The sequence below is a fragment of the Narcine bancroftii genome, chromosome 2, assembly GCF_036971445.1.
Source record: "Narcine bancroftii isolate sNarBan1 chromosome 2, sNarBan1.hap1, whole genome shotgun sequence".
Taxonomy (NCBI): Eukaryota; Metazoa; Chordata; class Chondrichthyes; order Torpediniformes; family Narcinidae; genus Narcine; species Narcine bancroftii.
This window is the reverse complement of record NC_091470.1, coordinates 171507863-171796220: the sequence shown is the minus strand read 5'-3', so window position 1 is coordinate 171796220 and position 288358 is coordinate 171507863. Positions and strand designations below refer to the sequence as shown.

The following is a 288358-nucleotide window of genomic DNA, read 5'->3' as shown; positions in this document are numbered from 1 at the left end:
ACTTCCTCACCTGGATCCACCTATTGCCTGTGTGATGCACAAAAGTCTGCAGATGCTACGATTGTACAAAAACACACAGAAATGCTACAATTTCGTTTCTCACTGAAATCGATCAGACCAAGTGGGCCTAGATTGTGTAGGGCTTTAAAATGTTTGGCTTGATTTGAGCATGAAATCTCTACTCTTGGTTTTACAAAGTAGAACAGCCCAGAACCTCAGTATTGGCCAGGATCTGCAGAATATGCTGCATGTGTGAGAAATAATCACCATCTGTTCCTTCAAAAACACCTAGTGTCCTTGGAATCACATCCAGCGTTCCCGCAGCCTCGGTGGCCATACAGACTCCAGTTCAAACCACTGGCAATTTGAGCTCCAGATCTAAACATACTGAAGGCCTCAAAGCTCTTTGTTTCTTTCTCAACACCGGACCTCACAAGTCCCCCTCCACCACCTCCCTCTCCGGTTAGCAGAATTTCCTCAATAATTTCTTCCTTGACCCATCCCATTTTCTCCAAATGGGGTCTCATTTTGCCTTGGGAATATGGTAGAACCAGCAAAGAACGCTGAAAGGATGTGCTTGTGTATATTTCTAAGAGTTTTTCCAGGTGAAGCAACACATCACGTAAATCTGCAGGGGTCACCTACTGCACCTGGTGCTGCCATTGTGGTCTCCTCTACAACGGAGAGACTGGACACAGACTGGGAGTTCGTTTTGTTGAGCACCTCAGCTCTGTCCACCACAATACCATGAATCACCAATTTCAATTCTCCATCCCATTCCCTTGCTGACATGTCTATCCAGGCACTGCCAGACTGAGACCATACAGCCTTTTAATACAGACGTCTTTCTTTTTTTAACGATTACCTTGAAGAAGGGCTTAGCCTGAAACATCAGTAATACAGTAAATCATTACCTCCTGTGGATGCTGTGAGACCAGCTGAGTTCCTCCAGCATTTCTGCATGCTTTTAGCATAATTACAGCGTCTGCAGGCTTTGGCGTTTCACTCCAGATCCAAGCGGACGATGCGATCAGGAAGCTTTCAGCGTCCGAGGCACTTCAAGAGCCTTTCTTGCCCTCAGCACCTTCGCGAATCCCAGTTCCGATACCTGGTTGCCATGTGCCAGTCCCCAGCAGCCTGCAGCCTCTGTGGGTGCTTTGATCACAAGTCGCCAGTAGTCTGCAGCCTGTGTAGGTCCTTCAGCTGCGGTCACTGGTCCTCTGCCATGGTCACCGTCCTATGGGATCATTTCCTTTGTTTCTCCTTCTCAACAGGATGGGGGGAGTGTTCTCTCCATTTCTGGTGCCCTGTGCCCTGCGCCAGTGCATTGATCCCCCGCCCTCCCCCCCCCCCTCTGTTCTGCAACCCCTTGCCATATGCTGCCCAGCACAGGCCCCACCTTCTCGGACATGGGCCTCTGAGATTGCAGGATTTTTTTAAAAACTTTGGATCATTTAAAGCCTGCACACAGCTGTTATCAACAAGGACCTGGCAGAGCAATACTGTGCCTCCACTCCCCACTCTCCTGGAATCCACAACAACAGCAGCAGTTCTGGCAGGACCGCCACTTTTTCAGGCATCGCATAGAACTACCGTACACGCCAGTGTAAAAGACAGTCTTTGGGCGTTAAAAATGTTCCCCCAAACCAGGGGTCGTCTTAAATGCCAAGTACAAGATCCGAACCTTAACAGCGAAGTCTCAGCACTCCCCCACGGGATCCATCCACCCAGTCCATCGGCTCTACACAGGCATTAAATGGCCCGTTAAAGGATGGTTGTTTATTTCAAAATATGCTGATAAAAGCTGATTTTTTAAAAATATTGTGAATTTGTATATTAAATGTGCCGAACAGCCTCACTCGACTGGTCAGTGGTAAGTGCCAGACTAGGGGTCATCTTATACAGCAAGTATAGCTCAAAACCAACATTCAGGGGTTCATATGATACAGAGTCGTCTTATACACGGACATATGTGGTATGTTTTCCATATATGGGCTGATGGGTTTCAGGTCCTCCTCTCTCCTTGCCACACTTCCATTCTCTCCTCCCCGTGCTCGTGGGATAAAAATCACCAGGAGGCCGTGTCTGTGACCCTGCCCACAATCCAAGGGTAGAAAACGCAGGTCATCAGCAATTCGACGGACCAGGGGAGTGACTGCCCTCAGAACTGATTTTACTTGTCATTCTATGAAAAGTTACGGATTGCAAAAAAACCAAACGTGGTAGTCTGTAACTAAGATTTTTAATAGAATTGGTCATCATTTTTCATCCTAAATATTTTAAACAATTGTATTCTGCAACGTGAATGCTCCCAAATAAAACTGAATATTCGGATAATTCAATCTTTTTTTGCTTAAATAAAGTGGATTACAGTATTTATGGTGCACTCCAGGGGATACAGGAATTAGTGCCGTGTGAAATTACTCACTTTGCCATTTCTTTCAAAGTGGATTCACATCAGGAATGTAACAGCAGAAAGAGGAATCTCCAGCCAGTCCATTATATGAGTGGCATTAAGTTCAAATGTACTGCACGAGAATCACAGAGGAAACTGCCAGCATTTACGTTTTACCTTGAACCAACTTCACTGACATCAGTGAAGATCAGACCTTGATCACTGGAGAACTTTGCCAAAGGATGGCAGCATTTTGGTCACGTTGGAAGGGCTCTACTGTGGCCTTGTTCAGATGGCATTCATATGCCGATGGCGTGGTGTGCGTTTGTGTGGACTGGAAATGGAGAGGAGGGTGGAGCATGTGGGAGGGAGGGGCGGGTTGCTGAGACAAAGTGAAGAATTTCAATTGATTAATGACCCCACTGATCTGATTTGTTTAATTTGCAACATTTTCTGGATGTGTTTATGTACCATGTTTCAAATTAAGATTAGCTACAGAGCCAGGCCCTTTGGCCCATCATGTCTCTTCCAGCCTTCAATTACCCAGCTGGCATTTAGTCCTTAAGAATTCAAGTGCTCGTGAGAGTGCCTTTCTCCACCATCTTCCTAGGCAGTGCATTCCAAATTGCAACACTCTCTGGGTGGAAAAAGTGCCCCCTCAGATCCCCTCTAAACCTCCTCCATTTATTGAATTTATTCAAGGGTGGGCGGTAGCAGGCCCGTCCAAATACCCCGTATGTTTTGAAGGGTGGGAGGAAACCCATGCAGACATGGGGAGAACGTGCAGTACAAACTCCCTACAGACAGATTCAAACACGGTTCGCTGGTGCTGCAATAGCATGACGTTAACCTCTTCGCTAACCGCACCCCTCTAGATTTATGGATATGAAGGACAGAGGGTTATGGGCTAAATCCGAGCAAATGGGATTACAATGTTATTATTTATTATCTATCCCATAAGATAGATGATAAATACTCACAGTAATTCTCATGCAAAAAGGTGACTTGCAGTAGTCCAGATATCCCATGATTTGTTACCAAGGGAAGGCTCAAGCTGTTAAAGGGAAACTGTTTTTGAACCAAGAGGGAGTGAAACAAAAAAGTCAACAGATGCTGTTCTTCTTTCCTTTCTTTGGCTTGGCTTCGCGGACGAAGATTTATGGAGGGGTATGTCCACGTCTGCTGCAGGCTCGTTGGTGACTGACAAGTCCGATGCGGGACAGGCAGGCACGTTTGCAGCGGTTGCAAGGGAAAATTGGTTGGTTGGGGTTGGGTGTTGGGTTTTTCTTCCTTTGTCTTTTGTCAGTGAGGTGGGCTCTGTGGTCTTCTTCAAAGGAGGTTGCTGCCTGCCAAACTGTGAGGCGCCAAGATGCACAGTTGGGTGTTGGGTTTTTCCTCCTTTGACTTTTGTCAGAGAGGTGGGCTCTGTGGTCTTCTTCAAAGGATGTTGCTGCCTGCCAAACTGTGAGGCGCCAAGATGCACGGTTGGAGGTGATATCAGCCCACTGGCGGTGGTCAATGTGGTGGTCAGGCACCAAGAGATTTCTTTAAGCAGTCCTTGTACCTCTTCTTTGGGGCACCTCTGTCTCGGTGGCCAGTGGAGAGCTCGCCATATAACACGATCTTGGGAAGGCGATGGTCCTCCATTCTGGAGACGTGACCCACCCAGCGCAGTTGGGTCTTCAGCAGCGTGGATTCGATGCTGTGATTGTAGTTAAAACACATCAAAATGCTGGATGGATTCAGCCGAACTTTTCAAGATCCAAAGGAGGGAGAAATACATTAGCGACGTTTCGGGCCTGAGCCCCTTCTCCAAGGAATAAACAGAATGAGCCAGAAGCAGGAAATCTCAGAACATCTCAGAATTCAGACAGTGCCGGCTGCAGGAATAATCTACATCTCTGTCGCTAAAATAATGGGGATCCCCCCCAATGCACCCCCCCCCTATTTTCAAATCCCCATCTCATTCTCTTGTTGACCTGTCTGTCTATGGCCTTAGGCGCTGCCAGATTGAGACCACCCGCAAATTGGAGGGAAAACACCTCATCTTCCGGACTGGGTCCCCTCCAACTGGAGGCAGCGCCCCACAATTGATGGGAGGTCCGAGCCTGCGATTGAAATAGAAACACAAGGCTGGAGAAACTCAGCAGGTCAAACTTTTTACAGTAAAGATAAAGATACATACCAATGGTTCAGACTTGAACCCTTCATTAAGGTATGGGTATGATGTAGGCAGGCAGCCGAACAAAATGGTAGGAAGGGGTGGGCCAGGGGGAGGAGCACAGTCCCACAGGAAGGAAGTAATAGGTGGATAAGGGAGTGAGGGCACACCAGCAAACAAGGGAAGGAGGGCTGGCTCTATGAATGGAGAGGGAAGGGATGGAGAGCTGGAGAAAGAAGACAGAGGGTTGGGGAAGAGAGGGAGAACGTGGAGTGCCCTAGCAGGAACTGAGGAAGTCGATGTTAATGCCATCTGCATAGCTGGATGGATTGGTGAAGATGGGAACACAATTACAGAATGTTGCTAAAGTATCCACTGAAAAGAGTTAAGTACACAAGAATCCAGGAGAAAGTCAGCAAGTCTCACCATGTCCAGACGAGGTAAAGATATATATAAGCAACATTTCGGGCCTCAGCCCTTCAATGTATGAACAAAAATCAGGCGGGCACCTAGAGGCTGGGGAGGAGGGAAGAAAGGGCAGGGGGAAGGAGCCCAGGGCAACAGGAAAAAGGTGATTATTGGACCCAGATATGAGGACGGGAGAGGAAAGGTGGGGATTGATTGGGGGAGGGGGTGGTTTTGTGATTGCAAAGCTGGAGGAAGGGAAGGATCAGGGAAGGGGGTGAGGTGGGGGTGGGGGGGAGAAGGTCTAACAGAAACTAGAGAAGAAGATATTAATGCTGCAGTGAACTGGAATTCACTGACTGTGTTGTTCAGATGACTATAAACCCTGGTTTTCCCGCCTTACCTCAGATTCATCCGAGGGCTATTGTGCCTACCGACCGCTGATTCTAAGCTGTTAAAGGCGTGTTTGTACTTCTCACTTGTCTCTGAGTGCAATCAGTCACGTTACAAATGCCATCTGGTTGGAGTGTGCCCAGATGGAAATTGAGATGTTATTCCTCTGGTTTGTGAGTGGACCCAGTCTGGAAGCACATGACACCATGAACAGACACATCCACATGGGGACGGTGCCAGGAATTGCCTTAAAGAAGAGCTCAGGCCCAAAACATTGGTGGTTTTTTTTTACCCCGTGAACGCTGCAAGACCTCCAGCGTTTTTGCATTTTAACTACCATCGCAGCGTCTGCAGACTTTTCTGTTTCAACAAAAGTAGAAGAAAAGAGAGAATTAAGTTATTTTTACTATGTCTTTAATTTTTCGTTTTACTAAACCATTAATCTTGTGCATTTACATAGCATCTCTTTAGAACATGGAATAGTTCAGATGCTGTGCCAATCTATATAAACCTATTCCATCATCCATCTACTCTTCCCCAATTTGAATGTCCCTATCAACACCCCCGGCAACACATTTTAGGCACCCACCCCCTCTATGTTTAATAAAAACAACTTTCCCCTTGCCCCAAAACAAATGCCCTCTGGCATTAACCAATGTCACGCTGGGGGAAAGGTGCTAGCTGCCCACTCTATTTACGCCTCTGTTGCATTCTCCTTCGTCCTCCATCACCCTAATGTCCAATCTCAGTCAACCTTTTGTTCTCTAATCTAGCCACATCCTGGTGAATCTCCTCTGCCACCTCTCTGAAGTGTTGCCATCCTTTCTATAACAAGCCTTTATATTGTGCCTTCTGCATTTATACTGCAGCTTTATCTGCTGTTTTTGTATAATGACCAACTGGCACATTTATCAAGTGTATTTATGTGGCATGTTTAACTACCACAATCATATGATGCCTTCTGTACTATATTTATGCAGAGGGTCTGCCAATAGCAGGTCACGAAAATTTCTGTGTCAGCAAAGCGAAGGAGCAGGTCATTGATTTGAGGACACCAAAAGGAGACATGACACAGTATAAATATCAATAGTGTTGAGGTGGAGATAATGGCCCATTCCCAGTGCCTGCACCCAAGGCATTGTGTGTACCCCTTGTCCAAAGAATCAGGAAGTCAGTGGTGGTATTTTCTCCACCGACACTCGGTTTAATCCTTGCCTGTCCGAATTTTCCCTGTAGTTAAAATGTCCAGTTCCTGGAAATATCTTCACAAGGGTGGCACAGTTAGCGGAGCAGAGAGCGCAACACTGCTACAGCACCAGCAACCCATATAGAATGTGTACGTTCTCCCTGGGTCTGCCTGGGTTTCCTCCGGATGCTCCAGTTTCCTCCCACCATTCAAAAATGTATGGGGGCGGGGGGGTTATAGGTCAATTGGGTGTAATTTGTCGGCATGGGCTCGTGAGCCAGGAGGACCTGTTACCGAGCTGAATTACTAAATTTAAAGTTAAGTCTCCTCACATACATCACAACCTGTTGTGTAAAGTGAACAGAATTTCATTCAGCGCTTGAAGGCAAGCCAGGTTGGGTGAGGTGCTTTCTCACCTATCCTGTCCTTCCCAGTGTTGAGGTTTTAAGTTTGAGAAGTGTGATAGTACGGATCTATCACCAATGTATATAGTGTATATAGTTACAGTATCTAGACTGTGCTTACAGCGATTGGCTGAGAGCTAAGCCACGCCTACTGTCTGGGCCTTAAAGGGTTGTGTCCCTAGCCAGGTCGGATCATTCCGGACTGGTCGGCCACCTGTGAAGAGCTCCTGTCTTTTGCTAATAAAAGCCTTGGTTTGGATCAACAAGTCTTTGGTTCTTTCGACGAGCTCTACAAGAAGGTGATGTCAAAGTAGTGAGTAATCTCCATTCATCTGGTATCACCAACGATGGAGGCACTAAATGATTGGAGGACTGGCTGGGGTGCAAATTAAGTGGGTAGCTTTCCCTTTGAAAGTATGAACTGTTGTTGGTGTCACTGGACCTGCAGCATGTGAAGTCATGTCCTGACTTGTGCCTTGTAGATGGTGGATAGGCTTTGGAGAGTCATCAGATGGGTCAAAGAGCACAATATACTCAGTGCCTGACTTACTCCTGTAGTGTTTGTGTGACTGGCTCAGGCAAGGTTTTGGTCAGATTCAGATTTTCAGATTTCAGATTTATTGTCAGAGTATATACATATCACCTACAACCCTGAGATTCTTTTACCCACCAGTGAGGCAGAACTACTAATTATTGGAAGTGCTTAAAAAAAAACTATTCGATGTACACTGTAAACAAATAAAGAAATGTGAACAAACTGCAATGCAGAGAGAAAAGTCAACAAAGTGCACAAGTAAGAGTCTTTAAATGAGCCCCTGGTAGAGTTTGTCGTTGAGGAGTCTGATGGTGGAGGGGAAGCAGCTGTTCCTGAACCTGGTGGGGCGAGTCTTGTGGCACTGATACCTCTGTCCTGATGGCAGCAGCGAGAACAGAGCGTGCGCTGGGTAGTGTGGATCCTTGACGATCGCTGCTGCTCTCTGACGGCAGCGTTCCCTGTAGATCTTCTCGATGGTGGGGAGGGTTTTGCCTGTGACGTCCTGTGCTCCGTCCACTACCATTTGTAGAGCTTTACATTCAGGGATATTGGTGTCCCCATACCAGACCATGATGCTACCGGTCAGAACACTTTCCACCACACATCTGTAGAAATTAGCCAGCATTTCCAATCATTCTAGGATTTTTTTAGGAGTGTGAATGTCTGCCTTGGTAATGCCTTGGAAAGTCCAAGGAGGTCTCTCTTGTTGGTACTTTGACAATGATTATTGACTGTAATTATTGTGCCACTTATCCATCCCATGTACAGTTGTGAATGGAAGTCAGCGCTGCGCTCCCATCGGCTGACATCACTCCTTCTGAACTTGTAATGGAAGTAAAGTCATTGATGAAGCAGCCGAAGATGGTTGGCTTTGACGAACTCCTGCAGAGGTCCTGGTGCTGGGATGATTGATCTCCAACAACCGTAATCTTTGAGGGGGTTATGTTCCAGCTATTGGAGTGTTTCACCACTGATGCCTATTGGCTGCAGTTTTACTGGGGCACATGGATGCCACACTCAACCATGTGCAGCTGATGTGCTTAGAGTAGATGTCCTCATCTTGCCTCTGGACCAAGGTCTAGAAGCCAAGTGGTTTTAATGAAACACAAACTGGCCGGTGATGAGGAAGATCATTTGTGAATAATTACCACACAATAATGTTGCCAGCGAAACCTTCCAACGCCTTGCTGGTGATCAAGGGGCAGGCTGGTTGGGGAGGGTAATTAGCAACATTTCCATTCCCCTGTCTAATGTTGCCTGAGCTTTGCAGCACCAAGTCGTCTGTGTTGTTGTCTCCATTAAGCTGTTCTCCATCAAACTCACTGCAAATATTCATGACCCTTTTAAACTCCAATCTGATTTCCTGTGCCTAGGCCTACCCATAATCATATAATTGAGTTTGCTTCACAGTTAGCATAGGCTGGCACTGTTAGTGCAGTGCTGTTACAGTGCCAGCGACCAGAGATCACATCCAGCACCGTCTGTAAGGAATTTGTGTCTGCGGGGCTTTACTCCGAGTACTCTGGCTTCCTCCCACCCTTCAAAAACATACCGGGATTGTAGGTCAATTGGGTGTCACGGACTCGAGGGCTAGAAGGGCCTGTAACCGTGCTGTATGACTAAATTAAAATTTTTCAACCTCAAAGTTTTTTTCTTTTTTTTAATTTTTTTATTTTTCACACTATAAACCATATTGATCAAGATACATACATTTTCCTTCTTAAATATATACAGTGTCGTTTTCTCCCCCCCTTCCCTCCTCCCCTCCCTCCCTCCCTACCTCCCCTCCCATTTATTTAAAGTTCAGAATATAAGATACATTAAACCCGTCAAACAATGTTGTCACTCAATAAAAATAAACAAGAAATTCCACTGAGTCAGTTCTTTTCATTCTCTTCTCCTTCTGTCATTTTAGGTGATGGAAGTCCACGGTAGGTTTTCTCTATTATGTTTCATGTATGGCTCCCATATTTGTTCAAATATTGTAATGTTATTTCTTAAATTATATGTTATTTTTTCTAATGGAATACATTTATTCATTTCTATATACCATTGTTGTATTCTCAAGTTATCTTCTACTTTCCAGGCTAACATAATACATTTTTTTGCTACAGCTAGGGCTATCATAACAAATCTTTTTTGTGCACCATCCAAATCGAGTCCAAATTCTTTGTTTTTTATGTTACTTAGGAGGAAGATCTCTGGGTTTTTTGGTATATTGCTTTTTGTGATTTTATTTAATATCTGGTTTAGATCTTCCCAAAATTTTTTCACTTTCTCACATGTCCAAATTGCATGAATTGTTGTTCCCATTTCCTTTTTACAGTGAAAACATCTGTCAGATACTGTTGGGTCCCATTTATTTAAATTTTGAGGTGTAATGTATAGCCTGTGTATCCAGTTATATTGTATCATACGTAACCTAGTGTTTATTGTATTTCTCATAGTTCCTGAGCATAACTTCTCCCATGTTTCATTCTTTATCTTTATGTTTAGATCTTGTTCCCATTTTTGTTTAGTTTTACCATTTATTTCCTCATTCTCCTTTTCTTGTAGTTTAATATACATGTTTGTTACAAATTTTTTGATTATCATTGTGTCTGTAATCACATATTCAAAATTACTTCCCTCTGGTAACCTCAGACTGCTTCCCAATTTGTCCTTCAAGTAGGATTTCAGTTGGTAGTATGCCAATACTGTATCCTGAGTTATATTATATTTATCCTTCATTTGTTCAAAGGATAATAATTTATTTCCCGAAAAACAATTTTCTATTCTTTTGATCCCTTTTTTCTCCCATTCTCTAAAGGAAAGGTTATCTATTGTAAAAGGGATTAGCTGATTTTGCGTCAGTATTAGTTTTGGTCGTTGGTAATTTGTTTTATTCCTTTCTACATGAATCTTCTTCCAAATGTTGAGCAGATGATGCAATACTGGAGAATTCCTACGTTGTACCAATTTTTCATCCCATTTATATAATATATGTTCAGGTATCTTCTCCCCTATTTTATCTAGTTCTAATCTAGTCCAATCTGGCTTTTCCCTTGTTTGATAAAAATCTGATAGGTATCTTAATTGTGTGGCTCTATAATAATTTTTAAAGTTTGGTAGTTGTAAGCCTCCTTGTTTATACCATTCTGTTAATTTATCTAGTGCTATCCTCGGTTTCCCCCCTTTCCATAAAAATGTCCTTATTATTTTCTTTAACTCCTTGAAGAATTTCACTGCTAAGCGTATTGGTAATGCCTGAAATAGGTATTGTATCCTTGGGAAAATGTTCATTTTAATACAGTTTATCCTTCCTATCAGTGTTAGTGTTAAGTCTTTCCAATGCTCTAAGTCGTCCTGTAATTTTTTCATTAGTGGATAATAATTGAGTTTATATAGATGGCCGAGGTTTTTATTTATTTGTATACCTAGGTATCGCATTGCTTGCGTTTGCCATCTGAATGGTGATTCTATCTTAAATTTTGAGAAATCTGCATTATTCATTGGCATTGCTTCACTTTTATTTGCGTTAATCTTGTACCCCGACACTTCTCCATATTCCTTCAATTTCCTATGTAATTCCTTTATTGATATTTCTGGTTCTGCTAAGTATACTATAACGTCATCTGCAAATAAACTGATTTTATATTCCTTGTCTTTTATTTTTATCCCTTTTATTTTATTTTCTGTTCTTATCAGTTCTGCTAGTGGTTCTATGGCTAATGCAAACAATAAGGCATCCCTGCCTTGTTGATCAGCTTAAGTTAAATTGTTTTGATATATATCCATTTACTGTCACTTTCGCCAATGGCCCCTTACATAATGCTTTAATCCAATTAATATATTTCTCTGGTAAGCTGAATTTTTGTAGTACTTTGAATAAATAATTCCATTCTACTCTGTCAAAGGCCTTCTCTGCGTCTAAAGCAACCGCTACTGTTGGAGCTTTATTTCCTTCTACTGTATGAATTAAGTTAATAAATTTACAGATATTGTCTATTGTTCGTCTTTTTTAAATAAATCCAGTTTGGTCTAGATTTACTATTTTTGGTACATAGTCGGCTAATCTGTTTGCTAATAGTTTAGCTATTATCTTATAATCTGTGTTAAGTAAAGATATTGGTCTATCTGACGCTGGTGCGAGTGGATCTTTCCCTGTCTTTGGTATTACTGTAATTATTGCTGTTTTGCATGAATCTGGTAAGCTTTGTGTTTTATCAATCTGGTTGATTACTTCCAGAAGGGGAGGAATTTATAAATCTTTAAACGTTTTATAGAATTCTATTGGGAATCCATCCTCTCCTGCTGTTTTATTATTCGGTAGTTTTTTTTATTATCTCTTGTATTTCTTCTATTTCAAATGGTTCTGTTAATTTATTTTGTTCCTCTGTTTGTAATTTCGGTAGTTCAATTTTAGTTAAAAATTCATCTATTTTGTCTTCTTTCCCTTCGTTTTCAGTTTGATATAATTGTTCGTAGAATTCTCTGAAGTTTTCATTAATCTCCATTGGATTATATGTGATTTGTTTGTCTTTTTTCCTTAATGCCAATACCATTCTCTTAGTTTGTTCTGTCTTAAGCTGCCACGCTAGAATTTTTGCGTTTTTTCTCCTAGTTGATAATATTTCTGTTTTGTCTTCATTATGTTCTTCTCCACCTTATATGTTTATAGTGTTTCATATTTTATTTTTTTATCTGCCAATTCTCTTCTTTTAGTTGTGTCTTCCTTCATTGCTAATTCTTTCTCTATATTTGCTATTTCCCTTTCCAACTGCTCTATTTCCTGATTGTAGTCCTTCTTCATCTTAGTTACATAACTTATTATTTACCCTCTGATGAACGCTTTCATTGCGTCCCATAGTATAAAGTTATCTTTCACTGATTCCGTATTTATTTCAAAGTACATTTTAATTTGTCGTTCAATGAATTCTCTAAAATCCTGCCTTTTGAGTAACATGGAGTTTAATCTCCATCTATACATTCTTGGTGGGATGTCCTCTAACTCTATTGTCAATAACAGGGGTGAGTGGTCCGATAATAGTCTAGCTTTATATTCTGTTTTCCTAATTCTTTCTTGCATGCGAGCTGATAACAGGAATAGGTCTATTCTTGAGTATGTTTTATGTCTACCCGAATAATATGAATATTCCTTTTCCTTTGGGTGTTGTTTCCTCCATATATCCAAAAGTTGCATTTCTTGCATCGATTTAATTATAAATTTGGTTACTTTGTTCTTTCTGTTAATTTTTTTCCCATTTTTTCCATATTTGAATCCAAATTAAGGTTGAAATCCCCTCCTATTAGACACTTGCGTGTCTGCCATCTTCAAAAAAAATATCTTGCATAAATTTTTAATCTTCTTCGTTAGGTGAATATACATTTAGTAAATTCCAAAACTCCGAATATATCTGACATTTTATCATTACATATCTCCCTGCTGGATCTATTATTTCCTCTTCTATTTTGATTGGTACATTTTTATTGATTAATATAGCTACTCCTCTAGCTTTTGAATTATATGATGCTGCTGTTACATGTCCTATCCAATCTCTCTTTAATTTCTTGTGTTCCACTTCAGTTAGATGTGTTTCTTGCATGAATGCTATATCAATTTTTTCTTTTTTTCAGTAAATTTAGCAGTTTCTTCCTTTTGATTTGGTTATGTATTCCATTAATATTTAAAGTCATATAGTTCAACATAGCCATTTCATACTTTGTTTATCTTTCCTTTCTGTTTCCTCAACATCACGTTTCCTTCTTATCCATTTCTGCTTTCTTTTTTTGAACACTTTATAAGACAACATTTCTAAAACATAAAACATTTCCCTTATTCTCCTATCTAAAATTCCTTTAACCCCACTATCCCCTCCCCTTCCTGAGTTGCCCTTTGTCCCTTGTCGGGCAACCACATCTCCCCTCTCCATTTGGATTTGCGAATTCACTCGCAAGCGTCAACTGATTTTGCAGTGACCGTAACTCTTCCCCACCGAGCCCCCCCCAGAAAAGATTTTAATCTTCATATATAACAAAGGTCACTCTCTTAATTTCCCCCATACTTCCTTTCTTCCCTTTCTTTCCCTTCTTAGTTCTTACCTATATTATATTTTTTTTATATATATATACATACACACATACACACACACATATATTATATATACCTACATACACACATACATATAGTTTGTGGTCATTTTTGTTCTCGTTACATATCTTCCTCTCTCTCTCTGTTTTGTAGTTGTTCTGCAAATTTTCTTGCTTCCTCCAGATCCAAGAATAGTCTGTTTTGCTGCCCTGGAATAACTATTTTAAGTACCGCTGGATACTTTAGCATAAATTTATATCCTTTTTTCCATAGGATTGTTTTTGCTGTATTAAACTCCTTCCTCTTCTTCAGGAGTTCAAAACTTATATCTCGATAGAAAAAAATTTTTTGACCTTTGTATTCCAGTGTTTTTTTGTCTTCTCTTATTTTCCTCATTGCTTTCTCCAACATATTTTCTCTTGTTATATATCTTAAGTTTTTCTAGAATGGATCTTGGTTTTTGTTGTGGTTGTGGTTTAGGGGCTAATGTTCTGTGGGCCCTTTCTATTTCCATTTCTTCCTGTAATTCTGGTCTTCCTAGGATCCTGGGGATCCATTCTTTTATAAATTCACTCATATTCTTGCCTTCTTCATCTTTCTTAAGGCCCACTATCTTTATATTGTTTCTTCTATTATAATTTTCCATTATATCTATCTTCTGAGCTAACAGCTCCTGTGTCTCTTTAACTTTTTTATCAGATTCTTCTAATTTCTTTTTTAAGTCATCTACTTCCATTTCTATGGCTGTTTCTCGTTCTTCCACCTTGTCGACTCTTTTTCCTATATCTGACATGATCATCTCTAATCTATTCATTTTTTCTTCTGTACTTTTTACTCTTCTTTTTATTTCACTGAATTCTTGTGACTGCCATTCTTTTACTGATTCCATATATTCTTTAAAAAAATATATATCCATGTACTTGCCCTTCCCTTCATCTTCCATTTCTCTGTGTTCTTCCTCCTCTTCTTCTGAGTCCACTCCAGGATCTGTGTCCTTTACCTCTGTCTCTTCTGGTTTTCTTGTTGGGTTGTTTGTTTTATTTTGTTGGGTATTTTTGGTCTTCTTATTTTTATTAGAAGTGTCTTGCTGCTGGTCTTCTTCCTCTGGGTTGGTCATCTGTTGTTTCTTTGATTTCTTTTTACTCTCTTCTTTCTTGCTCTCATTATTTTCTGTGTTTTCCTCTTGCTGCTTTGTTGTGGTTGTCAATTTCAGCTGTGGAGATCGACTCCTCAGCTGGTCCCCCCTCCCGTCAGTGTTATTTTTGTCTTGCGCATCGCGCATGCGCGACTCCTCGTGCATGCGCGGTTGCGCACTTTTGTTTGGCTCCGTGAGCCATTTTTGTAGTCCCGAGTTCGGGACTTCAACTGACCTTAGGGAGCGGGCTTCTCTCTCCGCGGCGGGCCACCTCGGACAGGTAAGGCCTTCACCTTCTTCTTCCGACGTCCTTTCTTCTTCTCTTCCCGTTGCTTTTGGCTTTTCTTTTTTCGCTGCCATTTTATCCACACCTTTACTTTCACTTTATTTTGGTTTTTGTGTTTGTGCCTTTGTTTTTTCACTGTCTTTTTTTTACTTTTCTGGAGAGGGCTGGAGTTCCCCGATCGGCCACTACTCCATCACGTGACTCCCTTTCTACAACCTCAAAGTTGATGTGATTACTTTCCCTTCTACAAGCCCCAGATAAGTGGACATGGAGCAGATGTTAAAATGAGAGTGAATACCCTGTGTTCATTATACACCCTGAATACAATCTATTGTGACTGTCAGTCCCAACTAATTTACCAGTTTGGTTCTGTCCCACAGCATTTAAAGACAAATCTGACTGAATTTCAAGGCCCATGACCCCCCAGCCAGGGGAAACAGTATTGCTGCAGCCACTTACGGACATAATAAATAGGGGCAGGAGTTGGTCATTTGGCCCGTCGAGCCTGCTCCGCCATTCAACAAGATCATGGCTGATCTGATGATAGGCTCATCTCCACCGACCTGCCTTTCCCCCATATCCCTTAAATCCCCTACTTTTGTAAAAATATATCCAACCTAGTCTTAAATATATTCACTGAATTAGCCTCAATAGGCAGTGAATTCCATAGATTCACCACCCTCTGGGGAAAGCAGTTCCTCCTCATCTCCGTCCTAAATCGTCTACCCTGAATCTTGATGCTATGTCCCCTAGTTCTAGTCTCTCCCACCAATGAAAACAACATCTGTCTTATCTATGCCATCCAAATCATTAATATAAATGGCAAAACATCATGTAAATTTTTTTTTAATGTTACAAAAATCGATACCGATCCACTGAGCTTGGGATCAACTGTTTTCTACAATCGGCAGTGTACTGTGTCAATTCTAATGCCTTATAGATGGCTTCATTAAAATGATATAGTTGGGGAAATATTCAAAGAGCTTGCTTCTGTGCTCTTGACTCAACAAACATATTTCCTGTTAACTACTTCTAACAAGCAATTAGCAACAAAAATAGCAGTGAACCTGAGACTGCACTGAAATATCAAAAAGAAAAATATTCAGAGGAGAGAAAACATGAGGCTGTGTTAAATTGAAGCCTGTTAGCTATCCATGTTTTGCTTGCAGATCAAAGTGATTTTATCCAGAGTGGATCATAATTGCTGTCATTTCTGGATGTAATTGTGAAACCTGCCCAAGCAGATGTGTGAGCAATTTATCTCAGCACGTCAAGCAACGAGGAGTACGTTGTGATGAGATTTGCTGAGAACAGCCTTCATCCAAGGAAGGACCAAAGATCTGGATTGTAGCGGTGAGGTGACAGAGTGGAGGGATATGGAGCATAAGCAGGCAGATGAGATTTAGTGTGATTTAGCAATGTGTTCGGCACAGACATCTTGGGCCAGAGGGCCTGCCTGTGCTGCTTTGTTCCATGCCCACTGACTGCGCTTGACGTCAGGGCAATGTTTGGTTCAGAGTGTGACACAGCATCTACCAATGTTGCATTTCATGGAGTCACCGAGCCTTGCAGCACGGAAATGGGCCAGAAGCCCATCAAGCCTGCATCACCATCAACACTACAGGACAGAAACAGACACCCTTCGGCCCTTCTAGTTTGTGCTGAACCACATTGACCCAATTTTACTCCCCCCAGTTCCCATCAATCCTCCCTATATTCCACCATTTACCAACACCCTGGGGGCCGATTAACCTAAAAACACACACATCTTTCGGATGTGCGAGGAACTGACGCACACACATCTAACCAAGGGAGTCCTAACAGGCCCTCTGCCCAACTAGTCCATGCCAACCAAGGCAGCATTGCCCACAATTAGTCCCACTCCCTCTCAGTCCCACCCATCCACAATTCTGTCCAAATGTTATTGTGCCACTTTCACAGTTTCCCACGGGCAACTCATTCAAAATATGGCCCACAGTCTGAGTGACTAACTTGACTCTCAGGCCCCACCCACCTTTCCCTTCTCACCTTAAACCTCTGCCCTCTAGAATCATCCACTCTGGGAAGAGAAGAAAACGGCGAGCATCCACTTTTATCCATGCCCCTCGTGATTTTCTAAACCTCTCTAAGGTTATCCAACCTCAACCCCTCCAATCCTGGCAGCATCCCAGTGAATTCCCTTCCGATTTATTAATGCTGCTCCCATGACTGGATGACCAGAATTGCACACAGTACATTAAATGTGGTCTCATCAATGCCTTGTAGAACTGAATCATGATGTCCAACTCTGTGGTAAACCACTGCCATGCTATTATTGGCTGCTGCCAGCTGGACCTGCCTCCTGAGACCGATCCCACCCATAGCCCTTTGCATGCTCCCCATTCCACTCTGCCTCGATCAGTCAATGGGGTTGACAGCTGTTCCAGTCTGTAGATAAAAAAATCCTATCAGTTTCACAACTTCAGTCTTTTGCGACTATTGGCAGTGCAATAGACCTAACCCAATGAAGGCCAGCGTGTTAAATGGTGTCTTCACTGCCCTATACAGTACACCTGAGTTGAAGCTTTCAAGGAACTATGTACTTGTACCCATAGATCTCTCTGTTCCGCAACACTCTACAGAGCCTTACTGTTCACCATTTAAATCCTGCCCTGGCCCTACACTTGTCATTGTTAACTTCCATTTGCCACTCATGGCCCCACCTACTCAATTGATCGAGATCCTGTGGTGAACTTAGTTATCCTCCATTACACCACCACTCTTGGTGTCATCAATAAATTTACTGATCCAGTTAACTACATTGCCATCCAAATCATTAATATACAGTAAAACCCCTGTTATCCAGAATTATAACAATGGGCAGCCTCAAACAACTGGAAATATAGTGGAAAATATATAGGTTAAAAAATACAGGTTTGAAATAGGCAGTCCTCGCTGTTAGTTCGCTAATCACGCAACACGCAGTGTCAAACAACCAGAAAATTCACATCCGGCATCTACCAAGCATCTATCCGGCACTGGACCCAGGACTGACCCCTGCAGCTCACATCGCTGGACACAGGTCTCCATTTGGAAAAACATCCCTCCACGACTACCTTCCTCCACTAAACTAGTTTTGAATCCTTTCGACCAATCACCTTGGATCCCATGTGATCTGACCTTCTAGATAAACTGGCCAAAAGCCTTAGTAAAGTCCGTATCTGCAACATCCATTGCCCTGCCCTCATCAATTCTCCTTGTCACCTCTTCAAAACATTTGGAGGCACGATCTGCCGCATAAAATCCATGCTGACTAACTGTAACCAGTCTCTGTCTATCCAAATGCTGTTAGATCCTGTCTCTCAGAACCTCATCCAGCCTCTGATGTCAAGCACATCATCCTGTAGTTGCCCTTTTTAAATAATGGCACAACATTAGCCACCCTCCAGTTGTCCAAGGCTTCACTCAAGGGCAAAGTTGAGGTAATCATTCAGCAAGAGTCTCCACCATTTCCTCCCGAGCTTCCCACAGGATGCACTTAATCAGGCCTTGGGGATTTGTCCACTTTAATACTCTCCAAGGTTGCCAGGACCTCCTACCTGGTTGCTCTGATATGGTTCAACATTTAGTGGTTAGTACAGCACCAACAATCGTGGTACAAATCCCGCGCTGTCTGTAAGAAGTTTGTCCGTTCTCCCCGTATCTGCGTGGGTTTTCTCTGGGGGCTCAGGTTTCCTCCCACCGTTCAAAATGTACCAGGGGTTCAACGGGGTGTAAATTGGGCAGTGTTGAATCATGGACCAAAGTGGCTTTAACTGTGCTATATGTCTAAATTTAAATTATTTTTTAAATTTGTAAAAAATTCCCCTCTTGTTTCCTTCCTTAGCTTCCATGATCTCCTCGGCAGCCAAGTGATGAAGGCTTATTGACCAGTACCCTCCCTTGCCACCCTTTGGCATTTAAAACCTCTTGGGATTTTCCTTTATCCTGCTTGCCAGCTCCATCTCATGTCCTCTTTTTGCCATCTTGATTTTCCCCTTAAAGAGTTCTTCCTGTGTCCATCAATGGATTTGTTTGATCTGACTTCATAAATCTTACATATGCCTTGTACTTTAGCCTCAATATCCCTCATTACTCACAGTTCAGCCTTGCCCTTCGCTCTAACAGGAAACCGTCATGCCTGAACTCTCACGGTCCCACTTTCCCGCTGTCCCCCTTCTCCCATTCAGCATCTGCAAGTTCCTGCCTCACTGCCCCAAAATCAACATTACCCCAATTTCAGACCATTTCCATCTTTCCTGCAAGCATTTTAAGACTCCAAATCAGAAATGAATGCCACGAACATGTCACAAATTTTGATGCATTGTGGCAGCATCACAGCACAAACATTTACATAAACCACCTTACAAAATAAATAAAAGTGTAAGAAAAAGAAAAAGTCAAGGTGAGGCCGTGTCTGTGGTTTATTGTTCATTCAGGAATCTGATGGTGGAGGGGAAGGAGCTGCCCTTGTGCCGCCGAGTGCTCATATTCAGGCTCCTGTACCTTTACCCCGATGGTGGCAGAGTGAGGAGGGCGTGGATGCTTTGAGAAAGAGTTATGGTCGCTGGACCCAAAGTTCTCCTCCACTCTCACCTCAGCCACTGAGGAGACAGCAAGAAAGGGGAAATCTCCAGATGGATCAGCACCAACCAAGTCCGGAAGCAGGGTTTTGACCCTCCATGGATGCTGCTTGACCTGCTGAGTTACTCCAACAGCTTGTTTTTTTTTTGGTTTGGAGATCAGGATTTAAGAACATAAGACCAGAAGAAACAGGAGCAGGGGACAGCCATCCGCCCCATCGAGCCTGTTCCGCCATTCAATGAGATCATGGCTGATCTGATGATGGGCTCATCTCCACCGACCTGCCTTTTCCCCATATCCCTTAATTGATGTAAAAATCTATCCAACCTTGTCTTAAATATATTTACTAAGGTCACCGCCACTGCTTCAATGGATTAACCACCCTCTAGGAAAGCAGTTCCTCCTCATCTCCATCCTAAATCTATGTCCCCCTAGTTTTCTCCCACCAATGGAAGCAACATACTGTGATATATACAGATATATACATATAGAGTATATATGTATGTTTTGGGGAGATAAATTGGGAAAGGCTTGTTAGAGTAGGTCAAATGCAAACACTTTAAAACAGATTTTATTTGAAATACTGGTGCTAAGCTATAGTGGCTTATCACATCTTTTTGCAAGAACTTTGAAGAGTGCTCAAGAGACGTCACTAATGGATTCTTGTTTACCCAAAAGCAACAGATGGAAGAGAATACTGGCACCGCTATTGTCTGCAGGGGAGTTTTACTATTGTAAGAGGGTCATGTGGTTTTGCAAGTAGAGAGAGTCAAAGGTTTTCTCTGTGTGTGTGCGTGTGTGTGTGTGTGTGTGTGTGTGTGTGTGTGTGTGTGTGTGTGTGTGTGTGAGAGAGAGAGAGAGAGAGAGACAGGGAGAAAAGCAAAAACTGAAACAGGAAAAGCTGGCAAGAAGCCCCAGCGTGGAAGATGGTTCATGCAAGAGGAGAGGACTGTCTGTCCAATGTTTCACTTGGAATAAGTGAAACAAAAAGGGACTCTGTGGTGACCTGAAAGAAAGAGGTTATCATCTGGAAAACCCTGAAGGGGCAAGTTTTGTCAGCAAGACACTGAGGTGACTGATGGAAATACGACAATTGTTGATGTCCTGGAACAACAAATCTCTCTCTGAAAATCAACAAGAACCTTCCTAAACAGTATCCATTTACCTTTCGAGCACCAAAGCCTGGTGAACATTATAAATGTTAAATTCTGTGTACTGTATAAGAATTGCCTGCAGTCAGTGAACTTGGAGGAATGAGAAGTCAGAACTTTTCTGAACTTGCACACACATTACACACAAGAGCGTTTAGAATTAGAAGGCGGGGGGGTTAAGTTAAGTTAATAATAGATAAGTTAAAGTGTGATTCTGTTTTCATGTTTAAAGATAATTAAAAGCAACTTTTGTTTAAGTAACCATTTTTCTTGGTGAATATCTATTGCTGCTGGGTTTATGGGTCTTCTGGGCTCGCAACATTCTGTGTGGGTTTCCTCCAGGTGACCTGGTTTCCTCGCAATTGTGAGTAATTGGACAGCACGGGCTCATGAGCCAGAAGGGCCTGTTACTGTGCTGTATGTCTAAATTTTTTTAAATGTAAGCTTAAGAGCTGCAGAACTAATGTACATACATGGAATAAATTAACCCACACTGTGACTGCCAATCCTTGAAGTGTTTTCCTGTGCATTCCCCATGGGGCCACCACACCTCTTTTTACGGAGTGCGTAGTACTGTGCTGGGCAGGATAACGAGTCACCAGAAACTCCTTTATTTTTCTTCGATAAATCAGAAGAGAACTTCCTGTTTTCAGTGGGGCGGGTCTTATCTGAAATTACAGCAAGGATAAAGTAAAAGATGGTCATTGAATTAAGACTTGGTGGAAATGTTCTGTGTGAAAAAGAATTTAAGAAGGTCAGGATCTGAGCTGTCTGTTAAATGACTCCTGCTGCAAGTGACATTCTTGTTATAGTTCGGAGAGTGAAACTTAAATTATTGATAGGTACTATGGATTTCAATGTTTTATTTTACTTCCCACTTGAGGGCAGACATTGTCCTCTTCAAAAAGATACCATGCTATTTAAAACTGAAGTCTACATTTCACAGGAAAAGAAAGATTAATGATTTACCACACCACCCTTCACATCATCAAGATTCTCTACAATGCTTTATAGGTAACGAAGTATTTTTGCAATGTGGTTACCATTGTAATGTAGGAAAGGAATTATTACCATGCAGTGAACTGGTAAATTTAAGTCATAACAAGTTAAACCACGCAACCCAAATTATCACGAAACCTAGCGGCTTTGTTAAGGAGATGCACCAAAATGCTGGAGGAACTCACCCAGACTCACAGCATCCTTAGGAGGTAAAAATATGGAACCGATGTTTTAGGCCTGAGCCCCTCTTTAAGGTATAATCAAAAGGCATGCAGGTATCTTAATTAAAGCCTGGAGATTAGGGGTTTAATTTCTCGTCCCATTCCCTTGCTGACATGTCTGTCCTGCACTGCTAGACTGAGACCATCAGGAAATTGGAGGAACAACACCCCATCTTCCATCTGGGTGCCCTCCAACCAGATGGCATTAACGTTGAGTTTTTCCAGCTTTTGTTTAAATCCTCCCACACTCTTTCCTATCTTCTTCCCTGAATCTCTTTCTTTCTCTCTCTCTTTTCCCATTTATCTCTATCTCCTTTCACAGAGCCAAAATTATGTCTCACCTCTTCTCATCCAATTAACACCTTTTGGACTGGACTCCTCCCCCTCCCCCCCCCCCCCCCCCCCATTCTAACCCCTTAATCTCTTGCCTTTAATTAAGATGCCTGCCTGCACTTTGAAGAAGGCCTCAGGCCCGAAACATTGGTAATATATTGTTATTAGATTTGTGTGACTGGAGTTTGCCCAAGCCACAAAGCAGATTTACCTCTGAGCTCAGATATGTTGTGGTCATATTAATTTACTCAGCACTGACACAGTTGCAAGTTCATCACCTGGAAAGAAATTAATATTGTTCATGTGGTGTCTCTCACTACATAAAGGGAGGGGTGCAACCTTAGGTGAGAGAGAGTTTAGTTGCCACAAGTGCAGTGAAATGCTGAAAAATCTTCGTTCTGTGTATCACAAAAAATTCCACATTGCTTTTAGGTTTAAACATTCTCAGAAAACTTGGTAAAACCACAGCAACAAGAATAATCATGACCGAAATGTCTATCATATCATTCTCAGGAGCTGTCAGTCACCAGCAGATGGAGGGGATCTGGTACAGTCAGTCAATGTTAGTCATAGTCCCCAGTATAACCACTTCCTCCATTAAAATGACCAAAATATAAGTGGAAAATTCACATATCTCCACCTGCTTCCAACCTTGCCTTTATATTCTCTTCCACAAGCCAGAATTAATTATGGTGTTTCAAGCCTACAGCAGTGTCAGGAAGGTCAGCCCAGTGGTTGTTGTAAGGTGAGCTCATGAAGTTGTAGGTTGGTGCCAGTGTGGCCTGTACGTGATATTAAGGAATCAAAGCGAATGTTTAAAACCATGAATGGTTTTCCTGGTATTAAACCGCACATGAATGGTTATATTGAATACAGGAGACATGGTGGGATTCCTTTACTCAGTGCTCAACGTATGAATGTTGGTTACAAGACCAGTGCTTATTGTGCATCTCAAGAACGTGGTGACATGAGCCTCTCCATGAGCCTTTGGAGCTGTATGCTGAAAGTACTCCAATGGCATGTTCACCTGTGAGGTCATGGTTTTGATAGAAAAACAGAAAATGCTGGAAACACAGCAAATGGTTTTGGTTATGAAGCATGAAAAGTCTGCAGACACTACGATTTTAGCGAGACAACTGAAAAGCTGGAGGAGCTCAACAGGTCTCACACCATCCATCGGAGGTAAAGATGTATTAGTGGTGTTTCGGGCCTGAGCCCTTTTTCAAGGGATGAGTAAAAAGCAGACAGGTGTCTAAATTAAAAGGCTGGAGAGAAGGAAATGAAGGGCAGGGGAGGAGCACATACCAACAGACAAAAGGTGATAATTGGACATGGATAGGACAGGAGATGAAAGGTGAGGATAGATGGGGGTGGGGCGGGTGGCTCTGTGAAGGCAGAGATCAAGGAAAGGAAAGACAGAGAGGCCACAATGGGAGCACCGGATGGAATAGATGACCCCTTCAGATTCGTGTGAGGTGTAGCTTCATTTAGAAAGATTTTGGAGCCCTGAATGGTGGTTAAAGTGTGGGCGCAAGTGGAGCATCTCCTGTGATCACAGGGGTAGGTGCCAAGGGGGAAATTGGTGGGAAGGGAGGAACAGGCGATGCAGTCATGGAGGGAGGGATCCCAGTGGAAGGTGGAGAGGAGATCATGAAGTAGGTGGCAACAGAGGTGGAGTATGATTTGTTGGATGCAGAGACCAGTGGGGTTTCCGGTAAGGACAAGGGAAACCTGCCCTCTTGCAAGTGGGGGAAAGAGGGGGCAAGGGCAGATGTGCAGGTGATGGAGGATATACGGGTGAGCGCAGGTCCAGAGGAGGCAGAAGGGCTGCACGAGGTGTCATGGAGGAGGAACAGGGTTTAAAGCAGGAGAAGGGATCTGTAGTGCGGGATGGAAAATCCCCATTATAGAAGTGGGTACGGAGACAGAAACGTTGGAAGAAGAGTTCATCATCATGCCATGTGCAGAACTCATTGAGGTGTGGGAGAAGGGAAAGGAAGGTGAGGCCTCTACTGAGGATAGGGGGTTCTGTCTCCAAGAGGGGAAGGTCAGGGAGGATGCTGAAGACCAGGTGGGGGTTGGGGGAGGTTCAATGGGTGGAGGGTATTGGGAGGGGAGGAGGATGCAGTGGAGGTCAGGAAGGAAAGTTTATTTGTTTCCTACTGCTTTCAACCACATGGAACCCCATTTAAAATTGAATAATACCATAAACAAAAATAAGATTGAGAAACTAGAGTGTTCTTTTATTAACTACATTTTGCTAATTTTCTTTGTCTGCCCTTCAGGTCAACTGGGAGCTGTAGAATAGAAATCAGGAAATTATTATATTGTTGCTCCCTAATGCCTCCCCACAGCACCCTGTGAGCAGATTCACTCTCACTCAATTCCTGCACTGAAAGCTCCCCACGGATTCATTACCTGGACTTCAGGGGCGGCATGGTTGGCCTAATGGCTAACGCAGCGCCTTTACAGCGCCAGTGATCGGAAGCAGGGTTTGAATCCCGCGCTGTCTTGTACAAGTCTGCATGGGGTTTCCCCGGTGGCTTCCACTGTTCAAAAATGTACCGGGGGTGTAGGTCAATGGGGTGTATTTGGGCAGCACGGACTGAGCTGAAATGGCCTGTTACCGTGCTGCATATCTAAAATTTTTTAAAATTAATCTTCTCACCTGTCAGAGGGAAAACCCTTGAGAATATTCAGAAAGTCGAGGCATTTAACAGGAGTGCAGGAACAGGCTCCCAGTGAGTAGGAAATGGAAGGCAGCAGAGCCCATTGGGGTTTCCATCATGTGATGGATTATTCAAGTATTTCTGCATCTTTTGATATGGTGAACTGATCAGTATAAAATATTCCTGGGCCCTACTTAGCTCATTTCTCTGAGACAGCCCATTGAGAGATCCCTTAAAGAGCACTGAAATTTTTCGGATGCATAACAGGTAAAGGGTAATGTTCGCATACCTGACGAAGAGCCCAGGCCAGAAACATTGGTTACTCTTTCCTTCCTCTGCACACTGCATGGCCTGCTGTGTTTTTCCAGCACATTTGTCGAACTGAAGAATAACGTTTCTGCCTCATAACACAGTGGACGGAAGAGGCTGTGAAACAGAAGTTGTTGAAGGGAGCGATCGCCATAAGGATTTCTCAAATGAAATATTTCCCAATGGTATTTTCTTGTGCTTTCCGATGACACCCATTTAGCTCAACAATTACAACAACTGTTTAATTTGTAGGCAGGAGAGTGCAATGATAATAATAGATTAAGGATCCAAGATTAAAGGTCAAAATTAATGGCATTTCATCTCAATGTAAGAAGCATTTACAAGAAGCCAGACAAATTAGATATGTGTGTTTGCATTAATAGCTATTAAAAAATGGTGGTTGCCTGGGAACCAAGGTTGAGAAATGACATTTATATAGTATGATATATTTCAGGAATAGAGGAAGATTGGGCAAATTAGTGGATCTGATAATAAAGTGTCATGCAGTCAGTGATCAGAAATGAACCATGCTTTAGTCAGTAGGAATAAGCAAAAGAAGTAACTGGAGGCAACTCACAACTGTTAGGATGGAATTTAGAAAGTACAGTTGCAATAAAATCAAAGCGCTGACCAAGGTAATGTAATAATTTTAAAGAACCCTTATTCCCATGGAGAGAAGTTGGTTGTGAGGGTCTTAGAATACATGGGTCAGCACAGCATTGTGGGCAGATGGGCCACTGTTCTGTGTTCAACATTCCAGGAGGCGCTAGCTAGCTAGTGTAGCGGTTAGCGCCACTCTGTTATGGTGTCAGCGACCCGGGATCTAATCCCTCCCCGTGTCGGCGTGGGTTTCCTCTGGGTGCTCCGGCTTCCTCCCACTGTTCAAAACGCACTGGGGGTTGTAGGTTAAATGGGGTGCAATTGGGTGACCATTGGACTGAAAGGGCCTGTGACTGGGCTGCATGTCTGGCGCCAGGTTGAAATCAGTGGATTTCAAAATAGCCATTTTGTTTGGGCGCCTACTCATTCTTGCTCATTCCTTGGTGAAGGGCTCAAGCCCAAAATGTGCAACTTTGTCTTTGCAACATAAAGGACACTATTTGACCTGCTGAGTTTCTCCAGCGTTGCGTTTTTACTGCAATCCGTGGATATTGGAATCCGCATGTGTGGCAATTCTGAGGGGAAAATGCTCCCATTTCTTATTCGATTATCAAAACATATAAAATGGCCAGAGTTGGACAGCTTGACATTGTGAGAAGGCTCATTTTAACTGCTGTGCAGGAACAAAGGGTAGCAGCAATTCTGCCAAACTTGTATTTATTTGTGTAAAAGGACCCACCAGCTCCCAGCTATTGAGATCCTTCCCTGGTTTTAGACTTCACTTGGGGTACTGACCTGCTTCTTACATTAAGTAAAAGCTATGGTTTCAATGAAGATGTACTCAACACCTTGCATGACATTTATTTCAAAAATCAATTCTTCCAGATAATAATTGTGAAAAGCTATTTTTTTCTTCTTTTTTCTTCTTTGGCTTGGCTTCGCGGACGAAGATTTATGGAGGGGGTAAAAAGTCCACGTCAGCTGCAGGCTCGTTTGTGGTTGACAAGTCCGATGCGGGACAGGCAGACACGGTTGCAGCGGTTGCAGGGGAAAATTGGTTGGTTGGGGTTGGGTGTTCCTCCTTTGCCTTTTGTCAGTGAGGTGGGCTCTGCGGTCTTCTTCAAAGGAGGCTGCTGCCCGCCAAACTGTGAGGCGCCAAGATGCACGGTTTGAGGCGTTATCAGCCCACTGGCGGTGGTCAATGTGGCAGGCACCAAGAGATTTCTTTAGGCAGTCCTTGTACCTTTTCTTTGGTGCACCTCTGTCACGGTGGCCAGTGGAGAGCTCGCCATATAACACGATCTTGGGAAGGCGATGGTCCTCCATTCTGGAGATGTGACCCATCCAGTGCAGCTGGATCTTCGGCAGCGTGGACTCGATGCTGTCGACCTCTGCCATCTCGAGTACTTCGACGTTAGGGATGAAAGCGCTCCAATGGATGTTGAGGATGGAGCGGAGACAACGCTGGTGGAAGCGTTCTAGGACTAATTAGTCCATGTTTAAATTTGGAATAATTATAATTTTTTTAAATGTCATTTTCCCAAATGAAAGCAACAGGTGTACATGGAAGGAGATAGTCAGTGCCATTTCATGCCGAATTCTATAAAATAACAGCCTAAAACATCACACCCTTTCTGCCTCTTCACAGAATGAGTATTTATTGTCATAAACAAATCATAATATTTGGTGTGTTGCAGCAGCTCCTCAGGGCAAGCATTCATATTATAACCATCTTAGCCCTCGTCTTTAGGCTCCTGTACCTTTTCCCTGACAGTAGCAGAGTTAAAGGGGACATGGCCTGGGTGGTGGGGGTGTTTGGGGATAGAGGCTGCGTTTTTTAAGACACCTCCTCATGTCAATGTCCTCGATGGAGTGAAGTCTGGTGCCTGTGATGTCACAGGCCGAGTTATTCTCAGGAGTTTATTCTTGTCCTGAGAGTTGGTGCCTCCATACCAGGCAGTGATGCCACCAGCTGGAATGCTCTCCACAGTCTACCTGTGGAAGTTTTCGAGAGTCTTCGGTGACGTACCAAATCTCAAAGTATAGCCACTGGCGAGCATGTGCACAACACGTATACTTCCATTTCTAAGCTGTTTTTACTTTTCAAATCCCATTCTGGGAGTGTAGGATGCTGCAAAGTGTATTATCTCATTTTATTTCTTTCTGGTAAATCCCCTGAGTGATTTTGTTTTGTTCTTTGAATCCTTACCTCTAGCAACACATGCCACACAGCTAATAGAACCTAATAAAAGAAGAGTTTGATTTTTTTAATGTCCTTTCATTGAAACCTAAGCATCCCTCAGCCAGTGAGGTCTTCCTTTTTGGTGCGTTTGCCGCTGTAAAGATGGAAGATGCTTCAGCTAAATTGCAAACGGCAGACTCCCATCCAGCCTTCAGATGATGCACTTTAGCTGACGGTGTCCGGGTCGCTGGGAGAATGGCTCTGCTCTTTGAAGAGCATCTTTGGTTAAAACATGAAATGCTGCAAATTACCAGCAGGCCAGCAGTCTCGTGAGGAGAGACAAATTTCATGTCAATGGCCTTTCCAATGACAGGTCAATTCTGACTCGCTCTCCACTGATGCGGCATGGCATACGGGGTATTTCCAGCATTCCAAGTTTTTTTTTACTTCGGATTCTCAGCATCTCCAGTTAGTTTTTTCTCAAAGCGGCACGTTTAGCCAAAAACTGTTACAGTGCCAGCTATCGGGACCGGGATCGGGTGACTCTGAAATTCTTGACCCCTGAAGGATGCAGAGGCAGAACCATTGAATTGTTCAGGGCAGACGCTGACAGATAATTTAAACTACAAGGGTCGTCAATGGTGTAATGGAGGATTAAAACCATGTACCCAGATGCTTTTTGCTTATGTGGAACTGACGACACTGGGTCCACACGCAGGTCACCTTACTTTCAGAACTAGCAGATGTGACTTATCTGAAGATACACTTTGAAATGGAATTCCACTGTGAGGCCCAGGGAAAGCAGTTGTCAAATGCAACACTCTGAAATTGACGAATTGGTCACAACCTGTCTTGCTCGAGAAGTTTTAATAAGTCTTTGTATCTACGAGATAAACCAGGAAATTATAACATCCTGGTTCCATAATAATTAATCTTCTAAATTGTAGAATGTAATGTTCAGTTTTGATTTTGACTGACAAATATTAGAAGGAGTAGGTGCATGATTAATTGTTTTTGGGGTATATAAGCCTGTGGTCCTGCTGCTGAAGTTTAGATTCTCCGAGGGGTGGGAACACCCCTTGTCAAGAAGGAAGAACAGCCAGAGTCCGAGCAACGTCCCGGTCGGGGGAGGTGGAGAGGCTGCTACCGGCGCCCTGACAACCTACTACAAGTGTGCAGTCGTTGCCTCGCTTCGGCAGTTGGGACCAGTCCAAGCGTTGATAAGTATAGTTGGGAAGGGCTTGCATATTGTAGTGTGAAATCAGCTTTTGAATTAGTAATAAACATTTGTATAAACTGAACTGCTCTCGGTGTGTGTGTCTATTTTCTTTCGGTAGCTCAAACACTGTGACCAATCTAAAATGAACAAAATGAGAGGTATAAGTTTACCCAAGACAATTGGCGCTGCGAGCAGGGTTGGTCTCAAGATGTTTCGCCGAAAGAAAGAGGTGAGCCCTGAGCAGTTCTTGATTCCTGGATGGACTTCCAAAGACGATGGGTTTGGCATGTTGGCCAATACCCTGTCTTTGTTGGGACCACCCATTAGTTGGGATGAGAAGTTAGACTCATCAAGTGCACCTCTGGGAGAGCGGGTTGCCACTCTCCTTCGAGAAAGTAAATTTCCTGATAAAAAGGGAACGCTGACGAATGGTTTTTGGTTGCTGGCCACAGCATTACGCCACTCCGTTCAGCGTGAAGCAGAATTAATTCAAAGAGAAGTAGAATCTCAGTACAAAAGAAAGCAATTAGAGGAGGAGCTAGAAGTCCTGCGACAATGCTGTTCCATGATGAGCGAGATTGTTCGCACCAGTCAGGACAGAGCCAAAGAATGGGAAGATAAGCATGTCCAAATGATTTGCCGTAATATTAAACTCCGGCAGCAGCTCTGTGAAGATAAGGAAAGGCATGGAGTAGAACCTGATCCATATCATATTCATGCCATGATAAGGAATGGTGACGATCCTGATGTAATTGAGGATTGGGATGGGAATATCTGGAATGACAATGGTAATAATGCAGATACTCCTCAGCATGTGTCTAACATACTACCCTCTCCATCTGCTGTTCATGCCCGCCCTATAAGGCAGCAGATTTCCCAAACAGACAGAAGGGGGGATGATGTAAGGGTAGAGATGGAAGGGATAGATATCCCGGTTTCCCATGTGGACCCAGGGGAAAATACCCAAACCCCTGCTTATGCTCTATGGCCTACTCCCTCTGTTGGATGGCCTCCACCTCCTCCCCTAGACTGGGTGGAGGACCCTGTGAGCCAAAGTGGGAACAGGGGTCGGAAGGAGTCAATGATCCGTGATTTCTCTGTAAAAGAGCTGGCTGCCATTGGAGATCGATTTAGGCAAAAAGCAGGGGAACATCATCCCCAGCTGCTGAGTCCTCCTGGCCCAGCTGTGCTTTCTGCTCCCACTGCTGCTTCTATCGAGCTGGCTTCTCCTGCTCCAGTTACTCATGATGAGGTAAAACAATGGGTTAAACAGGCTCTTAAAGATAACAATAGCATGTGGTCCTGGAAGCCCCCGAACCCTTCTGAAGCCTGAAGGTGTGGGCAGGATTCCCGTGTCTACTCCATCGAGACACGGCGCACACACGGGGATCCGCGGCCCTACATACCGTTAACAATCCACTGGGGTGGGGGTAATGATCGCCAATACTTGGCTTTGGTCGACACCGGTGCAGAGCACTCGGTGATTCCTGGTAATCCCGACCTCTGGACTGGACCGGCCTTTCGAATAGAGGGGTTGGGAGGAGCGGTCACCCTGGCAAAGGAAATAAAAGTCTGTGCCATGGTGGGTGATGGCCCTTCCCCTGTCTGGTTACATGCCCTGGTGGCTGCTACTGACGAGTGTATCCTGGGTATTAATATGTTGGCCGGTACGGCCCTTAATACTAGCCAAGGGGGATTTGCATTTGGAATTCGGACTATTACAAAAAAACTAGTAGTGGGTCAGGCTAAGTGGGATCCTGTGATGGTGCCAGCCCCCATGAAACCAGTGTGCATTCCACAATATCGTCTCCCTGGGGGGCAGGAAGAGATTACTGCCACCATCGATGCTCTGCAAGAAGAAGGGGTAGTGAGGCCCGCAATGTCGCCCTTTAATAGCCCTGTTTGGCCGGTCCAGAAGCCGGACGGCTCCTGGAGAATGACAGTTGATTATCGATTTTTGAACAAACATGCCCCACCACTTGCCTCAGCAGTTCCGGACATCGTCGCCCTTATTGAAAACATTGCTAATGGGAACTCAGGAACATGGTATGCTGTCATTGATCTCGCTAACGCCTTCTTCAGTATTCTTATAGCTGAGGTCTCACAGGATCAGTTCGCCTTTACCTGGAAGGGGCGCCAGTATACCTTCACCCACCTTCCAGTATCGCCTTCCCTCTCAATTCACCATTATATTGATGATGTGGCCTCCTGGAGCCTCTGGCAGAAACAAGAGGGTCGCCGAGTCCCACTGGGATTCTGGTCACGTACCATGCCCGAGGCTGCCGCTCGTTATTCTGTTTTTGAACAACAGTTACGAGCCTGCTGGGCCCTGCTAGAGACTGAAAGAATGACAGGTGATGCAGATGTTCAATTGCGACCTGCACTAACTATAATGAATTGGGTCCTGGCTAATGATGCTAATCTAAAGATCGGGCGGGCTCAGCAGTCTTCTATTGTTAAATGGAAGTGGTATATTCAGAGTCGTGCGACCAGAGGGCCTGAAGGGGTGGGCCGCGTACACGAACAGGTGGCTTACCATCCCAGGTCAGAAACTCACTTATCGGAGGAGGGGGATGGTGGCTCCAGTCAGTATGCTGAGTTGAAGGCAGTCACTTTACCACTAGATCCCCATGATCACCCTCTTCGCCTGTTTACTGATTCCTGGGCTTTGGCTAATGGACTTGTGGTATGGATGCCTGATTTGCAAAAGAACAACTGGATGATACATGACCGCCCAGTATGGGGCAAAGAGTTGTGGCAGCTGTTGTGGGATGCTTCCCACCATCGTGAGATAACCGTTTATCACGTTGATGCCCATACCAATATGGCGACTAACATGGCTCAACATAATGCAGTAGCAGATCAGCTTGCCACTATCAGCTGTGCTGATACCGTCCCCCTGGCTCGATGGGCACATGAACAGAGTGGTCATTTGGGGGAGAAGGGATCAGCTATGTGGTCCCGTACACATGCTTTATCCATCCATAAGGATGATGTCCGCATGGTCGTATGTACATGCCCAGAATGTCAGCTTGTGAAGTTCCATACCGTTCCACCTGGTCCGCATTGCCGAATAAAACGGGGTGCTCACTCAGCTGCAGTCTGGCAAATTGATTACATAGGCCCCATGCTAGACTGTATGGGTAAATATTACATCCTAGTAATGGTTGACACCTTTTCGGGCCTGGTTTTTACTTTTCCCACCAAGACGGCTGACCAATCTAGCACTATCCAAGGACTAAACCATTTGATTTATCGTTATGATGTTCCAGAGGAGATTCACTCTGATAATGGCTCGCACTTCTCCGGGAAAGCAATCTGTGATTGGGCAAATGACAACGGTATTTTATGGGTCCACCATATTCCTTATTACCCGCAGGCTGCCGGGTTAGTTGAACAAATGAACGGCTTACTGAAGGAACAAATTCGTTTGGAAACATCACTGGGGACCCAGAAGGGATGGTGCCATGTGCTGCAGCAGGCAGTCGACAATTTGAATCATCGCCCTTTAAAAGGAGGTACACCTTTCCACCGACTTCTTCACGCTCCTGAATTACAGCCTATTCCAGAGGAAAAACAGTCATTGCCCCCCATCCCCGAACTAGAGAATGTTGGACAAAAGGTATGGGTGGCACCACCAGGTAGTGGCCCTCCTGTAAAAGGGGAAATAGTGACACCTGCCCAGGGTAACACTCAGTGGGTAGCTATTGAGGGACAGGATGATTTAGTCTGTTTAAACACTGAACGCTTATGGTATCGTGAGTGACATGTGTCAGGCTTCTTTGTTCCAGGTTCTCCATTTTACACTCCTGGTGATCTGGCTTAACAGCTGCTTTGATGCCAGCAATTGGATTTGTAATGTCGAGGACGTTCCAAGGGAGTTCCCCGTGGGAAACACGGTCCGATGCATTACACCAAGGAAGTCCTCGGTCACCAGCCTCAAGTGCAGCTTATATAAATGTTATTGTTCAGCATGTTTCAAAATCTGTTCGTGAGCTCCAGTACCTGGGTATTGTGGCCAACAAGGATAATTTGAGCCTTGGTTGGAATCCTTTCTCATGGCTAACTGCTACATTTGGGGGAGTGGGCCACACTATCCTCCGTTGGTTGCTCGCGTCATTGCTTATCTTTGTAATTGTTGTTTTGATTTCTCTTTTTTCGCTCCCTCTGTACTCAAATACTGGTTAGGCCTCGCAAATGACAGATTGTGACCAAGGGGTGGAATGTAATGGAGGATTAAAACCATGTACCCAGATGCTTTTTGCTTATGTGGAACTGACGACACTGGGTCCACACGCAGGTCACCTTACTTTCAGAACTAGCAGATGTGACTTATCTGAAGATACACTTTGAAATGGAATTCCACTGTGAGGCCCAGGGAAAGCAGTTGTCAAATGCAACACTCTGAAATTGACGAATTGGTCACAACCTGTCTTGCTCGAGAAGTTTTAATAAGTCTTTGTATCTACGAGATAAACCAGGAAATTATAACATCCTGGTTCCATAATAATTAATCTTCTAAATTGTAGAATGTAATGTTCAGTTTTGATTTTGACTGACAAATATTAGAAGGAGTAGGTGCATGATTAATTGTTTTTGGGGTATATAAGCCTGTGGTCCTGCTGCTGAAGTTTAGATTCTCCGAGGGGTGGGAACACCCCTTGTCAAGAAGGAAGAACAGCCAGAGTCCGAGCAACGTCCCGGTCGGGGGAGGTGGAGAGGCTGCTACCGGCGCCCTGACAACCTACTACAAGTGTGCAGTCGTTGCCTCGCTTCGGCAGTTGGGACCAGTCCAAGCGTTGATAAGTATAGTTGGGAAGGGCTTGCATATTGTAGTGTGAAATCAGCTTTTGAATTAGTAATAAACATTTGTATAAACTGAACTGCTCTCGGTGTGTGTGTCTATTTTCTTTCGGTAGCTCAAACACTGTGACCAATCTAAAATGAACAAAATGAGAGGTATAAGTTTACCCAAGACAAATGGGTATGGAGAAAGAGCAGGAAAATGTTGTTGAAGCCAAGATTAAATCGGCCATGATCTTGATGAAAGATCAGTCTCCAGGGATTTTGTGGCCTCTGCCCTTATTTTCTCAATAAGATACTGAAATATCCATCTGGATTTTGCACTCAATACTCTAGATGCAGAATCCTGGCCAACCTCTAATTGAGTTCTTGGCCATGTTAAAAATGGATTTTGGAGTCACTGAGAATCCTTAACTTAAACTCAATTGTTGTTCAGGAGTCCTGTCCTTCTGCTGAAGAATGATCGACATTGAGTTAAATTAGTTCATCAACATTCTTTAAAATTACTTCCCTTTTTAACTATTTCGCCAAAAACTATTCACTCAGAATCGCAGAACTCTCAAACTTTATGAGAAAGAAATGGTCCATTCTGCCCACTCAGAAATTAGTCATTATAAATACAGTAAAACCCCTAGTATCTGCCACCTACGGGGATTGGTAGATGCCAGATGTGACTTTTCCGGTTGCTTGAGATTGTGGGGACAGGCAAACTAACCTCGAAGGGGTTGCCAGTTTCAAACTTTCGTACCTTCTACCCATTTATTTTCAAAGATTTTTTTTTTTTGCTGGTTACTTGAGGCTGCCAGTTACCTGAACTCTGGATGACGGGGATTTTACAGTACCCAGTTCTTCCTCCCTTTGTCCTCTATCTAATGATCTTGTGACAGACGGAAAGTCATTGGTGAAATGTGAAAAGATGGTATCTAGTATGTTTTTTTGGATGTGAAGTATATGATGAAAATGATATTGTTTACATGTTAAAGAGCAAAGAAGACATTGAGATAAAGACTGAGAAAGCAGGACCTTCTCAAAGAGTTTGCATTTTATTGATTGCAAAATAGTTTAATGTCACTGGTTGTGACGTTCATTGCTTGCATATTCTTTCTTCAGGCACACAGCGTAGTAACAGGCCCAAATCCACCCAACTAACCTACAACCCTAGTATTTTTTTTTAAACCAGAGCACCCAGAGGAAATCCACACAGACGCAGGGAGAACATACAAACAAACTACTTACAGACAGCCAGGGATTCGAACCTGGGTCATTGATGCTGTGTAATAACTTTGCACCCCAATTTTTGTTCATTGCTTTCAAACACAGTTCGCATACCAGTTAGGCGACACCTTTACAGTGCCAGCTGTCGGTACCGGGTTTCAAGTTTGTATGCTCTCCCCGTGTCTGCATGAGTTTTCCCCAGGGGCCCCGGTTTCCTCCCACCGTTCAAAATGTACTGGGGTTGCAGGTTAAATGGGTGCAAATTGGCCAGAATCTTGGGCTGAAATGGTCAGTTATCATGCTGTATGTCTAAATTTAAATTTAACTGTTTGTATAATAATTAATATGAACTACATCACTGGTTATTAAACACATTGCTCACAGCTTTATCAGTAACTTTGAAGATTATAGCTTCAGTGAAGCAATTCAGAGGAGCCAATAGAATACCATTTGAGAATTGGTTGTGAAGTCCATAGATCCTGAAAGTGCCAGGGTGCTAAAGAAGGTGTAGGGCATGCTTATCTTCATTGGGCGGTTGACCATAGGAGTAAGGAAATTGTGTTGTAGCCTCTTTGGTTCACCTGCACTCCATGTGTTGTAATTCTGGCTGTCCATTACGGGAGGCTGTGGAGCACCTGGATGTAGCCAAGGATGTAGCCTGGATTAGAGGGTATGATCTTTGGTGAGAGGTTGGACAGACTTGGGTCATTTACCCTTGTGCATTGAAGGAGAGATGTGGTGGAGTTACGAGAGGCATAGATGGGGTGGGACCGTTGCAGGGTCACAGTGTCGAAGACTGGAAGGCAAGCGCTTGAGTTGAGAGGGGAGTGTTCAAAGGAAATGTGCGGGACGGATTTTGACTCAGGAGATGCTTGGTGTGCGCTGCCAGGAGTAGTGGTGGAAGCAAACATGATAGTAGCATTAACGAGGCTGATGGACACATGAATGTGCAGGCAGTGGAGCAGTATGGATAACAGAGGTAACTTGGTTTAATTTGGCACAAGGCCAAAGTACAAATGTCGTGGGTTGTAGGGTCCGTCTCTGTGTTGTACCCTTCTATGTTCTCGCGCCAGTGGTCTCAACCCTTTTCATCCAAGGCCCACCTGGCTTCCGGCCTCACGTACCGTTGCCCACTAGTGGCAATGACCGAGCAATATTTTCAAGTCAAAGGCAGCCCTGTAAGAAACACATCTTTATCTAATTTAAAGTATTTTATTTAACATTTTTAAAGATCCACGAGGAAGCACACCATGGCCCATTGGTTGGGTACCATGGTGTCCAGCCCCTTTTACATAAAAAAAGCTCAGGGCATCATGGTTCGTGTAATGGTTAGCGTAACATTTTTACCACCCCAGCGATTGGGACCTGGGTTTGAATCCTGCGCTGTCTGTAAGGGGTTGGTACATTCTCCCTGTGTCTGCGTGGGTTCTCCCCGGGGGACTCCGGTTTCATCTCACTGTCTAAAACGTACCAGAGATGTAGGTTAATTGGGTGTAAATTGGGCAGCTTGGGCCGAAATGGCATGTTACTGTGCTAAATCTTTCTTAAGATTTAAATAATTTGAATACAAAGATGGAACATTGTAGGTGGTGGAATATGCAGGGTGTAAGTTCTCAAACATCCAGTGGGGGGTGGGGAGAAGACACAGAGGCACAGCTGTTAGCTCAGCCCCCGATAACACAGGTTTGATCCCCTGACCTCTATGTCTGTGCGGAGTTTTCACGATCTCACTGTGACTGTGCAGATTTCCCCCTCGGGTCCTCATGCTTCCTTCCACATCCCAGCAAAAAAAGAGTAGGTTGGAAGGTTAGTTGGCCCCTGTGAACTGCCCCTTGTATGGGTGGGTGACAGGACATTCAGAATGGACTTGATGGGCACGTGAGAGAGAGCAAGGACACTGGATGCGATGTGGGGGAGTGGAATTGATGGCTGAATTCTAGGCATAAAAAAGGAATGAAAAAAAATTGTAAGTCGCTCGAGAATGCTGTGAAGCTGCGTGTGGTTTCAACATCTGGACTTAATTCAATGAGTGCTGTTGGGAATTTCCTGGAATTAACTGTGAATGACCCCCTTGTGGTATTCGCCGTGGACGGGCTGTCTGTGTGCATCCGAATGGAATGGATCCTTGGGTGAACGCCAGAAAGTAGGTATTGCATCTAGGGCCAAAGGGACAAGAAATTATGATTAAATTGAATACAGAACACTACTGAAATCTCTTCCTTGGGATGAGGTGCTCATGACGTGTGGTGATTGCCAGAATCAGAATTTAATGTCATGAGCTCGGCACAAAATTTGTTATTTTGTGGCAGCATCACAGGGGAAAATATTGATATAAATTGCATTTTTAAAAATAAATAAAATTAGTGTTGTGGCAGAGTATATAGATATGTTTTTGGGAGATAAATTGGCAAAGGTTTGTTAGAGAAGGTCACATACAAACACTTTAAAACAGATCTTATTTAAAATACTGGAGCTCCACTAATGCTAGACATATCGGCCCCACAGCCTTTGCAAGAGCTTTGGAGAGTTCCCAAGAGACTTCACTAATGGATTGTTGTTTACAAAAAGGCAACAGATGTAAGAGCTTGTTGGAGCCGCAGATTGTCTGGAGCTGTTCTAAGAGGGTCATGTGGTTTTGCAAGCAGAAAGAGTCGATCAGGCTTTCTCTGAGAGAGAGAGAGAGAGAGAGAGAGAGAGAGAGAGAGAGAGAGAGAGAGACCACAGGGATCACTTCTACAGTGTTACAGCCAGCAACAGCTGGACTGGAAAAGGACAAGCTGGCAAGCTTGTGGAAAGCCCCATTTGGAAGATGGGTTGTGAGTTCTTGGTTCAGCCTGGTCAAAGACCTTGTGGTTCATGCAAGAGGAGAGGACTGTCTGTCCAATGTTTCACTTAGAATAAGGGAAACAGAAAGGAACTCTGTGGTAACCTGAAAGAAAGAGGTTATCATCTGGAGAACCCTGAAGGGGAAAGTTTCATCAGCAAGACCCTGGATTGGCTGATGGAAGAACATCAGTTGTGGATGTCCTGGAACAACAAATCTCTCTCTGAAAACTGACAAGAACCTTCCTGAGCGGTAACCATTTACCTTTCAAGCACCAATGCCTAGTGAACTTTATAAATGTTAAATTCTGTGCACGGTATAAGAATTGCCTGCAACAAGTGAACTTCAAGGAATGAGGAGTGAGATTGGACTGTGAACCAAAGCACTTTTCTGAATTTACACACACATTACACACACGGCACTTAGAATTAGAAGGGGGTTAAGTTTAGTTAGTTAAGTCAATCGCGATAAGTTAAAGTGTGATTCTGTTTTTATGTTTAAAGATAATTAAAAGCAACTTTTATTTAAGTAACCATTTGTCTTAGTGAATATCTATTGCTGCTGAGTTTTGGGGTCCTCTGGGCTTGTAACAGCAAAAAGAAGAGAAAGTGAGGTTCATTGATCATTCAGGAATCTGATGGCAGAGGGGAGAACCATTTATTGTACCACTGGGTGCTCATCTTCAGGCTCCTGCACCTCCTTCCTGATGGTTGCAGTGTGCAGAGGGCATGGCCTGGGTCCTTGAGGATCATGGCTCTCCCTTGTAGATGTCCTTGATGGAGTGAAGATTGGTGCCCATGAGGGCGCTGGCTGAGTTCACAATCCTCTGTAGCCTTTTCCTGTCCTGTGCGTTGGCACCTCCACATCAGACAGAATGGAGGTGTCTGTGCAACCAGTCAGAATGCTCTCCACAGTTCACATGTAGAAATTTGCAAGAGCCTTTGCAAATTGCTGAGTGGAAGATAAAGTTACTCCACGCAAGTCACTTGTAACAGCATATCAGGGCATCTCAATGAATATTCAAGGCCAGAGGGAGGTGGCAGCATTGAGGGCAAGAGAAAGCAGTTGCTGGATAAGCTCACAGCTCTGTGGTGGGCAGACAACTTGTCAGTACAGAGTGAGCCATCATCTTTAGCCGTAAGGGTTGGTGGGTGAGGGGGAGGGGGGTTGGTGGGTGGGAAGATGAAGTGATTAGACATATCTTTAAATAGATGAGAGATTTAGAGCAATAAACAATGGAGAACTCCCAAACTTCTTAACATTAGAAATTTCTGAAAGAAATATAAAGAAACTACCATATATTTTGGCGTATAAGTCGAGTTTTGTAACCCTAAAAAATTTCTCAAAAGGGGGACAGGGTCGACTTATACACCAGATATATTTTGAGACCTTAAATTCATTGAAAAAAACAGATTGATGTCAATTCTCCTGGAAGCACCTCCCCACCGTTGGCACTGCTGCACCCTGACACCTCCCCACTACCAGCACCGCCATAACCGCTTCTGGGAGCCTGGCTGTTGCTCCTGTCTGGTAGGCTGAGATTTTTTTTTAACGTACTTAATTTACAGCATTGTCACTTGCATTTGGGATGTTTTAAAAAAGATTTGTGTTGTTCCTGGGAGGCCCACAAAATGGGATCGACTTATATGCCAGATATACCATTAAAATTAAGCTAAAAAAAATGGGGGTCGACTTATTTGTCGGTTGGCTCTGAAATATACGGTAACCACCATGACTTAGTTGTCACGGGTACTTTGCTTAGTTAAGCAACTGTTACTTCATTAAACTGTGTCAGCACTTAGATGTTATTTACCTGTTTTTCAAAAATACTACCATTCCTGAACAATGGAAGTACCACATTCTGTTGAACTTGTCTTCTCCTGATCTCCTTTCATAATACAATGTTGTTTAATCATCTAAGCAAATTTCCATCTATTAATAGAGCAGAAGCAGAACTTGCATTTAGATACCAGCATCACGGAGCTCACGATGTCTCAGAGCTCCTCGCAGCCAATGAAGCTCAATTGAAGTGCAGTCCCAAAGAGGCAGCCAATTTACTACTTCAACAAGCTGCAATATAATAATGATCAAACCCTCTGTTTTAATTCCATGGATTAATATTGGCCAAGACACAGGTAAGGATGTCCCCTGTAGTGAAGATTGGTGTGATCCAAAATTCCAAAGACTGCAAATTTTGGAATTTTTAAGATACAAAATCCTGACAGCATTTGTGGCTATTTCTTTTAATACTGTACACTAAAACCTCTGCAATCCGGAATTCAAGCATCCTTCAAAAAAATATCACAGGCAGTAAATAGGTTAAAAAAAACATGGAAGTTTAAAATTGGCATGTCTTGCCATTAGTTCACCAACCACGCCACACACAATCTCAAGCAACCGGAAAATTCACTCAGCCGGCATCTGGCAGATCCCAGGAGTTTTACTGCGGAAAAAAATTTAGCACTATGCGCCAAATTAGCAGCTTTCAAACTTTCTGGTTTTTCTTTGACCTTGCCTAAAACGGCAGCTATCATCAACACAGATTTTTTAAAATATTAAGGTAATATTTCCAAAGTTTATTCAGACAATTAGAGTGTCATTAAATGAAGTTACAATTGATGAATTTGAACATGTTAATGGCCTTGGAAAGGAACCTTATGCACTTTATCAAAATATTAAGCTGATCTATATCCAGTTATTTATCCGATGAGCAAATATTTCTCATTTATCAGCGGTCCACTTTCCTTCAGATCCTCCAGATTTCTTTGATTAATGGTGAGTTAATTTATTTTAATTTACAACATGGTAGAAGCTGATTCTGCCCATTGAAACCCTTGCCCCCCAACAAGCACCCAATATCTTTCTAAGCCCATATGTTTCTGGGGGGGGGAACCTCTGCACCCAGGGAGGATCCACATAGGTCATGGGGAGAACGGGAAAACATCTTACAGAGAGTGCCAGGTTCAAACCTGGACCGCTGGAGCTGACTGCTATGCTAACCATGTCAAGTTCTGCCATCCTAAGTGTGCATTCCACCTCCAGGCAATCGCCAGTGGAATTGCCAGTCAGGCATCCGAATAAGAGAACTCTGCCACACACGTCCTGGAGCAAAACATATTGGGACAATAAAACATTTCTTTCTAAGTTATTTGAATACTTCCATTTGTTAGTAAAAGAAATCAATGCAGTACTCTTAGGCTGATGGATTGTAATCATCCAGTTGGTTAATGAAGGGTGGGGTGGTGTTGAACTAGGAAACTAGTGGTTGCAGATGCAGTTTTGATCCAAAGGCGCGAGTTTAAATCTTCCTATGGCTTCTCTTTCTTTTCAACTTTCCCTGGTTCATTTGCAATGATTTCCTTTTGTGGTTTTTTCAGTGTGTGCTCCTTCTGACAAAACTGAGTGGACTTTGAGTGGCTTTCATCGAAGCCAACTGCTTTCAAGATTTGCCATCCTGAGTGGCAATGTTGGCAAATGCTCCCCTGCTCAGCCTTTCGACAGTGCATTTGAGGAGGGAATGGCACTTGCTGAGCTGAAGGGAGAGGAGGACAGAACTCCTCGGATCAATGTGAGGCAGAGGCTCTGGCTGATAAAGGTGTGTGTGTGTGGTGTGGGTATGTGTGCGTTTGTGTGTGTATGTGTGAGTGTGTGATGTGTGTGGTGTGCATGTGAGTGTGTGTGTGTGTGTGTGTGTAGTGTGTGTGTGTGTGTGTGTGTGGTGAGTATGTGTGCATTTGTGTGTGGGATATGTGGTGTGGGTGTGTGTGCACTTGTGTGTGTGTGTGTGTCTGTGTCTGTGTGTGTGTGTGTGGTGTGTGTGGTGTGCATGTGAGTGTGTAGTGTGTGTGGTGGGCATGTGCGTGTGTGTGTGTGTAGTGTGTGTGCGTGGGTGTGTGTGGTGTGGGTGGTGTGTGTGTGTGTAGAGTGTGTATGTGTGTGTGGTGAGTATGTGTGCATTTGTGTGTGGGATATGTGGTGTGGGTATGTGTGCACTTGTGTGTGTGTGTGTGTCTGTGTCTGTGTGTGTGTGTGTGTGGTGTGTGTGGTGTGCATGTGAGTGTGTAGTGTGTGGTGTGCATGTGCGTGTGTGTGTGTGTGTAGTGTGTGTGTGTGGGTGTGTGTGGTGTGGGTGGTGTGTGTGTGTGTAGAGTGTGTATGTGTGTGTGGTGAGTATGTGTGCATTTGTGTGTGGGATATGTGGTGTGGATATGTGTGCACTTGTGTGTGTGTGTGTGTGGGGGGGGATGTGTGGTGTGTGTGTGTAGTGTGCATGTGTGTATGAATGTAGTGTGGTGGTTTGTGTGTGTGTAGTGTGTGGGTGTGGGTGGTGTGTGAGTGGTGTGTGCGCACGCACATGCACATGTGTACTCAGGTGTTTCTGCTTGTGCACATCTGGGTTTGTGTCTGTCTATTGCATATGTTCATGTATGTGAAAGTTTTATTTTTGTGTATGTTTACATATATTATGAGTGAGGCACAACATCATGGGACAAAGGACCTGAACTGCGCTGCCTTGTTCTGTTTTCCATATGTATTTGTATGCATGTGTCAGTGGGTGTGTGCTTGTATCGGTAAATGTGCTTATGCATGTAAATTATTTGTGTGAATTTATATGAGCTTTGTTTGTGTATCTATATCTTTAGATGATTGTGCTTTATTTAGCAGATGACTTTTCAGTGAGGATATTTTGGATGTGTCAAGTGTGTATGTGTGTGAGTGTGCATGTTTGCGTGTGAGGGTGTTTGTGGGTCCGACACTTTCATCTGTCAATATGTCAAGCTGGTGTTCAACTGCTGCACACTACCCAGGCATCACCCACCCTCACAACTCCACCAAGTCAGCACTGGCCGCAGGAATGTCTGAATAGAAGAGAATGTTGTTATTATCAGGAACAAATATGCTTCAGAGAGTTTTCCAGCAACATATTGCAAAGATTTTAAAAAAGCCTGTGTAATTGGATAAGTAGCTAATTACAAGTTATTCAAATTCAAAATGGTCTATTGACATTTTTGATGATATTCAAGCAGGTTGAATTGTTTTAGTTCAGGATCTTCAGTGAGAGATGGAGCCAGGAAATAACTTCCCCCCCCCCTCCCCCCCACCGCCCAGTGACAGTGCAGAGAGAGGCTCTACAAATGGCACCACAGGAGTTAGCCCTGCCGGACTCTCACCCAGTCCGGTGTTCTCCGCCATCAAACAAGACAGGTGCTGACCAATGTTAGGGTGATGATTACTGCTCTTAGATGTTGGAAACATCAAGCTTAGTCACATTAGAGAATGTTTTAGCAGCGAATGGGTGAATGCAGAGATGTGGTGATACACCACTAGCCGACTGAAGGGGGTGACCTGTGTACCTGCAGGAAGAGCACTGGGGGACAAGGCAACACCTGGCTGGCTGTCAATCGGCCGATCTGAATGGACCAAGCCCCACCCGGTCGGCTGCCAATCACCCTCCAGGATATAAGCTACACACAGCCCCTCAAGGTCAGTCTCAGAGCCAGCACAGCTACTCTCACAGCCAGCTCTGTGGAAGTTTGTGTGGAATAAAGCCTGTTGAACAGTCTTTATGTTTTGTGTCTGCTCTTCTGCTCGATAGCACATCACGAATCATTGTTAGGTCCAATAAGAATAGATATAAAATCAGCTACTCAGGAGAGAGACGAACTCATTGTATCACATAGGAATTCTATAAGAGCAAACCCCCTGTTAACACAAAAGCAAAAGGACAGGAGTAAAACACACAAGTCTGCAGACACCGTGAATGAAGTAAAAACTCAGCGGGTCAAACAGCGCACTGAATATAGTAATGATAAAATTTCATAACCAGCATTTTGGGCTTTAGCCCTTCATCAAGGTATCAGCACAATGTAGACAGTCGCCCAAACAAAATGGTGGTGGGAGGTCTGGGGGAGGAGCACTGTCCCACAGGCAGGAGGTAATAGGGAGGGAAGGCACACCAGCAAACGGGAGAGGAAGGCTGGCTCTGAGAATAGAGGGGGAAGGGGGTGGAGGGCTGGAGGAAAGAAGACGGAGGGATGGGGAAGAGAGGGGAGTAGGGACTAGGCAGGCAGAAACCCAGGAAGTTGATGTTGATGCCAACTGGTTGGAGAATGCCCAGATGGAAAATTAAGTGTTTTATGGGTGGTCTTGGTTTGACCATACACGAGGGTATGGGCAGACATGTTGACACAGGAGTGCAGCACAGAATTGAAACGGAATTAAAATTCAGAATTGAAAGCCAGGAGCACAGCACTATACCAAACAAGGATTACACCATTTTGCTTGTTTTATCGTGGAGTCTGATCTGCCTGATGTTTATTCCCAGTGGGGAAGCAGCTAAAGTTCTTAAGGATTATGGTTGTGAACTGAGGTCTTGAACCAATATGGTTCATCCATGATGCTGTTAGTTTACAATTTTATAGCTCTTGGAGATTGCTTTATCAGAATGATTTGTAAATGTCAGAAGAAATATGAGGATGCTTCCATTGGCTAACTGCCCGTGGCTTACACAGGTTTGTTATTGCAGCCAGTCCATGAGGCGGGAGATGGCGGTGGAATGTAGCGTTCCACTGTGAATGGATCTCAGCTTTGTGCAAATGTGCAGAAGTGGTATGTGTTCTGACAATAACCACACCAGCAGTGTGAGTATAAGACAGCTTTAATAAACTAATATGTACACTAAGAGGTCTTGTCTCTCTGCAAGACAAACCTAGAAGGCTAGACTGTAGCTCTGGACTGCTTTATGTACAAGGTCACTGGGATGACCCCTGGTGAATTAGATATCACCACATTCAACCCCCCCCCTTAAAAAAATTGTTATCTCCCCCCACCCCCCCCCCCCCCGGTCCTTCCCTTGTTTGTAAATTCATGTCCAAAATTTTTCGTGGCTTCCGTTGCCTTCTGGACCTCCTCAGTAGTGGTATAGGGGTGGGGTGTGATCTGCCTTTCGGCCTTTCTTGGTGAAGGTATGGGAGTGGGAAGTACTGGTTGGTCATGTGGCTGTGTGGGCTGGGGATCCTCTTGTATGGGATTAGGTCCTGCCATCAAGTCTAGGATGGTGATATTTTGTGGGGCGGGCGTACCCAGGGTCCTGATTTCCGGGGTGGGTGGTAGAGTCCTCGGGGGTGACTCGATGGACGACTGTTCTAGTGACTGTTGCTATGCTCCTTGTTGATCCGTAGACATCTGTGTTTCCTCCACGTTGTTCACACATCCGGCCACCCTCGGTCTGTACCTCCTGCTCTTTGTGGCTATTGGTGTGCATTCTGGGGTCAGGTGTGTGAACAGCGGAAGGGGTTCTATGTTCAGGACAGACAGGTTGTAGTGTTGTTTCATCGTAAGGCGTAGTGGGGGGTGAGGCCCATTGTGCTTTCTAACTGGCACTGAAAATCTAACCCCAATAGTACCGGTGCACAGAGATGAGGGAGTACTAGTAATTTGAACCCTTTGTATTTTGTGCCCTGGATTTCTAGAGTAACCCTGCAAAACTGTTTTACCTCAGTCGCAAGGCTGCTGGCTGCTAACAGGATCCGGTGCTCACTCGGGCATGTGGGGAGGGCAAGGCAGTTGACCAACTCCTGGTCAATAAAACTTTCAGTGCTTCCACTATTTATTAAGCAATTTACCCTCACATCATTAATTTTGATGCATACAGTGGTGTCAGATAAATTGTGTGGACTCGCCTAATTCATGCGTAGGGAAGCAAGTCTGGCGTGTCCTTCGTGTCCTTCCATCCAATAGTACTCGCGTCATATTCATCTCCTGAAGACTGTAGCATTTGTCCAAGATGGCCGGCTGCACATGGCATTTTTCTTCTTCTGTTTGTGGAGAAAGAAGAGCTTTCCCGCCTTTCATTAGCATGAGAATGGGCCTTGGCTGTGGCCTTGGGGCTTCTGCAGACTTTTGCATTATGCCCACGTTTTCCACAGTTGGAACAGGCATTTTCTCTGGCAAGTCAGAGGGCTCTGGGGTGCTTTCTTTGACCACAGAAAAAGCACTTGGGACCCTCAAGATGTGCTGCTGCTGTGAATTCCTGTGAGGCAGCAAACTTCTCTTTACGTGGGGCTAGAGAGACATTTGTCTCTAGTGTGACATTTGTCCAAGCCCGAGGGTCCTGTGAGTACTCCTCCAATTCTTTCCTGGTGCTTTCTAAAGCTTCTGCAATTGAGCTCACCTTGAACGATCAGTAATGTGTTCCGTGGCAAAAAGGATCTTCCAAAATGTAGCTAATTAATTAAATTTTTTTTCCTTTCAGAGAGGATTTGTCAGTGGTGTCAGAAGTCAATCCTTTGAGTGAAATCCCATTTGGTATCTGAAGCAGAATCATAATTCTCGAAATTCATTGTTTTGCGGCAGCTTCACAGTGCAAGGAATTATATAAACCACCTTAGAAAATAGTGCAAGAAAAAGAAAATGTCAAAGCCAGGCCATGTCTGTGATTCATTCAGGAATCTGATAGCAGCAGGGAAAAAGCTGGCCTGTGGAATACAGAGCTATGCTACGATTTTATGGGTGAAATGTTCATTCTGGTCCCATATGACCTCTCATTTGTGTATTAAAGATTCAGTGGCAACATGTAAAGAAGTTGTCCACCTGTGATGAACACCTATACACTCATTAACCTGGCGCCACCCCATTCTGTGGCTTCTCCCTCTTGACCCTGTATAAAGGCTCCAACATCATAACCCCTCCCTAGAGAGCCTGGGTCACAGCACAGGATGACCTTCAAGTTCATTATAAATAAGAGCTGATAGTTTCGTAACTCCAGTGTTTCGGATTATTGATAGCGCATCAATTTTACAATTTTTTTTTCCTCAATGATGGAACAACTCTTGAAGCTTGATAATCTGGAGATCAAGCCTCCGACTGCTTTGAACTCTGGCTATGTTGCTTTGAGGTCTTTCTGCAGAATTCCTCTGGAATCGTGGCCACGGAGGCAAACAAGCTGCACCTACATTTCTCCTGGTTTTCCCAAAGATCAGGGATGCCTCAATGTACAGGGACATGCTCAAGGACCAGTACAGAGAGAAAGTTAATGAAGTATACGCCAGGCACATGCGAGCGACAAGTTCCGGGCCCAGTGGGGATTTGCACAAATGTTTAACTCCATTCGGTGTCAGCTGCCCAAAACACAGGATTTGATCCAGGACGCCTATGTAGCAGGCATCAGATTGGACTATGTGTGCCAGAGGCTACTCGACCAGAATAAGTTGGACTTAAAAGGGGCGATTGACCTTGTGAAGTTGCTGGAAATCACCTTTCATAACATGAAGGTTTACTCAGCGAACAGTGCGGGGTCCACACAGGGACGCAGATTTACAGGCCAGCAGTCTGCTTCCATGTCTAGCAAGTGAGCCCAACACAGCCGCGGTCTCCCAGGAGCACCTGAAGTGCCACTTTTGTGGCCAACCAAAGCACCTCCGAAAACGTTGCCTGGCAAAAGATGCAACATGTGCTTGGCGTGCAAAGGTGTGTCAATCACAGTTGTCTTCCAGTTCCAGCGCTGCCATGTGCACAGCATGGTGGGGGGGGGGGGGGGGGGGGGGTGGGCTGCCATCATCTCCTGAAGACAACCACGCTGCTACACGGGGGCCGCCATCTTGGGTGCCGTCAACCTCCGACGATAACCAGACCACCTTGATACGGTCCCCACCTGCCCCAGTCACTCCGGTCGAGTTGCCCTACCCTCAGCAGGTCGACAGAGCGCTGGAGGTCCAGGATTCAACAATGGCCCCAGCTATGGCACAGCGACTGGCTCTCCACCGGTCACAATAGAAGACCAGGCCACCGGACAGGCATAACTTTGTGCCCCATGTCACCCCGCTGGGCAAAATTAAAAGAAAACAAAGAGTGAAAGTGGTGAACTGCTGTACATTAATTTATCTTGCTCCATCCCATCCTATGACTGGACCCGTGATTCTTCCTTCTTCACCTAGTATAAAGGGTCAAACACCATAACCCCTCCCCAGAAAGCCTGGGTCACACAGGACAGGATGACCTTCAAGTTTATTGTATTAAAAGTCTGTTATTCTTTAACTCCAGCCATTTGTGTTATTGACAGTGCATCACCACTGCAGTTGGATATATCCTTTAACGACAGATCATTATATCATATAATAATTCATGAAGGTTGAAGTAAAAAGCTAGAAAAACTCAGCTGTCCTTTATGTAGCAAAGATGAAATTATATAAAAATACATAACGTAACTACATGTACATACATTATTATGATACTGTTCGTGGGATTTTACTGTGTAGCAGCTGATTGGATTACTTCCCAAATTAAATCAATAACTGTACTTAAGAAATTCTCCATTGACCTGGAATTTTTTGGTTTCTTTGATAGGAAATGTCAGTTTCGACGGTAACAGGCCCTTTCCAACCCACAAGCCCATGCTGCCCAATTGACCTACAGTCTCCATGTGTTTTGGCGGGTGGGTGGAAACAGGAGCTTGTGGAGGAAGCACGCGCAGACAGGGGGAGAACGTCGAAACTCCTGACAGAGAGAGCTGGATTTGATCCCGAGTCGCCAAAATGCTAACCGCATCGCCCAAAACAAAATGGTGGTCAGAGTCCACGTTCCCTCTGCGCTGTGTGTGCGCACAAATGCCCGGTGTGCACGCATGCACACACGCAGCTTAGAAGGACCGCTGGTCAGAGTACAGTGTGTTTCTTCGCAGTAACTCAGAGTAATTGTAGTCACTGAATACATTATCCATGGAGATCGTTTTCATTTTACTTTAAAATTAAATAGCTTCCTCCCATCGGGAGAAGGCAAAGGTACAAAAGCATGAACTGGCAGGCTTAAAGACAGTTTCTTCCCTGCAGCCATCAGGCTCCTGAATGAGCCCCATATCAGTGCTAGGAGGCTGCCCTTGCTAGATGCAAAGTGATCTTCCTTTACGCTGTAACCCTACATCTGTGTCTGTGCTCTTCATACAGCTAATATGAAGTGTTGGAGACGTTCTGTGGGTCTGTTAACAGAACCCATCTCATTCCACTGGAAATTTTGTGACAAGTTAACTTCAACTTTAAATGTAATTTGTTTAATATAATTTCATGGCCAAAGGTGCTTAACAGTTGAGATTTAAAATGTAATGATGTGAAAAGATAAACATGCAAACATTGATCTTCCAAGTGATTGGATAGCTGGCTGGAACCAGTTAATTGAATCAGGTTACCTGGGAAACTGAATGTGTGCTTCCATCCGAAAGGCCGTAATGAGTCTACCTCAGATCCTGAGAGCACAGTGTCCACAGACTGTGGAGTCGGGTGAGCAAGGGACTTCAGTAGGAAGGGCGCATGTGACAGAATTAAATAAACTGATTACATGAAATAAATGTTTTGAGATAGACATGGCAGGGCAGTTATTTAGTAGCAAAACATGAATGTCTGCAGACCCTGTGATTGAAGTGAAAACACAACGCTGGAGAAACTCAGCAGGTCGAACTGTGTACTTTGCAGAGCAAAGATAAAGATACATAACCAACGTTTCGGGTTTGAGGACTTCATCCAGGTGTGAGCAAAATGTAGGCAGGCGCCCGAACAAAATGATGGGGAGGGGGGAGGAGCACAGTCCCACAGGCAGGAGGCAATAGGTGGATAAGGGAGAGAAGGCATCGCGGCAAACAAGGGGAGGGAGAAGGCTCTATGGCAAATATTCAGTTGGATGCATACGGTAGTTAGGAAAAGTCAGATGGATCTGGGTGAATGAGGGCATATGGGACCAGCTTGAGCAGACAAGTGGACAAGTTGAGCTGAAGGGCCTGTTGCCGTCCTGTAAAATGCCGTGATTCTATGACGTATGCATTTACAAAAGGCGAATCCTGCTTGGCATATAGTTCGCTTTTTTTAAGATTAGTTGGTGGAATAAATGAGGGTGAACGAGGAAGAGGTGATGTATTTGGAATTTTAGGAGCCCTTTGAAAAGGTGATATGAGGGATAATTAAACCCAATCAGTGCTTGGCTTATTAGGGATAATATGCATGGTGGAGAAGGATTGGATGGACAGACAACAGTAATTTCAGGGGCTCTGTCTTGTGGGGTGACACTGGGGTCAATTGTTCTCAACTTGGTTCAGGCATCCCAGTTAATTGGTCGTGCAGTTTCTCGGTGAAATAACCCATTTTTGCTGTTTCCACTGGGCCACTTTTAACCTGCTTTCCCATTGATCACAAGTCATCCCTGCGGACAGGGACAGTCCTGGGATGCAACTTGTCCTTCTTCCACTGGTTTAATCGGCATGCCGGCATCAGCTGATGCTGGGGATGTGAGTAGGGGTCGAGGCCGTCAATTCTCAACATGATTTTACGTCATTTGACGCCAGCGAGCTGACTGTGGCCTGTCATCAAGAAGCCAAGTAATATCCCGAATGAGCATTTTAATTTGCAAGCAGCTGATTGTTTCTCTTTTCCACTGGGCCTTTAACTAGTCAATTGGCCGTCAATTCCTAGGACAAGGTTCCAGTAGAAAAAGGGCTTTAGATAAGGTCTCAAAACACAGTGCTGGAGAAACTCAGCAGGTCAAACAGTGTTCTTTATACAGCAAAGTTAAAGATACATCACCAACGATTGGGCTTGAGCCCTTCGTCAAGTTTCTCCAGCATTTTGTTTTTACTTCAACCACAGTGTCTGCCGTCTTTTGGTTTTACTCAGATCAAACTTTATATAGCAAAGATAAAGATAAATAACAAAGTTTCAGGCTTGAGCCCTTCATCAAGGCAAAATGTAGGCAGTCACCCAAACAAAATGGTGGGGGGGGGAGGGGCGGAACACAGTCCCACAGGCAGGAGGTAATAGGTGGATTCGTGAGGATTCTTTTTGTGTTGAAAAGTGACCCGTTTCACCAGCGATCGAGGCTGAGCACCGTTATAAGATGCAATTAGTTGAAGTGTCTGTCATCAAGAAGCCAAGTAATATCCCGAATGAGCATTTTAATTTGCAAGCATCTGGCCTTACATAGCTAAGCATTGGCTTCCTTTCTTGACTTGAGATGGCATCTTGTGCTCATACCCTGAGGCTCAAACCTAAAACATTGGTTATGCATCTTCTATTTGCTAAATAAAGTACCCTGACCTGGTGAGTTTCTGCAGTGTTGTGTTTTTACCGCTACAAGCCCGATGGACTCTAAATCCAGCAGCAATAGGAATTCACCAAGACAATGGCTACTTAAACAAAATTGTTTTTATTTTCTTAATACAGAATAATAAAATCAATATTTAACTTATCACGATTAAGTTACTTAACTTAATCCCCTCCTAATTCTAAGTGTGCGTCAAGATGGTTCTTTTTCACCGTCCAGTTCACTTCTCCAAGTTCACTGGTATCAGGCAGTTTTCAGTGTACTGTGCACAGAATTAAACAGTCATTACATGAAATAGGCTCTGGTGTTGTTACCAGACAGGAAGGCTTTGGTGGGTGCAGAGAGAACGTTGGACACACAAACTGATTTCTTTCAAGTGCCTTTCCAAAGAAACATGCCTTCTATCAGGTTACTGCAAAGAATTCTTCTTTTCCCCTAACTAGCCAGTAGAGAGATTTCGAATAGGCTGAACTCAGAACTCAAAACACTTCTTGAAATGGGGCCTTCACCAGGCTTTTCACTCTTGCCGGCGACTGCTGGAGCTTTCATCTTCCCCTCTCTCTCTTTCAGTTTTTGTTTTTGTAATGTGGTTTGCTTGTGCAAAGTGAACGGAGCGCCCTCATTTGATACCCCCTTTTCAACATCTATTTCATTAACTTAATCCATTCCATGACTCGTGTTTTACTCTTTGAGATAAGGGGAGCAAGTTTGCTGCTGTCACAGAACCAGGATGGGTTGTGAAGAGGAGGTCGAGAGGCTTCAGATGGGCAAGGTGGACGGGAGACAGCAAGGCAGACCAAATGTAGCGTGGGAACATGTGGGACTTAGAATGTCGGGTGAGCGCTGCTGCGCGAATGATTCTGACCCAAAGGCCACAGGCTTTAATTAGCTTAAACTTGTACCCCGGGTCTTGGCGCACTGCTGCCCCCTTGAAGGGGTCCACCTTTATAGGGGCTGGTGATTGACAGCGAGCAGGTGGGGCCAGCCGGGCACCTGCAGGTACAGTGGTTGCCCCCTACAATAGGCCAGTAGGAGTGCGGCCAGTATCACTGCACTTCGGTAGAGACATTTAAAGAGGAATGGACGGAGAAGTCTTTTAAGTGGTGAGAGTTGACCTGGCCAATCCATCCTTGTGGACCTGATCCCTGAAGTTGCCCAGAAAAGTTATCATTAGTGAACTGAAAGTTTAAAACAAAGTGCATTCAGAACACCCTGGCGCTGCAAACTTTATTCCTAATCGTGGTGCATATTTTAACCACTGATCTAATGGGGGGACGGGGAGGGGGGGCGACTCCCCATTTGGTTCAGTGCAGAGTTTTGGAACTCGCTCGTCCCAGGATCCCGGGGGAGGGGAGGGGGAGGGGAGGGGGAGGGTGCCTGCTAATTGGTGCGCGATGCGCCGCCGGTCCCACCCCCGTGGCTTGATTCGCCGGCTCCTTTCGTTGCCTGCGCCCGTCCATCAAGGAGGGGCGGCCGCTGCTGCTGCCCGGTGCCTGTGCTCCAGTGCGCGGCCAAGGCAGGGTCGGCGCTCCGGAGGGCGAGAGCGGCGGAAGAAAGGGAGGCGAAGCGGAGCAGCAACAATGGTAGGAGGAGGGGTTTTGCTGCTTGGCAGCGGGAACGGTGCTGAGAGCCTCGGGGGGGTGGAGGGGGGGGGGGTCCTGCAGGGGCTTCTCCGCGGGGTTGAGTGGACCTGTGTCCTGCGGGTTCCACTCGATGTTCATTACCAGTGCGGCCAGACCCAGCTTGGAAACTCTGGCAAAGCCAAGCCCACCGCGCTTGTTATGTCACCCCCCCCCCTCCCTCCCCAGACCCATTTGTTGCCACTTTACGGGGCACAAAGTGCGTTGCCTCCCAGGTGGGCACAAGGCGGGGCGCGGGTGGGCACAAGGCGGGGCGCGGGTGGGCACAAGGCGGGGCGCGGGTGGGCACAAGGCGGGGCGCGGGTGGGCACAAGGCGGGGCGCGGGTGGGCACAAGGCGGGGCGCGGGTGGGCACAAGGCGGGGCGCGGGTGGGCACAAGGCGGGGCGCGGGTGGGCACAAGGCGGGGCGCGGGTGGGCACAAGGCGGGGCGCGGGTGGGCACAAGGCGGGGCGCGGGTGGGCACAAGGCGGGGCGCGGGTGGGCACAAGGCGGGGCGCGGGTGGGCACAAGGCGGGGCGCGGGTGGGCACAAGGCGGGGCGCGGGTGGGCACAAGGCGGGGCGCGGGTGGGCACAAGGCGGGGCGCGGGTGGGCACAAGGCGGGGCGCGGGTGGGCACAAGGCGGGGCGCGGGTGGGCACAAGGCGGGGCGCGGGTGGGCACAAGGCGGGGCGCGGGTGGGCACAAGGCGGGGCGCGGGTGGGCACAAGGCGGGGCGCGGGTGGGCACAAGGCGGGGCGCGGGTGGGCACAAGGCGGGGCGCGGGTGGGCACAAGGCGGGGCGCGGGTGGGCACAAGGCGGGGCGCGGGTGGGCACAAGGCGGGGCGCGGGTGGGCACAAGGCGGGGCGCGGGTGGGCACAAGGCGGGGCGCGGGTGGGCACAAGGCGGGGCGCGGGTGGGCACAAGGCGGGGCGCGGGTGGGCACAAGGCGGGGCGCGGGTGGGCACAAGGCGGGGCGCGGGTGGGCACAAGGCGGGGCGCGGGTGGGCACAAGGCGGGGCGCGGGTGGGCACAAGGCGGGGCGCGGGTGGGCACAAGGCGGGGCGCGGGTGGGCACAAGGCGGGGCGCGGGTGGGCACAAGGCGGGGCGCGGTAGACCAGTCAACAAGTGGTCGCTCACTTCAATGAGCGGCACTGGCCGGGAGAGATGAAGTTTGACAGTAGTTCTATTACTGGGAGCGGCGAGGTCCTGGGGTTGGAAGAGTTTGCGGATAAACCATTGCCAGAGAAGAACCCCCCGTGTCAAGGTGATGGACATCTCTCAGGAGCTGGCAAGAGGGTGGGAGAGAGACTCCCCTGCCGGGTGGAAAGGGTCCGACCGAAGGAACATCAGCGACGCTGAAAAGCAGGTCCCTGCCAGAGAAGAGGAAGCCTTCAACAGATCAGACGACCCCTCCCTCCCCCAACCTACCCCCCCCGCCCAGGGAAGGGGGTGCATTCCGTTCGGTGGGAGTGGGCAGCGCTCACTGAATAAACCCTCCATTGCACCGTTTGCAAACTGTTCCCTCCAGTCTGTTCCTTGTCAGATGTGGGTTTCACTCTGCTGAATCTCGGCCACTTTTTCATATCAGCGGGTGGGATTTAAAAAGCCGGGGTGGGGGTGTGGGGGGGAGGGTGTGGAGAGTTTTTATTGGAAACTCTTTGATTGGGATTGAAGTTACATGATGTTCTTTTTATCGCTTTAAATGGGGTTACTGTTTTGGGGATTGTTTCAAAGCAAATTTCAAAACCTGCCTGGATATACAACTCTCTCCCTCTCTCCCTCTCTCTCTCTCTCTCTCTCTCTCTTTCTCTCTTTCTTCCCTCCCCGCCCTGCCTCCTTCCCCGTGTCACTTTTCATCTTTTCGTCAGCTCCCGCTCCCTCTCTCCTTCCCCCTGTCACTTTTCATCCAGCTCCCACTCCCTCTCCCTCCCTCCTTCCCCCTATCACTTTTTCCCCAGCTCACTCCCGCTCCCTCTCCCTCCCTCCTTTCCCTATCACTTTTTCCCAACTCACTCCCGCTTCCTTCTTCCCCGTCATCTTTTCCCCAGCTCCCTCCCTCCTTCCCCTGTCACTTTTTCCCCAGCTCCTGCTCCCTCTCCCTCCCCCTGTGACTTTTCCCCAGCTCCCTCTCCCTCCCTCCTTCCCCTGTCACCTTTTCCCCAGCTCTTGCTCCCACTCCCTCTCCCTCCCTCCTTCCCCGTCACTTTTCCCCCAGCTCACTCCCCCTCCCTCCTTCCCCCTGTCATCTTTTCCCCAGCTTCCGCTCCCCCATCTGTTTCCTTTCACAAAGCCAAAATCAATTCTCACCTCTCCTCATGTCAGGTAACTCCTTTTAACTGTTAGTCTGGACTCCTCTCCCTTCCTCTCTCCAGCCTTTATTCAGTTGCCCTTCTCTTTGTTTTACCTTGAGGAAGAGCTCAGGCCTGAACATCGGTTACAATGTATATATACTTTTGCCTTCAATCGACACTGTGGACTGGCCGAGTTCCTCCAGCATTTTTTTAAATACAACACGAGTGGCTTAGTCCCTTTATTAAACTGAGATATCATTGGAATTCGGGACTCCCAACTCCATGGCAACCCTCTTGTTTTAAAAAGATGCTCATAAATATTCCAGCTTTGTATTTGCTGTGCTGCAGGTTTGATTAATTGGGCGAATTAGTTGATCCCTGGTGGAAAGCTCACTGCTAGAGACAGTGACAAGTGATGCTCCTGTTGGGCCGAGCAACGCTGCTCTCCAAGAACACTGCAAGCATAAATTGAGTTCAGTGTTCCCTTCGGGGAAATAAATGATTATGAGCGTTTTGTTCCTGTGAGATTTGAAGCTGTTGTGGTCTGGATTCATGAACTCAATTGCTGAGGTGAGCGAATGTGGCGAGGGGAGCGATTGGTGGGTCAGTCCATACCCACCAGAGTTTCAAATAACAAGGTTCGGAAAGGCATTGTACAGTGTAGATGCTGTGACACGACTTTCCGCAGCTGGAAAGTTGAACCTGGGTGTGTGTTCTCTGACGACAATGATGAGGGGAACATTCATTTTGGGAAGGACTGTAAACCTTGGAATTGAACAGTCAAAAGGACGGTCATTGCATATTTTCAAACCAATTGATATTTGCCAAAGCAGGCAATGAAAGAATATGTCGAGCGTTGAGGGGAAGAGCAAGTGTGTGGTGCTAAGTGGCTTCTTCCTACCCTCTTTTTTAAAAAAAAACATATTTTAGTGTTGAGATTCTGGTACTGTGCCTGAATCTGAGTGCAATACTTTTGAAAATTGCCTGATTAAAGAGCACTTCACAATGTTCCGAGGTTGTAAAAGATGCGATTCAAACAAAAGCCATTCTTTTGATTTTAGTTCTCATGGAAACAACTGTATCTGTAACTTGGAACAGCTGGTATCAAATTGAGCATAGAATTTGGGCATGTTTTAGTAAATGGCACAAGGTACAGGGTATAGAGCTGTGAATGCACAATGCAGGTTCAGTGTTACCAGACCCCCCACGTAATTATAGTAAGACCTCTATGGTCTCACTATTTCAAACCTTGTACAATTGTTGAATTTTGTTTAATTTTAAATTTAAACGTAGACGCAAGCCCTTTCAGCCCACGAGCCCGTACTGCCCAATTACGCACAATTAACCTACATCCCCGGTTCATTTTGAACGGCGGGAGGAAACCAGAGCACTTGGAGGAAACCCACGCAGGCACAGGGAGAGCATGCAAACTCCTTGCAGACAGCACGGGATTTGAACCCCAGTCACCACTACTGCAACAGCGTAGTGCTAAATGTACCGTGTTGTACCTTCATGTTTGCTTTCATTCTAGTGTGCTGAACACTCGTCCTTTGTACATTCATTCTCTCTATTTGCCACCATTTTAAATAATGCTGTTTTTGCATTTGTCCTGTTCAAGTAGATAGCTTATCCATTTTCTGCTGATTAAGCCATATACTTGCCCATTCACTTTCTTCAACTTAATCACTTGAATCCCATTTGCATCCTTTGCTATGCCCTCCAGTTTTGTGTAATAAACAAATTTTGAAATATCTCACTCAGTTCCCTCCCCTAAATCCTTGATAATGCATTGGATGCAATTGGAGCCCCAACAGAGGTTGCCTTCCTGGGGGGAAAAAAAATAGCCAATTGTTGCTTCCTGTCTGCTTAACTAGTTTTCAGTCAATCAACCTGATCCCCTGTGCTTGGATTTTTGCAGATTAACCTTTGCTGTGGAACTTTATCAAAGGCCTTCTGGGCATCGGATGCATCCCCTGATGCTTCCCTTATCTGTCCGGATACATTGTCAAAACATTCCGGTAGATTTGGCAGCCACACACCCTTTGCCTTTCACGAACCTGTGTTGATTTTTTGCTACTTTTTTTAAGGCAGTGTCAATAAAAAATTCCAGCTTAATCCCCACATCTGATGTTGGACTACTGATCTGCACTCTTCCTCCATTTTAAATGGTGGGTTACATTTACCTCTCTCCTGTCTGCAGAATTCTTTCATAATTGACGGAATTTGGAAGATGATGACCAGTGCAGACAGTATTTAAGTATGTGGGGAATGCACTTAGGGCAGCAGGCAAGTGGAACACCTCCACTTGCAGATTCCCCTATGAGTGATTCACTCTTATCATTCAGGCCCATTAATTTCCCCCACCGCAACATTTTCACCACCTCAAATTTCCCTCTGACTCTAATAAACCCCCAGTGGTTTGAGAAATTATTTGTATTTCCTTCTGTGATGACAGAATTAAAGTGGTTGTTTCACTGTTTTATCATTTCAGTGTTTCCCATTAGAAATTCTCTTGTTTCTGACCGCATCTTTTTACATTTGTGGAAGCTTCTATGATCCACTTTTATGTTCCTTGAAAGCTTATTTTTTTTGGCTCTGGATCTTTTTCAAATGATTTTAACCTGTTCCCATCCACAGGCTTGAATTTCTTTTGTGTGTGGCAACGCTAGACAGTTATTTTTTTGGATTGAGTGTGATCCATTGGCTATGATTGAGTAGCTTTTCCTTTTGTGTTCTTTGCATTTCTTTCTGAAATTTTAGCCATTGTCAGTACCCAATACTACCTTTCACTGAAATTGATTGACGTGTTTTCTTCACAATACAATTAGTCAGCGCCTCTGCTTCCTCAGGAGTTTGCGGAGGGTTTGATATGACACCAGGGACCCTGGCAAATTTCTACAGGTGTGTGGTGAAAAGTGTGCTGGCCGGCTGCATCATGGTCTGGTCTGGGGACCCCAATACCCCTGAGCGTAAAGCACTGCAAAAGGTAGTGGGCACGGCCACTGTCAAGAACATCTACAGGGAACGCTGCCGTCAGAGAGCAGCAGTGATCGTCAAGGATCCACACCACCCAGCACATGCTCTGTTCTCGCTGCTGCCATCAGGAAAGAGGTACCGGTGCCACAAGACTCACTCCACCAGGTTCAGGAACAGCTGCTCCCCCTCCACCATTAGACTCCTCAACACAAACTCAATCAGGGGCTCACTAAGGACTCTCACTTGTGCACTTTATTGATTTTTTTTTTCTTTCTTTGTTTACATGTGTACGTTGAGTACAGTTTCTTTGCACTATCAATAAGTAGCAATTCTGCCTCATCCACAGGATGAAGAATCTCAGGGCTGTATGTGATGTCATGTATGTACTCTGACAATAAATCTGATCTGAAGTTTCCCATAACTCACTCCATAAAGCTTTGGAGTTTAGATTTGGATTAGTGATTCTAGTTTGATTGGAAATTATACTTCACTTTCCATTGTGATGAAGAATCATACTAGGGCTACTCTCTCATGAAGGACTTGACATTACTATCCTCTTGGCTTTGCAACTCCTTTTATCTCAGTCACATGGGCCATCTCTCTCAGTTCTGTGTCTCATTTCACTGCAAAATCTCTTCGAGGGATGGCTTACCCTGAAGATGTTCCCTTCCTCTCTTTGTGAGAGTGTCTCTTACTGCCCCCCATCTGCACACTCCAGCTTCTCTCGACCTCTACGACCATGTTCTCACCCAGACGCATCCACAGCCATGTGTCCTTCCTGGCTACTTGCCTCCGCCACCATCTCGTGCCACGTGGATTCCATCTTTAGTTTGGCCTCCACCAGGATCTCTGGTACCTTTGCTGCACTGCCTCCTGCTCTCTTCACTTCTCCTGCTTGATCCTACAGACTACCCTCAGCTCGAGGTGCAGGTACAAGCAGACCCTCGCTCTCTTGCTACCACAGCTCCACACCTAACTCGCCACGATCTGCCACGTACCTCTCCTACACATGTTCAGCCACCATTTCTGATCCAAGGATCAGAAGCTCACCTCCCTGAAGACTACTTCCTCTGTAACTGAGCTCCTGATGTGGATCTCCACCATTGCCCTGGTGACCCACGGGAAGGAGCCTCAGCCTTGAGCTCCCACACTGGCCGTGGTGGCCTACAGGACCAAACCTCAAATGCAGGCCGTCACCTTGGTCGTGGCAATCCACAGGACCAAGCTGCCATCGTGCAATCCCACCCTGGCCCTGATGGCTCGCAGGAAGAAGTCTCCAACATGAACTCTCACCTGACCCCAGTGGCCTACAGGTCCAAGCCTCTGATGTGAACTTTCATCCTGGCCCCTGGTGGCCCCAAATAACCAAGATTCCATGGCATACTCTCTCTCTGGCCCCTCTCACTCTCCCACTCCAGCCTTTGACTTCCCCAACTCTCCCCTCGCTCTCTTGGATCTTTCCTACCCTCCACCTTCTGATCCACCCCATCCTCCTCCCCACTTGAAACCCTCCACCCCATTCATCCTCTTCCTCCACCAAACCCTCCTGGTCTTCCCCTCTCTGAGACAGAATGCCCTGTCCTCAGTAGAGTCCTCACCATGGTCACCCTTTGCCCACACCTCAATGAGATCCACACACACCATGGTGCTAAACTCTTCTGTTGACTTCATCTCTGTGCCAACTTCTACAGCCAGGATTCTCCATCCCAACCCCCCCCCCCCCACTGCAAGAACAGACCCCTTCTCCCACTTTAAACCTTTTTTCTCCTCCTGGACACATTGTTCTGGTCACCTTTTACCTTCCCCTCCAACAGGGCCCCACCAAAACTTATCAAGCCAATATATTGTGCACTATCTCTGAATTCATCATTTCCAGTCATTTCCCTGCCCAGCCTGCAACCTCATTGTTTCCCAACTCCGCACTGACTGTTTCTACCTTCTACCTAAGGTCCACAAACCCAATTTTCCTGGCAGGCCCATCGTGCACTGTCAGACTAAGACAACCCATAAATTGAACGAACTACACATCCTCTTCCGACTGGGCACCCTCCAACCAGATGGCATTACTATTGACTTTCATTAACACCCCCCCCCCACCATCTCCTTTCCCTATATCTGTCTCTATCTCTCCATTCCATCTCCTTTCACACAAACATGATACATTCTTACCTAGTCCCTTAACCTATCCAATTAACACTTTTCGTTGGTCTAGATTGCTCCCCCATTTATGACTTTCACATAGCCGCTGAGAAGCTGAAAGTTTGCATAAATTTTCCGCTCAGCTGGCAGCGTAAAAATGTCAAGACGGAATTTACTTGCTAAATTCCATCCGTCATTTTTCCTCCAGGACCTCTAGATATTTCTTATGGGCCACCTGCAGTATAAATTGACCACAGGCACTAATGAATGCGGCATTCTCCCACGTTTCCCCTCCGACAATCTCCACGGCAGAGAAAGTCGGTGTAAACACGCCTCCCATGTAAATGACCACTCTGGATTTTGCTGTTATCTGTGTGTAAAAATCATAATTGAATTCTGAGACTTTCTGATATATCCTGCATCTGGCTTATTGCCTTTGGCTCAGGCCCGAAATGTCGGCAATATATCTTTGTCTCCTGTAGGATGCTTAAAAGATCGGCTGAGTTCCTCTAGCATTTTCACTACAATCACAGACTTTTGTGTCTCACTGCCCCCTTTCTCTCCCAGTCTTTATTCAGACGCCTGCCGTTTTGCTTTTCCTTGAAGGGCTCAGGCCTGAAACGTCGGTAAAGTATCTTTAGTTCCCATGGACGCTGCGCGACCGGCTGAGTTCCTGCAGCATTTCTGTGTTTACTCATTCCCCATCCACATTGCCATCTCCCTTTCCCAACAGTGCTTCCTCTGTGGGGAATTTTTAAACCTCTGTATTTGTTTTGGGAAAGCATTGAGTTATATATTTATGATGTTTTTACAGCTACTGATAACATTTTTGATGTCTTTGCTCTGTTAAAAGTACTATTTTCAAACCGCCTCCATGCTTGATTTGGGGTGGCATGGTGAGTGGAACACAATTATAGGGCTCTAATCGGCCGCCGTTTGTAAGGAATTAGTATGTTTTCCCTGTGCCCTTGGTGGCTTCCTCCAGGTGTTTCTGTTTCCTACTGCATTCCAAAGGCATACCAGGTTAAAAGGTTAATTGGTCACGTGGGTGTATTTGGACAGCATGAGCTCGTGGACCAGAATGGTCTGTTACTGTGCAGTTCCTTGAAATTACTCCCTCAAGGGCTGCAAGTGAAAGGCGTCCAACAAGAAATTCTTCAACCACATTCAGACAGATTGCCCTTACTGATGGAGGGGGTAGCTGCCTGACTTCTGGGTTCAGGAGCAGGTGAATGGACAATGGAAGCCGGCTTCTTCGCCCACCAGACCGCAAGTATAGCGCCTTCGACCGTGAGTTACTGGGCATGTATCTGGTGGTACGGCATTTCCGCTATTTCTTGGAGGGGAGGACTTTTACCATCTTCACTGACCATAAACCCCTCACTCAGGCACTCGCGATGGCAAAGGTTCCCTGGTCGGCCCACCAGCAGCGTCGCCTCTCTTTCGTGTCGGAGCTTACCACCGACATTCGGCACAAGGCGGGGAAGGACAACGTGGTCGCTGATGCACTCTCGCGTCCGGCCATCTGCACACTGACACCCGGCCTCAACTTTGACCAGGTTGCCTGGGACCAGAAGTCAGACAAGGAGATGCGAGCCTTCACGACTGCCATCACGGGCCTGCGGTTCTGAGACCTCCCGACTCCTGGCTGCAAAGGCACCGTCCTGTGTGATGTCTCCATGGGCACCCTGCGACCAGTGGTTCCCCAGCAGTGGCGTAGGCAAGTCTTCCATCACATCCACGACCTTTCGCACCCGTCCATCAGGTCCACGGTCCGTATGGTGGCAGAGCAGTTCGTCTGGCGTGGGCTGCGGTAGCAGATCGCGGGCTGGGCCAGAACATGCACCCATTTCCAGATGTCCAAGGTGCACAGGCACACAGGGAACCCATGCAAGAGTTCGAGCACATCCTGGAACGGTTCAGCCACATTCACGTGTACATAGTCGGGCCCTTACCAGTTTCCCGGAGCAACAGTTACCTGTTAACGGTGGTAGACCGAACCACTCGTTGGCCTGAGGCGATCCCGATGCCGGACGCCTCCACGGACTCCTGCTCCTGAGCACTGTTGCACGGTTGGGTTGCCTGGTTCAGCGTTCTGAATCACCTCACCAGCGATTGGGGCACCCAGTTCACCTCTGGGCACAGGTCACCAACAGGTTGGGGATTGAGCTACACCGCACCATGGCCTATCACCCGCAGGCCAATGGGCTGATAGAGCATCTGCACTGCTACCTTAAGTCGACACTTATGGCCTGACTCACCAGTCCCGACTGGGTGGATGAACTGTCTTGGGTGCTCCTGGGCATCTGCTCCATGCCCAAGGAGGATCTGCAGGCGTCATCAGCTGAGCTGGTCTACAGCGCACCACTGGCACTGCCTGGTGAATTCATCAACGCGCCTCACAACCCCAAGTGGTCCCCACACGAGCTACTTCCCCACCTCTGGGCCTACTTCGCACCCCCACTGCCACCCAGGCACGGCACATGGCCAACCTACGTCCCCAGCGAGCTGCACTCCGCAGAGTACGTTTTTATTCGATGGGCCCCGCCTGCGGAACCTCTGCAGAGACCTTATGAGGGTCCGTACAGGGTTGTCCAGCGTTCAAGGTCTACATTCACGCTGGACATCGGCGGCGGGCGGGAGCTGCTTACTGTGGGCAGGCTGAAGCCAGCTCACCTCGACCCCACCGAACCAGTGATTGTGGCCCAGCCCAAGAAGCGAGGCCGCCCAGCTTAAAAAAGGACACTGGCGCCAGTTCTGGGGGGGGGGGGGGTGGGGGGGCTGTGTGGCGGCATGCCACTATACAGGTGAACCAACCCCGCTTGTAATCCACGTGGCAGGGCAGCTGGCCAAAATGGTACTGTCGGGGGTTTCGTCCTTCTTAGCACCGGGCTCAGAAGCCCGTGCTGGGGGAACCACGCGATGCTCGAGTGACGTTGGCGTCCCCCAGCGCGGTTCTCAGCTAGGTTTGGGCTGGGAGTATAAGTCCAGCCCGACAGCCAGCAATAAACCAGTTTTTCTGCTCACTGACTGGTTGTGTGTTCTTTCAGTAGCAGTGTAGCTGCTGTTACAGTCTGTTATATACAAAATAGTAAACCATTAAATTATTCATTAAACATTAAAATATTCCATAAAAGTGTGCCACATTTTATCAAACCAGTTTTCAAAATATTGCATCTAATCTTCTTGAGGTTCAAACATGTTAAGATTTGGGTCGTCCATTGAGCATAACTGGATAAAATCCTTCCATCTTAGCAAAATACATCTTCCAGCCATGCAAATGGCAAAAACTATCTCAAGGCAATCCGAGACTGATCATCGACTGAAAGGTCAATAGTTAAATGAACTCCAAGGAACTTGGTGGTCTTCGCTCTCTCTACGACATTTATTGATGTTTAGTGGCGGGTGGTCATTCCTGGTTGTCCTGAAGCCACATTGAGACCCAGGTTGTTACTCCCGCACCCCATCACGAGATTTTCCACCTCTTCCCTGAAGTGAGACTTGTTGTTGCTAATCATCTAATTTCAAACAACATTAAGCAAATTAAAAATTGGTGACTTCTGAAACCTGGATGCAATAAACAACACAAATATCCGGACTGGTAGATGGAGCCAAAATAATCTTGACCTGCTGATAGACTCATTCACTGAATCATGGTCTTTTTAAAATCATAATCTTGACCTGCCAGTGGAAATCTGCCTGTGGTCATCAACTCGCTAAAATTGTCAAAGTTACCAGCTTGGTCGCTTTGCAGTCTGGAAGCAGTTGTGGGCAACTTTGAAGCGCTGCAGGCAAACTATAGGAAAGAGATACAGGAGTTGACAAACAACTTCTTCCTTCAGGCAGTGGGAAAGCTGAACTGTTCACCCTAACCATCCGAGGCTCTCCTATTCACAAAGCAATATTTATTTATTTATTTGTACAGATGAATACTTGTCCTGTATGTATTGTTTGTCAGTTATGTCTGGTTGTGTCTGTGTGTTTTGCACAGAGGACTGGAGAACACTGTTTCACCGGGTTGTGTCCAGTGCAATCAGTTGACGATAAACTTTACTGTAGCAGGATCTTTCTTAATCAAGTTGCGTGGGTTGATTGAATTCATGGTAAAATTCAACATGTGCTGGAAGTTCGGAAGGCACCAGTGGTTGCTGGAACCTGGACACCCCACAAATAAAACCTTAGTCTGCTGAAGAAATTCAGCAGGTCGAGCAGAATCCACGGGGGTGAAAAGAATGGTTGATGCTTTGGGTCAGAACCTGACATCAATTCAACCGGTTCCTCCAATGGATTGTTTTATTTGGCCATATGTTTGGAGTCCGTTAAGGGGCGTTAACAGCAGTTGAAAGAAAGCTTTAATATTTTTACAAGCCTGTTGAGGGTTAGTGTTGTGTACAGAGGAGCCCTTTTACATTGGAAATGGCAGCATGGTGGGACTAGCATTGAACAGGTCGGTACAATAATGAAGTACAAAGAAACTTCAAAACTAATATTAGTTGTGGGCCCTTTGTGCTGCTCCACCATTCAACATGACAGTGGCCACTCACGCACTTCAGTTCCCTGTTCACACTTCACACGATTTCTTTAGCATCAAAGAATCTATCTCCTCCTTGAATAGATAGAATGACTTGGCCTGTGTGGTGGAGAATTCCACAGGATTGCCACTTTCTGGGCCAAGGCACTTCACCTGATCTTGATTCTAATTGGTGTATGGTGTGTGCTGGGGCGGTTACCTGAGATTCTCCAACCATCTGCCTGGCTCTGTGAGAATTTTATGAGCTTTTATTTCCCCCTCATGTGGAAAACTGACAATAGTGGCTGAATTGACATTCAGTCTTTCATTGACAATGAAGCTTGCACACCCAGAAATTAGTCGTGAAAACTTTTGTTTCACTCCCTCCGTGCAAGAACATCCTTCCCCATGTAAGAAAAGCACAAGTGCATGTACAGTTCCTTATGTGGCCTCGTGAATGTCCTGTACTGCTCCTGGAACCCAAATCTTTGTCCAATGGAGGCTACCCTATTAGCTTATCTGATTGCTTTCGTGGCTGATGTTTAAGGACACCCAGGTCTTGTTGCATGATCCCTTTTCCCAATCTCTCATCATTCATATAGTAGATGTGTTACGGAGTCCAGAGGACCCCAAAACCTAGCAGCAATAGATATGCACCACGACAAAGGGTTACGTAAACAAAAGTTGCTTTTAATATTTTTTGCACATGAAAACAGAATCAAACTTTAACATTACTATCAACTTAGTTAACCTACTTAACCCCCCCCCCCCCCACTCTAAGCACATGTGTGTGTAATGTATATATAAGTGTTGAAAAGTTCTTTGGTTCACTGGTTGCAGGCAATTCTTGGACTGTGCACAGAAGTTAGCATTAATAAAGTTCACCAGGCTTTGGTGCTTAACAAGCAAATGGTTACCACTCAGGAAGGTTCTTGTTGGTCTTCAGAGAGAGATTCCTTTTGTTCCAGGATATCCGCACTCAATTCCTTTTTAATCAATCTTGCTGACGAAACGTTCCCCCTTCAGGGTTCTCCAGATGATCCTCTTTCTTTCAGGTCACCACAGAGTTCCTTTCAGACAGCCGGTCTTCTCCTTTGACCAGGCAGTCTTCCAAGGTTTGCCTGCTTGTCCCTCTGGAACTGAAGTTTCTGTCGCTCCTCTCTCTCTCACTCCCCCCCCCCCCCCCTCATCTCTGAGAGCAAAGCTGTTCTCCTTCTGCCTGCAAAGATCACATGCTCTTCCAGGCAAGTTGCTGCTGTATGTTGCTACTTTGCTGCCTTTTGCAAAATAGCACTCTGCCAAAATTCTGTTGGTTTGTGTGCAACCTGCTCTACAATCATCCCAAACCACCTCAAAACACTCTGTCACAGATGCTAAAAACAAAGGCAGACTAATGATAATGAGTTTATTGCCATGCATATGGACAGTCCACATAGGCACCAAAATTCTTCATGATCCAGCAAAGTGGGTACTTTATAAAAAAACAATCAATGACTATTGTATATATTAAATTACCCCAATATGGAAAGGGGTAATAAATATAAAATATAATCAATATTCACAGATTGTGTAGAAATTAAAGTAGTGTTTCCATAGTGCAGACGGGTCTTTTGTGGTGCCAGAGTAATTTGTGGTTGAGGTAGGAGGAGAGAGCCAAGAACCAAGTCAAAGTTGATCAAATCATATTTATTTACATAAAACTGCATTTGTCACGAGTTCCCCAACTTGTTTGGGATTCAGGCATTCCCTGAGTTAAATATGTTCGATTACCTAGGTCTGTCTTTAATCTAATTTGTATTTAGTTGGAAACTGTACATACAGTTAGTTAGTGAAATTATTATCTTGGTATATGTTATATATAAATATAAATATATATATATATAATATATACAGCACACGCAGGCGCGCGCACACACACACACACACACACACACACACACACACACACACACACACACACACACACACACACACACACACACACACACTTGTAAAGGTTTATATATCTTTATATGCTTAGAAAACACTTCCCAATATACTTAAACATAATAATAATGCAGGTAATAAAACTTTTAATCGGACTTTAAGGCCGAGAGGCAGCCATTTTGTGGGGTGTCGTGGTGATGCATGCTGTTTCTTCCTTCCCCCTGCTCCGCCAGGCTACTTGACCCTTCGCTCACCCGTAGCTTTGCCCAGGCCACGTGCGGCATAAACTGATAGCGGCATTGCTACTTCTTCTTTTCCCACCCCTTCCCTCCCTGAGATCAGTGTGAGGGCTGGTGGCGGGCCGTTGGGGGAGTGCAGGTGCGGGGACTGTTGGTGACGCAGTAATAATGAAATTCCACATTTTCGGTCATTAATTTTAGAATTACAACAACCTTGCTCAAACCGGAATTTGATGCCATTCTACTTTCGTTCAGTTTGTCAGCTGTTCGTAAATCAGACGTTTTTAACCCGGGGACTGTCTGTAAATGGAAGGGCAGTGCGGAGAGTCATAGAACAGAGGGTTCTGGGAAAACAAATACATAATTCCTTGAATGTAGCCTCTTATGTAATTGGGTTGTAAAAAGACCTTCGGCATTGACCTTCAAAAATCAAAGTATTGAGTATTAAGAGTCAGAATTGTAATGTATAAGACAATGGTGAGACCAAATTTATTGTGTGTAGTGTCACCTAACTGTCAATAAGACAGAAAATGTGCGGAGAAAATTTACAAGGACGTTGCCAAGACTTGAGGAACCGAGTCAATGGGAACACTTGAGTGAATCACGAAAGTCTGCAGACACTTGGATTGTAGTCAAAACACAAAGATGAGGGAGGAACTCAGCCGGTCTTCCAGTGTCCACAGGAGGTAAAGCTACATCATCGATGTCTTGGGCCTGAGCCCTTCCTTAAGGTGATAGACAAGGGTCTGAATTAAAGGCCAGGGAGGAATTTTATGGTGGGGGGGTGGTGGTGGAAGTCCAGACTAACAGACAAAAGATGTGAATTGGATATAAGAGGAAAGGTGAGAATTGCTTTTGGCTCTGTGCAAGGAGACAGGGAAAAGGGAAGAGAGAGAGAGCGAGAGCACTGAAGGAAAAAGATGGGGTGGAGGGGTGGTTTTAACGGCAACATGAGAAGTCGATGTTAATCCCATCCATTTGGAGGGTAACCAGAAGGAAGATTATTCAGATTTCAGTTTTACTGTCAGAGAACATACATGACATCACATACAACCCTTCTGGAGGTGAGCCAGAATTGCCACTTTAGGTAGTTAAAAAAAAACTGTACACCGCGTACGCATGCAAGCAAATCAGGAACTGTAAGCAGATAATGAATGTAAACAAATTGTGCAATACAGAGAGAACAAAAAAAAATCAATAAAGTGCACAAGTAAGAGTCCTTCAACAAGTCCCCGATTGAGTTTGTCATTGGGGAGTCTGATGGTGGAGGGGTAGCAGCTGTTCCTGAACCTGGTGGTGCGAGTCTTGTTCACCTACGCCTCTTTCCTGATGGAGGCAGTGAGAACAGAGCGTATGCTGGATGGTGTGGGTCCTTGATGATCACTGCTCCTCTGGAATGGCAGCGTTCCCTGTAGATGTTCTCGATGGTGGAGAAGGATTTTGCATGTGATGTCCTGGGCTGTGTCCACTACTTTTTGCAGGGCTTTATACTCCAGACTATTAGTGATGCAGCCGGTAAGCATACTCTGTAGAAATTTGCCAGGATTTCTGGTGTCATATCAAACCTCTGCAAACTCCTCAGGAACTAGAGGCGCTGACGTGCTATCTTCACGATGCCTTTAGTGTGTTGGGTCTAGGAAAGATCCTCCGAGATGGTGACTCCCAAGAATTTGTGTAGCCATGGGGAAAGATGTGAATTGAAACAAGGTCTCATTTACTGTGGGGCAATAGTAGCACCTGATCCTTTCATTAGGGGATCAATGAACACTAGATTGTAAACCTCTGGCTTTCCTTTCCTGAAGTCAACAATCTGCTCCTTAGTTTGGGTGACATTGAATGCAAGGTTGTTGGGTGCACCATTCGACTAAGTTTTCAATCTTCCTCCAGTATCATTTTCCCTTACACAACCCACTACCGTGGTATCGTCGGCAAATTTGTAGATGGTGTTATTGTCATTGGTGTGAAGTGAGTAGAGCAGGGAGCTAAGAACGCAGCCCCGTGGTGCTCCGGTACTGGATGGAGAATGTGGAGAAGTTCTTGCCAATCCTCACTGATTGTGGTCTGGAGATGAGGAAATCCATGATCCAATTACACAGTGGGGTGTTGAGTCCTGGGAATTGGAGTTTGCTGATCAATTTTGAGGTGTGCTTCATCTAATTTGCAGGTGGTCTCATTTCTGGCAGTGTTTGAGACCACGGACAAAAACACGTCAACAAGGGAATGGGGCGGGGAATTGAAATGGGTGCTTACTGGGAGAGCCAAGCTATTGGGGGAGTTAGGACTTTATTCCAGGAGTATCGGAGAACGAGGGAGATTTGATATACAAAATTATGAGGTGAATGTAAACAGATGTATTCCACTGAGATTGTTTGAGTCGGAGGATATGGGTTGAGGGTGAAGTGTTTAAAGGGGACATGCAGGGGGAGCTTCTTTACTGAAGGTGGTGAGAGTTTGGAACGAGCTGCCAGCAGAAGTGGTGGATGTGGGTTTGATATCAATGAGAGTGATGTGGGCAGGTATAGACACTGGATGAGAGAGGCATCAAGGATTCTGGTCTGGGAGGAAGTCATTGGGATTAAGCAGAAAATACTAAAATAAGACCAGACGCACACATCTCCTTAAAATTTATCCCCCCCCCCCCACACACCTTGAGCACGTCCTCTAGAATTACTTCAAGTGCAACAAAACCAATGTTCTGTCTTGCTGCACAATGTCCATGTTCTCTCGTATCTAGTTATATCCTCAGAAATCTACAATTGCATTTTTAAGCATGGACTCCCTTTATAAGCCCATGCTAACTTTGTCCAGTCCTGTTAATGCTCTCCAAGTGTATCTTATACGTTCTCCACTCGTGGCACAAGACTGATTAATCTCTACTTCCCTGTTTTCCTCGCATCTTGGCACACAGGAGGGTTGCTTTTCATATCCTCCAATCTGCTTCACTGTCTGAAAGAGGAGCGAGAGTGTGTCCCCTCCGAGTCACCTAGCGTCTTCCAGCACTGCCGCATCCCCCACAACCACAGAGACTCCAGTTCAAGCCATCAGCAGCCCAAGCTCTGAACTTCTGACAATCGGCACCCTCTCGCATCCCACTTCTGATACCCGTTATCCTTTCAGCCGGTCTCTCGTCCAGTGGTTCTCAATCTTTCCACTTGCGTCCCATTTTAGGTGATCCCGATGCCATCGGTGCTCTGTGATTAGTAAGAGATTGCTTAAAGTGGCATGTGGGTGGAAAGATAAAGGTTGAGAACCACTGCTCTAGCTGATGTCCAGCAGCCCCGCTGCCTGGTGTGACTCCCTCGACTGCAGTTGTCAGCAGCCCACACCCTGTGTGGGTACCTCGCCTCACATCACCAAAGCCCACCACCAGTGTGTTCCTTAGCCGTAGAGCCCCTTACCGATCCGCTGCTGTGGTCACCGTCCCGTGGGTTATCTCTTCTGCTTCTCCTTCTCAAACGAGTGGTGGTCTTTTTTTTTTCTGGTGTCCTTCGCTTCCCCCGGAGTCAACAACTCCACCCCCCCCCCCCCCCCACCTTTGCCGGCCGTAAGCGTCGCCATCTTGTGTGCAAAAGTTTTAAATACAACCGCCATCACCTCCATTAACAGCCCGTTTAAAGCCTGCACAGAGCTGACGACAGCCAGGCGGCGCGGTGGACCCCGCGGGAGCGCTGTGTCTCCGCTCCCTACACTCTGCGGGCCCGCATCGGTGGGAGCACTGCCATTAGGGCAGCTCCAGAAGTGCCACCATATTTTAAAATTCAAAATTTCCAGAGCAAAGGGGGAAATTATCTTTCACTCTTCTTAGAGATCTGAATTTTCACTTCTTGGGCATCAAGCTCATTGTGTCCTTCCTTTGAGAAAAGAGTTCCTCGTTTTATCGATCCTCTTTCAGCGAGCACAGTTACAGTTGGTGTTGCAGTAGAAAGTCAGGGCTCTGCGATGGGTGAGAAGAGCCGCTCTGTGCATGCAAATTAGTTGCCAGTGTGACAGAGTATTTAGAGGTGGTTAGCAATGATTGTTAGAGCAGGTTGCACACAAACCAACAGAATTTTTGCAGAGTGCTATTTTGCAAAAGGCAGCAAAGTAGCAACATACAGCAGCAACTTGCCTGGAAGAGCATGTGATCTTAGCAGGCAGAAGGAGAACAGCTTTGCTCTCAGAGATGAGGGGGGGGGGGGGAATGAGAGAGAGAGGAGCGACAGAAACTTCAGTTCTATGGGGACAAGCAGGCAAACTTTGGAAGATTGCCTGGTCAAAGGAGAAGACCGGCTGTCTGAAAGGAACTCTGTGGTGACCTGAAAGAAAGAGGATCATCTGGAGAACCCTGAAGGGGGAACGTTTCGTCAGCAAGACTGATTAAAAAGGAATTGAGTGCGGATGTCCTGGAACAAAAGGAATCTCTCTCTGAAGACCAACAAGGACCCACCTGAGTGGTAACCATTTGCTTGTTAAGCGCCAAAGCCTGGTGAACTTTATTAATGCTAACTTCTGTGCACAGTACAAGAATTGCCTGCAACCAGTGAACCAAAGAACTTTTCTACACTTATATATACATTACACACATGTGTGCTTAGAATTAGAGGGGGGTGGTGTTAAGTAAAGTTGATAGTGTAATAAGTTAAAGTTTGATTCTGTTTTCATATGCAAAGATAATTAAAAGCACCGTTTGTTTAAGTAGCCTTTTGTCGTGGTGCATATCTATTGCTGCTGGGTTTTGGGGTCCTCTGGACTCCGTAACACCAGGCTCCCGAAATCAAATCAGTGACTGTACCTTCTGAAAGACATTATTAAAAAAAAATCCTTTGGGTCAATGTGGAGTAAAATAAAACTGTGGAAGATGCCTTCAGTATTAAGTTTCCCCTTTGCTGAACCCTTTTGCAGCTTCCCCTCAAAGCTGCCTCTAAATGTTTAATGTATCTTATAGATTGAACTTTGAATAAATGGGAAGGGGGGGTGAGGGAGGGAGGGAGGGAAGGGAGGGGGGAAAAGGGGAGAAAATGACACTGTATATATTCAAGAGAAAAATGTCTATGTATTTTGGTCAGTATGGTTTATAGTGTGAAAAATAAAAATTAAAATTTTTTTAAAAGCTGCCTCTAAATTAACTTTATTCAGCCAACTGGCATAAAAAGAAGCAAAGTAAATGTCCAGGTCTGGTTTTAATCAGTCCTTAACGTGATTAAAATCCATTACTAACCTTTCCTCCTGTGCGAAGCAGGACTTTGGCCTCCGTGATGAAAGTCTACTGCTGTTTCCCTTAAGATAAACCACCACCCAAATGTACACTTAGTCGGGAACAAGTATGTGTGTTTCCATTCGGAAATTACTGCCCTCAGAGGGTTGGCGATGCTGCTCCTATTACTTAGTTTGTCTGCAGTAAACACTATTTAAATTTGTGGCAGCCCCACTGTTTTAACTGTCTGAATTCACCACAGTGACTTGGATCTAAAATGGCAGGGGAATTGGATGGCTGCGCTGTGTGAACACAACCATCAGTGGAAAGTGCAAACCCTGTAGGTTCTAACTCCTAAAGACACAAGCATAGGAACATCATGTTTGCATGATGGGAAAAATGGGTTCAGCCCATTGATCCAGTCCTAAATAGAGCAATCGTACCAGTTATCTTTCCATCTTAGACCAGTGGTCTCTAAGGTATTTTCCTTTCGTGTTGGGTTCCTCTTGCAACTGGAATATAGTGTAATCTGACTTGGATCTGCAGTATTAGTTTTCTGGACCGAGCTGATATCTGGGCTCACCTTTGTTGTTAACCACATGACTTGGCTCCTGAGGGTCATAGCCACACACCCCCCCCCCCCCCAAAAAAATAATCACTGCACTTTCTAGGGTAGGGGTGGCCAAACTGCAGCTCGTGAGCCACGTGCGGTTCTTTGGCATACAAGGTGGAGGTCGTGGAAATGTGTTGGCTGAGACAGGAATCGTATGAGCCGGTGCTCACTGCGGTAATGATAGTGGGCAAGGCTTGCGATAGCGCAATTGTTGTGGCCCTCAAACGTCTCACCCCTGGTCTAGGGCCTGTTCTGGTTCCTTCACATCACTTTTGTAGGCAGTGAGGTCCCGAGCACTATCATTAATTCTTTCTTTGCCCTTACAGCCTTTGCATCTTTTGCCTTCAACATTACATGGGGGCCCTCTGATTGTTGAACCACCTGCTCAGGTGGACAGTCTCCTGTGACTTATGTAAATTAAATAAATGATGATGAATATGAGAGAGAATCACCACACGTCCACCCCAAAGACCTGGACCCTACTTGCACAGTTTGGCTGGCAGCTCGTTTCCACAATCTTCCCTTGGAAGACGTGGCCTACCATGACTTGTGTAGCCACGAGGAAAGATGCTAATCGAAATGAGGTCTCGTCTTCTGTGGGGCAAGGCTGAGACCTTCACTAATCGTAGGGAGGTAGCGCCAGATGTCATGTGACAACCTTTGCGAATGCCCACCCTTGACAAACGTTAAATAAGACTGAAAATAGGAGATCAGATTTGTTGGTGTGCGGTGGTGGCGCATGTATGAACAAATGTGTGCCCTCATCCAGACAGATCCTGCATCCGCCCCCCCCTTCTCCTCATCTCCAACCGATTGGAGTGAGAGGTGATTACTGAGGAGGGATAGGTCGGAGATTCAAAGGGTGCAGATATTTTCAAGGATGTGGCCATGACACGATGAACTGAGTTAGAGAGAACGGTTAAACGGGTTAGGGCTTTATTCTCTTGAGTGTCGGAGAATGAAGGGAGATTTGATAGAGGTGTACAAAATCGTGAGGAGTATAGATTAAATGCAAGTAGGCTTTTTCCACTTAGGTTGGGTGAGGGGGAGAAAAAAAAAACAGGACACGGGTTAAGAGTGAAAGGTAAAATGAGTAACGGGAACATTAGGGGGGAACTTCACGCAGAGAGTGGTGGACCAAGCTGCCAGCGGAAGTGGTAAGTGCGGACTCAATTTTGACATTTAAAGAACATTTACGGGAACGTGGGTGGGGTATGGAGGGATATGGTCTGAGTGCAGGTCAGTGGGACTAGGCAGAATAATAATGTGGCACAGACTAGAAGGGCCAAAGGGCCTGTTTCTGTTCTGAGTTTGGATTGAAGAGGTTCCCATGTCGGGTTGGCCTGGGAAGGTGAGAATGTGGCTTAAGGTTGACCAGTACAAGGACTTTCCAACCTGCAATACATTCCATAAAATCATATTAATTACAGTGCTGTTTGGCCCAGGTTCAAATATGGTGCTATCTGTAAGGAGTTTGTATGCTCTCCCCATGTCTGTGTGGTTTTTCTCTGGAGGCTCTGGTTTCCTCCCACCGTTTGAAACATACCGGGGATGTAGGTTAATTGGGAAATGGCCCATTACTGTGCTGTAGGTCTAGATTTAAATTTTAGGACAATGGACAGATAATAAATATTCAGTTGTCCTGGTCCAAAAAGAAGTGGCTTTCCATGAGCCTGCTCAGGGCACCACTAGCTAGGGTTGCCGGATCCAGGAACTCTCTGCGTTCTTGCCAGCCAAACCACACAAGTAGAAAACAGCGGGAAGCAGCGATGGGTGCCCTGCAATGATCTTTCACCATGTTTGCCACCGACTGCATGCACTAAGATCGGCAGGGAAGGAATCCAAGTGCGAATGCAGAAAATGAATTTTCAATGACGTGTGGAACTTCATGGTTTTGTCTGTTTGAAGTAGACCTAAAAACGACAGGAAATCACAAAAATGGGTTATGTCTAATGAACGGTATGCGATGGGAAACCTTTTAGGTGATTTTCGTGATTATCAACCCAAAATCCATAAAATACACCCAGGCAGCATGGTGGGCGTAGCGATTAGCACAACGCCTTTACAGGGCCAGCATTCAGGACCAGACTCAGGTTCAAATCCCACGCTGTGTGTAAGGAGTTTGTACGTTCTCCCTGTGGCCGCGTGGATTTTCCCCCAGGGGCTGCAGTTTCCTCCCAACGATCAAAAATGTACCGGGGGTGTAGGTTAATGGGGTGTAAATTGGGCGGCACGGACTTGGGACCAAAGTGGCCTGTAACCGTGCTGTATGTCTAAACTTAAATTTAAAATTTAAAAAAAAGTAATATCTTTGTGGTCTGGTGTTTCAACAGGCATGTAAAATGTATGCAAATTAATTCTTCATCCAAGCTCCTCCTTCCTGAACTTTGATCTTGTGCTGGGCTAGGTTGGAAAAATGATTTTAAAAATTGAGAAATCTGGAAATGTTCAACAGGTCAGGCAGCATCTATGGATTGAGAAACAGTCAATGTTTTGGGTCAGCAGCTCGAAAAGTTAAGTTTCTCTTCACAAATCTGACCTGACCTGAGTAGCTCGTTTCATTGTACAAATGTAACGTTATTTCACTGCGGTAAGAAAACTCTGAAATATTCCTTTCAGCATGAGATCCTTCCACAAGAACTGGGAAGGGGTCCCAGCCATCTACATGCCCCCAATGTAGCTCGGGTTTGATTATTAAAGGTCTAACAGTGAGAAGAGTTGCAGTGTGTTCCTGCATTGTGAGTGGGTCTCGTGGCTGACCCTTGAATGAGATGTGAAATCGTGTCTCTGAGCATGCACTGTGTTTATAAAACCATATAACTCTACAGCACAGAAACGGGTGTTACCAGCCCAGAGGACCCCAAAACCCAGTAGCAATAGACATTCATCAAGACAAATGGCTACATAAATATCTTTAAATATGAAAACAGAATCACACTTTAACTTATCACTAAGTCCATGTGTGTGTAAGTTCAGAAAAGTTCTTTGATTCACAGTCCAATCTCGCCTCTCATTCCTCCAAGTTCAGTGGCTGCAGGCAATTCTTATACTGTGCACAGAATTTAACATATATAAAGTTCAACAGGCTTTGGTGCTTGAAAGGTAAATGGTTACCACTCAGGAAGATTCTTGTCGGTTTTCAGAGAGAGATTTGTTGTACGCTGGACTCCCAGCCACTTCAGTGTCTTGCCGAAGAAACTTGCCCCCCTTAGGGTTCTCCAGATGATAACCTCTTTCTTTCAGGTTCCTTCTTGTTTCTCTTATTTCAAGTGAAACATTAGGCAGCCAGTCTTCTCCTCTTGCATGAACCACAAGGGCTTTGACCAGGCTGAACTAAGCACTTGCAACCCGTCTTCCAAATGAGGTTCTCCACAAGCTTCCATGGTAATGGAATCATAAAACAATTCAACACACTTGAATGTGCTTCTTCAGTAAAATCATTTACCAGCACTACATCCATGGCATTCTATAAATTGGTGATTCAAATGCTTCTCCACATGTCAATATTGTGAGAGGGCATGCTCCAGATTTCAGTCACCGTCTTGGTGGGCAAAATTCTTCCTTGGATCTTTAGAAGCTACTGACCCGAACCCTATCCCCAATAGAATATACATACCTTGGAAGCTTCAATTCTCCCAGCATCTGACTCTTTGAAGGAATGTTTGACTGCAAATTCTGACTCTTTTTACCTGCTTAATTTGTTATTAATTGTACATATTGGCTACTGAGTAACATGTAAGCAGTGGGTGTTTACTTTATTGGGCGTTTACTTTATTGGGCATGCTCAGAACTATGGGAAAGGGCATTCTAAGAAGACAAGACACAGAAGCAGAAATAGACCATTCAGCTCATCAAGACTGCCCCACCATTCACGCATGAGCTGATCCATTTTCCACAGTCCCACTGCCCGTCCTTCTCACCATAGCCTTTTGATGGCCTGTCTAATCAAGAATCTCTGTCTTAAATACACCCAATTACCTGACCTCCACAACTTCCTGTGCTGACAAATTCCATTGATTTACCACCCTCTGGCTGAAGAAATTCCTCCTCATCTCTGTTGTAAGTGGATCTCTTTCATTCCTGAAGTTGTGCCCTCTTGCCCTAGACTCTCCCACTGTGGGAAACAAACGTTCTAAATCTACTCTGTCCACGTCTTTCAAATTTTGAAATGTTTCAATGAGACCTCCCCCTCATTCTCCTAAATTCCAATGATTGCAGGTCAAGAGCCAACAAAAGCTCTTCATAGGATAAGTCTTTCATTCCCAGACTCATCCTAGTGAACCTCCTTTGAACCCTCTCCAACGACAGCACATCCTTTCTTCAACGAGGAGCCCCTAAACTGCACACAATCCTCCAAGTGAGGCCTCGCCAGTGGCTTATAAAGCTTCAACATCACATCCCTGCTCTTGTATTCTATTCCTCTTGAAATGAACACCAACTTCACCACTGAACTGCAACATTACACCACGACATGGCAGCATCGGTAGTTGGGCTGTTTTGACTCCAGTTGATTCTGAAGGAGATCCAATAAGGGAAGTACTGAGAGGGAAACAAAGTCCATGGAAAAACGATCCAGGGTTAGCGTGGCATTAAGCACAACACTGTTACAGCGCCAGCAATCGGTACCAGGGTGCGAATCCCATGCTGTCTGTAAGGAGTTTGCATGTTCTCCTCGTGTCTGTGTGAGCTCCAGATTCTTCCCGGCGGTTGCAGGGTGTAATTGGATGGCACAGGCTTGTGGGTCGAAATGGCCTGTTACTGTGCTGTATGTTTACATTTAAAATTTATGCTCGTCCTCCGACAGAGATATAAGTTGTGAGATGGAGGAGGCTTATTCAGTACAAAGAGCTTAAATCATTGCTGCAGGTTACAATTGTCTTGCTTTTCTTGGCAATTTGAGGAATTGTACGAGGCAGGAAAGTTGATGAACGTTTCTTTGTAATCGGGTAAGGTAGTCAGTTTCATGACTGAGGATGCCCATTTGTAACTGCTTCCGCAGGGCCAACTCCTTGTTTTTGTACTTTCCCTTCAAAGAGCACTGTCCCTGAAAAATGATCTCGCACTACATGCAGTCATTTTAAACTCTTTGGTGCACTGTTTAAACAGAAGCAGTAATTATTTAAATCGGCAAACATTGGAGATCGGTTCTCTTTCATGCCTGTGCTCTTTTATTCTCGGCAAACGCATCACTGCACGTGCACCTGGTGCTCTCGGCAGCCTCAGTTGTTGAGGGTTCATCTCCCTGAAACTTGCTGGCAACATGAAATTGGGGTAGATCCCCCCCCCTCGAGAATTTCTCCTTAGTGCATGGTGGCGGAAACAGCCAATGTCATCTCTGCTTGCAAGGCCCATCTCCAGCCAGAATCTCCAGTGGTTCAGAACTTTTCCTCCCCCCCCAAGTTGGACCATCTCATTTCCAGCTTTATGGTACCCATCATTTTCACTTTCCAGCTCTCACCTCTCCCACTTTTATACAAGGCCATTGGCCTATCTCTGGACAACTTGATGAGGCCAGTTTATCCTCAGCAGATGTGACACAACATCCTGCTACCCTAAGACCCAGAGGTCTTTGTGATTCTGTCACCCACATTTCTAGATTTCCTTCTGACTAGAAGCCCATTCAGCCTAGCAGATTAACTTCAGCTCCCTGGACAATCCCATTCCATTCTAATTTGTTCTTCCCGCGTTCCCATCAACTTCCTCTCGATTATGCAACTTGCAATCGTTAATTAAACTACCAAATCCTTCAATTCTTATTGTTGGGTGATTTCTGTCATATCAGCCCATGCATTTCCAGGATCATCATCTGGCGATTCATTCCGTGGGATGATGATGGTTCCTTTCAGTCAGTTTTTGGGGTTTGATGGGTGCGTCCTGGAGTACAGGCCAATCTTTGATGTGCACTGTTTGCCACACACTTGGCAGGTGAGACCTGGAGGGGCGCTTCCCGTGCCTTTCCTCTGTTGCCTCTTTGAGCTTGATCTCAGCAGCGACCGCACCTTTTCTGACGGCGTCCCTCCACTGCACGCGATCTTGATTCCAGGATTCAACAGTTTAAAGTGCAGATGTTTCCTTTTGTTCTTCAATTCATAATTGCTCTGCATACATTTACCGGGACTGACTCATTCCTGTGCCCAATGCACGTGAGGGTTGGAGGTCTGGTTGGATTTCTTGCTGTTTATCTTTTAATTAACAACTTGGGATGTTCTTGTACTCAATGTTTTAATATTGAAGATTTTAATTTAAGATTGATGTTCTGGACTTAGCAAAGAACAAGTCCCCCACCCCCCTCCACCCGCCTCCAATATGAGGTATAATTAGTAAAGAATAAAAGAGGCTCAAAAGTTCACTGAGTTGTTAAGATGATTGTCAGATATTAAGTGAAATTCCAAACACAGAATGGCAAGGTTGAGGAGAGCACAACTGCTCAAGATTTCACCTTGGTTTCTACAAGAGGTTGGACGTAGAAATGGAAGTGGGAGGTGCGAAACAAAGAGGTGAGGATTGCGTTTACGTAGCAATCTGCCTTTGGATCTGCCATCACAGTGAGAGGGAGGCAGTCAGAGCCATATCTTTTGTTCTGCTCAGGTTTAGGGCATGCACCATTCATGACCTTGCTAAGAGATCCTACTCGCAACCTGTGGCATTTGCACTCTTATTTCACAATGAATAATATGTAAATGCAGTGGCAATGTAAACAAGGAGAGCACTTGGCAAAATCCTGCAAACAAAAATGGGAAACGTGTGTTCCTAAAACATCCAATCACATTTCTCAGTACCTGTTGTTTGCACCTATTTGCAGTTTATTAACATTCTTATCATACCACCTTGGATTTTCTGTTTAGAATGGAAACTGTCCATTAACCCGATCATGTTGTAATTAAACTCATTATAACAGTGGAGATTCTACACCGTCAGCCAGAGAGTGTAATTAAAATGACAAGTTTACAACAGCAGGAAACGTGTCCAGAATTAAATTCTGCTTCAATTTAAACTTCACATTGGATATGATGCAAGATCTCCCATTTCTCGATCTTGGGCACTCTTTGGATTATCATCCAGTCCAAATCTGGGCGCTATATTTTGTTGTTTTATGTTTACTTGATGTCGTTTTCATGTTGTTTGTGTGTTACATTATTCTCCATGTATAATGAAGTGTCAGAACGATGGTGACCTGTAAAACACTTTATCTGTTGAATGTATCTGTGGGATCCACTTAAAAATTATATGTTTCTTAAAAGTCACTGTAAATGTGTGGAAAAGAAAAAGTGTATATCATGGCTATTGTGATTTATGGTGTGAAAAATAAAAAATTAAAAAAAAAAAAAAAAAAAAATTATATGTTTCTTGAAGAGTCACTCGCTGCGTTGTTGGTTTCTCCTTGATCAGTTTCCCTTGGATATAACAGCTCAAACTCATGGTAGGTAATGGAACTCTCCTGCCCCAAGAACCTTGTGTCCACGTTCTCCTCCCCCCCGCCACCCCCCCCCCCCATCAAACCCCCGGTGATACTTCACTGCTGTCATGAACAATGACAGTCGGGTTCCTAACAATCTCCTCATCTCTCATAAGTTCAGGATGATTCCATGATGCCATAGGATGATCGCCTGAAAGCTGCAGATACAGAAACTCTGAAATAAACCAGAGCTTGCTGGGCCGCTCCCAGCAAGTCGTGTAGATTCTGTGGACACAGAAATAGCTGTGCTTTGGGTCATATATCCCGGTTTAAGGTGCTGCTCTTTAAAAGAATCAATTAGTTTTAAAGGAGGCATCCGACTGTCGGAAACACATCAGCCAATTGACAGGGGGGCAATTCTGATGAGAATGATCAACTAGTACTCGGAGGGGAGATCGCCGAGGGAACACCCGGTGCTGTAGGTTTCTGTGAGGGGCACTGGACAACGTGGTGACTCTCTGCCTTCCGGTGGACAAAAGTTGAAGACTTTCATGTATGTTGCATTCTAAATGTAGTATTATGTGACCTTTATAATGGAACCTTTACCTTTATAACCCTTACTTTACTCTTGTGATATTGATGGATAAACTTTGGGCAAGTTTTAAAATGGTGTTGTGATATCTTCTGCATAATGGGTTCATTTTAACACCATGAGGCCTATCAGAGTGCATCAGACATTCAACATGTTTAGGTTTAGATTTTTTTATGTATATTATATAATTAAGTAAACCCACCCCACCCCCCAACCCCCAAAACCTCCCACATCCACCACACTAACACCCTCCCTTCTCCGCTTCCTCCTACAAAGAAAGAAGAAAGGAGATCAGCACTTGAAGACCACAATAATCAACTTTTTAGCTGCGGAGCGCAAGACACTCACCGGAGCAACCAAGAGATTAAATCATCTTACCAAGAGTTTTTAAATATGGGCTCCATACTTTTACAAAAAAATGATATTTATCCCTCAAATTATACATAATCTTTTCTAAAGAAATACAGGATTTATTCCAATATGCCAGTAAAACAAAACCAGATTTCCAAGTAATAGCCAAACATTTTTTAGAAACGGCCAAAGCTAAACATAAAAATTCAATTTGATACATAGTCCATCTTAGTCCTAAAGCAAATATACAATTTGATACATAGTCATTCTTAGTCCTAATAAAAATATAATTGGATCAAACAGTAAAGTCACTTTTAATACTTGCTCCAAAAACAATTTAACTTGTATCCAAAAATTCTTAACTTTAGAACAAGCCCATGTCGTAGGTTTAGATTTTTGGTCCATTGTCTGAATCGAAGCTCGAACCAACAAGCTTCCAACTTCCCGCCACTGACAGAGCCTTGGATGGTAACTCGATTTATGTACGGAAGAGTAACTAGTAAAATTAATGACTTGGATTTATGTTGGTCCACGAACTATTCCACCCAAGACCACAGGAAATTACAGAGAGTTGTAAATGCAGTTCGGGCCATCAAGTTAACCAATCTTGCCTCCTCGATTCGGTCTACACTGGCCGCCGACTCGGTCTACACCATCCGCTGACTCAAGGAAACTGCTAGCATTAAAGGGCCCATCCCATCCTGCTCACTTCATTCCCTTTCCTGAATTGAAAGTTGTGGGGATCACTCAACCAACTCAGAATTTATTGTCAAGAAAATGTCATGTAATTCGTTGTATGGTGGGAACATCACAGGTGGAAATATTGCTATAAATTATATTTCTTTAAAAATATAATTAATACGAAAAGAAGAGAGAGGCAGTGTCTATGGTTCAGAAATCTGATGGCAGAGGGGAAGAAGCCGTTTTTGGATTTTTTTTTGCCGCTATGTGTTCGTCTTCAGGCTCCTGTACCACCTCGCTGATGGTAGCAGTGTGAAGAGGGCATGGCCTGGGTGGTGAGGGTCTTTGAGGATAGGGGCTGCTTTCTTGAGATGCCACCTCTTGTAGATGTCCTCGATGGAGTGAAGACTGATGCCCATGAGTTCTGTCCTGTGCATCGGCCCCTCCACACCAGACAGTGATGCCACCAACCAGTGATGCCACCAGCCAGAATGCTCTCAACAGTACACCTGTAGAAATTTGCAAGCATCTTTGGTGACACTCTGAATCTCCTCAAACTCCTCACGAAGTATAGCTACTGATGAGCTTTCTTCGTGATTGCATCAACGTGAAGGCCCCAGGATAGATCTTCAGAGATGTTGATACACAGGAATGTGAAGTTCTCCACCATTTCCAATGCTAATCCCTCGAAGAGGTCTGCTTCATGTTATCCTGATTTACCCCTCTCCCTGAAGTCGCCAGTCTGCTCCTCAGTTTTGCTACCATTGTTGGTGACACCACTCAATCAGATGATCTATCTCCCTCCTGAATGTTTCCTCAATGGTGTCTGTGATTTCGCCAACGACTGTGGTGTCATCGGCAAATTTGTCAATGGGATTTGCCGCACAGTTTAGGGTGTATAACAAGTAGAACAGAGGGCTGAGCATGGATCCTTGGGGTGTGCCTGTGTTGATAATCAGTGAGGAGAAGACGTTGTTTCCATTTCCTATTCACTGTGGTCTTCCGACAAGGAAGTCAAGAATCCAGTTGCAGAGGGGGTTGGAGAATGCCCAGAGTTTGGAGCTTGTTGACCATTATTGAGGATATGATGGTGTTGAAACCTGAGCTGAGGTCAATGAAGAGTAGCCTGATGTACGTGTTGCTATCATCTCAGATATCCAGAGTGGAGAGCCAGTGAAATTGCATCTGCTGTGGAACGATTGTGATGGTAGGCAAATTGCACCGGGTCCAGATCTTTATTTAGGTGCGAGTTAATTCTGGCCGTGACCAGCCTCTCAAAGCATTTCATTGCAGTAGATCTGAGCGCCACTGGGTGATAGTCAATGAGGCAGCTCACCCTGCTCTTCTCGGGTATCTTTCTGAATCAGGTGGGAGCCTCTGTCTGCAGCAATGACAGATTTGAAAATGTCCGATAACGCTCCGGCTAGTTGGCTGGCATGGATTTTTAGTCCCCTGCCAGGTACGTCGTCGCACGAGGGTTCACTCCCTTGCCTCAGAGACAGATATCACAGGGTAGCCAGCTTCTGCAGGGGTTTTCATTGGTATTGTTGAGCTTTCCTTTCCAAAGCTAGCATTAAAGGTTCTCAGCTCATAGGGCAATGCAGCATCGCAGCCATTTACGGGGAGGAAGCCGGGGAGTGAGGCTGAGTGGGCCAGGCTCGATGGGCTAATGGGCCGATTTCTCTGCTCCTATATCTTGTGATTTATGATGTTCGGTCTCACCTTGGGGGATGTAATGGCCTGCAATCCTTGCCGTAGCTGGCGAGGATCGGACTAGCTATGGCTAGAGAGTTTCTTTGCTGCTGCGAACCAGAGCTCTGACCACAACTCAGATATGTCCTAACGTGGACCTTTGCAGACCAAGCAGGGAAATGACGTCACTCAGGGGTTGACAAGAACATCCAAGAGGTTTCCATAATCAGTTAAAGCAGGAAATAGCTTTGGTTTCCCGTAAATTGTGAAGAAGTGGGGTAGCTGTGAACTTGAAGTAAGACCACGCACTTCCTGCCTTCTATCCTTCGAGGAATGTGGCAGAAAAACTCCGGCATCTGCCTGAAGACCTGAATTCTCCGTCGTGCGAGGTGTATAATGAGTTAACTTGCTCTAATTTAACCATTGGGCTGGCATCTGGATGGAAGGGTACAAAGTGCAGGCTGTTAGCTATGGTGTGAGCACTTTGCTCATTGCCAGGCAATATTTGTTTACTTTTCAACACCAGTTTTATTTTATGAGCCTGGCCAAGGCAGTGTTGATGAAAAGTGAAACTATAGCAAGGAATTTGGAGGATTTTGTGTAAAGCATCCAGACAAATCAGAATTTATTGTAATGAACGTGTCACAAAATTCATTGCTTTGCGGTAGCATCACAGGGCAAACATTGAAATAAACCACCTTTCAAAATACATATAAATAGTGCACGAAAATGTCAAAGTCAGACAGTGTCTGTGGTTCATTGACAATAGCAGGGAAGAAGCTGTCCTTGTGACATTAAGAGCTCGCCTTCAGATTTCAGAATTATTGTCAGCGTAGGTACATGACATCACAGACAACCCTGAATTCTTATTTTCCTGTGGGCGCGGCAGAATCTCCACTAATTAGTAGTGCAAAAAAATAAACTACACAATGTAAAAACATGTAAACAAATAAAGAACTGTAAACAGATAACGAATGTAACCAAACTGCAATCAATAAAGTGCACAAGAGTCTTTAAATGAGCCCCTGACTGAGTTTGTCTTTGAGGAGTCTGATGGTGGAGGGGGAGCAGCTGTTCCTGAACCTGGTGGTGCCAGTCTTGTTGCACCCTTTAAGCTCCTGTACCTTTTCCCCGATGGTAGCACAGCCTGGCTGGTGATCGTCCTTGAGGGTAGCGTCTGCCTTTTTAAGACACTGGCTCTTGTAGATGCCCTCGACGGAGTGAAGACCAGTGCCCGTGATGTTAACAACCCTCTGGGGTTTATTCTTGTCCTGAGCATTGGCACCACTGTAGCAGACAGTGACGGAACCAGTAGATTCAATCTACTCCAAAACCATTTGGTTTCTTATTGGTGGCCATGTTCCTAAGGCATGATCTATAAGGCAAGTAAACAAGATGCCTCCAGCCTTGCAGTCTTTATTGATGGCAAACCACATTCATTTGATGGTGGTGGTTGATGCAACCAACAATCTATCAAAAAATCAATGCTCCGTAAAGGTGTACATGCATTAACATACTGCATGTCAATAGACGATAGGTGCTGGAGCAGGCCATTCGGCCCATCAGGCCAGCACCGCCATTCATTTAGATCATGGCTGATCTTCCATTACCAGTCCCCTGTCCCTGCCTTTTCCCCATAACCCTCGATTTTCCCCCCCATCCACAAGAAACTTATCGAACTCCCTCTTGAACTCATCCAGAGAACCCGCCTTCTCCCACAATAAATTCCCAAGAGATTGACTTGGTCGCAAAGTTCTTCAAACTCTTTAATCCACGAGTTGATTTTTTTTTTGATCTCTGTCCACCTTCTCATAAAAGAGCATCATAGTGAAATATTAATCCTTTTTCAACAAAGGCTGCTTGGGCTGCGGGCTAGTCCCACCACTTAGTTTCACCCCCCACCCCACCTCTTCCTGAGTTTTCACAACTACCTTTAATGCACTGTTTAATGTTTAGCTACCGTTCTGCGACTGGAAGGAGTTGCTTCCTCTGACCTTCCTGTGTTGTCTCTCCCGGGTGAATACTAACCTCACCTAATCTGATAATTAATTGCTCCACTTCTAATGGCTGGATCTGCTTTGTTGGCATCATGGTCATTAAGTCAGGAACTGTACATTTGCCTTCTTTCTTCCCCTTGTACAACTGTTCCCCTTGTCTTGGATCAGATTTCCTTTGACGATGCGGGCAATTTGAGTGCTTTTGAGAAAATGATCTTAACTAAAGTCCATTGTTTCAAGTTCAAGATGCACACCGACACTTTTTAGTTCTCAGAACAATAATTTTTGTCAACCAACAATTTCTACTGATGCATCACTGGAAGTACCCTGACAGGACGCATCACCGCACGATACAGACATTGCTCTACACAGGACTGCAAGGCGCAGCAGAGAATTCAATTCAGACCATCACATGACCCCCACCCTCCCCTCCATTGGCTCCGTCTGCTCTTCCCGCTGCCTTGGTAAAGCAACCAACGTTTTTAAAAACCTCGTCTCACTCCAGCCACACGCTCATCGCCCTTCTACCAAACGAGCCTCACACTTGTAAAATAGTGACCCCACTGCTCTGCACCAACTAATCTCTTTCTGGCACTCTGCACTACTTCCTTCTTTAACTGCCGTGCTATGTTTGGATTGACTCATTAAAATGCTCACAAAACCCAATCTTCTCCCGACAGTAAAACCCCCGATATCCAGCACCCACAGGGATTGAAGCTCGAGACGACATGTTGCGTGAATGGAGAACAAATGGCAAGGTGTGCCAATTTTAACTGCGATTGCTTTTGCCGGTTGCGGAAATTCTAGAAAACAGGGATTTTACTATATTCCACAGGACATGTGACAATGAACTCGAATTTCAGATGCTGCTCTGAGGCCTTTCAGCAATGAAAGGATGCAGATACTACTTTGGCCGCTTTCTCTTGGATCAGAAGCCCCACTGTTCTGTTCTGGGCTGATATCCAAATTATTTCTTTACGTTGTGTTCCAAGTGTCAAGCATCTTTCTCTTCATAAAACCTGACACTTGACCTCTCCCAGTTGACAGTTAAGTAGTGTGCATTTCTGCTCATCAATGAGCTGATCTGTGTGCTGCATTCCTTGCCAACTTGATTGAATGATCTGTCCTCTGGTGTATCGCCAGTCGCGTGCGGTAAGGTTACTCTGGCTGTAGAAGGTGCTATGGGCCAATGGCCAAGGTTTATTAACTGTAATCTGCAGGAATGAGCTGATCATTCCACAATCCTGATGCAGGGTTTCGGCCTGCCGGCCTCTTGAGTTCGTCCAGCAGTTTCTGGTCACTCTTCAGTAGTAACGTACAATTTCTGCACACACCAGAAAACAAAGCTGCTCCTTTGGTTCACGTAACTCCAATCTCAAAGTTAGCAAGAGTACAGCAATTCAAACCTATTTAAAGACTGACTTAAAAATTAAAAAACTGGAGTTGAGTGAATGTTCAAGAAACGAGTCTCCTCATTTTCCAGCAGGTTTATACTTCAGTTATCACACTGCAATGGAAGAGTATGTCCCTTCAGAAATGACAACAGAGATTGCATTTGCTGGGCCGCAGCAGCCTGAGGGCTGCGAGAACATTGATAAGTGTAATCAAATACTCTCCATTTAGGAAGAGAAAATGGAAGATCAGATTATTATTTAAATGGCAAGCGACTGCATCGGTGTGGCTGCCGCACCCTTCAACCTGGCCCACCGTGACCGGGAGATTGAGAAGGATGAGGGAGCAGAGCGGCAAGTCTGGGGCAAGCATGAAGCAATTTCCTGGCCTTTTCAGTTGCGTTTACCTTGCCTTGATTCAACAAGCAAGTCTAACGTGCATCTGTATATTGCACTCTGTGTATGATAATAAACTCATTCCCCTCTCATCTTGTGATTGGAGGAGAATTGAAGACAGTTTTTGCCTCTCCTCTTCAACTCCGTAAACAGGTGGGCATCTGGAATTCACTGAAAGTATTGCTGCGGCAAGATTAGAGAGCATTTTAGAGTTATTAAAATGTTGCCTGGATTGCAGTATCTAGAATATGGAGAAAGATTGAGTAGACTGAGTCTTTATTCGTTGGAGCGTAGAAGGTTGAGGGGGAATTTGATAGAGGTATATAAAATTGAGGGGAATAGAGAGAGTAGATGTGAATGGGCTCTTCCCCTTGAGGGTAGGGGAGATTGGAACGAGGGAACATGTTAAGGGTTAGGGGGGAAAACTTTAGAAGTAACATAAGAGGAAGCTTCTTCACTTAGAGAGTGGTGGCTGAGTGGAATGGCCTTCCAGAAAAGGTAGTTGCGGCAGGGTTAATTTTGTCATTTAAGAGGAGGTTGGATGAGTTCATGGATGTGAGGGGATTGAAGGATTACGGCAGGAAGCAGGTAGATGGAACAAGTGGAGTTAATTTAAATTGGTGCGGACTAGAAGAGCCAATTGTGGCCTGTTTCCTTACTGTAATTGTTATATGGTTATGGGAATATTAATGTTTTATACGGAATGGCTGCCTGTGAAGAGTTATTCGCTTTTAGCCTGTTTAAGTAACAATATCACCTTGAATTTCCTCAGTTATGGGATGATCTGTAGGTCAACTGGATCCGAAGTAGACTTGGTGAGGGGAACAACTCATGGTGATGTCAGTGTACTGGATTACAAGTCTGGGCAACCTTGAACGTGGATGACTGCATGGGAAGCAGTTGTCAGGGTGTATCAAACGATGCAGTGAAGGTAAAGGGAAAGTGTGTTTTAAAGGTAAATTAATGGGATGGGGAGAGCCTGAATTCAAATTCATGAGAAGCAAGATCAGGACTGGTGTCCGAGAGAATCTCTTCACACTCAATTCAAACTATTCTTGGAGACGCAAACCTTCAACAGTGGGTGGTGATTAGAGGAACAAATATTAGCTTCCTCTGTGTGAGAGGATGAAACCATTTTGCACTTGAAGCTCGCTGACCGACCTTGGGCTGCACCTTGAGCCACATCTATTAATTCCTTCTGATAATGCCCCACACAGCCCAGTGCACATTGGTACGGAGAGCATTGAGGTGAAAGAGTCATGTGGGAAAAGGAGGAGTCCATTGTTACTGAAGCTTGTTCGTCGGACACCACATTGCAGCATGTTGGCGGGACAGCTTGGGGGGGTGGGGGGAATCAATGTGCCAACTCTATCGTTGGCTATCAGCCATCGACCCACACTGGAAGTGTCTTTAGATAACACTCGGCAACTGGAAGTGGTTTTCACTAAACCCTTGCTGTTTACACAAGTGTTTATGACAGGAAGGAAAGAGTGGTTTCATTTTTATGCTTGTCACAGATCTCTTGACAATCCAAAGGGCTTTACAGCGAACACTTTGGATATATTTCTTTAGATATTTTAATGCAACTGTTAACAAGTCTGAATAAAGGCATTCAGGTAAAAGGTCAACAACACAAATTCTCTCTCCAGAGATACTAATTGACCTGCTCAGTATTTGCAGTGTGAGCAGTTCCTTGGGTCATTCAGCATTTTCATTACCTGTGTGCTCCTCCGCCTGGTGGTGCTGGGTCTGGTACTCCTGTATCTCCTGGGAAACTGTTGCAAACACCAGGTCGGGCCTGTTCCATCAGGGAGAGAGATGTGGGCTTCTTCTCTCTACCACAAATGGTGACGACAAGTGGAGAGGGAAAACCGGGCTGGGGGAAGGCTAAGTCAATCCTCCCTCGGCATTTTCTTGCAGCAGAAATGTATTAATACCATAAGAAAGTGTGAATTTTTAGAACATGGCTTCATATTGCAATCCTGTTTCGTTTGGAAATGAAGATGTTATTGCTGTCATGCACGCCATGATCAATAAGCCTGGACCCTGTACTTTGCAACACAACCCACCCCATCTCCAACTGCTGGTGTAGTGACCATGCCTGCAAAGTAGCAACTGTGGCAGGCTGGATGCAGCAGGTAGTGCAGCTCCCTCGCTTGTCCAGGGGCGCAGGTTTGATATCCCGACATCTCCCCGCCATCACTCTGAATGCTCCAATTTCTGCCAATGTCTCAAAGATGTCACTGGTCATTAATTACCCCCAGTATAGGTTAAGGGCAAAAGGAAGTTGATGGGCGTGCGTGAGAGAATAAGTTGAAGGAGTAAGGAGAGGAAGAATGGGGCTGATGGGAACTGTCTGTCGGTGCAGGATGTAAACGAGTTGGTAGAATGGGCAGATTCAGAGTTCCCGGTGAAGAATTCGGGGATGTGAAGAGATAATAAAGGACATTGTTCAAAAAGTGATGTGGGAACAGAGGGTCCTCCTTGGAATATTTGCACATCAGTCAATGGCGGAGCAGGCTGGGAAAGCGGGTGATAAGGTGTACGCAATTGATGAAGGCACAACGTACAAGAACAGAAAGGCCGTGCTGAAGTTCGATAGAACACTGACCCAACTGAAGCATTCTGGTCCCCTCTTTCCAGAGTGGGTACAAAGTCACTGGAGAGAGTCCAGAAAAGATTTGTGAGAATGGTTCCTGCAATGAAGGTCAGGAGAAGCTGGACCTTTTTCTTTCAAGAAGAACATGCAGAGGAGAGATCTAATTAAAAATGTGTAAAATGATAAACCTGGATAGAGGGGATGGTGGGAGGGTCATTGGCAAAAGGTGGCTGGGTCCAGACTAAACGGAATGAGGACTGATAGCAGTGGGTGGAAAACCACTGTTTTGCAATGTGTGACTGGAAGCTGGCAGTGAAAACGTGAACTTCATATGCAAGGGGCCAAGAGTTGGACAAGCAAGACCCGCTGGGTGAGAGGAAGCATGAACACACTGGGTGCAATGTCCGGCTCCTCACCTCTCACCATTCGGCATCATTATTAGTGTAAGATAAGAATTTTAGCACCATGCTGATAAAACGATCAGGCAGGGGTTTGAATCCCGTTCTGTCTGTAAGGAGTTGGTATGTTCTCTCCATGTTTGCATGGGGTTTCCCCCAGGAGGGGCTCCGGTTTCCTCCTACCATTGAAAAAGTACCGGGTGTTGTTGGCCAATTTGGCGGCATGGACTCGTGGGCTGAAATAGCCTGTTACTGTGTTTTATGAATAACTTTTTACATTTTAAATTTAATTTAATACTTTTTTTAAGTTTTAGGAGAATGCTGACTGGATTAGAGAGAATGAGCTATGAGAGTTTGGTCAAACCAATAATTTTATCTGGAGTTTAAGAGGCTGAGGGGGAAACCTGATAGAAATTTAAGAGAGGCATAGACAGAGTAGACAGGAAGAATCTTTGTCCGCAGGATAGAAATGTCAAGGGCTAGAGGTGCGTATTTAATGTGAGCTGGCACATTTTATCTTCCACACAGAGTGGTAGGTGCCTGGAATGGGATGTCGGGGGTAGTGGTGAGAGCAGTTACGATAGCAGTGTTAAGAGGATTTTATATCAACTCCTGAATATGCAGGACATGAAGGGATGTGGATCATGTCCAGATAGAAGAGACTTGGTTAAATCTCGGATGTTTATTGCAGGCATCGTGGGCCAAAGGGCCTGTCCAGGTGCTGCTTGGTTCCAATTGCAAATTCAAAACCTATCAGACTGCGTTATGCCGCTCCCTGTAACAGCAGCGTCTTGGAGAAGAGAGTATAAACGACACTTTCCTTATTCTAATATATCTAAATTTCAAAATATCGTCTTCCAAAGCATGAGCTGAGATATTCCGAATTTAGATCTCTTTAATCCAATAAATCCACTCTGTGGCTGTTGTTTTATGTAGTTTTAATTCATTGATAAAACGGGTAAACATTTTGCTATTTTATGTAGCTTCGCATTAAGATTCATAATGATTAATAACAAAATATTTACTGTATAAAGATACAAAAGATATGTAGAGATTTAAATCTTGCATAAAGATGTAAAAACAGAGAAACAAAACTTTAAAGAGATACACAAGTCAAAGAAAAATTTCTCGTGCTCACACTTCCATATCTGGTCGAATAAGCAAGTGGTTAGTCTAGACTGATATAACATCATAGTCACTATGGTAACACTACAAACAATAGTTCTCTTAAAGAGACAGGCACAAAATTAACTAAGAACCAAAGCACAAGGTTTTGACCTTGACAGAGAGCTTCTGGGTGCTAGCTGATATTAACCCTCCAGGTGAGGCCCTGAGTAGTGCCATTGAGGGTGGGCAGGGAGCTTGTGGAACCTGGGGAGGCAGTACAAATGTAACATGCCAGAATAAAAACCATCCACCCAGTCATGGTGCAAACTGAAAGAGTCAGGAGCCAGCCTTTAAACGTTTGAATTTTAATTTATTTACAACACTGTCGAGGGCGATTCCAGCCATTGAACCCCATCCTGCTCAATTAACCCACCAACCCTGTTTGGTTTTGGAGGGTAGGAAGAAATTTGACCACCTGGAGAAAATCCATGAAGGTCTTGGGGAGGGGCACGATTAGCGCAACACTGTTACAGTGCCATCAACCCGGGTTCGAATCCGGCACTGTCTGTAAGGAGTTTGTACATTCTCCCTGTCTCTCCCCATTTCCCCGGAGACTCCAGTTTCCTCTCACCATTCATCGAGTTTTTTTTTCTTGTGACCTTGCACTTATGTTTAATTCACTGCCACTTCGCCCAGGAATCCCAACCTTGAGCAATTTCTCTTCTGCTCTCCAGTGGGACTTTTTGACTTTTGCCTTGTTCACCGTTAAATATTTTACTTCAATTCGTGTCTTCAACCTCTCTGTTCTGACAAAGGTCCTTGACCTGAAACATTAATTCTATTTCTCTTTCCACAGATGTTGCCATGTGAAAATGGACCTGAGCTTACTAATGCCAATATGGTTACAAATTTCCCTGTACTTTATTGTTACTTTGTAAAGCACAAGAATTCTTTACAGCAAGAGGCACTGCCGCAAGCAGCTGGTCTCCTCGCAATTAAGTCTGCTGTGTGGCTCACAATGAGCTTCCAGTTTTCCAGAACATTCAAACAGGCTTTTCCACATGTACATGTTTCTTAGGATTTGTTACACCAGGTCATGTCCCTTACCCACTGGTTAATAGTCTTTTACTCTCTTTGCCAAATATGGAATTGTTGGGTTTAGCCTTGCTGAATCATCAACCTAGAGATTGGAATGTTTCTATTTTGTCACTACTTTAAGACTTTGGTTCTTGGCCTGAATCGCTGTGATAGAACTTTCTCTTTTTATCTGCTCCTTATTTTGCAGAGTTTGTTTTACCTCGTCCCATTCTTCTTATTTTTATTTTATTTCTCTTCCACATTTATTTCTTTCCATGGAGCAGTGAGCATCTCAAATATTGTTCTCCTGTCTTATGACGTGGCTTAATCTTTCCTTTTGGAGATGTTCTTGTAGGTTCTGTAGCTGGGACCACCAGGCTTTCTTTCCCTTTAAGGATTGTAACCAAGGGGTCACCATGGAGAAAGGGGGCAGGCGAATTGAGGTGCCAAGACTGTCAGTTTAAGAAACCTCCCTCGAAGCACCTCCATCTGTTGTTTCCAGCGGCTGGGGTTAATTGGTAACCTCAGTCGGTTGGAAAGATTCTGACTGATAGTCCAAGACCTGTCATGGAAAATGATGCGCTGTGCAGAGTTGCCTGATTAAATTCTGGCCGGAATGCATTGTCATGCTGCTGACCTCCTCTCCAGGGAAGAAGAGTGGCCACAATCACTGGAACATGGGGACACGGTTGGCGCCATGTTGTTAAAGTGCCAGTGACTGGGGTTCAAATCTGGTGCTGTCTGTAAGGAGTTTGTACGTTCTCCCCGTGTCTACATGGGTTTCCTCCAAGTGCTGCGGATTCCTCCCACTTGTACGTCAATTGGGTGGTACAGGCTCGTGGGCCAAAATGGTCTGTCACCGTGCTGCATTGTCTAATTTTTTAATGAGCAAGTTATGCGCCGTTTCGTGATCTCAGATGGTGCTGAATTACATTCAGGAGTTCTGAATGTTCGCCAGCCCAAGTTAACAGTCTTCCTCTCCCATCCTCACACTTGTCTGGTCCTGGGTCTATCCATCTCCAGGTTATTAAAATAGGTGAAACTCCAACTCATCATGAGCGAGTGGTTGACGACGATCGTCGCTTTTCCTTTTTAAGAAGAATCTGGACTGCAATATCAAAGGCCTCTATTTGTCCATTGGGCAACAGCTGACTAATTCAGATGTGCACAACAGCTCGTTAGATCTCAACCCTCCTCACTGCATGGCCACTGCTTTGGTGACATCTTCCATTGATTTAACTTTAATTCCGAGTGACTGACTTCTCAGCTGAGCCGCAGCAAATCCCTAAACACCCGCGGATGGGGCCACCACCTCTGTGAAGCCTGCAGGCACTCTGTCAGGACAGCTGAATAGTCCCCAGGCAGGGGGTGAGTTGGACCTTTGCAGATAGCGCTCTTGCTAAGTTGCTTCCAACAGGCCATCTGTTCACCTCTCCCTGATCCACTTTGATCGCCCTTTTATTGTCAGTTTTGAATGAATTGAAGGCATCTTGTTATCAAAATATTAGAAACCATAGAAAACAACAGCATGGAAAACAGGCCAATTGGCCCTTCTGTTATGTGCTGAAACATCGCTTCTCTGGTCCCACTGACCTGCACCAATTCCATAACCCTACAGGCCACTCCCATCCACAGGCGTAGAAACTCACCAGACAAAAAATATCCAAGAGCTTTTAAAGGTCCCAATAGATTGGACCCTCAAAGCTAAATTTTAGTTTAATAAGCCATGGGAATAGGCAATAACATCCCTGTGGGGAAAAAACCCTGTTTATATTTGAATAAAACAGACATGCTGTTGATGCATTTATCTTGGTAAAGTCTTGCTTCTCGGTCTGAAGATCTCTGCACATGGTGTGATCTTTAAAATGACTATTCCTTGCTGAGAGTACTTTGCACATTCGATATCCTTTAAAGCTGATAAAATGGTTACAAGCTGTAGTGAGCACAGTACCCATTTTTTTACAAAGCAAGATTCAGCAAGCAGCTGAGTGAAAAGCAGGTATTTTGAGATAAAAGATTTTAGTTAGCGGCTTACCCACCTCAGTCATCTGTTGGTAGTCGCTGTGGTGGCAAATGCTAATTTTTTTAAATCATTATCAAAGGCTTCTTGCTTCCCCCCCCCCGCCCCCCACCTCACTTCTTCAGGTGGCAGCTTGGACCATTCACCTGAAAAAAAGAGAAGAAATTTTCTTGCAGATTTAGAACAAAAGAAAATCTGTTGACTACTGCTCGGAATGAACAGTCGTGTCCGGTGTGCATGTGATTCGATTTTAATTTAATTTTGGATTCAGTCAATCTGTTGTCAGCTGACACCTTTTATATTGTAGCTAAACATCTCTTGGCAACAAGTGACATCTTCAGGATGGGCAACCATGATGCTGTTTTACTTCAGAATGCAAGTCTTTGGGGAGGAGGGAGGTCAAGGATTGTGATTCTGTCGTCCGGTACGTTGAAAATAATCATCAGACCTGGAGCCAAATGTTTAGGTGACTCTTGGTGCCTTCAGTGTAATTCTGAGACCTCTTGACTCAAACAGCACAGTGAGGATAGACCGATTACCCAACCCTCTGTGGGGTCCTGTCAGATCTACCTGGGCACTTTACAAATAACTGCACTATTTGCAACCATTTTATTTTGGCTGCCGTATGTTGATCCCCAGAAACTCTGAAAGGAGGATCCTGGGCAACCAAACCTTGCGTTTTCACAAGACCCCTCCCTCGGTGGCTACCTGCAGCTTATTGATCCATGGCTAAAGAGATGAGTGAAAACACGAGGAACAAAAGCAGGAGGAGGCCATTTGGCTTCGCATCCTTGCACGATAAATCCTTCCTGATCTTTCTGCTGCACCAGTTTATTAACCACGTGTCCCTTGCATTAATATCCAAAATCCCTGCCTCGTCTAGTCCACAACTGAGGTTCCACAGGACTCTTGGGCAGAGAATTGTACAGATTCAACAACTCTGGTGGGGGGGGGGGGGGGGCGGGTGGGGGGGGGGGGGGGGCTGTATTTTGAGCTTCTAGCCTTTGACCTGATGGCAAGATGGGGGCATCCTGAATCAACCCTGTGGTTCCTTAACAATTTTGTATTTTTTCATTTAAAATTAACTGTCATCCTTCTATTGTTGAGGGAGATTAGGCTTAATTTACGTCATTGCTCTCAGTGGGAAACCTGGCATTCCAGAAATCAACCGGCCAAGCCTTTGAAATCTATCTACTGATGGTATATCCTTCTTTGGGTTAAAGACCAGACGATAACCCAAGTAGGGTTTCACCAGAGTGAAGTGAGACATCTTCATTCTCTTACCTGTGACCGGGAACCCAGTGATGAGCCAGGTTTTGAACAACACATGAGCATGTTGCAGTGACCAGAGTCCTCGAACTGCATCCGAGTCCTCGAACTGCATCCGAGTCCTCGAACTGCATCCGAGTCCTCGAACTGCATCCGAGTCCTCGAACTGCATCCGAGTCCTCGAACTGCATCCGAGTCCTCGAACTGCATCCGAGTCCTCGAACTGCATCCGAGTCCTCGAACTGCATCCGAGTCCTCGAACTGCATCCGAGTCCTCGAACTGCATCCGAGTCCTCGAACTGCATCCGAGTCCTCGAACTGCATCCGAGTCCTCGAACTGCATCCGAGTCCTCGAACTGCATCCGAGTCAGGCAGACGGACACTTTGTGTGGGTTTGCCTGTGGAGACATAAAATTCATGATGGTCAAGTGAAGTTAGGCTGCACAAATTTCAGGCTTGGGCTTCTAAACCTTATCAATGTTAATATTTCAAAATATCGGAAGGCAGTGAAATTGGGAGTAAAAATTGAACTGCTGACATTTTATGGGAATGATTCAAATCTGTACATCCTTTTGAATTCTGATTGGACATCTGCTTGACTCCAAATTCCAAAACTCAGTTGGGTGAAATGGAGAAAAACGAGTTTAAATATAAATTCAATATATGAAGCTTTTTATTAAATTGGAGTGTACAGAACCCCAACAATCCCCCTCTTCAATCCCACCCCCTATAATTGAACGTACTTGGGAGTCTAAAGCTGATGATTGGTGGGAAGGTTGACATTTGGACCTTCACCTTTGACCTGAAATTCACCACATAAAAACTGCTTACTAAGTGGTTTTGGTCTCTACATCAGAGAGACTGAGCGCAGACTGGGAGATTGCTTTGTTGAGTCCCTCAGCTCTGTCCGCCGCAATAACGTGGGTCTCCCAGTGGCCACCCATTTCAATTCCCCATTCCATTGCTGACATGTCTGTCCATGGCCTTGTGAGAAGTGCCTTCGCGTTCACAAAATATGCTCGAGGCAAAAGTTGAGAACAAAGAATATTTATTTATATTGACAACAATGCAAGGTTGGGTACTCTCCCCTTACCTCGGGAAAGTACCCCGAGGGCGGGAAGCTTCTTTGTTTTTATACAATTTTCACTTCACCTCCCCTTACATTTGTCTTACATTTGTCCTTCTTGGATTGGTTTGGCACTTTTCCCTATTCGTCTGACTCTTGACTGACTCCAACTTTCTCTTATCCCATGCTCACACCTCCTTTCCCCACCCCCTATTAAACAAGCTCTTTGTGTGTACATGCATATTTCTACGTCTGCTTGAATTCCTCTGTTATCTTGTTTACTTTGTTCTGCTGTTTTTCATGCGCCATTTTACACAAAGAACATTTTAGCTTTTTTCTTGCTTTTTCTTTCTACCTTCTATAACTGTTTCTAAACTCCTACAGCCTGATGCACTGCCAGACTGAGACCACCTGCAAACTGTTGGAACAACACCTTGTCTTCCGATTTCAGATTTACATGACACCACATACAACCCTGAGGTTCGTTTTCCTGCAGGTGAGGCAGAATTTCCACTTAATGGTAGTGAATAAAAACTACTCAACATGCACATGTAAACAAAGAAAGAAACATCTAGAAACTGTGCAATGCAGAGAGAAAAAAATCAATAAAGTATAAAAGTTAGAGTTTGTCAGTGTTCAACAGTATTGAACACCTAGTTGAGCGATTAAGATTGGGGGGAGTAGGGCATCCATCTTCTATTTTGAGCCAAACCTTAGGATGGATGAGTGTCCGTGGAGATGTTACCTTTGTCGATTAGTGTAGGGTGATGGAATTGCCGATTCAAGATTCAATTGATTGTCTTATAATAAAAGCACTGCAACATTACACGAAATGTGTTTTCGTCTGCCGCTCAGCTCCCGCAGCCACACAGAGCCCAGCATCAACTACCCGAGCTCCTGATCCAACACGATTGGGACCCTTCAGCACCCTTGGAATCCTCTCGCATCCCTGTCTTGATATTTGGTGCCCCTTTAGGCAGTCTTGAATCAGTTTCCAGCTGTCTGCCTCCTGATGTGAATACCTTTGCTGCAATCGCCAGTGGCCCGTGGCCTGTGTGGGTTCCTCATCTTGAGTCTCCAACAGCCCACCCCACCTGTGTGTCTCTTCAGTAGCTGGTCCGCCGCCACAGCCACCGTCCTGTGGGTCGTCTCCTCTGCTTCTCCTTCTCAAATGGGAGGGGGGGGGGGAAATGGTCTCACCATTTCCTGATGCTGTGTGCCAGTCTACGCTTTCCTTGAGCCTGCAACCTCTCGTGGCTGCGACAGGTCATGGGCGCCATCATCTTGAATGCAAACCCCGCGGTCGCAGTATTTTTAAATAAAACATGACCCATGTTCAGCCTTGACCTCCAGTGCTAATGTTGTGAGGTTTATAACATGAGGGTTACCTCCTACCTCCCAAAGATGTAATTTGGATTGAGTCTCATATCTACTATTTCTGTGAATTGGGAGCGATATTTGCCCCAGTGTGGAGACACGTAGCCAATTCCCCCGGCTCCGTTTCCATTCAGAGTTCCCGCCATATCCTTGCCAATATCCCAGGTTATATCTATAATCCTTCTAATCTTTGACCAACATATCTTCTGCATGGAACATTTTCAAATAGCCTCCAGGTTTGGATAAATCCCAGAGGTTCGGTACAATATTGGAAACTCTGGCAAATTTCTACAGACGAGTGGTGGAAAGTATGCTGACAGGCTGCATCACAGTCTGGTATGGGGACACCAACACTGCAAAAGGTAGTGGATGCAGCCCAGGATATCACAGGCCAAACCCTCCCCACCATTGAGAACATCTACGGGGAACACTGCTGTCAGAGAGCAGCGGCAATCATCAAGGATCCACATCACCCAGCACACACTCTGTTCTCGCTGCTGCCATCAGGAAAAAGGTATCGGTGCCACAAGACTCACACCACTAAGTTCAGGAACATCTGCTCCCCCTCCACCATCAGATTCCCCAATGACAAACTCAATCAGGGACTCAGTTAACTTTTGCATTTTTATTGTGCAATACAGTGAGAAAAAAATCAGTTTGTTTACATTGCTTTATTTGTTTACATGTGTACGTTGAGAACTTTTTTTTGCACTACCAGTAATTCAGCCTCTCCCGAAGGAAAAGAATCTCAGGGTTATATGTGATATCATGTAAGTACTCTGACAATAAATCTGAAATTCACGGTGTCCAAGAATTTGTCACATCTTTTCCACAGATTGGAAAAGTTGGCCTACATTGTTTAGAGCAGCATGGACTGCTGTCTGCTTGACAACAATTAATCTTTTCAAACATCTGGAATTGAAGAGAAACTGACCTTGGGGTCCCTGTGTAAGAGTATGGCCTTCCTTGGGTTAAGTGCTTGTTGGCAATGCCTTTATTTCTTGTTTTATCCAGCTCTATCTTTTCCATTTGCATTCAGCCGGTTATTTATTTACTTTCTTTGAACTTTCACCTATCAGCGAAAGCTCTTAATCCACTCCACCATCTGCTGGGGAGGCACAAAACACAAAATTGAGACCTGGGAAGAAGCAGACAGCTGTAGTAATTGGAAGTAAAACACAAAAGTCTGCGGGCACCGTGGTTGCAGTAAAAACACCACGGTGGAGAAACTCACCAGGTCAAACGGTGACCATTATGTTGCAAAGGACTGACGTTTTAGGCGAGGTCTTCATCAAGGTATGGGAAAAATGATGGGGGGGTCTGTAAGAGGCAGGGGGAGGAGGAGCACAGGCCCACAGGCAGGAGGTAATAGCTTAAATTATTGATGGCCTCCGAGTGCTTCAAAAGCTTGGCCACTTTCCGAAGTCATCATCAGAGTGGAAACTCCATTTCTCAGTTCACATCTGAATGTGAGTCGTGTAGACAGTGGTGAAGTTCCAAAGACGTGCAGGGTTAGTAGGGTAACTGGTCCCCCGTGTATCCAGGCAACTTGGGCTGGAAGGGCCTGTTACTGTGCTGCAACTCTCAATCTCAAAGGAAAAGTGTCACGCGGAAGATGATAATACTGAGGGGCGGCGTAGTGTTACCGTAAGTATACCTGGTTCAGTCCCGACCTCTGGTGCTGTCTGCAAGGAACATAGAGCTTTACAGCACAGGGCAGGCCCTTCAGCCCTTGATGCTGTACCAACCTTTATATTCCCACCAGAAAAATTCTGCGCCTTTCCTACCTTGTAACCCTCTACATTTATTTCATCCATGTGCCCAAAAGGTCTCTTAAAAACCACCAACACCACCCCCAGAAAGGCATTCCAGGCACCCAAAACTCTTTTTTAAAAAAAAAGTTTTAAAAAAACTTCTCTGTGACTCTAAGTTTCCACCAGGTGCTCTGGTTCCTTTCCCCATCCCAAAGTCGCGAGGGTAGGTTGATCCCTGCGAAGACGGCTCGCAGAAGAATGGTTTGGGGGGGGGGTAAGAGGGGGAGGGGGAGAGTTGACGGGTGTGTGAGGGAGATTGAGTTGCGAGGAAGTGAGTGGGAGAATCGTATCGACGAGAGTGCTCTGAGTGGCGTCGACTTGGGCTGAATGAATACTTTCTTGGTCATTAAGACACATGAGAAATAAGAGAATACAGTAGAATCCCTGGTGTCTGGCTGCTATGGGGATTGGTAGATGCGGTTAAGTGTATTTTGCAGTTTCTTGAGATTGCGTGTTGCACAATTGGTGATCTAACTGCTAGGAGCACCAATTTTAAACATTAGTTTTTTCTACCCATTTTTTACTGGTTGTTTGAATTCGGGATAATGGGGATTTCACTGTATAAATAAAGTCTGACCCAGACACCAGCCCAGAATGCCATAATCTGCTATAGCAACAAGGAGAATCATTACTATTGCCCTGAATCTTCTTGCTTGGCGCAGGCAATTAAGAAGCCCAAGGCTGCTGGGCCTTCGTGGAATAAACCTCTGACCTTTGACCAATTGCCATCAAGCTAAAAGACTCTCACAAAAGGTTGCTTCTCCTCCTTCTATCTTCCTTTCTACAAGGAATCCATCCATTCCCACAGATTTTCCATATCTCGGAATGCTGACAATTGCCAGTCAGAGCGTATAATTGTTGTCCGTCTCAGCTGTGGGTAGCAGTGCCAGTGTCCTTTCCTCATTCAGCATTTCTTCTCTGGTTCTCTGGGCCGCACCCAAATAACCCCTCAGCAGTGTCCTCTGTCATTATTCAAAAGTGCCTTGCAGCACTTCCCCTTTTAGTTCTTCTGTTCCCTTTGTGGTTGCCTCAATGTCAAAGAGACTGGGTGCAAATAAATAAAGTTTAAAAAAAAAAGAGACTGGGTGCAGAACAGAGGATTGCTTTGTTGAGCACCTTGGCACTATCCGCTGCAATAGCGGAGATCTCTGAATGGCCACTCTCTCAATTCTCCATCCTATTCCCTTGCTGACGTGTTTGTCCATGGTCTCGTGCACGGCCAAACTGAGACCACCTGAAAATTGGACGAACAGCACCTCATCTTCCGTCTGGGCACCCTCCAACTGGATGGCATTAATGTCTACTTCTCCAGTTTCCATTCAAGCCGCTCCTACCCACCTTCCCCGTCACCTTTCCCCCTGCTCACTCACGCACTCTTTTTCTCTCTCTCTCTCTCTCTCCCTCTGTTCCCTTTCACAGAGCCAAAATCAATTCTCACCTTATCATTATCCAATTAACACCTTTTGCCGGTCTGGACTCCTCCCCCTAGTCAATCTTCAGTCTTTTTTTTATAATTTTTTATTTTTCACACGGTGAATCATAACTAAAATATGTACAAACATATCTCATTAAATTTACACAGTGGTTTTTTTCTCCCCCCCCACCTTTTCCTCCCTCCCCTCTACCCACTCCCTTCCAAAACCCATAAATATTCAACATATGCAATACAATAAAACTATAAAACAATATTTTCACACAAAGGAAAATAAACAAGAAAAATGCCTCATCTATTTATTACACGCTGAATGTAGTCGTTTTGTCTTCTTATCATTTTCATTCTCATTTTAGGGGATGGAGGTCATAGGCAAGCTCTCTCTGATATGTTCCATGTATGGTTCCCAAATTTGTTCAAACATTGTGACTTTATTTTTTAAATTATATGTTATTTTTTTCCAATGGAATACATTTATTCATTTCCATGTACCATTGCTGTATTCTCATGCTCTCTTCCATTTTCCAAGTTGGCATTATACATTTTTTTTGCTGTCGCTAAGGCTATCATAATGAATTTTATTTGCACTTTATCCAATTTGAGGCCTAATTCTCTACTTCTTATGTTACTTGAAAGAAATATCTCTTTTTTCTGTACGTTATTTTTTGAAATTTTATTTAGTATCTGTTTTAATTCTTCCCAAAACGTATTCACTTTCGTACATGCCCAAGTTGCATGTAATGTTGTTCCCATTTCCTTCTTACAGCGAAAACATCTATCCGATAATGTTGAATCCCATCTTTTTAATTTTTGAGGAGTAACAGGTCATGCGTAACTGTGTGTTTATTGTATTCTTCATAGTTCCAGACATAACTTTTCCAATACTTCATTTTTTATCTTTATGTTTAGATCCTTTGCCCACTTCTGCTTAGGTTTATAGTTTATTTCATTTTCCTTATCTTGCAGCTTAGTGTACATGTTGGTTATAAATCTTTTGATTATCATTGTGTCTGTAATCATGTATTCAAAGCTGCTTCCTTCAGGTAATCTCAAGCTGTTCCCCAATTTGTCCTTAGTTGATGATATGCAAACATTGTATCATGAGTTATTCCATATTTGTACTTCAACTGTTCAAATGTTAATAAATTATTTCCCAAAAAACAGTTTTCTATTCTTTTGATTCCTTTTCTCTCCCATTCTCTACAGGAAAGGTTGTCTGTTGTAAAAGGGATTAGTTGATTTTGCGTCAATAACAATTTTGGTATTTGATAATTCATTTTTTTCCTTTCTAAGCAGATCTTCTTCCATGTATTAAGTAAATGATGCAGGACTGGTGAGTTTTTATATTACTAGCTTTTCATCCCATTTATAAAGTATATGTTCCGGTTCCTTCTCCCCTATTTTATCTAGTTCTATCTTAGTCCAGTCTGGTTTTTCCCTTGTTTGATAAAAATCTGATAAATACCTCAATTGTGCAGCTCTATAATAATTTCTAAGATTTGGTAACTGTAAACCAGATTGATTATACTTCTCTGTTAATTTATGTAATGCTACCCTTGGATTCCTCCCTATCCACAAGAATTTCCCTATTATTCTCTTTAGTTCCTTAAATAATTTTTCTGTTAAGGGAATTGGTAATGTTTGAAATAAGTATTGTATCCTTGGGAACACATTCATTTTAATGCAGTTTACCCTCCCTATCAACGTTAGAGGTAATTCCTTCCATTGTTCAGTCTTCCTGCAATTTCTTTATTAGTGGCTGATTATTTAGTTTGTACAAGTGGCTTAAGTTATTATCTAACCTGGTCCCTAGGTATCAGAGTGCTTGTGCTTGCCATTTAAATGGTGATTCTTTTTTAAATTCTGTATAGTCTGCGTTACTCATTGGCATCACTTCACTTTTATTTGCATTGATCTCGTACCCCAATATTTCTCCATATTCCTTCAATTTCTTATGTAATTCTTTTACTGATGCCTCTGGTTCTGTTAGGTATGCTATGATGTCATCTGCAAATAAGCTGATTTTATACTCCTTCTCCTTTATTTTTATTCCTTTTATTTTATTTTCTATTCTTATCAGTTCTGCCAAAGGTACTATTGCTAAGGTGAACAATGAGGGGGATAATGGACATCCCTGTCTAGTTGACCTACTTAATTTAAAGTGGCTTGATACATAGCCATTTACTATTATCTTTGCCAATGGTCCATTATACAATGCTTTAATCCAATTTATATATTTTTCTGGTAGATTGAACTTCTGTAATACTTTAAATAAGTAATTCCACTCTGTCAAAGGCTTTTTCTGCATCTAGAGCAACAGCCACTGTTGGTTTCTTAATTCCTTGAACTGTGTGGATTAGATTAATAAGTTTGCAGACATTGTCCACTGTTCGTCTTTTCTTAATAAATCCAGTTTGATCTTGTTTTATTATTTTAGGTACACAATCGGCCAATCTGTTTGCTAATAATTTTGCTATTATCTTATAGTCTGAGTTAAGTAGAGATATTGGTCTATATGATGCTGGTGTTAATGGATCCTTCCCCGTCTTTGGTATTACTGTAATTATTGCTGTGTTACATGAATCTGGCAAGTTTTGTGTTTCTTCTATCTGGTTCATTACTTCCAGGGGAGGAAGAATTAATAACTCTTTAAATGTTTATAAAATTCTATTGGAAATCCATCCTCTCCTGGTGTTTTATTGTTCGGCAGCTTTTTTAATATATCCTGTACTTCCTCTATTTCAAATGGTTTTATTAATTTGTTTTGTTCCTCCTTGCAATTTTGGAAGTTCAATTTTAGCTAAAAATTTCCTCTATTTTATCATCTTTCCCCTCGTTCTCAGTTTGATACAATTGTTCATAAAATTCCTTTAAATTTTCATTAATCTCTGTTGGGTTATATGTAATTTGTTTGTCCTTTTTCCTTGATGCCAGTATCATTCTTTTAGCTTGTTCTGTTTTAAGTTGCCAGGCTAATATTTTATGTGTTTTCTTTCCTCCCAGTTCACAATACTTTTGCTTAGTTTTCATTATGTTCTTCTCTACCTTGTACGTTTGTAATGTTTCGTATTTAATTTTTTTGTCTGCCAATTCTCTCCTTTCGTTATATCATCCCTTTTTACTAATTCCTTTTCTGTGCTTACCATCTCCCTTTCCAACTGCTCTATTTCGCTAGGATTCTACTAAATAGAATAATACCTAGTGTCGCTGAGAATATTCTCCCAGAATCACAATGCGGCTTTCGCGCAAACAGAGGAACCACTGACATGGTCTTTGCCTTCAGACAGCTCCAAGAAAAGTGCAGAGAACAAAACAAAGGACTCTACATCACCTTTGTTGACCTCACCAAAGCCTTCGACACCGTGAGCAGGAAAGGGCTTTGGCAAATACTAGAGCGCATCGGATGTCCCCCAAAGTTCCTCAACATGATTATCCAACTGCACGAAAACCAACAAGGTCGGGTCAGATACAGCAATGAGCTCTCTGAACCCTTCTCCATTAACAATGGCGTGAAGCAAGGCTGTGTTCTCGCACCAACCCTCTTTTCAATCTTCTTCAGCATGATGCTGAACCAAGCCATGAAAGACCCCAACAATGAAGACGCTGTTTACATCCGGTACCGCACGGATGGCAGTCTCTTCAATCTGAGGCGCCTGCAAGCTCACACCAAGACACAAGAGAAACTTGTCCGTGAACTACTCTTTGCAGATGATGCCGCTTTAGTTGCCCATTCAGAGCCAGCTCTTCAGCGCTTGACGTCCTGCTTTGCGGAAACTGCCAAAATGTTTGGCCTGGAAGTCAGCCTGAAGAAAACTGAGGTCCTCCATCAGCCAGCTCCCTACCATGACTACCAGCCCCCCCACATCTCCATCGGGCACATAAAACTCAAAACGGTCAACCAGTTTACCTATCTCGGCTGCACCATTTCATCAGATGCAAGGATCGACAATGAGATAGACAACAGACTCGCCAAGGCAAATAGCGCCTTTGGAAGACTACACAAAAGAGTCTGGAAAAACAACCAACTGAAAAACCTCACAAAGATAAGCGTATACAGAGCCGTTGTCATACCCACACTCCTGTTCGGCTCCGAATCATGGGTCCTCTACCGGCACCACCTACGGCTCCTAGAACGCTTCCACCAGCGTTGTCTCCGCTCCATCCTCAACATCCATTGGAGCGCTCACACCCCTAACGTCGAGGTACTCGAGATGGCAGAGGTCGACAGCATCGAGTCCACGCTGCTGAAGATCCAGCTGCGCTGGATGGGTCACGTCTCCAGAATGGAGGACCATCGCCTTCCCAAGATCGTATTATATGGCAAGCTCTCCACTGGCCACCGTGACAGAGGTGCACCAAAGAAAAGGTACAAGGACTGCCTAAAGAAATCTCTTGGTGCCTGCCACATTGACCACCGCCAGTGGGCTGATAACGCCTCAAACCGTGCATCTTGGCGCCTCACAGTTTGGCGGGCAGCAGCCTCCTTTGAAGAAGACCGCAGAGCCCACCTCACTGACAAAAGGCAAAGGAGGAAAAACCCAACACCCAACCCCAACCAACCAATTTTCCCTTGCAACCGCTGCAATCGTGTCTGCCTGTCCCGCATCGGACTGGTCAGCCACAAACGAGCCTGCAGCTGACGTGGACTTTTTACCCCCTCCATAAATCTTCGTCCGCGAAGCCAAGCCAAAGAAAGAAAGAAGATTTCCCGATTGTAGTCCTTTTTCATCTTAGTCACATAACTTATTATCTGCCCTCTAATGAAGGCTTTCATTACGTCCCATAATATAAATTTGTCTTTCACTGATCCTATGTTTATTTCAAAATATGTTTTAATTTGGCGTTCAATAAACTCCCGAAATTCCTGTCTTTTAAGTAGCATGGAGTTTAACCTCCATCTATATGTTCTTGGTGAGGTGTCCTCCAGTTCTATTGCTAATAACAGGGATGAATAATCTGATAGAAGTCTAACTTTATACTCAGTTTTTCTAGCTCTCCCTTGAGTATGGGCTAACAACAAAAACATATCAATCCTTGAGTAAGTTTTGTGCCAACTTGAATAATATGAAAATTCCTTCTCTCTTGGGTGTTGCCTCCTCCATATATCCATAAATTTCATTTCCTGCATTGATTTAACCATAAATTTGGCCACTTTACTCTTTTTACTTGTCTTTTGTCCAGTTTTATCTAACATTGGGTCCAAATTAAGGTTAAAATCCCCTCCTATCAATATATTTCCTTGTGTGTCTGCAATCTTCAAAATAAATCCTGCATAAACTTTTAATCCTCTTCATTAGGTGTATATATATTGAACAAATTCCAAAATTCTGAGTATATCTGACACTTTATCATTACATACCTCCCTGCTGGATCTATTATTTCCTCTTGAATTATAGGATGCTGCCGATACTTTAGTTTGTTATGTTCTGCTTCAGTTAGATGCATTTCCTGTACCAATGCTATATCATTTTTCCTTCTTCAATAAATTTAGTAGCCTCTTCCTTTTAATTTGGTTATGTATTCCATTAATGTTTATAGTCATATAGTTCAACATGGCCATCTTATATCTTGCATACGTCTCTTTTCCACCTCTTTGCCACCTCCATCCCCATTTTCCCCATTTTCATCTTTTAGTTTTCTCTTATTAAACTTAATATACAACACATTTAAGACATAAAGTACCCCCGCAGTTCCCACATCCTTAACCCCAAAAGTTCTCCCCCTCTCTTAGTTGCCCTATATCCCTTCCCGGGCAACCACAACTCCCCTTTTCATTTGGATTGCAATCTTGTTTGCAGCGTCAACTAATTTTGCAGTGACGAGCCCTGCCCTCTCCAGAAAACGCTTTTTTTTCCCCACATATAACAAAGCTCTCTTTTTTTTCCCCTTTACTCCCTTCCTTCCCTTCTCTTTTCCCTCTTTAGATCTTCTCTAATTTTATTCCTTGCCTGTTCCAATATATTTTCTCTTGTCGTTTATCTCTAAAGTTTTACTAAGATGGATCTTGGTTTTTGATGTGCCTGTGGTTTCGGAGCTAATGCTCTGTGTGCCCTTTCTATTTCCATTCCTTCCTGCATTTCTGTCATTCCCAGGACCTTCGGGATCCATCCTTTTATAAATTCCTTCATGTCTGTGCCTTCTTCACCCTCCTTCAGGCCCACTATTTTTATGTTGTTTCGCCAACTATAATTGTCCAACATATCAATTTTCTGAGATAACAACTCTTGTGTCTCTTTAATTTTTTTATCACTTTCTTCCAATTTTCCTCTTAAGTCATTTGCTTCCATTTCTACAGCCGTTTCCCGCTCTTCCACACTCTCTACTCTTTTCCCTATTTCTGTCATTACCAGTTCTAACCTTTGCATTTTATCTTCTGTTCTTTTCATTTTCCTTTTAATTGCATTAAATTCTAATGATAACTGTTCTTTTAGTAATGTAATTTGTTCCTCAAAAAAGACTTTATCTATATTCTGTTCATCAGTTTTACCTTTTATTTCTCTGTGAAGATCTTGGTCTTCTTCCTCTTCTTCTGTGACTGTATCTGTGTTTGTGTCTTCTTCTCTTCTTTACGTCAGTGTCTCTTCTGTTTTTCCTGATGAGCTTCTTGTATCCCTTTGTCGGGCCTCTTCTTGCTGGGCCTCTTCTTGCTGGTCCTCCCCTCCTGGGCTGCTTCCTGATGTCTATCTTCCACGTCTGTTTCGTCGCACCCTCTTCTGCTGTCTTCCTTATCCTCCAGCTCAGAGCCTTGGTGTCGGGCGTCTCTCAGCTGCTCAGTCTGTGACAGCCCGCTCCTCTGCTGAGCCCCCCCCCCACCCCCGCCGGTGTCCTCTTTCTCCACTGATTACGCACTTTTGTTTGGCTCTGAGAGACATTTTTGTAGTCCACCGGCTGGTGGGTCGCGACTCTGTAAGGCAGGTACTGACCTCGAGGGTCGGGCGCTCCTCATCACTACAGCGTCCTGTTCCTTCCTGCAGGTAAGGCCTTCTTCTTCTCCGGCGACTTTTTTTCTAGCTGCCCTTACTTACTCCTTCTTGGAAGCCATCTTCTTTCACTTCTCTGTATCTTTATCTTCTATTTCTTTATCTCTACTTTTGTTATGCTCTGCATTTTCCTAACTTTTTTTCCTATTTTCCTGGAGAGAGCTGGTTTTCCCGATTGGCCATCACGTGACTCCTCTGCCGATCTTCAATCTTTCTCCTGATGCCTTCACGCTTTTATCCTGATACCTTGAAAGCCCGAAACATCGGCAATATATCTTTACCTCCTACGGTTGCTGCGATATTGGCTGTTCCTCCAACATTTCTGTGCGGTTTTTAAGCACAGAATCGTCTGAATAACCTCGAGTGTGACCTGCTGCATTCACTTCTCAAGATGTGGGCTAATCAACTCAAATGTTTTATGTGGACGAGGTTCAAAGTTCCTTTTATTGTCACCTAATAATATGTTAAAAATGTTACATACCTGTCGTAAGGCAGATAGAGTCGCTATTAGTGTTGCCCGCCGTCCCCTACAGTACGACAGAAAGAGAAACAAAAGAGTCCCTTCAGATTCATTCGATGTCCATGGATTTTTCTCCAGTGTTTCGGCAGCTGCGGTTCAATCCAGATCCAAATCTCCCTTCAGCAGCCCTTCTTGCTCTCGGCACCTTCGAATCCTGGCTCTGATTCCTGGTTTTTATGAGCCAGTGCCCCACAGCCAGTCCAAGTCCCCCGGCGGCAGCATGTTTTGGGCCCTCATCCACCAAGCCCCTCGCTCGTCTGCTATCGTGGCTGTCCTCCTGTAGGTTCGTCTCCTCCTTCTCAAGGGGGAGCTGTTCTCCTCGTTTCTAGTGCCCCGCTGATCCCTCAGAGGCTGCAACCCCTTGTGGCCATTGCCGAGCACAGGCGTCGCCATCTTGGGCACAGACCTTGCGGTTGCAGGATTTTACTTACAATCACTGTCAGCTCATTTAACAGCCCGTTTCAAGCCCGCTGGCGTTAGGACAGGGTGGTTGGAGCCTTCAGTGCATCGACAATCTCCCTGCTCTCCTAGTCCGCATCAGCAGCAGCATTTCAGGAGGTACCCCATCTCGCAGTTCCGTCCGCTGCACCACTGTCCTTGACCGCCTGTCATTTCTGCACAGTTTTTCGGAAGCTCGAGGTCACTGGAGCAGCTCTAGCTGAACGTTGAGTCAGAAACACGACAACCTCCAAAGCCTAAGAGTGTGGAAATCTGAAATAAAAACAGAAAATGCAGGAAACACATAACAGATCAGGCAGCATCTGTGGGGAGAGATGCAGAGCTGAAGGATTCCAGACCTGAAATGAAGGTTCTTTACTCTGGAGAGTTTTTTTTTAGCCCTTTCTGGATTTATTGCAAACACTAGTGCTTTGCTTCGCACGGAAACTGTTGGTAATCATCCGTTACCTTCCATCAGATTCTAGATTTATTGGCCAAGTACATACAGGACATCACGTACAGCCCTGAGATTCTATTTTCCCCACGAGTGAGGCAAAATGACCACTTATTGGCAGTGCAAAGAAAAATCTGTACTCAAACATGTAAACAAATAAAGAAATGTGAGCAAACACAGAGAGAGAAAAGAATCAATAAAGTGCACAAGGAAGAATCCTTAAATGAGTCCCTGATTGAGTTTGTTGTTGAGGAATCTGATGGTGGAAGGGGAGCAGCTGTTCTTGAACCTGGTGGTGTGAGTCTTGAGGCATTTACGCCTCTTTCCTGATGGCAGCAACAAGAACAGAGCATGTGATGATGATTGCCGCTGCTCTCCAACGGCAGCGTTCCCAGTAAATGTTCTTTATGGTGGGGAGAGTTTTGCCTGTGAAGTCCTGGGCTGCCTCCATTGCCTTTTGGAGGGCTTTATGCTCAGGGGTATTGATGTCCCCATGCCAAACCATGATGCAGCCGGTCAGCACACTTTCCACCACACCTCTAGAAATTTGCCAGAGTTTTTGGTGTCATACCAAACCTCCACAAACTCCTGAGGAAGTAGAGGTGCTGATGCACTTGCTTCACGATGCCATTAGGGTGTTGGGCCCAGAAAAGATCCGCAGAGATAGTGACTCCCAAGAACTTAAAATTGGTCACCCTCTCCATCTTTGGTTCCCAAATAATCACTGGATTGTAAACCTCTGGCTTTCGCTTCCTGAAGTCAACAATCAGCTCCCTGGTTTTGGTGACATTGAGTGCGAGGTTATTGATGGTGCATCATTCAACTAAGTTTTCAATCTCCATCCTGTACGCTGACTTATCCCCTTCCTTTATACAACCCATTACATGGTATGGTCGGCAAATTTGTGGATGTTGTTATTGTCGTACCGAGCCACACAGTCGTTGGTGTAAAGTGAGTAGAGCAGGGGGCTAAGAACGCAGCCCTTTGGTGCTCTGGTACTGGTGGAAATTGTGGAGATGTTCTTACCAATTCTCACTGATTATGGTCTGGAGGTGAGGAAATCCAGGATCCAATAACACAGTGGGGGGTTGAGTCCCAGGTCTGAGAGTTCACTGATCAGTTTTGAGGGGAAGATGGAGTTCCATCCTACCCTTATCTCACTTGATCTCTGCTGCTTTCCATCCTGGCCACAAGCCTTCCTGTTTCTAAATGTTACACTTTGCAATCCCCTCTGTGTAACCTTTTACCCTTGAACTATATTGATTATGTTTCTGGTGAAAGTTCATTGGCTGAAATGTCAACCCTGCTTCTCTCTCCACAGATCCTTCCCATTTTCTGTTTTAAATTTACAACATGTTTATTTTCCTTGTTTTTTTTCCTCTTGTTTTTAACCACATTTTTTTTTCTATTTTATTTTTCCATTCTAGTTTTTCTCTAATATATATAATTCACCCACACACTGAATTTCTATATATGCCGATTCAGTCGTGATAAACCCCTGGATCTGGCTGTCTTTGTCTATGGTTTTGAAGAGTATAGCGAGATTGTTGTTTCCCATGGGCTGAGATCTTTGGAAAACTATGTACTGTCATAAATCATAATATGAACACAGGTCTCAAGGAAATCGTGAACCACTGATATTAAAATTAAAGTTGACAATGAGAAGTAGTTGACAGAGCACAAATACCAATGAACCCCGTGTTAAAATATAACAGGGGTGGCCAAACCACGGCTCGCGCGCGACAGGCGGCTCTTTGATGTGAATGTGTGTCTTGCAGAACAAAACTTGTGTGTGTTTTCCCTTCGAATTAGAATCTTCACGTCACTACACATGAGTAGGGCTAATGATGGTCCCAAATGATCTCTTAAGAAAGATCTTAACTGAAGAAATCAGAAGGTGGTTTCATTTGACAAATCATACTTGTTCCTCATCTGTTCAAATGACATGAGTTGCCCTCCTTCATAACAGACCCCCTTTCTGGCACCAGGTGTCCAGAATCTTATTATCCAGAGTCATACGTATTAATCTGTTCTGGGACAAGGGCGTTTTAGGAGACATCCCACCTTTTGCCCAATACATTGATTTATTTTGTTCCACATCTGAATTGCATGTTTTAATATGGTGTTATCTGTTTCCCTTGATATCAATTTAGTGTCCCATTTATATATTAACTCTCCCGTGTGTCGAGGAGGAGGTACCACCTCCCTCGTTGACTGAGCCGGCCAATTGAATTTTTTGAAGTCTTGTCATTTTAGACTTCCCAGTTGGTAACCCGAAATTAATTTTTCCACGGAGACCCTCGTCACCTTACCATTCCACAAGAATTTCCTAACAAATCTATTGAGCCCCGTAAAGGACTGGAATAGATATTGCATCACCCGCATTTTAACAGTTAACCCTCTCCACCAGAGTTGTGGGCAGGGTTTTTCACCTATCCAAATCCTCAATTTTCCAGAGCAAAGGGAGATAATTATATAAATTACTCAAAGCCTTATCTACATTTATCCCCAAATATTTAATGCCCTCTTATGGCCATTTAAATGGGCTCCCTTGATGGTACTGTCTGTAATCCCGCTTTGTCAAGAGCATCATTTCATCTTTATCCAAATTTATCTTGTACCCAGAGATCTGGCCAACAATTCCGCTGGGTCAGTCAAATATACTAGCACATCATCCTCAAATAAATTGGCTGTGCTCCTCCTGGCCTACCTTGAGCCCTCTTATTTCTGGATCCCATCGGATAGCTTCTGCCAGCAGTTCAACAACTAATGTGAGCAACGCTGGGGACAGTGGGCAAACTTGCCTACTGGATCTACCCAGCAGGAACACTGGAGATATCTGCCCGTTTGTTATAATTTTAGCTTGGGGTTTCTGGTAGAGTGTTTTCACCCAATTAATGAATGATTGTCCCAGAGCAAATTTCTCCAGTACTTTGAGCAGAAAGTCCCATTCCAGTCTGTCAAAGGTCTTCTCTGTATCCAAAACCTGGGTCCACCCCTAACTGTGCCAGATGCACTATATTAAATAATTTACTTATGCTTTCTGCTAATTGCCTCTTTTGTTTAAATCCAACTTGATCTGGATTTATCAACTTCGGCAAATATTGCACTAATCTGATGGACAATGTTTTTTCTATAATTTTATAATCCGCATTCAATAATTAAGTAGGCCTATAGGAGGAGGGATTCAGTGGATCCCCATCCTTTCTCAGGATCACCGTAATAATAGCTGTTGAAAAAGGCTCCAGGAGGGTATGTGTCTCCACCGCCTGATCCACCACCCTCATAAGAAGGGGCATTAAGAGATCCTTGAACTCTTTGTAAAATTCGATGGAACCCATCCTCTCCCGGTGATTTGTTGGTCTATAATGAGCCCAATGCTTTCTCAATCTCTTCTTTCAAGAAAGGAGCACTCAGCCCCTCTCATTCATCCTGAGCCAAATTTGGTAATTCCAATATAAGCAAGAAATCATCTATTTTAACAGAATCTTCCCCAATGATTTTGATTTATACAATTCTTTATAAAACTTTCTAAATGTTTTATTTCCTTTGGTTTATGTGAGATCTTGCCTTCCCCTGTTTGGATCGCATTGATTATTCTTGAGACCTCTTCCATCTTCACCTGCCAGGCCCTCTCCCCCAGCTCATAATACTATTATCTAGATCTTAAGATCAACCTTTCTGTCTTATGTGTTTGCATTGTATTATATTTGAGCTTTTTATTCATTAAATTCCTATATTTTTCTTCCAACCTCAATCTTTGATAATCTTTTTCCAATTGGGTTATTTTCTGCTCCAAATTGTTCACCTCTTTCATATGGTCATTTTTAATATCTTTAGTATATCCAATTATCTGGCCCCTTAAATAAGCCTTTAATGTGTCCCATAATAGGAAACTTGGTCATGGAGGGACAGTTCATCTCACAGAATAAATCCATCTGTGCTCTCATGAAGTTACAAAATTCTGGTTTCCCCAACAGCGATGGGTTAAAGTGCCATCTATACACCATGGCCTGCTTATCTGGCATTATAATTGACAGAGTCAAGGGTGAGTGGTCAGACTGTCTCCATTATCCTACCCTCCAATTAGGCTGATGCCAAAAGTAAATCAATTCTGATGTAGAAATTGTGTTGTTGCAAGTAAAAGGAGTAATCCCTCTCTCTTGGATTCTGCCATCTCCAGACATCTCTTAAGTTTATCTCTTTCATAAAGGCCAGGGTAGATTGAGCTGCCTTGGCCCTTGTTACTTTCCTTGCTGACTTATCCACGACTGGATCCAGACAAAAGTTGAAATTCCTTCCAATCAAAACCTTTTCAACACCCCTCTGTTACATTTATAAATATATCTTGTATAAATTGTTCATCATTGAAATTTGGGGAATGTATATTCTTAAGTGCCCATGGTTCAAAGTATATTTGACAGTGGATCATCACATATCTCCCAGCCGGGTCAGCAACCACACCACAGACCACCACTGGAACATTTTTCCCTCTGAGGATAGCCACTCCCATGGCTCTGGAATTGAAGGAGAACATCACCACCTGGCCCAACCAATCCCCTTTTAACTTTCCATGTTATTGATTTGTGAGGTGGGTCTCCTGTAGAAAAGCTATATCTACCTGTTGTTTTTTTTTAGGTGTTCCAAGACCCTTTTTTCTCTTTATCGTTCCATTTATCCCATTTACGTTAAAATTTATGAGTTTAATTGTCTTATCCATTACCCAGAATCTCTCCATTAATTTCCTTCCCTTCCTTCTTTTCCCCTGATACTTATCTTTTGTCCATCTTATCATCCATGGGCCTCTGACGCAGATGACCGCGCTCCAAATAAAACCTAAACCAACTAGGAAAACTAAAACCAACAAATCAGACCAAAAAAAAAAGCAGAAACACCCCCCCGGGTACCCCTCCCCCCCTTCTCCTCGCCCTCCCTTTACCTTCCCGGTACCCAATCCCACACAATCGGTGCCAATTCCCCCATTAATATGGAGTTTGCATACTGCACCCATCTACCTCTTACTGTTTCTCCTCCCCCCCTTCTCAGAGCTCCCCAGATTCTTTCTTTATTTAACTTTAACATTTATGCTACTGACAATAAAACATTCTACATTCCCCTCTATGTCTGTATGCCTATGACCCATCATCTCCTTAATTTCTTCCTCATTTATATTTATATTTAATCCTGAGAGGGCAACAAGTTTTTAACATTCATTGCCTCTCTAGCATCCACGAAGAATTTCCTCTCCACTCCTGGCCTTTGCAGGGTGAAGGAGGGTGAACTCAATCCCCTTTTGCTTTTAGATTTTTTTAACTGGATCAAATTCCTCCCTGCACCTTAATAGTGCCGCCCTAATATTCGGGGGAAAAAGAGGATCTTTTTTCCCTTCATGTTCAGTTTCTCCCACCCACCCCACTTTGTTCCCTGCCCTGGAACTTGACCAGGATGGAGCGAGATCTAGGTTCGGGTGGAGTGGGGGGAGGTGGGTGACAGGAGACCGGTGTGCTTCTTCTACTTCCAAATTATCTCCAAGTTGGTCCCTCCCCAATATTTCTGAGATCCTTTTTTTTAAAAAAAATCCCACCAGGTCCCTTCCCCCCCCCACCCCTCCCCGCACTCTCTTTCACCCCTCATATCTTAATTTTATTTCTCCTATTATAATTTTCTAAAAATCAATTTTTCCCATTTTTTTCCCATTCTTTTATCCACACATCCATCCCACTGTCCCTCCTTTCCAAACTCTCTTCCAGCCTATCTCGTCTCTCTTCTGTCACCATTAGCCTTTCAGTTACATTATCTAACCTTTCTTTAATTTCATTCTGGCCCACCACCAGTGTTTTTAATGTTTTTTTGCATTTTTAGAATAGCTTCCATAATGTCCCTGATGGTGGGTCCCACCCACCACCTTCCTGGTCTCTCAGTCTTTTTCTGCTTCTCCCTTCCTCTTTCTCATCACTGTCCGAATTGCCGGGCTGGTGCTGCCCACTCCTCCTGACCTCTCCTCTCCATCGGATCACCACGCCTCCCTGGTCACATTGTTCCCGTCGCCTCTTCCCTCCAACGCCATCTCAACTGTGGAATCCTCCTTGCCCTCGCTCAGATCTTTTTCCTGTGAGTACTTCTCTTTTAGTTGACTATTTCCCCTTCGCTGCCGCCGCTACCTCTATCGTTGCTGCTTCCACGGGCCCTGGTCACTCCCGCCGTCCGTGGGCCTCCACCACTTCTACTCTCACGCAACATTTGAGAAAGTTTGCTCATTTCTAACTTTTCCACATTCTGTTGACCTGAAAAATTTACTCTGTTTCTCTCTTCACAAATGCTATCTGAGCTTCTGAACGTTACCCAGTGTTCTTGGCTTTCATTCCCAGTAAACACATTGTTATTGCAACTATCCACTGAAAAGAAAGGGCTTAGCTTTGTTCTAACATCTGGCAAGACAGAGCAAGTGGCATTTTCCAAATGAAAAGTTTGTTGTTAGACATAACTGGAGGCTTTGTGTATGATCAAAGATTCAGTCAAATTTTGAAATGCATTAATGTTCTTCCTAATGGCTAGGATACTTAAATTATGAATTTTTTTTCAGATCATTATGTTTGTGGAACCTTGACATGTATAAATTTACTGCCGCATTCATTCATTGCAACAGTCACTGAACTTCAAAGGCATTTTATTGGCTGCGAGGAACAAGACACATTAGAAACAAAATTTTCATTTCCTTGAGAATATTGAGATCATTTTTCTCTGGCCTCAGGTCAGGGTGGAGGAACAAAAATCAGACTTTAGTTCCTGCTCTGAACACTGGGAAGTTGTGGGCATGTGCACACATACGAAGGTGAACTGGATAGAGGCACCGAAATTCTGGTGCGTGTGGAGGGGAGCTTGAGAAAGGAAGGGATCGGGAAGGTGAGCGACACGAGTAGTGCCGCTGCCTGACTGCTCCCATGAGTCGGGTTGAATCCTGGCCAGTGACCCTGCTGGTTTCCTCCCACATCCCAAAGGTTGATTGGCCACTATATGAATTCTCTGCGGAGTCGATAGGTATATTCGTGATAGAGAGCGATGCATTTTTGGATGTTAAGGGAATTGAGGGGCATGGGATTAGTGCAGATTAGAGGCTTGTGGAAAACAATCAGCTATGGTCACAGTGAATTTCGGAGCAGGCACAGATTCTGAGTGCCCTACACTTTGATTGCTCCCGTTGTGGTCTGCTCTACATCGGAGCGACTGGGAGATCACTTCATTGAGCACCTTTGCTCCGTCCGCCGCAATAGTGTGGATCTCCCAGAGGCCACCCATTTCATTTCCCCATCCCATTCCCTTGCTAGCAGATCTGCCCATGGTCTCGTGCACTGCCCCACTGAGACCACCTACAAATTGGAGACACAGCACCTCATCATCCGTCTGGGCACCCTCCAACTAGATGGCATTAACATCAATTCTCTGGTTTCCATTGAACCCTCACCCCCTCCACCAAATCTTGTTCCCCCTCTCTCTTCCCTTTGTCTCCTTTCACAGAGCCAAAATCAATTCTCACTTTTCCTCACTATGTATCCAATTAACACCTTTTTTCTGTTGGTCTGGACTCCTCCTCTCCTGGCATTCTTCTCCCTTTCTCTCACCAGTTTTTATTCCGACACCGTTGCTTTTTGCTGACATACCCTGAACAAGGGCTCAGGCCTAAAGCATTGCTCATGTATTTATTACCTCCTATGGACGCTGTGAAACCGGCTGAGTTCCTCCAGCATTTGCAGTATGTTTTTTTAAAACACTTCTCTTCCTCTGTACATAAAGTATATTATTCTAGAGAACACTGGACTATAGTCAGGAAGTAAAAGCTACCTGATCTTTTTGGTAATCTCACCTGTTCCTGGTTAATATTGTTAATGAACAACTTTGAAAACAAGTTCTTGCTAGTATGTCTTTCAACAGGAATTTGTTACACTAACTGTTCGTGAAGTGATTTAATGTGCAGTGTTTAGTGTGAATGGGGCAGAGCCTACAAAATAGATGGAACCAGTGGTCACCCTGTTTGCAACCTGCAATTAATGAGAATAATTAGTAATGCCAAGATCTCAACGTGAAAATTTCGACTTGAGTGGATCACACGCCCAATAAGGGAGTCGACACTTTCCACAGCAGCAGAATTTTTTGTAAATACTTTGTATACTGGTGATAAATAGTTGGCAATTTAGGTAATCAAAGTGAATGAAATGTGAACTATGCGTTGGGACTCTTGGTGCCTGAGCTGTTGTTTCTTGCATTGTAGCATTTCCAAATCAATAGTTATTGATTCCCATTATTGTTACTTGCAAAGTACAAAATCACCTTGCCTTGATCTTCGAAAAAGACTTCTCAATACAAAGATTACGAGGTACCAGAAAATGTGAATTTAAGCAGAAATAAAGGAGCATATGGTAGAGGTTATGAAGTTTAGCAAGCCTGAGTGTGGGGAACTAGCTTGAGGTGAGTGCATTTAAAAAGGAAGTGGAGCAGAGACTCTGGTCATAGTCATCTTGGGAGCATGGCTGGAAGAGGGGGAGTGAGGGAAGAGCTTCGATGGTCGGGAACCAGCTTGAGGTGAGTGCATTTAAAAAGGGAGCAAGTTGAATGGTGAATGGTAGCAAAGATGAGGGGCCAATGACAAATAAAAAGAGGGGTAGTTCAGAGAGGAGCGGCCAGTGAGTGAGTGGCTCATGTCGGAGTGGGACTTTGAGCCTTTGGTTCATGAGGCTTTAGCGAGCAGAGGTTGAGGACGAGCTTGTTTCCAGCAAGGTGAGGCCGGGTAAGATCTTTGTATTTAAACTAGGAATAGATCATGGAGTCAGCAGCTAGGGCTCCGAGTGCAGGATGTGGGAAATGCAGGGTGGTAGTTATGGGTGATTCCAACTTCCCTACTAATGATGGGGAGTTCCTGATTGCAAGAGGGATTGATGGGACTGAATTTGTCAGGGCTGTTCAAGAAGGATTCTGGACACAGTATGTGGACAAGCCAATGAGAGAAAAAGGCCACACTAAATCTGTTTCTGGGGAATGAGCCTGGTCTGGTGAGAGTCACCACAACTTCCATGGCTATGGATAAGCATAAAAGCAGACAAAATGGGAAAATGTTTAATTGGGGAAGGGCTAATTATGATGGGATAAGGCAGGAACTAGCAAGAGTAAATTGGAAACATGTTCAAGGGTGAAAGCACAGAACTAATGTGGAGGAAGTTTAGGGTCCACTTGTGTTGGGCTCAGAATAGGTTTGTCCCATTGGGACAGGGAAAAGATGGTAGGAAAAGGGAGAAGTATACGGTAGCCAGGAAGTCTTAGGAGAGCTTGAAGGAGGGTATGAGAAGGCCTTGGCACGTAGGATTATGCTTATGTGAAGAACAGAAGGATGATGAGAATGATGGTGGGGCCACTAAAGGAGGAGAAGGTTGGGGAGGTTCTAAATTAAAACTTTGTTTCAGTATTCACAAGAGAAAAGGAGCTTGATCAGGTGAGGTTGGAGTAGAACAGGCTTGTGTGCTGGACGATGTGGAGATTAAGGATCTTCTTAAAAACATCAAGATTGCTAAATCCCTGACGCTGGATGCGATATACCCCAGGTTGTTGTGGGATTGAGGGAAGAGGCAGCTAGGGAAGTAGCAATGATCTTTGATCCTCTGGCCATATTTGGTGGGGTGGGGGGTGCAGGAGGATTGAAAAATGGCAAATGTGGATCCCTTGTTTAAAAAAGTTAATAAGGAGAATCCTGGGAATTATAGACCTGTGAGTCTTCTGTCAGTGGTATGCAAACTACTGGAGAGGATTTTTTTTTTTTTTTTTTTTTTAATTTTTTATTTTTCACACCATAAATCACAATAGCCATGATATACACTTTTTCTTTTCCACACATTTACAGAGGATAGGATCTATGAGCATTTGGAGAAGTCCAGTCTACTCAAGGATAGTCAGCACAGCTTTATGAAAGGAAGGTCATACTTCACGAGCCTAATCGAGTTTTTTGAGGAACTAACAAAAGTCATTGATGAGGGGAGGGCAGAAGATGTGGTTATATGGATTTTAGCAAGGGATTTGACAAAGTCCCCATGAGAGACATTCGGAAAGTCATGAGGCATGGGATCTATGGAACTTTAGCTATGTGGATTTTAAAAATATTGGCTTACATGTAGAAAGCAGAGAGTAGTAGTGGAAGGAAAGTATTCTCCCTGGAAGTCAGTGACTAGTGGAGTTCTGCAAGGATCTGTTCTGGGACCCCAGCTCTTTGTAATTTTTATAAATGACCTGGATGAAGAGGCAGAAGGATGGGTCAATAAGTTTGCAGATGATATGAAGGTTGGAGATGTCATGGATGGAACTGAAGTTTGTGGAAGGAAACAAGAGGATATAGACAAGATGCAGAGTTGGGCAGAGAAGTGCCAGGTGGATTTTAATCCAGATAAGTATGAGGTGATGCATTTTGGAAGAACCAACCAGAAGGCTCAGAACAGGATTAATGGTCAGTTACTTAAGAGTGTGGATGAACAGAGGGACCTTGGGGTGCAAAACCATATATCCCTCAAGGTAACTGAACAGGTTGATGAGATAGTTAAGAAGGACTATGGGATGCTGGGCTTCATTAATTGGGGGATTCAGTTCAAGGGAAGGGAGGTCATGTTACAACTCAATGAATCTCTGGTGAGACCACACTTCGAATATTGTGTTCATTTCTGGTCACCTCATTATAGGAAGGATGTGGAAATTATGAAGAGGATATAGAGGAGATTTACCAGGATGTTGCCTGGATTGGAAAATAAGTCTTATGAGGCAAGGTTAGCAGAGCTGGGACCTTTTAGGAGTGTAGAAGATTGAGAGGAGACTTGATAGAGGTCAACAAGATTATGAGAGGCATAGATAGGGTGAATGGCCGGTGCCTGTTTCCCAGGGCAGAATTAGCAAACACCAGAGGTCATGTGTATAAAGTGAAGGGCGAGAAGTTTAGGGGAGACATCAGGGGTAAGTATTTTTTGCACAGAGAGTTGTGGGTGACTGGAATGCCTTGCCAGGAATGGTGGTGCAGACTGAAACATTAGGGGCATTTAAGAAACTCTCAGACAGGCACCTGGATGAAGGAAAATAGAAAGTTACAGAGTGGGGGTGGGTTTAGTAGTTTAAAGGAATATACGGGTTGGCACAATATCAAGGGACAAAGGGTTTGTTCTATGTTCTCTGTTCTATATTGTCTGAATAATGGTGGGGATGTAAAGCGGTCGTGGGGGGGGTGTTTGCACGAGCTAAACAGTGCATGATCAGGCTGACCCCTTGGTACTTAACGTGCAGCTCGATGATGTATTGACAAGCCTGACTTGTACCTTGTCCACCCAGCTTCCAGTTATCATCAGTTCACATCCTTGATGCCAGTTGATTCACCGGGTTAATGTTCTGCCTGCAGTCATTTATTTTATTTAGACATACACCATTTTGGCCCTCGGGTCCGTGCCGCTTGATTATACCCCCAATTAACCCGCACCTCAGGTATGTTTCTGAACAGTGGGAGGAAACCAGAGCCCCTGGAGAAAACTCATGCAAACGGGGGGAGAATATGCAAACTCCTTACAGACAGTGCAGGATTCGAACCCCGGTCCGGTCCCGATTGCTAGCGCTGTAAAGGCTACCTGCGATGCTGCCCTTTTGCTGAGATTTGCGTTGTTCCCTTGTGACTTCTGTTTGAGGCATACGTGACATAACTTGTAAATTTGCACAGTTCTGGGGGCCTGTGTTTGATCCCAACCCGTGGAGCTTCTACGCTCTCTCTGGGCTTCTCAACATTCTGTTCCTTCCAATACCTCAAGGTCAAACCAGTTTATGAATTTCCCATTATAAATGATCTTAAGTGTAAGCAAATGACAAAAGAGGGCATGTATGAGGGGGAGGGAAGTTATCGGGAATCTGGGCAATAAGAAGAACTCATGGGAGCTGCTTGCTCCTGGCAGACAAAATGACCTCCTGCGCTGAGGGTCAGATCTAGCACACGTCTATGAACCCTACTGACCAAAATACATACAAACATTTCCCTCTTGAATATACACAATGCCATTTTATCCCCTTCCCCCCCTCCCTTCCCTCCCTCCTTCACCCCCCCCCCACCCACTCAATGTTCAACACATATGATACATTAAGCCCATTAAACAATGTCATCACACAATGAAAATAAACAAGAAATTTGTGTCTTCTACTTTTACACACTGGGTCAGTTCATTTCGTCTTCTTCTCCTCATTCTGTCATTTTAGGTGGTGGAGGTCTGTGATAGGACTTCTCTGTTGTGTTCCTTGTATGGTTCCCAAATTTGTTCGAATGCTGTATTCTCAGGCTCTCTTCTGATTTCCAGGTTGACATTATACATTTTTTTGCTACAGCTAAGGCTATCATAATAAATCTTTTTTGTGCTCCATTCAAGTCGAGTCCAAGTTCTTGACTTCTTATATTACTTAGAAGAAAGATCTCTGGATTTTTTGGTATGTTGCTTTCTGTGATTTTATTTAATACCTGATTTAGATCTTCCCAAAACTTTTCCACTTTCTCACATGCCCAAATTGCATGTACTGTTGTTCCCGTTTCCTTCTAACAGTGAAAACATCTGTCTGATACTGCTGGGTCAGATTTATTTAACTTTTGGGGTGTGGTGTATAGCCTGTGTAACCAATTATATTGTATCATGCGTAACCTCGTGTTTATTGTATTTCTCATAGTTCCGGAGCATAGCTTTTCCCATGTTTCATTCTTTATCTTTATATTTAGATCTTGTTCCCATTTTTGTTTGGGTTTACAGCTTATTTCCTCATTCTCTTTCTCTTGCAGTTTGATGTACATGTTTGTTATAAATCTTTTAATTATCATTGTGTCTGTAATCACATATTCAAAATTGCTTCCTTCTGGTAACCTCAGCCTACTTCCCAATTTGTCCTTCAAGTAGGTTTTCAGTTGGTGGTATGCAAACATTGTACTGTGAGTTATACCATATTTGTCCTTCATTTGTTCAAAAGATAATAATTTATTTCCCGAAAAACAATTTTCTATTCTTTTGATCCCTTTTCTCTAACATTCTCTGAAGGAAAGGTTATCTATTGTGAAAGGGATTAGTTGATTTTGTGTCAATATTAATTTTGGTAGTTGATAATTTGTTTTATTCCTTTCTACGTGAATCTTCTTCGAAATGTTGAGCAGATGGTGCAGTACTGGTGAATTCCCATGTTGCACCAGCTTTTCATCCCACTTTTATAGTATATGTTCAGGTACCTTCTCCCCTATTTTATCTAGCTCTAATCTGCTCCAATCTGGTTTTTCCCTTGTTTGATGAAAATCTGATAGGTATCTTAATTGTGTTGCTCCATAATAATTCTTAAAGTTTGGTAGCTGTAAGCCCCCTTGTTTGTACCATTCTGTTAATTTATCTACCGTTATCCTCGGTTTCCCCCTTTCCATAAGAATTTCCTTATTATTTTCTTTAGCTCCTTGAAGAATTTCTCTGTTAGGTGAATTGGTAACAATTGGAATAGGTATTGTATTCTTGGAAAGATTTTCATTTTAATGCAATTTACCCTTCCTATCAGTGTTAGTGGTAAATCTTTCCAATGTTCTAAGTTGTCTTGTAATTTCTTCATTAATGGCTGATAATTTAGTTTGTATAGATGGCCTAGATTTTCATCTAGTTGAATACATAGGAATCGGATTGCTTGTGTTTGCCATCTAAATGGTGATTCTTTCTTAAACTTTGTGAAATCCGCATTATTCATTGGCATTGCTTCACTTTTATTTGCGTTGATCTTGTACCCCGATAATTCTCCATATTCCTTCAATTTCTTATGTAATTCTTTTTTTGATATTTCTGGTTCTGTTTAGTATATTATAACATCATCTGTAAATAGACTGATTTTATATTCCTTCTCTTTTATTTTTATCCCTCTTATTTTATTTTCTGTTCTTATCAATTCTGCCAGTGGTTCTATAGCTAACGCGAACAGTGAAGGAGATAGTGGACATCCCTGCCCAGTTGACATGCTTAATTTAAATTGGTTTGGTTTATATCCATTTACTGTCACCTTTGCCAATGGTCCCTTATATAATGCTTTGATCCAATTAATATATTTCTCTGGTAGGTAGAACCTCTGCAGTACTTTGAATAAATAATTCCATTCTACTCTATCAAAGGCTTTCTCTGCGTCTAAGGCAACCGCCACTGTTGGCGTCTTGTTTCCTTGTACTGCATAGATTAAGTTAATGAACTTACAGATATTGTCCGTTGTTCGTCTTTTCTTAATAAATCCAGTTTGATCTAGTTTTACTATTTTTGGTACACAGTCGGCCAATCTGTTTGCTAATAGTTTAGCTATTATATTATAATCTGTGTAAAGTAGAGATATTGGTCTATATGATGCTGGTATTAGTGGATCTTTCCCCATCTTTGGTATTACTGTAATTATTGTTTTTTTACATGAATCTGGCATGGTTTGTGTTTCTTCAATCTGGTTCATTACTTCCAGGAGAGGAGGAATTAATGTCTTTAAATGTTTTATAGAATTCTATTGGGAGTCCATTCTCTCCCAGCATTTTATTGTTCAGTAGTTTTTTTAATATATCCTGTATTTCCTCTATTTCAAATGATTTTATTAATTTATTTTGCTCCTCTTCGTACAATTTCGGTAGTACAATTTTAGCTAGAAACTCATCTATTTTGTCTTCTTTCCCTTCGTTCTCAGTTGCTCGTAGAATTCCTTGAAGTTTTCATTGATCTCCGTTGGATTATATGTAATTTGTTTGTCGTTTTCCCTTGATGCCAATACTGTTCTTTTAGTTTGTTCTGTCTTAAGCTCCCACGCTAGTATTTTGTGCGTTTTTTCTCCTAGCTCATAATACTATGTTCTTCTCCACCTTGTATGTTTGTAGTGTTTCATATTTTATTTTTTGTCTGCCAATTCTCTTTGTTGTATCTTCCCTTGTTGCTAATTCTTTTTCTGTATTTGCTATTTCCCTTTCCACCTGTTCTATTTCCGGATTGTAGTCCTTCTTCATCTCAGTTACATAACTTATTATCTGCCCTCTGATGAATGCTTTCATTATATCCCATAGTTTAAATTTATTTCAAAGTACATTTTAATTTGTCGCTCAATGAATTCTCTAAAATCCTGTCTTTTAAGTAGCATGGAGTTTAATCTCCATCTCTCCGTTCTTGGTGGAATGTCCTCCAGTTCTATTGCTAATAACAGGAGTGAGTGATCCAATAACAATCTAGCTTTATATTCCGTTTTTCTAACTCTCCCTTGGATGTGGGCTGACAACAGGAACAGGTCTATTCTTGAGTATGTTTTATGTCTACCCAAATAATATGAGTATTGCTTCTCCTTTTGGGTGTTGTCTCCTCCATATATCTAAAAGTTGCATTTCCTGCATCGATTTAACCATAAATTTGGTTACTTTGTTCTTTCTGCTAGTCTTTTTTCCAGTTTTATCCATCTTTGAGTCCAAATTATGGTTCAAGTCCCCTCCTATCAATATATACCCCTGTGTATCTGCAATCTTCAAAAAGATATCTTGCATAAACTTTTGATCTTCTTCATTAGGTGCATATACATTGAGCAAATTCCAAAATTCTGAATATATCTGACACTTTATCATTACATACCTCCCTGCTGGATCTATTATTTCCTCCTCTATTTTGATTGGTACATTTTTAGTGATTAATATAGCTACTCCTCTGGCTTTTGAATTGTATGATGTTGCCGTTACGTGCCCTACCCAGTCTCTCTTTAATTTCTTGTGTTCCACTTCAGATAGATGTGTTTCCTGCACAAATGCTATATTAATTTTTACTTTTTTCAGGAAATTTAATAGCCTTTTTCATTTTGATTTGGTTATGTATTCCGTTAATATTTAAAGTCATATTAAAGCATTTCATACTTTGTTTATCTTTCCTTTCCGTTTCCTCTTCACCACCTTCCCTTCTTATCCACTTCTGCTTTCTTTTTTTGAACACATTGTAAGACAATATTTCTAAAACATAAATATTTCCACTATTCCCACATCTAAAATTCTCTTAACCCCAACTCTCTGAGTTGCCCTTTGTCCCTTGTCGGGCAGTCACATCTCCCCTCTCCATTTGGATTTGCGAACCCACTCGCAAGTGTCAACTGATTTCGCAGTGACTGTTTATTCTCTCCCACCCAGCCCCCTCCAGAAAAGACTTTTATCTTCATATATAACAAAGCTCACCCTCTTAATTCCCCCCTTACTTCCTTTCTTCCCCTTCTTAGTTCTTACTTATACATTATTTTTCTTCTTTATATGTAGTTTGTCGTCATTCTTGTTCTTGTTACATCTCCATCTCTCTGTCTGTTTTGCAGGCGTTCTGCAAATTCTTGAGTTTTCTCCGGATCCGAGAACAGTCTGCTTTGCTGCCCCGGGATAACTATTTTAAGCACCGCTGGATATCTTAACATAAATTTATAGCCTTTCTTCCATAGGATCGATTTTGCTGTGTTAAACTCCTTCCTCTTCTTCAGGAGCTCAAAACTTGTGTCTAGGTAGAAAAAAAGTTTTTAACCTTTGTATTCCAGTGGCTTTTTGTCTTCTTTCATTTTTTTCATTGCCTTCTCCAATATATTTTCTCTTGTTGTATATCTCAGGAATTTTACTAGAATGGATCTTGGTTTTTGTTGTGGTTGTGGTTTAGGGGCTAATGTTCTGTGTGCCCTTTCTATTTCCATTCCTTCCTGTAATTCTGGCATTCCTCGGACCTTGGGGATCCATTCTTTTATAAATTCTTTCATATCTTTGCCTTCTTCATCTTCCTTAAGGCCCACTATCTTTATATTGTTTCTCCTATTATAGTTTTCCATTATATCTATCTTCTGAGCTAACAGCTCCTGTGTTTCTTTAACTTTTTTTATCAGATTCTTCTAATTTCTTTTTTAAGTCGTCCACTTCCATTTCTACGGCTGTTTCTCATTGTTCCACCTTGTCTACTCTTTTCCCTATTTCTGTCATGACCAGCTCTAATCTACTCACTTTTTCTTCTGTACCTTTTATTCTTCGTTTTATTTCATTAAATTCTCATGTCTGCCATTCTTTTACTGCTTCCATATATTCTTGAAATTTTTTAAAATCTATGTACAGTCCATTCCCTTTATCTTCTATTTCTCTGTGCAGAGCTTGATGTTCTCCCTCCTCTTCCCCTGTGTCCACTCCAGGACCTGTGTCCTCTACCTCTCTTCCTTGTATCTGTGTCTCTTCTGACTTTCTTGTTGAGCTTTTTGTCTCAGTTTGTTGGGCATTTTTTTTTATGGTGTCTTGATGTTGGTCCTCTTCTTCTGGGCTGGTCATCTGGTGTGTCTCTGATTTCCTTTTTTCATTCTCCTCCCTCCCGTTCCCGTTATTTTCTATATCTTCCCGCTGGGAGCCCAGCTGTCGGTTCTTTCTCAGCTGTTCAAGCTGTGGAGTGGAACTCCACAGCTAGTCCCCCCTCCCGTCGGTGTTGTCTTTGTCGTGCACATCTGTTTGGCTCCGTGAGCCATCTTTGTAGTTCTGTGTTCAGTGGGTCGCGACCCTGCGGGGTTTCCACTGACCTCAGGGAGTGGGCTCCTCTTTCCATGGTGGGTCCCTGCTTCTTCGTACAGGTAAGGCCTTCACCTTTCTCTTCCAGCGTCTTTCCTTCTTCTTTTCTTCCCGTTGTTTTTGGCTTTTCTTTCTTTGGTGCCATTTCCTCCACATCTTTATTTTTTATTTGTTGTGGTTTGTGTGTCTGGCGCTTTACTTTTTCTTTACTTTTTTCCTTCTTTTCTGGAGAGGGCTGATATTCTCCTACCAGCCACTACTCCATCACGTGACTCCTCCCAGTGGTTCTGGTTAAGAACAAACTCAAATTCATGAAGGAGAGGAATGAGAAGGGATGTAATGTTGAGACTCTATAAAGCACTGATGAAAGTTCACTTAGTGAACCGTGCACAGTTTTGGGCCCCTTATTTGAGAATAAAATGTGCTGGCGTTGGAGAGGCTCCAGAGAAGAATGAAAAGTTAAGCTTATGAGGAATGTATGTCAGCTATTGGGCTGTACTCGTTGGAGTGCAGGATGAGGGGAACCTCATAGAGGCATTTCGAATGCTGAAAGGCCTGGACAGAATAAATATGCCAAGGATATTTCCCATGGTAGGGGGGGGTCGAGGACAAGAGGATAAAAAGGCATTAATTTAAAACAAAGATGCAGAATTTTTTTAGTCAGAGGGATGTGAGTCTGTGGAACTTATTGCCATGGGAGGCTGTGGAAATGAGGTCATTGGGTGTATTTAAGGCAGAGATTGACAGGTATTTGATTAGTCAGGGCATCAAGGGTTATGGGGAGAAGGCCAGGGAGTGGGGGTGAGTGGAAGGATGGATCAGCTCATGATTAGAATGGCGGGACAGACTCAATGGTCCAACTTTTGCTCCAATATCTCGTGATCTTGTGAAAATGCTCCCGCAGTGTCAACAGCATCCTCTACCACTGCTTTGTGGATTCATTGGTAGTTTAATGGGCAGTCTGTCCTCGTGCAGTTGTCTGCACATTGACTAGATGTGGTGGGATGGCTGAACAGAGGCTCAAATGCTGGAGGACAAACCTTCAGTGCGTCTGTAAGTGCAACACCCACGGTTCAGTGGTTTTACAGTCAACAGTTCGCTCCATGGTTCCTTGGTACCTGTTACTATGTGGACTACACAAAGTCGCCACAAAATTGGCCCCTCTCATTGCACAGCATGAGGCTGAAGTGGTTTGTTTTCTAATGTCACAAACAGGAACAAAATTGGTCACGGCCACTGTGAACTGTGCTCTGATCATTAATAATGAACCTGAGGGAGAGCTGGAATTCTTTGCTGATTCAATGAGCAAACTGGAGCATTAATCAACAGTTCCGAGGAGGTGTCGAGAAACAGAATGCTCAAAGCACTGAAGCAGCATCTGTGGGGAGGGAAACAGTGAACGTCTCAGGTCAGTTACTTCCCACAGCCAGGGTGACCATTCATGCTGCAGAGTCTGGCTAACGCTCATCCTAAAGAGGGAAAAGGAAACTAAGCCTGTAATTACATTGCTGTCACACAAGTCCCAGTGAGATGTGGTGTCTCTGCAAAACCCTTGCATGTTTTTGCTTCCTGCCTCAAGTCCCCGACTCTGCATCGCCAGACCTCCAGTTAATGGAGGAGCATCAGTGCTGTCACACTGAGAGACATCTTATGTCAGTAGCTGTAGCTAAATCCTGTTGCAAAAGGCACTCCTCATTAGTCGTGCCTTCAATTTCCTGGGTGTCAACTTCTCCGAGGATCTGTCCATGTTGATGCAAGCACAAGGAAGCCTCGCCAGCAGCTATACTTTGTGAGCTATTTGAGGAGACTCGGTATGTCACCAAAACTCTCAAAAACTTCTCCAGGTGTGCCGTGGAGAGCATTCTGGCTGGTTGCATCACTGTCTGGTACGGAGGTGCCAATGCTCAGGACAAGAATGAACTCGGGCTATGACATCAAGGGCACCAGACTTCACTCCACCAAGGGCATCTACAAGAGGCGGTGTCTTAAGAAAACCACCTCTATCTTCAAGGATCCCCATCACCCAGGCCATGCCCTCTTCACTCTGCTCCCATCAGGGAAAATGTGCAGGAGCCTGAAGATGAGCACTCAGAGGCACAAGGACAGCTTCTTCCCCGCTGCCTTCAGAGTCAATGAATCACAGACACTGATCTTTTCCTTTTCTTACACTCTCTTTATTTTGGAAAGTTGTTTATATAAAAGTTTGCAATGTGACGATGGCTACTGCAAAATAATGAATTTCGCAGCTTGTTCAATAAATTCCAATTCTGATTCCCTGTGGACTAAAGAAGGTATCTGAAAAGCATGTTGTCAGTTTTGACTTGGCCCGACCAGTTCTCCCTCTGTCAGGTGAATAGGAAGAGTTTCCCCAAGCTGAACTTTCATATCAGTGATTGATGTGTGATATAATTACGACTTGATTCTTGGGGCAGGAAAAAGGTTGAATACACGAAGATGATTAGTGACAGAAATCCCAGGTCCAGAACAAAATCCCAGCATATGAGTTCTGCTGTGAAGGTGGATAATGAAGTGACTTTCAACATAAGGCTCTGTGATTCGTTTTCTTAGTTGACCTGCCGTTGTCAACGAGGACTGGAAGCCATCAAATCTTAAGGGAAAGTTTAGACAAGAGCCTTCAGGATAGTGCCTTCATGCTAAAGGTCTCTTCAACTGTGGTCCTGACTTGGAAATGTTTTTATTATGCACCAGATCAGAAACGGGTTTATTTTCAGGGAGTTAGAACCCACGTCCTGCCCTGCATCAGAATGGTCCAGTTAGATGGGGGAGCTGGATGGCAAATAAAGGGATAAGGTTTGTGACAAATGACTTGAAGCATCAAATTAGCATAGAACAATGCAGCACAGTACAGGCCCTTCAGCCCTCACTTTTGTGCTGTCCCATATATTCCTTCCAAACAAAAAGTACAAAATCCTCTCTACCCCATAACCGTCTTTCATCCATGTGTCTGACGAAGTATCTCTTGAATGCCCCTAATGTTTCAGCGTCCACCACCTCCCCTGGCAAGACATTCCAGACCCCCACAACCCTCTGTAAAAAAAAACTTAACCCGATCTTTCCCCTAAACTTCCCTCCCTTAACTTTGTACAGATATCCTCTGGCTTTTGCTATTCCTCCCCTGGGAAACAGGTGCTGGCTGCCCACCCTATCTATGCCTCTCATAACCTTGTAGACCTCTATTAAGTCTCCTCTCATCCTTCTATGCTCCAAAGCAAAAAGGGATAGACAGAGTGGATGTGGATAGACTATTTCTGTTAAGAGGAGGAAAGATTAAAACAAGAGGACATGAGTTAAGAATTAAGGGGCAGAGGTTTAGAGGTAACATGAGGGGGAACTTCTTTACTCAGAGAGTGGTAGACGTGTGGAATGAGCTTCCGGGAGAAATAGTGGCGGCGGAGTCAATTGTATTATTTAAGAAAAGGTTGGACAGGTATATGGATGAGATGAAGATGGAGGGTTATGGGCATTGTGCAGGGAGGTGGGACTAGAGAGGGGTGTTTGGTTCGGTACGGACTAGAAGGGCCTAATGGCCTGTTTCCGTGCTGTAAATTGTTATGTTATGTTACTAACCTTGCCTTTATAAGACATTTCCCAATCCAGGCAACATCCTGGAAAATCTCTTCTTCCCTCCCGTCCATAGCTTAACTTAACTAAATTCACTAAACAAGGACCTGTTATCCCAAGCATCTTCAAATCAGAAGGTTGACAAACTAAAAGCAGATTCATTGCACTGACAGATCACTAGCAGAGCAGTAACATTTTCAAATTGAAGTTTATTATCATCCTATTGAACAAGTAAACCTGACGAAACAGCATTCTCTGATCCTCGGTGCAAAAACACGTAGACACACAACTGGACATAACACATGTACAGACAAGTGATACATATGCAGAACATGCATAATCTATGTACATAAATAAATAAATATTGTTCAATAAATAGTAGACTACTCTTTACTAGGATTTCATTCACCTAAGTGCACTCAATTTTCTCCATGCACCAATGCGTGAGTCTAATAACATCACCCATCATATGCTGCAGGCACTGACATGAATTGTAGTGTCTGTTCAAAGCTCCTGAGAGCGCATCACGGACGCCAGGCAACTATGGCAGAACATCATGTTGTCACGAACTAAAAGACAATGCCATAGCACAGCGCTCCCTGACGATTTTGATGTGTTACACACTCACTTCAAACAAGGAGCCAGTGGGGCAGCGACTCCTTTATGCGCTCCCGTCTCTGCTGCTGACGTCAGATTGACCTTTGAGGGAGTGAACCCATGGGAAGTGACTGGACTAGATGGAGTCTAGATCCTTGGCTTCTAGATACATTCACAGGTGGATCCATTAGCAACCTGAGTCTCAATGTGGACGAGACGAAGGAGATGATTGTGTACTTCAGGAGGACCAGGACTGACCACCCTCTATAGCGGAGAGAGTGGAAAGCCCCAAGTTCCTTAGAGTTCTCTTAACTAGTGACCTTTCGCGGACACACAACATCTCCTCACTTGTCAGGAAGACGCAACAGCGACTGCACTTCCTGAGAAGACTGAAGCGGGCAAGGCTACCGGCCACCATTGTGTCAGTCATCTGAGGGAGCTCTATTGAGAGCGTCCTGGCTGGCTGCGTCACAGTATGGTATGGTTCCTGCAGAGAAATGGATCAGATGTCAATCCACAGGACCATGAGAGTGGCAGAGAGATCACTGGAGACTCCCATTATCCCCAACCCTCCCCCCCCCCCCCACCATTGATGTTATCTACCAGGATCGTTGTCTGAAGAGGGTGTGTAAAATCATTGAGGACCCCTTCCACCCTGCACTCCGCATCCTTCAGTTGCTTCAATCGGGGAAGAGATACAGGAGGATCAGAGCCAGCACCACTAGGCTGAGGAACAGCTTCTTCCCACGGGCAGTGAGAACGCTGAACAACTAAAGGGACTGCTCACAGTAACCACCCGAGACTCTCGTATTTACTAAACAATATGTATTTATTTGTATAGATGAATACTTGTCCTCCAACATTTGCACCGAGGACCGGAGAACACCCTTTCGTCAGGCTGAACTTGTGTAATCAGATGACAATAAACTTGATCTGAGATATAATTAGTCTCTCTCTGAAGTCCACTGGCTTCAAGAAGGCCACCATTGTTGAATAAAAACACAATAACAGTCTAAATGAGTGAACTGGTTGTTCTGTCATCCACCATTGTGAAGGGCATTGAGAGGCTGGTCATGGCGCTCATCAACTGAAGTCTTAGCCCAATTCTATTTCCCCATTGTCCAAATAGATCCATGGTCGACGCCGATCATTTGTGTCCTGACGTGACCAACTCTCTCCACGGATGCTGCCTGACCTCAAAATCAGAATTTATTGTCATGAACAAGTCACGAAATTTTGATGGTTTGCGGCAATGTCATGGTGCGAACATTCATATAAACCACTTTCACAACAATAAAATTTAGCAAAACATAATAGTGCATGAAAAGTGTCTGTGTTCATTGATCATTCAGGGATCTGAGGGCAGTGGGGAAGAAGCTGTCCTTGTGCTGCTGAGGGCTCGTCTTTAGGTTCCTGTACCTTTTCCCCAATGGTAGCAGAGTGAAGAGGGCGTGGCCTGGGTGATGGGTTGGGGGTGGGGGGGTCCTTGATAGAGGCTGCTTTTTTAAGACCCCGCCTGATGTACTCGATGGAGTGAAGGCTGGTGCCTGTGATGTTGCAGGCCGAGTTAACAACCCTCTGGAGTTTTTTATTGACCTGAGAGTTGGCGTCTCCATATCAGCCAGAATGTTTTCCAGGGTACACCCGTAGAAGTTTTTGGTGTCACACCGAATCTCTTCAGACACCCCACGAAGAGCGGCCGCTGACGAGCCTGCTTCGTGATCCCCTTTGTTCCTTCTGAATTTCCAATGTCTGGGTTAAGTAATTAAAAATGCACAGTTGCATTATTTCTTCCTCAAAAGCACTTTGACAAGCTTAACATTTATCAACATTGTCTTGGATTTTTATTTCCTGGAAGATCCTCTGGATCAGTATAATCCAGAACAGCAGTCATTAACCATGTGTGGCTATTTATGAATCCAGATGTAACAAATTGCCTTCCAGTTCAGTAAAATACGAGTGACAGGCTCTCAGCCAGTTTGTCAATTACACATCATGCGCACATGAACCTTAACCTTTACATAATCATTGGCGAGGTGAAAAAAATGGATTCTGTCAGTGTCCTTTGGCTTATGGTAACTACATTTCACTTTGGTCATTGGAGAGGGCTGTGTATTAAGTAAATGTTGGAGTGAAATGACTTTATCGGTAATTAGTCCATTAATGCTGTTTACTTAACATAACATAATAACATAACAATTTACAGCACGGAAACAGGTAGGCCCATCTAGTCTGCACCGAACCAAACACCCCTCTCTAGTCCCACCTCCCTGCACAATGCCCATAACCCTCCATCTTCTTCTCATCCATATATCTTGCTGTCAAGATTTAGACCAGGCCAGAAGAAAGTTTGGCATGGGTCTGTGGAAGGGTAGAAGCAATAGCATGTAACTTTAAGATCACTTTCATTTGGAACTTTTTCCAGGCGTAACAGTAATCTTCCGCTTGCTGCAGACGTCCTTGTGAATTCCTTTTGAGGCTTGGTTTAGTTGGACAAATTCTACAATGACCAGATCGCACTGAAATCAGATCATACTATTTATTCCCTGGAGCGCAGAAGAATGGGGGTTGGGGGGGTGGGTGGTGGAATTTGATAGAGGTTTACAAAATTACGAGTGGAATAGACAAAGTAAATAAAACTAGGCTTTTTCCACTGAGGGTAGGTGTGATACCAACCAGAGGACGTGGGATAAGGGTGATGGGGGAAGGTTTAGAGGGAACGTCGTCACACAGAGAGTGGCAGGAGTGTGGAATGAGCTGTCAGCTGAGTGGTGAACGTGGGCTCAAAAGGAAAATTTGGACAGGGTGGGAGAGGTATGGAGGGCGATGGACTGGTGCATGTTGATGGGAACTAGATATAAAAAGAGGTCAGCACAGACTAGAAGGGCCAGAGGACCTGTTTTCCGTGCTGTAAAGTTCTATGGTTCTATTTGGCCAACTAAACAACCTATTCCCTCACAGCCATGGAATTTCTATCAGCCAATTCAGAAGGAGCGTGGGACTTGTGCTTGTGTGCACACGGTGAACCACTGGAGTCTTATCTTAGGTTTGGAGCTCATTCCTTGGAATTCACCTTGATCCAGAAGCAATAATGGTCTGGAGTTGACATTGGTGATATTACCGAACAGAGCCAGGGATTAGGACTCACTTTTTATTAGGTGATTAGCAGGAGCTGTTGGATGCTATCACCGTATACCTCAGAAGCTGCCCCTTGGCTTCAATATCAAACACTTATAAATAGGACCAAAAAGCCATAGAAACAGAAAAAGGCTATTCAGCCCATCGAGTCTGCCTCACCATTTAATCATGAGCTGATCCATTTTCCCCACTCGCTCCCACTACCCAGCCTTCTCCCCATAACCTTTGATGGCCTGGCTAATCAAAATCCAATCCATCTCTGCCTTAAGTACACCCTGTGTAACCAAAGCATCTACATTAGACAGATGAAGGAAGTTTTCAATGCAGTAAGCCATTTGGCTTTAATGCCAACCTGTATGTGTTTAATGTGGGGATGAAGGATCCTTGGATAGTCCCAACCCTTGCTTGGGCACAAATGCCAATTTTAGTAGATGGACAAGACTACAATCTTCATTTGCCTTGGATAGAAGGGAAGGTTATTGGTAACTTACAGCTCGGGGCCTTCTGGTCATTGGAATGGCTGGTGACATTTGGTCCAATCAACACAGTGCTGGGTTAGCAGGATGGGGCAGAGCCTTGAAGTGTGATCAGCCAAGGTTTTCATTGGCCATGGAGTCAGTGCACGCTCTGAGACACTGGTGGGGACCATGAAATGTGGTCAGGTAAGACAGGGAAAAGATTGGAGCATAGGGCTTGTTTGGGAGGGCGGGGATGGAGGTGACTGGAAGAGAATTGGGCACAAGGGATGGGGGGGGTGTGATCTCAGTGTTGAAAGGGGATTGGTGGGAGCTGGTTATTTGAGTGAGAAGAGGCTTGGGCTAGGGGAGTTGGGAGACTGCCAGGGCTGTTCTTTCATACAGATCAATATAAACCCAGTCAGGTATCGTGTGGTTTGTCCCTGGCTATCTAAGAAATGAACAATCTAAAAATAGATTGCAGATGCTAGATATGTGAAAGTAATTACTAGAAAAGCTCAGCGGGTAGCCCCTGTGAAGAGAGAAAGAGTCAACATTACCTGGGGCGGGTTCGTGGTAAAGTGATGCAAACCCTCTTGAGGTACTCCAGGGCAGCAGATTGGGGTAGCATCCTCGTGCCTGCCTGTTACAAAAACCTCATCTGTGAATTCCTAGTCATGTTTCTAGACTGTGGTAGAATGGCCTGAAGATTGTGTTTCACTCCAGAATACAATTCAACTGGAAAAAAGGCAGCAAAATTGGGTCCAGAGTATGGTGGTGAGTGGGTGGCAGAGTGTTCTTCCAATGAGGAGCATTATTTAATGATGTGCTTTTGGCAATAAAACATTTGGTACTTTGACACAAAAAAAAGAATATTCTCAACAACATCTGGACTAATTGCAGCTGTATGCAGAGAACACAAAATCTAGGAACCGAGTGCCCCAAACACCAGGTTTTTGTTGTATCTGTTCAGAGAATCACCGTCAGTGAATGGACTTATTGAAGAGACAGATGAGTGTTAAACCACGTTGATGGCACTTGCGTCAATAGCAGATTTCCTTCCCTGAAGAACTTCAATGAACCAGATGGAGTTCTTATGGCCGTCTGGTAGTTTTTAATCTCTTCAGCTGAGACTTTTTAATGCCAGGTTTTCGGTTTGAGTTTACATTCTGCAGATGTCATAGGACATGATTTGAACTTGTATCACTGGGTCATAGTCCAGAAGTCCGACTGTACATTCATCAACTTAGCGACTACACCATTGTATTGGCATGAGTGGAGGATATGGCTGGCAAGGCCAGCATCCATTGCCCCTGAGATCGCAGCGTTAAAGATGCTGTCACATTCGGAGTTCCAGGATCAGGCTGACATAATTGTAAATTTCAAATTGGTCAGTGTACATACATGACATCAGATCCAACCCTGAGATTCTTTTTCCTGTGAGCGAGGCAGAATTACCACTTATTGGTAGTGCAGAAAAATACTGTACTCAACGCACACATGGAAACAAATAGAGAAAGGTAAATTAACTGTTCAATACAGAGAGGAAAATCAATAAAGCCCAAAAGTAAAAGTCCGTAATTGGGTCCCTGATAGTTGAGGAGTCTGATGGTGGAGGGGTAGCAGCTGTTCCTGAACCTGGTGGTTTGAGTCTTGGGCCTCTTTCCTGATGGCAGCAGTGAGAATAGAGTGGCGTGGATCCTTGATGATCGCTGCTGCTCTCCGACGGCAGCATTCCCTGTATAGATGTTCTTGATAGTGGGGAAGGTTTTGCTGTGATGTCCTAGGCTGCATCCACTACCTTTTGCAGGGCTTTGCACTCAAGGGTATTGATGTCTCCATACCAGACCAGGATACAGCGGGCCAGCACACATTTGTAGAAATTTTCCAGGTTTTCCAACATCATACCAAACTCCTGGGGGAGTAGAGGCACTGACGTACTTTCTTCACAATGCCATTAGTGTGTTGGATCCAGGAAAGATCCTCAAAGAACTAAGGAGAGGTAAAACTTTGAAACGGATCCTTTGGTCTGACAGGTATGTGCTTACTACCAGGCACCCATTTTTGCACACATGGGGTCCCATCAGCCACTCCTCCCTCCATTCCCATTCCCCACTGATTCAACCATTGATCAACACACCAGGGGAAATTTACAGCAGGCACTTAACACACAAACCGGCAACATGGGGGCAGTCGAACTCCATCTCCACACAGGCGCAGTCCGCCTCCACACCGACAGTATCAGAATTCATTGCCGTGAACCAAGTCACAAAATTTGTTGTTTTACGACAGCATCACACAGTGCAAACATTAATTTAAAACAAATTAGAAAAAAATAAATAAAGGTAGTGCCCAAAAAGTCAAAGTAAGGTAGTATCTGTGGTTTATTGATCATTCAGGAATCTAATGGCAGTGGGGAAGAAGCTGTCCTTGTGCCGCTGAGTGCTCGTCTTTAGGCTCCTCTACCTTTTCCCCGATGGTAGTAGAGTGAAGAGGCCATGGCCTGGGTGGGGAGTGGGGGTGTCTTCGAGGATAGAGGCTGCTTTCTTAAGCCACCACCTCTTGTTGATGTCCTTGATGAAGTGAAATCTGGCGCCCATGATGTCGCAGACCGAGTTAACAACCCTCTGGCGTTTTTCTTGTCCTGAGCATTGGCACCTCTGTACCTGACAGTGATGCATCCAGTCAGAATGCTCCCCATGGTACACCTTTAATGGTTTTTGAGAGTCTTCAGTGACATACCGAATCTCTTCAAGCATATCACACGATGTAGTCGCTGGCAAGCCTTCTTTGTAATTGCATCAATGTGAAGGTTCGGATGACATGGAGGTAAGGATTGGGCCAGCTGTGCCAACTTGAAGTTGATGTATTTCCCTGTTAGCACAGTACGTGATTCGAGTCTGCACTTGCTCTACGTGGTGGTTATTGTAGGTTTGTGAGATGTCATTGAAGAAATCGTCACACGTTGCCACAATGCATTTTTTCCTTCAAAAATAGACTTTATAATTTGATTACTTAGGCAGGGAGCTTTCTATCCGATGACTGAGAACCAATACTCAATGCTTTAAAAAAATGTTTGATGGTGACTGTGGGAGAGGTTAGATTAGTCTGGGGACTTTTTTCTTTTTTTCTTATTTTTGTGTTTTTATATAACTAAATATAAAAGGAAAAGAATAAAAAATAGACATTATATATATATTCTTTCTTCTTTTCTTTGGCTTGGCTTCGCGGACGAAGATTTATGGAGGGGGTAAAAAGTCCACGTCAGCTGCAGGCTCGTTTGTGGCTGACCAGTCCGATGCGGGACAGGCAGACACGATTGCAGCGGTTGCAAGGGAAAATTGGTTGGTTGGGGTTGGGTGTTGGGTTTTTCCTCCTTTGCCTTTTGTCAGTGAGGTGGGCTCTGCGGTCTTCTTCAAAGGAGGCTGCTGCCCGCCAAACTGTGAGGCGCCAAGATGCACGGTTTGAGGCGTTATCAGCCCACTGGCGGTGGTCAATGTGGCAGGCACCAAGAGATTTCTTTAGGCAGTCCTTGTACCTTTTCTTTGGTGCACCTCTGTCACGGTGGCCAGTGGAGAGCTCGCCATATAACACGATCTTGGGAAGGCGATGGTCCTCCATTCTGGAGACGTGACCCATCCAGCGCAGCTGGATCTTCAGCAGCGTGGACTCGATGCTGTCGACCTCTGCCATCTCGAGTACCTCGACGTTAGGGGTGTGAGCGCTCCATTGGATGTTGAGGATGGAGCGGAGACAACGCTGGTGGAAGCGTTCTAGGAGCCGTAGGTGGTGCCGGTAGAGGACCCATGATTCGGAGCCGAACAGGAGTGTGGGTATGACAACGGCTCTGTATACGCTTATCTTTGTGAGGTTTTTCAGTTGGTTGTTTTTCCAGACTCTTTTGTGTAGTCTTCCAAAGGCGCTATTTGCCTTGGCGAGTCTGTTGTCTATCTCATTGTCGATCCTTGCATCTGATGAAATGGTGCAGCCGAGATAGGTAAACTGGTTGACCGTTTTGAGTTTTGTGTGCCCCTAAGGCTAGAGCTGGATGAGGTTCCCACCCTGGATGAGACATATAAGGCAATCGAACAACTGAAAAGTGGCAAAGCAGCAGGTATGGATGGAATCCCCCCAGAAGTCTGGAAGGCTGGCGGCAAAACTCTGCATGCCAAACTGCATGAGTTTTTCAAGCTTTGTTGGGACCAAGGTAAACTGCCTCAGGATCTTCGTGATGCCACCATCATCACCCTGTACAAAAACAAAGGCGAGAAATCAGACTGCTCAAACTACAGGGGAATCACGTTGCTCTCCATTGCAGGCAAAATCTTCGCTAGGATTCTACTAAATAGAATAATACCTAGTGTCGCTGAGAATATTCTCCCAGAATCACAGTGCGGCTTTCGCGCTAACAGAGGAACCACTGACATGGTCTTTGCCCTCAGACAGCTCCAAGAAAAGTGTAGAGAACAAAACAAAGGACTCTACATCACCTTTGTTGACCTCACCAAAGCCTTCGACACCGTGAGCAGGAAAGGGCTTTGGCAAATACTAGAGCGCATCGGATGTCCCCCAAAGTTCCTCAACATGATTATCCAACTGCACGAAAACCAACAAGGTCGGGTCAGATACAGCAATGAGCTCTCTGAACCCTTCTCCATTAACAATGGCGTGAAGCAAGGCTGTGTTCTCGCACCAACCCTCTTTTCAATCTTCTTCAGCATGATGCTGAACCAAGCCATGAAAGACCCCAACAATGAAGACGCTGTTTACATCCGGCAGTCTCTTCAATCTGAGGCGCCTGCAAGCTCACACCAAGACACAAGAGAAACTTGTCCGTGAACTACTCTTTGCAGATGATGCCGCTTTAGTTGCCCATTCAGAGCCAGCTCTTCAGCGCTTGACGTCCTGCTTTGCGGAAACTGCCAAAATGTTTGGCCTGGAAGTCAGCCTGAAGAAAACTGAGGTCCTCCATCAGCCAGCTCCCCACCATGACTACCAGCCCCCCCACATCTATATATATATATATATATATATATATATATTATATATATATATGAGAATTATATACAAATGAGAAAACCATTGAACGGCTTCACTCCCATATCTATACTTTCCCATCCTTGGACATCATTACATTTATATTATGGGCCCTTGTCACTTCTCCCCCTCTATTGAGTGAGGGACTTATCCTCTGTCTCAGCCCTCAGTGCCCAGTAATGGGACTATGCTCCTTCTCCTCTGCACCAAGCCTCCGCGCATCCCTGAGCACCTGCTCCTGCAGCCTGGAATGCAGCAGTCAGAAGCGTTCCCTCACCGACTTCTCCGCGTGCTGAAAGACCAAACTGCGCCTTTCACCGAGTTGTCAGTCTTCCAGCAGTTCCGGATGCCTGAATCTGCATGGGTCCCCAGGGTCAGCCCGTCGATCAGAGAGGGCTCTGATGGGCTGTTGCTGGGACCACCATGCATTCTGTAGTTGGCTCACACTCCAGTTACTGTTGCCACTGGACATGGGAGGAAGGGATTGTGGGGCAGGACCAGGGCACCAATCACTTTGTTTGTGGCTTGGCTACATTAAAAGTGTGGGGGTGAGGGGGAGGAGGGGGAAATGGTGGATTTTTTTTTACAAGTGAGCTGCAATGTCCAGGAAGAAAGGAGAAAGCAGATTCAGCGGAATTTTCAGAAAGAGCCGGACGTGTCCAGATAGGATCTTGCAGATCTAAGGGAAACATCAGAAGAGAACTGACTGGAAAGTTCCAATGAACACAGCAAATGGTGGGAATAAGGAGCAGGGCAGGCAGGCTCGACAGTGATCTTTTTGGTTGAAGGGCCCCTATCAGCTGGAAAAGTTGGCTCCTTTTCACTTCTCATGGAGCAATCTGATCAAATTCAAAATAAAAAACAAAATGCTGGAGAAACTCAACAGATTGAACAGCTTATTTTATGTCGCAAAGATAAAGACACAGAACCAAAGTTTCGGGCTTGAGCCCTTCATCAAGATATGAGCAAAATGCAGGCAGGCGTCCAATCTGATTACATGGTTGTTTCCAGTATTTTCTGTTCTGCAGTGACTGCAATGTTTTGATATTTCATTTTAACTGGGAGATGGGCTGATAGGTTGTACCACTTGAGTACTTTAATCACTAAGCATTCCTTCAGTTTGCTGTCTCCCCATTTCACCTCCGGCCTTTATTACGGGACAGAGAGCTGGATCATTCAGAGACTGGCAAATCCTTGCTTCGCACACTCCCTGTCATGTTATCAAGCTTTCCCTCTCTTCCTTTCTCCGTTGTTTGTGTGTTTTCCTTCAGTCGTGACAGGGAGTGTTCAAACTCACTCTTGAGTTCTCAAGACTTGCTGTTCTTATCCCTCTCCGGTAACTCAGTGGAAGGCGATTCTGGCCATTGAAACCCATGCCACCCAATTTCACCTAATCAACCTATAATCCTGTACGGTTTGGAGGATGGGAGAAAATGGGAGCAGCCGGAGGAAACCCACACGCACACAGGGAGAAAGTACAAACTCGTCACGGTCATGCGGCATGACCGACGCAGCGATTAGCGCAGTGCCGTTACAGCACCTGTGATCGGGACCAGGGGTCAAATGTTCTCCCCATGTCTGTGTGGGATTTCCATGGGGACTGCGGTTTCCTCCTACCGTTCAACCCGGGGTGTGGGGTGTAGGTTAATTGGGTGTAAATTGGGCCGAAATGGCCTGTTACTGTGCTGTATGTCTAAAAAAAACATTCAATCTCATCCTTAATCATAATCTTAAAATACCATTTTGAGTGATCTTTCGGTGAAAAAGGGATCTGCTCTGAGATGTGTAAACTCTTGTAATTGACTTTACAACTTCTCCAATCCCAGAGCCCTGTTTCAAGGAGGTGGACTTTGTCCCATGCACACCACCCCAGGCTAATCGCACTAAGCTGCATTTCAAGACACCTCCCTGTTATTTCATTCTTTACCCCCCCCCTTTGGAAATGAACACCCGTGCTTTGTTTGTGCGTTGGTGAGCTCCTGAGAGTGCCTGCTATTTGTAGATAATTGGCTTTCCTTCATGACAATAGCCAAGCCTTTGAAAGCTCTGACTCTCTTTTCTCCCACTCTCCCTGTTCCCATAAGAGTTGAAAATGCCTCTGAGATGCTTTTTTTAATTTATTTTTTTAAATGTAGACATGCAGCACGACAACAGGCCCTTCCAGCCCCCAAGGCCGTGCGCCCAATTAGACCCAATTGACCTACAACCCCATACATTTGGAAGGGTGGGAGGAAATTGGAGCACCCGGAGGGAACTCAGGCAGACACGGGGTGGGGTGGGGGGGAGAATATACAAACTCCTTATAGACAGCACTGGATTCGAAACCCTGTCACTGTAACAGTGTTGCGCTAATTACTAATTGTGCCACCCTTGAAAAGGGTAGAATTGGCACAAAGTAACTGTATTTTTAAAAATGAATTTTCTTCTTCCTGCTGCCCATCCCCCAACCACCCCCCCACCCCCCTTCTTATGGAAGTTCAGCTGTAAGCTTGTGTTGATGACGGGGGCTGTGAGCAGGTTCCAAAGGGTGTCTGGTCCTCCATGGAGAAGGCCTACAGGAAACGTCCTCTAGGCCTGGTGGTGTCACCTGCCCTGTCATCAATGGGGGTTGTGTTCCATTCCACTTTTGACTAAAAAGCTTATTTACAGGAGTTTGCGGAGGAGCTAGTAAGAGTTGTTCAAGTGAACCGGTACGGACTTGAAGGGCCGACATGGCCTGTTTCCGTGCTGTAAACGTTTATATGGTTATATGTCAGAGCAAAGTTGGCTCCTCCCTCACCTCCATCCAGGGACATTCTTCAGTACAGCAGAGATGTTCTTGCAGCCTGATCTGCCTCTCTTGGTGCTGACAATGTCATCTCTTTTACGTTCATAAAACTGAGTGTAGACCAGGCACCATTTTGCAGAGTGCCCATCCTCCCCTGACTGTCCACTCCTTCTCCACAAAGAGCACACACAAATTGGAAGAAGAGAATCTCGTATTCTGTTGGATTAATAAAGAGTCACGGTTCCATTTATTGTCACTCTCCGCCTTCATGCAGGTTGAATTTGCCAATTTTGGGTTACCCACATCCTCCCTGTTCTTCTCACACTCACGTGTTCACCCAATTTTCTTTTCTCTTTGATTACTTCTCCCATCCTTCCATCTGGTTCCACCTATCACCCTCCAACCTCTATTTCCACCTACTACTTGATTCCAGGCCCGAAACGTTGGCAATATATCTCTGTCTCTTATGAAAAGACCAGCTGAGTTTCTCCAGCATTTCGCTGTGTTTTCTTGATTCCATTTGCCCATCTCATCCCTTCCTCATCTCGTTCCATTACTACATCCTGTAAAGGCCCAACACAGTCACTCTCCTTGACTCCAGCTAAAAGGGGAATCTCCACTTGAACTGGTGTCCATTTAGGACACAGAAGGTAAATGACTAATTTTCTCGGATTCTCTCTCACACACGTTTTCTCTCTCTCTCTCTCACACACACACACACACACACACACACACACACACACACACACACACACACACACACACACACACACACACACACACACACACTTCAGGCACCCATGTTTTTTATTTTGAATTTGATCACACACACACAGTCTCTCTCTCACACACACTCGGTCTTGGGGTCTCTCTCACACACACGATCTCTCTCTCACACACACACTCACTCACTCTCTCTCTCCCACATACACTCACACTCTCACACTGACTCACACACTCAGTCTCTGTTTCTCTCACACATTTGCTCTCTCTCTCTCTCTCTCTCTCTCTCTCTCTCTCTTATTGCTAAGACCATGTTTCGGACAGAACTTCCAAAATGATGAGTGGAAGACAGAAAATCCGGACTGCTCTGGGATTGGGTCAGTTTAGATATTCTGGATTCTTGGGCAATACTTTTCAAATTCAAATCTAAGTTGGAATAAAGAAGAGATGAACTGGTAAATTGTGATTGTATATTCATTAGCCAATACAGCGCGCTTCATTTATCAAAACGAGTAGTTTTAAAAAGGACAACGCTTGTTGATGCTGTGCATCTGTGGCACTTACACATACGTGTGCGCGCACACAAAGGACCACCACATTTTAAAAGGTGGAGAGTTTTCAACTCGGGTGGTCCAGATTTCTGACATCCGGATTTTTGGACTTCCAGTGTATAATTTAAATTTTAGACGTACCGCACGGTAACAGGCCCTTCCAGTCCATGACCCCGTGCTGCCCAATGATCCTACGGCCCGGTACGTTTTGAATGGTGGGAGGAAACCGGAGCATCTGGAGGAAACCTGCACAAACACAGGGAGGATGTACAGACTCCTTACCGATGATTCGGGCCTGGGTTGCTGGCGCTGTAACGGGGTGGCACTGACCAAGCCCCTCAAAGTTGTTCTTCTTCCCTTCTAAGTCCAGTTGCAGGTATATAAACAGGTGTATCACTTCCCCACCGTTGCCCCTAAAGATGCTGCCGAGTTCTTCCCACTTCCCATTTATTCTGGCTTTTGCCGTCAAATTAGTTTTTTTTTAAAAACTATGTATAATCAATCCAAAAAGCGGCTCCAAATCCATTGAATTAAAAATCCAGAGGTAGATTTCCAACCAGAGATTCTAGCAAGATGCAACTGAGGAGCTGGAGTGAGAAAGGGTTAAACTTGTGTTTTCATGTCACCTGGGAAGTTTATTGGTGAAAGTCAGATCTGACAGCCAAACTGCTGTGACGGCAGGAGGGGGAATATGGAGCTCCACTGGAATGTCTTCACAAAGCTCCTCCCCTCTGAAATGCAACAAAAATCAACAACAAATTTCAGAAGTAACAAAAGACTTCTGACCAACAATGAGTTTACATCTGCTCAGAATATTTACTTAGACCTCCTTAACTGCCCATGTGAGAATGCAAAAAACACAAAGAAACTCTCCTATTGTGTTTGACAAAGTGCTTTGCGGGTTCAAACCTTCTCACACACAAACAAAAAACCCACCACGAAAGGAATTTAAATTCCTCCAGCTTCCAGCTCGCCGAGGTGTTTCAGTCGAACTTGTTGCCACGGGGAAAAACGTGTTCACCAGTGAAAGGAAGCAAGTCTGGCAGCGTGAGTGCTGGGAGCCAGTCTGCGGCAGCTCGGTGCTGTTTACGTTTCTGAGGGCTGGGTTTCCTCAGGTGTGGTTGGCCACGCCAGTTTCTGCAGCGGGAACCGGTTTGCTTCAGCTTATTGAGGTTTGCGCAATTTCACCTAGACCTGACACGATGTCATATGGAGGGTCTTTGGAGTCAAACTGAGAAAGATGGAAATGCTCAGAGAGTCTGTTCTCCATTTGGCCTTTCAGATGACGACTTACAAGCGGGCCACGTTTGACGAGGATGACCTGATCGACTCCAGTGTTGATGAAGTGTATCCAGAGTGTGTGCAGGTAGGAAGTACAATCAGCTTTTGTGACATGGAACTTTATATTTTACTTTTATAACTGCGTTTATCTCAAAAATTGCCCAGCACTTTGCTGCTTCTATTCACTGTTAATTTTAGAAAATTTTAATTCACTCTAAGCCATGATCTCCGTTGTCCTAACTTGACAGAGCATATTTTCCTTCAGTGATCTCGAAATATTTTCAGTTCTTTAGCATTTATTTTTGTTGGAATGTTTAATGGGGTGATGGTGGGGGGATAGTAATTTGTATTTATCACTCAGTTCTCTTCATCTACTTGTCCTTGCCTCCAAATGCCTGCCCTTCTCCTGCCCCCTCCCCTGCCCAATGGGGAGTCTCTACACACATGGAACCTGTCAGTAGCACAATGACAGTAACCTGTCAGGGGAAACGATGAGCAACCACAGCGACTCCATCCGTTGCAATAGCCCCAACGTAGTTGGTTTCCTGTTGAAATGGCTTCCATTCAGGGAATAACCAAACCTCTGGCCTGTCTGTCTCTTTCTGATCCTCTCCCTCACACCCCCTCCCCCCCCAACTCTCTCCTAAGTGCTGAGTAGGGAAAGGACTTCCAGAATGACTTCAGATCTACTTACCTCCAGGCAGAGCCAGATTAAGGTAGTGTGGAGCCTATAGCATTTATTTTAAAGGGGCCCTAAATTGTCCCGGCTGACGTCTGCGTGGTGAAGGGGAGTGTGTCTGGGCTCTCCCCCCCACTGCGAGAGAGTTTCTGACACTGACCCTTCATGTCCATTTTGGTAAGTTTGAAATAGTCTTAATTATTCTTAACAATGATGCTAATTTTCTCAGATCACAATGTATTCAGCGATTACCAGTGTCGTGTCTAGGGAACATAGTATCTATGGATATCACTGAGTGTACCCCCTCCCTTCTGTTACTTACACATTTTGCACTTACACTGACGTTGTGCCCCTCCCCTTCTCTCCCCTCCCTCCCCTTCCCCCTCCCTCCCCCTTCCTCCCCTCTCTCTCTCCCACCCTTCACTTCCCCCTCCTCCTCTCCCCTTCACTCCCTTCCCCTCCCCTCCTTTCCCCTCCCCTCCACTCCCTTCCCGTCCCCTCCCCTCTCTTCCCCTCCTTCCTCTCCTCTCCCCTCCCCTCCCTCCCTTCCTCTCCCCGTTAAAACTTGCACATTTTTTAAAAACAAAACTTACTTATGGCTGTGGCTCAATGCGGGATCAGTGACGGACTTTGCTACCCATAACCCCCACGCATCTGGAACCGCTCTGAGTTTTCCCTGGTGCTGGCAGAGCGGTTCCATTTGCGTGGGGGATTATGGGTAATGATGATGCGATTGCTCCTGCAATGGGCCGTCGCCGCGCGTTGCCAGAGCAGCCCCAAAGCAGCCTGATCAGATTCCGGAGCAGCTCTCCGGTAAACTCTGGCAGCGCCGCACCCCTGCTGCCGCGTCAGGAATTAGATGGGCAGGGGTGGGGCTGGAGACGGATGGCCTGGGCTAGGAGTGAGGTGGTCAGGTGAGGTGAGGATAGTGCCCCCCTCCCCCCATTAAGGTTAGTGATTTTAGCCAATCATCACCTTTAATTGGGGTTATCAACACGGACTATCAATGCGGTATCTCATAGCTGGTGCACAAAGATGAAAACAAAAATGTTTCCGAAAATTCATAGTACATAAATGTGGAGACCTTGAAAGTCGGGGGCTATTCACATTACTACGTTAATCCAGCTCTGGCTCCTGTGCCTGAGGGCCTGTCTCCACATCCCAACTCTCCATCCACTTGCCAAGGGAAGTAATGCCCCAGCAGGTGTTAGTGCTGGGATTGCATTGTTACAGTTTCAGTCTGTGATACACGACCCTCGTCCATCATGTGATAGTAAATGCTGGCTTTGGCAGGACATGCATCCACAGAAGACATTATGTCCATGCCAGACTGAGACCACCTGCAAATAAGAGAAGCGGGAGTCGACCATCCAGCCTAGTCTGCTAATCAGTGGGATCATGGCTGATCTGATGATAGGCTACCTGCCTTTTTCCAATATTCCCTTAATTCCCCCACTATGTAAACATCTATCCAACCTTGTCTTGAATATATTTACTGAGATCGCCTCCACTGCTTCAATGGACAGTGAATTCCACAGATTCACCACCCTCTGGGAAAAAGCAGTTCCTCCTCATCATCCTAAATTTTCTAGACTGAATCTTGAGGATACATTGAGGCATCTTCCATCCAGATGGGTTTGACACTAATTTCACTGGTTTCTGTTAAAGCAAGGCGCCCCCCCCCCCCCACCATCTTCTTCCCACAACACCTTTCTTCTAGCTCTCTCTCTCTCTTTCTCTCTCTCTCTCTCTTCCTTCCCCCTCCCCCCCCTCCCCACCCGTCTCCATTTACAGATCCAAAATCAATTCTCACCTTTCCGCTTATCATATCCAGACCTTCTGTTTGTTAGTCTGGACTCCTCCCCCTCCCTCCTCTCTCTTTGTCGGAAGCCTGCCTGCTCTTTTGCTTCTACCTTGAAGAAGGCCTAAGGCCCAAAACGTCAGGAATATATCTATGGACACCGCAACACCAGCCGAGTTCCTCCAGCATTTTACTGCAGTTAGAGTGTCTGCACACCTTTGGGTTTCACCTCATTTCGTCCATACTAATTGTTATCACCTTGGCCATCTTAACAATGACTTTGAATACCATTTAGGAATGGGATTGCTGCCAATCCTCTCTTTATTGCCCCAGTGGTCTCAGCAGGTCAGCAGTGATCTTCCAACAGGGGCCAAACCTGAAACTTGCTGCTCTTTGAAAGCAGAGGCCAATGGGTGTTTTTGCTTTAATCGGAGAACGTGAAGATTTAATTGGGGACAGTGGATGTTCATGAATGTTTACTTCAACTTCTCCCCAACTCTGCTCGCATTACAACACCCTAGAAGTGAAACTAGGGAGGTGCATTTCACTGAACCAAGCAAATGTATAAAGCTTCCAATCACTTATCACCAACACGAGGAGGAAAAAAGGATCAGCTTTTGTTCATTAATAATTAAATAACAAAGAGTCAAACAACTGGCCAATGGGATGAAATGATTTCATACAGGTACAAGAATTTATCAGAATGTTGATGCACCATCAATAATCGCAAAAGACTGAAAGCTTTTATGAACTATAGACTGGAACAGCCTTCAACCCCGTTGAGTGATTGAGGCAGAGTGGAATGGGGAACATGCAAAGGGCTATGGGTAGGATTGGTCTCGGGAGGCCAGTCCAGCCGATTATAGCTTAACAGTGATTTTCCACCAAAGCGCTGGAAGAATTCAGCACATAAAACGTCAGCTGTGGAACTCGTACTGTTGCCCACGTTATATTAAACTGCATTGGAATGCTGCTGAGGATGGAATGCGAAGGAGATGGGCCGAAAGCAGCAGGCAGAGCTCATCTGGTAAGATGAAGAGGACGCAAAGGATGTCCGCGCTCATCTCTTCAGTATGGAGGGAATGCTGTAAAACACCTCCAATAGCTCTTCTATCTGGTTGGAGTATCTGTGACCCTGGACAGAGGCGAAGAAGTGATGTGTTGCGTTTCCTGAAACTGCTGGTGTTCAGAACGGATGAGCTAATGCAGGCAATTGAATTGCGGCCCAGGGTGCATGGATTTCGGACTGGGATTATTGAAGAGGGGACTGAGATCTGAAGTCATTCAAGTGCACATTAGAAGGACAAGAGTCTTGGGTTTCTGCAAAGTTTGCAATTGGCAATATGGTTTATGTGCCTGTGGTGATCTTTATTTTCTTAAACTTCAGCTCATGCTTAGTTATACGTTGCCAAATGCAAACTGTACAATCACACACTTTAAAATTATTAAAAATCCTGAAATTTTAACATAGTCCATCAGTGTTTAAATTATTGAAAAGTAACTTAACCAGATGCTTATTTTGAGATTCAATAGTAAATTTTGCAGCAGGCTTTTAAAAGATTTTGAATAAATGTTTATGAGAATCTTCCTATTGGTGACTCTACCTCAAAAGATCAAACAACCTTTATGTCACCTTGATGGCTCAAAATTAGTGTAAATGAAAGCTTGCAGTGGTGATTGTTGCAAGCTTGTGGTCTCCACAGGTTGTGAAAAGCTGTGACCAGCCTCAGACCCTCTAAAACCATTGAACTTGAAGTTGTTGGCACCAGTCAAATGCAGAATGCAATCGTGGGTTCAGAACACAGTTTGGCCCTTCCTAATTAACATGAAGAGAGAAATGATGAACTGCTGCACACAAGCCTGTCCCCCCCCCCCCCCCCACCTTCTTCTCTCTTCCATCAGGCAGAAGATGAATAAGCTAGAAGCCGCCATGTTCAAGGACAGTTTCTCTTCTGTTGATGTCTCATTGGTCAAACAAGATGCCTCTTCACTGTTTAACTGCAGTTCTCTCAGTACCCTGCTGCTTGTCATGGGGTTTTATGATTGCACAACCAGCTGGACTTGTGCATGGGTTGACTTGCCTGGATATGGCACACAACAGAGATGGTCACTGTGTCTTGTTACATGTGACATAAAACAATTCAACTTGATTCAGTGGAAGAATTTTGTTCATTTCAGTGGAACTCTCAGAAAGCCCATATGGGTGAATTGTAGACATACAGCGCAGTAAACAGCCCCGGGCCAGTGCTATCCATCTGACCTACAACCCCCAGTATGTTTTGAAGGGTTGACGGAAACCGGAGTGCCCAGAGGAAACCCACGCAGACACGGGGAGAACGTACAAACTCCTTGCAGACAGCGCCGGATCTGAAGCCTGCCTGCTGGCACGGAAATTGCATTGCGCTACTGCTTGTGGCGGGGGGGGGGGGGAGAAATCCATCCCAAGATGCTATTTGAAGGGAAGTAGAGACTTGCCTTGTCCGAGGCTCGTCTCTCTCCCAGTCCCCATGTGGTCTGGAAATTCACTGTGCCTTTAGTCACAGACGGACAGTTTCATGGAGCAACGGGGGCTGTTTCATGTTCAGCAGAGGTCCGAACAAAGTCATCGAGTGCTACTGTTTGCCCTTTCTGTTGTCGGTCATGGCTCTCCCTTGTGGTCAAGGATGATGCCCTTCGTTCCACAGAATGAAGATGCCTGTGCGTGTATTTGTTTAACATGTACTTGATGTTTCACAAATCAACCAACTAGTTCCTGGAAACCACGATGATTGGATCTGATGGATTTGTTGCAACCTTCGTCTGCCTTCACAGCCATTGAGTTCAGAGTAACTTCATCCACCTGTTCCACCATTGAGGTCTTGGTTGGATTGTTCTTCGTCAGGGACCTCACCCTCGACTTTCCCGCCCAGGAGTATCGCTCCAGACAGCATCACTCTCAGGATCTCAGGACCACAGAAGCTTCTCCACTGTGACACCGTGACAATCCACTGAGAAGGCCCTTTGGGTATATGTGAGTGAAAGCAAGTCCTGGCATGTGGGATCATCAGAGGGAGAATGGATAAAAGGACTATGGAGTGAACACCCCTGGAAGTTGTTCCCATTGAAATGGACTGAATACAAATTCAGCACCAACCAGGTCAGGTGTGGAGTGAAGGATTGGACCATTGGACAGTGGGAATCCCAATAAAACTGTGTCAAGAAAAAGCCAATTTTTGGCTCCACCTGGGCCAGGTTACCGGCCGGCATCAGGCTGTGATTACCTTGGGTATCCTTGACAATGATGCCACAGTAGCTCCGGGAACAGCCAAACAGTGGCAATGCACATAGGCCTCGTGGCCAACTGGAGGTGTCTCGTAGGATTTCCAGTGTGGATTGGTTTGACCAGGAAATGAGCAAAATTATATTTCATCCCAAGTATAAGAATTTTCAGGTGAGTTAAATACAGAAACAAAATCACCTTAATTTCCTTTCCACGAATTTGCCATTCATCAGATTGCTTTTCGTATCTCTTTGGACAATTTTACAGCTCATAAATACCTCTGGTGATGTTGTCATGCATTAGAATGCATTCTGGGATATCTTGACAATTTAACAGGTATTGAGTAATTTTCCCAGGGAATCGTAGATTATCCTCTCAAGGCCACAGGGCTCCTTTGGTGTGGAAGGTAACAGATTGGTGGACATGTGGTTCAGTAAATTGAATATATAACACAAGGCCTCTTTGAGCAATGTTTATGCTGCTTGTTACTTTGGTTATGGTTCATGCCGGATGGGATTGTTACTCAGAACCCTTGGTTTAAATTGTCAGCCTTCAGCTGGGAAGTTAATGGAATCTTGACACCAATTCATCCCGGTGGGCCTATATACCCTTGTCCCAAATGGAAATTGAGTGTGGAGTCCTTCGTTTTCTACATGAAGGGGTCCTCGCAGAAAACAATGGACAGTTGTGAAGTTTGGGCACTGATACTTCCTATTGTTCTTGCATTGGCTCCAGACACCGTCCCGCTGCTGAGAGACCAGGACATCAACATTCAGTCAGAGAGAGTAGGAGAAGAGGCCAAGCTGAGATCATTCAAACTGAAGTTTGGCCTCTTGCTGGTTTGTCTGTCTCTCAATAAACGTCAAGCCAAGATTTAACTCTAATATTTTGTGTAAATGTGAGGCTTTGAGTGAAGGATTTATCTTTTGACCTCTGAATTTCCAGTCATGTTCTTGAAGTAATTTCTCCCTGAATCTCTTCCTCAGCAGAGCAGCTCCGTAATCTGCTTATGCTTTCATGTCAGATTTTTTTATTTGTAGAAAAGCAGCTATGTCTCTTGACTTGTTCATTGTTCATCAGTCAAGGTGAGAAATTATTGTTCAAAGTGTTTTTGCACGTTTGTGTTTGTTGGCTGACAGAGGAAGAAACATGGATCCGAGGATAAGCTTCTTCTGGTGCCTTGCAGTCTGATGGCTGTCATGATATGTTTTTAAAATTGGCAAGAAATTGTGGGCTTAAAATTGAATATACTTCTGGCAGGAGTGCTTGTTAAAACCTTAGTATCCTACACCTTGGAGAGAGGCCATTTCATCCATCTTTGAAAACTGTCCACTTATTCCCACTCCTGCTCTTTCCACAGCAGCCTGTAAATGTTTCCTTTTAAAGTATTAACCAGTTCTCCAGTGGAAATTATTGCCGGCTTGGTTTCCAACTCCTTTTCAGGCCGTGAATTCCAGATCAAACCACGTGCTGAGTTCGAAAAGGCCCATGTGGCTCTTTGGCCAGCTCCCTTTCTCAATTAACTCCTCATTTGGAAATTGATCTTTGCTTAATGTGACCGCTGCAAGGGGGTGGGTGGGGTGACTCCCTGCAACTTCTCCTGTTCCTCCGAGTACTGCCAGTCCCTCCTCTTCCCATTCGAGTAGAGTCCCACAAACCCAGTCTGAGCCTGTGACCTCCTTCCAAATGTGATGCACTGAATTACAACCCGCTCTCCCGCCACCCCCTTTCAAAATGTGTGTTGGGGACAGCTGAGATGTTAAGTGCAAGGTTGGCAGAGCTGGGATTTTTCTCTTTGGAGTGTAGATGAATGAGAGGAGACTTGATAGAGGACTACAAGATTATGAGAGGCATAGATAGGGTGGACAGCCAGCACCTGTTTCCCAGGGCAGGATCAGCAAACGCCAGAGGACATGTGCACAAGGTGAAGGGAGGGAAGTTTAGGGAAGACATCAGGGGTAAGTTTTTTTTTTACATGGAGAGTTGTGAGTACCTGGAATGCCTTGCTAGGGATGGTTGTGGAGGCTAAAACATTAAGGGCATTTCAGAGACCCTTAGACTGGTACATGGATGAAGGAAAAATAGAGGGTTATGGGATAGGGAGGGTTTAGAACTTTTTTAAAAGGAGTATATGGGACATCAAAGGCAAAAGGGCCTGTACTGAGCTGTAGTGTTCTATTGTTTTCAACCTAGCTCACAGCTCACTCACTTTGGGGCCCAATGCAATATGGGACTGGGACTGTACTCGGAATTTAGAAGAATGAGAGGGGATCTTATAGAAACATATAAAATTGTGAAAGGTATGGGTAAGATTGAGGTAGTAGGTAGTTTCCGTTGGTGGGGGAAGAACAGATTCAGGGTAGTAGATTTAGGACGGAGATGAGGAGCAACTGCTTTTCACAGAGGGAGGTGGAATTCACTGCCCATTGAAGCAGTGGAAGCAACCTCATTAAATTTATTTAAGACAAAGTTAAAAAGATTTCTACATAGGAAGGGATATGAGGGAAGGGCAGGTAGGTGGAGGGGATTGAAACACAAAAGTCTGCAGACTTTTTGCAGTCTGCAGATTGTAGTAATAAAAAATCACAAAATGCTAGAGAGGGAAGTGAGCCTAACTCAGATCAGTCATGGTCTCATTGAATGGCGGAGCAGGCTCAATGGGCCGGATGGCCGACTCCTGCCCCTATTTCTTATGTTCAAAGTGAAATAAATGTTAACCCTGAGGTTGAAGGCGGTGTAAATGTTTTAATGAAGCTGGGGAGCCTTTGTTTTAGGGAGACACGAAGGGGACTGCATGTGGTGGAATCTGGAACAACAAATATTCTGGTAAGGAACTTGGAAGGTTAGACATCATCAATGGTAGAAATAGAATGGTGAGCGTTCCTGGTCTGAACCCTTCATCAAGACATGATGTAGAGTTCCCACCTGAAACATCAAACATCCCTTTTCTTTTTAAAATATTTTTATTGAATTTAACAAAATTCCTTTACCCAAGATAAACTAATCATAATGTAAATCAAATCATATCATAAACGCATCACATTTCAATTATAAATTAAAAGCATAACCATAATTATTCACTCATGACATCAAATTCTATAATTATAATAATTAAATCATAATTCGTACTATCTCCAAATTATCGAATACAAAAATTATACGAAATACTCGTAAAATTCCTTTACATATTTTATCCTTCTCTGATGCAATCATGTTCTGTGACATGATACGTGATCTGTAGGTAAACCCCTTTTACTTATTTGTCTTAATAATTTTTTTAAAATTTCTCCTACTAATCTCCCCCCTCCCTCTGAACAAGGTCATCTGTATATATTGTAAATATGAATCAAATAATGGTCCCCCAGACACCAGGCAGGGAATCCCCGGAGCGTCCACACCACTTCGGTCCTCAGATTATGAAAATAATCCATGAAGCTGCCCCACGTTTTACCAAATTCAGACTTTGCATCTTTCAATTAAATTTGTTCCAAACTTAAATAAGGTGTGATATCATGTAACCATTGTATGTGAGGTGGTGAAACATTATCTTTCCACCATCATAATTGCTCATCTGGCTATCAGCAAAGCAAACGGCTCGGTTGAGGACAGAGAAAAAACAGATAAAGCCAACAAAGGGCAATGTTTTAATTTAGTCTTAAGAATCGCTGAGAAAGTTTGGAAAAATCTCTTTCTAAAAATTATTCCAAGTTCGGACACTCCCAAAACATATGAATCAATGAAGCTTCAAAAATATTACACTTATCGCATAGAGGATCCATATCAGGATAAAAGCGTGATCATTTAACTTCAGACATATGTATTCTGTGCACCACCTTAAATTGCAACAAACAATCTGATGCACAAAATGAAGAGAGTGATCAAATTGAGAGTGGTGGAACATCCTTTTTCGACCACTTGTGTTGCTCCTTGAGCTGGTGAGTTCCTCCAGAAGATTGTTTGTTGAGCCTATAGTTTACTCCTGCCTTTCCTCCAATGTCTAGACACCCAGAATTCAGAAGCTCCAGGGGTAGAGGGGTGGGATAATTTTGGGGGAAAGATTAATGGCTTTCTTGCCTCACTGCAATTCATAGGGAAGAATATTCTCCATATCATCAGTTCACCCACCCCACTGACACCCTCACTTCCAGCTTCCGTCATTATCCAGCAGCAACCAGAATCCTAGTCACCTGAGTGCGGCCTGGCTCTCTGACCCTACCTGGTCAGAACCCAATTGTGGGTCAGTTTGCAAGCGGGCATCAAAACTACTCACCATTGGGTTTGCTGTGGATTGACCAGGTCTGGATTTGGCCACCCTTTCAATCCCATGTAGATCCCCACCTGTCAGTCAGGCTTGGTTTTTTTTTGGGGGGGGGCTGTGGTGATTGGTGGAGAGGGACGATCCTGTTGCCGAGAAAGATTTTGTGCCCTGTGGAGATGAAATTCAACAGCACCTCTTGCAAACATAAACTCCATCTAATCTGTATGTGGTGCCTGCCCTGTGAAATCAGAATTAATGCTCCAGTTTAAATCTCAGCAATGATTTGTTGAGGTCGGGCATACATGGGATACTTTCACACAACCTGCCGTTGTTTATAAAATTGTCAGTCTTATTTGATTTAACAGCTCTAATCGCATCTTTGAATATTTTACATTTGGTATGAATTGCAATGGGAATTTTATATATCTAGAAATCACTAAATTCAGGAGGCAAAATTACATAACTAAAATCTCCAGGAGCTGGAAATCTGAAATTAAAAAAACAAAATACTGGGCGACATGACCTGTTTCCGTGCTGTAAACGGTTATATGGTTATGGTTATATGGTTATATTTAAAGCACAGCAACAGACCCTTATGGCCCACGAGTCTATTCTGCCCAATTACACCCCATTGACTACACCCCCAGTACATTTTGAGCGGTGAAAGGAAATTGAAGCCCCTAGGAAAAACCCATGCAGACACGTGGAGAAACTCCTTACAGATCGCGTCAGATTCAACCCCGAATCACTGGTGCTGTAACAGTGTTGCGCTAACCGCTATGCTGTCTGTGATACTCAGCGGGTTAAACAGCGTCTTTGGGGGGGGGGGGGGGGAGGGGGGGTGGATGAAAAAGCAGAATTAACATTTGAAGCTCTCCACCCTCCCTGAAAGCAGATTCACTGAGCTCTACTGGTTCTGTTCAAGTCAAATCTTAGTGAAGGTTTCTGTGTCCACCTTTGCGATAAGGAACAGCCACTTGCCTTTAGCAGTGCTGGTCTTTTCCAGGCAATTTGAAAATCGAGGAGTGGAATGTTTCTAGGATATCTTGTCTCAGTAACTTCCCCTTTGTGTGTTTGGATCCATGTTTACGTCATCTCACTCCTGCAGGTAAATGCCGCAGGAACATTTGTCCAAATTGTCCAGTGAGCAACCAATGTTTGGTAATCTTGAGGGAAACCAGTTTTAACTTTAACAACCTGCATTTAGTTTGGGAAAATGTTAAGCCATTTTGAATACATTATTTTAATTTTTTCAAAGACTCGTAGAACATTATTACATACATATAGATAGAATTTTTAAATGATAGAGTCTCATATGATTGCCCAAATCTCACCCCCTCCCCAACTGCTAACATTAAATAGAAGAGGTGTTTGAGGAGCCTTCATTAATTCACCCATACCTTGATCTTCAGAATGCAATTAACATAACGAATATTTAACCCTTTTTGGGGAAGTTAATTATATCCTTAAGCCAGTATGATTCAAATAAGGCTGCCATGGTTTAATAAGCACGTCATATTTCTTTCTAAGATTATAAGTGATCTTTTCCAGGGGGCACAAGGTTGCATTTCCATATTCCAGCGAGTAATGAGTTGGGGGAGTCGGATGTCATGTGACCAGCAGATACACTTTCCTGGCCTGCTGCTGGATTTGATATTTTGATAGTTTTGTGCAATAAGATTGCTCAATAAATACAGTTCTGGTTCCAATGGAAAATCCACTTCAATAATTTTTGTTGTTCCAAAAGGATCTCACTGTCACGCATAGCCAGGATGAATGTATAAATGTTCCAACCTCTACATGAAACCTAAACCACGAATGCAATATTTCAGATTTTAAACCATGTAATTTTTGCGATGTAAGTTATAATTGGTGCATAAAATTGTATTGATCTCACTGTCACGCATAGCCAGGATGAATGTATAAATGTTCCAACCTCTACACGAAACCTAAAACACGAATGCAATATTTCAGATTTTAAACCATGTAATTTTTGCGATGTAAGCTATAATTGGTGCATAAAATTGTATTGTACCAATCTGTATCTGACATTAATAAATGATGTCATATTATCAGACCACAGTTTTGACCAATATTGTTCTTGACTCTTTTTTCCCATGTCCATCTCCCACATTTCCCTCGTTTTGAGCCCTATCCTTCCTTATTTACAAGAGTAAGGTGATCTCATGAGATGCACAATTTATTTTTTTTTAAATTGCGAATATCGATCCTTTCCCTGGCTGGGGTGTACAGAACCAGAGGTCGCAGTCTCAATGAGTGCAGTGTCTGCAGACACTGTGATTGAAGTGAAAGCACCAAGCCAGAGAGACTCAGCAGGTCAAACAGTGAACTTCATATAGCAAAGATTAAGATACATCACCGACGTTTCGGACTTGAGCCCTTCAGCAAGGTATGAACAAAATGTAGGTGCCCAAACAAAATGGTTGAGAGATGGAGCACAGGGAGGAGGTAATAGGTGGGTAAGGGGAGGGAGGGCACACCAACAAACAGGGGGAGGGGGAATGGCTCTGTGAATGGAGAGGGAAGGGGTGGAGGGCTGGAGGAAAGAAGACAGAGGGATGGGGTAGAGAGGGAGAACGGGGAGTGGGCTCGCAGAAAATGGAGGTCAATATTAATGCCATCCAGTTGGAGAGTGCCCAGGTGGAAAATTAGGTGGTGTCCCTTTAACTTACCGAGGGTCTGGGTTTGAATGTGTTGTTCCTTCCAGTTTGTAACTGGTCTCAGTCTGGAAATGCGTGGCTGGGAGATCACTTCGTTGAGCATCGCCTCAATTGCGCGGATCTCCGAGCGGCCGTCTATTTCAGTTCCCTGTCCCATTCCCTTGCTAATGTGTTTTTCCATGGTCTGAGGCACTGAGCCAAAAACAATCCCCCCCCCCTCCAACCCATGAATTCCTCTCCTCCCACTCCCATTCTTTTCATTTCCCCAACCTTTCAACACAGACACCTGCCTTTTTTTTTTAACTCCAGTCATGAGAAATGGCTCAGGCCCAAAATGTCAGTAACATATCTTTACCTTCTATGGACGCTGTAAGACCGGCTGAGCTCGTCCAGCATCTCTGTGTTTTTACCAGATCCTTCAGGCCCAGCTACATCTCTTTATCTGTGTCTCTCTCTTTCCTGAAACTAACATCACTCCATTAAACCATTGTTCCTTGTCACCCTCAGTATAATACTTGAAATGTTTTTATGTTTTCAAAGACTCCAAATGTTTTACGGTGCAATTACGGCTGATGAAGCTTTTCCCCCCCTCCTCCTTCATTGGTGTTTATTAATGTTGGTTCGTTAACGCTCAGGGCTGGGTTCCCGATCTCTCCACAATGCGCAGCACTGACAAGAGCAGGAAAAGTTTTGCGTTCAGAGCCCCATCAGTTGTCAGCAAATTCATGGCCTCCATCCCAGTTCATTGAGCCACAGTTATCCATGAATTCAGGGTGTCAGAGGAGCATGGCAAGGAGTTCTCTTGTTCCATGGGAACCTGGCCCTTGTACTAAAGCAGTTGGAGTAAAAGACAGAAGTCTGCAGACTCCGTGATTGAAGTAAAAACACCACGCTGGGGAAATTCACGGTGCTGGGGAAACTGAGCAGGTCAGAGTACATTAGGTAGCAGGGATAAAGATACATCACCACCATTTCAGGCTTGAGTCCTTCATCAAGGTGTGAGCAAAATGTATGCAGACGCCCAATCAAAGTGTTCATATCTTAATGAATAGCCAAACTCAAAACTGGTTGTGTACCTTTATCTTTGCTACATAAAGGACACTGCTTGACCTGCTGAGTTTCTCCAGTGTTGTGCTTTTACTAAAGCCACTGGGATGTCTCCATTAGAGCTGGACTGAGCAGCACAGTTGATGTACCAGTTAGCGTAACGCCTTTACAGCGCCGGCCATCAGGGCCGAACTGGGGTTTGAATCCTGTGCTGTCTGTAAGGAGTTTGCACGTTCTCCCTGCTTCTGCGTGGGTTTCTCCCCCCCCCCCCGGGGAGCTCCGGCGTCATCACACCCTTCAAAAATATACCAGGGGTGTAGGTTAATTAGGGGTAAATTGGGCGGCACATGCTTGTGGGCAAAAATGGCCTGTTACCATGCTGTATGTAAATAAAACCTTGTCCTTACAGAAAGAATGTATCGTACAATAACATCATGAAATTAGAGAGTAGTGGAGTAGGGGTGGAATTGGGCAATATTAGCAGTTCCCAAACAAAAAGGAAACAAGGAGAGATCATTCTTTAGGGCATCCTGCAGAGAGAGAAAAAAATTAATATACTTTAAATCTTAGAAAGCAAATATGTGAGTGCATATGAGATCGGAAGGATTGAGAATGTTGGCTAAATAGACACCCATTGGACAAAATACTGGAATACAAGGAGCAATTGAATTGGGAAGAGATGAGGTGGCGAGGCATGGTCACTGGATACGAGCTTGAGTATTGAATGCCCTTTGTGATGTACTATTGAATTATAGCTGATTACCTTCAGCACCACTTTCCAGCACTCATCCTATATCCCTTGATTCTCTAAACAACCCCCCCACCCCAAAATATATCACACTTTGTCTTCAGTATATTCCCCACAGTTGCCTTATGTAGAGAATTCCAAAGATTTACTGTCCTGGGTGGCGGGGTGGGGGGGGGGGGGGGGCGAGAAAATCCTTTCATCTCATTTCTGAATGGCTGAACCTGAGTTGAAGCCGTGACTCTGTAGCGGTACGTTTGGAGTGAGTGGGCAGAACCAGCGCTGACGGTTCCCGTCCTGTGACTGCTGGACATAACAGCCTCCTATCTACTGGCAACTAGCCACTACAGCCACGAGGCAGAACCTGCACGTCCACTGAGAAGCCCTGGCCCACTCGACGTAGCTACGCCATGAGGTTGTTCACACTTCAGCTTCAGATGTCATGACATTGTGTGTCTATATTCTTCGGGTCTGGTCTCGTTATTCCTAGCACTTCAACATGGTGGAGTATGAGCACAAACTTCATCCGCCACAACTCCTGATTTAGATGCCTCTTTCAGGGGCTGCATCACCCTGGCAACCATCCCGTCGAGCCCTGTTAGAATTTTTTCACTGAGTTTGCCTCTCGTTTTCCTAAATTACAGAGATGCTCAATCTCTTGTTACTCTCAAGTCTCAAACTGGTGAGTGCGCCTTGCATTCTCTCTATCACAAGGATTACAAGATTCTGCCAATTATTTATTTGCTCAGTTAATAGCTATTGTTCTGAATAGGTTTGTTTGCAGCTACTTCAAACAACTCTGGGTACAGTTACCTTGACTGCAAGCACAACGCTTCCCTTATGGCAACTGCATCCAGTATTAAAACCAATGCTTCATCAGGTTGGAAGTCACAGTCTGTTCTTGGAAACCATGAGCCTTTTCCACAGAGTAACTATTGCACCTCCAGATTCTGCATCTTGGACGGCCCATTCACACCTTTAATCTTGCATGTACTCTCACAATCTCATGAGCTACTGTTTGTTTTAATTCTTTATTCCTTCTCAACTTTGACACCCGGCCTATTAGATGACCAAGCCTTGAATTTGCTTCAAACGTCCCGGCTCCGACAGAAAGGCATTCAATTCCTTGTTTTCTTAGCTCTTTATTTGAACATTCCTTGCAGACGTAATTAATATCCTGGAGTCAGCACATTCTCTGGCCCTCCCAGCTGACAAGTTGAAGGCCCGGTCCTGGTTCACTTTCGCTGTCGTTAATACCTTTCATTTAATTAACCATCATGCTCTCTCTTGATTTAATTCTGTTAATACTGAATTACAATATATTTAAAAATACAACTGAGCAAGAAGGTACTCTCAGCAACTTAGCATCGCGATGAATGACCTGGCTGCCTCTCACATTTTCTGATTTTATCTCTGGTTTTTATCATCAGCAGCTTTTTAATTATTCCAGTTGAACAGGAGGGCAGTGATAATCATTCATCCAATGGTCACATCCTATCATGTTCCTGCAGGCTCTCTAACAATAACCGCATGAAGTCAGCACAACGCTGTTGCAGCGCCAGTGACCAGGGTTCAAATCCGACGCTGTCTGTACATTCTCCCTGTGTCCGCGAGGGATTTCTCCAGGTGCTCCAGTTTCCTCCCACCCTTACGAGGAGTAAAAGATGGATTTGGGCAACACAGGCTCAGACAGGCCTATTTGTCCCCATAAAAGAGCTAACTCTCTATGCCTTTTCACATTGTAGTACAAAATGAAGATTCTCGGGAAATTTTCCCGGGAACCCTCCCGTGGTGTGAAAAGGTCGGCCTGGGAATTTTAAACACGTCCATGGCCCTACCTACAAGGTAGGGCCGCGGCTCCAAGAAATGTACCCAGACCACCCTCTCCTTGCTGTGTGAAAAGGCAAGTGGCCGAGCAGGGGAAGCCTTGTGACGTAGGCGATTACAATTAAAAGGTTCCTACCTCCTGACAACAGCAGGCTGCTTCGGCCCGTCGCGACAGTGGCACAAGGCAGGACGAATGGCCGTCCCAGAGCAGTTCCAGCTGTGTGAGAGATTATGGGAAATGAAGTTGGCCATTTGTCCTGCTTTGTGCCACCGTCGCGACATGCCGAAGTGCAGGGGGTGGGTGCGGGCCGGTGGAGTGGGGGAACAGAGGGAGGTAGCGAGCGGGCAGCTGGGCAGGACGGACAGGGAAGGGTGGTGAACTTATTCTTACTCCTCTAAGTGAGTAACATGTCATCAGTTGGGGGCGGGACCCCCTCCCTAAATTATAAAGGAAGGTAAATTCCCAGGAATTTGGACTGCGGTGAGAAAGGCCCGGGGAGGTTCTGAATCTCCTGAAATTTTGCCAGGACAAAGTAGGGTCACCGCTTGCCTGTGGTGTGAAAACGGGTAATGACTGGCCTTCTCCGAAACCAAGCAAATGTTTTCATCACCGTGCATTTATCTAATTACCTCTTCAAGGCCACAATGGAACCTGCACATCCGCAGGCAAGACATTCCAAATTCCAACCTCACGCTGCACAAAAATTGTGTTTCCTCTTGTTCCTCTTCCCCTTTATTTCATACCTGTGACCTTTTTTCCTCAAACTCTCCACCAAGCAGCCTCCCAGGATCCTTCCAGATGTACCAGGGCCCATTGGGTGTAATAGGGCAGCATGGGCTCTTGGGCCGAAAGAATCTGTTACCGTGGTGTACGTCTAAATTTAAATCCTGTCCATACCCTTCATCAATCTATGAACTTCCATCAAATATCCACCTGCGGATACAGTCCCAGCTCCTAACCTGTCCTTGGAACTGGTCTCTCGCCCCACAAAGTAAAATTCCTCTGGGCCCTCTCCATTGCCTTCAAGTCCTTCCTAACCTTAAGGCAACCAGAATTGAAAATGATTCCCTGCTCTTGCAAGGAAGGGCTGACTAATGTACGGTAAAAGTCCAACATAACTTCCCTAAATGCTTTTTGCAGGCTTCACCTTTATTGATAAATCTCGGGATAGATCTAAACTGCCTTCTCTGCTGGCTTTCCAATCACATTTCTCCACAGTAAACTTCATCTGCCTGGTCTATTTATTATATAGTTCTAATAAAAACTGCATATAGTCACTGCAGAATGCTTTTTCTTTTGATATTAAAATACTCTTGGCAACAATATCTCCCCAGCTGCTTGCTGTACCAGAAGGTGAACTGTCGGTGATTCGTGTACAAAGACACTCACCTCCTTTTGAACATCGAGTTCAAATCCCACACTGTCTGTAAAGAGTTTGTACATTCTCCCCTTATCTGCGAGGGTTTTCCCCGGGACTCCAGTTTCCTCCCACCGTTCAAAATGTACCAGGGATGTAGGTCAATTGGGTGTACATTTTTTAAAAAGTGTTTTAACATGAACGTCTGCAGACATCGTGATTAAAGTAAAGGTGCATTATGGTGAAACTCAGCAAGGCACAGAATGTACTTTATATTTGCAAAGATAAAAATAAATAACCAATGTTTTTGGATTTGAGCCCTTCATCAAGGTATGTTGACAGGCGTCCGAACAAAATGGTGGAGGAGAGGGGCAGGAGGAGCACAGGCCCACGGGCAGGAGGTAACAGGCGAATAAGGGAGAGAGGGCACAGCAGCAAACGGGGGGAGGGGGGTGGCTCTGTGAATGGAGAGGGAAAGGGGTGGAGAACTTGAGGAAAGAAGATGGAGGGATGGAGGAAAAGAGGGGGACACAAAGTGATGTTCCCTTTGAACATCAGCAATTCAATTTTAAAAACATTCTGCCAGACTGGACGAATTTAATTCGACTTCCTATTGTCGTCTCCCACTCATTGACCATGTCTCTATGAGCCTTTCCACCTCAATTTTCATGTCACTCTTTCATGTCGCCAGAACAACTCGTGGGCTCCTTTTGGTTTCCTCATGCAAGTTGTTGTTATTCACTGGGAACTGCTTCAATCCCAGAGTTAATTAATGAGGCATCCAAGACTTACCTGTTTATCCTCCATCGCTATTTTCGCTTTAAACAATCTTCATTCAACAGCAAGGTTTAACACCCACTGTTACAGCGCCAGTGGCTGTGGTTCAAATCTCACGCTGTCTCTAAGCAGTTTGTACCTTCTCCCCCCTATCTGCGTAGGTTTCATCCAGGTCCAGTTTCCATTCAAAACGTCCTGTGGTTTTTGGTTAATTGGGTGGCATGGACTCATGGGCCGTAAGAGCCTGTTACCGCACTGCATGTCTACATTTAATTTTTTTATAAATTTAAAAACATTGCGACATAACTGCATATTTCATTCAATAGTCTCGTGTGCCACTTCATCGGGGAGCTTATGAAACTCCAAATACAGGCAGTCCCCAAGTTTAAAGCGAGTTCCGTTACCTGGGTCTGTCCATAGCTGAATTCGCACGTAAGGCAGAACAGGTACTTGCAGTTCTTATTTAGCATTCATGAGGTAAGATTGCGCTTATTATACGCACGCACATTGGGGAACAGCCCGTTCATAAGTAAGAGTTCTCCGTAACCTGGACGTTCGTAACCCGGAGTTCGCCTGTATGCTGTATCTACCTATTCCCTTTGTATCAAAAATATAAAATGCTGGAGGAGTTCAGTGGGCCAAGCAGCACCTGTGGAAGCAAAGGGCTATGACCTCAAAAGCTGAATGCATTTGAAAAAGGTGGGCCCCCTTTGGTAAATCCGTGTGGACTGCTCAATCCAGTTGTCCCTTTGGAAGTGGAGACACAAGAAACTGCAGAGTCTGGGATGTGGAGCAAAAATAAACCGGAGGAACTCAGCATCTGTGGAGGTGAAGGGATGGTCAATGTTTTGGGCCGAAACCCTGCATCAAGACCCCAGCTATGGAAAAGATGTAAAACGAATGTCTGCAGACGTCGCAATTGAAGTAAAAGCACAACACTGGAGAAACTCAGCAGGTCAAACAGTGTAGTGTATACAGCAAAGATAAAGATACAGAAACAACGTTTCGGGCTTGAGCCCTTCATCGAGTACAATGGGACCAAAACAAATGCCTATATTTTCATCGTACCACATTTTCGGTTTTGAACTTTTCTTATTACTCTATAAAGTATGCAGTTTGACCTGTTGAGTTTCTCCAACATTGTGTTTTGGCCTCAGCTGTGGAAAGGTCAGGGGGCTAGATCCCAGGGCTGTTGGAATATCTTTGTGTTTGCAAGCAGAGCAAAGCCTGAGGATTTTGTCAATGAATAATGTAATAAGATTGTAGTTAAATGACTTGATTTGCAGCTGGTTATGAATTCCCACCCACATTTATTCAGGAATTCAAATTATGCTTTCTGTGTTGACAAAAGCTTTTCATATAGAAACTCTGCTGGTACTATTTAATAAGCTTCTCCTGATGCCTTGGGCAATCTCGCTCTCTTTCTCTTTTATTATATTTTATTTATTTTTAAGAAAATTATATATATATAAAAAAAGAAGGGCTCAATGAATGTATATACAAAAAAAATTATATCCTTAAGATGCACATTAACCCTAGAAATAACCCCTCCGTACCTTAGAGAAAGGAAAAGGAACAGTGGATATTCAATGATCAATATGGAAGAGGGACCATAAAATAAATAAATATGTCCATTTATTTTTTTTTTAATTTGTAGGGTGGGTAACGTTTGAGAAAGATATTGAAGTCTCGGCATTATTTTCATTTTAATACAATTGACTCTGCCCAACAATGAGACAGCTTTGTCCATTTATGCAAGTCCTCCTCAAATTTTCCACAGTCGGGGGAGATAATTATACACATCCTTTAAATTACTATTAACTCTGATCCCCAAATATATCATTTCTGTTTTAACTCCATTAAAGTGACTGAGACGTTGATATTGAGTATAGTCTGCATTAGCTAAAGGGTAAAATTTCACTTTTGTCCCAATTTATTTTATAACCAGACACTATACTATAAATATCTAATACAGACTTGAGCCTAACTAAGGAACTGGCCGAGTCAGCCAAATATATTAGAATATCATCCACAAATAAATTAAATTTATATTCTTCTTGGTCCACTTTAAACCCCTTTATGGCTGGATCCAATTTGATAAGCTTAGCTAATAGCTCTATTGCCAAAACAAATAGAGCCAAAACCAAGAGACAGATTTCATCAACTTTCTTATTACATATAAGCACTAGATAAGGTTGCCCACTGGCAATATCTTTCTCTTAACCAATGCTAGAAGCAATCATTCATCAGAATCTGGATTTGTGGTCATAAACATGTCACGAAATTCACTGTTTTGTGGAAGCAATACATGTACAATTCTAGATTTGCTCACTTCCAGACCACAATCGGTGAGGATTTGTAAGAACATCTCCTCCACAATCACCATCCGTACAGGAGCACCACAGGGCTGCGTTCTTAACCCCTTCTCTATTCACTATATACCTATGACTGTATGGCTCGGAATGACCACAACACCATCTACAAATTCGCTGATGATGCCACGGTAGTGGGATGTATAAAAAGGGACAATGGGTCAGAATACAGGTGGGAGATTGAAAACTTGGCTGAATGGTGCACCGACAACAACCGCACACTCAATGTCACCATATCCAAGGAGCTGATTTCTGGTTTTCCTTTCCTTCAGTCATTGGGAGATCAGAGATGGAGAGGATGAGCAAATTTAAGTTCTTGGGTGTCACTATCTGAGAGGATGTTTCCAGGGCCCAACACACTAATGGCATCATGAAAAAAACACATCAGCACCTCTACTTCCTCAGGAGTTTGCGGAGGTTTGCTACGACATCAGAAACACTGGCAAATTTCTACAGAGGTGTGATGGAAAGTGTACTGACTGGCTGCATCATGGACTAGTATCGGGATATCTATACCCCTAAGGGTAAAGCCCTCAAAAAGGTAGTGGACACAGTCCAGGACATCACAGGCAAAACACTCCCCACCATCGAGAATATCTACAAGGAACGCTGCCGTTGGAAAGGAGCAGCAATCTACAAGGATCCACACCACCCAGCACACGCTCTGTTCTCGCTGCTGCCATCAGGAAAGAGGTTCGGTGCCACAAGATTCGCACCACTAGGTTCAGGAACAGCTGCTACCCCTCCACCATCAGACTCTTCAATGACAAACTCAATCAGGGACTCATTTAAGGGTTCTTACTTGTGCATTTCATTGATTTTTTTTCTCTCTCTCTGTATTGCACAGTCAGTTTGTTTACATTTACATGTCTATGTTGAGTAGAGTTTTTTTTCCACCATCAATAAGTGTTAATTCTGCCACGCCTGCAGGAAAATGAATCTCAGGGTTGTATGTTCTCTGGCATTAAACCTGAAACTGTTGTAAATTATATATTTTAAAAAAGACACTGCTAAAGAATAAAAAAAGCGAGGGAGTGTCTGTACTTCATTGTCCATCCACAAATATGATGACAGAGGGGAAGTAGTTGTTTTTGTACCATTGGCTGTTCGTCTTCAGGCTCTTGTCCCTCCTTCCCGATGAGTCATCTCCCTGCTGTATGTTTGATATTGTTTGTTGTGTATTTTTATCTAACGTAGGATGGCATGGTTAACGCCACGCAGCGCCAGTGATTCAGTGAGGAGTTTATATGTTTCCCCCATGTCTGCATGGGTTTCCTCCAACCCTTCAAAATGTACTGGAGTTGTAGGTTAACTGGGTATTTGGGCGACATGACCTTATGGTCTGGAAGACCCTGTTACCCTGTTGTAGGAATAAAATAATTGAATGTCTAAATTTTTTTAAATATAAATCTGACCATTTTGAATAAAGTTTCTTCTGGCAGCTCATTCTACTGAGTGAAAAGGGTGTCTCTCAGCTCCCTGTTAAATCTTTCCCCTCTCATTTGAAACCTCTGGCCCATAGTTCTAGAAAAATCTACCCTGGGAAAAAGACGGAGTGTTCACTTTATCCGTACCCCTCACAATCTTGTAAAGCTCCCCCTGAGCCCCTGAGCCTCCTTCGCTCTTGGGAAAAGATCTAGCCGATTCAGCCTCTTCCTGGAACTCAATCCCTCCAGTGCCTGGGAAACCTCCCCTGCACCCTGTCCAGTTTATTGATAGCTGGGTGGCTAAATAATCACACAGAACTCGAAGGTTCCGCTGACAGCTAAGATGCTGTACCTCCTGGATTTCCCGATTCTCCGAATGTACTGTCGATCCTTCTGGTCCCTCCACCCAGCCAGCACTGCTGATGCTTTTTCACAAGATCAAGGAACAGAAGTAGGCCATTTGGCCCATTAAATATGCTCAGCAAATCCACCCTGAGGTAAACTGTTCCAGGTTCCAGGTTACGGCCTTTTCCCCATATCCCTTGATACCCTGACTACTTAGATACCTATCAATCTCCCCCAGTGATCGGGCCTCCACAGCTGTATGTGGCAATGAATTCCACAAATTCACAACCCTCTGGCTAAATAAATTTCTCCTCATCTGTTTTAAATGGGGACCTTCTAAGTCTGTGCTCTCTTGTCCTGGATTCACCCACCAAGGGAAACATCTTATTCATATCTACTCTGTCCAATTCTTTCAGCATTTGAAATGTTTCTATGAGATCCCCTCTCATTCTTCTATACTCCAATGAATAGAGTCCAAGAGCCACTTAGCATGTTAGCCCTTGTATTCCAGGAATCATCCTGGTAAATGTTCTCTGAACTCTCATCAAAATCATTACATCCTTTCTAAGGGGCCCAAAACTGCACCTAGTTCTCCAAATGAGGTCTCACCAGTGCCCCATGGAGCCTCATCAACACCTCGTTACTCTTATACATGATTCCTCTTGAAACGAAGGCCAACATAGCATTCACTTTCTTTACTGCTGATCCAACTGGTGGTTAACTTTTAGGGTATCCTGCACGAGGACCCCCAAGTCCCTTTGCATTTCCGAATTTTGAATTTTCTCGTCTGTTTATTTTCTCTTCCAAAATGTACAACCGTACGTTTCTCAACATAGTATCTCGACTGCCATTTCTTCTCTCTGCAACCTTTCAGTTTCTTCAGCACTTCCTACTCCACCACCTATCTTGGTTTCATCTGCAAACTTGGCCACAAAACAATTCACTCCATATTCTAAATCATCAATGTACATTGTAAAAAGAAGCGGCCCTCACACCGACCCCTGTGGACACCACTAGTAACCAGCAACCAACCAGGATCCCTTTATTCTCGGCCTTTGCTTCCTGCCTATCAGCCAATGCTCCACCCATCTTTCCTGTAATTCCATGGGCTCTCATCTTATTAAAGCAGCCTCTTACATGGCAACTTATCGAAGACCTTTTGAAATCCAAATACACAACATCCATAGCCTCTCCCTTGTCCTTGAGATTTTCTCAAAAAATTCCATTAGGTTGGCCAGGCAGGATCCTCCCTTCATGAACCAATGCTGGTTTGGACCTATCGTGTCATGCACCTTGAGGTATTTCATAACCTCTCTTTAATTTTTTATTACATTTTGACACACAGCACGGTAACAGGCCCTTTCGGTCCATGAGCACGTGCCACCCAGATACACCCAGTTGACCTACGATCCCCAGTACATTTTAAAGGGAGGGAGGAAATCAGAGCCCCCAGAGGAAACCGATGCAGACACGAGGAGAACGTGCAAACTCCTTACAGACAGAGGTGGGATTCGAACCCCCTGTCACTGGCGCCTTAACAGCATTGAACTAACTGCTACTGTAACAGTGCTGCCCTTTGTGTGAAGACGCTGCCCCTCGGGTCCTTACATAGAACAGCCCTCAATGCTGTTTTAACCTATATATTCCAACCAAAAAAATATTAAACCCTTATGGCCCCATAATTCTGTTTCTCTTTCTTCCATCCATGCGCCTGTCAAGGAGTCTCTTAAACACACCCAATGTTTCAGCCTCCAACACTACCCCTGGCAAGGCATTTCAGGCCCCCACCACTCTCTGTGTTAAAAAAAAAACTTACCCTTGATGTTTCCCCGCAACCTTCCTCCCTTCAGTTTGTACAGATGTACTCTAGTGTTTACAACTCCCACCCTGGGAAAAAGGCGCTGGCTGTCAACATTAACTTTTAGATTCCCCTTCCCTGGGAATAAAAAGCTGTGACTATTTGCCTTAACTATGCTGTTCATGATTTCATAAACTTCTATAAAGTTGGCCCCCTCTGCCTCCGATGCACCAGGTAGAAAAGCCCTCGACGACTCTCCTTCTGACTAGTGATAGTGGGCACAGCCCAGGACATCACAGGTAAAAACCTCCCTACATCTCTAGGGAATGGTGCCATCGGATCCGCACCACCCTGCACTTGGCCTGTTCTTGCTGCTGCTGCTATAAGAGTCGCCCCACCAGGTTCAGGAACAGCTGCTCCCCCTCCACCATCAGACTCCTCAACCAGGGACTCGTTCAAGGACTCTTACTTGTGCACTTTTTCTCTCTCTGTATTGCACAGTCAGTTTGTTTATATGTTTTACACTGTGTAGTTTATTTTTTGCACTACCAATTAGTGGTAATTCTGCTACGCCCACAGGAAAAGAATCTCAGGGTTGTATATGATGTCGTTTATGCATTCTGACAATAAATCTGAATCTGAAATCTAACTCCAGTCCATCAGTTACAGTACTTGTAGTACAGTGGTTCTCAACCTTTTTCTTTCCACTCACAGACCATTTTAAGCGATCCCTATGCCATCGGTGCTCTGTGATTAGTAAGGGATTGCTTAAGGTGGTCTGTGAGTGGGAAGGGAAGGTTGAGAATCACTGCTCTAGATCCAATTGTTACTGAAATGTTTTGCATGAGAAAAATTGTCATTGGCCCATTTCCTTTGGAATTTTGAAACCGTCCACATAACTAGTCAATGAGGTACGATTAAAAGAGTGGTTGTCAAACTTTTTCTTTTCATCCACAATTCCATTGAGATGTCACAAAAAGTCCAACCACAGCCACCTTCAGGCTGGTTTACCGGCATCGGCAGGACCATCCGTCAGCTTCAAAAGGGAAACTACCACTCGAATCACAGTTTCTCGAGGCTTGTGAATCTTTCCAGCCATGTCTGGCATTGATACCTGCCCATCATAGGCCAATCCTTTCAGTTGCCCTTACGTCATCTTTAAAAATGTGAAGGTTGCAAAGAGGTTTAATTAATACTGCGCCTTTTGTCCTTTTCTCAGATGGACACTTCAAGACCCAAGGGTCTAAGGGGCTGTTGGATGAACAGGACTCACTTGGAGAAACGTCTGCTGGTTCTCACCATCCTCCTTCTGCTGGCACTACTCTGCAGCGTCGTCGCCCTGCTTTTTAAATACCGAAGTAAGAACTTCAGGGGGAATCATGTCATTGAAATAAAAGCAGATTCTTGCAACAGAATCAAAGCAAACAGCCATTCAGACACAAGAGTCTGCAGACACCGTGCTTGAAGTAAAAACACGACGCTGGAGAAACTCAGCAGATCAGTGTGCTTTATAGAGCAAAGCTAAAGATACATAAACCAATGTTTCGGGCTTGAGCCCTTCATCGAGGTGAGCCAGGGGTCGCAAGTTCATTCTTTGCTGGGGCCTCATTTCTGTGAGGGGTGCTGCTGAGTTTCTCCATTTGTGTTTGTACTTGAGGCTTACAAACACATCCTGCCACTGAATTGGACCTTGACTCCATCACCAACTTTAATCCCCGGCTCAGCGAGTCAGGAAGCCACTGTGGAAAATGGAGTTACTAGGCCCTTTCAAACTGCCATGTAAAATGGGCTTAACTTGCCCAGTTTGCGCCTCAGTTACACGGCAGTTAAAAAAGGTCTGACCCGGTCGACCCCGTCGGAACCCAACCAGGTCCCTGAGGTCATCAGGGAACCCAGTTAAACTTACCTAGTCCGCGTCCACAAGCGATTTGAAAATGAAAATGGGCGACCCGCTTATTCCAGTGACGTCAGCACTTGTGTGCATGCTTCACCGGGGAGTCAGCCCCTGAATATCCGGCAGTGAGTGCGTGTCATGTCATCGCGGGTGCGGGATCCCCCTTAAATCGCCAGGTTGCCGATTCAATGGGTCACTCCCCCTGCAATTTAAAAGGTGCTCCAGCACCTTTGCTTGCCCCATTAATCGCACCCGGGTTCCAGGTGCTGCAGTTTAAAAGAGGCGACTGGTTCGGGTCTGGGAGCCATCATGAGAACTGGGAATGAGGGAAGATAAAGGAGTGGGTGGTGGGAGGGATAGGCTAGAACAAACGGAATATCTCTGACAAGGTGGGTCCAAAAAACACGGTGGGAGTCAAGTAGCAGATGATTTTGATTCTTAGTTAGTTTGTGCCTATACCTTTACGAAAAATATTGTTTGCAGAGTTACCATAGTGACTATGACATCATATGTCGTAATATCTCAGCGGACCAAGAGCTTGCAGCTTGTTCTCTGACGAACCATGAAGGAGACATGAGCTTGAGAAACTTTTTGAATTTGTCTTATTCATCTTTGCCTTATTTCTTCTGAATATCTCTTTAAAGTTGATTATCATTGTATCTTTAAATTCAGTATATGTTTTGTTTGTTCATCGTTATGAAAATCTTGTTGCGAAGTTACGAATTAAGGCTACTTAAAGCAGCATCTACAAAGTTTGGTTTATTGGATTAACAAAGTAATTCGGAATATCATCCCCACTTTTCCTTGAAGATGACACATTTTGAAATTGGGAAATACGAGAATGTGGAAAGTGTCATCTATATTTTGATTCAAAGAAAAGTTATAATTGTAAACTTTGGAAGAAAGGCTCATCTGAAATAACTCAATTTGATTTAAAATCAAGAAGCATTTAAACTTTAACGAGAAGTCCAGATTTCTGTGAGAGTATTCCAGAGGCCTCTATGAGAACATCTGTTTGTGCAGTTTTAAATTGAGCTGAAGTTCCTTGAAAGATAAGATAGAGCTCTGATTTACAGAATCTGGCAGGAAGCTCAGAAATGTTATGGTAAACATTTATTATAAATGCCTGATAAGAAAGTTTGTGTGGAGAACACAGAGACAATTCAGCCAGAGAAATCCTCTTGAAGGGACCACGTAAGGTACAATTTAGTTTACAGTTCCCAGGAACCAGGAGAAGACAGGCTGCAGTGTGAAGAATCCAAGATGGAGAAAAAGAAGTCTCGTCGGGCTAAAAACCTTGAGCAAACAGCTCCTCTCAAAGAACTTTGTGAGTTAAGCCAGCAAGGCGAACCGACAACATTCGGCAGGAGATTGGAGCAAGCCACCATTGAAGATGCAGCTTCAGCTACCAAGCAAGAAGAGGAAACAATTAAGGTGCTGCAAGCCTCATTCGGTAACTTAAAGGTTAGTGGAACTGAAACAGATGAATAAACATTGCAAAGCCCCACTGGTGGCTGTACCAAGCAAAATGCTGAAGACAAAGACTCAATCAGCAGTCTCTGAAAGTTCAGATGTGAAGCCTGATGATAGTATTTCCAAGGTTATGAGCATTCAAAGGCATCTAGAGCAAGTGCCGCTTCGCATGCTTCAAGCATATCAGCTATGCATGCTAAGGCGCTTGCAGACTTGGTTACTACCTATACACAACATGAGTGTTGGAGAAAAGACATGCTTTAGAAGATATGGAAGCTGAAATGAAGAATCATCAACTGAAGTTGCAAATGACTAGTGAAGAAATAAAGGATTATTGAAGAGAGAAAAGAAAAGACTGGAGCTTGAGTAACAACATGCTATGAATATGGCCAAAGTGAAAACATTAGCTCAGGCTTCTGCAAGGTCTATCACTCAAAGTGATATACCCAAAGGGCTCGCACCCAAGATTCCAGCAGATCAATGGGTACTGCAGCCATAAATCGAGTATACTCGATCAAGGAGCCACGGGGGGCGCTGCTAGTACTCGGATGACAATGACCAACCCTGTGGAAAGGGCTGGCAACATTCAATCTCTTCCGAGCGCACAATATATGAATCTTCCCGAAAGGAGAGTATTTCAAAAAAGTTCATCCATGTGAGTTGATCATATTCAAACATTGATAACTCTCCGTGTTGCTGAAGAACCAGCGACAAGTAAGTATCTCCACCACTTTCAACTCAAGATCCTACACCGATGGCACCAGTTCAAGTTCCGTACGCTCCATTCACCTTCAGACAACCAGTCGTGAGCCACGGTGGACAAGACAATATATTATCACTTATAGCCAAACAAAATGAAATTTCTGCTACGTTAACGCAGCAACAAGGTTAATATGGTTTAGCTAAGAAGGATATTCCAGTTTTTAATGGAGATCCATTACAATATCTGACGTTCATGAAATCTTTTGAACATCACATTGAAAGTAATACAAAAAATGCTAAAGATGGTCTGTATAACCTGGAACAGTATGCTGGAGGACAGGTGAAGGAGTTAGTCAAAAGTTGCCAATATATGGATCCAGAACAAGGTTTTAAAATGGCAAAGGATGAACATAAAATTGCAAGGGCCCACATGGACAAGATTCTTTCTTGGCCAAAAATAAAATTATATGCACTCTTTCTGAAAGGATGTTGTAGCACAATGGGAAGTAGTGTATACTTGCAAGAGCTGAATTTGCTTGCAGATTTGTTGATTATTGTCGATAAATTACCTTATAAGCTGAAGGATCAAAGTTGCAGAGCTTAAGATGCTTCCTGGAAGGGATGCCACTTTTGAGGATGTGGTAAATTTTTGGAATGACATGTACATGTTAACCCTGTACCAGTATTTGGAAATATTAAGAGTATTTCAATAGTTCCTAAAGATGTAAAGAAGTCTAAATCATCGTCTCAACAGAAACCAAAGGGAAGTACCTTTGTTACTGCTGTGTCAGATACAAGCACAAGAAAGAACAAGGAAACAAAGGAGAAGGAAGATCAAGGAGAAGGAAGAAAGCTGTTTGCATTATGAAGATAAACACGCTTTAGAAAAAAAAGTTGTATGACGAGAAATTAACCTTTTTAAAGAAGAATGGAATATGTTTCAGCTGCTTGTGTAAAGGACACATCAGCAAAACTTTTAACAAGCAACTCTGTTGTGATATATGTAGTTTAAAGCATCCCAGGTTACTGCATATTCAATAAAGTTGAGAAGGATGTCAAACAATTTGAATCCAAGACTAAAGACACAATCAAAGAGAATACCTCAGCTTCGGTTCAGACTAACAGTCTTACTGGGGCCCATGACAAAGCTCTCTCACTAGTTCCTGTACAGGTTAAAGCTAAAAAAAGGAAGCTTCATGCTGAAGGCCTACACATTTCTTGATCCAGGAAGTACCGCAACATTTTGTAATGTTGAATGAAAGAATATATTTAATCTTCATGGTAAAAGATCACAGATTCATGAATGATAAAAAGAACATTGAAACTAATATAGTTTCAGGTTTACAGATTGCTGGATTGGATAGCAATGAATTTTGCGATCTTCCAAGTGCATGTACTGAAAAGATTATGCCTGTGATTAGGGAGAATATTCCATCTCAGGATGGTATCAAACAGTGGGTTCATCTAAAAGATGTTTGCTTACCCAAGATTGATGCTAAAATCTAGATGTTAATTGGATTAGATGTACCAGAGGCTCTTGAACCTCTAGAAGTAATAAGGAGTCAAAATGACAGACCTTATGCTATGAGAAAATTGCTCGGATAGACTATTAATGGACCATTAGAAGGAAAAATGAATAATGATCAGGAGTTGTCGAATGTTAACGTCAACAGAATTTTATTTGTCAAACTTAATGATCTATGGGAACAACAGTTTAAAATTGATTTCCATGAATGTCTCACAGATATTCAAGAATTGTCAAAGGCGGACAAGCGGTTTCAGGATTTAGTTTCAAATTCTGTGAAACATGTTGATGGTCGTTACTGTATAGCATTACCTCTGAAGAAAAGAGAAATTTGTATGCCAGATAATAAAATAATTGCAGAACCGTGTATGCTGAATTTTAAGAGAAAATTCAAGAGAAATCCTTCCTTTCCTTTGGAATATACCAATGTCATGTTGGATATGATAACCAAGGGTTATGTAGAGAAGGTATCAGAAGTTAGCTTGGAACGTAAAGATGGTAGAAAATGATATTTACCTCATCATGGAGTTATACATCCACTAAAGGAGAAACTATGTGTAATATTTGATTTCACGGAGTTTCATTGAATTCTCAACTTCTACAAGGTCCAGACTGAACCAGCATCTTAATAGATGTTCTGATAAGATTTTGTAAAAGCCTATTGTGATTGTAGCAGATATTGAAGTGATGTTTCATCAAATGAAAGTACAATCAGAAGATCGTGATTTTCTATGATTATTATGGTGGCCTAATGGCAATTTCGGTAAAGATGTGATTGAATACAGAATGACAGTTCATTTATTTGGAACAACTTTGTCACCAAGTTGTGAAAACTTTGCTCTCAGGAAATGTCTTGAAGATGATGAAGAGAAATTTTGTTCTCAAGCTACAACCATCATCAGAAATAATTCGTATGTTGATGATTGTCTCACTTCAGTGGCTTCAGAAAAAGAAGCAATAGATCTTTATCAGAGTTAAAAGAGATCTGTAATAAAGTAGGTTTCTTCTTTACAAAATGGATTAGCAACAGTCGAGCTGTGCTGGCTGTAATTCCTGAGGCAGAAAGAGCAAAGGAGATAAAACATCTGGACTTGGATTGTGACATTCTACCTGTCGAAAGAATTCTAGGGATGCAATGGTGGGTTCAGTCTGATGGTTTCAAATTCAAAATTGTTTTGAAAGAACGGCTTTTAACAAGAAGAGATGTTCTTTCAATCGTAAGCTCAATATACGATCCTTTGGGGATATTGGCACCAGTAGTATTAATAGCCTTTCGGCAGGTGCAGATTAAAACCAAGACTGGTTACTTAAATTGACCTATTATTAAAATCTGTCTTTTATAAGAAGCAAAAAGTTTTGATCTTTTATTTGATACTTACCATATTTACTTTTGCATCTGTAATAGTAATTATTATGTATTAGTCATTAATGTCCATTATAATAATTGGGGGCCAGAATGTAAAGGTTAAAACCTTGTGATTTTGATTCTTAGTTATTTTGTGCCTATCCCTCAAGAAAAAGTATTGTTTGTAGTGTTGCCATAGTGACTGATGTTATATGTTGTAACATCCAAGTGGAGCAAGAGCTTGCAGGTCATTCTTCGACGAACAATGAGCTCAAGAAACTTTCTGAATTTGACTTATTTCTTTTGTATATCTCTTTAAAGTTAATTATCGTTACATATTTGTAGAGTAAATGCTTTGTTTATCATTGTGTAAATCTTAATGGGAAGTTATTCAGAATGTTTATCTGTTTTATTAACAAATTAAAGCTACTTAAAGCTGCATCTACAAAGTTTGGTTTGTTGGATGAATAAGGTAATAATTTGGAATATCGTCCCCACTTTTTCTTGAAGATGACACACTTTGAAATTGGAAACTGCTGGAACCTGGAAAGTGTCGACTACAGTAGATTACACATTTTGTTTCTGCGTGGTTTGTTGCTAATAATAAATCTGTTGAACTTGCACGGCAAGTCAAGATTAAAAAATAGAAATGAGGAAAGCGGAGCTAAAATGATGACAGACAGAAATAGCCAGTTCTGAAACAGACAAAGTCAGATCAAGTAATGTAAAGTTGGAGATTTTGATGTCGAGTCCAAACCTTTCTCCTCTCAAACCCATCAAATCTCTCCAGTTACGGTGCTTTAACAGTTCTCCCTCAGGAAATCCATTTTGCCCAAACCTGGTCTCCTGATTCAGAAGTTATTCATTGGTGAATCTGTCCTAGACCCCTTTTAAGGGCAAAACATTCTTCGTGAGGACAGTGTTCAGCAATGAATGTAATAATCTTTATGTGGACTGACCAGAACCATATATCATTTTTATAACTTTTTTATCTCTTGATTGGTTGGTTCCATTATTGTCATGTAATACTACATGAAATTCTTTAACTTTTGTCTACCGTAAGGAAGTCAGAGTCCCTACCTTGGCCAGCGCCAGTCTCAGAGGAATGAAGCCCCAGCGAGGTTCAAACTTACAACCCCTGAGTTACAAAACCAGTGCTCTGACCGCTGAGCTATCGGAGCCTCTTTGCACTCAAAAACCCTTGAGATGACAATTAATGTTCCAGCAGCCTCTGTAAGCAGATTTTTAAAAAAGGTTATTCAAAAGCTCAAATTCACTCAATGCACAAACTCAGCAGGTCACGCAGCGTCCACAGGAAGGAAACAGTAAGAGCCCATCCCCTTTGCTTCCTATTAATGCCGCGTAACCTGAGTTTCTCCAGCACATTTGTGTAATTGCACTTCATTTTCAGCATCTGAAGATTTTCTTGTTTTGTACAAATTCACTCAGCAGCCTAACTGTACTTCAGATCAAGACTAACACCTCCAGTAAATCTGAATCTGGCAATTAGCTTGTCTTGATTCTCTGAGAGTCATTAGGGCTGTTCCCAGAGATTCGGTCATGTAGGCTGTTCCCAGAATCCAAAAACTGGCCAAAGGAGAAGAGATTCATGTAAACAAGAGTTGTGGATTTGCACTAGGAGCTGCCTCAGGGATTTTTCCAATCAGCCGCTGTGGCTCTGGAGAAACTTTGGAAGAAAGTCTGCTTGCTGCGTGTCTGTGATTTGCCAGTGCTACATGATCTCCTCATTACGTGGTTTGGTCAATAACTTATTCATGATTGGGTCTTGAACTGGTCATATCAATGTTTCATTGTGTGTATTAACTAATGAGTATGTAAGGCATCTTACCAGCAAAACCTCCCTGAGCAGTGAAACAGTGTGCATTGATTAAAGCTGCATCCTTCAAAAACATCCGTTTGAATGTTCCTTTAGCCTCGAGGGTAGGGAGGATTGGGTTCAATGTTCAATTGTACAGTAAAACCCCCATTATCCAGAATTGAGCCTCAAGCAACCGACAAAAAAAATTGCAGAAAATAAATAGGGAAAAATGTGGAAGTTTAAAATTGGTGTGCCTCTCCGTTAGTTCACCAATCACACAACATGCAATCTCAAGCAACCGGAAAATTCACTTATCTGGCAACCACCAATTCCCATGAGTGCTGGATACCAGGGATTTTACTGTAATGGAATAAAGCGAGGAACTTAATTTATCACCCTGTGGCCCATAATGTGTGCTAAGCATTTGTTTCCCCATTTGAAGAACAGACCCAAGGGAGAAGGGAAGTTGTCAATTTCTTGCAAGCTACCAGTGCAGTAAAGGCAAATGCTACCAGTACCAGCTACCAGTAAAGCCAAATGCTACCAGTATCAGCTACCAGTAAAGGCAAATGCTACCAGTACCAGCTACCAGTAAAGGCAAAACAAACTGTTTTTGTTTCCTGTTCAAGGGAACCAATGGGAAAAGATTATGCAAGGCAGAAATCATAATCACTTTTAAGACAGGAAAGCACTGTCTGTTCCTTCAGTGTATTTGGCATCGACCCTCCAGATAAGTAAATAATTTTGATTGTGTTTATTCTCCAGTTGCTTCCTTCGTGCATCTGTCCAAACCAACCCTTGCTGCTGACATGGTTTCTGCCTTCAACATTAACCCTGAAAATGGAACAAAAACAAACAAGCTGTAAACTGAGCAGGAAAGCAAATGGGAGTTATCATTTCAGCTCGACAATCGTATCTCAGGACTGGGAAAGAGAGAGATTCAACACCGGAACGAAACTTGAACCCTTTCAAATGTGCCTTATGATTCAGAACTGGTTCCTTGTTGAGCTTTCGGCTGTTTCGTTCGAGGAAGTACTTTGCAAATATTTTTGGGTCTCGAGGATGAGCAATCTCCTCGTGAATAAACCATTTAAATTACTTTTCAATTCACAGAGCAAAGTGCACGGTACAAAATCATGTGCGGAGGAGCTGACTCAATGGCAGGAAGAAGGTTACGCTCTGTCGGAAAGATAAACAGTGGAGTAGTCGTGACCGAAGGTGTATGGAATTCAAAGTATGTGGAGAGGGAGCACAGTTGCTCAACTGGTAGAGTCACATCCTCACAGCATGGAGACCTGGGTTCAATCCTGACCCCGGGTCCTGTCTGTATGGAGTTTGCGTGTTCTCCCTGCGACGGTGTGGGTTTGTTCTGGTTTCCTCTCACATCCAAATTATGTGCAGGTCGGCACTGCAAATTACTTCTCGTGAGTGGGAAAATCTGGGGCCAGTTAATGAGAATGTGGAGAGAATAAAAATAATGGGATCCTTGCCAGATTAGGGCGGCACCATTAGTGTAGTGGATAGTGCCAGCGACCAAGACCGGGGTTTGAATTCCGCACTGTCTGTAAGGAGTTTGTATGTTCTTCCTGTGTCTGTGTGAGTTTTCCCCGGGGGTGTGCTCTGGATTCCTTCCAGCATTTAAAACATAGCGGGGGTTGTAAGTTAATTGGGCATAATTGGGTGGCATGGGCTCATGGGTCGAAAGGGCCTTTTACCGTGCTTTATGTCTATATTTTAAAATCCGTGTTAATAGATGGTCAGTGGTCAGCACAGCATTAATGGACCAAAGGGCCTTTTTCCACACTGTCTCTCTTATGAGATACCAGGGTTGTCCTGCCAAGAGCATTGAAACTTGAAGGAGTTTTCAAAATCACAGTTGAGCTGGGGTACAGAATCAGGTTGTTTTTACTGCTGAACAAAAAAGCCCTAAAAAAAAGAAAAAAATTAAGGTAATTGGCAAAAGAATCAAAGGGGATTTTTTTTTCCCTAAAGATGTCACATGTACATTGAATTCCCTCCTGCATTGGCAGTGGATTCAGTGGTAATCTTTGGAAGGAAACTGGACATATCACGGAACAGGTGCAGCAGGAGAGCTAGTTGGTCCATCTCTGTTATTGAAGAGGGAATACTTCTGGTTGAAGAGAAAGAGGAAATGAATGGAAAAGGAGGGCACGATTGGCATAGCGGTTAGCGCAACGCCTTTACAGCGCCAGCGTTTGGGACCAGGGTTTGAATCCCACGCTGTCTGTTATGAGTTTGTACGTTCTCCCCGTGTCTGCTTGAGTTTTCCCCAGGGACTCTGGTTTTCTCCCACCTTTCAAAACGTACCGGGGGATGTAGGTTCATTGGGTGTAAATTGGGCGGCACGTGGGCCAAAATGGCTTGTTACTGTGTCGAAATTTTAAAATTACAGCTATTTCACTGAGGTGGGACAGGGGAGGTGAAATGATTGACATCTCTGGGTAGGAGTCTGTTTTTTTTTTGTTTACACCTTGTGGAAGGGCTCAGGGCCCAAAACTTCGGTCATAATAAATCTTTACCTCCTGTGGACACTGCGAGACTGGCTGAGTTCCTCCAGCATTTCTTACTACAATCACAGCATTTGCAGACGTTTGTATTTCACCCAGAATCTACCTGTCCACGGCACAGTTGGGGCAATTCACAGTGGCCCTTAATATGCCAATTTGCACATCTGTGTAAACCAGAGCCCCTGAGGAGAACAGAGGCAGTTACAAACTCCACCCGAAGAGCACCTGAGGTCAGGATTGAACAAGGGAGAGTTTATGAAACAAGGGAACGGGTTTAATGAGGGAGCTGTGTATTGGAGTGCGAAGGTGGAAGCTGGAAGCACAGATGAGCTGGAATTGCTCAGCAGTTTTATCTGAATTGTTGCTTGGATTGACCTTTTCTACAGGAAACAGAGGACAGTTTTTCCTTGGGTGAATTCCAGATTCACTGGTGTCTGAGAAAAGCAGACTCTGCCTTCAACCCATTCCCCATTCACCTTGAGATTGTATCTCCTAGTTTTGTGGAAAGTATCTTGCGTGAAGTTTAATATGTTGGCTCCTTTTCTATGATAGACTGAGTCATGTTCACAATACTCAGACGTTCCTTGTGTTCTTGAATGAAGCAATTCCTGAGCCGTGCAGGGTGCATTCAGTGGCACGCCCATAGAAGTTGCTTGAGGATGTGGGTGACGCTAAATGTCCTTTGGCTTCAGAGGAGGTAGAGGGACTGGTGTACCTTCGTAACTATTGCAAGCTGAAGCTACTGCTTTCAAAATTTTTGTACAAAATTTTATTTTTGAAAATCGTTTCAAATATGATAATGAAATGTAAAGAAACACAATGCTGGAAAAACTTTGTACAGCAAAGATACATAAGTGGATGGGAGTAGCCTAGACCACTCCCCATCCCTCTGTCTTTTCTCCAGCTCCCCACCACTTTCACAGAGCCATTCCCCCTCCCCTTGTCTTCTGGTGTGCCTTCCCTCCCTTATCCACCTATTACCTCCTGCCTGTGAAACTGTGCTCCTCCCCTGCCCCTCCCCCCTCCATTTTGTTCAGGTGTCTGCCAACATTCTGCTGACACCTTGATGAGGGGCTCAAGCCCGAAACATCCTTATCATTGCTATATAATGTAGAATCAGAATTTATTGTCACGAGATTTGCCATTTTGTGGCAGCATCACAGCGCAAACATTTATCTAAATCAACTTACAAGATGAATAAAAATAGTGCAAGAAAAAGTGAGGCAGTGTCTGGTTCATTGATCATTCAGGAATCTGATGCCAGCGGGGAAGAAGCTGTCCTTGTGCCACTGAGGGCTCATCTTCAGGCTCCTGTACCTTTTCCTCGATGGGAGCAGAGTGAAGAGGGCATGGCCTGGGTGGTGGGGACCCTTAAGGATAGAGGCTGCTCTCTTGTAGATATCCTCGATGGAGTGAAGTCTGGTGCCTGTGATGTCACAGGCCAAGTTAACAACCCTCTGGAGTCTTCTCTTGCCCTGAGCATTGGCACCTCTGTACCAATGCACTGTCCTGCTGTGTTTCTCCAGCATTGTGTTTTTACTTCAATCACAGTGTTTCTCAGTGTTTTAATCAGGATAATGAAACTTGTCAAACTTAGTGGAAAGGTCCACCAGGATGTTCCAGGATAAGCCAACACCTTACCATCATAGTGGTACAGGGTTATTTACTGGAGTGGAAAGCGTTGACATTAAATTGGGTTCTGGCAAGATTTTCAAAGTACCTCAGGGATTTATTTTCATTTGCAAGGTTATGTACATTCACTGGCATTGGGTGACACGGATTTAGTTAAGCATGTTTGGCTCTCAATGTGCTTTCTGCTGCAGATACCCCAAAGGTTTGCCTCACCGAGTCCTGCATCAATATCGCCAGCACCGTCCTCCAATCCTTGGACCGTTCTGTTGACCCCTGCCAAAATTTCTACAACTATGCCTGTGGCGGCTGGATTAAGTCAAACTCATTGCCAGATGGAAAGTCCAGGTGGGGAACCTTCAACAAACTCTGGGACCATAACCAGGCCATCATGAAGCACCTCTTGGGTAAGTGCGTGCTCAAGGTACTTTCTTTTCAGCTGCGTCTGACCCGGGTGGGAGGTGGCGGTGGCATTGGGGTGGTTGTGGGGGGGGGCACAATAACTCATGGTGGGGGGGGCACAAATTCACCCCCCATTACGCCGACCCTGTGTTGAGACCATTGTGATTTGCATGGACAGCTCATCAGGATGTCAGATTCTCCTCGCGTACTTGACAAACCAGATTCACTGAATAATTTTTTTTAAACTACAAGCGTCTATGGTTCATGGCAAATGTACTTAAATTTGAAAAGGAAACTAAACTTTTTCACTGACAAAGCCGTCGTTTGATTGAAATTTTCAACCAACGTCCTTCAGCTTATTTTAGTGGCCCTAAAAGATTCAGAGCCAATGTTTGAAGTGGCACAGGAGGGCTTTCCCAGTACCCCGATCAGCTCTGTCTTACAATCAGCATCTCTTATCTCTTTGGACGAACGTGGTGCATAAATATTTTCTTAATTTCATTTGGCTGAAGATATTTCTGCTGGAGGGTGAAACCACAGCATGGGATTGAATCTAAATATTACATTTCAACAAAATTCTTGTCCGCTACTTCCTATGGTACTAGCCATCCCACTGGAATCTTACGCAAGCAGCACCATGGAGAAACAACAGAATTCTTTCACCACATTCAGGCTTGTGACATTTAGTGAAGTTGTGATCGTCTCTGGTTGCAGTGCGTCCCTGGTTCAGGAGGGCTGAGGATGGCACGGGTTAGCATGTGGTTACTGCCATGCTGTTACACCACCTGGGTAAAAATCCCGCACTGTTTGTTAAGGAGCTTGTAACCCTCTCCCCTTGTCTGCATGGGTTTCCTCCGGTTTCCTCCTATCCACTAAAACAGACAGGGTGGGGAGGTTAAACTGGGTGCAGTTCCATGGTCTGTGTCATTCTTTTTAATCATGGAATAATTAAAGTGATTTCCAGTTTCTGAATATCGTGGGTATTTTGGCTACTATTGACGGCCAGTTGGCTTGAGTGATCGATAGCTAAGAGGGGGCAGAGATGGTCTAAGTGAGTTTCATTCTTAAATTGATTTAATTTTAGTCAAACTGTAACAGTGGAGGAGTAAATCCAATGTGAGTTGTCTGTTTGTATTGTCTGAAATAACATCGCACGAGACATATTTCCTTTTGCAGTGCCCGCAACCTGGGTTCGAATCCGCTGCGGTCACGTACTTACCTGTGTCGGGCTCAGTGCCGGTCGATGTAAGAGAAGTGACGCGCGGGGGTAATAGCATGCATGCATGATGTGTGTTGAGCATCAGTACAGAGGTGATGGATCTTGGATGTAGAGTGAGCCAGTGAGAAGGTCAGAGGGGTTTGGCTGGGTGGTGTAGGGGGAGTTGAGGAATGCAATGTTGCGTCTGCAGTGAGGAAAACAAGTCAACTACATTGGGTGCTGGGGAAACGCGAGTGAGTGTATTCTTTATTTGTTTGTAAATGGAGTTGCGCATTCTCCCCGTGACCACATGGAAATCTTCCAGGTGCTCCTCGTTCCAAAGATGTGTGGGCTGACAGGTCACATGGGTATAATTAGGTGGTGAAAGCCGGAAGGGCCTGTTTTCTGTGATTTAATTTCAACATTAAAAGAGTGTTGAAAAATGTGAAACCAGGCTGGGGTAGAACCTGTCTTCATCTCATGCTGTCAGCTCAGTGTCACCTAATCTTTATGATATCTGGTGGGTTCCGGTGAGATCCTGTCATTGTGACAGATCCCATTAATTTGCAGTGCTGGTGAGTCAGACCCTTAGTGCGCACAACCTGCTGCATCTCCAGGTAGCGAGGAGGATTTTGCAAAATCCCCTTCATGTTCTGAACCCAGAGAGCAAAATTTTTCTTTTTTTATCAGTTTGATTTGCAACTGTTGGAGGTTTGGATTCATTGAGACTCTGCTTTCGTTTGAAAAGAAAAGATTTCATGCATATTCAGCCAGTGAAGGATCTTCAAGGTTCTATGTGATGTCACGTGTCTGATGATAAATCTTTGAACTTTTTTGAACTTTGGGGGACATCCCGAAAGTTGCCACCCTGATTTGTGCAGTAGCAGTTGGATATCAATGAATGGATTCTGCATTGGCGAAGGACCAAAGTCATGGATAGACCTCACAAAGGACACCACAAACCCATTAGGTTCTGGTGATTTTTACCTAGGCTTCACTTTTATGGAGTGAAACACGAGTCATTGTTGTAAAAACACAGGAATGCTGGAGAAACTTAGAGATAGAGATGTATAACCAATGTTTCAGGCCTGAGTCCTTCTTCAAGGCAAATCTTGCTACAGAATTTCTGATTTTTCACTCTTATAAGTGTGGTCTTTTTTCTTTTGATCTTCAAGGTGTGCAGAATGCCAGATTACCATGATAAAATGTGCTTTCTTATCATGACATAGAAGGAGGTCTCTGGCCCATCAGGTCCGTGCCAGCTCCAGGCAGACTAATCCCATCAATCTCATTTCCTCTCCTTTCCTCTCCTGTGACCCTGCCCCTTATCCTGTCTCACATTCACATCGACTTTGCTCTGATTCATTTGCCACTGATCTACACAAGGGATAGCTGACAACAGCCCGTTACCTACCAGCTCGTCGTTGGGATGTGAGAGGCAATTGGACCACCCAGGGGGAAAGTGCAAACTCCACACCAGACAGCATCCAGAGTCTGGCTTGAACTGGGTGGTTTGTGGAGCAGTAATTCAACAGCACCATCTGCTGCGTCAGTGTGAGTCGACATTTTCTGCGTTGTTCTTCTTGGTCTTAGGGTTATTCATCCAACAAGGTGCAGTTCGAGAAACAGATGAGCATCATCTGAAGTGCAGAGATGATTGCAACAACTGGGACCGCTGGAAACACTCAGCAGGTCAGGCAGCATCTGTGGGAAGAGAATCAATGCAGCACAAAAACAGACCCATCAACCCATCGAGTCTGAACTGAACTACTAGAACATAGAACATTACAGCACGGTACAGGCCCTTTGGCCTTTGATGTGGTTCCGACCTTCCAAAAAAATTACTAAACTCTCCTTAGCCTATAACCCTCTATTTTTCTTCCATCCATGTGCCTGTCTAAGAGTCTCTTAAATTCCCTTCATGTTTCAACCTCCACCGTTAACCCTGTCAAGGCATTCCAGACACCCATAACTGACTGTAGGGGTAAAAAACATACCCCTGATGTCTCCCCTAAACTTTCCTGCCTTCACTTTGTACAAATGTCCCCTAGTGTTTGCTATTCTTGTCCTGGGGAAAGGGCAGGAGTAACAAAGTAGATCTTTCTGTCTAGTCCCACTGACCTGCACATGGACCATATTTCTCCACCACCCCCACTCCATACCCCTCCAATCCACGTACTAACCACATTTTTCTTAAATGGCAAAATGGAGCCTGCATTCACCATTTCAGCTGGCAGCTCATTCCACACTCACCACGACTTAACATTCCAGGTTAAAGGTCCTTTGTCAGTTGCTCTCTGACCTGATGAACGTTTCCAGAATTTTCTGCAGCATTGCTGAATTTTCTGATGTACTCAGTGATGACTGCGGAGAGTCGTGCATGCTGGCAGAATGCAGCTTTGCACGATGGGCCTGATGGTAAGATGGTGAACTGTCTGGTAACACACCCAATGCAGAACTTGGCTCCATCCACTCAACTGCACCAACTCCCAGCGATGGAACACCCTTCCACACACCAGCAACACTTGTGTCTGTCTCACTGCGAGAGTGACAAAGCTGGTCAAACGTTGGTTGCCATTTTCCACAGAGGAGTGAAATCCCATTAACTTGAAGGGCATTTGGACCTGAAGGCCAGGTATTGAACGTAGAAGGTGCAAACTAGAAGGTGCATTCTGAGGAGATCACCTAGCTCCAGGAATACACAAGCCTCCTTGGGTAATGTGTAGGGTAATATTCTGTGGCTTCATAAGTCAAATCTCATATCATAATTAATAACAGGTGGGCCTATGATTGGATTTAAACAGAAAAGTCTATAGCCATTGTGATTGTAGAGCAATGCACAAAGTGCTGGTGAAACTCAGCAGGTCACATAGTGTCTGTTACCCCTTTCACACAGCGCTTGAGTGCTGTGTAAAAGGCAGATTGGGGGGGGGTCTAAACTTACCCGGCTTCGATCCGCCAAAGTAGGTAGAATCAGAGGTATTTAAGGGCATGTAAAAGGGTGAGCTGTGTTGCCATGGTGCTGTGCTACACCGTGCCGCCTCTTTTGCTTCAGGAAGCCGGCTTGCTGTGTAAAAGGACTCACAGACTTGGCTTTTCTTCTGTTCTGTGTGAACAAGCTGGCTTCCAGAGGCGGGGGTCGTGTAATCAGCAATAATGTGGCTTTTCAGTGTAAAAAATATTGTCTAGGAAGTAAAGGGATGTTGTAGCTAGCTGCTACAAGCTATGGCTCTGTGGAGTCTACAGCACAGGAGAGGTTATAGCTGTATGAAGGTTAGCTCAGAAGAACTGTTCCCAGAAAGAACAACACGAACCACGAGCTTTATTGGGCTCACAGTCCAGCTTTTATTCTTAAGTTGAAGGGTGTGGTCAAAGCCCCCTCAGCACTGATTGGTGTGTTTGTGATCCGTTTTCCCTGATAGGCCAGTTAAGCTTTTTTGGTTGTGGCCAATTGGAGGGCAGCGCTGCGGGCCTCGTGCAGCCTGCTGATTCGACGCGTTCGTCCTTCATTTTGTGAGGCCCCGTGGGGGAGCTGGGAAGGGCCACTACAATGTAACCAATTTTTTGGGCCTGAGTCCTTCAAGGTCTTGGCAAAACGCAGGCAGGCGCCTGAATAAACAAGTGGGTGGGGGGGGAGGAGGGAAGAAGGGGCCAAGGGAAGGATCACAAGCCAACGGGCAAGAGGTCAAAGGAGGATAGGGGGTGGGAGGGCAGAAGAGAAAAACTGAGAAATTATAAAGGGGATAGCTCTCTGAATGGAGAAATACAAGGATAAGGAGAGGGGAGAGAGAGAGAGAGAGAGAGAGAGAGAGAGAGAGAGAGAGAGAGAGAGACAGGGAGGGGCCTAATGGAATCAATGTTAAATCCATCTGGTTGGAGACTGCCCAGCGGAATATTAGGTGGAGTAAAACATGTTTTACGGAGTCCAGAGGACCCCAAAACCCAGCAATAGATATGCACCACGACAAAGGGTTACTTAAACAAAAATTGCTTTTAATTATTTTTGCACATGAAAACAGAATCAAACTTTAACTTATCTCTATCAACTCACTTTAACCTACTTAATTCCCCTCTAATTCTAAGCGCACGTGTGTGTAATGTGTATATAAGTGTAGAAAAGTTCTTTGGTTCACAGTCCAATCTCACTGGTTGCAGGCAATTCCTGTGCTGTGCATTAATAAAGTTCACCAGGCTTTGGTGCTTCATGGGCAAATGGTTACCACTCAGGAAGGTTCTTGTTGGTCTTCAGCGAGAGATTCTTTTTGTTCCAGGACATCCGCACCTGATTCCTTTCCAATCGGTCTTGCTGACGAAACTTGCCCCCTTCAGGGTTCTCCAAATGATCCTCTTTCTTTCAGGTCACCACAAAGTTCCTTTCAGATAGCCAGTCTTCTCCTTTGACCAGGCCGTCTTCCAAAGTTTGCCAGCTTGTCCCTCTGGAACCCAAGCCTCTGTAGGCCTTTCAGGTGGCCAAAATAACCCCACGTAAAGCCGCATATTAAACTCCTATGCAGCTGTCGGGAGGCTACCTGAAAGTGCAGGAGGTGCCTGCGAGGTGCATTTTGTGACCCTCCTCCAGGAGGGATAATCGCCGGAGCACTCAGATCCCCCCCATGCACATGAATGCAGCCGCCTGAAAGCAGCTGCTAAGGGGATGACAATCAGCTGGTGAGCGTCTGTCAGCCCCCCTCCCTGCTGCCTCTGCCCCCCAGCACGGCCCAGCACCGGCCACCCCAGAACTGATGTCCCGAAGGAACAGGAGCCGGAGTGTACTCCAAGACATCCCCCGCGCTGCGCTTTTAGCGCTGCCACCTGAATGACCATTCCACAGGTCCGATTCCACTTCTGCAGGCGCATTCTTGGCGGAGAATGCACCTGGAAGTGCCTTGTCTCTCCTCTCTTGCTCCCTCCCTCTGTAAAGATCACAAGCTCTATCAGACAAGTTGCTGCTGTATGTTGCTACTTTGTTGCCTTTTGCAAAATAGCACTCTGCAAAAGTCCTGCAATAATTCTGTTTTAAACTGTTTGTGTGCATCCTGCTTTAACAAACTTCCCAAACCCCCTCTAAATACTCTGTCACACATGAAAGTCTGCAGGTGCCGTGATTGAAATAAAATCACATTGCTGGACAAACTCTGCAGACCACCAGGAACCTCTAGACCACCAGGAATATTAGGCAGTGCTCGCCCGCTTTGCAGGTGGCTGCGGTTTGACCTGCTGTTTGCTCACACCTTGAACAAGGGCTCAGGCCTGAGATGAGCTTTAAATCCATTTGCTTCCTGCGTGACCTGCTGAGATTCTCCGGCCCAGTGTCTGAAATGCTATTATGCAAAAATGCACCTTGGCAGAAAGATGTTGATGAAAGATACAAGACTCAAGGTCTGATCATTTGTGAAAAGAACTTTAAGTGGAAAACTCGAGACTTGAAGCAATCAGTTCGCTTATCCTGAGTTTTGATTGTTTCTTTGTACCACCGAGAGAGTTGTGAAAATTGTGAACAATATAACAGGCGAGAATTGGATGAGAAGGAACAGTTCAACATCAGTGCATTGATTTAAATGAAAGGAAGCATTTTAGTTTGTGATAGGAAGGAGAAATTATTGGACAGCTCGATAAAAGCTGCAGTTGCTTGACAATGTTTCCATCATGTGATAAATGAGAATTCATGTACAAAGTGAAGTATTTCTGCTCTTTTTAAATTTAGAGATGCAGCTCGGGCCCACGAGCCCTTCCCACCCAATTACACCCCTGGTACATTTCCTCCCATGTATTGTCCATGTACCCCTTGGAATCAGAGTTGGACACCTCAGGGGCAGACCCGACTGGCCCACGCGAACCACTCTGATCCCATTTGACTGTGCTTGGCCCATTTTCCTCAAAAGCTTTCCTATCCGTGTACCTGTCTCTGCCACTTTCTCTGGCAGCTCATTCATTTGTTCCACCATCAGCTACCTATTTATATCCCAATCATTTCCCTCCTGTTACATGGACGTCAGGTGCTTTGGAACTAAGGACAGTGAACCGTCAGCTGGCAATCGGATCAAATAAGGAGGGCATTATTTGGACAACCTACAGGATGGCCATGTTTGGGAGAATGCCATTTTGTCAGTCCTACGTAGCCTTGCTCCCCTCACCATAGTGGAACGTGGAATCAGAAGAAGAGTGAAACCATTCTGGCACCAACTCCCCTGTTTCCTGACTGGTGGGCTGGGTTAAAATTGGCCTCCATCAGCAGATGCTTCAAGTGTGGAAGGAATCCCAGTAACACCAGCTCCTGCTATCACCAGGCACATGCTTAACCACCATTAAGAGCCCCCTGCTGGAGGATCTCAGTGCACCATTTAATGCAGGGGCGGCCAAACTATGGTCCACAGGCCAACTGTGGCCCACTGCCCATTAGAAAAAAAAATGGCAGCATTGCCAGATCTTCTGTAACGGCAGAGCTGGTGCATACCCGCAGAAAGCAGGGAGCAAAGTCTCAGCGCCCCCCCCCACCGCGGGGTCCATCCGCCCCGTCCGACTGCCGTCAGCTCTGCACAGGCTTTAAGCAGCCTGTTAAAGGAACCGATGGTGGTTTAAAATAGCCGGGCTTATTATTTGGCCTGTGACTCCTGTATGTGGCCCACAACCAAAAAGGTTTGGCCTCCCCTGATCTACAGGGGAAAGGACAGATGCGGGGTCCCTGCCCGAAACATCAATCCCTTTGCCTCCACAGTTGCTGCCTGACCCACTGAGTTCCTCCAGCCATTTGCTTTTTGCAGCATTTTGCACCTCCTCCTCCATCTGCTGCTCCCCCTCACTTGCCCTTCTTTTTGCAGTTCCATTCATCACCTGCACTCACACCTTCACGGTTTCTAGCCGGTTTGACCGTACATCCGTCAGGAGCGACAAGCTGAGCTGCTGAGATAACCTAACCCCACCAACACCAGAAGTTCATTCACTGCCACCCAAGAGGTGAACTGTAAGGGCCATTCAACTTGGAGCCACAGGAATGTCGGTAGGAGCCATAAAAGAAATGAACTCAATACCTCTCTCTCTGATGTATGCAGAAGATGTCACATAGGGAACTGTACCAGACGGGAGACGACACTTACCAATTCAGTTTCATATATAACCATATAACCATTTACGGAGCAGAAACAGGCCATGTTGGCCTTTCGAGTCCGCACCCATCTTTCGGATTTCTTGTCAGAGTACATACCTAACATGGCATAAAACCCTGAGATTCTTTTTCTTGCAGGCGAAGTTGAATTACCACTTATTGGTAATGCAGAAAAAAACTGTACTCAACGTACACGTAAACAAATCAAAAAATGTAAACAAACTGACTGCGATGCAAAGAGAAAAAAAATTAACTTTCTTTTCATTGGCTCTGTGGCACAATGGAGAGCTCATTGGACCTCTGGAGGGTGAAGTGACTCATGGGTTCAAGTCCTGGCAAAGTTAGGGTTCCTTTGGGCAGCACGGTTGGCGTAGCGGTTAGCGAAACGCTGTTACAATGCCAGCCATCAGGACTGGGGTTCGAACCCTGCGCTGTCTATAAGGGGTTTGTACATTCTCCCCTATTCTGCGTGGGATTTCCCTGGGGCCTCCGATTTCCTCGCACCATTCGAGATGTGCCGGGGGTTGGAGCTCAATTGGGTGTAATTAGGTGGCACGGACCCATGGGCCGAAGTGGCATGTTAAAGTGCTGTAAGTCCTTTAAAAAAAAAGTGAGAGTCCTTAAATGAGTCCCTGACTAAGTTTGCCGTTGAGGAGTCTGATGGTGGAGGGGGAGCAGGTGTTCCTGAACCTGGTGGTGCGAGTCTTGTGGTGCCGATACCTCTTTCCTGGTGGCAGCAGCGAGAACAGAGCATGTGCTGGGTGGTGCGGATCCTTGATGATCGCTACTGCTGTCCGCCATCAGCAGTCCCTATAGATTTTCAATGATGGGAAGGGTTTTGCCTGTGATGTCCTGGGCTGTGTCCACTACCTTTTGCAGGGCTTTATGCTCAGGGATATTAGTCAGACTGGAAAAGTTCTGGTTTCTGTAATATCCATATCCCCAACCTCTTTGTAACCACAAACAACCTATCTTGCAGGGATCTGAAAGACATGGCTCAAAGATTTATTCCTTTCTGTTTGTTCTTTTTCATCTTGAACTCTGCTTTTTCAATATTTGCCTCTTGCTCAATTCTACTTCCATTTCAAAAATTTTAAAAGAAATTTGAGATGCGATTGCCATTTTTTCCCCGCTTGCTACACTAACCATTCATTGGGTTGATTAATTCCAAGCTCCAAGCACCATGGGTGTATGTGTCAATTGGCCCGTCCATCACTTAATGATGGTGGACCCAATGTTTTTTTTTTATACTTTATTAAAAATAAAAGCATATTACAATATTTTAAACTTAATTCAAATACGTGTAGTATTTTATAAAAAAGGAAGTAAAGAAATTAAAAAAGAAGAAAACCCTCCTATTCATCCCCCCCACCCCCTACAAACTGAAGAAAAGGAAAAGGGACTAGAAAACCACTTTACTCTCCGATACTCTTAAATGTATAAATATACATAGAAGGGAAAGGGAATGCTCAAGAATCATTTAAATTGTAATGCTAACAGTTTGTAAATATGGGCTCCATATTTCACAAAATGTATGATATTTATCACTTAAATTGTAAGTAGTTTTCTCAAGTGGAATACAACTCTGCACTTCTGCCTTCTGTCCATTCCCAAATCAGTATACGACTTCCAAGTTATAGCAATATATGTTCTAGCTATTGCCAAAGCAATTTGAGCAAATTTTACTTGGTACATATTCAGTTTTAATTTATGTTTAATTCTTCTAATATCTCCTCGTAAAAATAACATTGGATCCTGTGGGAATTTCACTCCAGCTACTCGTTCTAATAAATTATTGCAAACCTAAAATGTTTAATTGTAGAAAGTGGCCAAGTTCAATGCAAAAAAAGTACCAACTTCTTGTCCACATCTAAAACATAAATCTGAATAAATATATGTAACTTTTGTGGTGGTAAATATAACTGATAAATAAAATTATATTGAACTAACCGATAGCTCACATTTATTGTACTTTTCACACTCTTTCTATATCCAAATCCATCTATGTTCATCTATTTGCTTATTTAAAATCTACCTCCCATTTACGTCTTGATCCTTGGTGGTGATCCAATGTTGACTGGGACGGCACCTCCTTCACCTAGCCCTGTGGCCACACCTTGTGTCAGCCCTCCCACTGCATAGTGCTCTTGAATTTGGTATCGTCTACGTTCTAAATGAATGCAGGTCGCTAAGAACAGAGCCAGACAGAGCTGATCTTGCAATACCTTGGCCTGGATTTACGGAGCAAAACTTATCGAAAATTAAACTTGACTCACATAATCTTGACCTTCAAACCTGCATTAGAGGCATTGCACCTTTGATTTTGAAAAGCATCGTTGCAGTTCTGTATTCGATTACATTAATAGTTAAAAGTTCAATCAAAGAAGTGGAATTTAAGAAAGATTTAAAAGGAGGAGAGAACTTGGGTGGAGTGTGAATTGGTAAAGAGCATGGTGTGTAGAAGAATGAAGGGGCATTTTAGTTTATGTGCAGCCTTTTCATGTTACCTTCTCACTGGCAGTGGATGGCACACACATCAATTTTGCGGCCAGAACCAAGTAGATGGATGAGCTCTGAGAGATGCAGGTGGAGCAATGCATCATGGTTAGCAGAGTGGTTGGCGGTGTTACAGCGCCAGCGATCCGGGATCTAATCCAGCGCTGTCTTTAAGGAGTTTGTCCGTTCTCCCCGAATCTTCCTGGATTTCCTCCAAGTTCTCCGGTTTCCTAAAATTACCAGGGGTTGACGGTCAATTGTGTGTCACTTGCACATGGGCCAAAAGGGCCTGTTAATGTGATATAAGCCTAAATTTACTTTTAAGTTTACAAGATAGGAGCAGAGGTGATTGAGCCCTAATCTGGTCAGTGGACAGTGATGACAAGTGGAACTACAGATTAACAAGTACATCACATTATGTGCACTTCCCCACTCCATTTCCCAATCCCAGTAGCAGTACTGTGGCCACATCTTTTACATAAAGAATGTAAGAAATAGCGACAGGGGTAGGCCATTTGATGCTTTAAACCTGCTGTCCCATTCACCAAGATCATGGCAGATCTTTTATCACCGTGCTATTTTTGTACATTAATTCCCTTAATATCCAGACCTATCACTCTCTGTTTGTGACAGAGTATATAGACTTGTTTTTGGGAGATAAATTGAGAAAGGTTTGTTAGAGTAAGTCACATGCAAACACTTTAAAACAAATCTTTTTTGAAATACTGGAGTTATGCTAGACATAGTGGCTTCTCAGACCTTTTTGAAAGAGCTTTGAAGAGTGCTCAAGAGGCTTCACTAATAGATTGTTGTTTATCAAAGCAACAGATGGAAGAGAATGCTAGCTCCGCTATTATCTGCAGGAGAGTTTTGCTGTTTTAAGAGGGTCATGTGGTTTTGCAAGTAGAGAGAGTCAAACAGGCTTTCTCTCAGTTACGGAGTGTATGAGAGAGAGAGAGAGGGAGAAAAGCAGAGATCACTCTGACTGTGTTTCAGCCAGCAAGAGCACCTGGAACTGAAACAGGAAAAGCTGGCAAGAAGCCCCAGTGTGGAAGATGGCCTAGTCACAGCCTTTGTGGCTCATGCAAGAGGAGAGGACTGGCTGTCTAATGTTTCACCTGGAATAAGGGAAACAGAAAGGAACTCTGTGGTGACCTGAAAGAAAGAGGTTATCATCTGGAGAACCCTGAGGGGGCAAGTTTCATCAGCAAGACACTGAGGTGATTGATGAAAGTACCTCAGTTGTGGATGTCCAGAAACAACATATCTCTCTTTGAAAACCAACATGAACTTTCCTGGTGACCTTTATAAATGTTAAATTCTGTGCACAGTGTAGGAATTGCCTGCAACCAGAGAACTTGGAGGAATGAGAAGTGAGATTGGACTGTGAACCAAAGAACATTTCTGAACTTACACACACATTACACACACATGCTCTTAGAATTAGAAGGGGGTTAAGTTAGGTTAAGTTAATAGATAAGTTAAAGTTTGATTCTGCTTTCATGTTTAAAGATAACCATTTGTCTTGGTGAATATCTACTGCTGCTGGTTTTATGGGTCCTCTGGACTTGTAAAAGTTTTGACTGAGCTCTGAACCTCCCCAGCATGGAGAATCCTAAAGACGGAAACCCTGATCTATTTAACCTTTCCCCATGTGGCTCGCCTGGAAGGTTCAATGAATCTTCACTGAAACACTCTTAGTCTCACACCCTGCCCATGATTTCTTTCTAACACCTTTGATAAGAAGGTCAAAGAAGAAGGTTTGTACCCGATTGAGTCATGAAGGTCGGAGAAGGTGGATTTTGAGGCTATAAAGAGCATATTTTAATTTGAACAGTGAGGAAGGATGATCAAATTACGATGATAAAAATTATATGTAAGAGAACATATATCAGAAAATAAAATTAAGCAGCACAGCTACTGAGATCTTTAAAGCAGTGTTCAGAGTGTACAGGAGTACTAAAAACGAAAGTCTAACAAGTCACTATATAGCGGGAATACACAGACGAGATACGTGGGACGCAGAGTTAGCAAGAAAGTAGGAAATAAGTAAATTATCAAGAAATGCATCTGTGTATTTTTAAAAGTATTAAAACTAGAGAGAAGAGAGGCAGTGCTGAACGAATTCAGTGATTTCTGCAGAAGTTTCAGGACTCTTCGGAAGGGCGATGAGAAGTGTCCAAGGGGCAATAGACCAGCCACCTTAAAAGCAGTGCTGCAGGATAACCTCTGGGGGAGAATAATACACAAATTATGATGGGACTGATTCAAAGGGAAATTCATCCTTGATAAACTTCCATGGCGTGTTTGAAGATGGCTTGGATATCATTGATGTAGATACTGGAGTCCCTGATTGAGTTTGTCGTTGAGGAGTCTGATGGTGGAGGGGGAGCAGCTGTTCCTGAACCCTGGTGGGTGCGAGTCTTGTGGCACCGATACCTCTTTCCTGATGGCAGCAGCGAGAACAGAGCGTGCGCTGGGTGGTGTGGATCCTTGTTGATCACTGCTGCTCTCCAACGGCAGCGTTTCCAGCAGATGTAAGGTGTGTGGGTGGTCACTATCTCGGAGGACCCAACACACTAATGGCATCGTGGTCAACCCCTCTACTCCCTCAGGAGTTTGCGGAGGTTTGGTACGACACCAGAAACCCTGGCAAAATTTCTACAGAGGTGTGGTGGAAAGTGTGCTGACCAGCTGCATCACGGTCTGGTATGGAGACACCAACACCCCTCAGCGTAAATTCCTCCGAAAGGTAGCGGACACAGCCCAGGACCCCACAGGCAAAATGCTCTCCACTATTGAGTTCATCTATTCTGCAGGGAACATTGCCATCGGTGAGCTGGGAAATAATTCCTCAGATTCTTTTTTAAATGATCAGCACAGTGGCAGTCCAAAAGAAGAGATTGGATTTGCCATGAAAGCTGTACTGCTTACACAAGAGCTGACTCACATCAGACATGCAAGTCAAATTTATTCACAGGAATGTGTCTGAGTCTTTGAAAGGTGATGAATGTTTTATTTGGCCTTGCTCTTTCTTCATTGTACCTCTGATTCAGTTGTCAGAAACAAACGATATTGGCAAACAGCCTGGAGAGTATTGTTCACATCTCTATCCACTTGATTAGGTTAAGTGATGAAGATTTTCCTCTATTGAAACTGGGCCCTTTAATCCTCAGGGACAATGTAAAAGTCCACAAAAAGATTTGAGAAATTTTCCAGCAAACTCCAGCTCATTACTTTAATCTGCCTGCTTCCTCCAGTGATAATTAGAGCCTTGGCAGCTTGCAGTTTATCTTGACGACGTAGAACTGTGTAAAAATTACCACAGCCCCTCAGTTATACCCGAAAGCAGCCTTGTGTTGTCTGGCCCCTCCACCCAAAGTCATTCCAAAAATGTGAAGTCCGAAACTCCAGATCCAACTCCAAACGGTTAGCCCAATGCAATTTCAGTGCAGGCGACCAGGGTTCGAGTCTGTAAAGAGTTTGTGCGTTCTCCCCGTGGCTTTCTCTGGGTGTTCTGGTTTTCTCCCACCTTTCAAAACATGCAGGGGTCGGTTGGTTAATTGGGTGTAATTGAGCGGCGCGGGTTTCATGGGGCGGGAGGGCCATCTACCACGCTGTCTCTTTTTCTTTGGCTTGGCATCGCGGACGAAGATTTATGGAGGGGGTAAAAAGTCCACGTCAGCTGCAGGCTCGTTTGTGGCTGACAAGTCCGATGCGGGACAGGCAGACACGATTGCAGCGGTTGCAGGGGAAAATTGGTTGGTTGGGGTTGGATGTTGGGATTTTCCTCCTTTGCCTTTTGTCAGTGAGGTGGGCTCTGCGGTCTTCTTCAAAGGAGGTTGCTGCCCGCCAAACTGTGAGGCGCCAAGATGCACGGTTTGAGGCGTTATCAGCCCACTGGCGGTGGTCAATGTGGCAGGCACCAAGAGATTTCTTTAGGCAGTCCTCGTACCTTTTCTTTGGTACACCTCTGTCACGGTGGCCAGTGGAGAGCTCGCCATATAACACGATCTTGGGAAGGCGATGGTCCTCCATTCTGGAGACGTGACCCATCCAGCGCAGCTGGATCTTCAGCAGCGTGGACTCGATGCTGTCGACCTCTGCCATCTCGAGTACTTCGACGTTAGGGATGTAAGCGCTCCAATGGATGTTGAGGATGGAGCGGAGACAACGCTGGTGGAAGCGTTCTAGGAGCCGTAGGTGGTGCCGGTAGAGGACCCATGATTCGGAGCCGGACAGGAGTGTGGGTATGACAACGGCTCTGTATACGCTTATCTTTGTGAGGTTTTTCAGTTGGTTGTTTTTCCAGACTCTTTTGTGTAGTCTTCCAAAGGCGCTATTTGCCTTGGCGAGTCTGTTGTCTATCTCATTGTCGATCCTTGCATCTGATGAAATGGTGCAGCCGAGATAGGTAAACTGGTTGACCGTTTTGAGTTTTGTGTGCCCGATGGAGATGTGGGGGGGCTGGTAGTCATGGTGGGGAGCTGGCTGATGGAGGACCTCAGTTTTCTTCAGGCTGACAAAGCAGGACGTCAAGCGCTGAAGAGCTACCATGCTGTACTGTTTAAAAAAAACACCTGGAACTCAAAGGTGTAACAATTACATCGTAACTTTTAATTGTAGTATTTGACTGTATGCCGAAGCTCGTTAGAAAGTAGGGACTTTGGCCAGTCTTCTTCAATGTGCTGCCTCCAGGAGAGCTCATCTGATATATAAACTCCCAGTAACTTGATTCTGTCAATAGAAATATTTTATGGACCTGTGCAGCCTCCAAAAGTAAGAATTTCAGTGCCTATGTGTCGGGCAAGAAATGCTCACATTCGATTCCAGCTTGGTATCACTGCCACAAGTTGAGCCTTTGCGTGCTATGAACTCCCCATCTCCCTGGAGTGAAAGCATTATATAAATATATTTTACATTGAGAATTTTTTTCTTTCATGCAGTATCTTTTCCATCAGGATCATCACTTTGCTGCTTTCTCAAATTTAAGGGCTAACAGGTTAATAATAGCAGTGCCGGGAGGTGGTGTTATCGCAACCGTCAGGCCAGTGGCTGAGACCACTGTTGAATTCAGTGAGTAATGGGCACCTTTTCTCTTCCTGATGCTATTAAACCATGCTTTCAACCTTCCACTCAAAAATGGCAACTAATGGAAATGATTCACTGAAAAGAGTGGGGGGGGTGCCGGGAGGGGGCGTCATTCGCTGTATCTTGTGTCTACCATTCCTTGTGTCAGGCAGATTTCAGATCAGGTGCTTGACACTTCAGAAATCAGGCCAAAATCATTGTCTGAATTGTGTGGACATGCACCAACATGAGTTATCGCTCAATGATGGGACCTATCAGCTCCGATCTTAGCATCTGTGCATGGCTCAGGTTCACCTGTGTCAGAAAAAAGAGGGCCAGAGTGGTCTTGATAAATTCAAGTTCACGGCCCGATTTTGCAAGTGTAACCCAATGAAACACCACTCTCTGGTCCAGTGCAGGCCCCACTATGAGCTGAGAGGACCAAGACCTCCCACTCATTGAAGACACATCAGGGAGGCACTGCCTCGAATGGCAGCCCTGGTCATGCTCTCAAAAAGGGAGCCTATCTCCCCAAAGGCAGCCGAGAGCAGAGTTCCAATGGATTCACGCTTTATTCCCAAATTTCACTGGGTTATTCTTGGCAATCCCTGTGCAGCACCTGCTTTTTACTAAATATTGAGAACCAATAAATTTCAAAAATCCATAAACACAGAAAGGGTGAATGTTTTTCAGATGTTTAAATGCGTGTTTGTAACAGTTCAGCAGAAGTGTAAATACCGTTTGGTTTTTGACAATTCTCTGTTTAAGGAAATTGGTCAAAGGAAGCAACACAAACACAAGCAAAAATAACAGGAGGGCCTTGGAAATGTGAACTAACTTCACCGAGCCCAGGGCCAAGTCCTTTGCTCCAGGTCAGTGCTGCAAATAGAATATTTTGCACCATCAGCCCGTCTCTCTATCATGATCTGTAAGCAAGGCCAGCCCTGAAAGAATCTGGCTTCAGCTGTAGCCCAGTGGCTGAAGGAGATTTATTTCAGTTTCCTGAAGTTGCTTTTGAGTTGCAACAGGGAAACATTCCGGGTATGAAGGAGATTTAGTCAATTATTTGAATTTAATTAGTAGAAATAAGAAATCAGGAGCAGGAATTGGAATATTGCTCTGTGCCAGGTCAAAGCCCGGATCCTACAAAAAATATATGTACCTCCACAAGTCTGCGGCCGGAAAAAAAATCCTGCTATTCACTACCCTCTGCGAAACGAGACTGATTTTAAATGATTGGCCCCCTTGTCTTGAAGCTTCACGCCTTCGTTCAATGTTCTCCCACCAGTGAAAATGTTTCAGTCTACCCCGTTAGAGGCTGATATCTTCCCTGAAGATCTCCATTGAACTTCAAAGGCAGGGAATGTTTCAGACTCCCATTGGTGGTTGAGCGGCTTTGATTATGTGGCAAGACTGGGATAGCTTTCATTGAAGAAGGTGGAATTTAATCAACAGGGAATAAAGGGCTTAGCAACTATTTCCACTGCATTGATAATCAAGAAATGCTTTCATTTAATTGGCAAACAGGAAATTAGAAGTTTTTTTTGTTGTTAAACAAGAAAGTCTGCAGACGCTCTGATTGTAGTTGATTACACAAAAATGCTGCGTTTCTCCCAGCAACTAAAGTTTTTTTTCATTGGGAGGTGATCTGGAATGCCTGGCCCGAAAGTCGGAAGAAAGAAGATTCTTCAGAACTTTTGAAATTCTTGTAAAGATTAAGTTTGTCAGGCTGTGGATAGTGAGCCAGTCGTAGCTCGTGTGATCTCCAGTAGCTCTTTGACAACAAATCAGGTAGAGCTTTGTTCGACAGGGAGTCCCTGCACCCCTCTCCTGGTGAATGGGTAGCAGAATGGTTCAAACCTGTGCTTTTGCTGTCAGAGCTGTTGTCGGGATTTCCCCCGGAACCTGTCCCACTCTAATCGATGCAGCTTTCATTTTAGTAGAATTTTGTTCCAATTTGCAACATTAGCTGAGCAGAAACTGCCCCAAAGAAATTCCCTGTCATTTTGCTCAGTAATAGAGATCTGTAAACTGCCAGTGTGATTCAGTTTCTCTTCGATGTCCTCGACACTGTGTGGAGCTGAGTTGGCAAGCACAGAGCTGGGCCCTTTTGCCCATCATGTTCATGTCATCCTTGAGCAACCCTCTACCATGAACTTACAATCATCCCATTTTATTTTTCCCACATTCCCATCAAGTTCCAGGGAGCCTCTGCCCCTCATCTGCACCGGGGGTGGGGGGGTAATTAATTACGGCTAATTAAGCTACGATTTGGGTCGGTAGCAGGAGCATTCAGGGGAAACGCACGCAGTCACAGGGAGAACATCCAAACTCCACCCAGGCAGTGCCAGAAGTCAGGATCGAACCTGGGTCACTGGAGCTGTGAGGCCCCTGCTTTAGCAGTTGTTCCAGTGTCCAACCCAAATACAGTAAAAATGCCCATCATCTGGAATTCAGGCAACCAGTGAAAAAAAATTGCGCAAAATAAATAGATGAGCTCGCCAATCACACAACATGCAATCTCAAACAACTGGCAAACACACTTATCCCCATCCACCAATTCCCATAGGTACTGGACACCAGGGGTTTTACTGTACATTAGCAACATATATAGTGAGACCATCCATTATTGTTAATATTTCTTGCACTAAATAAGTCAAAATGACACTTAAGCAGGTAGGCATCACCATTCTGGAATATATTTTCAGTTTTTGAACAAACTGAAGTTTATGTTGCATCATGAGTTATTGATCCAAGGTGTAGTCTTTGCCCTTGGGAGCAGATTGGGGGAATGGAGTTGCATTTAAGGTGAGGTGGGATCTGGACTGGACAATCTGTAACCAGTGTATGGTGCTTTTGCTCTTCCATGCTTTCTCCACATTTTGGGCAATATGAACAGGATAAGCGAGCCATTAGAACTAGGTGATATCGCCCAAGAAAAAGTGCCTGGAGAGAAATTTCTTTCCAAGATTTCGTGTGACCTTTTTTGAATGGCACTTGAGAAGGTTGGGCTCACCTTGCCTTCCCCTTTCCTCCCCGTTACCTTGCCCGCAGGTGGTCATTTCAAACAGGGGAGCCCTGCCGAGTGACCACTGGCGAGTCATTTTGCCGGCTTCGTCACCCATGACTCACCGTCACCTTGCCTTAAGATAGGCATCACGAAACAAAGGATGAAAGAGTGTGCAGTGCAGGAAAGTCTGAGGCAGCGACGCATCTGGCCGTGACCTGACCAAGGTGAGACAGTGGTGTGCTGCTCTATTTTAGACGAAAGCAGATAGAAAGGATCATTGAGTGTGGTCAGGTTGGCCAAAGATCACACTTGCTGATTGACCTTTTCCTTTCAACTTATTTTAACCAGTTTTGCATTAAATTGGCTTCATTTAAGTTGTAAAGACAAGCAATCTCTTCTCAGCTTGTTTCCCTCCAGACCCTTTCAGCCAATAAATGCAGACGCCGACCTTTTCTGGCCTCACTTCCCCCCCCCCCACCCCACCCCGAAGCTGGGATCTATCATTAAAGATGATTTTCTTTTCTGTTTGTTGTTCATCACCCGCAGGCAGTTCGTTCCCTCCTGGAGATAATTGTTTCCTCCTGGTACCCATTGTACACTGGGTGTGACAGAGTAACATTTGCATTTCAATGGGGGATGGTCATCAAAGTGGCAATCACTGAGATAGAAGGACATCTCAGTGGGGAAGGATTGTTACTGTGCTGGCTATGATGAGAAGAAGACGTCGCATTTACTGCAGGGGGGGGAGATGAGATGTGGGCCACGTGGGTCTGTGAGGAAGAGAACTGTGTCGAGCACTGTTGAGGAGTGTGGGGCTGTTGGTCTATGCTGGTCTTATTCCTTCTTTGGTGCCAGCATTAACCTCAAGTGGGACTGGAGTGAAATAAGGGCGGGGGGCTGAATTGAATTTTTTTTTGTCTGCTATCCAGACAAGTCAACCTCTACATTGTACAATTAGAGGGTGGCACGGTTAGCGATGCGGTCAGCACGATGCTGTTACAGCACTAGCAACTGGGACCGAGGTCTGAATCCCATGCTGTCCGTCAGGTGTTTATGCATTCTCTCCGAGTCTGTGTGTGCTTTGCCCGGGGGATCCAGTTTCTTCCACCGTTCAAAACAAACCGGGGGGAGGTGGGGGGTTGTCAGTCATTTGAGTGTAATTCAGCGGCACAGGCTCGTGTGCCAAAAGGGCCTGTTCCCGTGCTATATGTCTATATTTAAAATTTAGATTGAAAGAGTCCAGAGAAGAGAGTATGCAGGGATGTTGCCAGGACTAGAGGAATTGATTTACAGAGAAAGGTTAAACCTTATTCCCTAGAGTGTCAGACAATGAAGGGAGATTTGATAGAGGTATACAAAATTATAAGGGGTAATAACAATGGCAAGCCACCTTTATCCACCGAGGTTATGTGAAACAAAATCTAGAGGATGGATTAATGATGAAAGGTTCATTAGGGGAAGCTTCTTCACGCAGAGATTGGTGAAGGCATGGATGAACTGCCAGCTGAAGTAGTGTATACAGGCTCGATTTCAACATTTAAGAAAAAGATTTTGAATATGCATATGGATTCGAGGGATATGGTCTTGGTGCAAGGTCAGTGGGATGAAGCAATGATAGTTTGGCACAGACTAGATGAGCCAAATGGTCTGTTTCAGTCCTGTCGTGTTCTATGAAATAAAAAGTGCAGAGAGTGTTAAAGACAAAAGTTCAGTTAAGCATTATCTCTGACGATTAAGAGGTCAGCGGGAAAGTAACTGTCCGTAAATCTGGAAGTGTGGACTTTGGGACGGGGGGAGCAGACAGTGTGACGGAGTTGGGATGAGTCCTTTAACCTGCTGCTGTCTGGCCACTCTAAGAGTGAGCTTGTGTGGAGGGGGAGGGGAACGAACCGAGGATACGCGAGAACAGTGGGAAACCTGCATGAAGGGAAAAGGATTAAATGATGTACTTCCAGATCTTATCATTCTAGGCACACAAGCCTTGGGCCCCGACAAACTCTTTTTGATAGGGAAGGGAGCAGGCGCCCTCGGAAAATGTTTTGTCCTCCGTTGTGTTTGTTGATTTTCTTTCTGAACTACCCTTTCCCTTTTGTGAGCTTTTCTTTCCCATTTGAAAAGCATGGCCTCTTGTCACCATGGAGACCTATCAGTGGCTGGCACTATGCACTTCTGAGAGAGCTCCCTTTTACTTGCTCCGTTTCCCAGTGTAATTGAGCGGAGAAAGGATGGGCCCAGGTTGTCAGTCTGCGTCTCCCTTATCTGCCCCGAATTTTGTTTCATCCAAGGTTTGTACGTAGGCCTGGCAGAATGAGCCAGCATTTAATCGCCCATTCCCTAATCATCTTTGAGATGGCGATGGTGAGCTGTCTGGAACTAGGGGACAATAGCCGCAAAATTCGGGGGAGTGAAAACTGAAATGAGGAGAAGCCGTTTCTCCCAGAGAGGAATGAATCTGTGGAACTCTTTGCCTCACAGAGTTATAGGGGGGAAAATCGGGGTGGTTGGGAGTTGAATTCATGGGCAAATCTGCCATGATCTCAATGAATAGCAGAGCAGACCTGAAAGAGCACACAAAAGCGCTTGAGAAACTCAACAGGATCCATAGGAAAGCACAAGGCTGTCAATGTTTTGGGCCTTAGCCTTCCTTCAGGAGACAGGAAGGCAATACATAGCCAACATTTCAGGTCAAAGCCCTTCAACAGGAATCAGTCCTTGTGCACTTTGACCCCTTCCCCCCACCCAGCCACAAGACTCTTCACTTCTTCCTGGATAATGGACACAACTAGCTTCCCACCATCACCACCACCCAGCTATACCTGCCTTTTTTGTTGGCTTAGTGGCGCAGTCCAGGCCCCAAGCAGGGTTCCTCCACCGCACTGATGATTTCATTGGTGGTCCTTCATGCACCTGCAATGAGCTTGTCAACTTTGCCCTCTCTGCTGCTAACTTTCAGCCCAACCTCAAATTCACTAAGACCATAGAGCAGAAATAGGCTATTCAGCCCATCAAGTCTGTTCTGACATTTAATCATGGGCTGATTCGTTTCCCCACTCCGCCCCATTGCCCGGCCTTCTCCCCATAACCTTTGATGTCCCCAGCTACCGTTCTTTGCCTTAAATAGACCCAAATGATCTGGCCTCCACAACTGCCCCGTGGCACCAAATTCCACAGATTTACCGCCCTCTCGCTACAGAAATTTCTCTGCTTCCGTTCTAAACAGACACTCTTCAATCCTGTTGAGGCCTCTTCTACATCAGAGAGACTGGATGCAAAATGGGAGATTGCTTCATTGAGCACTTCTCTCTATCCACTGGAATAACAGGAATCTCCCAGAGGCTACCCATTTAATTCCCTCAGCCCATCGCATGCAGATGGCATTAACGTCGACTTCTTCAGTTTCCGTTAGACATCTCTTCTGTCTCTCTCTCTCTTTCTCTCTCTCTCTCTTCCTCATCCAGCTGAATCCTTTCCACCATCTTCCATCTGGGCACCTCCCAATCAGATGGCATTAACATCGACCTCTCTGGTTTCTGTTGGGTCCTGCTCTCCAATCTCTCTCTTTCCCCATCCCTTTGTCTCCACTCCTCCAGCTTCCTGGCCCTTCTCTCTCTCTCTCTCTCTCTCTCTCTCTCTCTCTCTCTCTCTCTCTCTTTCCAGACCTCAGCTCTTCTCTCCTGCCTTCCTATCCATGCTCTTGGTCTTTGGCCTGTGTTCCACCCCCTGTCATTTCTTCCCTCCTCCTGCAAACGTGGCTAAGCAACGGCAGCTTTTTTCACCCCATCCAAAAATTAATCACAAACTAAATCAATATACTGAAGCTCCGTTTTTAAGACCTTCCGCTCACCCCATTCTCACCTCTTACATTGTTCACAACTTTCACAGCTTTCTTGGTGTCTGAAAAAAAAACCCATCAAAACTCATGACCTGAGTGTTCCACTTCTCAGGATCTTTCCACGAAGTATCAGGCCTTTTGTATCTTCCACCAGCATCCATCTGCCGAGGTACATTTTTGCATAATGGCATCCAGCCGCAGGCTGTGCAATACACAAGAGGTGTTTGAGAAATTCAGCAGATCACACACAGTGTCTAAAGGAAGCAAAGGGATCTATTCAACATTTCGGGCCTGAGCTCTTTGTCAGGGTATGAGCTGAAAGCAGGCCAATCCGAGGAAGACTGGAAGAACACCACCTGATATTCCACCTGGGCAGCCCCCAAGCAGATGGCATTAATGTGGACCTTCAGTTTCCATTAGTCCCCTCTCCTGTCTCTCTCTCTCTTCCTCTTTATCCCTTCTGTCTCCTTTCCTCCAGCTCCCCCCCCCCATCATTTCTCAGCTTTTCTGCCCTCCCACCTATGACTTCTTGCCTGTTGTCCTGCGTTCCTCGCCTGGCCCCTTCTCCTCCTCACCCCCAACATTTTTATTCGGGTGCTTGTCGTGTTACCTTGATGAGAGGCGTAGGCCTGAACCGTTCGATATATATCTTTGTGTCTTATGGACGCTGTTGGGCCTACAATCACAGTGTCTACAGGCTTTCTTATTTCACTCCATCACGTGCCATGATCCCTCAACTTGATGAGAACTGCCATGGATTTACATGGTAGCTTATGTTCTCCAAGGCAAAATGGGAAGGCAATGAATGATGGCCCATTAAATTTAGACATACAGTACGGTAACAGGCCATTTTGGCCCACGAGCCCGTGCACCCAATTGACCCTCAACCCCCTTGTACATTTTAAAGGGTGGGAGGAAACCAGAACCCCCGGGGAAAACCCACACAGACATGTGGAGAACGTACAAACTCCTTACAGACAGGGTGGGATTCGAACCCCGGTTCCGATTGCTGGCGCTGTAAAGGCATTGCGCTAAATGCTACACTAACCGTGCCACCCTCATGCAATTTGTGAATTAAAAAAAAGATGTGTTATTTCCCCAGTATTTGTATTTTCCGACTCTTCCTGTTTGAACTGTGTACTGTTTATTCAAAACAGTGTTTTAGGAAATTCCTTGATGCAATTTTTCTCAGCCATTGTTAAACTGTGTTGGGTAGGAGCTAGAAACACATCAGAGTGATATTTTGTGTTTGTTCGGAAGCCAGTGTATAGGAAATCTTTTCCGGTGGCCGACTCAAGTCATGATTATTACTGTTTGGCACTGGAAGCAATGTTCAACAATGTAACGTTCAGATAGAACCAGCAGAGAACTGAAACCGAAATGTGTGATGTCTGAAAAAAATCTGTAGTCTTGGGGAAGTAAAAATAAAACAAAAAAATGTGGGAAACTCTCTGCAAGTGCATCAGCATCTTCTTTCGAAAGGACCAACGTTAACTTTTTATCAGAAGAAGGCTGAGTATTTCCTTTCTGATTCCAGGATTTTGCTTCTGCCCACGTCAGTGGTTCCTCTTTTCTGTAGTGCGACTGTTGTGTAATCTGCAAACTCAATGACACTGTTGGATCTGGGCCTGGCGATGCAGTGGCGTGAACAGGAGCGGGCTGAGCTCACCGCCCTGGGGTCCCATGTGCTCAGCATGGCAGTGCTCGATATTATGCTACAAAGCTGGACAGACTACGGCCATTCCGTTAGGAAGTATAGAATCCAGTTACAGAGAAGGGTGTTGACTCCCAGTGAGGTCAATTTCTCCACCAGTCTCTGGGGAACGATCGCATTAAATGTCGAGTTGCAGTCGATGAACAGCAGCTTGCCATGGGAGGTGTCATACTCTGGGGGGGGTCAGGACGGAGTGGAGGGTCAAGGCTGTAGCATCATCAGCGGAACCGTTTCATCTGCAGGTGAATAGAAATGGGTCTAGCGTCAGCGATGCTGATGTGTTCGATCACCAGACACGCTAAGCATTTCATAATGGTGGAGGTCAGTATCACAGGGCGGTATTGTCACCTTCTTGGGTAATGGTGGCTGTCTTGAAACCTGGCCTGCTGCAGTGACATGTTGGAGATGTCTGTGACAACCTCTGTCAATTGCGCAGTCCTGCAATGCCCATCCAGGTACATTGTCTGGTCCTGCCACCTTGTGTGGGTTCACCTTGGATGGCTTCTCCTCGCCTCGGCCGCAGCTCCGCAGGAGGCCCATTTATCAGGGGGACACAGAGCTTTCTGTTCTTCTTATCGAACCATGCATAGAACATATTCAGTCTGTCCAGAAGAGAGACGTCGTTGTCTTTAATTCCCTAGATTGACTGATGATCAGTTCTGGTCATGATCCCCATGCCACGTGCATGCCGTGTTGCCGATAACACAGCTGTCTGTGGATCGGCTGTGCGTACCCCCACTTTGCCTTCCAGATTGCATGGGGAGAGTTCAGCCCTGAATCTGAGTGGGCTGCGTTTTGTTATGGAAGTTCTTCAGACAACATGGGCAGCCAGAGGAGCTAGTTGAGGCATGTGCTATTGCAATGTTTAAGGGGAAAAAACTGGATGGATCCGTGGATGGAATGGGTTTTGAGTGCTGTAGGCAAGTCTGACGAGTGTTGGTGGGACATCTTGGTTGGTGTGGGCAAGTTCGGCTGCAGGGCACTGTAGGCCTCCAATCTCAGGGAGGATGTCACGGTGGGGCATGAGCGTAACCAATGGCTTTCAAGGCCGTGGGCGAAAAGAGGATGAAAGAGAGGGAAAATTAGACGAAATTACACAAAGAGGGGAAAGGGAGAAAGGTCAGTGTCTGCAGGAAGTCAAGGGAGGAGGCGGGAAAGCATGAGGAAGTAAACCAAGTCGAAGTTGTTTCAATGATGTTAATTATTCTCAGTTTATCAATAGTGGTAAACAGGTGTCAGCTGGTATGGTTTTATATGTTTATTGTCGCAGTGAAGCACTTTGTTTTGTGTGCTATCCAGGCAAGTCAACCTCTACTCAGTTCAGGAGGCAGTGCAAGAATCAAAACATGGTGTTCCATGTGTGGAGTACAGTGTCGCATTAACCATGAGGCCGGGGTATAGTTATAGAGAGAAAGGCACAGTGCAAGGCATCATCTTAGACAAATGGGAGATCCATTAAAGAGGGATAGCAGCAGGAAGGGAACTCCTTGAATCGGGACGTGTGCTGTCAAGCACATTTATCATCCCCACCCCCCAGAGGCATTATTGTAGCCTGGAAGGGGAAAGTTTGGACGAGGAACAATGGTTGAAGTGTTTATAAATGGATATAAATGATGGTAGTTATTTTGGATGGGGAAACAGTGACAGTATAAATCTCTTGCTCCTCCCACGAGCAAAATATGAATCCTGTTGCAGAAGAATGAGGAGTATCTGCCCTCCGAGAAGCAAAGGGAAAAGCAAATGAATGGGGGAGGGGGTGTGGGTGAAGAGCATACATATGTCAGTTCTACTGCAATGTTCTACTTTGATGGACTGTGAATGATGGAATTGTACACTACAATGAAGTCATTTAGCTCATTGAATCCCTTCACCCTTACTTTTGTACAAGTAACCTTTGAAAACCTTTCATTCCGAGTACTTAACCAATTCCATTTAGTTGCTATTGAATTTGTTTCCACTTTTTTCAGGCCGTGGACCAAGATCACAGCCCTTTTAAGAATTATCTTTGGAAGGAAGTCACTGAGAACCCTCACTGTAACCTCCTCAGTTCTCTTCATTATGGAGCCTTGACTGGAAAATTTGGGGCAGCTCGGTAGGCGCCACGCTGTTACAGCGCCAGCATCCAGGATTCAAATCCGCCGCTGTCCGCAAGGAGCTTGTGCGCTCTCCACATGTCCGCGTGGGTTTCCTCTGGGTGCTCCAGATTCCTCCCCGCACGGGGGCTGTTCGCCAATTGAGCGGAACAGGCCCGTGGGCCGAAAGGACTCGTGATCATGCTACATGTCTAAATTTTATTTTTAATTGCACCTGACATCATAAGAAAGATGAGAATGGGGAAGCCAACATCCGAGCGGGTATTACCAGAGTCTATAATTCAAGATAAAACGATTGAACACCCTAATTTTGTTCCCCAGGTCATCGACAGTATATTTGTAAGGGATAGAGTATACTTCATAAAACTGACTGAAATTTTTGAAGGTAAAGTGGTGATCATCACCGGTTGCCTCACCATCTGGTACGAACATGGGACAAGGAATAGACTACAGAGGGTTGTGAACTCGGCCATCGCCTTCATAGGCATCAGTCTTCCCTCCATTAAGGACATCTGCAAGAGTTGGGGCCTCAAGAAACCAGCCTCTACCATCAAGGACCCTCACCACCCAGGTCATGCACTTTTCTCATTGCCTCCATCAGGAAGGAGGTACAGGAGCCTGAAGACGTTACAAAATCAGATTTCTGAACAGATGATGAACCTGTGGACATAACCTCATGTTTTTTTCTTTTTAAAAAAAAAAATCTTATGTAACTGTAATTTTACAATCATTTTTGACCTTGTTCTGCATCATTCTGTGGCCACAATAGAACAAATTTCATGAACATGGTCATGACTGCAAACCTCATTCTTCTTGATGACGTTCCAGAGGGCATTTGATGAACCTCCTGACAAGAAAATGTGAGCTAAACTTGTGAGTTCATGGTGCAGAAGAGAAATCATCGGTGTGTCCAGGGGACGAGCAGGCCTTCAGATTGGCAAGATGAGTGCTATTGTGCAAGGGTCTTTGTTGGTTTCTTCATGGCCAAGATAACATGATTGGAAACTAATGACTTCCCAGTGAACGAGGTGTGGGCAGTGTTGTAAATACTGAAAATGGGAGTCTGAACGAACAATGAAGCAAAAGGCCAAGACTGCTGGGCTCCTAAAGTGTCGAAGACGAAGTTTGGGTGATCTTGAAGGAATGTGGAAGAAAGATGCAGTGGCTTTACTAAAGCAGAATAGGCTTGAGATACCAAATGGCCATCTCCTTTTATACTTCACAAGCTATGGATCGCAAGATACAGAAGCAGAAGATGGCTCTTTCGCCCATCGAGTCTGATACTAGGAGAAGGATATTCAGCCCATTTCCTTCTTATTCCCCTGTGGCCTTGCAGCTTATTCCCTCTCACATGCCCATCAAACCCCCCCCCCCCCCCCATCCCCCATGGATTCTTTTGCCACTTGCTGATTCTAAAGAGCTATTTACAGTGCCCATTTCACCTCACAAGGCCACAGAAGAACCCCATACAATTATGGGAAAGACGAACAAACTTCACACGGACAGCGCCAGAGGTCAGGATCGAACCCAGAACCCAGAGCTTTGAAACGGCAGCAGTACCCAGGCCACCGGGTTGACCAGGATTCCATCTTAAAGGACAGAAAAAGGCTGGTGGCTTATAAAATGCACACAATTAAATCTGAATGAAAGCAGTTAACGTAGCCATTGGTGCAATGCTGTTACAGCGCCAGCAATCAAATACCATGCCATCTGTAAGGAGTTTGTACGTTCTCCCGTATGGGCTTTCCCCGGGGGCTACGTACCCTCCAAAATATTCCAGGGTGTAGGTCAATTGGGTGTAATTGAGTGGCATGGGCTTGTGGGCCAAAAGGGCCTGTTACCGTGCTGTATGTCTAAATTTTAAAAATAGTTGAAACGAATGGTAATGAATTGGGTCCGTTTATGAAGAATGACTTTTGCATTGAATTTGCTCAGTTCCTTTGCACCAGTTCTTTAAACTTGGGCTTTCACTCTAGAAAACACCACGTTGAACACCACAAGTGAGGCTGAACACAAAGCTCAAATTTACTACCAGTCCTGCATGAACGAGGAGAAGATTGAGGAGCTGCAGGGACAACCACTTCTCGACATCATAAACAAAGTGAGTACCCAGATGTCTGTCACTGCGCCAGGCTCCCCACACTTGCGTTCCCCTCCACTGCTTGTCAGTAGCAGGGTGTTGGATTCTTGTGTGCATCCAGAATGTTATTGTTTTACTGATCTTGGTATGATCCCAGTGTAACTAACTTTGTCCACGGTTCCTCGATCTTTCAAGGGTTAACTGAATGCTGCAGAAACTCAACATTGCAAAGGATAAAGATTCATCACCAGCGCTTCGGCCTTGAGCCCTTCAGCAAGGACAAAATTGTGGTGGGGGGGAGGGAGGGGAGAGGCACAGTCCCACAGGCAGGAGGATAAGGGAGATAGGGCACACAAAACCCCACTTGTCCTGGGATTGGCAACAATGGCTTTGAACTCCAGTCTCCTCAACTTCTTCAATGCTGTCTTAATCAGAATTTCAGGTGAAGGGGAGGAGGGGAGTGGTGGTGTTCATCAGCTGACCTGATCGAGGGCAGTGTGGGGGAGCCCTGTGGGAAAGGGCTGATGCTGTGAAGGGTGCATTTACACTGAGACCTCACTGATCATCTTGGTTTGCACAGAGGATGTTTCTGTCAATGCTATTCATGTGCAGCACAACCCTTGAATGATTTGCTTTCTTGTGTCAGATCCCTCTGGGAACTCTGCCAATGCACAGCACTGCTATTTAGTGTACAAGGAGAAGTTGATAAACTGTGAATTCCAACAACAGTTTGCATTTAGATCAAATCTCTGCTCATCCTTCAAGCGACTTGCTGCTTGAATCTGTCACTTCTGTTTCTAAATGATCACAGCACTGAACCATCACTTCCTATCGGCTCAGCCGACTCCCAAGGGCCTACGTCAACTCTCACTCATCACTCCCTCGAGTGATAAAACCACTCAGAACCTTTCCATGCTGGCTCGGCCTCATTCCGCGGGGTATTTGCCAGCAACAATCTCTTTCTGTGCTCCGACGATAATGGCACTGATCATCGAGGGTCTACGTTTGTCCCCTCCCCGCCTCTTCTTTCCCTTTGAATCCCGTCCTCTGTTACGACATCCACGTGAGGCAGGACCTAGGGGTGACCCACTCTTGCCCCTCTTTTTTATCGTGTTCTTTTATTCTCAGTACACACTGTCATGAAGGAGGATTCGAAGGATTCACCACTGAGTAGAATTTTTTCCTGATCTCTGGCGTAAACTTGTTCTCAGAATGTGATCCGTAGTTCCAGACACCCCAGCCAGGGGAAACATTATCCCAACATCTCCCCTGCTAAGTTCTGTCTGGTTTCTGTATGATCCAATGGGACAGATTGACAGAATGCTGTGGTAATGATGTTTAACTTCTAAATTGATTGTACACAGGAGGGTCAAGGAATTCTCGAGGTTGGAGCATCGATCGCTGATGCCAGAGCTCAGAGTTGTGGGGGCAGGAGGATACTGCAGAGAGGCAGGGTTTTAGTCCAAGACTGAGAATTTTTCGGACTGAAATGTTGAAGTTAATCCACTGCTAGGGATCTATTTTAGATTGTAAGAGCTTCCCAATTACATTGATTTCCAAGCAGCAACTCACAGTTAGATGCCTCCCTTAAAACATTGATAGGAAAATGGGAAAAAAAAATCAAAATCTTATATTTAGAGGTGACAGGCAGAGTTTCGTTCCCGTGCTGAAGAATCAAATTATGTACCTCAGTGCAAGAACATTGGGGATCCTGTTCCTGATGGACCTTGTCAGGAAATTCTAATGTGTAGGCAACTGACGATAACAATTTTTTTAAAAAGGTTTTGTTTATGATAGACAACTTCAAGCCGAACGCGAAGATCATTTCCACTTTGCTGCATCATGCAGGAAGTGGGAGAAACGTTAAATTATTTTTTTATTGGATTTTGCTGGGAGTGCCTCTCAGGTTGGCTGCACATGTTGCCCAACAAATGTGAGGAGCCCCAGGGTCTGCCTTCAGGCCACCAATTTTACAACCAAGGTAGAGCTCATAGGCTTTTTTTAGTAAGTGCAGTCATGCTGCGTCTTTCAGCCTCAAACGTCTGCTCGCCACAAATGTAACAGAACATATCACAGCTGTGGTGACATTAATGAGACATTTCTGCTGTGTTGAATATTACTGAAGATAATACATGCTATTGTTATGCTATTGCCTGAAGAACATGAACATCAACACGTGTTCAATCTATAATCAATGTATTGCACAGCATCTGTACACGTGAGCTGCTTTTATAACCTGTCTTCATCGATCCTAAGCATGACCAATTATAAGACAACATTTGCATATCACCTGTACTGAGTGGTACCCAGCTATGTTTGGACTGATCAAAAATAGCTTATTACGTGGGCAATATACTAGAAGACAAAATATGACAGGAAATCACAAAAATAGGTTCTATCATTATGATCCGGGAAGATGAAAGCAGAAAACAAAGATCTAAACGCAGAGCAGCAGGACTAACCCGAAAACTCTTCCAATGTGTTGACACAGGAAAGATGAGCCAAACATCCGCCCTCAGTACTTCATAGGTTTTCTCGTTATAATGAAGTGAAACTGTGACTTTGTCATTACGATGCTTATGTTTCCTTCCCCAGTTGGGAGGCTGGAACATCACCAAAGCCTGGGATAAGGACAACTTTCAAGAAGTGCTCCAGTCTGTTATATCCCACTACCAATCCAGTCCATTCTTCACCATCTACATCAGCACAGATTCTAAAAACTCCAGTAGTAACATCATTCAGGTAAGAACCGGATGGGTTGGCATGGCGGTTAGTGCCTTTACTGCGCCAGAGATTTGAGTTCGAATCCTGCACTGTCTATAAGGAGTTTGTACATTCTTCCCACGTCTGTGTGGGGTTTGCTCCAAGGACTCTGGTTTCCGCCCACCGTTCCAAATGTCCTGGGGATGTAGGTTAATTCAATGTAAATTGGGCAGCATGGACTCATGGGCTGAAATGGCCTATTACCGTGCTGTATGTTACCAGGCCCAATCAAAGTGTGACTGAAGAAAAATGAAACCCTGAGAGTGATTATGACAAACAACCAAGGTGACAAATGGGTTGGGGCGAAGCCTGCTTATTTTTTTTTTTTTTTTATTTTTTTTTTTTTTTCACACCATAAATCACATTAGCCATGATATACACTTTTTCTTTTTCACACATATACAGTGACTTTTTCTCCCCCCCCCCCCCCTCCTCCCAAGCCACCCCCCCACCCCCCCTCTCATCCATTTTAGGTATACAATCTAGGTTGCATTAAACCAGTCAGACAATGTTGTCATTCAACAAAAATACACCAGAAATTCTACTGAGTCCATTCTTTTCTTTCCTTCTCCTTCCATCAACTTAGGTAATGTTTGTTCCCGGTAGGTTTTCGCTATTATATGTAATGTAAGGCTCCCATACTTGTTCGAATATTTCAATATTATTTCTTAAACTATATGTTATTTTTTCTAATGGAATACATTTATTCATTTCTATATACCATTGTTGTATTTTCAAATTATCTTCCAATTTCCAGGTTGACATAATACATTTTTTTGCTACGGCTAGGGCTATCTTAACAAATCTTTTTTTGTGCATCCTCCAAATCAATTCCAAATTCTTTGTTTTTTATGTTACTTAGGAGAAAGATCTCTGGATTCTTTGGTATATTGTTTTCTGTTATTTTATTTAATATCTGATTGAGATCATCCCAAAATTTTTCTACTCTCTCACATGTCCAGATTGCATGAATTGTTGTTCCCATTTCTTTTTTACATCGAAAACATCTATCAGATACTGTTGGGTCCCATTTATTTAACTTTTGCGGTGTAATGTATAGTCTGTGTAACCAATTATATTGTATCATACGTAGCCTCGTATTTATTGTATTTCTCATCGTTCCAGAACATAATTTCTCCCATGTTTCCTTTTTTATCTTTATATTTAAATCTTGTTCCCATTTTTGTTTAGTTTTACCATTTGTTTCCTCATTCTCCTTTTCTTGCAGTTTAATATACATATTTGTTATAAATCTTTTGTTTAACATTGTATCTGTAATCACATATTCAAGGTTACTTCCCTCTGGTAAACTCAAATTGCTTCCTAATTTATCTTTCAAGTAGGATCTCAGTTGGTAATATGCCAGCGCTGTATCTCCAGTTATATTGTACTTATCTCTCATTTGTTCAAAGGATAAGAATCTACTTCCTGAAAAACAATTTTCTATTCTTTTAATCCCTTTTTTTTCCCATTCTCTAAAGGAAAGGTTATCTATTGTAAAAGGGAGTAGCTTATTTTGCGTCAATATTAGTTTTGGTAATTGATAATTTGTTTTATTTCTTTCTACATGAATCTTCTTCCAAATATTGAGGAGATGATGTAATACTGGAGAAGTTCTATGTTGTACCAATTTTTCGTCCCATTTATATAATATGTGTTCAGGTATCTTTTCCCCTATTTTATCTAATTCTAATCTCGTCCAGTCTGGTTTTTCCCTTGTTTGATAAAAATCTGATAGGTATCTTAATTGTGCGGCTCTATAATAATTTTTGAAGTTTGGCAATTGTAAGCCTCCTTGTTTATACCATTCTGTTAATTTATCTAGTGCTATCCTCGGTTTCCCCCCTCTCCATAAAAATTTCCTTATTATTTTCTTTAACTCTTTGAAGAATTTTTCTGTCAGTTGTATTGGCAATGCCTGAAATAAGTATAATATCCTTGGAAAAATGTTCATTTTAATACAGTTTATCCTTCCTATCAGTGTTAGTGGTAGATCTTTCCAATGCTCTAAATCATCCTGTAATTTTTTCATTAGTGGATTGTAATTGAGTTTATATAATTGGCCTAGATTTTTGTTTATTTGTACACCTAGGTATCTTATTGCCTGCATTTGCCATCTGAATGGAGATTCCTTCTTAAATTTTGAGAAATCTGCATTATTCATAGGCATTGCTTCACTTTTATTTATGTTTATCTTGTAACCCGACACTTCTCCATATTCCTTCAATTTCTTATATAATTCTTTTATTGATAGTTCTGGTTCTGTTAAGTACACTATAACATCATCCGCAAATAGACTGATTTTATATTCCCTGTCTATTATTTTTATTCCTTTTATATTATTATCTATTCTTATCAATTCTGCTAGTGGTTCTATAGCTAGCGCAAACAATAAAGGTGATAGTGGACATCCCTGCCGCGTTGGCGAAGCCTGCTTATTAACGGGTGTGAGGCAGCGAAGGAAAAGCTGCCCAAATCATGCCTCCACCGTCTTGAGGCTTGGCTGTGTTTCGCTATGTTGAAGCCCAACAACTGTCTGATTTGGATTTTGTGTGCTATGGAAACCTGTCTCTGTCCACTTCCATTTCCTTCTGCTTCATAAAAATTAGCCAGTGATTTAAAATGGGGGGCTGACTGTCTCCCGCATATTTCACCCTGCAACATGAAGGTCAAATCTGCCACAGTGGGTGCAAAGAAAGTGAAATTTCTTTGTGATCACTGGGGGATTGGAGGTGGAGAGGGTGACCAAATTTAAGTTCTTGGGCGTCACTATCTCGGAGGATCTTTCCTGGACCCAACACACTAATGGCATCATGAAGAAAGCACATCAGCTCCTCTACTTCTTCCAAACTTTGCAGAGGTTTATTATGTCATTGGAAACCCTGGCAAATTTCTACAGATGTGTGTAGAAAGTGTGCTGACTGGCTGCATCATGGTCTGGGATGGGGACACCAATACCCCTGAGTGTAAAGCCCTGCAAAAGGTAGTGGACACAGCCCAGGACATCACAGACAAAACCCTTCCCACCATTGAGAACATCAACAAAGAACGCTGCCATCAGAGAGCAGCAGCAAACATCAAGGATTCACACCACCCAGCACCTTTCTGTTCTTGCTGCTGTCATCAGGAAAGGGATATCGGTGCCACAAGGCTCACACCACCAGGTTCAGGAACAGCTGCTCCCCCTCCACCATCAGACTCCTCAATGACAAACTCAATCAGCGACTCAATTAAGGACTCTAACTTTTTGCACTTTATTGAAGTCTTTTTTCTCTCTCTGTACTGCACAGTCAGTTTGTTTATATTTATTTATTTGCTTACATGTGTACATTGAATCTGGTTATTTTTGCACGAAAACCAACAAGGTCGTGTCAGATACAGCAATGAGCTCTCCGAACCCTTCTCCATTGACAACGGCGTGAAGCAAGGCTGCGTCCTCGCACCAACCCTCTTTACTATCTTCTTCAGCATGATGCTGAAACAAGCCATGAAAGACCTCAACAATGAAGACACTGTTTATATCCGGTACCGCACGGATGGCAGTCTCTTCAATCTGAGGTGCCTGCAAGCTCACACCAAGACACAAGAGCAACTTGTCCATGAACTACTCTTTGCAGATGATGCCACTTTAGTTGCCCATTCAGAGCCAGCTCTCCAGCGCATGACGTCCTGTTTTGCGGAAACTGCCAAAATGTTTGGCCTGGAAGTCAGCCTGAAGAAAACTGAGGTCCTCCATCAGCCAGCTCCCCACCACGAGTACCATCCCCCCCACATCTCCATCGGGCACACAGAACTCAAAACGGTCAACCAGTTTACCTACCTCGGCTGCACCATTTCATCAGATGCAAGGATCGACAACGAGATAGTCAACAGACTCGCCAAGGCAAATAGCGCCTTTGGAAGACTACACAAAAGAGTCTGGAAAAACAACCACCTGAAGAAACACACAAAGATCAGCATGTACAGAGCCGTTGTCATACCCACGCTCCTGTTCGGTTCCGAATCATGGGTCCTCTACCGGAATCACCTACAGCTTCTAGAACGCTTCCATCAGCGCTGTCTCCGCTCCATCCTCAACATTCATTGGTTTGACTTCATCACCAACATCAAAGTACTCGATCTGGCAGAGTCCGCAAGCATCGAATCCACGCTGCTTCAAGGACTGTTTAAAGAAATCTCTTGGTGTCTACCACATTGACCACCGCCAGTGGGCTGATATCACCTCCAACCGTGCATCTTGGCGCCTCACAGTTCGGCGGGCAGCAACCTCCTTTGAAGAAGACTGCAGAGCCCACCTCACTGACAAAAGACAAAGGAGGAAAAACCCAACACCCAATCCCAACCAACCAATTTTCTCTTGCAACCGTGCCTGCCTGTCCCACATCGGACTTGTCAATCACCAACGAGCCTGCAGCAGACGTGGACGTACCCCTCCATAAATCTTTGTCTGTGAAGCCAAGCCAAAGAAAAGAAAAGACTGCAGAGTCAGTTTGTTTATATTTATTTATTTGCTTACATGTGTACATTGAATCTGGTTATTTTTGCATTGCCAATAAGGGTAATTCTGCCTCACCCGCAGGAAAAAGAATCTCAGGATTGTATGTGATGTCATATCTGAAATCTATCCTTAATCCATTATAAATCTATCATTAAGAGCTACTTCTGGTTCCAACAGTCAATCCCAGTGGATGTTCTTATTCTGTCCTCACACTGGTCAAAGGAAGATGGAGGAAGCTAATATGCAAATGTATTTATAAGTGTGGGGCTCCTGTCTTTAATTATCTCCCACAGTTCCCACTCTCAGTAATCAGGTCCAGTGGCCTGGATGCAAGCAGTTGCAATGCAAGGAAACAATGCAGGTTTTGTATTACCAGCACTGTTTGTAGCTAGCATTGGAATTGTGCCTGACCACACAGTCATGGGTGTAGAGTGAGAAGAGCAGTGGACTAAGCCCGCATCCTTGGGGTGTGCCTGTGTTGATCGTCAGTGAGGAGGAGATCCGCACTGACTGGTCTTCCAATGAGCAAGTCAAGGTTACAGTTGCAGAGGAGGTTGCAGAGGTCCAGAGTTTGGAGCAGTGCTGGTGTTGAAGGCTGAGCTGCAGTGGATGAAGAGTAGTCGTGGGTATATGTTGTTGTTGTCGAGTTGATCCAGAGCTGAGTGGAGAGCCAGTGATATTGCTGTGGTAACAGGCTTTATTCAGTTAGAAGTCTCTGCTACAGTGGTAGCTGTACTGGCTGGCTCGAGAGGAACCGGCTCAGGATTACATCCCAGGCGGTTGATTGAGAGCGGCCTGGTGTGGTCTGTCCTCCGGTGATCTTCCTGCAGGTACAGAGATCGCCCCCTGCAGTCAGTTTGTGGTGTATCACCACATTTGTGTCTCCTGTGGAGCGATTGTGACAGTAGGTGAATTGCAGCGGGTTCTGATCTTTATTTACGTATGAGTTGATTCTGGCCGTGAATTTCAGCATTTCATCATTGAGGCAGCTCACTGTCTTCTTGGGCACTGGGATGATTGATGCCCTTTTGGAGCAGGTGGGAACCTCCAACTGCTGTAATGAGAGGTGAAAAATGTCCGTAACGGCCTGCAATCCACGCCACAGCTGGCAATTATCTGACTCTGCCATCGGTTCTGCCTGTCCTACTGAGAATCTCCAGGATTCTAGGTTTTTATTCAAGGTGCTTAATCTCGGCAATATTTGGTTTTGTTCTGATGGAAGTAACCCAGCGACTAACTCGCGCCCAGCAAGATCCCAAAAAAAGCAAAGGTGATCATGAACAGGGAATGTGATGGTGGCACAAGGAAGAAGGCAAGGCAGATGAGGAGAGGGGAGAGGGTAGGAATTTGAGAATGTGGCTTTTTGTGTAATGGGTGTAAATAATGAATAATAAAAAAACCATGAGGGAACTGTGGCTTATAAGTGACAATTGAGAGACGAGTTCTGGATTTTTACATTGCTATTTGTTTAAATGGGTGGACTGCCAATTAGAAAATACAGCACGAGATCAGTTGTGCAAGAGAGCCTTTGGAGGAGGAAGGGATCTCTCCAAAATGTCTCTAAGTTAGGGGGAAAGGTAGGCAAGACTACCGCCCACCATTATGTCAACCTTCTACGGGAGCTCTATCAAAACCATCCTGGCCGCTGCATACCAGTGTGTTATGGTTGCATTGGATCAGAGGTTAATCTACAGGACCATAAGAGTGGCAGAGAGGATGACTGGAATCTCCCTTCCCTCCTCATTGACATGATCTAGCAGGATCGTTGTCTGAAGAGGGCGCGCAAAATCACTGAAGACCCTTTCCAACCCGCACGCAGCAACTTTGAGTTGCTCCCATCGGGGGAGGAGATACAGGAGGATCAGAGCCAGCACCACCAGGCTAAGGAACAGCTTCTTCCCATGGGCAGTGAGAATGGTGAACGACCAAAGGAACTATTCACACTAACCATTCCAGACTCCACTAATCATTTAAGTTTATTTATTTATTTATTTACTTGTAGATGTGTATACTTGTCCTGGATGTGTATTGTTTGTCGTCTGTGTGTTTTGCACTGAGGACCAGAGAACACTGTTTTGTCGGGTTGAACTTGTGCACTCGGATGACAATAAACTTGACTTGAAAACTCCAAAAAATGGTGTAAGCGGTGTAAGACAGCGATTATCTCTGGTGTCTTAAGTAACAGAACAAGCTAAATGTTTCCAAACGATGCAACCTGCTTAATTCTCTAAGAAAACCCACATTAGATTAAGATATACTGAGTAAAAATTGAATTTATTGAGCGGCCCAAAAAATAGTGTAACCCCAAAAATGGTGTAGGCGGAAAGTGCTGACTTTCCTCCCACATCCCAATTAATTATGTGCTGTAAATCATCCCTGGAGCAGTCGACTTTGTATATACCACCAGGGGAATCAGAAGCAGAGAGACAAAATGGATACAGGGAAATAGGATGGAGAAATGGAGTTGATCGGAGAGCTGTCATGGTGTAATGGGTTTAATGTTCTGCACCTATGTCATCGTGAAAGATGAGAAAGGGAAGGTCTAAACTTGATGAAAAAAGGATTAAAATAAATCGTGATATTGGTTTTCACAATTTCATTCTGAGTCCCCTTCCAACTCTCAAACCTTACCCACTCTTCTCTGCTTCCTTTGCAGATAGACCAGTCTGGGCTCAGCTTACCATCAAGAGATTATTATCTCAACAAAACCGCCAACAATAAGGTAGGTGAAACCTCCATGTTAATTCACTGTTTGTATTCAACATGAAGCCAAGGGCCCAGACTCGACCTCTTCAAGCAGTTCCTGAAACACTGTGAAATTCTTCTTTTCCATCCACCCTGGGAGAATGTCAGGGTGGTTTTCTTGCACGTCTACAAGGCAGCAGGCTCGAAGGAAGGTGATCAATTTTACCCATCTTGACCTTCTGCATTCTCCCCTTCCACTGTGTGGGAACGTCAAAGCAATTGCAAAGTCCAAATTCACGCAAGATGATCAAATTCAGTATGGAAGCCGATGGGTTCCGTCAGGACAGAGATGAGGAGGAATTTCTTTACCCAGAGGCTAGTGTGTCTGTGGAATTCATTGCCGCGGACAGCTGCAGGGGCCAAATCATTGGGTTTATTTAAGATAGAGGAAGATAAGTTTTTGATTAGGAAGGGAATCAAGAACTACAGGGAGAAAGCAGGAGAATGGGGTTGAAGAGCATCATACCATAAAACCCCTATTATTCAGATTTCAAGCAACCGTCAACTTCAACCAGCAATAAAAAATTGTGGAAAATAAGTAAAAAATTACAGAAGCTTAAAATTGGTGTGCCTTTCCGTTAGTTCGCCAATCACACAGCACACAATCTCAAGCAACTGGAAAATTCACTTATCAGGCATTTACCAATCCCCATAGGTACTGGATACCAGAGGTTTTACTGTATATCAATAATGATAGAAAGATGGGACAGATTCGATGGGCCTGATGTCTGATGGCCTATTGCTGCTCAGTTTGACAATACCCTGTGATCTTTGGCAGGTGAGGGCATGTTTCCTATAATGGGCTCATCTGTTTTGGGAAAAATAATGTTCAGCAAAGGCTGTAAGCTTCTTAAATCTTCCTTGTAAACAGTACCAGAGGGAAGATATCCTCGGCAGCAGTGACGTAACTGAGCACTGGACAAATGTTGGATGTTACAATTGCTCCCAATCATGTATTTATGTTTAAATTCAGACTTACAGCATGCTAACAGGCGCTTCCGGCCCATGACCCCGTGTCACCCAAATATAAATCCCGTGTGTGGTTGAAGACCTGAGTGTATCTCTTCCAAAGTTGGCACTGTGTCTTAAACTGTGTCTTTGCTGAACGTTTATCTATAAAGGTTTATATATAGATAAATAAACCTTGCAAATTTATTCTGAATCTGCTAGAGGAACACAGTAGGGTCAAGTAACATCAGTGGGAGAAAAAGAAAAACTGTGTTTAGCTTCAGATTCCAAAACCTGTAATTGCCTGCATTCCTCTTTCAAATTTATGACCCATCCTAATACTTCATTATGTGGCTCAGTGTCCAAGCGTAAAGAAAGCTTTTGGCATCTTGGCCTCATAAATCAAAGTACTGAGTACAGGAGTTGGGATGTTATGGTGAGGTTGTATAAGACATTGGTGAGACCAAATTTGGAGTATTGTGTGCAGTTCTAGTCACCAATCTACAGGAAGGTTGAAAGAGGGCATCCTAATGTTGCCGGGTGTCAGGAGTTGAGTTACAGGGAAAGATTAAACAGGTTAGGACTTTATTCCTTGGAGTGTAGAAGAATGAGGGGAGATTTGATAGAGGTTTACAATTTATATTAGACGGAGTAAATGCGAGTTGGCTCTTTCCACTTAGATTGGGAGAGAAAAATATGAGAGGACATGGCTTTAGGGTGAAAGGGGAAAGGTTTAGAGGGAACATTAGGGGGGATCTTCTTCACTCAGAGAGTGGTGGGAGTGTGGAACAAGCTGCCATCTGACGTAGTAAATGCGGACTCACTCTAGCTTTAAGAATGAATTGGTTAGGTACATGGATGGGAAGGGACTGAAGGTTAAAGGAATGGTTGCAGGTCAGTGCGACTAGTGGAATCATGTTTTGGCACAGATTAGAAGGGCCGAATGGCCTGTTTTCTGTGCTGTGGTGTTTTATGGTTCTAACTGATAATCATCTTTGATCTATTTCAATAATATGGCAGGAAAGGTCAATAGTAAAATGTGATCACAATTGAGGTTCGGCGTAGCAACAGCAGCCAGAGCATTGGCACCTCAACTGGCTCTGAGGTTCAGTGGGGAAGGGTGGTCAGAAGGAATGCTAGTGGTTGGAGACTCCATAGGCAAGGGTACAGGTGGTGCCGTGGTTGCAAGAGGGACTCCTGGATAGTGTGTGGCTTCAACAGGTACAGAGCATTCTGAGAGAGGAGGGAAGAGCAGGTTGTGGTCCATGAAGGTAGGAAGGTATGGGGACACCAAGAACCCTGGGCGTAAAGCCCTGAAAAAGGTAATGTCATCTCTCTGGCCCTGGTGCACAATACAGGACCCATTGGGAAGGGAAGTCATTTAACCAAAAGCAAAATAATACAGAACTGGAAATTGAAAATAAAATTGAAAATGTGTGAGATACTCAGCAGGGTAGGTAGCATCTATGGAGAGAAAATCAGTTCATGTTTCCAAATCAGAATTTATTGTCATGAACAAGTCATGAAATTCAGTGTTTGGCAGCAGCGTCAGAGTGAAAAATATAAACATCTTACAACATTACCAAAAAAAATAACAGTGCATGAAATGTAAGGCCGTGTCTTTGGTTCATTGATCATTCAGGAATCTGATGGAAGCGGGGAAGAAGCTGTCCTTGTGCCGCTGAGCGCTCGTCCTTATGCTTCTGTACCTTTTCCCTGATTGTAGCAGAGTGAAGAGGGCATGGCCTGGGTGGTGGTGGGGGGGTCTTTGACGATAGAGGCTGCTCTTTAAAGACACCGCCTCATAGATAACCTTGATGGAGTGAAGTCTAGTGCCTGTGATGTTACAGGCTGAGTTAACAACCCTCTGGAGTTTTTTTCTTGTCCTGAGATTTGACGCCTCCATACCAGGCAGGGATGCAACCAGCCAGAATGCTCGCCGCAGTACACCTGTAGAAGTTTTCAAGAGTTTTCAGTGACCTACCGAATCTCCTCAGACACCTCACAAAGTATAGCCACTGGTGAGCCTTCTTTATGATTGCATCAATGTGGAGGCTCCAGGGCACATCCTTGCAGATGTTAACACCCAGGAATTTTGTGTTTCACTCCTGAGTTTCAGCCGTCTGCTATACTATGATTAGCTGCTACCGGCTGGACACACCTCCCAAGACCAATCCTACCCATATTCCCTTGCATGCTCCCCATTCCACTCTGCCTTGATTAGTCAATCTGTTCCATTCTGTAGTTAATAAAAGCCCATCAGTTGTACAACTTCAATCTTTTGTGATTATTGATGGTGCATCAAGCAGAAACGTCGATCCATGAAAACAGCTCAACCTGACACAGAGATATTGCTGCAATTCAATCAATAATTAATTGAAAGTAATTTTTCTTTCAAAAGTATCAACAAATACCCAATGACTTTGGATGTGGACGAGATGCTTTTGTAATTGCAAGAATGTAGCTGTGATTTTTTTTTTCTTTCTCCTGAATTTTGGCTCAAAGTATCCCGTTAACACAGATTCTCTTCCTCAGCCTCCTTTGATGTAGATGTTGTGAGATGTGTACGTTTTAAGGGAGAAACTGAGTCATTTACTTCAAATATATTTTTTGCCATTTATTTGTTAAAATTACAATTAGATGCCAAGTATTGTAATACCAGGGGTTCCATTTCATTAAAATCTAACTTACCACAGAAAAAGAGGTGGCATGGTTAGTGTAGCGGTTAGCTGAATGCCTTTACAGCACCACCGGCACGTTTGGCATAACAGTTAACATAGCGGGAGTTCGAATTCCGCGCTGTCTATAAGGTGTTTATACATTCTCCCCATGTCTGCGTGGGTTTTCCCCAGGCGATCCCCCATAAAATGTTACAGAGTCCAGAGGACCCCAAAAACCAGCAGGAATAGATATGCGCCACAATACAGGGTTATTTAAACAAAAGTAGTTTTTAATTATATTTGAACAAGAAAACAAAATTAAACTTTAACATTACTTAACCTACCTAACCCACTTAATCCCCCCTCTAATACTAAGCGCAGGTGTGTGTAATGTATATTTAAGATTAGAAAAGTTATTTGGATCATAGTCCAATCTCACTGGTTGCAGGCAATTCTTGTACTGTGCACAGAAGTTAGCATTAACAAAGTTCACCAGTCTTTGGTGCTTAACAGGCAAATGGTTACCACTCAGGAGGGTATTTGGTGGTTTTCAGAGAGATTCCTTTCGTTCCAGGACATCCGCAACTGATTCCTTCTCAATCAGTCTTGCTGACGAAACTTGACCCCTTCAGAGTTCTCCAGATGATCCTTTCTTTCGGGTCACCTCAGACAGCTAGTCCTCTCCTTTGACCAGGCAGCCTTCCTAAAGTTTGCCAGCTTGTCCCTCTAGAACAGATTTCTGTCTCCTTTCTCTCTGTTTCACATCCTCCCTCTATGAGAGCAAAACTGTTGTGTCCCTGCCTGCAAAGATCACATGCTCTCCCAGGCAAGCTGCTGTCATTGCTACTTTGTTGCACTTTTGCAAAGAGCATTCTGCAAAAGTCCTGCAAATATTCTGTTTTAAAATGTGTGTGTGCAAGCTGCTCTAGCAATTCCTCCCAAATCACCTCAAAATACTTTGTCACAGACTCTGGTTTCCTCCCACTGTTCGAAACATACCGGGGCTGTAGGTAAATTGGGAGGCACGGACTCGTGGGCCAAAATGGCCTGTAACCTTGCCGAATGTCCAAATTCAGAGTTGAATTGAGAATGTGAAGTTGGCTTTAAAACTTTGGAGTGGTAAATGGTGCTAGTTAAACTACATGAGCAGATGGGATAAATGTAGTCACGAAATAATAACTCAGCAAAAACAATGCAAACATTTCAGGATGGCACAGTTAATGTAGCGGCTAGTGCAACACTGTTACTGCACCAGCATCCCCGGTTTGAATCCACCGCTGTCCATTAGGAATTTACACATTCTCCCCTGGGTGTTCCAGTTTCCTCCCACCCTTTAAAACATATTGGGGCTGAAGGGCAATCAGGCAACACGGGCTCGTGGTCCGAATGGGCCTGTTACCATGCTGTATGCCTAAATTTTTTAAATATCATTTTAGTTTTTAAGATGTGGGATTATTAGAGATTGGGCAAGATTGGACTGGAGGTGTATCCAGACAAACGGGCAAAATAAAAAACACACAGAAATGCTGGAGGAACTCAGCCGATCTCACAGTGGACAGAGGAGGTAAAGATTTATGACTGACATTTTGGGCCTGAGCCTTTCTTCTGATGTTCACCCATGTGTCCTATAGAAATAGACAGAAAATCCAGGAAGTGTGTGGTACTCTTCAGAGACACTGATCGACAAGGTTCAAATAGGCCAAACCCGGGCGCCACGTCAGAGAAACATGAATGGGAGGACACTGGACGTACCAGGGAAATGCTCTCCCTCCCCTCACCAGGCTCTAGATTTATCATGGTTTGTTGTACAACTCTTGTCCTCTCACTTCAGAATTGGAGAGACCTGTTTGTGTTTTATTTTGTAATTATGCCAATGAAATGATTTTTAAAGTAAACCATCTGTCTTCCATTCTTTCAGGTCCTAACAGCTTACTTGAATTACATGGTGGAGCTGGGGGTGCTACTGGGGGGTGAGGAGGCTTCCACGCAAAACCAAATGCAGCAGGTTTTAGACCTGGAGACAGCCCTGGCCAACATCACGGTTCCACAAGAGGACCGTAGAGACGAAGAGCTGCTCTACAACAAGATGACGATACGCAGCCTCCAGGTGAGCTTTGGGGACACGTATTAGCCCACTGAAACTTGCGACCTTGACCCCGTTTTAGCTATCGCCCATCTGCTGAGGAAAACTGCTGCAGACATGGCAGTGCCACCAATTGATCTTCATTCTGAGTGATCTTTCACCCTCTCCTTCCCTTTTCCCTTCCTCCCTCCACTGTCTTCAACAGCACTACCTATCGTCCTCCTCGCAGCTGATAGGCGCAGGCAGATTAGATGGCTCAGGGATGCAGTTCCTATTCCCAAGGGCTAATGAAGTATTTAACATTTCAGAAGGCCGGCATGGTTGGCATAACGGTTAACGCAGCGGGGTTTGAATCCCGCGCTGGCTGTACATTCTCCCTGTGTTGGCGTGAGTTTTCCCCGGGGGCTCTGCTTTCCTACCACCCTTCAAAATGTACCGGGATTGTTGGTCAGTTGGGTGTAATTGGGTGGCACAGGTTCGTGGGTCGTGAGGGCCTGTTACCGTGCTGTTAAAAAAAAGAGAGCGTTTGGGTACGGCATGTTTGGAAGGAACAGGTTACACTGCGAGTTATAGAGGCCAACAAGAAAACCTGCTGATGCCGGGTCATGCAATCTGCAAATGTGCTGGAGAAACGGGGCAGGTCACGCAGCATCCACAGGCAGTCGACGTTGCGGGCCTGAGCCCTTCAGCAGTAGTGACCTGCTGAGTTCCTCCCCAGCACTTTGTGCACTGCACGTTGGAACTTGTCGTTTCCATTCCTCGTGTCAGGATGTGAGAAACGATCGTTAAGGAAGTTATTGAAGTGATGTTACCAACTTCATTGTTCGATGAGCACGTTGGACGTAGCGGTTAGCATAACGCTGTTAACAGCGCCACCGACCAGCAGTCGAATCCTGCACTGCCTGTAAGGAGTTTGTACATTTTCCCCATGTCTGCGTAGGTTTCCTCCGCGTGCTTCAGTTCCCTCCCACCTTTCAAAATGTATAGCGGCTGATACGGGCTCTTGGGCCAGAAAGGCCTGTTTCCATGCTGTATGTACTTTTATATGTTTAATCTTCGCTGGATCACACAGAGAACTGGGCACAATTCTTGTCTTCATATGAAGGAGGTGGAGAAGTTTCAAAAATAATGATCAAGGATAATTATAGCACAGATATCGAAGAACCAGAGAGAGAGAGAAAATAGGAGAACAGTTTAGAGGAAGTTTTTCTCCAGAGAAGATTTTAAAAATTTACTCTGTTTTGAGCTCAAATCCACTGAGATCTTCACTCCCTTCGCCCTGGCTAAACGACCAAAGGGACTGCTCACACTAACCATCTGAGACTCTTGTGTGTCCAGATCAACATTTATTTATTTAGGGGAAATGCTAGTGTGAATTGTTGTCCATCTGTGAGTGATGTCTGGTCGTGTGTCTGCGTGTTTTGCACCAAGGACCGGAGAACGCTGTTTCGTCGGGTTGTACGTGTGCAATCAGATGACCATAAACTTGACTGCATCCTCTACAAAGCTCATGCAGCTGATCATTTGAACTCAGCAGAATAGATTTTTAAACCCTGCTTCTGCTGGATGCAGGCAAACAGATTTACGATTCTAGGTCAAGGAGAGTGCACTGGTTCTGTTGGATCATGACGCAGCTCAACAGCTTAGCACATTAATAGAAACCTAGTCACATCTAAACTACATCTGGATGATTGATCTCGGAAGCCAAGCAGGCTCAGGGCTGGTCAGTGTTTGGAGGGGAGACCGCCTGGGCCCACACAAGAAATGATCAAGCAAACAGCACACAGGATGAGAGCCCTGTTCCCACAGGCCGCAGTAATTGCAGTTGAATCAACCAATCACCGCCAGCGGATCGCAGGGTGGTCCAGTCCGGGCCCTGCGGATCCGGGACAGCCAATTGGCAGCCAGCCTCGATCAGGCCACGGCCCAGTGGTGACACGGCCAACTGCCTATAAAAGGCAGAGTTGCAGCCCAATATTTGTACTCCTTTCATGTGAGAGTTTTCGTTCTTTAACCTCGAGCTGTCACCCCATTATTATCTCAAGCGACCCCGCAACACCTTTATTTTTTACCTTTAATATAATCTTGCAGCAAGGAAATGAGGGTGGCAGGGTTAGAATCATCATTTCACAAATATTACCAGGCAGGTTGTTCTCCAGAGGATACTTTTCCATGGAGCTTTTGTGAAGTATCATCAGTATTTATGCCCTAATTTCTATCCGGGGAATTTCCCCCAATGCAACAGGTTTATTAATATTTATATTAATAAATATACAAAATGCCTCTCTCTACAATGACAGCCCAATTTGGCAGAGTGGAAGTCTTTTGCTTATGACCTTGAGAGTAATTGCCACAGTGACTTGAGCATTAAGTCAGGTCAATTCAAACTGACAAACCCACTACAAACTTTTACAAACCCACGAACTCCCACTTTCAGAATCTTCTGAAATGTCCGCCTTCTTCCACAAACGTGGCTTCCTCTCCACCACCAGCAACTCAGCCCTCACTCGCATCTCCTCCATTTTCTGCTCATCTTCCCTGGCTCCCTCCACCACCAGATGTAACAAAGACAGGATTCCACTTGTTCTTACCTTCTATCCGACCAGCCTCTGTATCCAGTGCATCAACATCCATAATATCTGCCACCTACAACATGATCCCACCACATCTTCCCCCCTCCTCCCCTCTTCGCCTTCCATAGGCACGATGTCCTTGTCCACTCATCTCTTCCCACCAATTGCCCCCTTGGCTCCTTCCACTGGGGCCGTAGGAAGTACCACGTGCCCACACCTCCTCCCTCACCACCATTCACGTCGCTTAACAGTCCTTCCAAGTGAAGCAACTCTTCACTGTGTATCAGCAGGAGTTCTCTGCTGTATCCAGTGCTCCCTTTGTGATCTGCCATATAATCGGAGAGACTGGGCGCAGACTGGGAGATCACTGAGCATCTTTGCTCTGTCCACATCAGTGACAGGGATCTTCCAATGGCCAACTACTTCAACTCCTCACCCCACATCCATGCTGATATGCCTGTCCATGGCTTCATGTACTGTCCCACCAAGACCATCCGTAAATTGGATTAGCAACGCTCAATTTTTCATCTGGGCACTCTCCAACTGCATGGCATTAACATCAACTTCTCTGGTTTCTCCCCACGCCCCATTCTCCTTTCCTTCCCCATCCCTCTGTCTTTCTTCCAGCTCTCCACCCCCTTCCCTCTCCATTCCAGAGCCATCCCCCTTCCCCCTGTTTGCTGCTGTGCCCTCCCTCCCTTATCCGCCTATCACCTCCTGCCTGTGGGACTGTGCTCCTTCCCTTGTCCCTCCTCCCAGCACCACCATTTTGTTCAGGCGCCTGCCAACATTTTTTCAACTCGATGAAGGGCTACATATCTTTATGTTTGTTATGTAAAGGACACTGTTTGACCAGCTGAGTTTCTGCAGCAGTCTGTTTTTACCTCAACCACAGTGTCAGCAGACTTTTTTGTTTGACTTCAAGTCAAGTTTATTGTCATCTGATTGCACAGCGTTCTCCAGTCCTCGGTGCAAAACACGCAGACACACAACCAGACATAACACACATACAGTCAAACAATACACATGCAGGACAAATATTCATATATACAAATAAATAAATAAATATTACTTCATGAATATAAGAGTCTGGGACGGTTAGTGTGTGCAGTCCCTTTGGTCGTTCAACATTCTCATTGCCCATGGGAAGAAGCAGCTGTTCCTCAGCCTGGTGATACTCCTGTATCTCTTTCCCAATGGGAACAGCCGAAAGATGTTGTGTGCAAGGTGGAAGGGGTCCTCAATGATTTTGCGCGCCCCCTTCAGACATCAATCCTAGTAGATCACGTCTTTGGGGGAGGGGGACTCCAATGATCCTCTATTGGACCTGTGGATTGACCTCTGATCCATTTCTCTTCAATAACCGTACCCGCACTGTGATGCAGCTGGCCAGGACAATCTCAATGGAGCTCCTGTAGAAGGTTGACATGATGGTGGCCGGTCACCTTGCCCACTTCAGTCTTCTCAGGAAGTGCAGTCGCCGTTCCTGACAAGTGAGGAGATCTTGCACAATCAAGTCACACCAAGCCTGTCCCATGCTGAAGTTTACTTGGTTCCTCTGAACCAAATGCACACCTGTCAATCAGAAGTCTAACATTATCATCTGGTGTTGTCCAATGGTAAACGTGGACTATGTAACCTCAACAGCACATGCACTAACTTAAATAGAATTTCTTTGCACATAATTTAGTCCACGTGTATGCATGGACTCACCTTCAGTGAGTAATCTATAAACACAGGACATGCGGGCACACAAGCCCTCTCCCTTTCCTTCATCTACTGATGAACAAGGTTACGGCTCATCTTTCCCACGCAACCAATGGTGTTGTCTGTTCATCATTTTCATTTTGCTGCTCACAATTAGTCGCATCTAGATTATAGTAAAACAATAATCAGTCCAGGTCATTCCAACTGTACTTGTAACTAGGGATCATTCACCTGCTTAATTCCTTCTCTGCTTTTACCATCTTTCAATGCAAGTTGACTTCTCTCTCCAGAAGAGTTCATTGATTCCCGACCCCAAACCGTGGAAGAGCTGATACCCCAAAATTGAATCCTTGTCTTTGCCCATCCTCCAGCCTCGCCGGCGTTTGAAATACAACTGTGAAAGTTGCTTCTCAATTTTTTTTTAAATCTCTTTGGGGGTTGTAATAATCATTTGGTGACCCGCGGAGTCCATATTAAGTTTGGATTCTGCTGCAAGTTCCGAAGCCATGTAGATTGAGCCTGTGTCAATTTTCTTTTTATTCGGGACCATTCTTTTCTCCTTGTTCCTATTTTCTTCTTTTTTAATTTTTCAGGCGCTGGTTCCAGAGGTTGATTGGCTGCCTTTGTTGTCCGTCATCTTCTATCCGGTCGAGCTAAATGACTCTGAGCCTGTGGTTGTCTACGCCAAGGAGTATCTGCAGAAGGTCTCCAACCTCATTAATTCGACCGATAAAAGGTCAGACTCCTTTGTCCGTATCTTTCATTTTCACCTGTTCTTTTAAGTCTGGAAATGTGGCAGCCGAACTCGAGCTCACTGGACCTGCCCAGGAAGCGCTAGTTTTAATTTAGTGTGAAGATAAAATAACATGAGGAAAAAAATTAATTCAAACTTTCACATTGGGAGGTCAACAACAAATGTCCACAATTCGTAATGAATTCTAAATTCTATCAGAAGAAAATGAATGAAGTAGGTGACTTGGTTCACATCTTGGAAAGGCTTCAAGCATTTCTCGTGCAGACTATTGTTAAGTTGGCAAGAGTGGCCAACCTTTTGTGCATTTCAGTATCCTGTCAGCAAACAGATGTTGAATCAGCGGCCCTGTTCAGTGGTGAGGATTATAATGCTTGCCCACCACCCAGCAGAATTGTCAAGGGGCTCTCCCTGCCCTTCCTCACTCACTCACTCTCTTGTGTTGCTCTCCCTCTGCCCTTTGTCTTGTCTTGTGCTCTCCCCTCTCCATCTTGCTCTCACTGCCCCTCTCTCGCTCCCTGTCCATTGTTCTCTGTCCCTGTCATTCTCTTTTCTCCCCCACCACCCTCGCTCACTCCCTATCCCTCTCTCAATCTCTCGCTCCCTCCTGCCCCTCCACTTTAGCTCCCACCTGCCCCACCTCTCACACCCTCCTGCCCCTCCTCTCTCACTCCAACCTGCCCCACCTAACTCCTTCCTGCCCTAACTTGCTCGCTCCCTCCTGCCCCACCATTCCAACTCCCTCCTGCCCCACCTCTCTCGCTCCCTCCAGCCCCACCTCTCTCCCTCCCTCCTCCCCCTCCTCTCTCACTCCACCCTGCCAAATTTGTCTCCCTCCCTCCTGCCCCACCTTTCTCACTCCCTCGCCCCACCTCTCTTGCTCCCTTCTGCCCCAGCTCTCTCACTCCATCCTACACCACCTCTCTTGCTCCCTACTGCCCCACCTCTCTAACTCCCTCCAGCCCCACCTCTCCCGCTCCCTCTTGCCCCACCTCTGTCGCTCCCTCCCGCCCACATCTCTCGTTCCCTCCTGCCCCACATCTCTCACTCCCTCTTGCCCCACATATAACTCCCTTCTGCCCCACCTCTCACTCCCTCCTGCTCCACCTCTCACTCCCTCCTGCCCCACCTCTCACTCCCTCCTGCCCCCTCTCTAACTCCCTCCAGCCCCAACTCTCTTGCTACCTCCTGCCTGACCTTTCTCCTCCCTCCTGCCATACCTCTAACTCCCTCCAGCAACACCTCTCCTGCCCCACCTCTCTCACTCCCTTCTGCCCCACCTCTCTCACTCACTCCTGCCCCACCACACTTGTTCCTTCCTACCCCACCTCTCTCGCTCCCTCCTGCCCTCCTCTCTCATGCCCTCCTCTCTCACTCCCTCCTGCTCCACCTCTCTCACTCCCTCCTGCCCTTCCTTTCGCTCCCTCATGCCCCACCACTCTCACTCCCTCCTGCCCCACATCTCTCACTCCCTCCTGCCCCACATCTCTCACTCCCTCTTGCCCCACATCTAACTCCCTTCTGCCCCACCTCTCACTCCCTCCTGCCCCACCTCTCACTCCCTCCTGCCCCACCTCTCACTCCCTCCTGCCCCACCTCTCACTCCCTCCTGCCCCACCTCTCTCACTCCCTACATCCCTCACTCTCACTGCCCCTCCCCTGATCTGCCTTCCCCTTCATTTGTTCCTCTCTCTGCTTTTCCCCATTTTAGCCCTTCACCGGACCCCTCCATGAAGTCTCATCCTTGCATGTATTTGGAACTTGAGCCTTTGAATGATCCACTTATTATTTCTGGAATGGTTGTTTTCATTCAGCTTCTTTTAATTATCATATTTTGTTTCCCAATAAAACGATTCCAAATCTGCTCATTTTCGGAGCTAGATGGCCCAAGTAATTAGCGTCCGCTCTCCCACCACCAGCTGTTGCAGTTTGCCCAGTTGGACACTTTCTGTGGTTGGCATTGATTATGCAACTTCACTACAGACTGCAGATGACTTCAATATTTCTGCTTCCAGTGTCCTCAATAACTACATGATATGGAACGTGGTGATGAAAACGGCCGAGTGTCTGGATCACCGCTTCCAGGAGGCCGAGGAAAAGCTCATTATGGCCGTGTCAGGAACTAAAAAGGTGAGCAAAGAGCTGCCATCAATTTTTCTTCTTTGGCTTGGCTTCGCGAACAAAGATTTATGGAGGGGTAAATGTCCACGTCAGCTGCAGGCTCGTTTGTGGCTGACAAGTCCAATGCGGGACAGGCAGACACGGTTGCAGCGGTTGCAGGGGAAAATTGGTTGGTTGGGGTTGGGTGTTGGGTTTTTCCTCCTTTGTCTTTTGTCAGTGAGGTGGGCTCTGCGGTCTTCTTCAAAGGAGGTTGCTGCCCGCCGAACTATGAGGCGCCAAGATGCACGGTTTGAGGCGATAGAGCAAAGAGCCTTATTTAACTGCAGATGCAGAGACGGTGATCCGATGGAATCCAATTTGATTCAATTTTATCAGCATCTCTTCCCGAGTTTCCTTTTTGTGCGCCTCAGGTTTCATTCTGGGTTTTACCAGAGACCTGGATTGGATCAAAGGACCTTTTTCTTCGAGCATTTTGTGTCTGTGAAGATTTCATTTCCTCAGGCCCATAAAATATTACAGTGCCAAAAACAGTCCTTTGGCCCTTCTAGTCTGTTCTGCCTAGTCCCACTGACCTGCATCCATCACCCTTCTATACCCCTTCCCATCCATGTACCTGTCCAAATTTTTCTTCATTGTGAAAATTGAGCCCCGCATTCACCACTTCAGTTGGCAGCTCATCCCACCTCCCACCACTCTGTGTGAAGAAGGTTACCTCTAAACTTTTCCCATTCCCCCCTTAACCCATGTCCTCTGATTTGTATCTTGTTGGAAAAAGCCTATTTACTCTGTACTTTTCATAATTTTGTGCCCCTCTATCAAATCTCCCATCAGTCTTAAACGACCTGTAACTCAGTACCTGAAGTCTTGGCAACATCACAATAAATCTTTTCTGCCCTCTGTCCCATTGATGCTTTTAACATTTAATTTTCTTTGTTTTTTTTTCCTTTTTCTTTCTTTAGAAGGGGGAGTTTGGGTTGGTTTTAGGTAAGGGGTATACAAAGGGGGAGAGTTTTTTCTTTAGTAAGGTGGGGTTAGAGGGGTTTCTGTTATATGCCATGTATACTTATTAATATTTATAATTTGTATTAATTCCATTAATTTTATGTATCATGGTTTTAAATGTTAAATAAAGTATTTAAAAAAAACATTGTGGCTTAAAAAGGAAATATTGAAGAAAGTTGACGGGATTTATTGTTCAGTATCTTCATTTATCTGGAAATGGAACTGTCTTCACATTTGACGTATCAAACCTCATAACTTTGAAGCCCTCAAGTTGGATCAATCTTCAATCACTTGTTCAAGCAAAAGAAAGCCAGGCTGTTCCCATATCATTTCAATAAACCTTCAACCAAATTCTCGTGTGTCCTCTTTTACCAGAAGCTTTCTCAAGTAACAAACTTGTTGATTACATTTTTAAGCAGCTGCTAAAATATTTGAGCAAATTTCAGCGTGTCTGCATTTGCACAAAAAGACATGATGCCTCACTTGAGTTCAGAGGCAGGCCATCCGGTTGTGGGAGTTCCGTGGAAGAGGAGACACGGGATTTTAGTCCAGTGCTCAACTTTCAATATCTGATTATTCTATTTCTAGGTAACCTCCACCCCCCCCATGTGATTCCATGGTTTTCATCTCTACCTAGTCCTGAAAAAGAAACCACCCCCCCCCCCACATTCTCTTCTCCCCCTTCCTAATTGTTTACCTCTCACACCTATTCTCTCATCTCCAGGCCCCTCATTCACCTTCTTTCCCCCTTTATTGACCCCCTTCCCTCTCGGCCTGATAACCCAAAACATTTTGAGTGAAGCAATAACGTTTGCAGTCACTGTGACTGTAGTGAAAATGCTGGAAGGAACTCAGCCGGTCTTGCAGCCTCCACAGGGGGTAAAGATGTATCACCGGCGTTTCAGGACTGAGCCCCTCCTCAAGGTGTGTGAAAAAAGCCGGTGTCTGAAATGAAGTCTTGGGAAAAAAAGGGGGAAGGTTAGGAAAGGGAGGGAATACAGATGAATAGACAAAAGGCGTTAATTGGATATGATAAGAGGAAAGGTGAGAATTGATTTTGGCTCTGTGAAAGGCGACAGGGAAAAGGGAAGAGAGAGAGAAAGCTGGGGGAAAGGTGTCGGGGGGTGAAAAAGATGGACGCTGATCGATGTTAATCCAGTCAGAGGGTGCCCGGATGGGAGATGAGGTGCCGTTCCTCCCAATTTGTAGGTGGTCTCAGTCTGGCAGTGCATGAGACCCCAGACAGACATGTCAGTAAGGGAATGGGGAATTGAAATGGGAGATCCACGCTATTGTGGCAGACAAAGCCGAGGTGCTCAACAAAGAGATCTCCCAGTCTGTGCCCAGTCTCTCCGAGAACAGGAGCAACGGATGCAGTGGATCAGCTCTGCTCCTTTTAGATTCTTCCATCAAAGTGGCAATGACAAGGAGAGAAGGCAGAATCTTTCTCTCCTCGTGGCTGATTATTCCATTTCTAGGTAACCTCCACCCCCTTGTCATTCTATTGTTTCCATCTCTACACCTACTCCCGAAAAAGATAATTCCCCCCCCCCTCCCCCGCCTTCTCTTCTCGCCCTTCCTGATAGTTTCTCTCTCTACCTCTCCCGTACAGTGTGGGTTTAGACAGATTCAGCATGTACAGTCATGTGTCACCATTACAAAATAACCGCCAGCATACGGCAGCATGGCTGGTGAACATCTGGAAACGAAGCTTGCTGGGGGCTTGTTAAAACAAGGAACCTTCCTGGTGAGAGGTTGAATTCAAAACTCTGCTACACATTCTTGAGGACTGAGACACACCTGGGGTCTGGGAAAACCAAAGAGTTTCTCTGTGTTCACCGAGGTAATAGCCTGGTGGTGGTAGCCTGGAGCAACACCCTTCTGATAGCACTCATTGTCAGAATAATTCACTCCAGGATGATATATCAGGTTGATCGAGCTTGCCTATGATTTGTGTTGAAGCAAAGGAATTCTGATAATTATTAGAAATGCAGCAAATCATGCAACAAAAGGGCTCAGACAGCAATCATAAATCCAGGAGCAGAAATAGGCAGTTCAGCCCATCGAGTCTACCCCGCTATTCAATCATGAGCTGATCCATTTTCCCACTCAGCCCCACTGCCTGACCTTTGATGCCCTTAAATACACCCAATGACCGAGCCTCCACAACCCACCTGTGGCAACAAATTCACCACCCTCTGGCTGAAGAAATTCCTCTGCATTTCTGTTTTAAATGGATGCCCTTCCATCCTGAAGTTGTGCCCTCTTGTCCAAGCCTCTCCCACCATGAGAAACGGCCTTTCTACATCGATTCTGTCCTCACCTTTCAACATTCGGAATGTTTCAATAAGATCCACCTTCATTTTCCTAAATTCCAATGAGTACAGGCCAAGCTGTCAAATTCTCCTCACTCTTCATTCCCAGAATCATCCTTGCAAACCTCCTCTGAACCATCGGCACATCCTTTCTGAAATAAGGAGGCCAAAACTTCTCGCCAAACTCCAGATGTGGTCTCACCAGTGCCTTATAAAGCCTCAATGTCACATCCCTGCTCTGATATTGCACACCTCTTGACTCTCTCCGATTACTCCCCCTCTCCTGTTTCCCCATGCTCCATCAGAGTTTCCTTGACATCTGCATGTGCACATCTACTTGTAATGTGATCGAATGGTTTCTAATTCTAGCAGGGAACTGTAAAAGAGTAAGAAAACACAACATGCTCTGAACAAATTCCTCAAACTCAAACCCTTGCCATATTGAGTCCTGCAGGCGAGGGGTTGATACTTGGTCATTGAAAGCCATTTATAGATAATATCAGCAGTTAATCACAGAGTACGCTAATGCGTGGCACTCACTGATTGTTTGGACCAGGTATTTCAACTTGTCGTAAAAGCACACAGTAAATGCTGGAGGAACACAGCCGGCCTCCCTTGCATCCATAGGAGGTAAAGATATATCACCGACATTTCGGGCCTGAGCCCTTCTTCAAGGAATAAACAAAGAACAGAAAGGCGGCTGAATGAAGAGACTGAAGGAGTACAGAGCGCCTCCAGCATTTGTAGGAAGAGGCCCTCTCTTTATCATCAGATCTCAGCTGACCCGGTGACCTCAGCTATGCAGGTCAAAGATCAGAGCTGGATTAGGCCAGCTTTTGCTTTTGGTCCTTTCTCAGAAATAGTGACCCTTCTTGAACTGCGTGCTACTGCCCAAAATCAGATCAAATGGATTCTTTACAATTCTAAAAATCTATCTTGGGCACTTAAATTAAGATATTTAGTTTATCTGATCATTTCCTTCAGTGCTGATGGGAGTGGAAAGGCTCTGCAAGATCAGGCCCCCCCCCCCCCACGCCCAAATTTTTAACAATGGAGTTTCTGAAATTTCATAGGATTATTATCCAAGTAACACAGATTGTGGAGACGTTGTCTGGTCATCTTCCACACAGTTCCAGTTCCTTTTCCAAAACGCAGCATGGATACCATCTCACCTTCCCCTCTGCCTGTCCCACTGTGCATTGAACTGATTATTTCGAACCAGAATTGAAAGAAGGAGAAATGTTCCTCGAGTCCCAAATGCTGAGAGCTTGCAACAAGCGGTTGGGGGGGGGGGGGGGGGGGCAACACTTCAACAAACTCACCTCTGTGAAAGTAAATGGCCATGGATGACACAGAGGGTGATTCTGCTGAAGTTCTCCCCACTGCTTGTAACGAGTTCTCAGCGTTTTGGATAGGCAGCCCCACACTGTATCTGGCACCTACAGGGATTCGTCGATTGCTGGGTGTATTTGCTTGAGACTTAATTTTACAGTATCTAATTAATGCACCTGATTCAACAATTTAAAGGACCAAAATTTAAAATAGTAGACTGTACTTTTACTGAACAAACTTCACTTGCGTGAATATATAAACCTTAAAGCATTTTACTTTATTTTCCGTCACATTCTTTGTAAACATTTAACCGTCGCTGCATCTGCAGGTTCCTCCCCCTCCTTCTTCTTCTGGCTCCATCCCATGGGACGATGATGGTTCCTTTCAGTCAGTTTGTGGGGTTTGATATGAATATGCCCCTCTCCTCAGAAAAGAACAGCGTGTGTGCGTGAATAGATTTAGGTGAGTAGGGGGTTGCACAGAGCCAGACCCACCCTCTCAACATCCCCTCCCGGACCCAGCGGCATGACGAGGTCCAAGGCGGCTGGGGTAAGATCTGTTGCAGTGAATGGCCAGACCAAGCTTCGATGCAAGGGATGCCCTTTCCACTCTTCACGACTCGTGTTTGCCAGATGCCCATTGATCCCACTAGAGGGTTCGTCCACCCTTTGACGGGTCTTGTTTTTCATCCTGCAGGGTGTCTAGCCACCCTCCGCACCAGGCAAGCCTGGTGGGGGAGCAGTTTAGTCGTCGACCACCATGCGACAGGTAGTACTGGGTTACCAGTAGCCCTCAAGCAAGTGACCTGACCTTCCCAGAATATAGATAATAAACCACACACACCCCCCAACTCCTCCCCCAAGTTTACAGATAAAGCCTCTGACCGGGGCGACTCTTACTAAGCAGGGATAAGGAAACACTAAGAGAGTCGCCCCCAACGGTGAGCGGGATCAACCAGCTCTTCATCCTGGGTGACACCATCACTGTTTCACGCAACTTTATTCAAACAGCTGCTATGAGCAAGGCCCGACCAAGGGCCTCCGCTGGCTGAATATTGGCTCCCGTCTTCACCAGATGTTTATGCATCAGAGAACATTTACTTTTACAAGTTTAAACTTGAGTATTTTTTTACCTATTATTTAAATTCTTGTTTTTAATTATTTATTTTTGTCTATTATTTTGCCGGTTGCTTGAAATCCAGATACCAGGGGATTTATAGAAATGTACTCACCATTGACACAAAGCAGACGAGGGGTTTAACTGAACGCTTGCCTGGAATTCATTCACTTCCAGCATGTCTGCACAATGGCATTCAGATGGCAGCCCCACCCCCCTCCCTTTCAGTACAGATGTCTGGAAGGAGCGCTTCAGAATGAAAGTGACACAAGAAACAATGAAAGTGGGATCAGCATGTTCAGGAGGTGTCCGAGCAGGACCAGCGGTAGTGCAGACTGTTGGGAATTATTTGCTTGCACCTTGCACCTCGTTCCTCCACTCCCCTGCTGCCCATCTCCTGACCCCTGCCTGACCTCAATCTTCAATTTGTGCTTGCTGCCTCCCAACCTCACTCTGACCCGTTGCCACCCCTGTCCACCATATCCCCAAACTCTATACTTCATCTGAGCTTAGATGAGATACAAACCAGAGGGCATGGGTTAAGGGTGAAAGGGGAAAGGGTTCGGGAGAACAGAAGGGGGAACTGCTTCACACAGAGTGGTGGGAGTGTGGAACAAGCAGCCAGCTGACGTGATGAATGCGGGCTCAATTTTAACATTTAAGAATTTGGAAAGGATGAGAAGGATATGGACTGGATGCACATCAGTGGGACGAGGTAGAGAATTCATTTGGTACCGACTAAAAGGGCCGAAGATCTGTGCTGTTATGTTCTATCTCCCTCAGCAACTCATGATCAGGTAACTTCCAGGAGCTGCACTGACTCACTCACAGAGCCAGGCATTATTAATGGTTACCCTAAGAGGTAGGGCCGCGGACCCAGGTAATTTTCCCACACCGACATTTTCACACCGTCGGCTCACGGGAGGGTTCCCAGGAAAATTTTCCAGGCATCCCTCTTTTACACAGCAGTGTAAAAAGGCCCTATTAATTGGGGGGGAATATTTTCAGAGCTTGACCAGGTGTGCTCAGAGCACCACAAGCGCAGTGAAGAGTCAAACTTGGTTCCTGTGGTGATGGATGTTTCCATGTAAGATGAGGTTGAATAGACTCTAGAATTCAGAGAGATGAAGGTTGGTTTCAATTCTTGTTGATGTCAACAGGCTACTCAGTGGTTCTCAACCTTTTTCTCTTCTGCCCTCCCATCTGAATCCATTTAGCCTGTGCTCTTCCCTCTTCCTCCCTCCTCTGCTCCCCCTTCCCCCAATCTTTTTATTCAGGTGTCTGCCTGTACCTGGCAAAGGGCCCGGGCTCGAAACATTGGTCACGTTTAATCTGTGGATGCTGCGTGGCCTGCTGAGTTTCTCCAGCACACTCGACCTCGGCATCTTCAGATTTTCTTCTTTAACTCCCTGCTGGGTGAAATTTCCTCGGTTACAGCCACCCCTGCCCTAACCCCTATCTCAGCCCACCCAAAAGATCAGCAAAAAGCAAAAGAAGAAATGTAACTAACCCCACTATCCACAATAGTGAAAGATGTAATGCTGCCACACGCTTTTATGTTCGAGAGAGACAGGGATGAGCTTAAAGCATGTTTTCTAACTTGGTCCTTGGGAAACAAAATGGTTGCTCCACATTCAATCCCTTGGGCATCAGTTTTCTTGTGTCCTGCCAGCATTTCACAATTTGCTATCAAAACCAGATTCACAGGAAATGTAAATTTAAACGTGGAGCATGGTAACAGGCCCTTTCAGCCCATGACCCCATGCTGCTCAATTAGCCTACAAATGGTGGGAGGAAATCTACGCAGACAAATGGAAAACATACAAACTCTTTACAGACAGCGCAGGATTCGAAGCCCAGTCACTGGTGCTGTAACAGCATTGCACTAACCACGACTGTGACAGAGTATAGAGAGGTGTTTGGGAGATAAATTGGGAAAGGTTTGTTGGAGCAGGTCACACACAAACTCTTTAAAACACAGAATATTTGCAGGAGCTTTTGTAAGACTGCTCAGACTCATGATGGACTGTCATTTGCAGAAGGCAACAAATGTAACAACAGGCAGTAGCAGCTCTGTCTGGAAAACAGAACTTACTGTCTGGAAGGTCATGTGATCTTTGCAGACAGAGAGCAGGAAAAAAAACAGGCTCTGCTCTCAGAGAGGAGGGGGTGAGACAGAGAGAGAGAGGAGAGACACAGACATTGGTTCCAGAGGGACAAGCTGGTAAGTTTTGGAAGATGGCCTGGTCAAAGGAGAGGACTGGCTGTCCGGTGTTTCCCTTGGAAGAGGAGAAACAGAAAGGAACTCTGTGGTGACCTGAAAGAAAGAGGTTATCATCTGGAGAACCCTGAAGGGGACAAGTTTTATCAGCAAGATACTGGAGTGGCTGATTAAAAAGGAATCAGTTGTCAATGTCCTGAAACAAGAAAAACTCTCTCTCTCTGAGAACCAACAAGAACCCTCCTGAGTGGTAACCATTTAGCTGTTAAGCACCAGAGCCTGGTGAACTTTATTAATGTTAACTTCTGTTGCACAGTCCAAGAATTGCCTGCAACCAGTGAGATTGGATTGTGAACCAAAGAACTTTGCTGAACTTACGCACACATTACACACTCGTGCGCTTAGAATTAGAAGAAGGGGATTAAGTAGGTTAAGTGAGTCAATAGAGATAAGTTAAAGTTTGATTCTATATTCATGTTCAAAGATAATTAGAAGCAACTTTTGTTTAAGTAACCCTTTGTGGTGGTGTATATCTATTGCTGTTGGGTTTTGGGGTCCTCGGGACTCGTAACACCACGCTAACTGTGCCACCCCACAATTAAATTAAGCAAGAAAGTCCGCAGATGCTGGTGTCGAGTACAATACACAAATATGCCAGAGAAACTCAGCAGGTCACGCAGCATCCATGGGAAGTAAAGGATAACAATGTCAGGTGAAAGAAACTGGTTTTATTTTAACCCTGGTCTTAATTGAGCAATTAGGCAGGGGAGTTCAACTTGTGATGTTTGGAACCAGTAAAGTTCTCAAGCAAATGCAAAGGTTAAAAAGTCAACAGGTGGCCTTGTTCTGTGTTGGGTGGAAGACTGGGTTTGAGTGTGTTGAGGATTTTTCTCACCCTGGCCAAAGATCTGGTGTTTACAGATCAGCCATCTTTCACACATCCCACTCGATTCCTTCCCAACATTGCCGTAACCGTGCTAATCCATCACTGGGTTCATTGATGCATCAATCTCCTCTGGATTTAACATCAATTCAGTCACAGTCCTTCATTGGTTTTATTCATGAATGAAATCAAAGTTTTCAGTGTTTTTATGCAGAGGGTGCTGCGTCTTACCTCGAGGCTCCTTCTGATCTTGATATCAAGAACTGGCTGCTCTGTCCAGCTCCACTTGTGTAAGGGGTTAACATTAAACCCACTGTCTGTGCTATCCAGCAGCTCATTCCTATACATTCACTCACTGCAACCCTTGTCCCTTTTCCTTCCAGACGTGCAACACTCGATGGAAGATGTGCGTTAGTGACACCGATGAAGCTCTCGGGTTTTCGCTTGGAGCATTGTTCGTTAAAGCGACATTTGCTGAAGACAGCAAGCAGATTGTAAGTCAAGATCGTCTTTGCGCTCTCTCTAAATGTGGAACCCTGAGACCTGTCATTGTAATTAACACTCCTGCCCCCCCCCCCCCCCCCCCCTCCGGCTTTCTCAACTGCACTCTGCTCGGTTCAATGTGGTGTAATTCATTGTCACCCAATTGTACAAGTACAATCCGATGAAACAGCGTTTTCCGGTTCTCGGTGCAAGACACGCACACGCACAACCAGACACAACAAACAGCGACAAACAAAACATACACAGGATGCCAATATAAATAAATGTTGCTTCATGAGTACGAGAGTATCGGATGGTCAGTGTGAGCAGTTCCTTTGGTCGTTCGGTATCTCACCGCCCATGGGAAGAAGCTGTTCCTCAGCCTGGAGGTGCTGGCTCTGATCCTCCTGTATCTCTTCCCCGACGGGAACAGCTGGAAGATGCTGTGTGCAGGGTGAAAGGGGTCCTCAATGATTTTCATGCCCTCTTCAGGCAACAATCCCGGAAGATCACATCAATAGGCGGTGGGGGGGATGGGTAGGGGAGCCTCTCTGTTGCCCTTTATTTTACCTGAGGGTGCTGGGAATATGGCCTCTGAGAAGCAGTGGTGACCATTAACTAGTTTTCTGGCAGCACTCACTCTGGATCAAGGGAAGGAACTTGGACATTGAGAGTGGTCCGTTATGTATTGCAATGTGGTGTGGAACATATTCTGCTACTATAGCTGTCATCCGAGTCCTTTTCCAGCTCATTTAGCACTTAAAAATTGATCAGTCCACAAAAAACCTAATATTAAATTAAAAGAAAATAGGTCCCCACCATTATCCCCATTCTAGTGACTGCCGTTGCCTACAACTGTGTCAAATTGTATGGAGACCCTGAGCTTATAAATCCAAAGTGTTGTTTACAGTGCTGCAAATCATAGGCCTGCCCAGGTTGCGCCAGAACCCTCTTTTCAGTCCGACCACATGTACCTCATCGAGCACTTCATCTTGAAGGGCACCTCTGATGACAAATCAATCAGGTAGTGGTCTACCCCAGATGTCCTCAGAGCTATGCAGTGGGAACCTGTCAAATGGTTTCCTGAACTAAGTTTTGCCAAAGCATCCCATCAGCAGATCTTTTGAACAGGCGCCAAGGCCTGGCGTGAAACACGGACGTCTGCAGACTGCAGTAAGAGCACAGAAACGCGAGAGAAACTCAGCCGGGTTCACGTCGTCCATGGGAGGTAAAGATATATTACTGACCTTTAGGCCTGAGTCCTTCTTTGAGTTATGAGTAGAAAGTAGGCAACTTCAAAGTGTTAAATACACCTGCAGTTTACTTTCTACTGAAGGAATCACAGTGGGACTGTGCACAGTGAGATGTAACGACCGGATAATGTGTGTTGGTGATGCTGATTGACAGATAAGTATTGGCCAGAACCCCTGGGATGACAGGCTGGCTCTTTGAAATGTTCCATGAGAGTTTTTTGTTACCGTCACTTGAAAGATCAAAGGCCCTCGTTTGAAGGATAGTACAGACTGGAGTACGCTGCTGGTCTAGATTCTGTGGACCCAAGGAGTAGCAATAAATCCAAAGGCTGTTGACTCAAAGACAATAACTTGTGCAAATCCACAGATGATGCTTCAATAGGGACGTAGCCATCTCTGAGCAGCTGGCTTGGGACAAGCGCACGCAGGGGACTGAACAGATGTTTCCACTTCCAACTTCTGAAAGGGAGGCTCCCTTACACGGCCTCATTCGGAGCTTCTTACTGATGTACAATCAGATTCAACATGTTGGTTGGTGACCCCACTACAGGGCCATGTCATGCTGAGTTCAAGGCCAACTTAAGTTTATTCTGCAGCAAGACTCCCTCATTTATTGTCACCCTTACTTGCTTCCCCACTTTAGTTGATGAAGCCAAGTTTCCTATTTGTTGTCAGTGAGAAAGTTCATTTTGCAGGCAGTCTAGCTAGTCAACACATCTGTAGTTCATAAGAGCATAAGAAATAGGAGCAGGAGTCGGCCTTCCGGCCCGTCGAGCCTGCTCCGCCATTCAGTGAGATCATGGCTGATCTGATGATGGGCTCATCTCCACCGACCAGCCTTTTCCCCATATCCCTTAGTTCCCCAACAATGTAAAAATCTATCCACCCTTGTCTTAAATATATTTGCTGAGGTCACCTCCGCTGCTTCATTGGGCAGCGAATTTCATCAATTTACTACCCTCTGGTGAAAAGCAGTTCCTCCTCATCCACCTCCAAAATCTACTCCCTGAATCCCGAGGCTATGTGCCCTAGTTCAAGTCCTCCCCATGCATGAAAACAACTTATCTACCTCCATCTTATCTCTGCCTTTCATAATTTTATACGTTTCTATAAGATCCCCTCTCAGTTTTCTAAATTCCAGTGAGTATGGTCCCAGGCAACTTAATCTCTCCTCGTAGGCCAACCCCCTCATCTCTGGAATCGACCTGGTTACCTCTGCCCTGCATCATGGTCTGGTATGGGAACACCAATAACCCTAAGCGTAAAGCCCTTCAAAAGGTAGTGGGCGCAGCCCAGGACATCACGGGCAAAAACCCTCCCCGCGATTGAGTACATCTACAGGGAACAATGCCATTGGAGAGCAGCAGCGATCGTCAAAGACCCTCACCACCCAGCACACTCTCTGTTCTCGCTGCTGCCATCAGGAAAGGGATATCGGTGCCACAAAACTCATACCACCAGGTTCAGAAACAGCTGCTCCCCCTCCACCGTCAGACTCCTCAACAATAAACTCAATCAGGCAACTCATTTAAGGACTTTGACCTGTGTACTTTATTGATTTTTTAATTTGTTCTTTCTGTATTGGACAGTCAATTTTTTTTACATTCATTATCTGTTCACAGTTCTTTGTATACATGTTTACGCTGTGTACAGTTTTTTTTTTGCACTACCAATTAGTGGTAATTTTGCCGCACCTGCAGGAAAAAGGAATCTCATGCTTGTATGTAATCTGGCAATAAATCTGGAATCTGAAGATGTGGCCTCACCAGTCCCTTGTTGCTCCAGTCCCTGTTCCTAATTTCAATCCCTCCAGCAAAGAAGGCCAACATTCCATTTGCCTTCTTAATAACCTGCTGCCCCTGCAAACCAACCTTTTGCCAATCATGAACAAGGACTCCCAAGTCCTCCTGCACGACACCAGGCCGCAATCGCTCGTCATTCAACGGGAGGAAGGAAACTGTCCTTGAATCTGGTTCTGCCTGATCTCACACGCACACAAAGCTTCTTCCCAATATGTTAGATGCTTTTCTGAGACTGAGAAATGTGAATAGAGTCAATGGAGAGGAGGGGTGTTTGTGTGATGGCCTGAGCTGTGTTCACAAATGTGGTACTCCAATAATGTTTGAAGAGTCTTTGAAGAGAGAAATTCTGGGCCAAATAACAATTCCTAATTGGGGTTGGCAGGTTTGGCACCAGCGGAAGATTGCGTGCTCATATTGAAGATCTGTGCATTGTGCTGTGTAAAATCACATCGCACAACGTGACTGAACCAGAGGGGCCTGTGGGGCAAGTGGATCTCAAAATAGAGTGGTGGGGGGGTGGGTGGGAGAGAGCAAGAGAGCACCCCTCAGTCTTTTGATATGAAACTGGCTTCACCACTGGCCTGTTAGATGTCATGACATTGCCAAAGTCATCACTGACCTCCCCTCCTGTGCTTATGAGGAGGTTCTCTGTGATATGTAGTCCTGTGGGGTTAAGCATCTCAACTTCAAACACCAGCTGATGCGCTCAACATTAGCAAAACCAAGGAGGTGACTGTGGACTTAAAAGAGGAATTCAGGAAAACACGTCCCAGTCCATATCAAGGACTCAGTATTGGAGAGGGTCAAGAGCTTCAAATTCCTGGGTGACTCCGACCCTCCATGTTGTTGCAATCATGAAGAAGGCTCACCAGTGGCTATACTTTGTGAGGTGTTTGAGGAGATTTGGGATGTCACCGAAGACTCTGGAAAACTTCTACAGGTGGACAGTGGAGAGCATTCTGGCTGGTTGCATCACTGTCTGGTATGGAGGTGCCAATGCTCAGGACATCACGGGCATGAGACTCCATCGAGGACATCTACATGAGGTGGTGCATTAAGAAAGCAGCCTCTAACCTCAAGGACCCTCCACCACCCAGGCCCTGCCCTCTTCACTCTGTGACCATCAGGTAAAAGGTATATAAGCCTGAAGACGAGCACTCAACAGCACAAGGACAGCTCCTTCCCCCACTCCCATCAGATTCCTGAATGAGCAATGAACCGAAGAATTGCCTTCCTTTTTGTGCATTATTTTTATTTATTGTGGTCAGGTGGTTTATATGAATGTCTGCACTGTTGCAAAACAATGAATTTTGTGGCTTGTTTATGACAATAAATTCTGATTCTGATGGGTCAGACGTGTCCTCATAGCAGGCTGTGGGCAGTTTTCTCTTTAGCTGAAATTGTGTTCGGCGATGTGGGAAGGGCTCAGGTTTTCTGATGATACTGAACTAAGTCATGAATAAAGAGGAGGCGAGTAACTGGTTTAGAATATGGCAGGTGAAATGCGGTGCGAATAAATGTGAGGCCAACCATGTTGGCATTCACAGCAAAAAAAAAGGAGAGCCTTGGTTCCTTGCTGCAAGATTGGATGGCGTCGCTGTTCATAACGATCTGGATGTGCACCTCCATGAGTTGACAAAGCTCCAAAGCAAGTTCAGTAAGCAAGGAGCACAGCAAATTGGGCCCTGCTTATGGAGCAGACAGGGTGGGGGCATGACTGCCTCACCAGGGTTTAGTCCTGATCTCGGCTGCTGTCCATGTGGAGTTTGCCCGCTCTCCCTGAAGGGGCATGGTTTCCTCTGGATGCTCCGACTTCCTCCCACTTGCCAAAGTCTTGGTAGGTTATTGGACCACTGTAAGTCGGCCCTCAGTATGTGGGTAAGTGGTAAGAGCAGGGGGTATAGATGGGAATATGGGGAGGATAAAATGATAGATGATAAACTGATATGAGGGCAGCATGGTTGATGGAGCAGTTAGTGCAATGCTATTCCAGCACCAGTGATAGGGGCCAGGGTTCGAATCCCACGCTGTCTGCAAGGATTTTGTACATTCTCCCCTTGTCTGCGTGGGATTTCCCTGGGGGCTCCGGTTTCCTCCCATGTTCAAAATGTACCGGGGATTGGGTCAATTGGGTGTAATTGGGCAGCACGGACTTGTGGGCCAAAAGGTGCTGCATGTCGAAAATTTTTAATGATTAAATTTAAGTGGGTGGTTGATGGGTCGTCATGGAGTCAGTGGGCTGAAGCCCCTCGGGGCGGTGAGCTCAGCTGCTCCTGTCCACACGACTGACCCACAACTGCACCGCCAAATCCAGCTTCAACATTGTCATCGGTTTTGCAGAGCACCACGTTCCTTGGACATCACTTAACTAGTGACCTATCGTGGACACTCAACATCTCACTTGTCAGGAACTGCACTTCCTGAGAAGACTGAAGGGGGCAAGGCTATCAGCCGCCATTATGTCAATCTTCTACAGGAGCTCTATCAAGAGTGTCCTGGCCGGCCACATCACTGCAGGTATGGATGCTGGAGAGAAATGGATCAAAGATCAATCCACAGGACCATAAGAGTGGCAAAGAGGATCACTGGAGGCTCCTTCTCCCCCGCCCTTATCGGCATGATCTACGGGGATCATTGTCTGAAGAGGCCCCATAAATCATTGAGGACCCCTTCCACCCCGCACACAGCATCTTTCAGCTGCTCCCATTGGGGGAAGAGATACAGGAGAATCCGAGCCAGCCCTACCAGGCTGAGGAACAGTTTCTTCCCACAGGCAGTGAGAATGATGAACGACCAAAGGAACTGTTCACACTGACCATTTAGGAAGCAAGATTTATTTATTTATTTTTATAGATATAATACCTGTCCTGCATGTATATTGTTATCTGTCTATGTGTTATGTCCGGTTGTGTGCCTGTGTCTTTTTGCACCGAGGACCAAAGAACACTGTTTCGTCAGGTTGTACTTGTGAAATCAGATGACAATAAACTTGACATGAAGGGCCTGTTCTGTGCCACATGACTGATCCATAACCATATAACCATATAACCGTTTACAGCACGGAAACAGGCCATGTCGGCCCTTCAAGTCCATCGTCTAGTTACATTCAATATTTTCATTATTATTTGCATGATAAGATGTACCATGTGTCCCTTGTACTGGACTAAATGGATTAAATGAGGACTCTTTTCTGTAGGCTGAAGAGATGATTTCCGGAATTAAAGCAGCATTTGAAGAGAACCTGAGGAGGACAGCGTGGATGGACAAAGAGACCAAAAAGGCAGCAAAAGAGAAGGTAGCGAGAGAGCAATACCACCAGAGATTTGGTTGGGGGTTAGAGGCTGGGAATTGTTCTCAGTCCTGGTCAGGGTTACAGGTTGGCACATCAGGCAGTGTCTGAGGGGAAAGAGACAGGGTGACCTTCTCCAGCTTCCATTCACGTAGGCCCCTACTGCCAGGATGATCACACTGCTGAGGGTATAAGGTCATTGAACTCGCCTGTAGCTGCCCCTGGGAGATGCAGAGTGTAAGAGCAGGAGACAAGGTGCCAGGCTATCCTGAAGACAAATGTGCTGCAATTCTGGGCCTGGATTCCCAGTACTGGGTGGCAGGATTAGGATGTGCTGGGTTTCTGGGCCGGGACACGGATGTGCTGGGTTTCCGGGCCTGAATACAGATGTGCTGGGTTTCTGGGCCGGGATACAGATGTGCTAGGTTTCTGGGCCAGGATACAGATGTGCAGGGTTTCTGGGCCGGGATACAGATGTGCAGGGTTTCTGGGCCGGGATACAGATGTGCTGGGTTTCTGGGTCAGGATACAGATGTGCTGGGTTTCTGGCCCAGGAAACAGATGTGTTGGGTTTCTGGGTTGGGATACAGATGTGCTGGGTTTCTGGGTTGGGATACAGATGTACTGGTTTTCTGGGCCTGGATACATATGTGCTGGGTTTCCGGGCCTGGATACAGACGTGCTGAGTTTCTGGGCCTGGATACAGATGTGCTGGGTTTCTGGTCCAGGATACAGATATGCTGGGTTTCTGACCTGGAAAAAGATGTGTTGGGTTTCTGGGTTGGCATACAGATGTGCTGGGTTTCTGGGTTGGGATACAGATGTGCTGGGTTTCTGGGCCAGGATACAGATGTACAGGGTTTCTGGGCCAGGATACAGATGTGCAGGGTTTCCGGGCCTGAATACAGATGTGCTGGGTTTCTGGGCCGGGATACAGATGTGCTAGGTTTCTGGGCCAGGATACATATGTGCAGGGTTTCTGGGCCGGGATACAGATGTGCTGGGTTTCTGGGTCAGGATACAGATGTGCTGGGTTTCTGGGCCTGGATACAGATGTGCTGGGTTTCCCGGCCTAGATACAGATGTGCTGGGTTTCCTGGCCTGGATACAGATGTGCTGGGTTTCTGGGCCGGGATACAGATGTGCTGGGTTTCTGGGCCTGGATACAAATGTGCTTGGTTTCCGGGCCTGGATGCAGATGTGCTGGGTTTCCGGGCCTGAATACAGATGTGCTGGGTTTCTGGGCCGGGATACAGATGAGCTAGGTTTCTGGGCCAGGATACAGATGTGCAGGATTTCTTGGCCGGGATACATGTGCAGGGTTTCTGGGCCGGGATACAGATGTGCTGGGTTTCTGGGTCAGGATACAGATGTGTTGGGTTTCTGGGTTGGGATACAGATGTGCTGGGTTTCTAGGTTGGGATACAGATGTGCTGGGTTTCTGGGCCTGGATACAGATGTGCTGGGTTTCCGGGCCTGGATACAGATGTGCTGAGTTTCTGGGCCTGGATACAGATGTGCTGGTTTTCTGGTCCAGGATACAGATATGCTGGGTTTCTGGCCTGGAAAAAGATGTGTTGGGTTTCTGGGTTGGTATACAGATGTGCTGGGTTTCTGGGTTGGGATACAGATGTGCTGGGTTTCTGGCCCGGGAAACAGATGTGCTGGGTTTCTGGGTTGGGATACAGATGTGCTGGGTTTCTGGGTTTTGATACAGATGTGCTGGGTTTCCGGGCCTGGATACAGATGTGCTGGGTTTCTGGGCTGGGATACAGATGTGCTGGGTTTCTGGGTCAGGATACAGATGTGCTGTGTTTCTGGACCGGGAAACAGATGTGTTGGGTTTCTGGGTTGGGATACAGATGTGCTGGGTTTCTTGGTTGGGATACAGATGTGCTGGGTTTCTGGGCCAGGATACAGATGTACAGGGTTTCCTGGCCAGGATACAGATGTGCTGGGTTTCTGGCCCGGGAAACAGATGTGTTGGATTTCTGGGTTGGCATACGGATGTGCTGGGTTTTTGGGTTGGGATACAGATGTGCTGGGTTTCTGGGCCGTCACTATCTCGGAAGATATTTCCTGGAAACAACACACCAATGGCATCATGAAGAAACCTCTACTTCCTCGGGAGTTTGCAGAGGAGCTAGTGGAGTTGTTAAGTGAACCGGTACAGACTTGAAGGGCTGACATGGCCTATTTCCATGCTTTAAACTGTTATATGGTTATATATGGATATAGATGTGCAAGGTTTCTGGACCGGGATACAGATGTGCTAGGTTTCTGGGCCTGGATACAGATGTGCTGGGTTTCCGGGCCTGGATACAGATGTGTTGGGTTTCTTGGCCTGGATACAGATGTACAGGGTTTCCTGGCCAGGATACAGATGTGCTGGGTTTCTGGCCCGGGAAACAGATGTGTTGGATTTCTGGGTTGGCATACGGATGTGCTGGGTTTCTGGGCCAGGATACAGATGTACAGGGTTTCCTGGCCAGGATACAGATGTGCTGGGTTTCTGGCCCGGGAAACAGATGTGTTGGATTTCTGGGTTGGCATACGGATGTGCTGGGTTTTTGGGTTGGGATACAGATGTGCTGGGTTTCTGGGCCGTCGCTATCTTGGAAGATATTTCCTGGAAACAACACACCAATGGCATCATGAAGAAACCTCTACTTCCTCGGGAGTTTGCAGAGGAGCTAGTGGAGTTGTTAAGTGAACCGGTACAGACTTGAAGGGCTGACATGGCCTATTTCCATGCTTTAAACTGTTATATGGTTATATATGGATACAGATGTGCAAGGTTTCTGGGCCAGTATACAGATGTGCTAGGTTTCTGGGCCAGGATACAGATGTGCAGGGTTTCTGCGCCAGGATACAGATGTGCAGTGTTTCTGGGCCGGGATACAGATGTGCTGGGTTTCTGGTCCAGGATACAGATATGCTGGTTTTCTGGCCTGGGAAACAGATGTGTTGGGTTTCTGGGTTGGTATACAGATGTGCTGGGTTTCTGGGTTGGGATACAGATGTGCTGGGTTTCTGGGCCAGGATACAGATGTACAGGGTTTCTGGGCCAGGATACAGATGTGCAGGGTTTCTGGGCCGGGTCACAGATGTGCTGGGTTTCTGGCCCGGGAAACAGATGTGTTGGGTTTCTGGGTTGGCATACGGATGTTCTGGGTTTTTGGGTTGGGATACAGATGTGCTGGGTTTCTGGGCCGTCACTATCTCGGAAGATATTTCCTGGAAACAACACACCAATGGCATCATGAAGAAACCTCTACTTCCTCGGGAGTTTGCGGAGGAGCTATTGGAGTTGTTCAAGTGAACCGGTACAGACTTGAAGGGCTGACATGGCCTGTTTCCGTGCTTTAAACGGTTATATGGTTATATATGGATACAGATATGCATGGTTTCTGGGCCAGGATATAGATGTGCTGGGTTTCTGGGCCGGGCTACAGATGTGCAGGGTTTCTTGGCCGTGATACAGATGTGCAGCGTTTCTGGGCCAGGATACAGATGTGCTGGGTTTCTGGGCCGGGATATTACCAATTCCATTTTTCACGCTGAGTTTCTGTGAGTTTCTGAACTGTGTCCCAAAGTTCTCAGTGTCATCCACGTCATGGTCAGGGATTCCCAGGTGTCAATGAGGATGTCCATGGAAATTTTGAGAACATCCTGGAATGTTTTCCTCTGGCACTTCATAACCTCTTGCTGTGATAAATTGAAGAGTAGAGTAGTTGTTTCAGGAGAATGATAATGAGAATAGAACAAGATCATAAGATGTAGGTAGGAGCAGGAATAGGCTGTTCAACCTATTGAGTCTCTCCAATCATTTAATCATGAGCTGATCCATTCTCCTACTTAACCCTACTGCCCTGCCTTCTCCCCATAACCCCTAGCTAATGAAGAACCTATCAATCTCTGCCTTAAATATACCCAATGATCCAGCTTCCACAACCACCTATAGCAACAAATCCCATAGATTCACCCCACCTCTGGCTGAAGAAATTCCTCTGTATCTCTGTTCTTAGCGGACGCCCTTCAATCTTGAAGTTGTGCCCTTTTGTCCTCGACACAACCTTTCTACATCTACTCTGTCCATGTCTCTCAACATTTGAAATGGTTCAATAAAATCCTCCCTCATTCTCCTAAATTCCAATGAGTACAGGCCAAAAGCTGTCAAATACATTCCTCATATGATAACCCTTTCAATTGCAAGAATCATCCGAGTTAAATTTCTTTGAATAACTTGTTCCACTCAAAGGCCCTCCACAAGTACAAGGTACTTGGGTCTGGTAGAGGATATTGATCTTGGCTGTCCTACCTCCCAGGACAGCGCCAGTGCTGGTGGCATTTACTCAGTGCTTGCTTCAGGTAGTCCATGTCCTGGAAGGCAAGGATAGTACTGCCCATTAAACCAAAAGATGAGTGCCAGGTTTGAGGCTGTTTCCTCAGACAACCAGGGATTGTTAAGGGCCTGAAGATGATGGTGAATCTCGCCATCAGTATCTGCTGTGGCTGAGAGGTGACACCTGAGATGAGGAATGTGATCCATGTTTTCCTGCACTTCACCCAGACCTGTGTCAACGGAGGCAGGGTTGGAATTGGATCTTCGTTTTGCTGATACAGGCAGTCCCCAGTTTCAAAACCTGGGTCTGTCCATAAGCTGAATTTGTTCGCAAGGCGGAATTACTTACGGTTCTTATTTAGCATTCACAAGGTAACATTATGTGCATTTATTCACACGTGTGGATTGGGGAACAGTCCATTCGTAATTACAAGTTGTTTGTAACCCGAACATTCATAACCCAGGGACTGCCGGTATTTTTGAAGAATCCTTATTCAGCAACTCATTTAGATATTCTGTTTAATTCCTGATAGATCTTTCAATGCTGTTGAATTAACGTGATATTCTATCATTGAAACAAAACAAGTGTCGCCTGATTTCTGGCTTTGATAAGTAGGTGATCACCTAATATTGGTGGCAGTTAGTACCACTCTGTTACAGCGCCAGCAACCTTGATTTCAATGTGGCGCTGCCTGTAAGGATTTTGCACGTTCTCTCTGTGTCTGCATGGGTTTCCCCCGGAGGCTCCGGTTTCCTCCCACCATTCAAAACGTAGAGGGAGGGGGGTGTTGAAGGTTAATTGGAGTCATTGGGCTTGTGGGCTGGAAGGGCCTGTTGCCATGCCAAATGTCTAAAAATCAACACCTTGGTCCTTTATTTATCCAAGTATTGCTCTAATGGACTAGCCACAAGTTTTAGCCACACACGTTTGTCTTCATCTTCAAACGAACAATCGGGCCCCATCACTCAGTAATCAAGACAGGCAAGATTTACCAAGATTGAAAGCACTTGCGTGGCTCCTGGTGCTCTTACCAATCAACACATCGTAAAATTAAAAGTTCAAACAAGGTCACCAGCACTGAGATCATGAACTGTTTGGTCAGTTTGTTGTTTATTTTTATAATGTCCAATTAGGAGCTTTTGGATCTGTCAGCATTCCCAATTAGTCACTGATCGGACAAAATACTGGGAATAGGAACTGTCTGAAACAAGAGTGAAGTAATGATGATAATGTGGTTAATGTTGGACACATACAATCTACAAATGCTCTGAAATTTTTATTTGCTGCAGACAAATGTTAGAACTACATTGGAATACATTAAGTAGCCCTCGTATGGAAATAATGGATATAAAAGATAGATGATAACTATTCACAATTACAGTTTGGGCAAGAAATTGGTGCTTCCCTCATGCAGACGAGCCTTGTTGTGGTACTGGAGTAGTTTATGGTTAGGATAGGTTCGAGAGCCAGATGGCTGTTGGGGATTTTAAAAAAAGCTCAACTGAGTCGCAGCTGTGAACGCAGGGTTAATATCACAAGACCCGCTTATTTTACAATATTGTTCACTGGGATTTTAACATGTGTTTGATGGCCTCATGTGGGAGTATGCCCAGTGCAGTATCTTCAAGAAACATCCGAACAGTGTTACTGTTAACCCACTGGTGCAACCAAAGTTCCTCTTTCCATTCAGTGTTGGTTTAAACCCATGTAGAATAAGGGACAGTAATTTTTTTTTTCACACTATGAACCATACTGACCAAAATACACACAAACATTTCCCTCTTGAATATACACAGTGTAGGAACAGTAATTGAAGGACTTAATTCTTTCCCTTGACAACACTGAAGGAGGCTATTCAGCCCATCTGAGTGGAGTAGTCCCTTCATTCCCATTCACTCTCTTATTTCTCTTTAATCAGTAAAAGTATTTCTTCTCACGTGTCCCTTGGAACTTCTGGTTACTTACCTACGCTTTTGGTCACCTGTTATCGAGCTGTGGAGCACAGAACAGGCCCTTCAGCCCATCTTGTCCATCCTGACCAAGTTGACATTCCAGGCTAGTTTCACGTGCCTGCATTTGGCCCCTGTCCTTGGATATCTGTCTAAATGTCTTTGTAATTGTACTCACTTCTGGCAGCTCAGTCCTGACATGGACCACCCTCTGAGTGAGAAAATAGCCTCAGGTATTTTTCCCTTACCTTAAACCAGTGGTTCTCAGCCTATTTGTTTCCTCACTCACACCCTACCTTAAGTAATCCCTTACTAACCAAAGAGCACCTATGGCAGAGGAAAGAAAATGGTTGATAACCACTGCCTTAAACCTATGTCCTCGTTCCAGAATCATCTACCCTGGGAAAAAGAAAGTGAGCATTCACTTTATCTGTGCCCTCGTTACTTTCTTCTTTTTCTTTGGCTTGGCTTCGCGGACGAAGATTTATGGAGGGGGTAAATGTCCACGTCAGCTGCAGGCTCGATTGTGGCTGACAAGTCCGATGCGGGACAGGCAGACATGATTGCAGCGGTTGCAAGGGAAAATTGGTTGGTTGGGGTTGGGTGTTGGGTTTTTCCTCCTTTGTCTTTTGTCAGTGAGGCGGGCTCTGCGGTCTTCTTCGAAGGAGGTTGCTGCCCGCCGAACTGTGAGACGCCAAGATGCACGGTTTGAGGCGATATCAGCCCACTGGTGGTGGTCAATGTGGCAGGCACCAAGAGATTTCTTTAGGCAGTCCTTGTACCTCTTCTTTGGTGCACCTCTGTCACGGTGGCCAGTGGAGAGCTCACCATATAACACGATCTTGGGAAGGCGATGGTCCTCCATTCTGGAGACGTGACCCACCCAGCGCAGCTGGATCTTCAGCAGCGTGGACTCGATGCTGTCGGCCTCTGCCATCTTGAGTACTTCGATGTTAGGGATGAAGTCGCTCCAATGAATGTTGAGGATGGAGCGGAGTCAACACTGGTGGAAGCGTTCTAGGAGCCGTAGGTGATGCTGGTAGAGGACTCATGATTCGGAGCCGAACAGGAGTGTGGGTATGACAACGGCTCTGTATACGCTAATCTTTGTGAGGTTTTTCAGTTGGTTGTTTTTCCACACTCTTTTGTGTAGTCTTCCAAAGGCGCTATTTGCCTTGGCGAGTCTGTTGTCTATCTCGTTGTCAATCCTTGCATCTGATGAAATGGTGCAGCCGAGATAGGTAAACTGGTTGACCGTTTTGAGTTTTGTGTGCCCGATGGAGATGTGGGGGGGCTGGTAGTCATGGTGGGGAGCTGGCTGATTGAGGACCTCCGTTTTCTTCAGGCTGACTTCCAGGCCAAACATTTTGGCACATATCAACCCCTACAGACCTGGCAATATGTTGGGGAATCTCCTCTGCTCCACTTCCCTCCTCTGCACCCTTTCTGATTTATTGATGCCCTTCATCTAGCTGGACAACCAAACTTGCGCACCAATCCCTCACGCACACCTTGCACAACTGAATCATGAGGTCCCAACTTTTGTACTAAATGCCTCTGTCACCACTTCTTCAATTAAGCTGCCACTTTCAGGGAATAATGCACCTCTACCCATGGGTCTCTATGTTCGCAACACTCTCCAGGGCCCTGCCATTTACCATGCAAGTTCTACGCTGGCTTAACTTGCCAGAGTCCAATACCTCACACTGTAAAATTCAGAGTTGGAATGATCTGGCCAGCTGCCTTTGATTGTGGGAAGAAACTGGAGCCCCGGGTGAGGGGGGGGGGGGGGGGGTGGGGTGGAACCCACACGGTTACACAAGCTCCACACAAGTAACAGTTAAAGTCAGGGTGGAACCCAGCTCTCTGGAGCTGTGGTGCCAGGATCAGCACAGGGTACCTGAATGATGTAAGGATGGCACAGTTAGTGTAGCAATTAACACAACACTGTTACAGCGCCAGCGATCAGGACTGGGATTCGAATCCTGCACTGCCTGTAAGGAATTTGTATGTTCTCCGTGTGTTGCGTGCATGTTCCTCGGGGGCTCAGGTTTCCTCCCAGCCTTCAAAACATATCAGTGGTTGTAGGTCAGTTGGGTGTAAAATGGGCGGCATGGGCTCATGGGCCAAATGACCTGTTACTGTGCTGTATGTCTAGATTTTTTTTTAAATAAAAAATTTAACAGTGAAGCTATTCACATGCGAGTGAATCTGTGTTCACATAAAAGTATTTCTCTCAATCATTTGCAATCTTAATACCTTCAGCACCACCCTTAACCATCTGATATTTTTTTCTGTTGCTAGGCAGATTCAATCTACGACATGATTGGCTATCCAAAGTTTATCTTAGATCCTAAAGAATTGGATAAGATCTTCAATGACGTAAGTAGATACTTTCAGGTTTATTTTTGCACTTTTTAAACGTCAGAAGGTATGTCAAGATTATTAGTCTTGGGCCAGTTTCCAGCAGCGGGTCATTTGACCGCAGTCGTCAGCAGGTTGCGTCCTACGTGGGTGCCTCGACTCGAGTCACCAATAGTCCGCCGCCAAGGTCATAGTCCTGTGGGTCGTCTCCTCTGCTTCTTCTCAAGCAGGGAGATGGTTTCCCTGTTTTCTGGTGCCCTTCACCAGTCCTCCACTTTCCCGGACTCTGCAACCCCCCCCCACCCCCACCTCGTGGCCGCTGCCCAAGCACAGGCATTGATATCTTGGGTCAGAGCCTACGGTCGCAGGATCTTAAAATGAACTACCGTCGGCTCCTTTGACAGGAGCTCAGAGCTTGCACAGGAGCCAATGGCAGTCAGACGGCGCGGTTAGGCGCTGCGGTGGAGTGCCGAGACTTCACCACCCGTTTTCCAGCATCAGTGTTGCCACTTACAACAGATCTGGGAGCATCACCACTTTTGGGTGATGTAATGAAGGGCAGAGAGTTTGCATAGTTGGCTAAGGTTTGTCCAAATCCTCACAAACAGAAGATCAAACTCTCCCGAGACTCCTGGCGTCCAGCGCTTGGAAACCCTAGCTCCAAGCCCCTGGTCTGTACTTGCGCTGAAGAGGTGATTTGCATCTGCTGCCCCGACCCAATCTCTGCCAGCAGTAGCAGACAATGATTGGTGTCTTTGAGCTCAGCCCGGACTCCTAGTTGAATTGATTAATGCGAACGTGATGGAATTCCGGCCACTTCAGCTGGACCACTGCTGGAGGGGGCAGAGGCAGCTCCACAGTGGGCAGTGCGACCCCCAAGATGACAGAGGAACTTTATCTTAAAACTGGTGCCTCAACGGTTGAATTACTGAGGCCTGCGTAGAAAATATAAACAAAATCCGCTGTCAGGGAAATTCTCTCCATTGACCAACAGACAGAAATAACTCTGGACCCTCCTCACCAGCACTCTTTCTACCCAGGGTCCAGTGAAGATGCTCCCAGTGACACTTCCTTTGAAACCCCCACAGAGAAATTAAAATTGTGGTGTCATTGCTGTTTATGTGTCACATCATAGGCAGATGTGAACAGTCTAAAGGTTAGCTTCAACATTCATACAAAGTATGTACAATAAAACCCCTGATATCCGGCACCTATGGGGATTGGTAGATTCCAGATGTGAATTTTACGGTTGCTTGAGACTGGATGTTGCGTAATTGGCGAACTAACTGCTCGGGGCTGCCAATTTTAAAATTTTGTATTTTTTAGCCCATTTATTTTTGTGATTTTTATTTATGCCAGTTGCTTGAATTCCAGATAACAGGGGTTTTACCGCAAGCAATTCAATTTTCCCAACTGTCTTCCTCACAATGGCCAATCCACCCTGAGGAATGATAGGAATCAAAGGAGTAATGAAGGAGGGAGGGAGGGAGGGAGGGAGGAAGGGAGGGAGGGAGGGGCATTTGGAGAGGATCAAGCAGAGCCAATGGGGAATCACTGGCTGGAAACAGATGGAGCGGAGGGGATCGAAAAATGATTGGGTCAAGGAGCAGACAGGGTGGGAACGGATTAGAGGGGCGGTGCCTGGCAGACGAGACAAGGAATGGATGGTGGTTCAGCAGCTGGAAGTGGGAGGGAGTTTCCTGACATTTTTAGTGCGATATGAAGGTCTTTAATTTCTGGTTGGTTCTGGAGACCTTGTTTACATGGTGCAGAGTGCCTGGGTTACCTTACAGTGATAAAATCTGACATATTGGCCCATTAGATCCACACGGAAGAGCAAAAGCAGTTTATAGAATCACAGCATCATAAAGGGCCAAACCTTCGAGTGATCTATCCAATCAGCTGCACTCCCACAGTCCTCCCCTGTCTAATTTTTATTTGGTTCCCTTTTGGAAGTAGCTAAATGTCTCTTTCTCCACACAGTGAGATCAACGTTAAGGCTGGTCTGTTTTTAACCAATTACCTGGGACCTGCCCGTGACTGGTTCCACCTGCAGTCTATAGACACAGTGAAGGGTTCAGGGCTGTGATCATTTTCTGTTTGTTTACTGCGTCACAGGAATTGGAGTTGAGATTAACCTTGGATTTATTGAAGAATGGGGCAGATATGCAAGATTAAATGTCCTGTGCAGTTTATATATAGCACGCCCTCCCACAGAAGGTTTTCAGTGGGAGTTTTAACATGGAGTTGTGTATCCATGAGTTTAATTAGTGCAGCAACTTTCAGTGATTACTCAAGGAGTGTTAGCTGGTGGCTAAAGATTGTTGTTTGCTTTCACCCAGTATGAAGTGGTGCCTGACCTCTACTTCCAAAACGTGCTGCAGTTCTACAATTTCTCCGCTCGAGTCATGGCCGATCAGCTCCGCAAACCTCCCAACAAAGATCAGTAAGTATTTCACACAGCTGCTGATGAAGTTGAAGATCTCACCCACCTCTCCCACAGCCAGGGCTTAGGTAGACCCAGTTGCTTTCCTTCCCTCTTGCCCGTCAATGTCTGGCATTGCCCACCTCTTGCTGGTTCTCCCCTCAGTTTCCACATGGGCCAGTTGGGGAGCAAACCGTTGGGGGCACTCCAGACCAGAGCCGACGGAGACACCAAAGTCTGCAAACCTGAAGTCCTCAGACACAATGGTTAAGTCAGTGGTTCTCAACCTTTTTCTTTCTACTCGCATCCCACTTTAAGTAATCCCTGTGCCATCGGTGCTCTGGGATTAGTAAGGGATTGCTTAAGGAGGTGTGTGGGTAGAGAGAAAAAGATGGAAAACCACTGTTTTAATCGTACCTAATTGACTCGTTATGTGGACGGTTTCATAACTCGAAAGGAAATGGGCCAATGACAATTTTTCTCAAGCAAAATATTTCAGTAACAATTGGGTCTACAGCAGTGATTCTCAACCTTCCCTTCCCACTCACATCCCACCTTACACACCACCTTAAGTAATCCCTTACAAATCACAGAGCACTGATGGCATAGGGATTACTTGAAGTGGTATGTGAGTGGAAAGAAAAAGGTTGAGAACCACTGGTTTGAGTCAAAGCACAATGCTATAGAAATTTAGTAGGTCAGGCAGTGTCCTTTATGTAGCAAAGTTAAAGATATATAACCAATGTTTCGGGCTTGAGCCCTTCATCAAGGTGTAAGCAAAATGTAAGCAGGTGCCTGAACGAAACATGAGGGCTGGATTTGTGGCATCAATTGGTCTCCCTGAGTGACAGATGTTTCCACGTGAGCTCATGGGGTGAGGAAACCGATCACGAAGACTGAATCCACATGTGACGGGCGTCAAAGAGCTGCAAGTCCATGGCGAAACATACCATATGGTGGCATCAGCCAATGACATCCAGCCTCCAGAATCCATTCCCATCTATTTCAATGGACCTGAATTCAAGGAACAGTAAACTACACAGTTGCTAGATTGGACCTTCTGTCTTGTAGATCAGGGGTAAATTTCCGGGCCCTGAGGAGACCCAGGGGGTAGAGTTTGTCCCTTTACCCACTCCCTCTGAATAAAGGTGTGAAACAGCAATAGCGTTCCCCAGGATGAAGAGCTAGTTGATGCCACTCACCGTTGGGGGTGAGTATCTCCTTATCCCTGCTTTAGTAAGAGTCTCAGCCAGACAGAGACTTTATCTTTAAACTTGGGGGAGGGGGGGTGGTTAATTATCTATAAGGTTGTTCGTCTTTCGGGCGGCTCCAGGGTGGTTAAATGTTTTCAAAGAATATGACTGAAAATAAAGTAAAATGCTTTAAGATTTGTATATAAATGCAAGTGAAGTTTATTCGAGCTAGGTCATTATGCCTCTGGTACAAGAGGAGACCATGGTAAGGGGAGGGGAAAGCAAGAATAGGAACAGGTAACGGTCAGATGAATAAAGTGGAGCTTTGCACCCAACGCCTGATTTATGATTTATGATGGTGGTTTGTTGAGGGCCCTGGAACGTCCCAAGCCCTGAAACTCTCAGCTACTGCCTATTGGTGTTGGCCTTGCCAGTAGCTCCCTCGTGTGGCTGAAGAACATTGGTGCAGGTGCTGTCACTGCTCTGTAGGCTAAAAAGAGCAAAACATGAAAGTCTTCAGAGACTGTGTAGTAAAAACACACAGAAGTGAAGTGTTCCTTCACTTGGAAGGGCTGTGTGGGGACCTGAATGGTGAATGGATTATCAAACATGTCCTCCTTCTTCAAACAAGTGGCTTTCCCTCTACCACAATCAACTCAGCATTCACCCGCATATCTTCCATCACCTATACATCTGCCCTGGCCCCCTCCGCCCCCACGTGCAACGCGGACAGGATCCCTCTCGTCCTCACCCACCACCCCGCCAGCCTCTTCATCCAGCATATTCTCCTCTGCCATTTCCGCCACCTACTATGTGATCCCACCACCCTTCCCCTCTCCGCCTTCCGCAGGATCTGTTCCCTCCTCACCAATCATCCCCTTATGACCTACCCCTGTAACTGCAGGAGATGATCCACCTGTGCCCACACCCCCTCCCTCACCACCATTCGGGGTCCCAAACTGTCCTTCCACGTGAAGCAGCATTTCCCTTGTAAATCTCCAGACTTCACCTACTGCATCCAGTACTCCCATCGTGGTCTCCTCTACGTTGGAGAGACTGGTGGCAGACTGGAGATCTCTTTGTTGACCACCTCGGCGCTGTCTGCTGCAACAGCGAGGATCACCCAGCGGCCGCCTATTTCATTTCCCCATCCCATTCCCTTGCTGACATGTCTGTCTATGGTTTCATGCATGGCCAGACTGAGGCCACCTGCAGATTGGAGGAACAACACCTCATCTTTCATCCAGATGGCATTAACATTTACTTTTCCGGCTTCCGTCAAAGCTCCCACACCCCCCCCCTTCCTCATCGCCTCCCACCCCCCCCCCCCCCCCCCCCCGCCCCAGCTCTGTCTCTGTCTTTCTCTTCCTTTTTCCTTCTTTCACAGAGCCAGCTCTGTGCTCCGCTGCCTGACCTGAATGTACAGTCACCGCTTTGGTTAGGAGTGGGCTGATGATGCTGTCAGTTCGCGACCCATCTCCCTACTCACCCTTCTCCCTCCATGACTCCCTCAAGGCAAGGATGGTGGGCAGGGGTCATGGGGACAGTGGGAGCCATCAGCAGAAGCCATCGAGGCAGCGGGAGCTGGCGGGGCAGCAGGAGCCATTGGGGAGTGGGCTGTGACAGCCTCACTGGGCCACTTCAGCCTTCAGGACCACTCTCTGCGGCTCAAAATGCAGCAGACCAATGGCCCACACAATGGAACTGTTCTGGGAGCCACAGAGCGGTTGCAGCTGCATGGGGGATTATGGGTAGGGAAGACAGCCATTGCTCTGCCTAATATTTATGCTGCCGGCATCACAGCAACAGTTGTCCCGCCTCCATCAGCTCCGGAAGGTGCAATGGGGCGCCTCTCCATATGATTGAGATGGTGGAGCAGCCTTTTAGGGTTGCTGTCTGAAAGGTAAGTTTTAAGTTTTCGATCTACTCTTGTAGCCGGCCTCTTAGTAGAGGGCTGTAGCCGGTATCCAGGTGGAGGCCTGACATGAAATGGCTTAAAGACTGGGGGATAAAAAGGAAAAAAAATGAAATGGGAAGACAGACAAATGGTGTTCATTTGATATGTGGAGGACAGGAGAGTGGGAAGGGGACTGAGGAAAAGGGGAGAGAGAGAGAAAGAGCTAGAGGAGGAGGGACTTGGGAAAAGATGGGGGGGTGATTAATGGAAACCAGAGAAGTCGATATTAATGCCATCCAGTTGGAGGGTGTCCTACAGAATATCGGGTGCTGTTCCTCCAATTGGTCTCAGTCTGGCTGTGCAAGAAACCAGAGACAGACACGTTAGCCGGGAAATGGGATGGAAAATTGAAATGGATGGCTACTGGGAGAACAACACTATTGCAGTGACAGAGCCTTCTGTCCTCCAGAATCTCTGTGTGTACGTATGTCACCTCACCTCGGCAGCACTGGTCCTGATCAATACTCACAGGGATAAGTTTCCTCAGCCTCTGCTGTGTTCATGCAGTATTTCTGATGCTTCCTCTGGTCTCTCCCCCAGGTGGAGTATGACACCTCCCGCTGTCAATGCCTACTACGCCCCCACGAAGAATGAGATTGTGTTCCCTGCAGGCATTCTGCAGGCTCCATTCTATGCTCGGGATTTCCCCAAGTAAGTGGAAGGCAAACGGCTGAGGGAGGAGCTGGTGCTTACACGGGAATGCACGCACACATTCATACACATGCACACATTCATATATACACACATATTCATACACACGCACACATTCATATATACACACATATTCATACACACGCACACATTCATACACACGCACACACACACACACATTCACACACACACGCGCACACATGTACAATAAATCTCCCACACAATCATTCTCACACACATTCATACACACACACACATTCATATATACACACATATTCATACACACGCACACATTCATACACACGCACACACACACATTCACACACACACGCGCACACATGCACAATAACTCTATCACACAATCATTCTCACACACACACGCATGTAGAATAACTCTCCCACACAATCATTCTCACACACACTCACACATACACACGCACACATTCATACACGCACGCACACACATATACAATAACTCTCCCACATAATCATTCTCACACACACATATGCGCACATATTCATACACGCACGCACACATTCATACACACATGCACACGCATGTGCAATAAATCTCCCACACAATCTTCTCACACATGCACACATATATTCATACATGCGCGCGCGCACACACACGCACACATACATACGCACACAAGCATGATTGTACAATAACTCTCCCACACAATCATTCCCACATACACGCACATTCATACACATGTGCACACACACACACATGTACAATAACTCTCCCACACAATAATTCTCACACACACATGCACACATTCATCCACACTTACACACAATAACTCTCACATGCGCACACACACACTCACAAGCACATTCACTCCCTGCCCACATATCCATGAACAGCAAAACACATTCACCCAAACAAAGGATTTTTTTTCTTGAACTTTTTTTTCCTTTAGACATAGGAGGGGACCATTCAGCCAATTGGGCCAATGCCAACTTTCCATAACCTGTTCTCTCTCACAAGCTCATCAACCCCAGCCTGACCTCCAAATGGTAGCCACGATGTGGACAAATGTTTACCAGAGCAAATAGAAAAGGTGTGTCAGAAGGGCAATGTTATGGTAGTCATGGAGGATTTTTAACATGCAGGTAGATTGGGAAAACCACTTTGGGACTGGATCTCAAGAGAGAGACTTTGAAATGGCTCTTTATAGCAGCTTGTTGATGAGCCTGTGAAGTTTTTAAAAACTTACAGAAGGTAACTAAAAAACTCTTAAGGAGGGAAAAGATGAAATATGAAAATAGGTGAGCAAGTAATATCAAAGACGATACAGAAAGTGTCTTCAATTACACAAAGAGTAAAAGAGAGGTGAGGGTAGATATAGGGTCACGAGAAAATAATGCAGGAAAAATAATAATGGGAGACAAGGAGACAAGAGGAACTGAATTTCACATCATTTTTCCCTGTGGAAGGCATTAGCCCGATAGCAAAAGGGATCAGAGAAGGGAATTAAAGCTCTAAAGTCTGCAGGTGCAATGTCTAAAGTAAAAACTGTACTTTGTATAGTAAAGATGTAAAAAAACATTTAAAAAGTTTTTTTTCTGATGGGAAGGTAATGATGGAGAGGTGATAAACTGGTTTTGAAATTGGCTGTCGGAAAAGACAGAGAGTGGATGGTTGCTTCTCAGACTGGAGGCCTGTGACTAGTGGTGTGCCTCAGGGATCAATGTTGGGAGTATTGATGTTTATTGTCTATAGCAATGATCTGGATGATAATGTGGTAAATGGGATCAGCAAGTTTGCTGATGGCTCTAAGATTAGAGGTGTTTGTAGACAGCAAGGAAGGCTTTCAAAGCTTGCAGAGGGAACTGGAAAAATGGAATGGAAAATGGCAGGTGGAATTTAATGCAGACAAGTGTGAGGTGTTGCACTTTTGTAGTAAATGAGGAGTGCGGAGGAACAAAGGGATCTGGGAATTATGTACCAAAGTGGCATCACAGATAGACAGGGTTGTCAAGAAAGCTTTTGGTATCTTGGCCTTCATAAATCAAAGTATTGAGTACAGGAGTTGGGATGTTATGGTGAGGTTGTATAAGACATTGGTGAGGTCAAATTTGGAGTATTGTGTGAGGTTCTGGTCACCAATCTACAGGAATGTTATCAATAGAATTAAAAGAGGGCAGAGAAGATTTACTAGGATGTTGCTGGGTCAGGAGGTGAGTTACAGGGAAAAATTAAAAAGGCTAGGACTTTATTCCTTGGAGCATAGAAGAATGAGGCAGATAGATAGAGGTGTTTAAAATTATAAGGGATATAGACAGAGTAAATGCAAGCAGACGTCACTGAGATTAGGAGAGATAAATATGAGTGGACATGGCTTTAGTGTGAAAAGGGAAAGGTTTAAGGGGATCATTAGGAGGAACTTCTTCATTCAGAGAGTGGTGGGAGTTTGGAACGAGCTGCCTTTCTGACCCGGTAAATACGGTCTCACTCTTAAGTTTTAAGAATGAATTGGTTAGATACATGGATGGGAGAGGCCTGGAGGGTTATAGACTGGGTGCAGGTCAATGGGACTAACAGAATAATCTTTCAGCATAGACTAGAAATGCCAAATAGCTTGTTTTCTGTGTTGTCGTGTTCTATGATTCTATATCAGGGAAGGGAAGTGAATGTGGTTACTATTTCAAGGGAGAAGGTGCTCAGAAAGCTGAATGTTCCAAGGGTGGATAAGTCTCCTGGATCAGATAGATTGCACCCTTGGATCCTTTAGAGGTAGAGATTGTGGAGGCATTGATTCAGGAATCAATAGAGGGCCTGGAGGACTAGAAAATCACAAAATGTCATCCCACTATTCAACTGAGTGAAACAGCAGAAAGGAAATGATAGACCGATTAGCATGATGTCAGTGGTTGGGAAGATATTGGAATCAACTGTCAAGGATGAGGTTACAGAGAACATGACAGGATAGGCCAAAACCAGCATGGTTTCCTTTAGGGAAAATCTTGCTTGACAAACCTATTGGAATTCTTTGAGAAAGTGACAATCCGGTTGGATAAAGGAGATGTTGTGTATTTTGGATTTTCAGAAGACATTTGACAAGGTTCCAGACATGAGGCTACTTAACAAGGTAAGAGCCCATGGTATGACAGGAAACAGACTAGTGTGGGTAGAGCATTGGCTGATTGGCAGGAAGCAAAGAGTGAGTATATTTCAATGAGATCTCTCATCCTTTTAAACTTTGGATAGCACGATCAGTGTAGCCGTTAGCACAACACTGTTACAGCGCCAACGATGCGGGTTTGAATCCTGAGCTGTCTCCTTCTCCCCGTGGACTCCAGTTTCCTCCCACCATTCGAAATGCACCAGGGGCAGGCTAATTGGGTGTAATTGGACAGCACGGGCTCATGGACTGGAAGGGCCTGTTTTCGTGCTGTACGTCAAAATTTAAAATTTAATTCTAGAGGTCTAGAGGTGCCGCAACAAAGTACAACATCAAGTCAGGTCCAATGCCCTTATAACCACACTCAGTGGGCAGTAGGTGACACAGTGGGTGTACCTGAGGCAGTCAGGTAAGAAAATAATGAGACACCTGTACGATCTGCAAGTGTGGTGATCAACTCCAAGTGAAGTTGGGCATAAGGTGCTTTGAATGAGACATTGGGAAGGGATTTATGCTGCTATTTTTCAGATGAAGCCATGTCTTTGTTCTGGAAAGGCGTTAACACTCAGATACCAAGCTGAAATCCCCTCTGCTGCCTTACAGCTCCCGGGTTGAGATTTAACCCAGGTCGAGATTTAACCCGGGTCTCTGGAACCGTGAAGTAACTCACTGAGTCTACTAATCAGGCCAAGTGTCCCACAGACCTGTAGAAGAGGAGGTGAAGCTCATCCATTTGAGGGAGTATTGAGTCTCGTCCGGACTAGAGTATCTCAGGTGGAGCCAATGTTTTGGGGTAGCTACAGAAACGTTGTAGAGAGCTTGAGGTTAGGCGAATGGGATTGTGAAAGTACAGTTGTAAGAGAAATGGGGGGATGCTTTATCCTTGATAGGCACAAGGAAGACAGGGAGAGTGGTAAAAGAAGGCAATCAAATGTGACCATACCTGCGATTGAGATAGTGAGGGTAGACAGACAACAAAATCAAGATGATGGGGAGCATGGTGGGAGGTGGGGGAGAGAAGCTTGACTTCTTCCTCAGCATGAATACATCTGGGATCGTTCACAGTTCCGGTAATGAGCCTGCAGATGGGCCGACTTGTGGGTGACCGACCAGGCTCTGAGATTGGCTGTTGAAGGGTGGGAGGTAGGAGATGAAATACATTTTGGAAACAAGGCCGTAATATGATTTACTGCTCGAGCTGTCGGGATGCACCAATCCGCAGAGACTGGGTATCTTTGCTCTGGAGGTCATCAAAAGAGGTAAAGCACAAAGGTCTGCAGATACCATGGTTGAAGTAAAAGCTCTACTCTGGAGAAACTTAGCGGGGTGAACTATGCACTTTATATAGCCAAGATAAAGACACATTTCCAACGTTTTGGGTCTGATACCTTGATCAAGGGCTCAAGCCCGAAACGTTGGATACGTATCATTATCGTTGCCATATAAAGTACGCTGCTGAGTTTCTTCAGCATTATGTTTTTACAAGAGGTCATCAAAAGTTGGATTTGAGGCAGAGGATGGTCGAACACATGGGAAGTGTCTAAAACTCCATGTCAGATCATTAATAATCGTGCCAAAAAGAATCTGCAGTGTGAATCCGGAAAAACTGGGGAGAAGGGATTACTGTATTTCAAGGTTAACACATGGGAGAGAAAGAAACTGCAAGATTAAAGGAGACTCCGACGGATAATGAAAACCAGCACAAGGCTTTTGGGCAGAATGTCTTTGCTTCTAATCTCCGCTGATACATGGAGATTTATGAGAAGTTCATTTGGACCCATGCACCCCACCATTCAACTCAAATGCTGAGCTTTTTATCCCCTGATTTAGAGTGGGACTAAACGTGTGAGGCACCAGTCTATCGCTTGGGTGACACTGGGGAACAGAAGCACTAGACATCAGAACATGAATAATTAGCAGGCAGAGGCCAGCACATTGCCCACAATTTGTGAGATATATCTTCAAAGCTTTTGGTAAAAGGCTGGTTACAACAGAGAAATCAAAGTGAATGCCAGTGTTGACTAAAGGCAGATATTGTGTTCATCTCTTTGGCAAAGTTCACCTATTTTCTATCAATATCAAACCTGACTTACGACAAAACTGTGGAGGATCAGTGTCGATCCTTGATCCAGATTCCAGGATTAAGAGCCAAATCAGCACTTTTCTTCAGCCAATTGACTTTATTCATTGCACAGGCCTCTGGGAGGACTACCACCTCCGTAGGGGATCCAGGAGCTCTCTGAACAGGCTACTACTTCGGTACACCTCCACAATCTGACTTGACCAATCCAGCATTAAGCTACATGGTATTCATCTGCAAATCGCATCAGTATGTGAACCAATTGTATAACCAGGTTCCCCTTTCCTCGGGCATTCTTCTTGCACATCACCTGAATGGGGAAACTCCAGGCTGGTTGAAACCTACTTGGGTGGACAGGAGTTACCCATTAACAAAGGTCAAACCACTATCACATCGCTCAGATTACATTCTTGATTACATTACATTGTTCAGGGTCTTACTTCTACAAAACATTGGTTTACATATCTTTGCCTCTCATGGATGCTGCAAGACCTGCTGAGTTTTTAATTTTTTTTAATTTAAACATACAGCACGGTAGCATTTCAGCCCATGAACCCACGCTGCCTAATTCTGCATTCTTGGTACGTATTAAAGGGTGGGAGGAAACCGGAGACCCCAGGGAAACCCCACACAGGCACGGGAAGAAACCCCTTACAGACAGGGCGGGATTCGAACCCTGGTCCCGACCACTGGTTCTGCAACAGCGTTGCGCTAACCGCCACACCAACTGTGCCACCTTAAAGCATTTTCTCCAGCACTTTTGTGTATTTTACTATGATCGTAGTGTCTGCAGACATTCATGTTTCACTGGGATTTTATTATCTTCTTAATGAGGGCATCAAAAGCAGGAGAATGGGGTTAAAAGGAAAAACACATTAGCCATGATTTGAACAGACATGATGGGTTGAATGGCCTAATTCTGCTCCTCATTTCGTGTTCCGATGGGATTCAGTCCATTTAGCAGAAACAGAACTTGCTGTAAACCGAGACACTCATTAAATCAGAATAATAGCAAATAGGCAGGAAACTAATTGCTTGATGTAACCTCGAACCAGTGGGGGTGAAACCCTTTGGACTTCATCTTCAGATAACATTTCCTTGCCACCATCTTGGTCCTTTATTCATGATTTCCTCTCCAATTGGGAATGTGTGCTGGAGATAACTGCACCCCGGGGCCATCTTAAAAAAGGCATTGAACACTCAGGGCAGTGGTCACTGAAAGTAGCAGAAACTAGAGATTTGTGGAGGCAAGCAGGGACCGAGATTCGTCGGCCTCCTTCGGACAAGCAGAGCCTTCCCAACACCTCGCTACCCCGCCCTGGGTGTGATGGAGGGGGTGCAGTGTGGGGACCAGCCTGCTGCCTCCAACATATGGGGGCAGTGGTCCCTTCCCAGTGTTTTGTTTACTTTTCAGGCCTTCAAAACCATGGAACTACACCCACTCCCCTACTCCCCCCACTTCAGACCCATCCAACTGCAATTACCTGACCTAACAACCAACTGCAATTTTTTTTCAAAAGCTAAAGCATCGTTTTAGTCAGTCCTGTTCTCTTTGCTGCCCCTTCTTTCATTTCTTTTTAAATACAGCACAGTAACAGGCCTTTTTGGCCACTCAATTACACCCAACAGACCTACAATTGACCCCGGTACATTCTGAAGGGTGGGAAGAACCCAGAGTCCCCGGAGACACAGTGAGAACGTACAAACTTCTTATGGACAGCACCAAATTCGAACCCCAGTCCCAATCGCTGGCACTGTAACGGCGTTGCGCGAACCGCCACTAATTTGCAGTCCAGCTTCACGAGCTTGCCTTGATCACCAGTGTGAATGTGTGAATGTTCACAGAGAACCAGTGTGCTGGGAAGGTTCCAGCAGAGTTGTGAGTCTAACCTGGTCGTCACCGGGTGATATGCCCAGCATCTAACGGGACACTATTCTTCTTTCCTGACAGGTCTTTAAATTTTGGCGGGATCGGAGTGGTTATGGGCCATGAACTTACTCATGCTTTTGATGATCAAGGTATGAAGGGTTTGACGAGGGTTTGGTATTCTGGGATAAATTTATAAATTTTATTCACAATAAAATTTTATTTACAACACGATGGAAGCGGATTCCAGCCTGCACTGCCCAATTCCACCAAAATTGTCCTGCTACCCTGGATGTTTTAGAGGATGGGAGGAAACTGGAGCACGCAGAGGAAACCTACACAGGCCACGCGAAGAACATAAGACGGCGCCAGATTTGAACCAGTTAATTATCTGGTGTTGTAATAACTATGCTAAATTTAGTGCTGGTTAAGATGTTTCTAGACGGGCAGTGAACAGTTCCTGTTGGTGTCTGATCTGGAGAATTATAACATGCCTGGTGTGTGCCTGTGTTTGGCCCAGGAAACCTCAAGACGGCTATTCCATTTCCTGGGCTTTGATTTACCAGGATAAATTTAGTGAGGATTTGTGCAGCTTGGACATCTGTTCCTTGATAAAGGTGTTGAAGATAATGCATTTAAGGAGACTCAAGGATATTATAGGGTTAGTTGAGGCTACATTTTCTGATGGTGAACTGCAGAGTGTGAGGGCGGGGTGACCCAGTGGTGTGGGCAGAGTCATCCAGATGTAATAAAGGTGGGGTTACCCAGATGTGGTGAAGAGGGATTACCCAGAGGTGGTGTCAAGAATCATTTCATCTCACGAGAAGGAACCTGGAATGATCTTCCCACTTCCCCCTAAGAACCTCTGCAGATGGTGTCCATGGGATGAGGCCCCATTGAAGTCCAAATGCTGGTCAAAAGTAATCTGGTTGAATGATGGAACAATGGGGCAGAATGAAGTTCTCCCAACTTCCCAGTTTTCACGTGTCTACGTCAGGTTCCAGCTGTGCTGTGGAGGTCCCAAGTGCACCAATACTTCCAAGTGACACTTGGAAAACCCAACCCCCATCAGGACAGGGCTCACCATCACCAGACCCTGCTAGAGAATGCTCTTGTCTGCAGCTTAGGTGAGAGGTGCCACAAGCTCTCAATACTGCCCGTCCCCATACTGTGACCCTCCCTCAGCACCTAACAGCCTGAATAAGCCTGAGATTGTCTAATTTCGGAAGCTAAGCAGACCCAGGTCTGGTCAGTACTTGGAGGGGAGACCGCCTAGGTGCTGTAGGTTTCTGCGAGGAGCGCTCGACAATGTGAAGACTCTCTGTCTTTGAAGAATTTTGTATATGTTACACTCTAAATGACAATAATGGAATCATTACCTTTGCCGTACTCCCCCTCCCACAGCGTGACCCTCTGTCATTACTCCCCACCCCCCACAGTGTGACCCTCCCTCAGTGACTTCTCAACTTCTAATAAGTCTATTTTGCCCACATAAAAGCCAGGGGCTGCAGACACCAGCACTCTTCAATGGGTCTTCATCTTGTATTGCCTTCAGGCTTGTGGTGTGCAACTTCAGATTCCAGGTTTATTGTCAGAGGACATCACATTTCCTGAGGGTGAGACAGAATTACCACTTATTGGCAGTGTAATAAGAAAGGGACTCGATGTGCACATTTAAGCAAATAAAGATATATAAACAAACTGAATGCAATACAGGGAGAGAAAAAAATCAATTAAGTGCACGAGTCCTTAAATGAGCCTGTGATTGAGTTTGTCATTGAGGAGTCTGATGGTGGAGAGGTGCCAGCTCTTCCTGAACCTGGTGGAACGAGTCTTGTGGCACCTACACCTCTTTCCTGATTCCTTTTATCCTAAAATGTGCAACCATCTCTTGCAATCAGGTCATTTTTATTCTTCCTGTGAATATGAGAGAAAACTAAGTATATCCTGTGATTATCAGCATTCTCTGTGAACTTCGGGCTTCATTCAACCTTTCTTGCTTTCCACCCTCTCTCAGATGTTATATGTCTCCACACTTCCAACTTCCACATTCACCTGCTGACTTAACTTTAACTTGTTTTGAGAAAGGTCACTAGCAGGAAGCGTGAACCCTGTTTCTCCATCCACACAAGCTCCTCCAGCCCCACTGAGTATTTCTAGAATTTGGGGCTGTATTTTACCTGGTCCACAGAAAGATGATCAAGCACTCTTGAAATACGACAAGCCTTTAGAACATAAAAATAATTCAGTGAGGGCTTCCGACTGTCATACAACAAAGTAGTTTTTAAAATCATTGTTTAAAATCTTGATTAAAAATTGAACTTATTTTGAAAAATGTAGAAAGTCAGATTTTTTTGCATGGTTCATCTTATAATCGGGGCAGTGCAGTTAGTGTAGCAGTTAGAGCAACGCTGTTACAGCGCCAATAATCGGGACCAGGGTTTGAATCTCCTGCTGTCTATAAGGAGTTTGTACATTCTCCCTGTGTCTGCCTGGGTGGGCTCTGGCTTCCTCCCACCATTTGAAACGTACCGGATTATAGACCAATCGGGTGCACTGAAAAGGCCATGTCTTAAAATTTAAAATCTTAAATTCACTAATTCTTCCCAATGATCTTTCAGATTTATCCATTTATTTTGAGTAGGTAGTTTCCTGATTGCTTTCTTAGTTTCCAAATCATTCTTTAACCTTGAAAATCCTACTTATTGCTAATTTGTTGTAAGATTACCAGGTTAAAAACAATCACATACCTGTATTAATAAACTCAAACACTACAAAATCAGCTGGTAGTCTCAATGAAATTATCACTGGATTAAAGAAAATTAATAAAAGTGTCGTCATTTGATATAAAATGAATTAAAAAGTTGTGAAAAATGTCAACAATGTTAGACGTGCACATTTCTTAACAAAATGATCAAGAAAGACATCAGTTCTTCAGAAAATATTTGATGTCATCACAAATCACATTGGCAAAGCTGGCTTTTTAGAAATTGCTAAACCACTTAACTGATCACACTCTCTGCTTAATGCAAAGCAATTCCATTAACATTTAGGCTTCTAACTTGAGAAATACCCACTTTAGTGGCAGGATAACTCTAAAACCTTTCTTCCCTTATCTTATAAAATATTCTTCCCAATTTATAATCAAGTGCGATCCTCTGGATTAAAATAACCTGTTAAACAATGTGGTTATGAGAGGAGAATTGCCAGAATCTGATTAAAAGATTGTAGGTACATCTCGATTGCGGCTGAAAGGAGAATGGTCGGAATTTCCCTGTGAACAATAGCCGAGAAGTAATAAGCTCACGCAGGCTATTGGACCACAAAAACTCTTCGAGCGAACTATCCAATTTGTCCCACTTACGTATTCGCAGTAAAACCTTGATTATTCAGCACAGTCAAGATTGGAGCGGTGCCAAACTAACAGATTTTTCAGGGCTGTTGAATTTCATTATTGTTAATACCCCAAAGCACATTTCATTCACTTTTTTTTTGTCAGATATTACACAGTGATATAAATGTTCCAGTAAAATGAGCATCCAACAGGATTTCAGTGACTTTAAAGCAAGCACAGGAAACAGATGCCCAGTAAGATTAGCAGGAGAGCAGCGGGATAAACATGGCCTGGTATTATTTTATCATTCCAATAAAAATAATTCTACAATATGTCCCTTCTGAACCCCCTTACACTTATCCCCATAATGTTTTCACCCTCAAGTATCTATTCACGGCCCTTCAGAATAACTCCATTAGAACATTCCCAACCATAAAAACCCATTGCATTAAATCTGTTTATGATCTTGCGGCAGAGTTTCTTAAATCTGGGCCCTTGAGTGAGTGACCTTTCTGATAAATAGTTGTGGCTTCTCTCCAACATTCAAAAAAAAACTTCAAACACTGGAAATCTGAAATAAAAGCAGAAAATTTTGGAAGCGCTCAGGCGGTCGGGCAGCATCTGTGCAGAGAGAAGCAAGGTTCATGTCTGCCCTGTTTCCAGCAGTTTCTCCTTGTTTCCTTAATCGAAACTCTCAGTGGTTATTTTTGCATCCGAACGGCGCTTCCTCAAAGCTTGTCCTTGTCGCCCAAGTTACTCCTCCTTGTGCCTTTTGACAGGGAGGGAGTATGACAAAGAAGGCAACCTGAGATTGTGGTGGAAGAACTCCTCAGTCGAGGCCTTCAAGCATCAGATTGAGTGCATGGTCGAGCAGTACAATAACTACTCCATCAACAGCGAGCAAGTCAATGGCAGGCAGACACTGGGTGAAAATATTGCTGACAACGGTGGTTTGAAAGCAGCTTACCACGTAAGTACCTTCAGCACTGATGCAAGTTCCAGATTATTTCCAGCACTTGTAATCCCAGATGGAGTTTTCTGGTGAGCTAATTTTAGGGGAAAATTTTGTCTGTAAATCATTCAGTTATAGATTTGGATATGTCAAGCGGATCATCTTGAATGTCCAACAGTATTAATGTCCATGTAATTGAAGAGTAAATGCAATCATTGTGCTGAAGAGCATCATTGAGCTGTTTGCTTGATTGAACAGCCTGATATCTTGGTGTACTGAGGCAGGATTCCAGGTAAAATAAACCCAGGTGTAGGCTCTCACTCACCTATCTTCATCCAACAACAGCTGTGAGATAGGAGCTCTTATCAATGCCAACAGATGAGATTGGTCTCCTAGCACCAAAACTTTAATGTGTATGCTAAGGTGAGACCAGTGATAATCGAACTCTAAAATCTGACATGGATCTGTTCAAACCACAGAACTTTTCAACCAACACATCATAGAAATTCCAGTGACAGCTTTCGTATGGCAGGCATAGCTTTAACCACCCACTGTAGAGGCATATAAGTCATCAAGCATTCCAAAACTAACACCTTAGATAGCCATTTCCACTGATGGAAACTTTGGCCTAACGTGGAGGGAAACCACAGAGACTCCTTTCTACCACAGCAGCAGAAAGGCCCACTCCAGCCTTGACATTGCATTGCATTGCATGACCCTGCTCTAAGACTTTGAGACCCTGGGCAACACAACCAGACTTTCTGAGAAAACCAACGATATCAGATCCTGGGTTCCCCTCTTCGAGAAGATGTCTGGTCCATCATAGGGTTCCTCTCCATGGATTGTCCAAATCTCAATACCCTGGTTGATAGCTGGTGGCACAGTGTCGTGTCGACTCTAACACCTGGCCAGAGGGCAGTTACATCCAAAGCAAATGGTGCAAGGGCGCTCTGGGCAAATGGGACCCGATCCTGATGCTCATCCAACTTCCATGTATCAGAGGGGCTGTCACGTTTTCTCACGTTCCTTTTGGACACACGCTTAAAGAATAATGTGATTTAAATGATTTCAAGTCCATTGCACCCAATTTCAATGCCGAGATGCAAGGAGAGATTCCAGAAGTGGAAATGCTGCTGGATTATATTTGGGAGGAGAGTCCTGATGCACCAGAGGATGGAACACATCACCCCTGTCACTCAACATGGAATAGACCCTCCCGTCCAATGTGTCATTGCTGACTATTAGCTGCCTACACTTATTTCAATTCCCAGCACTTGGTCCACAGCCTTCTATACCTCGGCATGCAGGTCTCCTTCAGATACCACATGTTGTGACCACATTTGACTCCAGAACCCACTCAGCAGTGCATGAGTTGAGCTGCTTCTTTCTCCGATTGCTTCCACTTTTATCCATCATTTGTTGGTAGCTTAATTTTCATTTTCATTTGGGGCTACTACTGGCACCCTCTTCAGGCAATCTACCGAAGAGATTAATTGCTCAAAGTCCCCCTCGCCCAATTGTCCTGGGCTTGGGATGATTACTTCCAACAGACACTGCTCTCGTTGTGTGAGGGATGACCCCAAGCAGTGGAGAAATTTCCTCCTCATTCCAATACACCACTTCTGCTTGGTTCCACCTTCAATCAAATCTTTCTCTGATATCCTCGCCTATGGAATTAGTCCCTTGGTTCATGCTTAGAACAGGGCTGTGTGAACAGAGTGGTTCAGGTGAAGACTGAGTCTAATAATAGTGAATAAGTTACACCGGACAAGAAATTTTTTTCAAAAGGTTTGGTTCCTGAAAAAAATTGGGGATTATGATAGACCACTTCAAGCTGAACACAAAGGTATTTTCAGATTTGCTGTATCACGTAGGAAATTGGAGAAACATTAAATTAACTTTTATTGAATTTAGCATGTTTAATCGCTTCACAATGTTGACACATTGCGTTAGTTCAAAGATTTGCAGCTGATTTTCGTTTGTACTTATTAGCAAGAGATGCCTCTCGCATCAGTGTCCAACAATAGTCGGCCACCATTGACAGATTCCAGTTTGCCCTGATACTGCTTTTCCATGGTTGCATTGACCCAATGAAACCTTTCACCGTGTCCGTCACTGACTGCACCAAAATCAGCAGGGAAGAAGTCCAAGTGCGGATGCAGAAAATGATTTTTCCAAGACGTGTTACACTTCATGGTTTTGGATGCTTGAAGTATGTGTATCAACGTGCGTTCAACCTACATCAATGTAATGCACAGCATCTGTAGATGTGAACTGCTTTTTAGCCTGTCTGCATCTATCCTGACTAAGCGTGCTCAGGCCTAAGGCAACATTTGTATAGCACCTGCATTGCGTGCATGTCCAGGCATTCTTGGACTGACCAAAAAGCTTGCTTTGTAGGCAATATACTAGTCGACTTAAAATATGACAAGAAATCACAAAAAAAAATTATATCTACAAAACAGTACCCGATAGGAAAATTTGAAGGTGATTTCCGTGATCAGCAGTCCAAAATCAGTAAAATGCACCTAAAAGAGTTCAGGAAGCAAATTCTTTCTCGTCCAGTGATTGGTAACAGCTAATCAATAGCGGTGTCTCTGGGATGTTCTGTCACGTGGTGATTGAGAATAGATCGATATTTGGTTGTAATGGATGTGCTCTTTGCAAGTTGAGCATCTCGAAGCTGCCGGTGTCATAACCAAGCAAGAAGAGATTTGGGAGATCTGGCTTGCTCCAGAGTGGAAGTTTGGCCAGAATATTTTAGAGTTCTTCCACCTTTAACCATTCCTTTGTATCACTGAATGAATTAAATCAGCTTCAGAATAGCCTCTGTGATGGGGAACTGAGACAGGCGCTCCATTCTTAGCTGGAGATGGTATTAAAGGTTTGGTTGAGCTCCCACTCACTCAGAACGTGAAAGTTCATGGTCTCCCCCACCTGTTATCTGACCACCACCATTCTCAACTGGTATCAGCAGGGCTGTGGAGCTTTGATCTGATCCACTGGTTAAAATCATCATGTCACACGTCATGGAATCAAACCATCGTGTCATACACGTATCCCATTTCCCAGCACTTGGGTGCACAGCATTGTATAGTTTGGCATTCAAATGCTCCTCTAGATACCCCATGTTGTGACAGTATTTGCCTCCAGTACCCACTGATACCCAGCATTAGTTGATCTGGTTCTTTCTTCACCTGCTTCCACTTTTAATTTTTTATAGTTAGACATACAGCATGGTAACAGGCCCTTTTGGCCCACAAGCCTGTGACGCCCAATTACACCCAATTGACCTGCTGCCCCGGTATGTTTTGAATGGTGGGAGGAAACCGGAGCACCCAGAGGAAACCTACGCAAACACAGGGAGAACGTACGAACTCCTTATAGACAGCGCCTGATTTGAACCCCGTCTCCATCATTTGTTGGTAGTTTAATTTTCACTTTCATCTGGCGTCCTCTTCAGCCCTGCTCAATGTTTGGTTCCCAACTCGGAAAGCAATTCTACAGCTATTACATCAGTCAAATGTCAATTTATTTGTATTGGCTGTCATTTTTGCTAAACCGTGAGAAATATTGTGCCAGAGCTATGTTTATTATGCAGAGAAGGGGTGCATTTTCCCCACACCAAGACTGGTGGGTACATGGAATGCACTGACAGAAATGGTGGAGGAGACGGGGGGAAATGGGATTTTTTAACAGACTATTAATAGGAACATAGAATTGGGAGTTACGCAGGAAATTCTAAGCAGGTGTTAGGGTAGGTTATCTGGTCAGCACAACTGTACTGTAGATTTTCTATGTCCAATGTTCCAAGATACCAGATAGATTGTTTAAATGATTCTGCATCAGTTCAGCAACTGATATTAAACTCTGCTTTTCAGGCCTATGAGAACTGGGTAAAAAAGAATGGTGAAGAAATGATCCTGCCCGCCTTGGGACTCACTAATCGACAACTCTTCTTCCTGGGATTTGCCCAAGTGAGATTTTTCTGAATTTTAAGTTTTAAAAGAATGCACCTAAACGATTGGATTTTCAGTCAAGGAAGAAATCCCACTTTGTACAGATATTCCTGACCTCAGCTTTCAGTAACATTGCCTTGCTGCAATAATGCTTGCCTGCTGTAAAACTGGGAACTTGTCCGGTGAACTGATCCCAAGACCTCTCTGATCATTTACTCCAGCTGGTTCACGTGCACCTCTCCGTAACAGGAGCCTACGACTTGGAGGACCTGCGAATGAAGCTGGCCACAGCTTCTTGTGATTCCGAGAGTCTCTGACATTTCGAAAGAAGCAGCATTTATTTTTTTTTAAAACCCTAATCAGTGATGCATAAAAACTTCAAAGAAATGAAAAATGTTGTCCCTTACCAACTCACGTCAAATGACTGGAATTATTCTTCTTCTGCCAATCTGACCTGGCACCAATTGTTGTCATGGATTGTCCCTCTCCAACCCTGTTCAATGTCAGAGCATGGATGGAGATTCACCAGCACTGCAGGAGAATCGAGACCTGTTCCAGCACACATTTAATCTAGGAATATCAGTCTTGCTGGCGTTTATGCAAAGATACGCTGAAAGATTCTTCTCCCCCACCCCCCTTTACAAATTCCAGAAATGTATTCATTTCTCAGTCTAAAAGGGATATAAAGATTTGTAAAAAGAAACCAGTCAGGCAGGGGGATTTCACCCTGTTTTTATTTGAAGGAGCAATCCAATTAGTTCTGGCCCCTGTTTCTCCATATTCCTGCAGTTTTCTGTTATAAGCAAAGATTCAATTCCCTTTTAAAATTTACACTCAGCTTTACTTTAATGGTAGCTTGTGGCAGTTATCAATTGCCTCACGGTCAACAGGGACTTCAAGAGTACTGATACAACCAAAATGAAGGGAATAAGATACTTTACAAAGGGCCCAGGCCTGAAATATTGGTCACCCGTTGCTTCCCAGGCCATAGGGGTTCTGTGGTTAGTAAGGGATTATGTAAGGTGGTATGTGAGGTTGAGAACAGCAGTGCTATCGATCAACCACATTAGACTGAGAGTTGTGATTAATAGGCTTTAATCACCATGAGACATCAGAACACCTCACATGTTGCTGGCCCGGTTCCAAGGCAGGTACTGAGGGAGCAGTTTGGGCGTAACAGCTTTTATGGAGATTCTTAAGGGAGGAGTCACAGGTACACGAGGGGCAGGCCAGCCCATATATACAGATGGCTAATAGCCATACAGTGGTTTCACAATCACCCTTTCTTTTAAGAGTCCAGTGGGTGAAGTGAATCAACGTCGATTACAGGTTCAGCCTGTCCGGTGGTCTCGTCTGTCGTTGCAACTGTCGCAGGGCCTGCTGGCCTGGCTCCTGGGAGGTATTTTGTGTGACGGGCCAGGTCTCCAGCAGCTAAGGGGGTTTAATAGGACCATGAGGTTGCTTAGTCTGGGGTGGGGCCGGGGCACCAGGTGCAACTAGTGGGGAAGAATAACCATTCTTCACCAGGGGATGGGCTTTGTCCGCATAATTCAGGACCCACTGGGCATAAGAAGAAAAGATCCCCAAGCACCTTTTCAGGGCTTTGAGTGGATGGGGCAATGGGAGCTCCAGCAGGGGGCTCATATGGTCAGGGTCGGGTCCAATACCGCCATTCTCCACCATGCAACCATGGATGGCCAGACGTGATGTGCTGACCACACACTTCTGGTTGTACGTGAGGTTGAGGGTTTTGGGCATCTGGAGAAATTTCTGTAGATTGCCGTCATGATCCTGCTGGTCATGGCCAGAGATGGTCACATTGCCCAATTAGGGAACCATGGCCTTTAACCCGTAGTCATCCACTATCCAGTCCATCTCCCTCTGGAAGACAGAGACCCCATTGGTGACCCTGAAGGGGACCCGGAGGAAGTGGTAGAGGCGGCTGTCCACCTTGAAGGCAGTGTATGGGCTTTCCTCCAGGCGGATTGGGAGTTGATAGTCGACCGACTTGAGATGGATGTTTGAGAAGGCCCGGTACTGGGCGATGTCATTCACTATGTCGGCGATGCGGGGAAGTGGGTAGGCATCCAGCTGGGTAAAACGGTTTATGGTCTAACTGTAGTCAATGACCATGTGGTGTTTCTCTTCACTCTTAACTACCAACACCTGTTCCCTCCACGGGCTGGTGCTGGGTTCTATGATCCCTTCGCTCAGAAACTGTTTGATTTCTGCTTTGATGAGGGCTCTGTTCCCGGGACTGTGTCGCCTTCTCTTTGTGGAGACCGGCTTGCAGTCAGGGGTGATGTTCTCGAACAGTGGCTGCGATGGGATCTGGAATATGGACAGACCGCAGGTCGTATTTGGAGGGGAGGTTGGTTGTTGTGGTTTGGCCCATCAAACTGCATTTGGACGCTCTTGAGCTGGCACTGGAAGTCCAGTCCCAGTGTGACTGGTGAGCAGAGCTGTGGTATGATAAAGAGCTTAAAGTTCTTATACTCCGAGCGTTGTCACTGGGGCAGCTGCCATGGATCTCAGCCAAGTGAGATTTGGAGGCCAGGGAGACTTTACACTTTGCCGGGGTTACCTTGAGGGACTTGCGCTGCACTGTGCCTGGGTGAATGAAGCTCTCCGCACTCCCTGTATCATATAGGCAGTTTGTGACGTGACTGTTTACCTCGATGTTTACCATCATGGCCCTGGGCTGTCCTGGTCCAATGTCTGGATGCTGTCCGAATCACTTTTGTAGTACTGGTTCAGGAGGCACCCTCCAAGATGGCTGCCTTCATGCTGCACGCACACGGTGCTGCACTTGATGCCAGAAGTGGTACCATCCCGGTTTACCGTCTCCATGGTCCCACTGAGCCATTCCCCACGACCGGAAGGGGCACTGGAAGTGACGTGGTCCAAGATTACGGTGGCTGCTGGCCGCATGTGGTGCTGCCGGAAGAAGGTTGGGACCTTCATACCTTCCCGTAATGTCCCTTCTTCCTGCAGGCAGAACATGTGACATTTTGGACCGGGCAGCTCATACGGGGATGTTTAGCATGGCCGCGGAAGTAGCACTTTGGCTGCTCGATGGCGGGGTCGGTGACCTGGGACCCCACATCCCAACATGGCGGCACCCATGCTCCCCACATGGCGGCCGTATTTCTCGAGGAGACGGCCTCCATGTTCAGCTGCGCTCTCGAACGCTTTAGCCAGGTCGACGATTTCCTGCAAGCTTTGATCGCCCTTTTCCAAGAGTCTCTGTCTGACGTGATCAGACTTGAATCCAGCCACACAAATGCATCAGCTCCTCTAAGTGCACGGCAGCAGAGAACTCTCTGCAGCCTCAGGCTCACCCCATCTCCCACAGGACCCGCATGTACTCGTCCACCAACTCACCAGGCGCTTGTCTACGACTGCCCAGAAGGTACCTGGCATAGATGATATTTGTCGGGGTCCAATACTGCCTCTGTAGGAGCTCTTTTGCAGTCGAGAAAGTCGTGCAGTCCCTGATCATCTGAAAAACAAGGTGGCTGACCTGAGGGAAGAGCAAATCTCGTTTGACTTCCTCACCCTCCACGTCATTGCGTCCCATGAAAGCATTGAGGCAGGGCAGCCATTGATCAAATTTGACTGAGGCCTCCAGATCTTGAGGGTAGGAGTCCAGTTTATCCGCCTTGTCCATGGCACATAAAGGCTGTTATGCCCAAAATCTTCCCTGAGAACCTGCCTTAGAGCTGGGTCAACAACATGTAAAATGCAGCCACGTTAATAGGCTTTAATCACCATAAAACATCAATACATCTCACACGTTGCTGACCTGGTCCCAAGGCAGATACTGAGGGAGGAGTTTGAGACATTATGGGGATTTCCAGGTGGGAGGAGTCACAGGTGCAGAGGATGGAACAGCCCATACAGTACATTCAAACAGACAGTGCTAATAGCCATTCAGTGGTTCCCACAAGGACAGCTATTATAGATGGTGCGTGACCTGCTGAGTTTCTCCTGCATATTTGTGCATTGCTCTCAACCCCAGCATCTGCCGATCTTATTTAATTATACATTTTTTTTGTCTCTTCAGGTTTGGTGCTCCATACGGACTCCAGAAAGTGACCATGAGGGGCTCATCACAGACCCCCATAGCCCTTCAATGTACAGGGTGATCGGGACTGTGGCCAACTCTGTTGAATTTGCCAAGCACTTCAACTGTCCTGAAGGAAGCCTGATGAACCCTGTGCAGAAATGTGAGGTGTGGTGAATGGTGGAAGACCATGAAGAAATGGAAGCTCTGGTTCCTGGAGCAGCACAGTGGGATTGGTTTCAATATCAAGTCCCACCTCAACTAAACGGGTCACATCTGCACCTTGCAACAAAGGGAAATTTATTTTGCTGTCCTTTCCATGAAAAATGCCTGTGAATCACAAAGTGGGAATATTTTGACTGGGTTCTCCACTCTACGGATAACACTGGAATCTGTGGGAAAGGCACGCAACCATAAACAAGGTGACATTTGAGGGCATTGTCACAAGATGCAGTCCCTCAAAACAACAATTGCCCTTTTGCTTTAGAACATTTTTACTTAGTATTTTTATTTTTACTTAGTAAGTTGAAAATGTAAAGTTTTAAAGAGTGCTCCAGGGGACTTCCTCAGGGTGAGCAATGGGGAGCAGCTTTCATGGGTATCTACATCAGGATCTCCATTCACATTGCTCATTGGGAAAGTCCATGAGAAATTTGATGGCACAGCTTGTTAATTGCCAGCTCAAGTTTGTATGTATTGCTTTGGTCTAAGTACACTGAAATGTTTTTGAGCGGCGAAATCATGGATATTTTTATGGACACAAGGCTTAATTTGCCTTCTCATTGCTTTCTGCCCATTGACCTGTCCACTTTCTTTTACTGGACAGACCAGCTGGCAGAGAATGGAAGGTGAACCCAGCCACCTAATTTGCCTCTTAACGAACTTGGATAATTCAATTTATCAGATAACCCATTCCCTCTTCCACACCCCACATCTCAAAGATCCACAGAGCAAGTGACAGTCCAACTGTGTTCCTCGATGAGGGTGGGAGAGTTAGACGAGTGATGAGAAAATGGTGAGTAAGGGTGCCTTGGCCTTATTGAAGTCTACGCTTTCAGACTGGTTCCATCCAAGTAAGGCCTTTCAAAGCTGCTAGTGGGGATTAATAGATGTCGGATAAGTTAATTTTCCGGTTGCTTGAGGTTAGGTGTTGCATGGATTGAACTAACAGAGAGGTATACCAGTTTTAAACCTTCCATATTTTTTACCTATTTATTTTTTTTTTGCCAGTTGCTTGAGGTTGCTGGTTGCTTGAATTCCAGATAACGGGGATTTTACTGAATTCCTAATCATTTCTGAAACCTATTTACTGAGGTCGATTTTCTTCATACAGCGTCTTCACAATCTTAGGTATCTGTCCCTACAAAACTACTAATTGTTGTGCATGCAATTTTAATCACATTGTTAAACAATGACAGAATGTTCCAGTGGAAAGCCCTGCTTTTAAATTGGATTAAACGTTTGGAGAGTGATTAGCCTGTTAAAGATAGACGCACAAGAGAGTGCAGATGCTGAAATCTGAAGCGATAAACAATTGGCTGGAGGAATTCCGTGGGTCGATCAGCCTCAGTGGGAGAAAAAAACAAGGTTGACGTTTTGAGTCAGATCCCTTCACCAGGACTGATGAAGGGTTCCGGCCCCAAACACATCAGCATTTCCTTTTCTCCGCTGCCACTGCCTGATCCACCAAGTTCCTCCGGGTGATTGATTGATTGCTGTTACGCCCTAGCGATGTTCTTGAAAACTCTTTTCCTCGTGATCCAAGAAATAAATCTTTCCCTCACTATCTCTGTTTCCTCAAGCGTACAATTTCACCACCTCCGGCCTCATTTACATCCACAGTTTGCTTTGGTTCATGAACAAACGGCTTAGTTGCAGGTCAGTTGGGTGTAATTGGGCAGCAAGGGCGCGTGGGCCTGTTACCGTGCTGCCTGTCTAAATTTTAAAAATAAAAAATTTTAAAATGTAAATGTTCAAATGTAGATGTATTCTGGTGTTTTGCATTCTTTTGTTGCAAAACTTTAAACCTCACCAGATGCTGAAAAGGGGCAAATCCTAATGGCACTGCTGCTGGGTCTGTCAGTGTATAACCTGGTGAGCTGGATCTCTTCTGCCCTGGGAGTTAGTCACCATCATGTCTACCACAGCCTTCAGTTTTAATTTTCCCTTTAGTTTTTTGTGTCAAATGAAGAAAATAGTGTACAAGAATGCACAGAAAATTAACACAAGGATTATTTTAGTGGTAAAACAATCACAATGGTTTTCCACTTTGATGTTTGCAGTTCACCACCAGGAAATTGCCTGACTCTACCCTTCTGAGTCTTTGGACACAGAAGGATAGCCACTCCTACAATTAGAAACTCTGCCCTCTGATATTGTGTGTTGTCCTATTTCCTCCCACGTTCCAGGTAGTTTGACGGGCATGAGGGGAGAATAGGTTATGGGAGAACATTAGTGGGTGAATGGGATTGCATGTGAGCTGGCATAAATTTGATAGACCGAAGGGCCTTTTTCCACATCGTAGGGCTTTTGAGAATCCTCCAGGAGTTCGTCCACCTCTGCTTAACGCCCCCATTCAAGTGTTAGTACTGAAATTCAGTTATAAAAATGGGAACTGGGAGCTGAGGTGAGAAAACATTGAGAACAGGAGGTAATATGCTGCATATTTAATTTTTAATTCATGTCGAATGACACAGTCCTGAAGTAACCCAGTAAGTTAAATAAAATTAACAAGACAAAGGAACGTACAAGGCCAACATGGCCTGTTTCCGCTCCGTAAATGGTTAAGATCCTGCTTGTTAACAATTAAGAGAGATCAAACATATAATTTTCAGCTACAAATAGATTGGCTTTTACGCCAGCAATGGAATTTGAAGGAAACTTCATTTACAGCTTCCCACCGGTGTGGACTTGAAGGGCCGACATGGCCTGTTTCCACGCCGTAAACAGTTATATGGTTATGGCTGGCATTTCAGGTGTTTCTGTATGATTGACCCAACATTTACTGAGAGTCAGACAGGGGCTGGACACCCCTCATTACCCAAAGGAGAGAGAAGTTTCATATAATCTTATCAACTCAATAAAGTGATTATGTCGATTTCTCTTGTCAATTTGAAAAATGTGCCTCCTGTTTGAAATAAATCAGTTTCTGATTTTAATGTTTCTGTAATATTGGCTTGTAAAGAGAAAATATTTGCATAAATATATTTTATGTATGTGAACATATTTTCTTGCAAAGTTGACAGATTTTATTTTGGACGAATGCTGTTGTGTACAGAGTCCTGTTACTGAGATGTCCAGTTCCTGCAGTGAAATTCCAGTAGCTTCGACGTAAGCTTTTGTTGTACAGATAGAAATGTTTTAATTACAGTTTAACCAATCAATGAGGTCTGGTATCATGAGTCTGTGAGAGAGATTTTTGCATCGCTTGTTCTCATCGGTTTTCTCCGGGTGATTCAGTTTCTTCCCACCCTTTAAAACATACTGGGGGGGGAGGGGGGGTGTCGGTCAATTGGGTGTAAACTCAGCGGCACAGGCTTGTGGGCTGAAATGGCCTGTACATCTAAATTGAAATAAGTACATAGAAAGGTTAAACATTTAATTTTTTTTTAATCTGAAAAGGAGTACACTTTTATTTTTCAGTGTTTTATTCCTTCCGTTTTCTATCTGTTCAACAAGGATGCAACTATAGGAATCTCGTCAGGAGCCAGAACCTGGCCATGTTTAGATGATGATGATCTCAGACTGAGAAAGGTACCGCTTCAACCCGATGGAATCACCAGCCACAATGCCACCACCTCGTTTGCTTTGATAAACTAAATCGGAGATACGTTG

At 44.8% G+C, this 288358-nt stretch overlaps 1 protein-coding gene and 1 long non-coding RNA gene across 3 annotated transcripts; both read left to right on the top strand.

Moving 5' to 3' along the window:
* Nucleotides 1–52556: 52556 nt before the first annotated feature.
* On the top strand, nucleotides 52557–287907 carry ece1 (endothelin converting enzyme 1). 2 transcript variants are annotated; one of them, XM_069919098.1, is made up of 19 exons: nucleotides 52557–52760; nucleotides 145421–145504; nucleotides 171013–171151; nucleotides 182903–183115; nucleotides 211602–211726; nucleotides 214301–214447; nucleotides 221623–221688; nucleotides 227238–227426; nucleotides 232276–232418; nucleotides 234449–234563; nucleotides 243807–243917; nucleotides 250158–250256; nucleotides 258850–258927; nucleotides 261252–261355; nucleotides 265025–265135; nucleotides 272298–272365; nucleotides 276327–276517; nucleotides 280381–280476; nucleotides 284525–287907. In XM_069919098.1, exons 1-19 carry the CDS (start codon nucleotides 52572–52574, stop codon nucleotides 284699–284701), a joined length of 2445 nt encoding a protein of 814 aa, XP_069775199.1. In that variant the 5' UTR covers nucleotides 52557–52571; the 3' UTR covers nucleotides 284702–287907. The 2 variants fall into 2 exon arrangements, with proteins under 2 accessions (XP_069775199.1, XP_069775198.1); XM_069919097.1 differs by lacking the exon at nucleotides 52557–52760 and adding an exon at nucleotides 144927–145310.
* LOC138754605 (uncharacterized) lies at nucleotides 68149–84402 on the top strand. The gene is made up of 2 exons (XR_011351852.1): nucleotides 68149–68398; nucleotides 80934–84402. It is a non-coding gene; the product is annotated as an uncharacterized lncRNA (long non-coding RNA).
* Nucleotides 287908–288358: the final 451 nt, after the last annotated feature.

Excerpts from the sequence above, each read along its gene's own strand:
- ece1 (XM_069919097.1), top strand. The coding sequence starts at position 144,987 with ATGCAAAAAACACAAAGAAACTCTCCTATTGTGTTTGACAAAGTGCTT. Across the intron at positions 232,419-234,448 it reads ATTAATTCGACCGATAAAAG|TGTCCTCAATAACTACATGA; the intron begins GTCAGACTCCTT and ends TTCTGCTTCCAG. Across the intron at positions 243,918-250,157 it reads CTGAAGACAGCAAGCAGATT|GCTGAAGAGATGATTTCCGG; the intron begins GTAAGTCAAGAT and ends TCTTTTCTGTAG.